Consider the following 279,067-nt stretch of genomic DNA (forward strand, 5'->3'; position numbering starts at 1 on the left):
ATGTTAATAATAATAATAATTAAGTATTAACTACAACCAAATTAATTATTAACTACAACCAAAATAACCTTTAATAGCTAGTAAAGGTTGAGTTCTGAATAGTAGAGGGTGGCAGAATTCACTCTTGTGCAACATTAAATAGACCAGCATGTATATTCAAAAGCATTTAATTACAAGATAATACAAGTAAAACACACAGCAGGTAATCTGGGCAATATACTCTGTCTTCAGTTAATATTCGCTGTTTGTTGATATCTATTAGTACTTATATTACTGCTGTGCAATATCCACCGCCTATTAATCTGCTTAATCTGCTACATTTAACTTGACAGTACTCATTATTGCACTATTACTTAGTACTTATATTATTACATTGTATGATACCGCACTATACTTATCAACCTGTAAATCCACTTTCGTACATTACACTTATTTTAACTTTTAGACTTTATATCCACTTTTGTACTTAATTTATCTTAACTGTATTATAGTGTATTATATTTTGATTTGCACTGTCTCGTTGTGGACTTTTTATTATTTCTATTTCTATTCTATTAGTACTTCTATTCCTGTGTGCACTGACGAGAATTTTTTTTTCTGGTGATCCATTTTCTAAGTCTGATCAAAAGAGTTTTCTCTCCTGTGTTTATGACTTAAGAACAGGTGAATTTTTTCCCCCCAGGATATAAAAACAGGCAGTATTTTTTTTGTCATCTGTGAAAGCTCATTCCCCATCATATTTTTTCTAGGTTCCTTTAAAAAAGTATTTCATGCATTTCATGTAAAACAGGCAGATTTTCTTTCATCTGTTATATGCCCTGAAAGGCAAGTGAGAAATGTTTTTTTCAGGCTCAGTGTTTGTTGTTGTAATACACATTTCAGCCACGAGAGGCTGAACTGCGCCACTAGCCTGAAGTCATACAGTCCCTGATGTTCCCCACTAGAAGCATTCATGCTTTGTTTCAGGTGAGTTTTAATTTCTCAGTGCACCTTAAACACAAGGTACATACAGTATATTGTGTGTTAGCAAGTTATGTAACATTACTGTCATGTCTTTACGGAGCCCCAGGAGGATCACAGATAGAAAAAATATCTATATTGAGGCCACGAAATGCTATTGTGTGCCTACGAGATACAATTCGTTCGCACGTTTTAATTAATTCGTGGCCATGAGGTACTACTTCGTTCCCTCGTTTTAATTAACTCGTTCGTACGTTTTAATTACCTTGTGGCCACAAGATAAGTGTATATAGAGAAAACTGCTTAAAGGGCTTAACCAGCCGATGCGCAAAGGTTGGTTGTAAATTGATTATTATGAATGATCTGATTAATAAATGTAAATAAATAATGCTTTGTTGTGATGATAGTTTTGTCTAGCTTTGAATGTAGACAGAGCTAGTTTTCTATCTACTAACGGACCGCTTATGTTAACTTTCCTCCCCGACAGCAGCAGCTGTAGAGAAAAGCTTTTATCTTCAGTCAGTTATAGGTAACATTATATTTTGTCTGGGCATGCGACATTAGGTTTCCTTGTAGATACAATTGATACAAGCAGTGCACAAGTTAGCTCTATGACATACTTCAAAACATATTCAATTCAGTTCAATTCAGTTTTATTTATATAGCGCCAGTTCATAACAGAAGTTATCTCATTGCACTTTTCCTACAGAGCAGGTCTAGACCGTACTCTTTATAATATTATTTACACAGACCCAACAAATCATATATTCATAACACATTGCACATCTAATCTAAGTTTACTACGTCATTAATGCAATTAACTACGGTATTTCCCCCCTTTGGGACTCACTGCCCCTTTGGGTCGCTGTCATAGGATGTCCCAAATCAGCAACAGGTCATCCCATGACAACAATACCGACCAAAGAGTGTAAAAACAGGTTCAAACATGTGCGTCTATATTTTGTCAACATGGATCCTGTATTAAATCCATAAGCATAAAACCAAACAAACATCAAACATCATAATAATACAACACACATTGTGGGTTTATTCATTAGGTATGCGGTGGGCTGTTTTTTTTGGCAAGTCTGAATGGTGTCCAGTAGTGTCAAGTGTCCTTTGCTGTCCAGTGAGTTGGGAGAGTCCTGCTAAAACATGCTTAGTGTTCAGTGTGTGGGTTATGCAAGTGTGCATATTCATGAGGCGATGCCAACTGTGACTCCGGTCCGGTGCAGCCGCCAATAGTTATCCAAGACATTGAGGCAAGAGAGCAGGCGTTGGTCAAGTAGGGCACTATCTTGCTTTAGTTGCTCTAGCCGGAGTAGGAATTGTCGATAGTGAGTCGGTCTCCTGATACTGCACCTCTTGGTATTGCGTCACCTCATTTCTTTTTCTCTTCCTGTGCGCAACATGCAGGCTTCTGGTTCCGGTAGGTCAGCCACTAAATGTAGAAAGTCCTGTAGCGTGAGATTGGCCAGGTAGCGGGGATCTATCATTGGGATAACAGTAGCATCTCTGCTGGTGTCAACAACACTAGGTTCTGTATTGGTGGGTTGAGCCTGGCCTGCAGTGCCAGTGGAAGGCTGTGGTTGTGGATCTGTAACAGGTAGTGGCAGAGGATTGGGCCTGGAACATATTTTGGTACCACTGGTCCATGGCTGGCAGTACCCTGTAGGGTCCTTGTGAGGAGAACCCTATGCCTATGTCCCATCGCAGCTGGACCAAAGGGGGTCACCTGAAGCCTATTCTGAGGTTGCATTTGGGGCCTGATGTAAGGGCCTTGACTTTCCTGGAGTTGTATTTGTGGGGGCACATCAAAAGGTTGACTGGTTGTCCAATTGTGGCCATAGCCTTCCACCAAATGAGAGAGCAAACGTAGGTTGTTCCAGGGAGCTGATTGGTTCCAGCCTCCGAGCTTGCAGTTTAAAAGGCCGTCTTCCCCCAGCTCCTGCGGGCTCTCCTCTCTCCACTTCCAGCCCAAGTGCCAGGCAAACTGTTTGTGTGTGAAATGTATTTTAAATCTTGGGAGTTAGGAAGAGGGGAGTCTCATTTTTCATGTTGTGCGAGGGTTTCCTTTAGGCTGGGGCAGATTTATTTTTATAATCCAGAAATAGTCTGATGTACAATAACTTTAATCTAATTTTGCACATAGAAGACGTAATTTGACATACATTGCAGTACGTCAAAACCTCAGAAAGTGTGGTACAGAAATATGGTATAGATGTTTATTTATTTATTATTAAGAACAAAACCAAGAATTTTCTTAGTTCATAGGGATTTAGAAAACAGGACAAGAATGCAAATTGACTTTTTTTTTTAGCTAAATGGATCTGAACAGAAAAAGCAGCTTATATATCAGCCTACTACATTGTCTCTCTTAATAAGATTCATTTCAAACAGTAACTAAACAGAGACTTCCAGGACAGAGTCAATGACGGCCACTGCAGCACAGATACAAATGTGAACTCCAAATGGCAGATTAGAGATGTTAGAAGCAGGGTCAACTGTTCATTGGCACTTACAGCAATTATCAGTAAAATGTACTGTATTAAAAAGTATTAAAAGTTAAAGTACACATTATGCAGAACCAAACTTTTTATAGTGTTTTCATACATGTTATTGGATTATCAGCAGCTATGCATTAACATGTAAGCAGCTTCTGAATGTTAGCTGGTCAAGGTGGAGCTAATTTGAACTAGCCGAGTTTATATATGATATCTTACTAAGTAATTATTTCATAGCTTTTGAGTCTTAAAAGTGCTTTTTTCTTAGAATAAGTGGAAAAGAATCTGCCAGTCTAGTCAGATTATTTCAACCTGTTTCCCACAGAAATCCACTTGTTTCAAGAACTTTTTAGAAGTGAGTGCAGAATAAGAATAAGGGACTGCTGCTTTTGAATCAAGAAAAATGGAACTTTATACAATAAATGTCATAAAACCGGTTGACTTCTATTAAAATAGCCTGAAATGATCTCACTGGCAGATTTTGTACATTTGTTTTAGTCTTTTGGGACAAACAAAATGTTGTGGAGAGAAAAGTATTTCTCTCTGACGTGTAGAGGAGCAGAAGTATTAATTAGCAGAACTTATTCAAGTGAATGTAGTTGCTTACAGTCCACCACGGTGACTGAAAGCTCCAGAAGAGCTGCTAATGGAACTTGTGTGGTGACATTGTTTTGTCATCTGCACAGTGAACCAGAACAGTAAGTGTAGAGTTGTGTGTTAATTCTCAGCCATTTGATTCTATATTCATGTCAAAAATGTGGATGAATGCAGATTCAAATGTTCGTGCATGTAGATCAGAGGTACAATTACAATAGTTGAAAGTAGATGGAGCCCTTTAAAACTCTCCCATAATGCACTGCTGGCTCGGCGGTCGGACTCCTTCTTCCGGGTTTGCTCAACCCCTCTCCACGTGAGTGATATCCTGCTATAGTAATGTACTAGAATAATATATAGCCCAATAACAGACCCTTGAATTATGAATGGAGACGAGGACGACGAGTTCCGAGCCTTTGTGGCCCTACACGCCGGGGCCCTGCAGTCCTCAGGAATACCCCAAATCTACTGGAGGAGCCTACATCACAAAATCACCAACGAGGTCCGTCTACTGCTAACTAACAGCCAGCCAACACAGAGCAGCGTCCACGCGTGTTAACGTGTGATGAAGTGGAATGCTCGAGTTTCAGTGACGTTAGTCCGGTCGTGGAATAAACAGCACTTCAACAGAAAAGTTCACTTTGTCATACATTTTTCTCGTCGGTCTTTTCTAACTTTCTGCCACAGCTCGACACCCGGCTAACGTCTGCGAAGACTGCGTGTGAGCGCCGCGACGTCCCGCTCTGTCACAAGCGAGGGGATTATGCCGCACTCACGCAAAAAGTATCAGGGTTTAATTCTTCCTTCAATGTCTGCAAATACACACAAAGGATAGTGTGCCTAAAAAACTTAAAATTACGGCATATAATTTAGGCACCAATCGGCATATTGTCAATTATAATATTTCGACCTTTTATAGTTGGCTCACACGCCCACTTTGGTGTAACGTTATGCATGCTCGGTAACTTACGTGAGCTGTAGGAATAGGAGGGGGAGGGAGTCTGAAAGCAGGGCAGCTTTGGGTGTCTGATGTATGCCGGGTTGAAGAGTGGGATCAACAATACATTAAACGCGTTAACGCGGCGTTAGTGGCGTGTGCTAAACACAAGCAAACTTTCAATCGACAAATTCTCCAATGGAGTCTGGTGATGAAACAATAACAATAAGCTTTATTTCTATAGCGCCTTTACAAACCAGAGTTACAAGGTGCTTCACAAAATACAACACCATACGGATAAAACAAAATATTAAAAACAGCATTAAACGTGCATATAGTTAAACATCGAAAGATAAAACAAAATATAAAGAACAAAATTAAAACATTTGAATAGGCATAAAAATATTATACAAATGCCAGTCTGTACAGGTGAGGGAGACACTGACTCAGCTGATCTGATGTTGAGGGGGAGTTTGTTCCACAGCTGGAGCTCAACAGGAAAAGCATGATCCCCTTTGGTTTTGAGCCTGGACCGTGGAACTTCTAACAGCATTTGATTTTCTGATCTGAGGGGTCTCGGAGCAAAGTAAGGGGTTAAAAGTTCTGAAATGTAAACCGAAGCCAGACCATGTAGGGATTTAAAAGTAATCAGTAAAATCTTAAATTGAATTCTGAGCCAGTGTAACTCAGCCAGGACTGGGCTGATGTGTTCCCTGCGTCGAGTGTTTGTGGGGAGTCTCGCTGTTGACGGGCATCATTCAGGCAAGGGAATGAGGAGTTACAGTATTCCAGGTGAGAGGAGATGAGTTGTGGATAAGTTGTTCTATGTTCTTGGGGAGCATTGGTTTGAGTTTGGGGATATTTCTGAGTCGGCACTCATCAGGATGTTGTTTGTTGCTCTGAGTAATGCTGTTTTCGTACTGTGGTTCTTTCTAAAGCCAGATTGGAACTCAGAGATATTGTTGTCAAAGATATTGTTTCCTTCCATTATTTCTAAAAGTTGGCAACCACTTTTTCAACAATTTTGGAAGTCAAAGGTCATTTGGATTTGGGACGGTAGTTATGGGGGAGTGCTGGATCTGATCCAGGTTTCTTAAGGACAGGCTGGATACAGGCCTGTTTGACATGAGAAAATGGGCTCATATTCCTTTTTTATATGTCATAGATTTATGATGCTGGGGAAGTTTTCGGAATCATGCAGTTCCAACAAGGAGACGACGAGGAAAATGGAGAGAATGGGGAGAAGAAGGACAATCCTGGAGTGGTGATCAGCTGTAAAGTGGTTGTGACCAGGGAGAGTGGGCTGCAAGCCTCAGAGCCGACCAGGTGAGGGCGCCAGAGGCCCAAAAAGCCCTCCTGACAGAGGGATTTAGCAGTATATTATGGAATATTAAATAAATAAAAAAAAGACATTCTGAAATCATATCAATAAATTGAGTGAAATATATAAATGAACCAAATGTTTGTGAAATACTTGCAGAAATTATTAAACTAAACTAATTATTATGAAATTTCATTTCATCATAATATTTTCGGACTTTTTTTGGATCTGATTTTTATTTCATTATAGACATTCCAAAATGCCCTTTTTCAAAAGTCTGTTTTTATTTAATTATGGCATTTTCCCCTGATAACGCATTTGATATTAAGTTTTATTTCATAATGTCACTTTTGATTTCATGTCACTTTTCATGACAGTGGTGTTGTCACCAGCCTCTCACCTTTCCACCATTCACCAACCCCCTGCCTCTCTTAAGTGAGCAAGCTCAACAACTGCTACCAAATTTAGCTAGTTAGCACCTGTTAGCTAGAGTATCAACAGTGTCAACGTTATTCTGAATCAACCATAGACTGTATATAAGAAGGAATCTACCAACTAGAGGCTGCCGCTGTGAATAAACACCGTACACAGTAACCTAACCTCTTTAGCTTTGAAGACTTACCTTAAAGCTAGGGCAGGTAACGGAAAAACTAGCAAGAGACAGCTAGATTTTGAAAGTATCCAATTGAAAAAAATCCCACCCCCTCCCTTCAGGCCCCCCCCGAACACATTTTACCTGGCACTGAGTGCAGGGGCAGAGTGCACGCAGGCAGGCCAGCCAATGACATGATTGGCTGGGCTTATTACAGGCATGCGGCAGCCACAGATACAGGACCCCCCCCCCCTCCCAAAAGCATTTGATAGGCCAGTTGGCTTGTGAGCTTATTACTCAGGGTCCTGTCTAGATGGTGTCAGCGCGTTCGTTTATTTGCAAAAGAAAAGTCTGGAGAGAAGCTATTTCTTAATTTGGCATTTATTAAAACATTGGAGGATCAAAACATATCTTGTACAAGGATCTTTTCTATTCAGAAAACCGCACGCTGTTAGTCTGTAGCCATCATCCTAAAAAAGAATGCTATTCTTAACATTACACAGAGTTTTAAATGAGAATGTGCAACTATCTGATAGGTTTCTACAGAGGTGGGGAGGAGCTGTGCTTTAGACTTAGCTCTCCCTTGGGTGGTGCACAGGCTGGTCCAGCCTCTTGGCACACGAGTCCACCCTTCGTGTGGAGACAGTGGAGGAATCCTACACTTCCTCTGTTTGTAAGTTGCTAAAGTCTCCGCTTCGTTCCCCACAACTGCTACTTCTCCTCTCATGGCCGTTACAATGCACACTGTCCTCAGTACATGATGATCTTTCTGATGTCCCTGTTTCTTTGTTTAAATGGAAACCTGTTTGCAACAGCTAATCGACTTTTCCCTGCAGTCAGCAGTCTGCAGGACAACACTTTGAAGTGTTAAGCCTCATGCCCTGCGTGTGTGTGTGTGTGTGTGTGTGTGTGTGCGTGTGTGTGTGTACAAAAGTTTCAACATGGTATTTAATATAGTAGGCAAGCAATCTTTGTTTTTAAGTTTTTGATTCTCACAACGGTAACCCTGGATTTGCAGAAACTCTCGAGATTTTGATTTAGGCAATAAAACTACTTGGTTACATTTAGGAATGCGCACAATGAAGAAACAATGTGTAAAAATTCTGCAAGAGTTTCTCAAATCCAGGGTTACTATCTAGATATGACCATTACTCCACAGAATCTGTGTTAGCATTGTTAGCTAGCACCTGTTGGCTAGCTAGCTAGCTGCTGCTGTTAACACTGGCTGTTTGCCTAATGGCGGAGTAATAGAACGAGCTCACTGCCCTATGTAGGCAGGTAGCATGTGCAGCCTTGTTAAGCTAAATACATAAAAGATGTTAGATTGGCTGAAAGGTAAAGTGACATTATGAAATAAAAGCAGACTTCTGAAAAAGGGCATTTTGAAATAAAAATGTATATTATGAAATATAAATGGAGTCCTATAAAACTCTAATTTCTTAAATAATTTCACAAATCATTGTTTCATTTATATATATTCCACAATTTATCTGTGATTATTTCATAATTATTCATTTAATATTGAACACTGGAGCTCCATAATTTAGTCTTACAGTAAGGCTTGATTAAAAATATAAACAAAACTGATGGATATATACATTGACTTAAATAAAAAATGCATTTTAAATTGAGTTTGTTCTTCTGTCCATCTTCCTACTGTGCTGCCTGCAGTGTTTTCCTGGTGGATCACGCCTGGACCTACCGTGTCGACCATGCCCGTCAGCAGCTGGAGCAGATCCCTGGCCTGCTGCCTAGAATGGCCGCCCTCATGGGGGTGGACTTCCACGGCGAGGCCCCAGACCCAGACACGGTGGAGCTGGTGATGGAGCGCATGTGGAAGTACAACCAGACTTATCACCTCTCCCAGGGGGTACGTGAAAACACGAGCCGCCCTCTCATTGTTACTTAGATCCATACCTCCTCCTACGCTCTCTCAGCTGCCACGGTGTGTCTCTGTTAACTAAAGCCCCCTTCACACATGGAACCTGCAACACTGCTGCTTTCAGTCATCAAGGTGGGGGGGGGGTGAGTTTTAACACACAAGGCTTGTAAATGAAAAAATAATACATTGATTCTGCTCCCACATGACATTAGAGATTAGACAACGACTGTGTAAATCTCTGCATCTGGTTGTCTGCATGGTTACATCACTGATGTTCGTAACTCTGCAGTCCAAGCACGGCCTCACAGAGGCATGGTTGTCGACTCAACTGAAATGAAACTGCATTATGTTTTTTTTCTGCTACAGCGTACATATTTGCTCTGTAAAATTACTTGTCCTGTGTTCTCTGTTGAGAAAAAATAGAAACTAAAAGGGAGACATTTCTATTTTTTGGTTTCATGATGGCGCCCCCCTAGTTTTGTATTAGTTTGACTAAATACCATTCTGGTATCCATCTATGTATATGGAGACCTTATTTCCATACAGCCAATCAAATCTTGCATTAAGCAGTAATGTCAGTGTCGTATCATAGGCAGAGCAGATGGTCACACTGAGCCAATCAGCAGCTACACAAGAGCCAGAGACTTTGAACAACAACCACATTAGCTTCATGCTAAACATACAAACAGTCAGCAGGGAAAAGTGCACTGCTAACGTCAGTTTGCAAGCTAGATAGCTAATTAGCACATTAAACAGCATGTAAACGTAGCTGCAAATGTCGCTGGGTCCGGTTAGATCCTCGTGTGGTTCTTTTTCTTCAATACTAACAACACGCGGGAGGTCGAGCAAGATGGCGACTGTGGTAGATGACATGTGCTAAGCTCTGCAACATTCGTTGAGTACCTTACGTTATTTTTACAAGGCCAGCTGTTGAAGAAGTTGTTGAACTAATACATCTTGATAGACACATCGACAAGTGCGGATTGTTCTTATCCTGGCAGTGATAATTGCCAGGATAAGAACTTTGACGGCTCTAGAGCAAAATGGCTGGAGGAAGGTGAGAAAAATACAAGCTATTTTTTTGCACTGGAAAAAAATATGAGAAATAATATTACATCTTTAAATGAATATAAAATGAATTTAAATTGGACTGTGATAAACATCTCAAAATCTGAAATATTTGAAGCTGTTAACAAAATGAAAAAAGGAAAATCTCCAGGAATGGATGGTCTTCCCATTGAATTTTATTTGTGTTTTTGGAATATAATTGGAACTCCGCTTTTCAGTATGTTAAAGGAATGTATTGATAATGAAGAAATGACTACGACTATGAAGCTGGGTATAATAAGATCATCTTTAGATAGATAACTAGGGACCAATAACATTACTAAATGTATGTCTATAAATACACTTTTGGCTTTGGTAAAACATTCATGTGTGAATACTACTGTCATACTATTTCCAAATACCAAGAAAGTTTTCAGTTCGCAGATCAGTCTGCCAAGGTTGCCCCAGTTCTCTGTTTCTCTTATATTTGTTGAATTGCTCTCGGTACATATTTTACGTTGCCATCATCTCCGAGGTTTAAGATTTCAGAGGTCAGAATAACACTGTTAACTGATGATGTCGGAAATATTTTCTTGCTATCTATTTTATATCCTAGATGTGTTTTGCCAAAGGTCAGAATGTGCTCATTTATTGCGCCATGATGTGTTTTATTTTTATTTGAATCAAAGAAACATTGAATTCATGATCAGAATGCAACACACAAACACTGGTGGGAGCCAAGGTCACGTTGCTGTGTAGAGCCTGTTCTAGTCGCGGGGGAGAGACGGCCAAAGTTTCCATCCCAGGAGCTTTGTCTGTCTGGACACTCCTGTACGAGTAACCGGCTGATGACAGAAACATCAAATTGAGAAAGCAAGCAATTAATACAATACGTTCTTTCTCTCTGGCATCAGGCTTGAAACTCAATGTATCAATATGCAAAATCTTAAGTGTATAACACTGAGGAAACATTAATGTGATATACCAGTTAAAACATTTTAAATACACAGCAAAAGGAAAATTACTCCACGGGGGAAATTTTGTGTGAAACTCCCATTTTTCTAATATTCATTGAGAAACAACATGGCTTCTCCCATGTAAATGTGTTATCCCCAACAGACTGAAAGAAGTATGTTGCAAAATTGTGCATAATATTGATCCCACCAACAAATTTGTCTCAAGATTTGTGGATATCGATAACAAATGTGAATTTTGTAAAAATGAAGAAGAAACAACTAAACACCTGTTTTATGAATGTCAGTACACATCAGGGTCCTGGAAAAAAAATTGAGGACTATTTTGACTGTCGTGGAAACTGAATAATCACTTCTTGTCTAGTGCAGATGAGAGCTGGTACTCAAATACCAGATGACACCATATTTAAATTCTTAGTCGATCTTTATTGCTTGCAAGCAAGAGCCATCATCAGCATTACACAGATATGACTCTCCTCAGTTCTTATAGTACTTTGAGATAACACACATTAACTGTAGCCAACAACAGGATACACATGATTTCACTCAGTGTTATTTGACCTTTCTTTACTTGGTCATGACATCTTCTTAGCTTAAGAGATATTGTTCTTCTCTTGTCCTTCGTATGTCACAACATCTTAAACATCCGCCTCCTGCACCTACTCCTTAAACGCCTCCACACATATATCCGGCTGTTGTGCAGATATATCATAAACAATAAAAAATGAACTGATATGGTTAGTATACTACAAGGGTGTTTTAAAGAAATGTGATTTTATTGCCTACCTTTTCTATTAAGTTATTTTATGTTGTCTTTATTTCATTTATATATATATATTGATTTTCTATATTACATTTACCCTATGTCCTGTTGCCATGTTGAATGTATCGTCCTATTGAGAGTGAAGTCATCCTGTTATGTTATCCTTATTTCATTATTATGGTTAAATGTTTTCTGTTTTTGTCTTAATGTTGATTTCTACAATAAAGAGATGCAAAATTAATGTAATGAATGCAAAAAAAACCGCCAAAACAGGAATTATGCATTTGCAGATGTTAACACAACAGTGTGGACATAAAAAAAAAGTCTGAGTCGTCTCTCTGTCCTCCTCCACTTCACTTCGCTCCTCCTGTTGTGTTTTCTTGTGCAGTCTGCAGAGGAGAAGGTTCCAGTGTGGTACGTCATGGATGAGTTTGGCTCCCAGGTGCAGCACTCTGACCAGCCCAGCTGTGGCATGGCTCCCTTCTTCTACATTCAGGACCAGTTGGCCTACTCTGTGCTCTGGCCTCTGCAAGACCTGCAGGGAGGAGGTGAAAGCAGACACACATCCACGCACACCACACAGATAGTGACCAGGAAGTAAGAACTTTAAAGCATAAGTCTGGTGATTTTTGTATATTTTTCCTGTTGTCAATACTAACTAATATAACTTATTTCTCTGTGCCATACAGTAATAATAATAATAATAATAATAATAACAACAACAACAACAACAACAACAACAAGGGGTGTGAGCGGCACGTGTATTTGTCCCGAACCGTTCGGTACAGGACATTCGGTATGCGACTTCCTCGGTTCGGTATGCCCTGTGACCTAAACTATTACTGTCAAAATAGTCTGTTTATGTTGAATACTCGCACGTGCAGAACAGAAATCCTAGAGTATGAGTTTTACCCAGAACGTTTTGGTAATGCACCAGTTGCTGTCTAGCCTGCTAGTTTGCCCGGTTAGCCAAGCTCCTGTAGTGTCGCTGCCTCCGAACACAAATGAGAGACCAGAGCTGGAGGATCCTCCCTGACATTTAGATCCACTGTATAGGCACGTGGTGATGATGATAATAATAGTAAATAAGATAAAAATAAAGATACAATTGGATACATAGAATTCATTAAATCTATTAAAATACAGCATTTTAAAAGAAGTGCAAAGTGCATAAAGAGTGCCTGTATCAGGAAAGCCATATCTAGTTAAAGGCTGAAGTGAAGAGATAACTTTTTAGCTTTCTTTTAAACATATTTAGTGAGCTGGCTTCCCTGATATCTACAGGTAGTGTGTTCCAGAGCTCGAAGGCTGCATCGCCGAATTTCTTTCAGCTGTTGCTGGCAACCTCCAATAAACCAGCAGATGATTGCAGTTTTCTTGAAGGAGATTTAAATTCTAAACGTTACAGGAAGCCAGTGCAGAGCAGCTAAAACTGGACTAATGTGCTGTCTCCTCCTGGTTCTGGTTAATAGCCGAGCTGCAGAGTTTTGAATGAGGTGAAGTCTCTCTCTTTTTTTTTTTTTCGGGAGGCCAGTAAAACGTCCATTACAGTAATAGTTGGCTTGAAATAAAGGCATAAATCAGTTTTTCAGGATCTTTTTAATTAAGAATGGTCATACTTTAGCTATGTTTCTAAAGCTGGAAAAATTATGTTTTCGTCACCATGTTAATTTGGGACTTGATGCTTAGATCTGAATCTAAGACAACACGAAGACTTGTAACCTCAGATTTAATCCAGGGAGTCAGTTTCCCCAGATTATTAAACAGCATTTCTCCTTTTTGTTTTAGGGCCAACTAGTAGGAATTCAGTGTTGTCCTCATTTAACTTAAAGAAGTTTTCACTCATCCATTTATTTATTGCCAAAAGACAGGTAGTAATGGAGTTTATAGCTGCAGCATCATTTGGTTCAGCAGAACAGTATAGTTGTGTGTCATCAACGTAACAACTTCAGACCAAGTCCTAGCTGGAGGTGATGCTCTCAGTCTAGCACTGGTGCTGTGTCAATTCAAGATTCAAGATTTCCTTTGTCATTCCTTCATGTATTTGCATACATAAAAAAACTAAATGCAGTTCCCCAAAGTGCCAGTTGTTAGTAAAAACAATATCAATAATACAAACAGTAACAATAGATACTAAATAAATTAAATAAAGTATGGCTAAGAAATAATCTGTTTAAAAAAGAGCTCATCATACTGGTGTATGTAAAGTGTAATTGTGCAGTCAAGCTGTGCAGTGGGAGGGGGCACAGTCCGTTGATGAGTCAGCTTGTGGGAAAAAGCTGTTCAGCATCCTGCTGGTCCTTGCACAGATGCTCCTGTACCTCCTACCTGAAGGCAGGAGGGAAAACAGACCATGAGATGGTTGATGAGGGTCTCTGATCATCTTAGTGGCTCTGCTGATGCAACACTGATGGTAAATCTCCCCCAAGGAAGGTAGAGGGGCACCAGTAATCCTGCTGGGAGTTCTCACTATCCGCTCAAGTTGGTGACGTTCTGACGCCCTGCTGTTGCCAAACAGCAACTGAGGGCGTAGGTAAGGATGGATTCAATGGTACCCCTGTAAAAGGTGGTGAGGTTAATAGCAGGGAGGCCTGTCCGTCTGAGTCTGCGGAGTGGGTGGAGTCGCTGTTGGGCTTTCTTCACGATGGCCAAGGTGTTGGTTGAGAAGGTCAGATCATCTGCTAGGTGGATGCCCAGGAATGTCACATTGCTGATCTTCTCCACAGCGGAGCCATCGATGGTCAGCAGTGTGTGATGGTGGTGCCTGCTGTCCCTTCTAAAGTCAATCACCAACTCCTTTTTGTTTTATCAACATTCAGGGAGAGGTTGGGACCTGCACCACCCAGAGAGTTGCTCCACCTCTATCATCCACCGCCAGTTAGAGGCATCATTAGAGAAGGCTGGTTTGGGAGCCTCTGTAGCTAATCCAGTGGCACATGTCAGCCAATTCCGTGACGGGATGCTCTACATTTGATGTAATCTCGTAGATAAAAATCAGAGTCTGTTAGCGTGTGGTGGCATTGAAATTCCTTTCAAGCTGTGTTATTGTCTCAGTCAGTAGCTCACTCTCCGTGCAACTCACCGATTTTGTTGGTGGGTTGTTCCTTCGATTAGCATAGGGGTCCTCTGGCTCAACTGAACACTGTAGGCCATCTTCTTCTTGTAACTTCATTTTTATAGCACCTGTCCAAAGGAGAACGTTACAAAGTGCTTTACAAAAGAAATAAGGCAACCAACGTAAATACAGACATAAGAATAAAATCATAAAATAGAAATAAATTAAAATAAAAGTAAATAGATAGTAGAAAATGACACAAAAGCTAATCTAGACTCTCTAAAGGGAGAGTGTTCCACAGTTTAGGAGCCACAACCTCAAAAGCACAGCCCCCTTGAGTTTTAATCCTGGATCAAGGAACAACCAGCAGACCCTGATAAGAGGACCTTTAGAGACCTGTTGATAATGTAGGGCTGCAGTAGATCTCTAATGTAGGCAGGTTCCTGACCATGCAGAGCTCTGTAAGTGATCACAAAAACCTTCAATTGAATTCTGAATTTGATGGTGAGCCACTGAAGAGAAATCAAAATCAGTGTCACGTGACACCTTTTGGAGGTCCTCGTTAGCAGCTTAGCAGCAGCATTTTGGACCATTTCCTCCTGTCTGAGTAACGTTTGTTACAAACTACAGTGGCCAGATGTTTTAGGAAATTACTGAGCCTTTTTTAAATATATAGTAATAGTATTGAGAGATTTCTACACAACAAAAACGTATATCTTATTATTTCCACAGATGAAGTAACCCGTGATTATACGTATGGAGAGACAAATCCCCTGGTGAGGCGATGTCGTCTATTACCATGGATACTGACTGATCTAGAACAGGTCAGCAATGTCACCACTGAACCCCCGGACTCATACTACGAGGTGAGGACACAAATAATTTCACCTGTTCGAATGGCATTTGCAGGTTTGATTTGGTATGTTAATGGGCAAAATGTAACAGTAAACAAAGAAGAAATTGAATGAGAATTCAAGCAATGGATAGATGAGAGTCAACAGTGAACTAAGGGTAAAAAAGGCAAAAGCATAATTCACAGAGAACATTGAGGCAACAAAGCCTTCTGCCAAGGCATAACTGTCTTCCCAGCTATACTGTCACAGTATTGGTATTGTGGTATAGGATAGCCAAAGTTATACATTTTGATAGCACTACCATGGGGCTTTGTTTAGATTTTCATCAGTTTAGTTTCCAATTCTGCTAATGGATTCTCAATCCTGGTTCAGATTGTGGTGATATTGTTTTAGTGCAAAATAAATCAAGTCATATGATAAAAAAAAAAAAAAAAACCTGTATTTATATTCAGCAGATCAGGCTTCCATAGACAAGAGTTGGTCATAAATAATGAGGTTCCATTCATGCACATAACCAGTGATGGTGTGTTGAATTCTGAGTGCTGCCAAAAATATGGTTGACCAACACTTAATACTGTGCCTGAATGCATCCTATGTGTACACTGATGGAGGACTAATGCTGCTGCTGCTGTCGTACTGCTTTCAGTACGCCACCTGTGTAGACATGGCGTTAGCTGATTCAGAGGCATTTTGATTAGGGACATAAAAACGCTGTATGCAGGAAATGCTTTGTTGTGTTGGATGCACTTCTTCCTTTGTATTAAATCATTTTCACACACAACACATTTTGTTGGTAAATGAAAGAAACATTTACATATGTAAATAATATGTTGAGTGAATTGCAGTAGGTTCTTACCTTCTTTCAATTCAATTTTATTTATGTAGCATTAATTCATAACAGAAGTTATCTCATTGCACTTTTCCTATAGAGCAGTTCTAGACCATACTCTTTATAATATTATTTACAGAGACCCAACAATTCCCACCGTGAGCAAGCACTTGGTGACAGTGGCAAGGAAAAACTTCCTTTTAAGAGTCAGAAACCTTGAGCAGAACCAGACTCAGGGTGGGCGGGATGGAGAGCCATTTCATTCAAATCCTCACCCAAACTATACACCACGTATCCAGTTAATAGACACTACCTACCCAGTCATCCTGCGCCGCCACCCAGTCGGCAGCGCAGAGCAGTCCAATTGGACCTTGTGTGCGCCATCCAGCTGAATAGTGCTAATATTATAGTACTTAGTCAGGTCAGGTGATGTAATGTAAAGATTGACAAAATCTACAACTATAAGTAGACATGCTGGTTGAATGGGTTGAACACAGGTATTTCTGCCTCCGGAGCTGCAGAGACTGGATCTGTAGTTGTGGGCCACCTGCTGCCCCCGTGTTCCTCCTCGACTACAGTTGTTGTTATTGGCTCTGTTACTAATACTGACATTATTTTTCCTATAGCTGCCATTCCTATTATTATTATTAATTAATTAATATTAACACTACAATTACAATTCTATTTAAAAAAAAATTCTAGGTGGTATTTGCATTGTGCCTCCATCACCCCCACCCCCCTACCCCCAAATTTCTCTCTCTCTAAACTCTCTCTCTCTCTCTTTCAAAACCTAACATGGCAGCGGCGGATGGCTGCCCACCATTGAGTCTGGTTCTGTCCAAGGTTTCTGCTTCTTAAAGGAAGTTTTTTGTTGCCACTTTTGCCAAGTGCTTCCTCAGGGTCAAATGGTTTTTCTTATTATTGTTTTCAGTCGCAGTTTGGTTAGGTTTAGGCCACAAAACTACTTGGTTAGGTTTAGGAAAAGATCATTAGTATCACAGCAGAGTTGCTGGCAATATTATGGGCACTTTGGTGTTCAGGGTCAGACAGTAAGACACATCCTCATCCAGCACAAGAATTACTCACTTTAAAAAGAGGAAGCTGGTCAGAGACCTCGTAGCAGCTGAAGAAACAGTTTTTAATCTGCACACTTAACTCAACCTGGATAACTGGACTAAAATGAAGAAGCTGATGGAATATGTGTATAGTAGTGGACTGTATAAACAAAATATAAATAACTGTCAAACGGAACATCAATAACAAACAAGTAGAGGGCAGCAATAGGCCATTGTAGCGGCATATACCTACAGTATCTATATAGGACTATAGGGATTATTAGCCTCTGGCACAATGAACCAAAATTTCAGAACCCAAGTATGAACTTGCTCATCAGAACAGCATTTTGATGGAGGTATGGTCCTTTGAATATTCTAAACTGTTTTTACATTATAATAGTTATTTCTATCTTCTCTTCTCTTCTCTTCTCGGGTAATAAGGTATTGTGAGCTGTTTAAGATTTGATGGTGCCTGACCAATAAGAGCTTTGTAGGTGAGGAGAAGGATTTTAAATTCTATTCTGGATTTTACAGGGAGCCAGTGCAGAGAAGCTAATATTGGAGAAATCTCTTTTCCTAGTTTTTGTCAGTACACGTGCCGCAGCATTCTTGATCAACTGGAGAGTCTTAAGGGACTTATTGGGGCAGCCTGATAATAAGGAATTGCAATAGTCCATCCTAGAAGTAACAAATGCATGGACTAGTTTTTCTGCATCATTTTGAGACATGATGCGCCTGATTTTTTGCAGTGTTACTTCAAGGACTGCCTTTTTTCATCTTCATTCATTATTTATTTATTTAACAAACACTACCCTATTTCACATCTCTTTTTCTACTCACGCATGGATCATTTCAAATTTTGGGGGTAAAATTCTTTAGAATGAAACATTGATTTCCTCACAAAGTCTCACTGATAAAACATACCGTTAGGTCTTCAGTGTCCTTTTTGTCTGTTCCTCCAGACCATTGTACGGGAGAACAAGGAGCAGCTTCCTGTGGAAATCCAACCGTACACTGTGCCTGCGGACAAAATCCTCAAGTAAGTCTCTCAACTCAGCAGCTCCACATTGCAGATCTAAAGAGAGAAACAGCCTTTGTACAAAATATTAAAGCAACATAATATTTTTGTGAAGTACACTTTTTTAGGTAAAATCAATGAATTGTTGCAGATTTCCTTTATTAAATGTTTACAGTTGGACTGTTATCATGATGATGGTGATGATAATGGGTTGTGTCGTGGCAATTTTGCAGTTCGACTCTGACAGAGTATGAGACAAAAATCTCTCACAGTATTGTCACCCTTGATTAATGCACAGAGCATGGTACTCAAGACAAAGGTTAGTACATAAATTGTATGTCTAACCAAACAAAAAAATGGAAGAGTCATTTTCCCAAAACCGGCATTATTAATGCTATTGAATAACACCAAACATGGAATGTCTAGCACAGTGGAAATAGACCTTATACTGACTTTAAGTATAACTGCTGAAATTGTATTCTGATACGAAAACATAATTATATGAACATGCACAAATTATTCCAATGTGTTATTCACATCACAAATAGGCTTTCTGAGACTTAAGGCGGATTTGGGCTAATCTTGGAGGGAATTGGTCGTGGAGTCTCTGTTACATGGTTTTTATGAGAGAGGTATGCAACCAAGGAATGCTTTGAAAACAGACTTTTAATGGAAAAGGAATTATCCAAAAAGAGGTCTCTATGTGTCATCAGATGTTTGTCCACCTCTCACATGGTGGCATCCCATATGTCATGGAAGTTTCTTATATTACATGTGTAAAAGCCACATCTATAAGTTATTTCCCCAAGGCCCCATATGTAGAGATAAGGTTAATAGATAAGGGACAGAAACATGGCTATAGTCGCTTAGGAGTCACTTACAGTCCTAAAAAGGACCTGTCCTCTGTATGTTCTCTGCCATAGTTCACTATACTGTCTCCCGCCTCTATCGGTTCAGGCTCGGGAGGGAACAGCTGAATTACAGGCAGGGCCGTTACTTAGGCAACCCCAAGGTCACTAATATTAGCTCTTGTCTCCCTCCTGAGAGAGAGACACTAACTTACTTGCCTCAGGAATGCACTACAGATGTCCCGTTAATTCAAGCGTGACCATAGGTGAGATTTCTTGTTTATCCTCCAATAGAAAGAGCACACATACTTTAGGCTAAAGGTTCCTAACCTTGGAAGGAAAGCATGTTAGACACTATAGTGCTAGAAAGGGATAAATATTGTGGAACAGGAAGAGACCTTCAGACTTGGTCTGGGCGCTGCATTGGAATCACCTTGTATTGCTGATACCATAGGAGGTCTCTCGTTTGGGTTTGTGGCAGGTTACATAGTGAGAAACACTTCGGAGTGTCACTTACTTCCTAGGCAACATCATCCATGTTATTATAGCCCAGATTTCATGTGGAAACTAAAGCCAAGCTCACAAACACAGCAGGATATATGGAAATTGACAGTTAAAACCACAAGCCAACCATCAAACAAGATTTAGAGTCCCACAGACTTGACTGAACAGGTTAAAGAACTCTTTTGTTCATCAGTCTGTAATACTGTTAAGTCAGAGTTTGGGTTTTAAATAGGCCTCAGTGTTCCTCTATAGACTAAGAACTGAATGTAAAAGGGAGCGATCAAATTGATTGCACTGCAGGGACATATTCGTAATGTCTGATGTAATATATGTTGGTAGTATTTGTTTTGTTGGTTTGTTACAAAATTTTGTATTTAAAACAGAATACAAGAAAAACGAGTTGTCTTGAGCTCAACTGTCTAGACAAAGAACTAATTTGTTTTATAAGGGTATTAGGGCGTTGGCAAATGCGTCAGGGAGCCTTAAAACAATACTTGTTTATCCCACTTAACCGTGACCTCACACAAGATGGGGTATTCTCATGTTATCAGGACAGTTAAAGTTCCCTGTGGGTCAACAAGTCAAGTCCGTTAATTCTTCTCTGTTTCAAACACGTTATGTGTAAAAGTGTTGTTGTGTACTTCTTTCCTGTTGTGCCTGTTGCCTTCATCATTTCAGTGTTTTCCACATCTTTTCATTGTTCTGTGCTTTGCTTTCAGGGTTTACTCTGAAATGTCACAAGTAACAAACAACCTGACACATCCACGGTTCCAGATGACAGAGGAAGAGGACGAGGCTGATATTATTTGGAGCTATAATCACATCAAAGACTACAGGTCAGCAACAAAGCAACACCCACACAACATATATTCACGCACACCTGGTGGCTCAGTGGAGCTCTTTTATCAGTCAGACAAAATGTAACTGTTCATCCACATTGCCAGGCTGTGTCCAAAAAACTCTTAGAAATACTTAGTAGTAATTGATATTCAGGACACTATGAATCATCATTTTGCATCCTCACTGACAGGTACAGTGTTGTCAGTATCTATAATTTACACATCTGTCAGCAAGAAAATTGTGTTAATGCTATGGACCCCACTTTTTTCATTCCATTGTGGGATTCAATCAAATTCACATCTGAATCCATATGAGGTTAATAAGGCTATTATGCAACAGATGTTGAATAAACATTTGAAAACAGTTTGCTCAACTTATCTCCACTAGGCCACTCCAAAGTCTTCATTTTGTTCTTCTTCAGCCATTCAGAGACCCCACAACAACATCCAAAGAACTGCAGGCCTCACTTGCCTCAGTTAAGGTCAGTGTTCATGACTCCACCATAAGAAAGAGACTGGGCAAAAACAGCCTGCATGGCAGAGTTCTGCAGCAGGACAATGATCCAAAACACACCAGCAAGTCCACCTCTGAATGGCTGAAGAAGAACAAAATGAAGAGTGGCCTTGTCAAAGTCCTGGCCTGAATCCTATTGAGATGCTGTGGCATGACCTTAAAAAGGCAGTTCATGCTCGAAAACCCTCCAATGTGGCTGAAATTTACAAGCATCATGTGGGCCGTATGTGGTTTACCTTCAACCAACTGGTCATCTGTTTCCGTGTCTTCCACCACGACTTCAATAGCGCAGCAGCTGAGCCACTGCACCAGAGAAGGCCAGCCTGTGACCCAGCAACCCATTGATCCAGACGGTCAAACCACCGCTGCTTTGCGGTCGGAACTCACCCAATCAGAAATGTTCAGCGCAGCAAGCACCACCCCGAAATTCCTGGTACTTGTGAAAAGTGTTACCCCCCGAGCAGGGACCTTTTTTGGAGGGTAAAAAATGTCCCCAGTACTTCATTTCGACCCTGGTCCCTGCGGTGGAAACGCAGCTTAACAAGTTCCCACAAAGGTTCCTAGCTTAAGGTTCCTCTGCGTTAGTCTTGGGCAGTGGATCAAGTTTCATAAGCCATAATGCTCAAGTCCAAATGAAGTCACAAGTCATTAGTTGAAGTGTGTGATTTAAGTCTTACTCAATTTCAAGTCCACTCCCCTGTAAAGGAGACCAGAACTTTTTGAACTTTGATACAGTCATTTGTCATTACCTTTTCTGAAACTCCAAATGAACTTTCAAATAAGAAACAACTTCTCTGACAGGAAGCTGAGCGAGGAGCGACCTCATGTGATGCTTAACCAGTTTCCCTGTGAGAGCATCGTCACTGTGAAGGACTGCCTGGCTGCCATGGCCCGCAGAGTGAAAGGCGGCCCAACACCTGACTGGCTACCAGAGACCTTCAACCTCCAGACAGAGCTGCCACAGTTCATCAAGCATTATCAACTAAGACAACAAAGGTTAGAATCCTGTGTTGTATAGTAATCACTGAATATAATAACGAATGTTACTTTGATATAACGAAAAACAGCTTTTGTATGAGTTGAAGGTCTGATCAGTACAAAAAAAAGATTTAAGTTTCATTACAAACTCCAGAGTTTGTGGCACCCCCTAAAGATGAAGTTAAATTGTTTTCATGTTGCTGATGATATGGTTCAGACTCAGAACAGTCCCTGGAGTTCAATGTTAGAATGGTTACATAAAAGATGTATCAATGTGTGTTTAAGGGGAGAGGATAACCACTGGATCTGTAAGCCCTGGAACTTGGCTCGTGGACTGGACACACACATCACCAACAACCTGGACTACATAATCAGACAAAGAGAGAGTACACCAAAGGTAACCCCTCTGACGAGGGTTAGTAGCATTCCAACAGAACCTTGTTATCGCATCTCGCCCATCTCTGTCTTGTTCCAGTAGCATCTATCTATCTATCTATCTCTCTATCTCTCTCTCTATCTCTCTCTCTCTCTCTCTCTCTCTCTCTCTCTCTATATATATATATATATATATATATATATATATATATATATATATATATATATATATATATATATACACACACCGATGTTAACCTTTAAGACATCATAGGCCATTTGGTGATACTAGGCCTGGCAGAGGTCTACACTTTACTGAGTACTCTTCTAGTTCCTCTTTCATTTCAGTACTGACTCAGACACGTAGATGTTTTATTATTTTGTTATGTCTAACTTTGTGCTTTTGTGTGCGTGTTTGTGTCTTTGTTTTCCAGGTGGTGTGTAAGTACCTTGAAGATCCAGTGCTTTTCAACAGAGAGGAGGTTGGAATGGTGAAGTTTGACATTCGCTACATGCTGATGTTGCGCTCTGTGCAGCCTCTGCGTCTCTATGCCTACAATGTCTTCTGGTTGCGCTTTGCGAATAGGTACAACATACATACATGAATACACATCCTGTGTATATATATTAAGAGGGATGGGTTGTGATAGACGGTTCCATTTTGGATCTGGTACCAACTTGGTAAAATACCCAGATTTGTTAAACTCAGTGGCCAACTAATGCCTTATTAAATCTTTCATTGACGATCTCTTTTAGGTCGTCTCTTTTGCCTCTTTCTGACACTAAAGGCATCTGCAAAGAAAAACAACTGGTGACTGGTATACAAACATGTGCTACCTCAGCAACACAGTTGTTCATAAGACTCGCTGATTGACTGACTGACTGAACATGACGTGTTGCCTTAACTTAAACATTCCAAAGTATGGATACACTTATACCAAAGTCAATAAAACAACTGCAAAAGGAAATATTTGTGGCGGGGTACTCACGACAAAGCAGGGAACTACAAGTCCCTTGCTGAAATATTTAGTTGCCCCCATGAGTGTGTAACATGTGCATCAGTCATGTGGTGATTTAAACAGACTGCATATATATATATATAGTCACCATCACAGCGGCAGACATCCAAGAAAGAGTCTCAGGTATGAAGAACTGGACAGCACCGGGCCCTGACAGGATCCACACCTACTGGCTAAAGAAGCTCACTGCACTCCATGAGCACCTAGCAGCACAAATGAACCAGCTGCTAAGATATGGGACGCACCCTGAATGGCTTACCGAAGGGCACACAATCCTGATCCTGAAGGATCCTGCAAAGGGTACAGTCCCATCCAACTATCGGCCAATAACCTGTCTCTCCACAACATTGAAGCTCATGTCAGGCATCATCGCGGCTAAGATAAGTGGACACATGGATCGATACATGGGCAAAGCACAGAAGGGCATTGGCAAAGGAACCAGAGGAGCCAAACACCAACTCCTGGTTGACAGAACAATCACCCAAGACTGCAGAGCCCGACACACCAACCTGTGCACTGCCTGGATTGATTACAAGAAGTCATATGACTCAATGCCGCACACATGGATCACTGAATGCTTGGAGATGTACAACATCAACAGATGTCACTCTAAGAGACTTCATTGCAAACTCGATGAGGCTGTGGAAAACCACCCTTGAGGCCAATGGCAAGCCACTTGCACAAGTATCCATCAAATGTGGCATATACCAAGGAGATGCTCTGTCCCCACTGCTGTTCTGCATAGGTCTGAACCCCCTCAGCCAAATAATCAACAAGACTGGCTATGGATACCGACTCAGGAACAGGGCCACCATCAGTCACCTCCTCTACATGGATGACATCAAGCTATACGCTAAGAGCGAGCGGCACATCGACTCACTGATCCACACCACCAGGATCTACAGTTCTGACATTGGGATGTCATTCGGGCTTGAGAAGTGCAGTCGAATGGTGACAAAGAGAGGGAAGGTAGTCCACACAGAAGGGGTCTCACTCCCAGAAGGAACAATAGCAGACATTGAGGATGGTTACAAGTACCTTGGAATACCACAGGCAAATGGCAACCTCGAAGAGGTAACAAGGAAAACAGCAACTGCCAAATACGTCCAACGAGTAAGGCAAATCCTAAGAAGTCAGCTCAATGGCAAGAACAAGGCCCCGGCAATAAACAGCTACGCCCTGCCAGTGATCAGATACCCTGCGGGAATAATAAAGGAAGAGATACAGACCACAGACGTTAAGACGCGAAAGCTCCTCACCATGCACGGAGGGTTCCATCCCAAATCCAGCACCCTGAGACTGTACGCTAGCCGTAAGGAAGGCAGCCGTGGACTAGTGAGTGTGAGAGCCACTATCCAGGATGAAACATCCAAGATCCACGAGTACATCAAAGATAAGGCCCCAACAGATGACGTGCTCAGGGAATGTCTCAGGCAATGGGGAACAGAGGAAGAGGTGCTGGAGGAGGGACCATCATGGGAGGACAAACCCCTGCATGGGATGTACCACCGGAACATAACTGAAGTGGCTGATATCAAGAAATCCTACCAATGGCTAGAGCGGGCTGGACTGAGGGACAGCACAGAGGCACTTATCATGCACAGGAGCAGACCCTGAGCACCAGAGCAATAGAGGCCCAGAACTACCACACCAGACAAGACCCAAGGTGTAGGCTGTGCAAAGAGGCCTATCCAGCACATAACTGCAGGGTGTAAGATGCTGGCAGGAAAAGCATACATGGAGCGCCATAACCAAGTGGCTGGCATAGTGTACAGGAACATCTGCACTGAGTATGGACTGGAAACCCCGAGGTCAAAGTGGGAAACACCTCCAAAGGTGGTAGAGAATGGCCGAGCCAAGATCCTGTGGGACTTCCAGATTCAGACTGACAGAATGGTAATGGCGAACCAACCTGACATCGTGGTGGTGGACAAACAGCAGAGGACAGCCGTTGTGGTTGACGTGGCAATACCAAGTGACGGCAACATCAGGAAAAAGGAACATGAGAAACTAGAGAAATACCAAGGGCTCAGAGAAGAGCTGGAGAAGGCCTGGAAGGTGAAGGCAACAGTGGTGCCCGTGGTCATCGGAGCACTCGGGGCAGTGACCCCCAAACTGGAGGAGTGGCTACAGCAGATCCCTGGAAGAACACCAGACATCTCAGTCCAGAAGAGTGCAGTACTAGGAACAGCAAAGATACTGCGCAGAACCCTCAAGCTCCCAGGCCTCTGGTAGAGGACCCAAGCTCGAAGGATGAGACCACCCACGGAGGGTGAAAGGACAAAGTTTTATTAGGGGCAACACATTTCCATTTTCATATACTGGGGGAACGTGACCCCTTGTACCCCACTGCGATTATCCACTAGAGGACGAGTGCTTAGCCTCAGTCTACCACCGGTTTTACACTGTATTCTGTGACCTGTCAGGTTCTGTGACTTGTAGCAGTGCAACAACCATTTCACCTTCAGGGAACGTGCATCATGCATGCAGAAAATCAGTAATTTATTTAGTTAATGTTTACTGAATGATAACGTAGAATTAATGTTATTTCCACTGTGTTGTTTTTACTTTAGCTTCTGCAGCTGTAGCACAGCCCCCCAGTGAGGAGCAAACACAGCAAAAGGAAAAATGAATCAGGACAGGTTAACAAATGTCGCAGAACTGACAAAATATGTGGTGAAAGCCCTACACCCTTTCAGCATAGAATCTTTTTAGTTTAGGTATGATACTGAGTGAAATAAAAATGGTACGTATTTTTTGAAGCTACAGTGGTGTGAAAGTGTTTGCCCCCTTCCTGATTTCTTATTTTTTTTGCATGTTTGTCACACTTAAATGTTTCAGATCATCAAACAAATTTAAATATTAGTCAAAGATAACACAAGTAAACACAAAATGCAGTTTTTAAATGAAGGTTGTTATTATTAAGGGAAAACAAAATCCAAACCTACATAGCCCTGTGTGAAATAGTGATTGCCCCCTAAACCTAATAACTGGTTGGGCCACCCTTAGCAGCAACAACTGCAATCAAGTGTTTGCGATAACTTCCAATGAGTCTTTTACAGCACTGTGGAGGAATTTTGGCCCACTCATCTTTGCAGAATTGTTGTAATTCAGCCACATTGGAGGGTTTTCGAGCATGAACTGCCTTTTTAAGGTCATGCCACAGCATCTCAATAGGATTCAGGTCAGGACTTTGACTAGGCCACTCCAACGTCTTCATTTTGTTCTTCTTCAGCCAAACTACCTAATAACCTGGACAAGCCGGCAAGCACAGTGTGGATCATGTTTTTTGACTTCTCCGGTGCTTTCAACACCACCGGACAGCCCTGCTGGGCGAGAAGCTGGCAGCGATGCAGGTGGATGCCCCCCTCGTGTCCTGGATTGTTGACTACCTGACTGGCAGACACAGCATATGCGTCTGCAGCACTGTGTGTCGGAAAGCGTGGTCAGCAACACTGGGGCCCCTCAGGGGACTGTCCTCTCTCCCTTCCTCTTCACCATCTACACCACAGACTTCAGCTACCACACAGTCCTGCCACCTTCAGAAGTTTTCTGATGACTCTCCTGTGGTGGGATGTATCAGCGGTGGTGATGAGACTGAGAGTATAGGGCTGTGGTGGGTAATTTTGTCTTATGGTGTGAGCAGAACCATCTGCAGCTCAATGCAACAAAGTCCAAGGAGCTGGTTGTGGATCTACGGAGGGCCAAGGCACCAGCGACCCCGGTTTCCATCCAGGGGGTCAGTGTGGACATTGTGGAGGATTACAAGTACCTGGGAGTACACTTGGATAACAAACTGGACTGGACCAAGAACACTCAAGCTGTTTACAGGAAGGGCCAGAGCCGCCTCTATTTTCTGAGGAGGCTGAGGTCCTTCAACATCTGCCGGACAATGCTGAAGATGTTTTATGAGTCTGTGGTGGCCAGTGCTATCCTGTATGCTGTTGCATGCTGGGGCAGCAGGTTGAAGGTAGCGGACGCCAACAGACTTAACAAACTGATCCGTAAGGCCAGTGACATTGTGGGGGTGGAGCTGGACTCTCTGTCGGTGTTGTCAGAGAGGAGGATGCTGGCCAAACTACATGCCATCTTGTACAGTGTCTCCCACCCACTCCATGATGTCAAGCAAAGGAGCACCTTTAGCAGAAGACTCATCCCACCAAAAAGCACCACAGAGTGCCAAGTCATTCCTGCCTGTGGCCATCAAACTCTTTAACTCCTCCCTGTAAGTGTAGTCTGTATGACCCTAGGTCACTAAACTGGACATTGATAATTACATCTCTGCCATACTTGAATAATTGTGCAATATTCTGTGTACTACTCTTCTTTCTGTGCAATATTTAGTTTATTTTATATTATATACCTCCACTACTGCTGTGCAATATCTTAATAATCTCAATAAGCTACACTTAACTTGACAGTACATGCACCACTGCTTATCACTTATTACTGATTTTATTACATTGTATTATTATACTGTATTATCATCATCAACCGGTAAACCCACTTGGTACTTCACACTATTTTATCTTATACTTATACCCACCTGGTACTTAATTTATTTTCTGACCTGTTGTTATAGTGTTTTATAGTGTATTATATTTTTTGCTGGTGCTTTCTCCTGTGTGCACTGACGTAAAGGCGAGCTACTATAACAAAGAGTTTCCCTTCGGGGATCAATAGTAAAGTATTTCTGATTCTGATTTTTGCAACACCTCTTGTCTGACCTCATGCTCAGTTATGGGTATAATACCTGCCAATGGGTTGTATTAGAGCCACCTCAAATGCAGTATAATATTGGTTTCGTTAACTATTTTATTGGTAGTGATAAAGTATTTATCTAAATATAGAGAGTGAACTCTTTCTCATGCCTGGACCTGATCTTTGTTTCTTCTATCTAGACCTTTCTCCTTGGACCATTTTGATGATTACCAAAAGCACTTCACTGTCATGAACTATGCAGAGGGCGTGGAACTTAAGCAGGTACTTTTTTATAGTTTTTTTTTTTTGCCTGTTAGCTCATCCTAGCACTATCTTTTTGTGAAATCAATCCGTGGTCACAAGAACGTGTTCTGGTCACTATGGTCTACGACTTAAGTACGACATGAAAACCTAATGCAAGCTTGGATCAGTAGTCATGAAGGTGCAGTTGTTAACTGTTATAAGTCTTCTAAGAAATTGAATCACTTTCTCTCTGTCTCTAGGTGCACTTCAATGAGTTTATTCCTATGTTTGAGAAGCAGTACCCACTGTATTCATGGAAGGAGGTAGAGGTAAGTGTAAACTTTTAGCCCTTTTCAACTATGGGAATGTTTTGAGGAACTTCTTGAATTAAGGAACTTGACCTACATTTTGACCACAGGAGGGTGGTCCACTTTTAGTTCCTGGGCTGTCATACCTGTCTGTTAACTCACCTAATTACAAACAAAGCTCTTAATGGCTCTTGAGGTCTCCAATCATTAACTTAATCTCTGATCTCAGCACACATTAGGACTCTTACAGATGTTGGGATGTACATTTCTGAACCTGTAAAGCACTGACACCTCCTGATTAAGCTTTCTGTGTCAGAATGAGCAATTCTGGTGTAAATCAGACTGATAATCATCTCAAGCGTCACCCAGAAAGTGAACCATAGTTTACATTGTCTCTAAGGGCATATTTGTGCTGTTTCTTTGTGTTATTCAGGTCCTCCTTTTATCATGTACTTTTCTCCTGTTATCTTTTTGCTTCCCTTCCTTCCTTTCCCTTACAGGCAGAGTTGTTTAAAGCGTTCAAGGAACTCTTCCAGGCAGCCTCGTCTCGACCGGCTCCCTATGGTATTTGTCCCTACCCATCATCCCGGGCAATCTATGCCGTCGACCTCATGCTGAAGTGGAGTACAGGGCAAAATGGTGAGCATTCATTCTTCGGCAGGGTAAAGAAATATGTACTAACTATGCTTTGAGCCTCAGGGGATTGGAGCCTCAGCCCAAACTGTTTCAGAAGCCATAACTCTACTTTCCATCTCACAGGTGTTGATACTGAAAATATTTAAACTTATGAAAGGCCAGCAAATGCAGGGCACCCAAATGGCATTTCCACTGACAAGTGGCTGTTAGGGTTAGGTTAGGAGTCTGCAAATGCCTAAGGTATTGCATTTGCAGGGCACTGGCTCAAGTCATGTTGGGTTAGGGTCAGGGTTAGGGTTAACACCACCCTTGGTGACCCAGCCAAGAGTTCTTCGCGGATTAATATTATAAAGAGTACGGTCTATACATTGAATTGAATGTCCCTGGTCCATAGTATCCGAGACCTGACTGGTGACCCTATTTGAGTCTGTTAGAATTTGATGGTCAAAAGACAAGGTCACTGTGACCTCACAAAACAGGTTTTTGGCCATAACTCAAGAATTGATGCAGTAATTATAATATAAGAATTTCAGACAGATGTTTAATGGGATACAACGATGAAGTGATGACATTTTTTACCCTAAAAGTCAAAGTTCAAATTCTCTGTGACATTATATGTCCTGGGGAAAAAACTTTTTTGGCCATTATTGATGATACAGCTCTAGTAACTCTGTCAAGTAACTTAGGCAACCCTGGGCTGCACTCATTTGTACACCAGCCAATCCTAAAATGAAATATGGAGCTTAATCCCAGATCAAATGTACGTTGAAGGGCCTTGAAAATTGTATTCTAGGATTGTAAAATTATGTTTATTTCTTTGTCTTAATTTTTGTCTTTTCTGTGACGTTGCAAGTGGAGCTGCTGTGATGCAAGAAAAATTTCAGACTCTATCTGACAAAGTATTATCATTAACATCATTATTCAACACCATAACTCAGGAACAGAAGGGGAGATTGTGACCATATTTCACAGCTGGTTGGACACTGAATAGGTGACACTTTTTACTTAAAGGTCATTGTGACCTCGAAATAGGTTTTTAGCGATAATTTAAGAATGAATTGGGCAATTCCAGATTTCACATACATGTTGACTGGGACGACACAATGAGTAAACAATAACTAGCACAGTACAGGCTTTCCTCCATCTTGTCCATTCTACCTTTCACTTCCTGGCTCATTCTGAATTTCGAGCGTCATCAGAATCACGTGACTGCAAACAACATATTGGAGCGTGCCTAGTTAATCATGATCCTGTGAGTGAGTTTCACCTACAGCTCATAGAGAGGCTTTGCATCTAAAAATGCCAGGAGAAAACAAAAGCAGGACATTTTGTGTAGCTATACTCTATAGAGTCCATCTTTACATAGGAATCCAGTACATTTGTACCTGTTTAGCCAATACATCTATGATAATCCTTCATTAATCAGTTCAACAATGTATATTCACTGGAATCATACATATGTATCATCAATATAGAGATAACATTCCATTTAGCCAAAAAAATACACTTTGAGTCTGGACAGACATGGATGTAAACTGCAACTTGACTGGTTGGCAGAGGCATACAACCAAGGGACACTAATTCTAGTTTGTTGGTTTTTTTTAGTTTTTTGTTGTTGTCAGGTGGACTGAATATGCAATGGCTGCCTAACTTGCCTACCCAGTGCATACACCAGAAGCAACAAGGCTGACTGCCAGCTCCGCCCAATCCAGATCTCTTAAAACATCCATGGGTTGTTTTTGCACTGTGTGATTAGAGCTATTAAACTAGCTACATCTGAATATTGAATTCAATTTTATTTCTGAGTCAGTGTCTTCTATTAAATCTTTTCTCAAAATGCATTTTTATCGGAAAGCATATCCTGATCTTACCTGAGCTGTCTGTTTATTTTAGTGGTTTTTATGTATTTTATCATTCACTGTGGTATTTTATTTCTCTCTCTGTGAAGCACTTTGTACTTACAAATTTTATTATTATTATTATTACAGAAGTTATCTCATTGCACTTTTCCTACAGAGCAGGTCTAGACCATACTCTTTATAATATTTTTTTTACAGAGACCCAACAAATCCCATCAGCAAGCATTTGGCGACAGTGGCAAGGAAAAGCTTCCGCAGAGAGAGAGAGGGGAAGCACAATGCAAATTCCACCTAGAATTTTAAAATAATAATAATGTAATGGTAGTGGTAATATTAATAAAATAATAATAAAGGAATGATACTGGTAGGAATGATAATAATAGTAATAACAATTGTAGTAGCAGTTGTCGAGCAGGAACACGAGGGCAGCAGGTGGCCCACATTCACAGATCCAGACTCTGCAGTTCCGGAGGCTGAAAGCGACAGAAGGAGAGAGGACAGAAACGAGAAAGCACAAAACTACGGGAAAGAGAAGATGTCAAGTTAGTAACATGCAGTAATGGGATAAAAATGCATACAGATGGGAGAGGGTGAGGAGAAGAGAGGAGCTCAGTGCATCATGGGAAGTCTCCCGGCAGTCTAGGCCTATAGCAGCATAAGTAAAGGATGGTTCAGGACTCACCCAAGCCAGCCCTAACTATAAGCTTTATCCAAGAGGAAAGTTTTAAGCCTACTCTTAAATGTAGAGATGGTGTCTGCCTCCCGAAACCAAACTGGGACCTGATTCCACAGGAGAGGAGCTTGATAGCTGTAATGCTCAAGCAAGTGGAAATTGGTTGGTTTGTAACAAGGTTAGCTAATTAAATGGTCTCACACTGTCAGGCCTTATCAGTCGAGAAACCATCATTATGTCACTTTAGAGGGCGGAAATGCCAAGCTTATTGAAAACGACAGAAGCTGCATTGAAATTATTATAATTTAGAGGTTCTGTTTATATAGCAATATCATCATCATTCTAGTTTTTCCCTATATCCTCATGCTAAAATCGACTGTGAATCCCGTTTTGCCACGACTAGCACGAATTGCCACGATTTTAGCGATTTTGATCACTAAATTCTAGCAACCTTAGCTTGCTACTTCTACTTTATCACAAGCCGTCTATGTGCTCTTGGCCTCTATGGTACTGTCCATGTGATTAAGTTCCCCTTTTTTCCGAGCACACACACTGAATGTACTTCCTCTTTTTTTCTCTCAAGATACCTTGAAGCGAAACACTATATCTTCTGATCCAGGGGTTTTAGCCAACTATAGACCTATATCTAACCTTCCCTATCTCTCTCTCTGTTTCTCCATGAGAAAGCAGTCGCCAATCAGTTGTGTGAATTTCTAAATAACAGTTTGAGGATTTTCAGTCAGGATTTAAAGTGCATCATAGCACAGAGACAGCACTGGTGAAAATTACAAATGACCTTTTAATTGCATCGGTCAAAGGACTTGTCTCTGTACTTGTCTTGTTAGATCTTAGTGCTGCATTCGACACCATTGACCATCACATCCTATTACAGAGACTGGAACATTAAATTGGCATTAAAGGAACTGCACTAAGCTGGTTTAAATCCTATCTATCCGATCAATCTCAATTTGTACATGTTAACGGTGAGTCTTCCGTGTATGCCAAAGTTAGTCACAGAGTTCCACAAGGTTCTGTGGTTGGACCGATTCTATTCACCTTATATATGCTTCTTTTAGACTATTATTAGGAAACACTCCATAAACTTTCATTGTTATGTGGATGATACCCAATTATATCTATTGAACAAGCCAGATGAAATTTATCAGTTAGCTAAACTTCACGCATGCCCTAAGGACATAAAAACCTGGATGACCTGCAATTTTCTGATGTTAAACTCTGACAAAACTGAAGTAATTGTACTTGACTCCAAACACCTCTGAGACACATTATCTAAAGATATAGTTACTCTAGATGGCATTGCCCTGGCCTCCAGCACCACCATAAGAGTTATCTTTGATCAGGATTTGTCCTTTAACTCCCACATGAAACAAACTTTAATTACAATTCCTTATTATCAGGCTGCCCCAATAAGTCCCTTAAGACTCTCCAGTTGATCCAGAATGCTGCGGCACGTGTACTGACAAGAACTAGGAAAAGAGATCAGATTTCTCCAATATTAGCTTCTCTGCACTGACTTCCTGTAAAATCTAGAATAGAATTTAAAATCCTTCTTTGCACCTACAAAGCTCTTAATGGTCAGGCACCATCATATCATAAAGAGCTCATAATACCTTATTACCTTATTAGAACACTGCACTCCCAGAATGCAGGGTTACTTGTGGTTCCTATAGTCTTCAAAAGTAGAATGGGAGCCAGAACCTTCAGTTATCAAGCTCCTCTCCTGTGGAATCAGATCCTAGTATGGGTTTGGGAGGCAGACACCATCTCCACATTTAAGTGTAGGCTTAAGACTTTCCTCTTTGATAAAGCTTATAGTTAGGGTAATTGTTATTATTATACTTATTACTATTATTGTCATTATTATTCCTATCACTATCATTCCTATTATTATTACTTTATTCTGGTTCTGTTCAAGGTTTCTGCCTCTTAAAACAATGTTTTTCCTTGCCAAGTTGCCAAGTGCTTGCTCATAGTGGGATTTGTTGGATCTCTGTAAATAATATAAAGAGTACAGTCTAGACCTGCTCTGTAGGAAAAGTGCAATGAGATAACTTCTGTTATGAATTGGCGCTCCTTGCCTTGAAATGTCTTGATCAACTCAATACAGTCAGGGGTTTTCTATATTGCTGTACAACATTACTGTCAGTTTGCTGACTGTGACTCTTCTCTACTTGTGCTACTGTTACACTATGCTTTAGCATGTCACAGATAATCATTTCAATGGTTTTATTACAAAAGGAAAACAACAAGTAAAAACATTGGCACACTGGTATAAATTCACTGAGCAATTATCTTGTAATTGCCACTTGTGCTCAGCAAGTTTCATACTCACACGAACTTGTAACATTGTTGGTTTCATCTATCCTATCTGTTAAAGTGATGCCTTTTTGTCTTTAAGACATAGGTGCATAGGTTTACATTAATCTTCCTTAATGCTTTGACAGCACATTTACGAGAGACACAGTGCTCGCAGGATATGTTAACAGTGGTGAGTTAAAACTTTTATGATAGCAAGGAAGAAGGTGTTTTGTTCTCTCACAGGCTGCATCACTGATGGATTTGATGGACTTATTTTGATTAACCATCATTATGAGTGCGAGGAATGCTCCACCCTCCCGTCAAGGGATTGGGGTCTAAATGAGTATTTAAAATATCTGAAAAACATATTTTAAGATTTCCCCCCAAAACTGGCCCAGTCTAGGACAGGACCAGAAAGAATGAAAGAGTAAGGCTGGACCTAGAAGATTTTGCTCTGTTTCACCCTAGACCAGTGGGTCCGATGTACTTCCATTCAATTATTTAATGTTATTAAAGAGTGAATTCTGCTGCTTGTTATATAAAATCTGACACTACACAAACATTGAATGACAGGACGTTAAGTTGGAAATGAAGATTGAGGTACTAAATGTATTACATTGATTTTTAGAAGGCGGTACAATGGCACGTTCAGTCTCTCTCTCTGCATGTTACGTTTATCAGAAGGCTTTCAATTCAGACTTGTGTCGAGTTGAAAGTGACACAGAAGTGTTACAGGACTGACCTAGTAAGATTGCTGTCGTGACTTTTACGTAAAAGTGACAAGGCTGCTTATTCAGACATGAGACCGACATCAGATTAATGTAAAGGGGTGTCTTAAAGGGGCTTATAATAAGAGTTAACATAACATTTGTTGCTAAATCAACACATTATTTTAAAAATCATGCATTTCATCATCATGTCTTTAATCAAAGCAGGTTACCATCAATAATAAACATATTATGATTATCATATGAGTATATACTGATCATATACTGATAATTACAAACTATTGCATATGCTAATTCACTTTTAAATAATTGCTTAAATTAAATCCTACTCTCTGTTGTAGTCGACCTGGTGTGAGTTGCCGAGTTTTGGAGATATCGGCCGTAGAGATATCTGCAATTTTTTAATATAATGGGACAATATGGCACTCGCCTTATGGTGCTCAAAGTGCCAAAAAATACATTTGACAAATTTATGTCTCTATCCAGAAATTATGACCTGGTTACTCAAGTTAATCCACAGATTTGTTGAGTAGTTTCATGTAGGCACTATGGGTAGAAAGAAAATAGTGTCAGGTTCAAACACCTAGAACATTTAAATCATGCACAAGGAAAGAAAGACAAAGGCGTTATTTAGTTTTTACTCATGAGGAGAGCAAGCATAGATGCATTCAGTTACATCTCCTACTCACTCTGAAGTGCATCTATGCAGCTGCCTCTCTTTATTCAGTTTAAAGAGATTCCCTGTTACATAGCTTTCTAAGGGGTGGGGGAGGTGTATAATGCTTCATAAACAACAAGATATGTTGAGACTGGTCTATCTCGTGAGAGCGGCCTTGGGAGCAGCCACTACTCTTGAGACCATCTGGTGCGGTGTCAGCCTGCCCTGCCAGTCATGAGATAGCAGGGTGCCGTTCCTGTTATTCTCACAGACACAAGTTTAATAACACACACACTGCATTGCTGTGAACTTTAAAGGCTACTAGGAATAAAACATAAAAATGTGATAACTTATGTACAGTTTATTCTAACAAATAGTTCCTATATGAAACTGCTCCCAGCAAGTCTATCCTCAAAGGCCATTCATAGTGTTGAACTCAGTTGTACACACAAAAAGTGACAGAAATGATTCTGTGAAGAATGTAAAACACACCTCCACACACCTGGCCAATCACTGTGTGAAGTGGGCGTGCTAAACAATTAGTCATTTAATCTTTGCAATTTTAATGTAACCTAAATATACTGCACATATGTGTATATATATTTAAAGACTCTTGATGTCTTTGTATAGGATACTAACGCCTTTTACAACACTTGTTTCTGTTCTGTGTAATCACCCTAATAATCATTTATCTAATTTGTGTGTGTTCTGATCCTGGGTCAGGTGAGCAAGTCATGCAGCCTCAGATCCTGGAGTTGAACTTCAGCCCAGACTGTGCCCGGGCCTGCCTCTACCACCCCTCCTTCTACAACCACATGTTCCAGACGCTGTTCCTGGATCAGCCTGAGCACTGCCCGGTCACACAGATTGTATGATCGACTCAACAGTACCGGAGAGTGTGTTTGCCGTTTGTTTTTTTACAGAGAGACATCTACTTTTTTGTCTGTACTTTTCCTTCTCCTTTCACACTCTGTCTCTGTAACTGGTTCATTTTACCATCTACTTTCCAATTGATTTTGGGAGCTTATGAAACTTGTTTGCCTCTCTAACTCAGTTCATCATGTATCCAGTTGCCTTTTTTGTCATTTCAATGAAATAATTACAAAGTTGTTCTCAAAAGTAGTTAGTGTTACAAACCCAGTGATTAAAACCAAAACACTACTATACAAATGAGACGCAATAAAAGCTTTGGTGGATAAACTTCGCCCACCTTCCTGTTGGATCTTTCTTTCCTGTCTTGTTGCTTCACGTGTCTGTCATCTACTGCTGAGACTGTAGGACATAGTGTGACCTGCTGTTAGCTGCAGTAGTCCAGAGACGAAATGAAGCGTCTGAATGAGGAAGGAAGAAAACATTCAGACAGACAGAGAACATGTGCTTGGTTGGAAAAAGGGAAGTGTAAGAAAGCAACTCTATAAAAGGAAGTACAGAAGAGGACAATTGTTTGTTTCTGTGTGTTAGATATAGGACACGCCATCTGTTTTTGTACTGCATGCTCAACTCAAGTACCCTGGAACATCTTGACTGTCAGCTTTCTAACTATTTCTGCTCCCTGATTTAATACAGGGTCTTATTGAGAAATCACTTAAAGAGGTGTTATTTCAAGTTATAGCAAGTATACTGTCGACTGTTTACATCCTGGGTTTCACCAAATGTGCAACATGCAAGCTGCAATATGCAAGATGAGGTCATTTCCTCTCGCTTATTTTGACACGTCACTAATCAAAACCAACACCATTCTCACAACACAAAACATGTAGAACAACAATTAACAATACATTTAAAAAACATGTTATTTTTCACTACAAAAAGGGATGACTAAAGTGATTTCCGTTGGACTTTAATTATATTCCCCACAGTATCTGTTTAAGAACTTTCATAAATAATAATAATAATAATTAAACTTTATTTATAGAGCACTTATCAAAACAAAGTGCTTCACAACAAGAGAAATAAAATATCACAGTGAATGACGAAATATAAAGAAATAAAATACACAAAAGCAATAAAATCAACAGTTCAGGTAAAATCAGGATCTGCTGTCAGATAAAAATGTGTTTTGAGACGAGACTTAAACGAAGACTCTGACTCAGACAGCTTGATGTCTTCAGGCAAGTTGTTCCAGAGCCTCGGGGCCCTGATAGCAAAAGCTCTGTCCCCCTTTGTTCGTGAGTCCAGGATGAAAACTGACAGAAGACCCCTGCCCGAAGATCTCAAACTACGTGAGGGTTCATAAGGGATTACAAGGTCTAAAATATAGTCTGGAGCCAGGCCATGAAGAGCCTTAAAAGTAATCAACAAGATCAATTGATCTTAAAATCAATCCTAAAACAAACAGGGAGCCAGTGTAAAGAGGCTAAAACAGGTGTGATGTGGTCGTACTTCTTGGTCCTGGTTAACGGCCGAGCAGCTGAGTTCTATACAGCCTGCAGTCGTGTCAAAGTTACTTTGTGATACAGAGCTACACACATCCTTATAGAACTGGAGTTACATCGGAGAGTGATATGCAACACTTAGTCACTTTTTAATCAACGAGTGATGGATGATGACCTTTGACCTTTGATTAAACCTGAATTAAACCCCGGCCCCTAAACCTCTTGACCCTCCCTCCCTCCAGAAGTGGGTGGTGCTATGTGTGGACTAATGAGTGTGAAGCAGGTGTGGTGAGCAGGAGCCAATGGGAGCAAAGTAGGAGTGGGAATGAAAAAAATCCAGTAAATTAAATAATATGATTAAATCATTTAAGTGAAATCAATAGTATCAAAAGGATATAAAATAATTTACAAACTTACCATCTGTAAAAAAAATCTATTCTTTCAGGAGCAAAAGACACGTCCTTCTCTGTTGTCTGTCCGGTGCAGAGTGAGGTGTGAATGAATTGAAAGAATGTGGGAGGGTAGGCAGAGCTTGCTTGAACCAATGGGAGCGCAAGCAGTGTTAGGGTTAGCCAATGGGAAAATAGTCTAGGAGGAGCTTGCGTGAGGCAATGATTTTGTGAAATTGTGAACTAAAAAAAAATGATTAAAGTTTTGAAGTTGAATAAATGTCCGAATATCCGTTGATGAATGTCAACGTGCAGCATTCCTTACAACTTCTGTGCAGACTGTGATCGGTGGCTAGCATTAGCCTGCACGAGTAGCATCTCTTGCATCTCCGGTGCAGATTGTGTGAAGGCAGACTGAGGAATGAGGGTATATCAAATTTTGCCCTGTAATACCATCACCCTTAAAGGCAGTTTGAAATTGCTGTGTGAAACTCCTCACACACAGAGTAAATAAAACCATACGGATGCCTAAGGCAATTCTCAATCATCTATACATCCTGTGTCCCTAGAAGGATCAATGTTTCCTGCTCTTTCTTAAGGCCCATTGTGTGAAGACAGACCGAGGAATGTCTTTTATGGCCTTAAGGCATATTGAATGCGTGTCAGCCAGACAACACTTAGTACAAAATAAGATAAATTACCCAGAAAATCAGGAACCTGGGGACCTTTACTCACTCTTATGTTGAAAAAAGATTATACTTTAAAGTTTCACAATATCATAAGGGGAAATTACAAGTAGCGTCTTTAACACTGAGCCTGATGTCAAATGTACTTGAAGTTTCTGTGTGAAGCCCCGTGTTGGAGGTCTGGATAATAAACATCTCAAAAACGACAAGAAAGTAAAATAAATGTTAAATCTCAGAGGCTAATCTCTGCACCAAATACACCCCAAACACACACACACACACACACACACACACACACACACAGGAGCCTGAGAAGGTCAAGAGGTCAACCATTGTTTTCACACAGGAATCCTATTAAGACAGGGGTACCTATTGAAGTAGACAGATATCAAAGTGAGATGCAGAGAGCAGGAAGACTTCTGAATCTGACAACGGAAAATGGCTCAAGCAACCGGTAAATTACCAATATCTTTAAAACTATATTTTACGCGTTTAAACCTTTAGGCAGAAACATAGGGACTTTTTTCATTCTTTGCAGTGACTCTAAACAGAGGGCTGGACCTTCAAGCAGAGGAGTCTTGTAAGTTAGACTTTTATTTCCTACTGTGATTATAAATTATATCTTTTAGAGTCATCAACTGATACCTCAACATCCGAGACCTCATCTGATACTGACTCCTCATCTGTGCTTTCAGAGGATATGGTATTACCCGGTGAGTTGCTACATTTTTTTTTTTTTACCTAAAATTTACACAGAATATTTATCAAAAACTTTTTTTCTCCTCATGCTAGATCTGTGGGGCGATTTGGACCAATATTTCCAAGAAGGGCTATCGCCATCATGACAGCCACAGGATGACACAATCGTGCATGCCTCAGGTGGTCAAAACATTAAACATTCTCTAGAGGCTGTCCGGTTAACCGGAGGAGATCCAGGGGATGTGATACCGCATCAAAATTTTGAAGAACAACCGCCATTCCATTTGAGTCTGTCTCAACCACTAATCAACCACTGATGACTGCAGAGAGGTCTAGGCCTCAACCAGCGGACAGAGATCCAGGATTCTCATCGGGTCGCAACCACAGGAGAACCAGTTCCAGTTCCAGTTCTGAGAATCCACACCTGAGATCCCGCGGGGCTTCCAGCGAAGGATTTCCATCGGCACGCTGTAAGTGTATTTGCTTTTTTAAATTGTTTTACAGTGCTTTGAGAGACGATTCAATCACGCCGAATAAATGTAATAATTACCCAGCAGGGAACACAATGTACCTTCCTTTTCTCTCATTTTACATCATAAGCATACACGGAAGGTTTTGTATGAGAAATTAAAGAGGCTGTGTTATAAAATGTCATTTTCATATAATATATTGGCTCTGGTTTGAGTTATATATCTTCAGTGTCTCTAATAAGTATATAGGGATAAGTTGTTATAAAGGTGATTTTCTAAGGTTTTGCACATGTGAAATTAAAGAGGTAGTGCTTTCAAATGTAATTTCTACAAAGTTGGCTCTCATAAGCTATTATTACCGCTGGTTTGAGTTATAGCTCTTCAGTGTTTTTCATAAGTATTATCTTGGTGTTTATATATAGGAATAAGCTGTTATAAAGGTGAATTTCTAGGATTTCTGCATTTGTTATTCTCGTCAGTCTCTCTTAAAGTAAAAACTGCTGTTTCCTTACCCTTTGTCTTCAAAACAAGTTGTGACACACACACACACACACACACTCAGGCACACACACACACATTTACATACCAACCTTATGGGGACAGTTGTGTTCATGAGGATAGTTGTGTTTATGAGGTCTGTCCATTTATGAAGTTAATGTTTCTCTTTGTTTCTCTCTCTCTATTTTGTCTCCAGCAAACAGATCCAGGTCCAGACTGTCCAGGTGCCCTCACTGTTGCAGAACTACAGGCCAGCAGTTGGTTCTGATGTCTAGAGCCTTTTGGATCATGTGTCAGAAATTAGGTGTACACCATGACAATTTGTAAATGTGATTTGTAAATGCCATTTGTAAACTGTTTCAGATGCTGATTTTTATCGTGTGGATAAATTGCAAAAATGTTGATTTAAGGTTTTTAATTGTGCTTGATTTTTATTAGGTCATGGCTCAAAGCACACTAGTAGCTATTGAAATGTTAGAAAGTTTAGCAGACACAGTAGCTCAAAATCTTCAGAATGAGTCAGGTTTTCAAAACGATTTAACTGAAAATACTTTGATGATGATTCAATGATGCATTGCTACGGCAAGCATTGGCATCCACAACCCCTCGAGATGCGGTGCAGTTAGAACTGCGCAGGCAAAATCTCCATAGTAACGTCTCAGTCGTCTTACAGAATGACGAGCTCCCCAGCCCAGCCGACTTTGAAAGGCTCTTACTCCGTGTTGTGCAGTCCAACTGGGCCATTATGGCCGATGGTCAGCTAGAACTTAGGCTGTACTACTGTGCCATGAACGGTAATCGTAAACAACAAAAGTGTCAGACTATAAAATGTAAAATTTGTGTCGAAAAATTTATCTTTGACTCTGAGACAGAGGTTCATCAGTCTTACATCAAAACGTTCTACTGCATTTCAGACGACCTTTGTACAAAAATGCAGTGTTTATAGCACACAATGCCCAAGGTTTTGACAGCTATCTCCATATCAAAAAGCATGGTCAAACCCTCTTTGATTATGCAAGGCTCAAAAGTCATTTGTGTCACCGATATCGATTACAAACAGATAGATTGACTCTTTGTCCTTTCTAACCATGCGTTTAGCCGCCATGCCCAAATCGAAAAAATTATAAAATCAAGGGGTACTTTCCTTGCGGTTTCAGCTCAGAGGCCCGTTTGAGTTAGACAGTAACAGTGAGTGCCCACCCCTCAGTCTTACGGTATTAAGACCATGACAACGGAGCAACTAAAAGATTTTTACAGCTGGTACAGCTTGTCAAAATGATGTAGACATTCTCGCTGAGGGTTGCATGCTGTTCAGAAAACAGTATATTGATGAAACCGCCGTTGATCCCTTCATCTGAGCGAACATCACGTCGGCACGCATGAAGGTGTTTCTTACAAATTTTCTACCACCGAAAACATTAGCAATCCCCTCTCCGGACGATTACAGGCGTCAGTTCAAAACATTTTCAAAACGCCGGTATCCGGTGGTTAGAGTGGTTGTCACACACCCATGACATCCCATGTCCAACATGCTTTAAATAAGGGGGAAAAACAGCTGGGGTGATTCTTTGTAGACAGGTATGATCGGGGTGACATATGCAAGCTGTGAGGAGAAATTACGTGAGTTAGCAGCCGTGCATGAGGTAAAACTCATCATCATACGTTGACAATGTTGAAGAAATCTCATCAGGGGTTGAAGGAGTTTCTCAAACAATATAAGGCTCCACAGCCATTGTCACCCCACAAAGCATTGTACAGAGGGCATACCTCTGCTAAGTTGAGACGTACCGCTGCATCGAACAAGACAATCTCTTACGTAGATATGACATCTCTCTATCCTTGCTGTAACACCAACTTCCCCTATCCTCTCGGACACCCTGAAATAATCTATAAAGATTTCCGAGAACCTCAAAGCTACTTTGGTCTAATCAGGGCAAGGGTCTACCCGTCGAGAGAGTTGTGCTTTCCAGTCCTGCCCCATAGAACGATGGGGGCTAAGCTTGTGTTTACCCTTTGTCGAGCATGCGCCGAGCTCAATTTGCAGGAGGGTCCGTGTCGGCATAGCAATGATGACAGGGCTTTGTCTGGGTCACTCCTGAATTTAACAAGGCTTTGGAGATGGGCTATCGGTTAGCTGAAATAACCGAGGTATGGCACTGTGATAGACAGAGTGATTCTACATTTGTCGACTATATCCACACTTTTCTGAAAGGTAAACAGGAAGCTTCGGGTTACCTGTCCAACACTGTAGATCAGGAAAGCAGAGAAAAGTACATCAGTGACTATCATGCAAACCAAGGGATTTTGCTGGAGGCTGATAAAATTAAACCAAACCCTGCTAAAAGGCAAGTGTCTAACTAAATACAAACCAAACTAGTCACAGACCCAGAAGAATTCTTTAACCTCATGTTTTCTGAAAAAGTCCAGTACTTCTCCTTCATTAATGACAAAGTGGCTTTGGTACAGTGGTCTTACGGGGACTATTGTATCCCGCCGTACAGAGTCCTTTACTGCGATACACACAGCCTTATCTATGTCACAAAAGAGGGAGAGACGCGGCTCAAGCTGGGTAATTACCTGGGAAATTTGACGGATGAGTTAGGGCGAGATAGCATCAAAGAATATGGTTGTTTTAGACTTAAAAGGCATTACGCAGATGCACCAATGCTGTGAAAGGGTCAACTTGATAGCGTCAAACACCTGGTTCAGGATTATGTGCAATCAGGTTTAATCAAAGGTCACCATACATCACCCGTCAATTAAAAAGTGACAGAAAGTGTTGCATATCACTCTCTTATATCCAGATTTTTGCCATGACGTGCCATTACTAAATAGGAGTATATTCCGCCATGCAGTGGCTGTGTTTACATTAATTCATTCATACAGAGAGACGAACAGAAGGTGCTGCAGTATGGCTTTACTAGATGTGTGTCACTGAAAAGGAGAAGCCTACTAAGTCTTCAATTTTCCTCATGTTGTCCAGCATTAGAAACTTGTAGGAGAAAACTCAAGCAGCCCACACTAACCAATCACAATTCTTGTAGTCCCCACTACAGCATCACAGTCGCTGCCGTAACCCCCTGACGTGTGGGTACATTTTTGAGGAGGCGCACATCAGCTATAGCGTAGACTACAGGGTAACCACAAAGTCTATGCACGTAGCCACCATAGGTATCATGTAACCAAGTATAAATACACCTTACAAGGGACCTGTTATGCTTATTTCTAGCAATATTTTTATTCTGGGATTCCACTAGAGTGGCTTTGCACGATTCACAGTTTAAAAAAAAATCTGGCCTTCTTATGCAGCCCCTTAGTTCATCCTCTGTCTGAAACAAGCCCTCGCTCTTCAAGGCCCCCCTCCCTAAAATCTTCTGATTGGCCAACTTCCTGGAAGCCTGTAGAGGGGCTTGTGAGCCGCTGTCACCAGTTCTCTTTATATACCCAGTGCTGTGAGCCACACCCCTCTGCATTGTCTTGCAGGTGTGCTCAACCGGCAAATGAAAGCTAAAGTAACTTAGCTTGGAAAATGACAATATGGGGCACTGGATTGTATGAATTTATTGTTCATCAGACAACAAATGAGACAAGATTGGTCAGAAAAACGATAGACGCGGCCGGAGCGGAGTGTTTCTGGGCGCTGGGCCTCATTGATTACTGTACAAAAACACAACTTTTATAACTTTATTCACTGATTTTGGTGAAACTTGATCATATTTTATGGACAAATATATTTTCTGGTTTAATCTGATGTCCGCTAACTGTAACGTTAACTGCCGTTAGCTCAGTTAGCTGTGCAGCTGCCGGTCCTTTTAGCTTAGCTGAGTGTTGTTAACATTGCTAGCACAGGAGCTTTGGACCGCCGGGAGGAGGGGGTTTTCAGGCCCGGGCTCTGGGCTCCCAGTCCGGGCAGTCACCTAGCTAAGAGTAGTCCTGAGCAGTGTAGTCTGGCATAGCCAGACCCATCTCCACACTTCACTTTAGCGGTCAAACAAAACTGAGCAAACAGATGGATGGGCACATCATAGTACTATGTGTGTGAGCTGTGCCTGGAGCAGATCATGAGCCTAGATTACATTTTTTTAAATTTTTTATTGACAAAACAATACAAACAAATAAGTAATCGATACAGATGAACGCAGATGACCGATTGCCATGACATCTGAGTGAAACCTGGTGTTCAGAGCAGTCTGAAACCTGAGCTTTTTGCTCACAGGGATTGCTTTTACATACGTTTACCTCATTATTTTACACTTCCGAAATTGTAACATTATGACAGTAAATAAGGAAAAGCATTATAGATCCCCTTTAAGAAACTTCAGCTCTGCTAGCAGCTCTGTGAGGCTGTACTTAGGCGTGTTATCATGCCAACATTAGCTAATTAGCACTAAACACAAAGTACAACTAAGGCTGATGGGAATGTCATTAGATTTGAAGGTATTTGGTCTTTTGTCATTAGTTTTGAAGGTATTTGGTCTTTAAGTGAAGTATTGGACAAATTGATGGTAGGGCTCACAGAGCTCACAAGTCAGAGGTGTCGTAACGGGGTGCTATATAGAGGTATGTGGACCCAAAAGCAGATGACGAGGAAGCAGTCTCAAGGTGAAGTAGCCGGAACTTCCGTGTTTATTGTGGGGTGGTATGCAGGCAAGTACAGGTAGACAAAAGGCAGATAAGTTACCTGCTAGCAGAGGTGAAAGCAGCCCATCCACTCAGGGACCAATGGCGGTACAGCGGGGCCGGGAACTGGCAATGAGACGTCAGGACGGGGAGCCAGCGACTGGACACCAGGGCGTGGAGCCGGCGACGGCGGGACATCAAGACAGGGTGGCGAGACGGCAGGGCCGGTAGCCGGCGACGAGGCGGCTGGACCTGGAACCGGCGACGGCGGGACATCAAGGCAGGGTGGTGAGGTGGCTGGATCTGGAGCCGGCGACTGGGCCTCGGGACAGGGAGCCGGCGACTGGACGGCTGGACATGGAGCCGGCTCCGGACCAAGAAGCTGCTGTGATCCAGCAGGGACTGGAGCTGGCGACGAGGCTGCTGGACTGGGAGCCGGCTTCGGACCAAAGAGCTGCTGTGACTCAGCAGGGACTGGAGCAAGGGGCTGCTGCGACCCAGCAGGGACTGGAGCCAGCGTGGCAGCAGGGCATGGGACTGGCAACGCTACAACAGGACTTTGTGCCGGTGTCAGGGAATCGTGACATGGCGCCGGGACGACAGGACATGGCACCGGCTTAAAAGCATCAGGACAGGGCGCTGGCGACTGGACCTCTGGACATGGCGACGTCTTCGGAACCTCAGGCCTGGGAATAAGGAGCTGCTGTGATCCAGCCGGGAAAGGAGTCGGCTACGATCCAGCAGAGAGTTCAGGGAACTGCTGCGATCCAGCCGGGAAAGGAGTCGGCTGCGATCCAGCAGATAGTTCAGGGAACTGCTGCGATCCAGCCGGGAAAGAAGTCGACTGCGATACAGCAGGGGGTCCAGGGGGCTGCTGAGGTCCGGCGGAGAGTCCAGGGTGCGGCTGATATCCAGCAGCGGAGGCGAGGACAGGGTGCGGCTGCGATCCAGCGGCGGAGGCGAGGACAGGGTGCGGCTGCGATCCAGCGGCGGAGGCGAGGACAGGGTGCGGCTGCGATCCAGCGGCGGAGGCGAGGACAGGGTGCGGCTGCGATCCAGCGGCGGAGGCGAGGACAGGGTGCGGCTGCGATCCAGCGGCGGCGACAGGGAATGATGGCTGCTGCCATCCAGCAGAGACCGGGAGCGATGGCTGCCGCCATCCAGTAGATACCGGGAGCGATGGCGGCAGAACCCTGAGTAATTGTTCATGCTGGCCTAACAGAATCCCTCGGTTAGCCAGCGCTAAGTGGTAGGGTGCTACTTCCGGGTTATTGCTTGCTGGGTCCATGTTTGGTTGGATTATTCTGTCGTAACGGGGTGCTATATAGAGGTATGTGGACCCAAAAGCAGATGACGAGGAAGCAGTCTCAAGGTGAAGTAGCCGAAACTTCCGTGTTTATTGTGGGGTGGTATGCAGGCAAGTACAGGTAGACAAAAGGCAGATAAGTTACCTGCTAGCAGAGGTGAAAGCAGTGGCGTGAGTCCAAGGTAGAAAAACAGTACACAAGGGAGCAGGCAAAATCCAAAATCCAAAATCCAAACAAGGTCCACAGGAGAACAAAGAATCCAATATAAACTCACAGGTAGATACGCTCAGCAGGAACAACACCATGTGTACAACAATAATCCAACACTGAACAAAGAAAAGACCAAGACTAAATACCCTAGGGGAGGTGAGACAACGAGACACAGGTGCAAACAATCAAGGGAGGGCCAACAATCAAAACTGGAGGGAAAACACAGACAGGAAGTAAAAACACAAGACACACAAGGGAAGAAGAATACTACCAAAATAAACCAGGAAGTGACAACACCAAAACTACCACAAGAGGTGTTTGACCTGCAGCCAATCACGGTCCATCTGGGGATAAATAAAGGCTGAGGAGTTTCACCCTGCTTATACCCAGAGTGTTTGTGTATTGCAGTGGTGGAAGAAGTATTCAGATCCTTTACTTAAGTAAAAGTACTAATACCACATGGTGAAAATACTCCACTACAAGTAAAAGTCCTGCATTCAGAACCTTACTTAAGGGGACAGTTCACCCCAAATTCAAAAATACATATTTTTCCTCTTACCTGTAGTGCTATTTATCCATCTAGATTGTTTTGGTGTGAGTTGCCCAGTTTTGGAGATTTCGGCCATAGGTACACTTGTGGTGCTCAAAGCTAAAAAAAAATACATTTGAAAAACTCAACAGCAATGTCTCTTTCCAGAAATCATGACCCGGTTACTCAAGATAATCCACAGACCTTGTTGAGAGCAGTTTCATGTAGGTCAGTAGGAAGAAACTAGTTCCTACATGAAACTGCTCACAACAAATCTATGAATTATCTTCAGTAACTCTTTTGGACAGAGCCAGGAGACACCGATATGGAAACAGATGGTGGTTTATTGGATTATAGCACAGCAAACACAGTATGCAGGTAAGAGGTGAGGTTATGGGTTCTCAATAGGATGAATAATGTCCACAGATACTGTCCTTTGTTTTACTGGTTAGTTGATAGTGGATGGGTAGATGTTCGGTGACCGAGTGAACACACAAGGAAGGCTGGTAACTCGCATTCAAGCGATGATGCACAGAGACGGGGAAAAAACGCTGGAGTGGAATGGAGAAGAAACACGCTGGAGTAGAGTAGAGAAGTAGCACACTGGAGTTGAACAGAGAAGTTGTGGAGATTCCCATGTAGAGTCCTTTTGACATTAACGAGACCGGACAACTGACTGAAGTGAGTGGTGTGCTTTTATCCCAGTAGTGATGAGGTGCTGATGGGGAGCAGGTGTGTGTGATTAGTATTCTGGTGAGGGAGTGCACTGTGACTGGATGACGGTGGAGCCTGGCGTGCTTGTGACAGAACCCCCCCTTCCACGGCCAGCTCCTGAGGGCCAAAGACCCCGACGACGTGGTGGTCGTCCTCTTCCATGGGGAGCAGGTCGATCCGGTAGCGTGGAAGGTGTCGAGCAGAGAGGGGTCTAGGATGTCATGCCTAAGTACCCATGAGCGCTCCTCGGGACTGTAGCTCTCCCAGTCCACCAGGTATTCCAGTAGACCAACATGGCGCCGGGAGTCCAAGATCTCGTTTACCTGGTATGCCGCTCCGTCCTCCAGGATCAGAGGAAGGGGGGGTTCAGCTGCTGCGCTAGGCTCTGTGGGAACAGAAACAGACGGGTGGTGAGGTTTGTGGAGTGAAACGTGGAAAGTTGGATGAATTCTGTACTGAGGTGGTAATTGGAGCTGATAAGTGACCGGGTTGATCTGCTTAGTAATGGTGAAGGGACCAATGAATCTGGGACTGAGCTTCTTGCAGGGCAGATGCATTCTGATGTCCCGGGTTCTGGTGGCCATGGCAAAAGGTACGTAGGAACCGGCCGATCTCTTGGATCTTCCTTTCTGTCTGCCGGTTGGACTGCGGATGGTATCCTGATGAGAGGCTTATGGTCACACCTAGGAGGGAGAAGAAGGCTCTCCACACTCGTGAAATGAACTGGGGTCCCCAGTCATACACTATGTCTTCTGGGATCCCGTAATAGCAGAACACGTGTTTGAACATGAGTTCTGCCGTCTCCATGGCTCTGGGTAGTCCCTTGAGGGGTATCAGTCTGCAGGATTTGGAGAATCGGTCGACCCCCAATAGAATGCAGGTATTGTTGTCAGAGGCAGGCAAGTCGGTCATGAAATCCACTCCCAAGTGTGACCAGGGTCTATTTGGAACAGGCAGAGGAAGTAACTTACTGGAGGGAAGGTGGCGAGGGCTCTTTGAGATGGCACATTCCTGACATCCTTGTATGTACCTTCTCACATCCCTAGCCATGTTTGGCCACCAGAAGTGCTCCCTTAGCAGCAAAGTATTTCATTGTCCCCTGGGTGGCCAGTGCCCAGAGATGTGTGGGATGAGTGGAGTGCTGCAGACATATTGTAAGCCCGGGGACAGCCCAGCAGAGCGTTGGCAGAGGCATTGGAGGAGGGCACCAAAGTTTCTGACCAGTGGATGAGACTGACGATAACGTTTCTAGGGATGATGGGCTCAGGTTCTTCATTTGTCTCCTTGGAGGTGTATAGATGGGATAAGGCATCTGCTTTCACATTCTTGGGACCAGAACAATAGGTAATACTAAAATGGAAACGGGTAAAGAATAACGCCCAACGGGCTTGGCGTGGGTTTAACCTCTTTGCGTCTCTGAGGTACTCCAGATTCATGTGGTCGGTGTGTACCGTAAATGGGTGCTTAGCACCCTCTAGCCAAAGCCTCCACTCTTCCAGGGCCAGTTTAATGGCAAGAAGTTCCCTGTTGCCGATGTCGTATTTCCTCTCCGCCGGGTTGAGTTTGCGGGAGAAGAAGGCACATGGATGGAGTCTGGCTGGATTCCCCTGCTGCTGTGAGAGCACCGCTCCTACCCCTGTGGTAAGGGCTTCTCTGGATCAGGGTGAACGAGGAGTGGTGCACTGGTGAATGCTTCCTTCAAGGTGTTGAAGGCTTCGTTGGCAGTGGGTGACCAGAACAGAGACTTGGGCTTATTACGGAGGAGATTGGTAAGCGGATATGCTATGGAGCTGTAATCTTGGATGAATCTTCTGTAGAAATTGGCGAATCCGAGAAATCTTTGGAGCTTTTTAATGGTGGATGGAGTGGGCCAGTTTCTTATGGCATCTACTTTCCCCACGTCCATCTGGATGCCACTGCTGCTGATGATGTACCCAAGATACTGCACTGAGGATCGATGGAAGGAGCATTTTTCGGCTTTGAGGAAGAGCTGGAACTCCCTCAGGCATTTCAGGACCTCTGCAACGTGGTGGCAATGTTCGGCCATGCTCCGGGAGTAGATCAGGATATCATCGATGTAAACCAGGACAAACTTGTGGAGGAACTCCCGGAGCACCTCATGGATGAAATCCTGGAATACTCATCCCCCTCACATATCCAAATGAGGTTGTAAGCGCTGCGGAGGTCCAACTTGGTAAAGACAGTGGCACCGCGGAGATGTTCTAGAGCCGCTGGGATGAGGGGAAGAGGGTAACGGAACTTGACTGTGATTCTGTTGAGACCCCGAACCTCCTTTTTGGCCACGAAGAAGAAGCTTGAAGCAGCAGGGGAAGTAGAAAGATGGATGTAGCCTTGCTGTAATGCCTCCATGATGTACTCCTCCATGGCCTTCTGCTCAGGGATGGATAAGGGACATATTTTCCCATGGGGCATTGGCTCACCCAGAAGTAGATCGATAGCACAGTCCCATGGCCAGTGTGGAGGCAGCTTATAGGCTTTCTTCAGGCAGAAAGCATCACTGAAGGGGGCGTAACACGGCGGTATGTCCACAGACCGTTTCTCCACCGGGCTCTCAATGGAGGTGGAGTACACAGGAAGTGTCTCGGAGTGAGGAGCCGGAGGCTGAGGTCTGTAAGAGGAAACAGCCTGGGAAACAGGTGTCGCCCCACTTCAGGATTTTACCAGTGGTCCAAGAAATGATGGGATTGTGCTGCTCCAACCATGGGCGCCCTAGGATCACATCAGCAGTGGAATCCTCCAGAACCAGAACATGTTGATGTTAGTCTGACCTGGAGCATGACTGGACCAGCACTTAACTGGACACATTTACGGGTGAGGGGTTGGCCTGTCACGGAATGGATCTGGTAGATGGACACGTGGTTGTGGTCTTGAGCTTGAGCTGGCGGCAGAGGGAACCAGAGATGAAGTTGCTGGCTGACCCGGAGTCGAGGAGAGCGTGGGCTGGCATGGAGACATCGACAGCAGTAAGCCTTGCAACGGTGGAAAGTGGTTTCATCTTATTCAAGGAGGGAGGGATGGTACTCACCGTGGGATGAGGAGGATGAATGGGACATGTCGAGATGACATGCCCATGGCCCCACAGTACAAGCATGTACAGTACAAGCATGAAGCCCCGGGACTGCCGCCTCTGCCGCTCAGCTAGTGTCAATCGATTATTTTCCAGTTGCATAAGTTCGGGACCTGGTTCTGGAGGGCTGATGGATTCTGGCTGGCGGAGGGATGGTGCGAATAGTGGCTGGCCCTGCATACAAGTGGCGACTCTGATGGAGAGCTGGATGAATCGTTCAAGGCCAACGGTATCCTCTTATGCAGCGAGATGGAACCGCACCCTAGGATCCAACCCCTGGCCTTAGGTGGCGAGAGTCCTGAACCTGAGTGGATAGTCATTTATGGATTTAGAACCTTGTTTCAGATGATAAAGTTGCTCACCGGCTGACGAATCACCTGCTGGGATGCCGAATATTTCTTTGAAGTGGGTTATAAAGTTATTCAGAGACTGGGTGACAGGTCCATTTTGTGACCAGATGGATTCTGCCCATTTGAGTGCTCGTCCGTTTAACTGTGATATAATGAAAGCCACCTTGGAGCTATCGTCGGGGTACAGGTGCAGCTGCATCTCCAGGACCAGCGAACATTGCAAAAGGAAACCGTTGCAGTCCTCCGCCGAGCCAGAGAAGGGCGCTGGTTTGGCCATGGGACTGGCATAAACTGGTGGTGAAGGAGTGACTGCGGAAGTGGCGGAAGTGATGGCTGGTGTGGATGTAGGTGGATTGGTGGTGAGTAACCGGCAAAGACCATCCACAAGTTCTTGAAAGGGGTCCGTGGAGCTCATGCTATAGTCCTTCGGTGTTGGTCCGGTCTTCTGTTATGGACAGAGAGGCAGGAGACCCCGATATAGAAACAGATGGTGGTTTATTGGATTATAGCACAGCAAACACAGTATGCAGGTAAGAGGTGAGGTTATGGGTTCTCAATAGGATGAATAATGTCCACAGATACTGTCCGTTGTCTTACTAGTTAGTTGATAGTGGATGGGTAGATGTTTGATGACCGAGTGAACACAATGATGCACGGAGACGGGGAAAACACGCTGGAGTGGAATGGAGAAGAAACACGCTGAAGTAGAGTAGAGAAGTAGCACGCTAGAATAAAACAGAAGTCGTGGAGATTAGCGTGTCTGTGACAGTAACAACAATAACCCATGAAATTACAGTTCTGCATATTTAAACAAAATAAACAACTACCGACAGCCATAGTCCTTAAAACCTTAACTGATGTGTTGTCACTGGTTAGATTGTCAAAATTAGAAAAATAACAGCTTCAGTCCCTGAGAAGCTACGTTAGCATTAGTAATGGTTGCGTCCAGTTACCTAATGTTATAGTTCCCTCAAACAATTTAACGTTATAACGAAGATGCATATCAGAGGAGATTCAGAAGCGGGCCAGGGTCCAACATAACCAATGGCCCTGGGCCAGTAAAAGTTTATGCAGGCAACTTGACTGACCAGTCACTGGTCCATACGGGCCGGTGGCGGACTGGCCCACTTATGAAAAGTCGCTCTTCTTTAAGAACGGAGTAAATGTGGGATCCCAATATATTTCCGATGTGTCATGTGTAAATTACAGTTCCGAACTACTGTAAATCTTCTCATTATTGTGTTTAGACCCAAAACATGACTGTTATTAAGGGTGTCATCTCATATAGCAGTGTAACGTTAGCCCTATTATGAGACACTTTACTGAGGTACTTGTGGCTACTTAGCCATGTAGCCAGCCACGTTAATATAAAAATCTGAAAATGCTGGCATGATCATTCAGTCGTCCTTTCTCCATGTAGCCATTGTTGCTGTGTGGTGCTCAGATGTTTTTATAATCTGCTATGAGATTTGTTTCAGCAAGAAAAAACTTCGACTAATGTTAGGTCAACACCACACGCTAGCTAATGTCAACTTTTACTGTAGCTGTCTGTCTAATGTCGAGCGCTGTGGGTTTTAATAGCATCCCTACAATTTACTGTACTGTCCTCTTTGATTGGATTAAAATGTAAGTATTTACCTAATGCCTTGTAGTGTAAGGATGATTGAAATGTCATTTTACAGTAAGTGTTGCAATATAGGGCCCTTATAAATATTAAATGATGGGGAAAATGTATAAGCTAATGTATAGCTATATGTTGCAAAATGACTATCACGAAAGATTCATCACTTGATATGACTGAGTCTGAGTCTCACTCCACTCAACCATGAAATACACAGGTTGTGCAACAAACTGGCAACCACTGGAATGGAATTGAAGGGGGGAGGGGAGTGGTTATCTATTGGCTGGATGTTATCAATGTTATCAATAGCACTTTAACAGCTGTAGAGTGTTTTCTCTCTGTACCTGTTTAACAAATACCTGAACATGAATATGCCCTGCATTCTATATTTATACTGTGTCCTGCTCAGAGGCACATGAATCATTTCTACTGGCAGAATTACTTTGTATTATTTATTAATTATTTTCATGTGTTTTATTGATATTCTGATTGTGAATTAATTATTGAATAACCCAGAATATGGTGTCTTTTGAACATTGGAAAGTATTTATTAGGCTAAATGTTTCATGGAAAATTAAAATTATGTAACACCATGTCCTAACTGAACGCGAGTGTCCAACAGTTGCTGAATCCGTTAAATATGCACGTCTGTTGTCATGTGAACAAACCACGTCCCTATCAGCTGTGTGCTCAAGATCAGACTGGTGGCGTTAACCTCTCAAGTAAAAGATGGGTAAGTAGGTTACTTGCTTTTTACGTTTGTACTTTTTAAACAGAAAAGAAATGTTTTATATTGTGATATTTTGATGTTTCTTTACTAGAAATGACAAGTAGGTTGTTATTAGCGATGGTCATTTACCGTGAGCTCACTGGTGATCTCCCTCCAGCCACCTTACTGTATTTAAGTTTTTATAGTGAAGATGCGTCACTCGCAGCCAGTTAGGACACTCCAATATAAAATTTCGGAGTGATGCACTTGAGTTTAATAGTTATCTGTCTTCACTCCGATATGAAACTCCAGTGATGTTGAGATATATCAGGTCAGTCCGATCAGCTGCAGCATCCAATCAATAACTGATATCCAAGAAGAGGGCATGTCGGCCAGTAAAAGACTTCTGTGAAGGTTGCTCTTGTGTATCCTTGCTCATTGCTCCTCAGAGATCCCTCCTCCCTTCACAAACCTTGCTCCTCAGAGCACAATTAAAGCCGCGTTCCCACTCAAAGTACCTGGAACTTTTATTCTCAGGAACTACTTTTCAAGGAACTAAAAAGTTCCTTCAGCCCATTGTTGTGTTGTGTTTCCACTGCGGTCTAAACACCCGCGAAGACTAGGCAAATTACACCCATTAGGTTACACCCATCAGACAGCTACATAACTCTATTGTTTAACTTATTAAACACATCACCTGCAATTCAACATAAGGACCTTTGCTTTGTGACAAAACCTGTTAATACATTTTGTATTAGATGATTTGTGTTACGTGGCCGGCAGGAGAATTTACCTCCTTTTTAAACTGGGCTGCTCTCAGAAGCGTCAAAACAAAAACAGAGACTTTCCCGGCCCTTAGCCCTCACGGAAAGATGCGGCTAGTTTCTCTGTCCGGTGTCTATAGCAGGCCCCTACGCGGCCACCCTCACTCACTGGCCTCGTCCCTGACTTGAGGCAACGTATGAGCCTTGAGGCTTGCAGGCACGGGAAGGGGAGAGAGGTGGAGGAGGGCCCTTTTATGTGATTCTACCCACTGGCCTGATGCGGACATTGCAGAGAGAGACTCCCAAATGTGCGCCCTTGGCGATAACCTTTTTTATTCGCCTGTTACGGGGCTACTCTGGTGGGGGAGCACTCCTGCAAGCCCACAAACCTGCTCCAGTCACTCCTAACAGTTATGAGGTTTCAGGGAATCAGAACACCTGGTTGGTCCGGGGAGGGGTGCCTAACAGGCTCTCTACCCTGAGGTGTGGTGTGTGTATATGTGCCTATGACAAATCAGTTGTGTTGCTGTAGTACGGATGCACTTGAGCTTACCTCTCGGGAGGCGACGTGGTGTCCTTCTTGGAGAACCCTGTCTCTCCTTGCTTTCATGAACTCTCTCCGAATAAACTACTCATACCTGGGTTTATTACGTTTTATGGGATTTTATTCCCTCAGTGATACAGAGTTATATTGTCACAATATAAATGAAAAAAATATATAAAAGGTGAAGAACTGATCTGGCTCTGTTTTCACATGCCTTTAATTAAGACTTATTTATTTAAAGGGAGTATGGGCTTTAGGTGAATTTTATCCTTTAAATCACTCATAGTAGCTTTAATGTTAATTTCAATTTATTTTAAATTTAGTAACTGGTTGAGACCATGAACTGGCAAACCCTTTGACTTTGAACTGCTCCCACGGACAGAGCCCTAGAAGGGAATTAACCGTTGGCAGGTATCTCACCAAGGTATTGCCAGCAAACAACTCTCACCAGTTTCAGAAAGTTGCCAAAATAGGCAGAAGCTTATTGATTTAAAATGAGTCACCTATAGTTATTTAAATAAAATTCTCAAAAATTTTGTATGCGGCTGACAGTGTTAGCGCAACCTTGGTTTTGCACTGCTTCCACGGACAGAGCCCTAGAAGGGAATTAACCGCTGGCGTGTGCATCACGCCGAGGATGCAAAAATATGCTGCTACAATTACCTTAAGTTTTTGAAATTGAAGTCTCTGTGGCTGTGTGTGTGTGTTCCGTCAACAGTGCTCCTGTGCTGCAGCTCGGAGAGAAAGAAAGAGAGTTGTGAACACAGAAAACCTTGCTCTATATAGCCGCCTCCGCGGACCACATGTGCATCTGCAGGCGCAGATAAGGGGAACATAGCAAGGCCAGTTACTTACCACAAACAGGAAATAATAAAAAACAGATAGGGGAATGTACAGCAAGGGACTTTCCAACTAATAAGTCTGTGTAAATCCCCTAAAGTTTCAGCTCAGTTATAACTTCAATAAAATTATGAGTAAGGTAAGGTAAGGTAAATGTTGATAAGAGTAAATGTAAAGTCAAATAGTAAAACAAATGAATGATTCAAAGTTTTGAAAGGTGTAAATGTTGATTGTGATAACAAAAGGCAAAATTATATATAACAAGTCATTAAACAAGTCTATTAAATGTTTAAATGAAATTAAGTAATAAATCTTGTAAATGTTTAAATGATCAAGTAAAGGAAAATGAAAATACATTTTAAGTAATAAATCCTTTAAATGAAAATGAGTAACTTTTAAATGATAAAGTTTTAAAAAGATTAAATGTTAACTGAAAGTAATACAGAGATTAAAAAGTAGAATTCCTTCAGATCACAGAGGGTTATCCACTGACTGTTCCCCCCTCCCAGTAATCTTTTATAGCCCAAAATGTCCCTCCTACTCTGGTGGATTCTCTTTTCTTTTCTCTTTTCTTAAAGATGACTCATACTTTTCCTGGAAATAGTGGTGTCATGCTTTCCATATTTGGGCATTCAAAAAAACCCAAATCTTCATTGAGCCAATTCTAATGGTATCTGGGAAACCCCCCAACTCTCCCTGCCTGGTCATGTTCAGGTGAGCTCTGGCATGTTCTTGACACCATTATTTTCAGAGTATTCTGGACTATATTTTTTAAAACTAATATTTTCACACATTACACACTTTATATGTTTTAACATGCTTTAACACTTTCACCTACAGCTGGCTATCTGTAACAGCATAATTCATCTGAGCATGCAACATTAGTTTTCTGTGTATCAGTCAATATAGTGATGTGGTAGTTTAAGGTTTTGTCACTTCCTGTTTTATTTTGTAGTGTGTTCCTTCTCTTGTGTGACTTGTGGTTTTACTTCCTGTCTTTGTTTGCTTTCCCTCCAGTTTTTATTGTTGGCCCTTCCTTGATTGTTTGCACCTGTGTCTCGTTGTCTCACCTCCCCCAGGGTATTTAGTCCAGGTCTCTTTTTTTTTGTTCAGTTTGGATCATTGTTGTTACTGCATGGTGTGATTTCTGTTTGGTTTCACTCCCGTCTTGAGTTCTGTTCTCATCGTGTGGGTGTTCCTGACTTTTGGGTGTGTCGCCGTTGGGGGCACCTTTTGTTGTACCTGGTTCCTGTTCCTCCTGTTCCCCAACATTCTTACTGTAAGTTCGGTATTGGATTATTTGTCTCCCTTGGACCTTGGCTGGATTCTGGATTTCGTACCTTGCCTGCTCCCTATTGGACTGTTTAGCCACATTGGACCACCACTGCCAGGCGGTAACCCATTTTTCTATTACCTGTGGGCTACCTGTCTGCCTACCGGTCTATCTGCCTGTTCATACTGCTTCCTGGTCATCTGCATTTGGGTCCATTTACCATACCACACCATATACAACAGAATACGACAAGTAAGTGCACAAGATAGTTATATGACATATTCATAATATCATATATCACTATCACTATCATTTATGGATAACTACAGTGAATGCCTTGGTCACATGGCAGTTTTAATTATCCACAAAAAGCATAAGTATTAGCAACAAAATGTACTTTAAGTATCAATATTATTTATTATGTAGAATGTCCCTTTTCAGATTGTTATTCTATTTTATATTGTTGAATTATTACTGCAAACTTCACATGCAGGCAGTTTAAAGCTGCCTCATCTGCTTGTCAACAATACTTGATTATGTTCATACAGATTTTAGATGTCCTCTGTAAGGAAAATTACACACACACACACACACACACACACACACACACACACACAATAATGTTTGAATACCTTTATTGCACATGTTTGAATAGCAGAGAGAGATAAACAATACTTTCTGTCACTTTTTAATTGATGGAACTCCCCCCGGAAGTGCGTGGTGCCGGAAGTGCGTGACGTTATGCGTGGACCAATGAGCGTGAAGCAGGCGTGGTTAGCAGGAACTAATGGATCTGCAAAGATTGGGCTGTGATGGGGAGGTGGCGGGGAAGTATAGTCTACCTGACTGACCTTTTGCTGGAGCTTAATTTCTCTGGGTTATTATCTAGATGTTTTCAGTTGATTGAGAACAACTCTCCAAAACGTTAGATAGAAAAGGTATCTTAGAAATGGGCCTGAAATTAGAGAGAACAGAAGCATCCAGATTTGAAAATAAAACAGGCAGATGATCCGATATACATGTGTCACAAATTTCACTCATACATACACATAAATCATAAAATCGCACAAGGTCCAATGTGTGTCCTTTTTCATGTGTCGGGCCATTCACCGACTGGGTGAGATTAAAAGAGTTGATAAGATTCATAAACTCTCTGACCAGAGGACTGGTTTCACAGCATACATGTATATTAAAATACCTGACAATTAAGACGATCATATTTTAACATAATCGCCACCAAGAAGTCAGCAAAATCCTGTATAAAATCCTTGTTGGATGGTACACCACGGTGCACAGCACAGGAAAAGGATAGTTTTACTCTAAGAGCTGCAGCTCAAAGCTGGAGTAAATGTCAGATGGAGTCTGCTGGCATTGGAAGGTGGATTTGAATACAGACACTAGCCCTTCCCCTTTGCCGGTGGTCCGAGGGGAGCCATACGAAGAATAAGCTCCTCACTGGTCGATGATGAAGCATGACCCAGCGGGCGAAGGTTCCCATGGCCCATGCCGCTTCTGCGGAGCTGCATCCGCCAGGGTTGAGGAGGCTCCATTGGCAGGTCAGGAACAGCAGTCGGACCAGGAACAACAGGCCAGATCCACTGACCTCTAAAATCCAGTGAGTGCCAGACAGCAGGATAATGATAACATCTACCTCAAGAGAGGTGAGGATCAGTCTCACAGGAGGACGTCAGATAAGCCTGAAGTTTTACCAGTACACCTCGCTGCTTTCCCCGTCTTCTAAGACATTTCTTACAGGGAAAGGCAGAGGGTAGGCGGTACAGACCCGTAAGTATGTCAGATAAGAAGGGAGGAAGAATTGTAGTTTGGTCTCCCAAGTCGTGCTTTGACGACGATTCTTCAGAAGCTCAAATGTTGAGAAGTGCTTGCCGATCATAAACAAGTACAGCAGAGACATCTATGACATCTGGTAGCTTAGCTCACTACACTTACCAAGTAGCTTTCCCAACACTGGGTGTTAAGTACTCACTACTGCGAGAAAATATAACAGCTGGTCAGGTGTTAAGACTTAAAGTGAGACCACATACAAGCATTCTTGAGAGGCTTCTCAAGGGTGTCGCAGTCTATCCTCGGTTCTATTGTTATTATTGGTATTATGTCATCGGTCGTAACGATGATAGAGACCTGGCTGTGGATTACCGTGTGTGTGTGTGTGTGTGTGTGTGTGTGTGTGTGTGTGTTGTATTCTGCTGTGAAGCACAGTGTGACAGGTCGCTGTCCCTTTAGGCAGTACATGACCAGCAAGCCAGCCAAGTACGGAATCAATTCCTGGGTGGCCTGTGACGCAAAGTCCAGCTACGCCTGGAAGATGCAGATCTACACCGGGAAACCCGCAGCCGGCCAATTGACAAGACTCATTGCAAGTTATCGCAAACGCTTGATTGCAGTTGTTGCTGCTAAGGGTGACCCAACCAGTTATTAGGTTTAGGGGGCAATCACTATTTCACACAGGGCCATGTAGGTTTGGATTTTGTTTTCCCTTAATAATAACAACCTTCATTTAAAAACTGAATTTTGTGTTTACTTGTGTTGTCTTTGACTAATATTTAAATTTGTTTGATGATCTGAAACATTTAAGGCAAAATAATGCAAAAACAAGAAATCAGGAAGGGGGCAAACACTTTTGCCCACCACTATAAATCCTCTGTGTGGAAAGTTTGACTGTCCTACGGCTTGTATAACAAAGGCTGTGCGTCATACTCCGTATGACCTCTCAGGACCGTATAAATCTTCTGTACGGAATACACTGTCCTACGCCTTGTATACATACTGTAACATGGCAGTGTGTGTTGTATCATTACCTGGTATGTATAGAATACAACATAGACACTGTCCTACGCCATGGCTGTCTGTGCTGTATCATGAACTACTGTAACTCATCTATATGGAATAAAATACTTTACTCCATATAGATGGATAATATTCCATTTCCATCCTATTCTAGTCTGCTGATCCCACACAGTGTATCATAGACCTTTTGCTGGTACTCGTGTGCCAGGTGCTGGACTACATTCGCCACCTTCTCCAATACGGGATCTGCGTCGATTGCATTGCGGCATTCGGCCACAGGTTCCAACTGACCCCACAGCTGGTTGCGGCGGTGGCGCTCTTCCAGCTTCAACAGGGTGGTCAAGACGGGGCCGGTGTCACCTTTGTAGTGCTGCTTGATCGCAGTGGCTATGGCTGATCTATGGGCCAAGTCTACTTGATTGGGAGCGTTTGATGTTTGCACCGTTTCCCTTTCTCCTAGTAGTATCGATCAAGGCCTGGGCCTTGTCACAGGTGCCGTTTATATACATGATGTGGTCCAACTCTCCATCTGTTATCATCCCATGCACAAGGAGATCATCCGCAATGCGGTGCAGTAGGTCCATGTTGCCAGTGGCCTCCTTTATGTCGCCGCTTCTCTTACATTTAAGGCTCTCCATACTTCGTGTGCAGCAAAGGTCTGGTTAGATCTAATATGGATAGGCTGTCAGGCTATATATAAAAAAGTCCCGGTCTACAGACCAAGTTGAAACAGCCGAGGTTGGATGATTGCAGTATTTCAGAGGGTGTGTAACTGTGCTTGGGGACTATGGCTTAACCTTGTGGTTGGAAGATATAAGCTGAGGGATGGACGATAAAACTCCTTGGGCTTGCACCCCTGTGGTTGGAGGATGTAGCTGGGGGTTGGAGGATTTTAGCTGAGGGTTCAATTCAATTTTATTTAAATAGCGCCAATTCATAACAGAAGTTATCTCATTGTGCTTTTCCTATAGAGCAGGTATAGACCGTACTCTTTATAATATTATTTACCCAACAAATCCCACCATGAGCAAGCATTTGGTGACAGTGGCAAGAAAAAACTTCCTTTAACAGGCAGAAACCTTGGACAGAACCAGACTTAATGGTGGGCGGCCATCCGCCGCTGCCGTGTTAGGTTTTGAGAGAGAGAGAGAGAGAGAGAGAGAGAGGGGAGGGCAGGGGTTTGGGGGAAGGGGATAGGGTTAGGGAGGCACAATGCAAGAGTTGAATGACTCAGCCAGCTTACACCCTGTGGTTGGTGGATCTAGCTGAGGGTTGGAGGTGTTAGCTTAGGGTTAGATGACTGAACTCCTAGGGCTTAGTGGATCTGGAGTGCAGGTTGTCATTGGTTGGATGGAATATATTCCTTTGGTAACATAGGCTGCTACTCTGTTGGAGTATCACTGTAATCACCCCAACTAGCCTACCTAATCTAAGGGTCCTCTGTAGGATCACAGAGCGTTGGACTGTATTCACTAAGGTAAGAAGGTTATTTCCTCACTCTCGTCTCTATGTAACACCGTCTTCCTGACCGTGCCGACCATGGTGAAATTCCGGCGGAGGAGCTGCCGTCTGAGTTCATAGGAGGTGTCGCAGGTGACGTTGTGGGGACCCCGCCCTCCCACCGCCGTGGCTGCCGAGGAGGACGATGACGAGGCCGTCAATTGGCCGTCTGCGGGTTTCCCGGTGTAGATCTGCATCTTCCAGGCGTAGCTGGATTTTGCGTTGCAGGCCACCCAGGACTTGATTCCGTACTTGGCTGGCTTGCTGGGCATGTACTGCCTAAAGGGACAGCAACCTGGAGGGAGAGAGGGAGAGAGACAGAGAATGTCACACTGTGCTCCACAGCAGAATACAGCACACATACACACACACACACAGGAATCCACAGCCAGGTCTCTATCATCGTTACGACCGATGAAATAATACCAATAATAATAATAGAACCCCCCCCCACCTTCGCTTGTGGAGGCAGGGCAGTGCTGGGGCGTGTGATGATTCGGTGTTAGGGAGAAGAGAAATGCTCTGTTACTAATACTGACATTTTTCATATAGCTGTCATTCCTATTATTATTAATTTATTAATAATAACATTTCTACTATTTAAAAAAATTCTAGGCGGTAATTGCATTGTGCTGGAAGGAGTTTCCATCCCATGGCACTGCCCCCAAATGATTACAATTGGGGAACTTATCCTGTGGCCCCACTTCTTTATATGCCCTGCTCTGTTCAAAACTCCTCTTATCTGATCTTTTCACTCAACAACTTCTCAACCTATGCTCCTATAGTGAGAAATCACAGATTTACGCCATCAATTATAGATGGAGCTTTTGATATTTGGTTAGAAGAGAGGTCACCACAATAAGAGATCTGTTTATTTATAATACTTTAATATCCTTTGACCAGCCAATGCTAAAGTTTAATGTTTAATCGTGTTGATCCTATGTGTGACCAATGCAGTCAAGCACCAGTCACCCTTTCACACATGTTTTGGTTTTGTCCAAAACTAAATATTTAAAATATCTATATAGCGCCAATTCATAACATATCTCATTGCACTTTTCCTATAGAGCAGGTCTAGACCGTACTCTTTATAATATTATTTACCCAACAAATCCCACCATGAGCAACCACTTGGCGACAGTTGCAAGAAAAAACTTCTTTTAACAGGCAGAAACCTTGGACAGAACCAGACTCAATGGTGGGCGGCCATCCGCTGCTGCCGTGTTAGGTTTTGAGAGAGAGAGAGAGAGAGAGAGAGAGAGAGAGAGAGAGAGAGAGAGAGAGAGAGAGAGAGAGAGAGAGAGAGAGAGAGTTTTGAGAGAGAGAGAGAGAGAGAGAGAGAGAGAGAGAGAGAGAGAGAGAGAGAGAGAGAGAGAGAGAGAGAGAGAGAGAGAGAGAGAGAGAGAGAGAGAGAGAGAGAGAGTTTTGAGGAGAAAGAGAGAGAGAGAGAGAGGTTTTGAGTGAGAAAGAGAGAGAGAGAGAGAGGTTTTGAGTGAGAAAGAGAGAGAGAGAGAGGTTTTGAGTGAGAGAGAGAGAGAGAGAGGTTTTGAGTGAGAAAAGAGAGAGAGAGAGAGGTTTTGAGTGAGAAAGAGAGAGAGAGAGAGGTTTTGAGAGAGAGAGAGAGAGAGGAGAGAGAGAGAGAGAGAGAGAGAGAGAGGTTTTGAGTGAGAAAGAGAGAGAGAGAGAGAGAGAGAGTTTTTGAGTGAGAAAGAGAGAGAGAGAGAGAGAGAGGTTTTGAGTGAGAGAGAGAGAGAGAGAGAGAGAGGTTTTGAGTGAGAGAGAGAGAGAGAGAGAGAGAGAGGTTTTGAGTGAGAAAGAGAGAGAGAGAGAGAGAGAGAGAGAGAGAGAGAGAGAGAGGTTTTGAGAAAGAGAGAGAGAGAGAGAGAGAGGTTTTGAGTGAGAAAGAGAGAGAGAGAGAGAGAGAGGTTTTGAGTGAGAAAGAGAGAGAGAGAGAGAGGTTTTGAGTGAGAAAGAGAGAGAGAGAGAGAGGTTTTGAGTGATGGTGCCTGACTATTAAGAGCTTTGTAGGAGAGGAGAAGGATTTTAAATTCTATTCTGGATTTTACAGGGAGCCAGTGCAGAGAAGCTAATATTGGAGAAATATGATCTTGTTTCCTAGTTCTTATCAGTACAGGACGGCTAGGATGATGGCAGTGTGACAACAGGCTCACTAGCAGCTGGGTCTGCTTTGCCGCCTGTTCCTGCATCATGTCCAGTTGCCCTCTATTCACCACGAGGGCGAGTGACATCACAGCACATCCTCGTGGAGGTTATGCAGGAATAAGGACTTGAAGTGTTGTTTTTCCTCCAAGCTTGGGGCGTTGTGCCCCTTGAAGTATGAGGGCATGAGGAGGCTCATGCCTTTTCTGCATGATGGCAAAGGCGCAGAGCATATGGCGGAGGCTTAGTCCATGTACAGCAAATATTCATCCCACAGGGCTTGGCACAGTCCAGAGTATCGAGCTCGGGTCCCTAATGGGAGTGTTTCCATGAAGACACGGACGCTCCTGGAAGTGGTTTTCCAGAAAAACTTCAGTTTTTCACGTGACAATGCATGAGGTAGATCCAAAAACAGTGCTCTATCTCTCAGAGATAGTGGTTAATGTTTGACTCTCGGTTGTTCAGATCAAACCACTCCACGTCCCTGGCCAAGGTCTCAAGTTGTCTGGTGTGCAAGCCTTGTTCTCAGAGAGGGCATGGCTGTCCGAGTCATCCGATGCTCCATAGTCAACCCCCACACCTCACCTCTTCATTCTATCTCTCGCTATTTTAACGGCTCCACTGGGGTGTTACCCAGCACATATAAAAATCGCCCCTCTCCCTATGGCGTGGACTGTCCAATGTAATAGCCAAACTGAATACAGAGCTCTGTGCTTTTATTTCATAGCCCAAAGCTTCCCTCCTACTCTGGTGGATTTTTCACCTACTTTTGTAAAAATGAATCAAACTTTTCCTGGAAATAATGATGTCAATCTTCCCTATTTGGGCACTCGGAAAGCCCCAAAGTTCCCTTGAGCCAGTTCTAATGGAAGTTGGGAAAGTCCCGAGCCTTCCCTGCCTAGGCATGTTCAGGCATGTTTCTGACACCATTATTTTCAGGGTGTTTCAGACAATATTTTTTTAAAGATTTTAATATTTTCACACATTACATGCTTTAACATGAGAGAGAGAACAATACTGTCTGTCACTTTTTAATTGACGGATGATGGTGACCTTTGACCTTTGATTAAATATTAACCCCCCGCCCCCCGGATCCTCCCTCCGTCCTTCCGGAAGTGCGTGGCGTTATGCGTGGACCAATGAGCGTGAAGCAGGCGTGGTTAGCAGGAGCCAATGAGCGTGAGGCATGCGTGGTGAGCAGGAGCGAATGGGAGTAAAGTAGGTGTGGGAATGAAAAACCCTGTAAATGAAATAATATGATTAAATAATTCAATCATTTAAGTGAAATCAATAGTATCAAAAGTATAAAAATAATTGACAAATTTACCATCTGTAAAATCTAATCTTTCAGGAGCAAAAGACACGTCCTTCTCTGTTGTCTGTCCGGTGCAGAGTGAGGTGTGAATGAATTGGAAAGATGTGGGAGGGTAGGCGGAGTTTGCGTTAGCCAATGGGAAAATAGGTTAGGAGGAGCTTGCGTGCATCGAAAAAATAAATAAAAGCAGAATATTTCTGGTCTGAAACATCAAACAAGATGAATCAGTTGAAGATGATCAGCCAGTCGCCTGTGACGCATTATCAAAAAGCAAAACCAGGGGGCGCACCCAAGGAACAGGTGTTGTATTTGACTTGGATCCAGACACCTCCCCCAGCACGCTTCAGGAGGAATGGCTTTTAGAAAATGGAGGTGTGTGGGGATATGCAGTCAATTATAAAGTCAACGAACTTTGTTTTTCCCAGCTGGAGAAAGGAGAAATGTTTGGACCCCTCACTCCAAAAGCAACGCTTACATCAGTGGACTGGTCTGTGCTTGTAACCTGCAGCATTTGGGAGATGAAAAGTTTGGGTTCCGGCAGATGGTTCTACCGTTCAAGCTGTCAGGCGATCAAAGGAGATGAACACTCGCACGAATTTTTCTTGGAATATTTCAATACCGAATGTGGCGTGTTCCAGACGTCATTACGGCTGCCCCTCAAGGTGTGGATGAAAATGATGATTGAAAAAGCAGAAAAACTGAAGGATCTCTTCCTAAGAAGTCAGACATCGAGAGACATTCTGATGATAAAAAAGACTCTGTTTACAGAAGACACCGCCCCCAACTCCTCCTCCTCCTCCTCTGACTCCGCCCTGTAATTCATTCTGCTTAAAACGGGTACCCCTGCATTCAGACTCACACACTGAGAAAAAATCATGTCTGTTCCTCTCCTACCGCAACCAGAAAGCACAGAATCAGAGAATGAGAAATGAGAAAAGCCATGTCTTTTTCATGACTGAAAAATGTGTCATGAAAAAAGTGTATTATAAGCCCTCACATCCCGGTAGTTTTGGGGGAGTGGAACGACTACGCAGAGCCGTGCAGGATGAAATGGGGAAAAAAGTAGAACGGGTCAAAGATTTTTTATCGGAACAGGACTCGTATACTCTGCATAAACCGGCCAGGATACATTTTGTCAGAAATAGAGTGTTTGTACCATGACCTCTAAATCAGTTCCAGGCAGACCTTTGTGATATGCAGGCCTTGACCGAACACAATGATGGGTACAATTATTTACTCACGGTCATAGATGTATTTTCAAAACGGGCTTATGCCAGAGCCTTAAAGACAAAAACAGGGGTCGAGGTCTCTAAGGCCTTTGACTCTATTTTAAAAGAAAGCCGGATCCCTGAAAAGTTACAAACGGATGCGGGCAAAGAGTTCTTTAACAAAAGCTTTGGGGGGTTGATGAAGAAACAAGAAACACTGGCATTTTGCAACTGCCAGTGAACTGAAAGCGTCAGTGTTATTGAAAGATTTAACCGCACGTTGAAAACACGAATGTGGAGGTATTTTACGGCTACAAACAGCCGTAGGTACGTGGACGTCTTACAGGAATTGCTTGACAGCTACAATAACAGTTATCATAAAAGTATAAGAAATGACGCCTATGCAGGTGACGTCAGAAAAAGTCTCTCGAAATACAAATAATACAAGCATTTGTACAGCATACAAATAATTTTCTGCCGTACGTCTCATTGTTCCACTGGGAGCAGAAGCTACCAACTGACTCAGGCGGTTTAGGTGTTGCAGCGAAATCAAAAACATCTTTTGACTCATGATTTATCTTCTAATAAGCCCTCCCAGCAGCTCTCCAAATATCGGTCCTTCTCCTCTCCTACAAAGCTCTTAATGGTCAGGCACCATCGCTCAAAACCTCTCTCTCTCTCTTTCTCACTCAAAACCTCTCTCTCTCTCTCTCTTTCTCACTCAAAACCTCTCTCTCTCGCTGACAGGTAAAAGAAAACCTCCAGACTGTTTTCTCAGAGCCTGGTGTTTGGTTTTTAGATTGTTTTTTTATTGGCCAGCAACCTGATAATTTTCAGGTTGCTGGCCAACCTGATAATTTTCTTTTGTTTTCTGAGTTTTTTATATTGAGCCAAGGTCAGGGGAAGTTTCCTTTTAAGAGGTTTAAGGAGAGCTCGCACAGAGACTGCAGAAAGTCAGATGAACAATGGTTGAGAATGTCTTTACATTTCCGAGGTGTGGCGTGACATAAAGCGCGTAGTAAAGGCGCGTTTCTTTTTAAACGCGCCGACATGCTGGATTAGGACTTGGATTTAGGTAGATAGACGACGGGCCACTGATGGGGGAGTATTCCCGGCCTTAGTCTGTATTGTTCTGGGCATCCGGGTGTGAAATCGATGATTAAATACCCGTGAGGATCTTTGGTAGCATCTTCAAAACTTTCTAATAAAAAGGCTTTTCGTCTGGGAAACATTTGTTGAGCCAATATATTCATCTGTAATCTGTCTCAAGGGTTTTTAAACAGTACCAGATAATTAATGTTTAAACTGATGGTGCGGCTGTGTTTACCTTGATGGTAAAGATTTTGAGTCAGCATCATGATGGACATGTTCTTGTGATGTCTGTATTGTGTAAAAATTTTGACTACATCAGGATGGTCAGAGGCCTGAAAAATGACATCGTCCAAAATAATCAAATGATTTTGATCAGAAATGATCTTGACCCAGCTTGAGCAGTGTCCCTCTTTTGTGACATAGATGAGGCTGTCTGTATCGCAGTAAAGGACTCTGTCTTGCAGCTGTTCCAAATACCTGTACAAAGCCGTGATAGAAACATCCTAGAAACTCATAGGCATATTTCACCCCAGCGATTTCAGCATACCCATCTACAAAGAATCGCCCCAGCTGTTTTTCTCCCTTATTTAAAGCATGTTGGATAGGGATGCCGCGGGTGTTTGACAACCACTCTAACCACTGGATACCGGCGTTTGAAAATGTTTTGAACTGACGCCTGTAGTTGTCCGGAGAGGAGATTGCTAATGTTTTCGATGGTAGAAAGTTTGTCAGAAACACCTTCATGCATGCCGACGCGATGGTCGCACAGCTGAAGGGATCAACGGCGGTTTCAGAGATATACTGAACAGCATGCAACCCTCAGTGAGAATGTTTACATCATTTTGACAATAGAGGCGAGCCTCTTTCATGAAGTTGAATGTGCCGTGCCGCACCGTCGCGTACCAACTGTAAAAGTCTGTTAGTTGCTCCGTTGTCATGGTCTCAATACCATAAGACTGAGGGGGAGGGTACTCGCCTGTATAACTCAAATGGGCCTCTGAGCTGAAACCATGAGGAAAGTACCCCTTTATTTTATCACTGAAACCAAGCACTTTCAGAAAATTAGCTAAACGCATGGATAAAAAGGATAAATAGTCAATGTATCTTTGTTTGTAATCGATATCGGAGACAAAATTACTTTTGACCCTTGCATAATCAAAGAGGGTTTTAATCCCTGTTCGACCATGGCTTTGATAAGGAGATAGCTGTCAAAATCTCGGGCATTGTGTGCTATAAACACTGCATTTTTGTACAAAGATCGTCTGAAATGCAGTAGAAACTCTTTGGCACAATCTGTACCCTGAGAGCTCCATGTTTTACCATCTAAGGTTTGTGTACACACTAAAAACGGAATGTGAATGCCGTTCTCATTAACGTAGGTTTCAAAATCATAAAACACCACTTTTTCATTGTGTTTTGTTTCAGGGGGTAATGTTTGGATGTAGCACTGATGAACCTCTGTCTCAGAGTCAGAGTCAGAGATCAATTTCTCGCCGCAAATTTTACATTTCGCAGTCTGACATTTGTGTTGTTTACCATTACCATTCATAGCACAGTAGCACAGCCTTGCACATTTGGTAATTTTTTTGTACCAGGCACATGCGCTGGCATATGTTTGACTTCTCGATCTCTCTGTAGGTTCTTTGTGTTTGGTCAAATAGAAAGGCGAGCGACACGTTCTGTTGCATTGGTCACACACAACAGGTTGACACGGTCTCTGTGTACAACTGGGGTCAAAGCATACAGTGCAACGAGCTTAGCAAGTATGGCCTAACACGGTGTTAAAACCTGTAAAGCAGTGTTCACAAACATAAGGCGAACCAAGAAAGGCTTTGAGATTTTTAACCGCATAGTAGTGATTTTGGAAGAGAAACAAAATCAGGGTTTTACTCCGTCTTGGGCTATCTGTCAAGAATTTGCGGAGGGCCCTGTCTTCCTTGGTTCTGTAAAATACTACAATTTTACAGTCCAACGCAGTTTCAAATTTTGGGATGTCGCTAAAGGATACAGCGGTCTGATCATCTAACCCTACTTCATTTTGAAGCTGTCTACCACGTTCGAGGGCTTCTCTATCGCTGACATCGGGATGTAACAGATGAGCCAGACAGATGGTAAAACATAATTGATTCTCTCTGTTCTGGACGATGTACAGAAAACGTCTGCCTTCGCCGTCCGTCTCCAGAGGGTCCCAGCCGCCAGACTCCCCAGGCTCCGCTCCGGTTTCCAGCCCAGAGGTCCGTCCACCAGAATCTCCAGGCTCCGCTCCGGTTTCCAGCCCGGAGGTCCGTCCGCCAGAGTCTACCTATCTCCACACTCTCCACTTCTGGCTGTCGTCTAATAAAAGATATTCCCATCCATCTCGGTGTCCCCTGCCTGTTATTCCGTAACATTATGAGAATCACTATAACTCAACCAACGCCATTAATAGCTTATAACAACACACAGTCAAATATACCTTATGAGACTCAGCTTTGTAGAAAATTACATTTTAAAGCACAACCTATTTAATTTCACACATACAAAACCTTCCGTGTATGCTTATGATGTAAAATGAGAGAAAAGGAAGGTACATTGTGTTCCCTGCTGGGTAATTATTACGTTTATACGGCGTGATTGAATCGTCTCACAATGCACTGTAAACCAATTTAAAAAAGCAAATAGACTTACAGCGTGCCGATGGAAATCCTTCGCTGGAAGCCCCGCGGGATCTCAGGTGTGGATTCTCAGAACTGGAATTGGTTCTCCTGTGGTTAAGACGGTGTAGTCCCTCATTCGTCCAGGAGTGTTCTATCGTAGAAAAGGTTTCAGTCATAGTCATCTGGACACTGTTTTCAGAATCAAGACGTTTCGGCTCCCATCCGGAAGTCATTCTCAATTGTGAAAAAATTGGACGGGAACTGGAAATTTCCAGTTCCTTATGAGACAAATTGGACGGGAACTGGAAATTTCCAGTTCCCGTCCAATTTTTTGAGACTCAAATGGAATGGCGGTTGTTCTTCAAAATTTTGATGCGGTATCACATCCCCTGGATCTCCTCCGGTTAACCGGACAGCCTCTAGAGAATGTTTAATGTTTTGACCACCTGAGGCATGCCCGATTGTGTCATCCTGTGGCTGTCATGATGGCGATAGCCCTTCTTGGAAATATTGGTCCAAATCGCCCCACAGATCTAGCATGAGAAAAAAAGTTTTTGATAAATATTCTGTGTAAGTTTTAGGTAAAAAAAAAAAAAATGTAGCAACTCACCGGGTAATACCATATCCTCTGAAAGCACAGATGAGGAGTCAGTATCAGATGAGGTCTCAGATGTTGAGGTATCAGTTGATGACTCTAAAAGATATAATTTATAATCACAGTAGGAAATAAAAGTCTAACTTACAAGACTCCTCTGCTTGAAGGTCCAGCCCTCTGTTTAGAGTCACTACAAAGAATGAAAAAAGTCCCTATGTTTCTGCCTAAAGGTTTAAACGCGTAAAATATAGTTTTAAAGATATTGGTAATTTACCGGTTGCTTGAGCCATTTTCCGTTGTCAGATTCAGAAGTCTTCCTGCTCTCTGCATCTCACTTTGATATCTGTCTACTTCAATAGGTACCCCTGTCTTAATAGGATTCCTGTGTGAAAACAATGGTTGACCTCTTGACCTTCTCAGGCTCCTGTGTGTGTGTGTGTGTGTGTGTGTGTGTGTGTGTGTGTGTGTGTGTGTGTGTGTGTGTGTGTGTGTTTGGGGTGTATTTGGTGCAGAGATTAGCCTCTGAGATTTAACATTTATTTTACTTTCTTGTCGTTTTTGAGATGTTTATTATCCAGACCTCCAACACGGGGCTTCACACAGAAACTTCAAGTACATTTGACATCAGGCTCAGTGTTAAAGACGCTACTTGTAATTTCCCCTTATGATATTGTTAAACTTTAAAGTATAATCTTTTTTCAACATAAGAGTGAGTAAAGGTCCCCAGGTTCCTGATTTTCTGGGTAATTTATCTTATTTTGTACTAAGTGTTGTCTGGCTGACACGCATTCAATATGCCTTAAGGCCATAAAAGACATTCCTCGGTCTGTCTTCACACAATGGGCCTTAAGAAAGAGCAGGAAACATTGATCCTTCTAGGGACACAGGATGTATAGATGATTGAGAATTGCCTTAGGCATCCGTATGGTTTTATTTACTCTGTGTGTGAGGAGTTTCACACAGCAATTTCAAACTGCCTTTAAGGGTGATGGTATTACAGTGGAAATCCGATGCCCTCATTCCTTGATCTGTCTTCACATAACGGGTCTCCAGAAAGTGTAGGAAACATTGATCCTTCTAAGGACAGCGGACGTATAGATGATTGACAAATGCCATATGCTTCCATATAGTTTTTCTAATTACTCTGTGTGTGAGGTGTTTCACACGCCATTTCAAACCGCCTTTAAGCTGTTGGTATTGCAGAGGAAATCTGATGCCCTCATTCCTTGATCTGTCTTCACACAATCTGCACAGGAGTTGTAAGGAATGCTGCATGTAGACATTCATCAACGGATATCTGGACATTTATTCAGCTTCAAAACTTTAATCATTTATTTTTTAGTTCACATTTTCACAAAATCATTGCCTCACGCAAGCTCCCCCTAACCTATTTTCCCATTGGCTAACCCTCCCATTGGTTCACGCAAACTCCGCCTACCCTCCCACATCTTTCCAATTCATTCACACCTCACTCTGCACCGGACAGACAACAGAGAAGGACGTGTCTTTTGCTCCTGAAAGATTAGATTTTACAGATGGTAAATTTGTCATTTATTTTTATACTTTTGATACTATTGATTTCACTTAAATGATTGAATTATTTAATCATATTATTTCATTTACAGGGTTTTTCATTCCCACACCTACTTTACTACCATTCGCTCCTGCTCACCACGTGTGCTTCACGCTCATTGGCTCCTGCTAACCACGCCTGCTTCATGCTCATTGGTCCACGCATAACGCCACGCACTTCCGGAGGGACGGAGGGAGGATCCGGGGGACGGGGGGTTTAATATTTAATCAAAGGTCAAAGGTCACCATCCATCATCCGTCAATTAAAAAGTGACAGAAAGTATTGTTTATCTCTCTCTCTAACTTGTTTTAATACTCTTTTTTTCACCTAGTCTTCTGTGTACATTTAATGAATATACTGCATAAGTGCACAAGTTAGTTATGTGATATATTCATAATATAGTCATAGCACACGGCACATTTCATGAAATCCACTACATCAATCCTTAACTTAAGTAAAAGTAGCAATACCACACTGTGAAAATACTCCACTACAAGTAAAAGTCCTGCATTTAAAACCTTACGTAAGAAAAAGTATGTAAGTATTATCAGCAAAATGTACTCAAAGTATGAAAAATAAAAGTACTAATTCTGCCAAACAATTGTCCCTGTCAGTGTTTTACTATTATATATATGATGTTTTTAATATTACTGCTGCATTAATGTGTATGTTACATTTTACTGCTGTAGATGTTTAGGTTGTGCTATTTTTACACTTTATATACTGTTGGGTTAGTTTAATCTACATCAGTGCATTATAAGATCATCCTATGTTTGTAGCGTTATTGCATAAGGCTCGTGTCAGCGCATTTGTTTATTTGTGGACGAAAAGTCTGGAGAGAAGCTAATCCTTAATTTGGCATTTATTAAGCATTGGAGGATCAAAACATATCTTGTACAAGGATCTTTTCTATTCAGTAAACCACAGTCAGCAAGCTGTTAGTATGTAGCCAACATCCTTGTCTCATGTCACAGACAGGCAGGGACACCGAGATGGAGACAGAAGGAGTTTATTTGAGGTGACAGCCGGAGTTAGCGGGTATGGAGAGAGGGATAGTCTGTAGGAGGGAGATCGCTGGAGGCAAGCAGGGAGATCACAGGAGAAAGACAGGCTGGTGATCATGGGAGACAGACAGGCTGGAGATCAGTGAATCTCCAGTGTATCTCCAGTGAAGATTCACTGAATAGCCACACGAGACTGGACAACCCCAGGAGACTGGAAAACTCAGAAGACTGGAGAAACACAGGAAACTATCGAACTGAGGTTTTCTATCGACTGGTATGAGGAGTCCTAGATATGAATGAGGTCGGACCCTGACTGAGGTGAGTAGTGTGCTTTTGTACCGGCTGCTTTTGTATCCGGGGAACTAGCCGGAGTCTGGGCAGGTGTGGAGCTGGGGACCTCGGGCAGACGGCCCGGGGGCTGGCCAGGCGAGGAGCTTGGGAACTCGGGCGGACGACCAAGAGCTTGGACCCGGGTGGAGCTGGTCACCTCGGGCGGACGACCAGGAGCTTGGACCCGGTCGAAGCTGGTCACCTTGGGTGGACGGCAGCAAAGGCTGGGTCCCTCTGGAGGCCTACCGGCCGGACAAGGAGCCAGCAACAGGACAGCAGAAAGGGAGGGCCTCCGAGCTGGCAACCGCTGGCTGGGCCTCCAGGCTGGAAACCGGTGGCTGGGCCTCAGAACTGGAGGCTGGAAGCGGCGGCTGGGCCTCGGGACTGGAGGCTGGAGGCTGGCGGTGGCGGCTGGGCCTCGGGACTGGAGGCTGGAGGTCGCTGTGATCCAGCGGGGACTGGAGGAGGTTGCTGCAGCGCTGGGACTGGGACTGGCGATCAGCTGAGAGTCAGAGCAGGCGAGCAGATGGGGAGCGGCAAAGCCAAGGAGCTGGGAGGCTGCTGAGGCTGCGGAGCTGGGACCGGAGGAGGCAAGCAGCTGGGAGGCTGAGCAGGTGAGCCGCTGGGAGGCTGAGCAGGCGAGCCGCTGGGAGGCAGAGGTGTGGGATGAGGACTGGCTGATGACCCTATACCCGGTGGGCCAAACTCATTGCCGAGCAGTGTTAAGATCCGGCCCAAAGAGTTGAGGACTGCCTCGTCCTCGTCCGCTCCTACGGATCCCGCCCAGCTCAGTGCCGGGCCGACTAGCCGGAGCACAATGAAGGCTACCTTAGACCATTCAGTCGGGAACTGGGATGGATATAGGTGGAAGACCAGGTACCACTTCACCAGAAACTCCTCGCCCTCCCCCACTGAGCCTGAGAAGGTCCCCAGTTGCGCCATCTTGCTAGCCACCAGAAGTGGTGAAGGGTGGTTGAGGAAGTACCTCTGGACCAGACTCTCCAGGTCCAGGAAGGGGCCACTGGGACCATGGGCTGTCATCCCTGCGGTAACGGTTTGACCTTCTCTCACGTCACAGACAGGCAGGGACACCGAGATGGAGACAGAAGGAGTTTATTTGAGGTGACAGCCGGAGTTAGCGGGTATGGAGAGAGGGATTGTCTGTAGGAGGGAGATCGCTGGAGGCAAGCAGGGAGATCACGGGAGAAAGACAGGCTGGTGATCACTGGAGATACACTGTGGATTCACTGAATAGCCACAGGAGACTTGATAACCCCAGGAGCCTGGAAAACTCAGAAGACTGGAGAAACACAGGAAACTATTAAACTGAGGTTTTCTATCGACTAGTATGAGGAGTCCTAGATATGAATGAGGTTGGACCCTGACTGAGGTGAGTAGTGTGCTTTGGTACCGGCTGAGATTGGGACTAATGGGGAGCAGGAGTGTGATTTGGAGCAGGTGTGTGTGATTACTGGTTGTGAGGCCTGGCATATCTGTGACACCTAGGAAAGAGTGCTCTTCTTAACATTACACAGAGTTTTATAATAGAAAAGTGCAGTTATCTGACTGGTTGTAAAAAGAAGGGGGGGGGGGAGCTGTGGTTTAGACTTGGCTTTCCCTTGTTGGTGCACAGGCTGGTCCCAGCCTCTTGGCACACAATTCCACCCATCTTGAGGTGACAGCACCCAAGGGGGAGGAACCCTACACTTCCTGTTAGTGTTACGGACAGAAGGGCAGGAGACGCCGAGGTGGGGTTTTATTGGATACAGCAATGAACACACAGTACGCAGGTAAGTGGTGAATGATGGAGCAGTAGGGAAGAACTAGCGGAGCACTGATACCATCCCTTGTAGGATGGAGGAGGATGTTGGGAACCGGAGTAGCACACACAGGAGATAGGAGAACTCACGACTGGACGAGGGAACACAGGAGTGGAGGTACGCACTGGTGTAGATCAGGAAATTAGTCCGAACAGTGTTTGTCGTCTTTGGAAAGAGTCCTTAGTATTAACAAGACCGGACAACTGGCTGAGGTGAGTAGTGTGTCTTTATACTAGTGGTGATGAGGTGCTGACGGGTAGTAGGTGTGTGTGATATGGAGCAGGTGCGTATGATATGGAGCAGGTGCGTGTGTGTGGTTAGTACTCTGGTAAGGGAGTGCGCTGTGATTGAATGACTGTGGAGCCTGGCATGTCCGTGACAGTTAGTGAGTTGTTTACTGACCTTGCGCTGCTCCCCATAACTGCTACATCTCCTTGTGGTCATAAGTACATAACGTCCTCACTACATGATGTTCTTTCTGATATTCCCGTTTCTTTGTATAAATGTAAGCCTGTTTGCAACAACTAATCAACTTTTCCCTGCAGGTCAAGTCTGCAGGACAACACTTTGAATTGATAAGCCTCATGCCCTGCATGTGTGTACAAAAGTTTCAACATGGTTATGATACAATAGGCGTGCAATCTTCGTTTAAGTTTTTGATTCTCACACTCGACCCATCTACGTCAAATGTGAAGCACGTGATAAGATACTGTACATAAAGTTGCTTAAAAAGCCATTATTTAGCAGGTCAAAAGGCTTTGATGTTGGTTGCAACCTGGGAACTTTACCCAGTAGAGAATAACACAGGATGTTTTGCACAGCAAGAGATACAGAGTACAACCACTAGCATAGGTCATGCAGGTGCTGCAATATGTTGTACAGGATGCTGTGGTTAAGTGTGGGCTGAGGCTGCTGTGGCAACTGCCACTGTCAGCAAGAGGTGCAAACTGCCCGAGTTGGAAACAGAGTTCTTATTTAATTCTCATTCTTTTGTGTTCCTTTTTCATTGTTTGATTATTGTCCTTTTTGTGTATCAAAGTTCAGTGGGGCTTCAAAGGCTTTGGCCATATTTCATGTTGCTGGATCTCTCAACACCCGAAAGAAAGAAATCCTGATCTCCACGCTACAATTTTATTCAATAAAAATTGAGAGACCAACGGAGGTTGTTTGACGACAGGGAATACAATACAGCAGCTCCGAACTAAAGAACCAAAGAAAATCTTTAGTCAAAGGCAGCCCTACTAGTGTTACTGCGCCTTAACTCAGTAACTGAAATCGATCAACAAACCAATCACAAGAAATAATGATTTTCACAAATATGAATTTATTATTCTTAATGAATTAAGATGATTTTATAAAATGATAAAATATGTTTTTGTACCAGTGTATAACTCTGACTCTAACTATGACTCTTAAGGAGAACATCGCCTCTGTCTCGCTCCTCGCCGTGGGCACGTCGTAGCAAGCTAGCCAGTAGCATTGGTCATTAGCAAACATTGTGTAAATAAGCAACCTTTACTTTCTCCCACAATTTACGTGACGTGCCAAGCAGCACTTTGTTTTTTTTTGTATCCGTAATCCTTGAGGCCAGGAACATAGAAAAGAGGGATCCCAGAAAGTACAAAAAAAGTATCTCCACCACAGACATTCATCCACTGCAGGCGGACACTAAACTTTCTGTCCCACAAATTCCTCACTTTTTCTTTGTTCAGTTTCCAGGTGAATGTTGCCCTCATTTGCATAAAGTTAAACATGTTCAAAGTTGTTCCTTCTCCTCTTCTCTCTCCTCCGCCCTCCTGCCTGTAACCCGGAAATTGATCTCAGCCCGCCATCTTGAAGGACATCTAAATTCCCTAAAATGCCCTGCGAAACAATTCCCTCGTGTCGGGTTGAGAGTGAGGGCAGACTTCTTTACCAAAGACTTTTTCACACATACTTTACTTCAGCAACGTCTTCAGAGTTAAAATATATACATTCAGTAATAATGATAATAACAATGATGGAGTACATTTTGTGAGATACAATTGTATTTGAGTTGTCTAAAGCGTGGACAAAGATTATATTTAAGTTAGAAGCTCTTTTGTCACAACGTATCCAGCTCACTTGATGTTTGCCCCTCTTCATCCAGTGAGCATAAAAAACCCACCAATCAGAGCTCACGCTGAACGTCATATAAATTGTCCGGTCGTCTCCCTCCCTCCTCACTTTGAAACGTCCGGTTCAGACTCACATATGTTTACGGATAACAATCATTCCGATGGGACTTCTTTCTGTTATGCGGTGAAAATTCACCGTAGCAAAATATTATAGGACCTTTACAACGGTTTTGAGTAAGCTTTGGGACTGTTGAGAAATGTGTCTGATACGGTGAAATGCGGAAATACGGTAAGTAATGTTGAGCGTAATGTTAAGCTTCGACATTTGTCTTTTTTCTTTTAACGTTTGTTTAAATGTGACAAACGGAGATTTTACCGTTTGTCACACCATGAAAACGCGTATTGGACATAATACACCTAGCTGTACATGTGACGCAGTTTAAAATGTAAGGTTAAAATTACCGTTAGCGTTCTAAAACTTCCTGAAATGAAAGTAACACGTGTAGCATTTTATTCGCTTTTCTAGTCCCTATAGGTATGCATTTGTAGTTAGCAAATCATTGAGACAAGAACTGGGCTTTGGCTAATTACATAATCAACAACTGAAATTATGCCCGAGCCAATTAGGTCTTTAAGTCGACGAAGAGAAGTGACCTAAACGTTTGGATAAGCTAGCATGGCCTCTCCTCGTATTTGAATAATTGCCTGTGTCTTGGAAACTCTCAATTTCATGCATGGTGAAGGGTATGTATGGTACTGTCACACAATTAGAATATTAACAACATTTTGTACTTGAAATGTTTGCATTTTTTGATTATAGGAACAGTTAGAACTAAAAAAAAAAACAACTTGTGGTGACAAAAGCAAATAGGGAATGTGAAGCGAGTACTAGCCAATCCGAGGGGAGTGCTGGTGTGGGAAGAAATAACGCGAATGAGAAGTTAACGTCACGCCGTGTTGAATTTTGGGTAGCTAGCATAATTTTGTTTGAGCGCCATGTTGCGAATATCCCGCTTCTGTGTGTTCTTTTTCTGCACACACAGCGTAGGGCAATAGACTGTAGGGGATTAACCATGGATGTATTGAGCTGGATACAGCGCCGCCGGTCAGACTTGCTTCCAAGAATTCCCAGTGGCTACTCGCGGTAAAGAACAATCCCCTGAGGCCCAAAAAGCGTTTTTACCCATAGGCCACCATTGTAAAAGAGAGGTATGTAAAACTGTTGAAAAGCCCCACGGGAGTTTAATCTTTGTAAAACTCATTCAACGCCTAGAAAAGATTATCTTTTTTCTGAATGACGTCACAGCTGAGTGGAACGAGGGTGCGTGCTACGCTGTACGGATGTGCAAAAAAGGGAAAACTGAATAAATGACACAAAGGCGAGCCTTTCTTCCACATGGAGATGTTTTGATTTTGTGTTTTTGCGTAGCATTTATTGGTCACTTGTTAGCTTTTGTTCTCTAACTCAGTTTTTTTTTTTCTATCCGATATATTAGCCACGTAATGACTAATATGTCACTAGGCGATTTTTCATCACTACCCCCGTTATACAGGTTTACTTCATACATATCCTGACATGTTTTGTGAAGAACTGTTTTGCAAGAGTTTCACCAATGCTTATTAACTCAGGATTCAAGAATTCCTGCGCACATCTGTTCAGATTAACTTGTAATGTAAAATTATCTATCTACACATGCAACAATATATAAAAAAAAAAAAATTAAAAAGACCATCTCAAAGTCCAACAGTTTGCACTCCTGGTCTGTTGGAATAGGCTATTTCATTCTTGAATGCTACATTATTCCTGCTCTGGTTGGCACCTGGAAAATAAAATAAATAGTCTTTCATTAGGAGTCATACAAAGTCATGTTATGATTTAGGAGTATGATCTGTGTAACATTTAGCATTAGCTTGGCCATGCTGGCCTAACATTAGCTACCTAAATTAGCTAGAAAAGCATGCACTTGCGGCCATAGAACACATCACACAACCTAAATGCCACTTTTTATAACTCTGAAAGTTGGATATGAATGCGTAAAAAATGTCCAATGTTCTACATTAATAACTTACCGATAAATTTGTAAAGAAGCCTTCTTCGTGACCGTGTGCTGTCTGTTGCTCGAGTCGACTGAATTCTCGAAAGATGCAAGACATGCACAGTCGGCCGATGAGAGAGAAATCCCTTCAATTAAATATTGTTAGTAACATGCAATGGTCAAAATTTGGTATTTCAACTGAAATTCTAATGAAATAAAATTGCCTACTTCAGCAGTAGAATTAAAATGGTGAAAGAACCTACTAGAAATCTCCCCTCCACAGTTACACTGTCATTCTGTGGGAAACACTGTATATTTGTTAAGCTCTGAGCTGCTCCCATTAACCAAGCATAGGCTATATGGTTTAAGTTGTCTCTAAGAGAGAGAGTGGAATATGTTGCCTGCCAATAAATAAACAGTTGTCAATTATTTCTCATCTCTTAATTTTAATACTTTTAAGAACAGGTAAATAATGCTACACAATAAATAAAAGGCTTCATATTTGGAAATTTCTTGAAATAATTTAAAAGGATGTTAGCCTGGGGAATAAGCCCCGCAATGGGAGGGAGCTTCCCAGGGATTATAAATTAATGTATTGTGCTTTAGTCGTCAGTGTCTGTGTTCATGAATTGGGTTGTGTACCAAACTCTGTAGTACTGACGTAATTCGGTCGGTACCCTTATAAGTACAGAGTACCGATTCACGTTAAATCAGTTGGTCCCAAATTTCTGTACCTGAGGAGTGAGAGTGCATCTGGGTGAGAGTAAAGTATAGAAAGAATGAGAGAAATTATGTCACGCCTGCTGCTTGTTCAAGTCACAGGGACACGAGTATGTGGTTTCAACAAGATTCGATACTATTTGGTACTGGGTTATTTCAGCCGATGCCTTTTTTTTTTTTTTTTTAAGGTATCGAGTACCGCTACCCAGCCCTATTTGTCAGTGAATAAAGGCTGCAGCTTCTCAAGACCAAAATAAAGCTCCTGTGTGTTTCCTAACAGCTGGAATAGCATCGATATGACGATCAGCTCCGCCTACGTTGAGGGGCTACTTTCCACTATCTAAATCACACACTCAGCAGCATTATGCTGGTATTGTTTGGTTCAGTGTAAAAAAGCAAAGAAGGCATAATGAAGGCTCTTTACGGCAGTATTGCAGGATCTCTGTGTAAAAAGAGCTACTGAGTCAGGGCAGTGGTGAGCTGAAAGCGGTCGCAAGTGTGGGTACACTTTTCAAAACTCGAGGCAGACAACACTCGCTGCATAAGCTGGCCAGGGCAACACGTCTAACATGAGGAAACACGTGGTCGAACACAAAATGTATCTAAAAGCTGAACGGGGTACCGTGTTTGCTAGTCTGAAAGCCAAGTCCCCAGCAGCCAGTGTTAGCCGGCAGCCAGCAGGAGGAAGTTAACTTACCCTCCGTGGATGACTAAACTTTAAGTGAGGCAGTGAGGTAAAATGTTCTAAATAAATAACAATGTTGAAATTGGGAAGTTTGGACTCATTTTAGGTTGTGCCTAGGTGAGGTACAACATGACACTGCCATGGTGGACCGGTGTGTGTATTACACACTTTGGCATAATACTGGGTTGCAGCCGCAGACTGGCAAGCAAGCGATAGTTTAGCGGTGTATCTGATGTCCAGTACGGTAAACAGTGTGTGAAACTAGGAGCGCTTGAGCACTGTTTAGATGTGCGTAGTGTGTGTTTGTGTGTCAAACTCTAACACAGACAGCAGAGGACAGAAGCAGAGCGCCCATAAATGACACCAAAACGCAGTAGAGACTCATAGCATAGTTTATTATGTTCATATGTTGTCATCACTGGTCCCCACAGAGGTCGCTGCTGGAAAGTGCGAGTTTGATTTTGTGCATGCGAAATGGGCCTTCAGCCCATTGTGTGCGTTTCCACTGCGGTCTAAAGACCCGCAAAGACTAGGCAAATTACCCCTATTAGGTTACACCCTCACACCTATATAACTCTGTTTTAACTTATTAAACACATCACCTGCTATTCAGCATGTCTTTTTTACATATATAGTAGTGAATATACTTGTTTTCAGATACAGGAACAGCCACTATACACACATTTACAAAATACAGCGTTTGTGTGCTTCAGCAGGAGGCAGGGGACAAGGGCTGCTGTTGGTCGCAGGAGGAAACACACTAGTCTGTGCAGCCTGCAGTGCAGTGTGCCCATCTGTTTCATCTGAAAAACTTGAAGAAAAATAAATGTTTTGTACGATCGATTTAGCCAACTCTTGTCTTAATACCATAATTCCACACCATTAGTGGTTGGGGTTAGCATGTAGTTAATGTTAGTTTTTGGCTAGGGTAGCAATAGCATGACAACGGTTAGCAATATAGCAGTTAACAAGCAGCATGTGGGCTGTATGTGATTTACCTTCAACTGAGCCAGCAATGCATCGATCCATGGTCAAACCACTTGCTGCTCCGCTGGTCGACGCTTGACTAATCAGAAATGTTCAGCGCAGCAAGCCCCACCCCGAAAGTCCCGGTACTTCTGAAAAGTACTACCCCCCATAGTGGCTGATGGCTGTCAGCTGGAAGTCAAATATCTAATTACAGAGTGTGGTACTCAAGCCCAGAGATTTCCAATCAGTTTCATGGAGGAGGTTGTGTTGAATGCTGAGCTGAAATCAACAAACAGCATCCTGATGTAGGTGGTGGTGTTCTCAAGGTGGGTGAAGACTGAGTGGAGGGCAGGGGAGATGACATCCTCTGTGGATCTGTTGGATCTGAAAGCAAACTGGTGAGGGTCCAGGCTGGCTGGGATGTTGTTCTTTATGTGCTGGAGAAGCAGTTTCTCAAAGCAGTTCATCAGAATGGGGGGGGGGGGGGCACAGGGTAGTTTAGACTAGTCACTGCAGACCTTTTTGGTACAGGGATGGTGGTGGCTGTCTTGAAGCAGGTGGGAACGCTCTCCTGTGACAGTGATATGTTAAAACTGTCAGTAATGTTCTTAGGACACGGCCAGGGATGTTATCAGGCCCAGCAGCTTCACTCATAATCACGCTCAGCAGGATTCCTCTTACATCATCTGTGGATACTGACAGTGGCCGGTCCTCAGGAGGTGGAGTAGACTTGACAGCTGACTCTTTGTTGGGAGATCAAAACGAGCATAAAATGTGTTTAGCTCATCTGGTAACGTGGCCTCACACATGATATCTTTGGTGTAGTTGGTGTTGAGGTCTCTCTCCAGTTTCTCCTGATGTCTCAGCTTTGCCTCCTTGATGCCAGCTTTCAGTTTCACTCTGGCGGTGTTGTAAGCTTCCTCGTCTCCTGACCGAAAAACAGCTTTTTTGGCTCTGAGTAGAGCCCTCACCTTTCCATTCATCCAGGCTTTCTGGTCGGGGAATGATTTTGTCTGTTTTTACTGATGGTTTGAGCCTTTTTATCAGCTGGGTGTTAGTAGGCAGGAGAAGCAGGGACATATGGTCTGACTGACCAAAATGGGGCAGGGTAGTTTTGTAGCAGCCAGAAATGTTTGTGTACACATGGTTCCGGGTATATATTCCCCTGGTGGGGGTGTGGACATGCTTGTGAAACTTAGGTAAGACAGTTCTGAGGTCTGATTTTAAAATCACCAGCTGCAGTGAAAACACCATCTGGTTGTTTTGGCATGTGACTGCTGATGACCTCATACAGTTCCTGAAGTGCATTTTTGAATTAGCATCTGGAGGAATGTGAACAACAGCAACAAAAACACTGGTGAATTCTCTGGGCAGATAATAGGCTCAACATCTTAACAATAAAAATTCCACATCCGGGGAACAATGTCCATCCACTTGAACTGCGTTTGAGCACCAAGCGACGAAGGCAAACGGTAAAATGATTCCGACATCCTGGTTACACACTCACTTACCAGACTTGCTTTAGTGTGCGCACACAGTTTCTGTCCAATGCATTTATGAACGTTTGGGTGTGCTTGCCTTTAGTTTTACCTTTTTAAAAGAAAGTTGTTGATATAAGTCTGCTTATCTGTTGGCTTTTTTATTTTTATATTTTTACAACCTATCTGATCAGCTGACTGCTTTTTTTCTTGTTTTGTTTGTAGTGATGTTGCATGTTTGCAAAAAAGACAGTGGCAGACAGTAATGCATCTATTGCTTCTGTCAAAGTTTCCCATACTATGAACTTTTAAGAACCTACAGGGTTTAGGAGAGGTTGGCTGCTGGTCCTACTCTCTCTGCTCCATACGGTCAAAAAAAAACCAAAAACATCCCGCTGCTTGATTTGCTCCTGAATGCGAAGACGGACAGTTGACTGTGTAGACACTGGTCATTTCTAAACTTTTCTTTTGTTAGAGAAAATAAAATATTGTGATACTGCGTTTGGCCGTGCTGTCTGGCTATTTAGTGGAAAAAAATTGCTCACTACTTAAACTATGGTACTCCCAACACTGTGCATACAATCAATAGTTTACATGTACAGAGACATGACAAGGCAGGGAAATGCAAGTCACATTCTGAATCAGGTTGTATATATTGAAGCAAACGTCCTTGTAATGCTTATCTAAACGCATGTCCTGCGTTATTGTGGTGTTGGCCGTATTGCAAACCAGCTGTTGCATTCCTTCCCCTCAAGAGTCCCCTACAAGCAGAACCAGAGACAAAGGATCCATGTAAAGTTTTGGGTTGTTAAGTTCCCATAGTGGAAAAGGCCTGTGTTGTATTGAATGTGAAAACAGCCAACCACTAATTTTCCTTTTTTGTTTCCTAGACCTGAGAATCGCTTAACTGAAGTCATCATTTGAAAGACTGCTGTACATGCAATGCAATCTGGATGTCCACACAGCCAAGGAGGGGCCTATCCTGCGTTCTAACACCGGAGTAACCTTGGTGCTTTCACTTCACCTCAGGACAACAATGTTACACCTGAATAGTGGACAACCAAGGGAATGTTGCAAGCGAAACTTTCATAGACATTTCCCAAAAGGATCAGATTTGAACAATAATACTGGACTGCAGCAAAGACATTTAAATTGTGCCCTATCGGCTGGTACCAGTTCTGCCGCAGCGCAGGGAGACTTGGAGTGCCTTGGAAGCACAGCACAGACCTTTCCTTTACAGGATCAGTGCTCTTCTGTGCCTGAGCGTGAACAGCAGAGATCTTTCCCACTGCTGTGCACCCTACTGAAAGGAAATCCTCCGGATTTCAAATCCTTTATTACCACCCCGTCTTCTTCGTCAAAGGAAACAAATGCCAACATTAGACCGAATACCAGTACTAATTTTTCAGATGAACACTGCAGGAGTCAGCAAGTGAAAAGTTCACTAGCTGCTCTAAACTGTGGCCTGACTAGAACACAAAACCTAGATCATTCAGGAAGAACTCATTCCACCCCCCATGAGCAGGTCTTCCCTCCCTCTCTCAGCCCTCAGCTGTCCACAGACAAAGTCTCGACACTTGGAGAAATAGAACCACCTACAGATGACCAAATACAGGACTTTATTGCAAAAAAGCTTGTATATTTTCGGACCATTTTAACTCAGAAAAACAATTATGGACATGCACACTCCAATAAAGGGTGGAATTTTTGCACTAATGACAGGGACTTGACACTCCCATCTGACTGCATCATACCAAAGGCCAACAGTGTTGCCCATCTCCATTCTACCTCTACCTCTGACAAAGAAGATGTGATTCAGCAGTGCACTGCTGCAGTTGGACAAGCACTTCAAAAGGACAGTTCAAATGCTGACTTGTCTCTCAAGTCTAAACATTCAACAGGTACATTAGTCTCTGCTGTAGGAAACTCAACACACGCTCCTATAAATGAATCTGTTGAGAAGAGTGCATCGGCAGATTTTGATTTGCCAGTAAAACACTTGGATGTAACTATGCCTGCAAATGGCAATGGTAAACTTATTTATTCAGATGACTATGAAGATAAAACATTTGTCTGTAGCAGTGATGAAAGTTTCCATAGTAAGTGTAAGTACTTACAGAATGGCATGGCCACACTTCATTATTCATTAACTGCACTAAAGGAGCTGATTGCTAGTCTGGAGAATGTAGAGACCATTGCAGAGATGGACAACTTCTCTAAAGTCTTACTGCATCAATATTGGAATGGGGATACAGATAACATTCATTTCTTTACATCCACAGAATATCCACAAATTATGATGAAAGTTGCTGCTGCTTGCACAAAGACTGAAGATGAGAGTCCAGTGGTACTTACCGCACTGTCTAGAGTGACCTTGGATGAACTGACTGAGAAGCACCCCAGTTTAACGCTCAACTGCAGCTCGTCACAAGAAAAAAACAAGCCTCTTTGGTTAAATATCAACAAGAATTTGGATGACACAGACCAAGTGGTAGGTGTTTCTTGGGAACTCAAAGACATGACAGAGAAGCAGAAAGGAGATGCAGTGGAGGCAGGAGGGTTGGACAATGTGCAAGGTGTGACTGATGTCTCAGAGGATCTTCAAACCAAGTCAAGTTCAGTAGTATCTGAAAACAAAGCTTTTCAATTCGCATCACTACTTGAAAATCAAGATGCAAACACAAAGATCAGAGATCAACAGCTTTGTAGTGTTACCTGTGAGGATGTAATTGCGCATGCCACGCTGAATTCATCATTTGATCGAATTCAGATTCATAATCTAGTATCAAATCAAAGTGAAGGTCTGTGCAACAAAACAAGTCGTGAAGGTGTGAGGGAGGATGCAGGTTTTGTGTTTTCACACACTAATTTAAACAAAGTCAAAGAACAGACATCTCTATCTGAAGGCGAGGTTAAAGACGCACTCACTGTGAACATTTTAAAAGCTCCAGTCTATGAAGACATTTCAGATGATGAAGACATGTCACAGCTGCCCAGAAAACTCCTGGACTCAACGCATGAGGAATTAAGCCTTCCGGCACGTTTTAAAGACCCAGAGTATGAAGACATAAGTGAAGATGAAATGCCACAGATGTCTGTGGAGAGGCCTTCGCTTACACAAGTGCCTGAACAGAACCATATGCAGTCACCATTTGAAAATAAAGGCTATGGATATGTACAGGGCCAGGCTCAGATGAAGACAGAAATAGTTTCAGATGAGGAACTGACTTCAAAGAAGCAGGTTTCACCAAAGGCACAAACGCTTGATATAGCACAACATTGCTCTTGTCCATGTTCTGTTGAAACTGATGATGAATTTGAAGGTTTATTATGTCCTAAATGTGACAATAAGAGGCATCTGGGATGGCAAACAAACCACTGTGTTTCATGTAGTCCTTCCTCTGTTTTGAAAGATGAAGATGAGACTGATGATCAGATGGATGATTACTGGATAGTCATACCTATAAGCGTGTCAGACCTTAAATTTGAACCAGAAGATGAAGACCAGGATGGCCCAGTTCTGCTAGATGATGGTGAAACTGGAGACAAAGAAAGAAAGGATGAGACAAGTCCAACACACTGTGAGTTACATTGGCCAGCTCCAAAACCAGTTGCAGCTTCTGCTTCTGAGATAGATGTGTTTGACACAATTGAGAGCTTTCTACACGCGAATGCTAGAAAATCTAAAATGGACTCTGGGCGAGAACCACATACACCTCAGAACACGAGAGCATCTTACTCTGAGCCTGAAGACAGCTGTGAAACTGAAGACAGCTGTGATTACTCATCTGGATCAGAACACAACTATTTGACAGTGTCCAGGCAGTTGTTGAAGAAAAGGTCAGCACCTCTGCCCCCAGAGACAAATGATTCTATGTCTGAAAAAGAGGGTGAAGATAATGAGATTACAAATGTGCAAAAAAGTCAAACCAGGAGCTTAGACAAGTTGGGTTGTATGCAAAAACTTAGACAGCTGATTGAAGCCAAAGCTGCCTCTAATCAAGTTCAACCCAAGACCGAAGGACAAAAGATTGCAAAAAATGATTATATAATAATCCTTGATTCTGACACAGAGGATGAAGGTGACCAAAACTACAAAAAGAAGACAAACAGGAAGAGATTATTCTCTTCATGCTCAGAGGACAGTGGAGATGCCCCTTGTAGTCAACAAAAGAGACATTCACCTGAAGCTGCAGACAGTGAGTATGAAACTGCTAAAGCAAAGCTCCAAGAAACCAGACTGTCTTCTGCAGACTCGTCACTGCCACAGCACCAGTCTAAGCTTCACCATACAGAGTTTAAAGAAGGGATGCAGGATGCAGGCTCTGACCTGTCGCACGGTACAGAAAAGAGTGGGCAGCTGATTGAAACCAAAGCTGGTTCTATGCATGTTCGAAAGAAGACCAACAAACGAGAGATTTCAAAAAATGAAAGTGTAATAATCCTTGATTCTGACACAGAGGATGAAGGTGACCAAAACTACAAAAAGAAGACAAACAGAAAGAGATTATTCTCTTCATGCTCAGAGGACAGTGGAGATGCCCCTTGTAGTCAACAAAAGAGACATTCACCTGAAGCTGCTAAAGCAAAGCTCCAAGAAACCAGACTGTCTTCTGCAGACTCGTCACTGCCACAGCACCAGTCTAAGCTTCACCATACAGAGTTTAAAGAAGGGATGCAGGATGCAGGCTCTGACCTGTCGCACGGTACAGAAAAGAGTGGGCAGCTGATTGAAACCAAAGCTGGTTCTACGCATGTTCGAAAGAAGACCAACAGACAGACAACCTCAAAAAGAATTGTTGTCCATGATTCTGACAAAGTTTTTAAAGAAAACTTCAGTAAAAAGAAGGCAAAAACAAAAAATATACACTCAAGATCAGAGGACAGTGGTGATTCCTTATTTGCTACACAAAACAAACCAACTGAAACTATGGACCATCTTTGTGGAACTGCCAATGAAAAGCCTGAAAAAAACACACTGTCATCTAAAGGTTTACCAGAGAAGCAGCCCCAGTCTGCAGACTCCACTTCAAATCCTGATCCTGTGATTCCTCGCCTTGTTGTTCAGAAGTCTTCTCAACCCAAAGACTACTTGACACTTTTAAAAGACTCTAGAGTCCACAGGCAGGAGCAAGATGAAACTTGGGCTCCAACGACCTCCGCAGCAACTAGAAAACAGACTGACTCCCCTGAAATGCATAGGAGGCATTTGCACAGAAATAAAAAAGGAAGATTTGTGTCCAAACCAAAACTTGCAAATGATAAACACCATGCAACAAAGAATAAGGTTCAGGCCAACGTAACAAAACCCAGACTGGTTTCAAGACCTAGCCAGGAAGGTCCTTCCACCTCCACCAGTAGCTTGTCTTCAACAAGTGGGAAACTTTCTGAAGCCAGGCAAAGCTTAGCTTCCTCAAGAGGTTTGTCGCAGTCTGGAGAACCCTTCGCCTCCTCTAGTCTTCCTAAATCTAAGCAGAGTACATCTATTCCCAGACTACACTTGTCTTCATCTGAACTACAGCGGTCTCACTCTTACAGCAGCCCGTCAACATTAGATCATCCGTACACTCCCACAATAGGCCCATCGTATTCTGCAACCATGCAATCATCAGCAAGGAAACAAGTGACCAACGATTGGCAGCAGAGCTTTTTCCCAATCAGAAGAGACAGAAAAACTAGCTTGGAGGAGGACTTGAGAACCACGAATCATAATTCGTGGAGAGAAGGTAGACCAGGACCTAGTCACTATGACAGGGCAACCAGACAGAGGCACAACTCCCACGAGTCTGCAACCCGCCTGATGAAGAAGACCAAGAGTGATGCCATACAGTGGACAAAAGCCATAAGTCGGGACGCTCCAAGGGAACAAAGTGTGTTCTTTTGAAGTTTCTAAAATGTATTTTTAATTACCCTTAATAAATTCCTATGATAGTCTAATCAAGTTATTTTTAATGTCTCTAATCTGAATGCATGTTCCTAACCCTCATTTTTACCATAGGATGCTCTGTGGGTGATGGTTACAAGTGGTCAGAGAAGCCAACAGTGGCAAAGCCAACGAAAGGTGATACTTAGCATTTTCCCTAACAATACTCATTCTCTTACAGCCAACCGATGCACTATGCGGTTTCACCAGGTTTTCTGGTTTCTGAGATACAGGTGTAATCCTTTTTTATTTATTTTTTCTTCTCTTGTTCTCTGCTATATTTCACTGTAGGTTCTGGCAGGGAGGGGAAGAAGTGTAGCTCCCCTCCAAGTCTCCATCTGTGAGGGAAAAGGTGCCAGTGTCTACGAATCAAACTTGTGTAACTCCCACAGGGACAGGCGATGGATGGGCCAAAACAGCTGTTACTGTTGTTAGAACTGATTCTGTCTCTGTACTATACACAGATGCTTTGGAAATGACAGACAACTTTATACCTATATTAGAAAACTGAATATTCTGTATTTTAACTTTTGTGTGTGTGTGTGTATCTCTGCTGTTAGTGGTAATGTCATTGTTTTTGAAGGTTTTGGTATCAACTGAAACTGCATGTTCTTTTTTACCAGCTACCTCAAAATGGATATTTGTCATCTATTTGTTCTTTATTTGTGCTCTGAATACTGTCCAAACTTGAAACTTCTCAGATATATCACATTCTTCCCCCTTTTTTAAGTTGAAAGTGTTTTTTTGTGTTTTGAAAACTTGGCTCCGATGACACTAAGCTTAAGGGCAATGTTGTATTACTTTTTAAAATGTTAATGTCAAAATACATAAAGTCTTAAATGGATCCATTGTTGTTGTTTGGATTGTGTGTACTTCTATTTCACCACTAGAGGGAGACATTGCACTATATATTGCACAACCATGTTGTGAGCTGTATTGTTATCTGATTAGGAACAGCAGTAGCTATATTGCCTGTCGGGGTGGTTACATGTTAAATAAATTGTGGCACCATAGTATTGAGATTGCATCGTACATTTCAACAGCAGAAGCTGGTGTCCGTGTCATCAGAGGAGCCTGAACACCGTCTGTCACCCAGCAGTCTTGCATCACAAAGTCTTGAGGGAATTTTGTGTAACTGTAATATCATATCTGATGAAGAAACAAAGTAAATATTGTAATTTTTTATAGAAAGATATGAATTCATGGTCATTGTGATAAAGTTTTAGTTGACCATTACAGGCAACCTCCTGTTTGTTTCAGTGGGCCACAAAAGAAGAATTTTTATATTTAATGTGTGTGTGTAGATATATATATCAAAGTGTACAGCATTTTGCAATAAAACTTAAGAACCAAAATGCACAACAAAGGTAAAGTATAATATAATAAGTGGTCATTAATGTTTTGTTGGGGTTTTTTGTTGCATGGATTAAGGGGAAAAGACTAAAACTTACCAAATACCATGAAAGTCACTCCTGAATTTGTAAGTTAAAATAACCTTAATATTTCCTTAAGGTGCAAATTTAGGCTGGCTTTGTTACTTTGTAAATGTTACAGGACTGACCCTGATTTGGGACTTAATAATAAAGAGCAGGGACAAATTAAAGGAAAAGCTGAATAAAAGAGTGGAGAAACACATCACATGCAGGTGCTTCTTGCAGCAGGGCTCGGTGAGGATGGAAATGATGATGAATGAACTGCTCCGGCCTTTACAGTCACCAGATCTCCACCCAGTGGAGCATCTGTGAAAGATTTTGGCCCAGGGTGTAAGACAGTGCTCTCCATAACATCAAATGATATAAACTTTGATCAGCAGATCTGTGGAGTGATGTCTGTTTCTTTCTACCTGCTGTACTCAGGTCTGTCTTGATCTCAGTGAGCTGGCCTGAGTAAATAGCTTGTAAATATAAATGAGGGAACATCTTGTGGAGGTGTTGACTTCTGGGGGTTTCCACCAACAGGTAATGCACCTGGGAATACATGAAATGCACACTGATTAAATATTCAAGTGCTAGATACAAATAAAATAAACATAACCCAAAGTGAATTAACACGAAACAAACGTAGACACTAAATATTACGTTTCTTAAAGAAACTCGAGCGTTTCGGCGGGGCGGGTGATGGCCAACAACCTGAAGTCCGTCCGCTGACTGGGAGAGAGTGAACATTTACCATAATGTCTAAACATTTAGGATCATTCAGCTACACCTAGCAGGGCCGCAGTGTTGCTGTGTCCATAGTGCATGCCAATCCTGTGCAAATACATCACGTCGCCTACAGTCTTTAGTGAAATTCTAATTCAACACGCACAGCAACACATCAGTTTTAGCCGATATATTTCTTCAGATGACACACTGATGCCCTGGCCCCAGAGAGCAGGCCACACCAAGCAGCCCCAACAAAAGCATGTAGTTTGAAACATTGTTTGTTTTATTCATATGCTTTACGCCAAATGCTACAACATCCATACTGGTCTATACATTCTGATATACATGTTCAGTGTTTTGTAATATCATTCTTATTTAATAACTGAATTAATAATTACATGTAGTCACAACATTTTACCCCACAGCTTGTCTTTTACTGTACGTTGGACTGCCATATTAAATATAATAGAATATAATAAAGTTCAGATAGTCACTGATTGCGGCCCAATAAAGAATTGCGACGTCCCTGGCCAAACACTGGTAATGACAAATAGACGAAGGAGTGCATATGAATTGTATTCTAAGACTTATATGTCCTTTAGCGCAGCAGCATGGGTGTAAAAGTGAAGCAGTAGCCTATTTGCTCTGCTCGAAGGTAGCATGGCGTTATGTCAGCGCATTAATATCTGCATTAAGCGGCCGCAGGTGCGTTTACTGGCGAAATAAGACTCGGACAGGACTCAGTCAGTCGGCCACTTAGGAGAGCGGGCAAAGGCTAATGACCACTTTCTGTTCTGTCATTAGTAAAAAGAAACACACTCGGCCCTCGGTGTCCGTGAACAGACCGAATGGAGGACTAGATTTGAATATCCCGCCCTGCCAGGCGACTCCTCCACCGAGGCGGAGACTCACCGCGCTGTCCCCTCCAACACAGTGTCGGGAAGCTCCGTTGGCACGGTCCGCTTCCAGCGAGCTATCACTGAAACAACGTTTAAAAGCAACTGCGGTGGATTACGAAGCTTGTAGGCTAGTTACAGCTAGGAACCGACACAGAAGAGCAGTTTTCTCCAGTTTTCCCTTCTTTTTTTTCTCCTGGAAATGTGTCGCTTGGAGAACTAGGAGCGGACACCGCTGCACACCGAAGCCGGGATGAGTGGGAGCTCCGCGGTGTCCGGCGCGGCGCCCTGCCGCTTCGCCCACTACTTTGTTATCTGTGGGATAGACACAGAAACTGGACTGGAACCGGACGAATTAGCAGGTATGAGCTTTCTGGTGGAACCGCAACAGTCCTCCAGCTCAACACATTTTAGGAATATTGTTGACTAAAGATATCCCTCCACCGCTATGCATGTTATATTCAGTGATGAGCTACATTATGATACAAACTACAAAACCCGTTACGGTCAGCAGCCTAAACTGAGAAAGCTGTAAGTCTTTTTATTTAAACTCATCACCATTAGTGGCACACAGCCCCCGAATACCTAATAATGGGCTCATGGTGTCCTCTACAGAGTAGTTGTGTTGTAAGAAAGCACTGCATATAGCCATAAACACAGATAAAGAAAGGCTTACAGCAGCGTTAAGGTGTCAGCGGGTTTGTTGACGTCCTTGGAGTCTCGGCAGCACCTCTGCCCAGTGAACGGGTGTCATTTAAGGTGGGTGAGCTTCTTGTGTGTTAATAGCGTGAGAGATCACCAGTATTTTGTGTAAATGTTTTAATCTGATTTGAGCTTCCTGTGCTCCTCTGTACTGCTCCGAACCCAGTCAAAGTGAAACTACTGTTCATAAGTGTACTGTAGTTTTTACTCACTGTGTTTTCCAAATACAATCTGAGATTATCTTTGGTCTCACGCACAAAATACAGTCTCCTGTAGAAACCTGAGCCATATTCTGCTTGTTTGAAAGCCATTTTAATGAACTTTAATAGCAAAATAAACCCTACAAATCAGATTTAGTCAAAGCAAGGTCTCCCTGTAATTCTCATTGAGCAGATTGTACATGTTGTTTGAGTCTTGCTGGTTAAACAAGCAAAAGCAGACTTGCATTTAAAGCTGCCACACGTGTGGTTAAAGTAGGTGATGCTGCCTCCACAGCAGGATCATTGTTTTATTAACAACGGAGCAGAGCGCAGTGTGGATTCAGGGGTTGCAGATGTCCTGCTACACCACTGCTTGGACCCTTTGATTAATACCTGTCTATCTGATAGTAGGATTCCTGTTGTTGTGCTTATTCCTAGGGATCAGAACTCTTTCCTCTTCCAGTGCCATCCTCCTCAGCCGAGACTCCTGCCAGTACAACTGTGGTGTTGCAGCTGTTTACTCTGTCACCAGATACATTCAGTCACTGGCTCAGTTACTACTTTTTGACAAGCTTTACCCTCTGGATGTGGTTCTAACAGCATAGAGGGTTGTGTGCTGTGTTGCTGAGGTATTGCATCACAGTCAAATTGGTAGCTTCTGTCTGTGCTACTGAGTCTCTGGGCCAAAGTTCAGAATAGCAAAGTCTATGTGTGTGTCGAAAGTGAGCTGGGATTTTTGCATGATATCAAGTGGACTGTTCAAATATATATATATATATATATATATATTTTAGTGACACATTTTCCAGAGTTCTTTAGTGTTTTTGTGTGTTGGTTACTGCATGTGAGACTTTGTTTATGTCTCCAGGTGTTCTGTCGGTTTGGAAGGATCGTGTGTGTGTGTGTGTGTGTGTGTGTGTGTGTGTGTTGCCCTCGGACTCTGAGGTGACACTGATAGACTTCCACCATACTGAGTCCATGCTGTCTGTTCTGCTAACACCAATCACCCTAGCTTGCTGAGCATCTGGTGTGTGTGTGTGTGTGTGTGTGTGTGTTTTAACTATGGGAAAAGTTAACAGTCAGTGATGGTGTTAAACAAGGGCTGACGATTATTTCTGCAAACAATTTTTCTCAATTGATTGTTTTGTCTGTAAAATGTAAAAATATTGTAAAAAGTGCCCATCGCAATTTCCCAGAGCCCAAGGTGATGTCAGATGTCTTCTTTTGTTCAACTAACAGTCCAAAACCCAAAAATGTTAAGTTTACTGTTGTAGAAAACTAAGGAAACCACCAAATCCAAAGAGAATTTTGGCATTTTCTCTTTAAAAATGACTCGAAATAATTAATCAAAATAATTGCTGATTAATTTTCTGCCGATCGATTAATCGACTTATCATTGCATCTCTGGGTTAAATTATCAACATTTCTGTGAGAACAAATCAGTGATTCACGTACATCCACATAACATACAGTAACTATTAAACAAATAGTGAGGGGGGTGTCGATGATGTCATTAATGTTGTAGTTGATGAGATCATGTGAAGTAGCACATCTTCAAGGGGGCTCAGCGCTGTTCTCCCCAGACATGATTACCTACTCATATGGTTCATATTGCGATGCTGCCACCTGTGAAATTTACAACTCTGATTTAAGACCATATTCCTTCTTATTATCAAGGTTTTGACCCATGCGTCTGAGTAGGAGAATGTTCTGGGACGATGAAAAGAAATGACCAGAATCTTTGTTTTATGTCCTCTCATTCTTTGAGGTTCTGTTGCACAGTGACATTTGGCTAATTCACATTTTGTTCAGGATAAATAATCTTGACCCCTGTAAAAAAAAATTCTGAGGACCCTAGTTCTCAGTTTTTCAGTTTCTTAACCGGGACCTCAACATACTAAAATCTGTTCAAGGCCGGTATCCAGTTCTTGTAATACATCAATGGCCAACACGCACACCTCCCAAATGTCAGCAACGCAGTGTATGGACCTGCGTGTCAAGCAAGCTGATTGGTTAGATCCAGCCCCTGTTGGATGGCGGGTCCAAAATGGAAAAAGAAAAAGCACATGAATGTGTATTTTAAAATCTATACAAGTATAAAAACCATGCAAACATCTGTGTGTGAATGAACCCCGTGCACATTCACCCCCATCTCTTCATCATCTGCCTCAGCTTCTACACGTCATTGGAGATCATTTACAATTCTGATCAGGCCTGTTACGGGCCTCCCCCATGACGCGCCATCAGCCGGACGACACTAATGCTGCCATGACTGATATCAACATGTTGCCTTTGGCGCTCCATAAACCTCATTTTTTGTCAAGCGCATGGCTACATCTCAGCACCCCGACATATTCTTGTACCCTGAGTTGGAGGCAGCCATAATTGCAATGACCCACATCAAGCAGCATTCTATGCCTTTGCTTATTTTAGGCTGCAGCTCCCCTCCTCCCTGCTCTTTGTGTGGCAGTGTGGCCTTATTTCCCTCAGCCCATTGTTCTAGTGAGACAGAGGGCCAGACTTCCTTTAGACCTACCTCGGGCTCCTTCATGGTTTACACTGCCCTCTCTTTCTCTGTCTGTGTGCGATTCTACTTTTTACACGATCACACAGCATTTAACTCCGTTATTTCAACTCAGGCCCTGTTATAGATTCTGAACTCTTTAGTCCCAGGCTTGAATGCTAATTAGCTAGTTTAATTCCACCCATAAATAGCTTTGTCAGTCCAGACACCCACCCCATACCATGCCATTGAGCCTCAGTGGTATAAATACACCCTGGCTGGCATACAGAGCCTGAAATAGTCCCTGCATTCTAACACCAGATGCATTTAGGGTCAGCAGCATTGTGGAGTTGAAAGGTGAGAGGAGTCAAGAAGGGGAGGGAGATGTTTGGCATGCTAGTTGTAGATGGAGATAAGAGTCCCATGCAGCTACAGTGTGAGATGTGTGCCGTCTTCTGCCCCTGCTGGGGAGGTGAGTGTAGCAGCTGGAGCTCTGATTGCACACCAGACATAAGTCAACCAGACTTTCTTATTATATCGATGAGGATGATGGTTGCAGTGCAACAACAAACCTTTGTTTCTTAATTCCTCCGGTCATAGGTTTCTTTTCCGTGTTCGACTTTGTTTTTTTAAAATGGAGGACAGAATAAAGAGTTATTACTATTGACGGGATCTCCAAATTTTAATGGAGCAACTAACAAATATTTTTATTATTGATTATCTGTCCATCATTTTTCAACTTATTGTTCAGGCTACAAAATTTCAGAAAATGAAAAAGTGAAAAATGGCTGTCACAATTTCCCACAGTCCAAGGTGACCTCTTCACATGTCTTATAGGATATTTTAGCTGCTAACTTTAGCTTTTGATAGCTACAGTGGTAATGTTCTCCATAGAGATGGAGAGGTCTACATATTGTCGCTATCCAGTGAAAACCATGTATTTCCAAATTTGGTCATTTTGAATTTCTGAGATAAAGTGAAGGATTAAATTATAGGTAGAAACAAATCTCCTACTTCTGAAGCTAAAAAACATAACCCTCCCCACCCCCCCCAAAGTTAAGCTGTTTTCTTGACTCATGAAGGGCTGACATTTTGGAGATACATGGTTGACATGGATGACAGCGATGATATGTGATGGATTGTAATATGACACTGACTAGATAGGAGTTTGGTTTTAGTCATGTGGTGATGCAATCTCCTGGTGTTTATTTGACCGTTATCTCTCAACAACACTGAATGCATCTGCCTGTGAAAACAAGTGTGTAAGTGTTCTGTGGCTCAGGAGGAGCTTTGTCAAGTTTGAGAAAACAATCCTGATGATATCATAGTGATGTCATCAGTATTATCTCAGCTTGTGTTTGGAGACTACACATTTTTAATAGAAAGTCATGGGCATTTACTAGGTATGAAGGGTCTAATGCATGCTGCATTCATGTCATATCAGACTTGTGGGAATTACCAGTAGATAGTGTTCACGTCAACCTCCAAGTTGCAATCACTTGGATTTTTCTGAAAGCTCTTATTTATCTGACTTGGAGCTTAATAATATGGAAGTATCTAACAAACAAACATGGAGACAAACAAACATCGTTTTGTCAATAAAATGTCAGGAAACAGTGAAAAAGAGTCCCAAGGTAACATCGTCAGATGTCTTGTTTTGTCCGACCAACAGTCCAAACCCCGAAAATATTCACTTAACAACTGTAGAAGACTAAGAAAATACTGCAAATAATCACATTGGAGAAGCTGGAATCAGAACATTTTGGCCGTTTTTTCTTAAAAAATGATTCAGAACAATTGATTCAATCAACTAATTGATTAATCGACTAACCATTGTAGCTCTGATTTAGTGGATATAGTGTTATATAATGGCGTCACTACAAACAATTTTTAAGCCTCACACAACCAACTCTGTAATCATAACGGTCGATGACACGAACACTTGCACGTCGTAAACATGGGAACCATAAAAGATGCCATCAAATTGCATTATGGGGGGAGTGTAGGATCTAGTGTTTTTGGAGCCTGTCCCATACTATGGACTAAAAGTCAGGATATCTTGACTTTATGGGGTAGCTGTGACTTAGAGGTAGAGCGGGTCGCCCACTAATCAGCAAACTGACTGGCTTCCCCCAGCCCACATGTCGAAGTGACCTTGGGCAAGATACTGAACCCCTGCCATCAGTGTGTGAATGGGGTGAATGTGACATCTAGCGTGAAGTGCTTTGAGTGGTCGGAAGACTAGAAAGGTGCTATACAAGTACAGTCCATTTACCATATCTTTATGGGAGTGCAATACTAAATCGCTGAATTACCCCTTTAAAATACTAAAATCCTGTAGATTCATCTACATTAGCAAATAACCCCTTTTAACTCAAGAACAATCCCGTGGAAATCTCTAGTAATGACTAGCAGTGACATTGATAGGGTGGGGCACAGCAAAGTGTTCATGCTAGTTTACATGTATCGTTACTGATATGCATGCATGAACAGATGTACAGTATATACCTTCACACACACAAATACCCACAGGGGAGGCTGTGATGAGAAAGCTCTTCTGAAAACAGCAGATGCTCAGTTTCAGTTCTCAGATGATCCAGTTTGTCAGGTGTTCAACTTGCCAGCACTTGCCAGTCATTTTTAGCTCCAGCAGTACCTGACCTTCTCTCCCTCCTCCTCCTTATACTCCCTCTCTTCTCCTTTCATGTCCTCCTCTTTGTCTGCATCCAGTCACGCCTCCCACTCCTCACACCTGAACGTCACCCACTGCTCTCCCACAGCAGCAATCCCCTGCTTTGGTCACACTGAATTATACAGGCTGTTGTCAGTGTGTTATCCCAGGTTAGTTATTGGCCATGACCCAGATGTAAATGAGTTAATATCACCTCGGGGAGAATTGGCTGGGCTGGTTAAGCACAGGGATTTACAACCATCTCCGGTTCCTAGCCAGGTGCCAATAACTCTGGAGTGGTAAAGATTTCCTCTCTTCCTGCAAGTTTCAACATGTATATTTCAAGGTGAGTATCAAACTTCAGACAAGACTTCATGTAAAAATTAAACTCTTAGAAGATTAAATCAGATACTATCTATGCTTCTTCAGCTGCTTTGTGAGCTGGGATTTTAAAATTTGGTTTAATATATAACTTGAAGTTTGTATATGGGATGATACCAACATGATCTTGCCAACTTTGGTATCATAAAAAAGATTATATTCTACTCATTGTGTAATCCTGCCATTTTCAGTGCATACCTGAAGGCAGTTTAATGTTAATTTTGTTAGCTAATACACAACATAGTCACAGCAAATCACAATGTCATTTGCCCACTTTGCACATATTAGTCTAAGAGGGAAATTCTTTATTTTCCCTCCCAAGGTTTCTTCTGGGTTTTTATGGTGGTAGTTCAATCCTTGCCAACATGAGCAGGTTGTCTTTGTTTCTGTCAAATGTGGGCCTGTGAAGCCATTTGAGACTAAGACTGATTAGCCCTTTACAGACATGGAATACCTAATTGCTGTCTTCACTGACTGTATCTGTTAAAGTAATGGCTTTCTTAAGAGGCAGCTACTGAAATGTTCTTTACAGCTTTATTCACACATGACAGGACATTTATGGAAAAAGCCACAATGGTAACACAATAATTGGCACCAGGTACACAGAGGGAGTGCTGCCACTGCTGGAGAACAGCAGTTCTCAGTTCAGTTCATAGACTGCATCACTAAGGCACTAGGTGAAAGAAGGCAGTCCTTGAAGTTTGTTTCATGTGGGAGATAACGCAGAGGTTCCTTACAGTGGTGCTGGAGGCCAGGGCAATGCCATCTAGAGCAACTATATCTTTAGATAATGTGTCTGGGAGGTGTTTGGGGCCAAGTAAAATAACTTAAGTTTTGTCAGTTTAACATCAGAAAATTGCAGGTCATCCAGGTTTTTATGTCCTTAAGGCATGCTTGAAGTTTAGCTAACTGGTTAGTTTCATCTGGCTTGATCGATAGATATAATTGGGTATCATCCACATAACAATGAGAGTTTATGGAGTGTTTCCTAATAATATTGCCTAAAGGAAGCATGTCCAACTCTGTGACTAACTTTGGCGTGCACAGAGGACTCACCGTTAACATGTACAAACTGAGATCGATCTGATGATCTGAGGATTTAAACCAGCTTAGTGCGGCTCTGTTAATGCCAATTGAATGTTCCAGTCTCTGTAATAGGATGTGATGGTCAATTGTGTTGAATGCAGCACTTAGATCTAACAAGACAAGTACAGAGACAAGTCCATTGTCTGATGCAGTTAAAAGGTCATTTGTAATTTTCACCAGTGCTGTCTCTGTGCTATATTGCACTCTAAACCCTGACTGGAAATCCTTAAATAAACTATTGTTATTTAAAAAGACACAACTGATTGGCGACTGCTTTCTCAAGGATCTTAGCGAGAAAGGGAAGGTTAGATATTGGTTTATAATTGCCTGAAACCCCTGGATCAAGAGTAGGCTTTTTAAGAAAAGGTTTAATTACAGCTACTTTAAAGGATATAGCCTGTTAATAAAGACAGATTGATCACAGTAAAGAAGTGCTAACTAAGTGTAAAACGTCTTTAAGCAGCCTAGTTGGAATGGGGGTCTAAGAGACATGTTGATAGCTTAGATGAATTAATCGTTGAAGTTAGTTGAAGAAGTTCGATAGGAGCACCTTTTGGAGAGTCATCCAGCCTTCCTGGTTTCCCAGCTGCTCCGGAGCTGCCGGGGGACAGCTAACAGGAGTAACCTCTGTTCGGTCCACACCGGCTACTGGTGGCTGGCTAACTACAGCAGCTAATGATTGAGTTCCCATGGTGCGGAACCGCGTTTCCAATTCATTAAGCCTTGCCTCCAATGCTACAAATAAGCTACATTTATAAAATGTACCATTATTACTAAAGGAGGCAGAGGAATAGCTAAACATTTGACACACCGAGCAGGAGAGTGAGAGGGAGAGAAACAGAAGCCATTGCTAGCTGCTAAGCTAAAAAACGGTAGCTAGCAAAACTGAATCGCGTGTAAACTGTGGGATTAGCGAGAAAGTCGTTAAAAGAAGGAGAGCGCTATGAGTGCTTGACCAGAACTATGTTTAAATGTATAGCAGATAGTTAGTCACTATAATGAAGAATCAAACAAAATTTGTTTTGCTGCCATTGGGAGCTGAGTAGTTAGCCAGTGCAGCTTTAAAGATGACTGGAGCACAGAGGTGTGTAGGCCTGGGCTGAGGTGGGAGCGTCCTCAGGCTGCAGCAGGACACAAAGGGATTTGAGCAGCTAAAGCTCCCCTCTGGCCTTGACCATCTGTCCATGCACAGACCGGCCTGGGAGTCAGTCAGCACAAAGGCTGCACGCTAACACTGGCCACTGACGTATGCTAATGATGAACAACACTGACGCACGCCCCTGTTGACTTATGCTAACAATGGTATGCCTGGGTAATAGGCCGATAATAGTATATGGCACGTACAATGCTCAAAGCTCAATAAAGCAAAGAGCAAACCTCTGTACACTTGTTTTACTGTAAAGGAGGAATTGAATTATCATTGGTTATCTCATTCTGTATTCATATTGACAACATTATCACAATATTGTGACCTTTTTTCTTTGTCACATTTGGTTTTTTGTTGTTTTTCTATACGATGATTTCACTTTTGCCATGTTTGCTTTTGCTACAGATTTTAGAGTCTTTCTCTTTTACTCTTTCTTTCTTTCATGGCTCATCAGTTCCTTCCTCCTCTCTTCACCCTGTAGTGATTTCGTCCATCTCTCTGCATTTTGTTCCCTGCTCGTTGCTTCGTGCTCTGTTAGCCTGGCCGGGTTGCTGTTAAGCCTGTTAGAGTAATCCATTCAGACAGTTCCTCCAGGCTACACTGAACGCATCGCTGTAATGTAACACACGGCCAGGCCTCACCACTGTCTCCTCCACACACACACACACACACACACACACACACACACACACACACACACACACACACACACATACAGACATACCCACACACACATGCTCATAACCATGACCCCACTGCTTCCTGCAATGTTTGACCAGCGGCATCCTCCTGTCTTTCTTCATAAAGCCTCTCACTATAGGTCAGCTTGTTAATGGCTCTTTTAAGGACAAACGGCTTCCATTAAGTGCCGCTTAGGTCTCCAAATTTCAAAGAAAATACAGTCAAATAAAAAAAAATTATGACATTGCCCGACAAGATGATCTCATGAAATCCCCTAGAGCTGAAATGATTAATCAACTAATCAAATAGGCGTTTGACAGAAATGTAATTGGCAACAATTCTGATAATTGATTGATTTAGTTTAAGTCAGTTATCAAATGAAAATGCCAGACATTCTCTGGTTGCAGCGTCTCCAGATTGCTGTTTTGTATATTATGAATTGAATATCTTTGGTTTTTGGACTGTTGGTTGGACAAAATAAGCTTCAGATAACTAAGTTGTCAGACCATGTCTAAATGCAGGTAGCATTTATTGTCATTCCCAATGGCCACATCAGCCTGTCCTGATGTATTGAATCCTACAGTATCTCTGACCGTTTCTCCTCAAAGGCACTCATGGTGGTGCACTCGATAGTACACACAAAAAGTGACGTAGCTGTGTTGTCCATGTTAACTTGAAGGTCCTGACTGAGCCTTGAACCTGCCTGTCATCTGCCTGACGAGATGAGTGTCTGGGATGTGTGGTCTCATCCTAGACACATGCAGTGTAGAAGAGGCTGTCATGTGGTGCTAGTCAAAGTTCAAGGGTCGGAGGGTGAGGGGGGGAGCAATGATGGATCGTCTGCCTCTGGGAGTCAGCGGGACCTGACGATCTCGGAGGATGCAGCTAGCTGTTGCTGACTGGTCAAATCCCTTTGCAAACTCCTCTCTATCTCCAACAGCAAAGTGAGCAGTCGATCTGTGGAGGCGTGAGGAGCCATTTCACAGTCCCTCGCTCAGAGTGACCTCTGATCCTGAGCTCCATATGTTCTGTCTCTGTGTGAGAGGAAGGACACAAAGGAACCGGGGGAACTTGGGGGTTGTTGTTTTGGTTTATTAGAGGGGCCCAGAAATTCTTTTGTCTGCTTTGGCGCAACTTTTTTTGCATTAAGATGAGGTTCGGGGTCTTCTTTATTGTGCATATTGAAATCCACTGAAGGTCGGGGTTTGCTTGAAACAAACTAGTTTGTACAATGTGTGATCCAGCCATGTCTAAAGGCCAAGAGTGTTTATAGCTATTCCGAATAGCCACTCTTGAAGGCCTAATGTCATAGAGATGGGTGAGACTCCACAATCGCTTAAATGGGGATAACTGCGCACACTTTCTGACAGTCTCCTCTTGAAGGCATTCATATTCAGACAAAAAGTGTCAGAAGTAGTTGTGTGTAGAATGAAAAAGAGAGCATGAGAGAGAAGTTCAACTCCTGCCTACCCTCTCACCTCTGCACACCTGGCAGATCTCAGGAAGTGTGCATGATTGTTTGACAGTCGCTTTCGGAAAGTTTCAAAAACTGTCAAATGAGCACCCAAATTTAGACTTCAGAAAGGTGTAGGGGGGAAGGGGTTTCAGAAGCTGTTCCTTTGAAGCATTGTGACCCTTTGATTTAGCACGTCTATGGAGCGGTAGTCAACAAGCTAACTTTTTTTTAATGGGAGAAGAGGATCAGAAGCTACAGTGGTCCGTGTTGCCTCGAGGGCCTTCTAGAGTCCGCATGATGTCGGCTGTCCATGTGTGCATGGACATCTCTGCAGACTCGACACACCTATAAGGGCCAACTGCAAAAATGGAAGCCTCTGTTGAGGAGAGGTTGTGCTCATGTGCAGAACATTTCCCAATGTTCTCACATTACCCAGTGTAGCATGTATAGAAACCAGACAGAAAATATTCACATTTCAGAGGCTGGAATCAGAGAATTTAGACTTCTTTTTTCTTAAAAGTTTTCTCAAACCAATCGATTATCAAAATAGTTGGTGATTAATTTAATAGTTGACAACTAATTGATTAATCGTTATAGCTCTAGTAGATATGTATGTAGTGTGGCGGTACACTTTGTGCCCTGTATGTTTCTATGTGTGAGGCTGCACCCAGGCCAAACTGACACTGACCTGCATTTTGAGTGAGAGAGAGAGAGAGAGACCGTGGAAAACAAGCTGGCTAGATTCTAACCACAATAGCTGTGATTAATTTTGATTGATTGCTAAATGTAATGCCATATTACCTCCGAGTCCCCAGTGACACACACAGGCAACATCAGCTCAAACGAACCTCTACATTGTAAGAGCGAGGAGCACGGTGTTATGTCAGGCAGGCTGTAAATCTCTTTACATAACTGTGATAGGCCCCTTATGACAGATTAGAGCCGCTGTGGTACAGGGGCCCTACTGCCTCCTGAAAGGTCATCACCTCAGTGTGAGACATGCTGGACACACACAGCGGACAACACAGCCTGAGCATTACAGAGCTAAAATGCATTTATTTATTATATAATTGCTTTTCAGACTAATAATAAGCAACAGTGTGTGTTGGGCAGAGATTGCTGGGGCGTTGTAATGTTTTCACTACATGCAAACTGAGCTGCCTCCTATTATGTACTTATATACTGTACATATATGTATGTGTGTGTGTGTGTGTGTGTGTGTGTGTATATATATATATATATATATATATATATATATATATATATATATATATATATATATATATATATATATATATATATATATATATATATAATATAATATAATATAATATAATGTGTGTGTATATGTGTGTATATGTTTGTCTCTGAAGTTTCTCTTGAAGACAGACTACATACTGTATGTGACATCTATTGAGTTTGGCCAAATTGAGTAATGGGCTTTACATGGAGTGCTTTATTTCACAAATAATCAGAAAAAGAGCCCAATCAGAATATCAGTGCTTCATGTAAACACCTTAATCTGCTGACATTCAGAATAAGATGACTAACCAATAAATCATGTAAATGCTCCTTCCACATACTCTCTACAAGCATTACATTTGGAAATCCTTTAGCTGAAGTGGCACCTGCATCATGACTCATATTGTGATCAATTGAGTTAGTAGATGATGGCCTAAACAATAGCCACACACAACATAATGGCTTTTGCTGTGTGAAATAGAACCTCTACTTGTTATGTTATATTACATAAATGTGTACTCATTTTTCTGGTGTTAGAAGATGTTGTCTGCTTTTTTCAGGATATAATTACTGTTCCTTTGGTCAAAAACCTAACACAACCCACGTTTACATTTTCCTGACCAGCATTCTGTTGTGGCTGTGTGAATATTGATGCTAAAAAACCTCTAAGAAGGGGGAGATCTGGGTTGGCTTCCCATCTCCTGCCAACAGTCAGAATGTTTTCTTTTACCATGACCACAAACTTTCTCGAATCTTAACCAAGTAGTTTTAGTTGCCTAAACTTAATCAATTCTTAAACTTGCATTAGCTGATTTTTTGGGCTTCTGGGTTGCAGACGAAATGAGCTGTAAACACAACATTGACATATTATCAACTTATAAGTTGATATGGAATGTTAGACATGTTAGCATACAGTTGCTTATTACACATCCAGCAGACACAGAGCAACATTGGCATTCATTTGGCAAATGTAAATCCCACATTCACTCTCCTTTTAGCTCTGTTGTTCATCTTCACCAACCCCTTGAGAAATATATCTGGCTGTTTAGCTGTTTGTTGCTAAGCTAGCTGCCTGCTGCTGCTGGAATTGGCACTAATATGAGCACTGAGATTGGACCAAAATCACCAATATTTAGTTAATTTTTTCGTATTTTGTGTTTCATGTTAATCAAGACACTTGATCCTATCTTTTTACTTAGTGCTCATGTAAATACTTGAATGGGAATTGTCAACAGGTTTGATTCATTGATGTAAGTTATCCCTGGTCACAGCAGCACAGCACTGATGCATTCCACAACCAGACACAGGCAGACAGAGCTACTCAGCCACCGCAGAACTCCATGCACCGGAAACAAAACCAGCAGAAGAAATAAACTCCTCTGAGATGTAGAGAACATTCGCTCTATGTGTCTGCGCTACAAACCTACTACTGGATGCAAATGTGGAAAAAAAGTGTCTGTCATTATGAGGACCTGTGGTTGGCTGGTCATGTCTACTTGCTCTAGAAGAAAGAAAATAAGTTGTGAGCGTGTGTTTTAGCTGGCTGGTTAATTGGACTTTGATCTCTCACTGAATGAGTTCCAACTCATCCATTGACCTCTGGTCTGTGTGATAAGGCTGGGTAAACAAAGCATGACCACTGTCAGATAAGCCAGTCCATGTCATATTCTCCCTCACTGCCACTCTCCAAACTTAATTTATTTGCTGTAAATCAGAGAATGGATTGAATAATCTCTGGTGTCTGTCTCGTCCTTTCATCCTCTGTACCTCCTTTCTTTCTCTCTTCTGCACCCCCCCCGGCAATACATACCATTACATTGAACACCTGTATGACTGTGCAGGACAGTAAATATAGTGAATCAAACCAGTGATGTGTTTGATTCACTATAGGCGGCTCAGCAGAGACTAACCGCTCCCCGATGAGAGGCACCGCTGGCAATTATAACTGTCCAAAGTGTAACTGATGTGAAGGAGAGATAATCTTGATGTGTTTGTCTGTGAAGAAGTGGATTGTGTTGACTGTTTGTTTTGTCTGACAGTCAGAAATTAACCATGGGTTAGGGCAATGAATGTAGAAAGACAGTTTGAAAACTTTTGTAATAATCATGTCATTTAGTCTACTGACATTCATGGGCCACTGTAAAATCTATACAAGTCTCTGAGTGGCTAATTGGTGCATTCTGGGTAAGAAAAATAGCAGTTTAGCTTGGTTTACTTTGTTTGGCATAGGGCTGTAACTAACAGCTAGAAAAGGAATTCTGACGAATATATGTGTTCGCTGCTGAAATACTGAAACAAGTAAAGTTGCAGTTAAAATTCAAATACTGAAATAACAATTTAAATTGAAGTGCTGAAAGAAGTGTAAGTTTCATTTAAAGTGTAAGCAGTGAATGAAGTTGAAGTGTCAATTTAAGTGTAAGTGCTATGTGAATGAAGAACCCAGACATCAGTCAGTATCAGTCCCTCCTCCTGTCCTGTGTCCTCCCCCCTCTGCTGCTGCTGTGACTCACTGCCTGCAGGTACTGCTGGCAGAGGGAGGAGGGGCTGGTTTGTCTCAGCTACAGTAAGTTTAGAAGAATCTGCCAAATTATAAGATTAGTGGCTAAGCTAAACAGTCACACTACATATTAACAGCTTTCATTGTAGCTTGTTTGTAACAATTCGCTATCAGCCGAGCTAGCTCGCTGTGCTCGTGTAGCATAGCAGCGGTGGATGAGAGACTGAGGACAGAGCAGATTAAAATATCACTTTATGCTTGTTGAACAGTAGTTGTCGTCAACTTGAGTAATCTTCAAGTTATCTTCACTTCACCTGGTTCACTTCACTGTCTCCACCTCGGCCTTTCTGACTACTGTCCGCTAACTTCGCTCCGTGTGTGTGTGTGTGTGTGTGTGTGTGTGTGTGTGTGTGTGTGTGTACGTATGTACATGGAGGAGCTCAGCCCCGACACAGAGAGCAGGGGAGAGGCTGCAGTGTGATAATAAATTAATAATTTAGCCCCGGTTTTTAATATCAGGTTTCGGTACCCATCCCTACTTAGAAGGAGCATAATTATACATACATCACATGTAGGTGCAAAGCTATTGCAAAAGGATCTGATGAAGATCCGACCGTGATCAACTATTGATCTAAATAAATTTGTGATTTGGAGTTAGTGTGCAGGTGTTGCTCTTTACGTTATGTTACAACTTGCAATGCAGTACAAATACCAGCCACGTGCTTTCTCCTTCCTTATTTGTATGGTTTTACTGAGTTCAAGTTAAAGTAACGGCTGCGGTGTTGGTGGATGATGGCTTGTGGTGCATGGTGGTACATGATGTAATGTTTTTTTTTTATTCTAATTTACTTATTTAAACCCTTCCTACAAACCCAACTACGCATTGAAATGAGAAAATAATGAGTTACAGATTAAATCAATTAGCGTTATTGGTGGGAGCTCAGGATAGCGAGGGATTGGCCCGGCATGATTATGTCACCGCACACAGCTGCTCAATGTAAATCCCCCAGCATGTGTTTAACAAACAGCCGAAATCTCCTCCAGCAGCACATCACCAATGAACTGACTCTGTTCATTTGTGTCTCTGAACTGTTTTTGTGTATTTGATTGAGTTTGGGTCACGTTCACTCCCGCCCAGACGAAGCCCCCTCTCCTCCCCTGAAAACAACGTCAGCTTTATGTAATTGGGCCATCCATGGACTAGTCAAGGCAGATTACAGAGACTGGGCAGTTATTTCTGAACCAGTGGCTGGATTGTTTATCGTAGCGGAGTGAAGGGTAAAACGTGACAGGACAGCAGAAGTTAGAAATCTTGAGAGGAGCACAGACTGATGGGAAGATTAGACGTTCTAATGTGAGAGATAGAGGGAGGTTGTGATCAGTTATGACTTACCCGTTAGCTCAAAAGTTTGAAGTTTTTACTTGGGACACATTTTTTTTAAGAATAATTTTTGCGCCTTTTTGCCTTTATTTGAAATGTATGTGTGTGTGTGTGTGTGTGGGGGGGTGATGACATGCAGCAAAGGGCCACGGGTTGAATTCGAACCCAGGCCGCTACATGGGGCGCGTTCTACCAGGGGAGCTACCGGGGCGCCCCGAAGTGTATACATTTAGTTTACATTGTCATGTTGCTAGTTGTGTTATTTAGGTTACATTAATTCAGTTCTTTTTTGATTTACCTGGCTGCTGAGTTCTCCTTTCTGGTCTGACAAAAGATGGGGCTGAGGACGGGGCCTGGTTTTATGCAGAGGCCCAAGCCAAGGACCATACCAAGAGCTCTGACTGCATGGGGGGGTATCAGGGTTTCATTGTATTGAATTTAGTTATTGTCTATAGCAGAAGTCTATACAGAAAAAAAGATTAAAATCGAAGCAGCAGAGGCATTCTTACTCTTAGTCTCTAGTATGAGTGAAGTTCCAAAACCACTGGATCCTACATTTCCCATAATGCAACAAATGGCATCTTTTTGTCAAACCCTCCCTGCCTGATATTCACTTACATCTTTCGAACTCCACACCCCCAATTTTAACACAGGCTTTGTGTATGCATTGGTAGTCTACAAACCCAAGCTGAGATGACCCAGATGACATCACTGTGATATCATCAGGGTTATTTTCCAAGACTTGATTTTTGTAAACAGTCAACCACAAACAGCTGTTTTTATCTGAGCTTTGAGCTTCAGTAAGCAGAAGATCATTTAGAATCGTGTGTGGACAGATGTTTTTTAGCTGGTTTGACAGATGAGATTCAAGCAGATTGGATATTTGCATGATCTGCACCAGTGAGCTGTGTCCATATGCTCCAGTGTAGCTCTGTGGTTAACGTCAAGTCAGCACACAGATGTATTTATATGCATACGTACACACTAAACACACAACCTTATGCGTACACATATACACACCGTTCAGTGGTTGTTTTCTCCCTTAGGGAGTTTGATGGTGAGGTTGAAAGATCTGTATCGACTCTAATATTTTGGGTATTAAAGGAACATAGTGAAGTTTTTGCATATTTTGCGTACATTTCATATATAATTTGCATTACCTCCAACCATTTTCCAAAGCATACCATAGTTTTCTAGTTTCATGAATGTAGGGAATGTGCAAGCTAGTTGTTGGGATATTGCACTACCACAGCTCAGCGGTCACAGCTGGGTGGCACTACACCTGTTTATACAAGAACACAAATGAACAAGACACAGTCAGAGCAATGAAAACTGACTATAATAGATCTGCAGATGACAGTACACTATACAGACTCGTATTTAATAAAGAATCGGCCCGTTCCGGAGACAAATTCAGCAGCTGAGCGTTAGATGTTGTGTAATGTAATGATGTCTTATATGTTTTAACAGACTTTGAGAATTTCCATAGTGTAAAAACTCTCCTCAGTGCACAGCACAAAAGTTCCATCAGGAGAAAAAAGTCTAAAGTGTAAGCTAACCTAAATCAAGCTGAACCATCAGTATGGTCCTGTGGTTGTAGTGATTCAAACTTTTGGCTCTAATCTCTCCAGAACTTTCTGTCATCTTCAGCTTTCACTCACTCCTGTGAGTTTCTGAAATGAAAGGACATCCTCTGCTCCCAGTGTCTTCTTTTTTTCTTTTCATCTCTCCATTCACATTATATCAGCCCTCCTGCTTGAAGGCCGCAGTATGGGATGTGCGGCTGAAGTAGCTTATGCAACTGTCCTCAATATCCTGCATCCTTAGGGCCATTTGAACAAACATGTCTGTGTCTGCCACTCTCTATCTTTTACTCTTCCTCTGTATTTATCTCTGCTCCAAGCCTTTATCATTTGCTTTCCAAGCCGTCTCCTTAAACTTCGAGCCCCTTCACCGGGCTCTGGGGTTTGTAGGAGCCAGATGAAGCATCACTAGTATTGTCTGCTGCTTGTCAGTCCACCTGCCCTACACTCAGGTAGCCCTGTGTGATGAGCTGAGGGGCCTGCTCAGACGCAGTGCCATTAACATGCGCCTGAGTTCAAATGGGATGACGTAACCTCCATTAACAGCAGCCCTTTAGCCTTTTCTGTGTGCTATAGGATGCACAGGGGTTGCTATGGAGACAAGAGAGCATTTAAGCAAGACAAATGATTTTTCTGAAGGGGGCTGATGAGCTAAAGACAGTGCCCAACATCTCAGCACCCCCCTCCATTGACTTACTCTCATCCTTCCTCCGTCTGATTATACAGTATGCAATAATTTATGTTCACTGTCAGTTTGCCAGGCTTGAAAGCATTTAGCTTTATTGTGTTTCCCCGCCCTCTTTCTTAACACACACACACACACACACACACTTACACTTACTTTGTCATTGTTTCTATTAGTGTTAAGCTATCATTAATAAAACTCAACACGTCTTGTAGATGTTTTACAATTAAAACCTCCCAGGAAAAAAGAGGTTATGCCCTTTTGAGCTGTAGTGCTTTTAATGTAACAACTGTGTTTCATTAATAATGAAACAACTGTGCAGGAAGTGTTGAGTTTCATTGACAGGAGTTTAACACCAAACAGAAAAAAACAGCAAAGTAGAACAGACTGGAATTAATTAGTGAGTGGAAACAGCATTTTTGTTCAAAAACAAAAATGGGAACAGATCCGAAAACAGAGAAGCTTCTTTCTAAAATATGATCAAATCTACTTATAAAACAGGGGCAATGAAGACTTAAGACCAGTGAACTTGTTTTAAATAAAGGTCTGCTTCTCTCTGTGGTTGAGGTAAATAATGACCCTGGCCAGTATTTGAGAATTTACAGTATCTTCTTTGAAAGGCCAGACCCAGAAGACAAACAATTTGTTGAGTGTTAGTCTGCCTTCTAGTTTCCATCATGAACATCTGGATGAACCTAAATGAGCTTTCAAAAGCCAGATGAGACCTGAGCCCGGCAGACACACCTGGCTGCCTTAATAATGAACTCATATATGTCTTTTCTCTCAGCAAAGACTGACTCACTCCCATCAGGCACATCACCAACACCACCTTGTTATAGCCTTGCAGCTACTGTGAGAACAGCTGCCATTGGCTGACACACACGTACACACACACACACACACACACACACACACACACACACACACACACACACACACACAACAGCTCAGACAGCTATTTCCTGCCTGTTTGTCATAGTTATTATTCATAATAAAATAAATGTGTGTCCCTCCTAATATCCCATTACAGTGGTGAATAAAAACACAGATTAATTCACATATTCTTTTGCCGATTTTACATTTGGATTTATATTGGCCTTTGTTGCTTCAATTGTCAACATTTTTTAAAATCTGTCTCTCGCAACACCTCCAACTTTATGGAGGTGCTGGAGAAAAAAAGTCAACTGATTAGTCATGTACCGAATCTGGTAAGCACAAAAGCCAAAACACATACAAATCTGTTTTGAAATTGCTTACACCAAACATATTTTATTTATTGTATGTTAAAACTGCTTGAAAATATATATATTTTATATTTTATGTTTTGTGTTTTTATTGCTTATATAACATTAACCTAGTGGACTCGATGAGGCACAAGATCAATAGAATAGTTAAATTTGATGAAATGGTGGTGCAGGTGGTGTAAAACCGGTATAAATGGTTTAAATTTGTTTCAATACATTTAAACAGGATTTATTTAAATGCTGGACAAGCAAGACAACAGAATACGTGAGTGATATGGTTGTGTGTTGTAAAAGTTTTAATCTAACTTTATGTAACTTTAAATATATTTAAAGGGAAATTCATGGGGAAAATCAGGGTGCAACAGGTTGGAGTATTGCTAGTTTTTACTTTTCATTCCTTTAGTTGGTGTGCAAAGCTGCAGCAGAGCTCGTCTCTTACCTGCAGCCAGCATGCTGGCAGCCTGCTGACACGGTTGTGTCATGAGTAAAGAATGCTGGACTCATGCCACTGTGGCGACCAGAGGCATTGTTAGGATCTTGAAACATTGGGGGCTTAGCCCAGCCCAGAAATTCTTAGATTTTCACCCGATAATTGCACCATTTTCAAGTTATTTCAGAGTAAAATGAATATAAGATGTGAGACACTGTGCTCCACCACAAGGTTCCGGTCAGGTGCGTAGGCTGGCTTTCACAACATCGAGGGTCTAAGGACAGAGGGTGTTGTGTGTGCAGGCTAGCTAGACCAGTGGTTCTCAAACTGTGTGCCGTTGCACACTGGTGTGCATAGGGAGCAGGCCAGGTGTGCCTTGGAATCAGTGTTGGAAATTTTTTGTCCTTTTTTGTCCACCTACAACTGTGGCTGGTGGATTACAAAATCTACCAGCTCTATTTTTTTACCAGCCACTTTCTTGTTTTAGCCGGTGTTCCGTCGATATGTGCTACCTATTGAGATGTGCTGCTCAGCTGTTCTGCGCATGACCCACAACTCCTGAAATCTTTGAGATATTATAATATAGTATCTCAATGCGTGAGTTGACGCCGTGGGGAGCACCCAGAGCGTGCCTGAATGAAAATGAGTCCGCCACCCTCAACACCTCCTGCCCCAGCCTCCTTTTCTTTTCTTCTTCCTCTTCTTCCCTCCATCTCTCTCCGCGCCACCTTAAAGTGGATAGAAGAACAAAGCAGTGTTTGACAGCATGACAGGGTGATGACCTCACCACGGTAGCGTCCCGCAGAATAGAGCTTAACCCAGGCACTGGGACACTGATCCATTGTAACACACACACACACACACACACACACTAGCCCTGTGTTCTCATTCTGACTCAGCCTGGCTCCCTGCAGTCCTGATCCTCATCATGTAAGGATAATTCATAATGATAAAGAGATTAGAATGTATTAACTCCCGCTGCCCCAACACCAACAACAACAGCCCCCCATGTTTAGTTGTCCTGTTGCCAAGGAGACAGATGGGTGCTGTTCTCACCCAGCCAGTGCCAGGCGTTGGCAGCCCAGCCTGGCACTGGCCCCAAAAAAGAGAAGGAGGAGGTTCACTGTGTGTTTTGTGCACATATAAGCTATTTGGATGATTTGTGTGTGTGTGTGTGTGTGTGTGTGTGTGTGTGTGTGTGTGTGTGTGTGTGTGTGTGTGTGTGTGTGTGTGTGTGTGTGTGTGTGTGTGTGTGTGTGTGCGCGCGCGCGCACGTGGCCAGGCCGGCTGCCCAGTTGTAGCAGGTGCTGATGGTGGAGCACTGGGTGGTGGAATGTGTTGGTGAAGCCAAATGGATGAGCGTGGTGGTGAGGCTTTGGCCATGAAGAAGAACTTTTTCTTAACTGCTGCTGAATGGGCACAGAGCTGATCATAACAGCAGCGCGGGCTCATCTTTGTTGGCCTGCACTATTGGGAAAACCCTGGTTAAAATGATGAACTCTGAAAAAGATTATTTTGAAGGTGAAGATGCTGTTCTGTACCTTGTTTGTCCCATTAATGTTCAAAGTACAGTACAGTACAACAACTGCTGCTCTGAGTTTCTCTTTTTAACACAAATACTGTTACAAATTCAGTGACTTCTACTTTGCTGTCTTTAAAATTTGTTTTAAGCCACGGCCAACAAAACTCAACACTTCTTTCAGGCAAAACAACTACAAAAATGACCACTAAGAGACACCATCATATTGCATTATGGGGAATGTAGGATCCAGTGTTTTTAGGGCTTAAACCATACCACAGACACATATTCAGGACATCTTGGCCTCTGCTGCTTCGATGTCAGCCATTTGTTGGTCTCTTGTAATGTTTGTATGTATAAAGTGTATAACGTGTTTTATGTGCTCCGATGACAGATGGACAGAAGTGTGTGAAATCTGTCTGGATGGCACATAAATGATAAATGGATCAATTTCTGCAGATTTCCTTCCTTCTTTTTTACCAGTGCGTTTGTTTGTTTGAGCTTATATTTCCACGTCAGTTTTGGTAGGGAGTATGTGTACTCTACAGGCTCTTTGTGCCCAGAATGCATTTGCTTTCACACAAAACTGACTGTACGTTGAGGGGGATTGATTTAATGTATTCGGCAGATATTCAGGATATGCACAGACAGATGCTTTGAAGTAGCAGAAGACATACAAGCCCCGGGGACTGTGAATGATGACAGCCACAGCCCTGCTTTCAAAGCCATGAATACACACTTTCTATACCTTTATGCCGCAGGTGAAACACCGACTGTGACGTCTCTCAGTCGGCTGGCGAGTTTGCTTTTCTGTCTGTCTGCTCACACACACTCCTAGACGTGGAGCATGGGTGGAGCTGAGGCGGGCCGAATGAAGCCTGGTTGCTGCTGCTAGCCACCTGTGACGGCACCCACCTGTCACTCAAAGTGGCCACGTCCTTAATTATGCATAACTATAAGCCTTAATATAATTTAAACGGGTGAGTTGTATAAAAATTCACCCCCCTCACAGTTGTCATGAACGGGGAAATTAATTATAGAGACCAAACCTGTTTTTTGTACCAGGCTGTAAACATGTTTATTTCTGCTGTGAAGTTGGCCATTTTAACATGGGACTCTATGGGGACTGACTCGCTTTTGGTCAAGTGGCCATTTGAGGAACTGCACTGGCACTTCCTGTTGGCTTCATATTTCAGCCCCGGAGGTTGCCGCCTGATCAGTGTCTGCGGCCAACATATGATTAGTTCTTCTGTGTTTCTTTTATTTGTCTTCATGCAAGTGTGTGTGTGTGTGTGTGTGTGTGTGTGTGTGTGTGTGTGTGTGCTGTAATTGGGCATTTTCTCCTCAACATGTTTTGTCTAATGAGATGCTGCCTCACACTCGCTCTCCTCATTGTGTATATACAGTGTGTGTGTGTGTGTGTGTGTGTGTGTGTGTGTGCATTCACATACTAGTGTATATGTATTCTGGAGACATCCTCCTGGGGCCTATTGCATGTAATTAGAGGTGCATTAAGTGATTTGTGGCTCTAATGATGCAGCGTGTTTCATATAATGCCCCACCCCTGACCTCATTATTTTGATGTCACCAGAAATACAGAGGGAGGGGGTGGAGAAAGCTAATTTTCATCAACATCAACTGCTGCAGCAAACAGAGTCGAAATCATGAATTTCTACCTAAGCAAGTTTTTATTGTCCATTATTAACTGTACAGTTCTTTCTTCAATTGCACCATTATTATTTCCTGGTTCAGGTTCTGCTCTGAACAGTTGTGATGGGAAAAAAGGTTTCTATATATGGAATTTATCCTTAGCTAGCCACGTCTCCCCTTAGTTACTGTTGCTACCCCCGTCTAGCTTTCCAGTCTAGCAGGGCACATATGCAGTTAACAGTGATAGTTTTAAATTTTGAACAGGCACATTTGTGCTAACCTCTCACTGACAGGACCCGCTCCCTCTGTAGATATAAAGGGCAACGATTCTTATTTTCAGGTGATTATACACTAATGAAAACATACTTATAAATATTATATTCCATTTCTGCCAGTAGCTCCTCTTAATTTCACTGCACCTTTAACATGAAAATGCCTTAAACGGTCAAAATAGTTGCCAATTACCTTTCTGTCAATCGACTAATTGATTAATGGACTAATCGTTTCAGCTGCTGGGTTTTATAACAAATTCCTAAGGTTTTTAAGTAAAAATTGAATTTGTAAGGTAACTAGTAACTAAAGCTGTCAAATAATTGTAGTGGAGTAAACCTGTACACAGTATACATGGAAACATCTTATTTGGGTGCTGCTTTTAATGTGTGATTGACAGGCTCAATAATTAGCTTGTTTGGCTTGCCGACCTTTGGATGTTTCACCATAAAAAAAATTCTAAGCAACTAATCCAAAGAGAAGCTGTCACAGCATCGCAGCGGGGACTGGCACATGATAAATCAGACGTTCTAATGTTCCTTTTCCCTCCTGATGCAAAGGTCAAGTTCTTCTCAGGGCCTTTCCGCTAGATGTGTGTGGTGTGTGTATACATGTTTAGCCTTGGCTGTTGATAAGAAGTAGACCCCGATACATAGAAATTGTGACCATTTGTTGGATATTGTAGTCACCAAGAAGATGGCATCCATTCTGCATCATCTGCATTTGGTCAAAGTGTATTGAAAACCAAACAGCCCTTAACTCCACTCGCTGTGACTAATGACGTTGTGCCATGTAGAAACAAGCATGAAGCATGTATGTGCAACAAACAGCTAACATTAGCTTAGCATCATACATCTATGACATGAATGTTAGTCAAAATACGGAATTTTTTCCCAGTGCTGTTGGTCCAGCAACTGGCTTCGGTTCCAGACTGTTGACTCCTGTCCTGAAATTATTAGTCAGTTAATCACTTAGGCAATTTGACAGCAATTTAGTTTAAACTGTTTACATAACGTATCAAGCAAAAAATGCTGAATATTCGCTCATTCCAGCTAGAGCTGAAACGATTAATTGATAAGTCGAAATAATTTGATTAATCGTTTCAATCATTTTTCAAGCAGAAATAGTGAAAATTTGCCAAACATTCTCTGGTTCCAGCTTCTCTATAGCTCCTCTATATATCACTGTAAACTAAATATCTTTGGGTTTTGGACTTTTGATTGAACAAAACCACATTTAATGATTGTACCTTGGATTCTGGGAAGTTGTGATGGGTATTTTTTCACTATATTTTGACATTCATAGACTAAATTCATTGAATTAAATTTATTGGAAGGAAACTAATCGGTAGTTCCAGCTTCTCAGATTTAAGGTTGTGCTGGCTTTATCAGTTTATAATCATTTAAATATTCATTAATAATGGAATGTTCTTATGGCTGTTGTTTGGACAAAAGAAGCAATTTGAAGACACAGCCCAGGGCTCTGGGAAATTATGATTTTTCACATTTCAAAAAATATTTAACTCTATCAGTTGATTCATTAAAAAATAATAATTTAATTGATATGTCATAATTGACTCTTAGGAAAAAAAGCTGTTGTGTTGTGTAGAAGTCACACACCAGTGACGTGTCTTCATGAGACTATAGTTTCTAATGATTGGGTGTTAATGTCAGACCCTAGTGAGGCTCTTTGGATAAATGTAGTCACAACACAGTGTGATCAGTGGAAACTGGAAAATCTGCTGAGAGCCAGACGTGACAGTTTATAAGGAGACTGTGTAAGAGAATAGCAGAGTAAGAGGCAGGCAGAGACAGAGCGTGTACACACACACACACACACACGCTCACAGGCTTTGCAATTCAATTTTTAAGGCAGCGGTGAGGGCCGTCCACAGGGGCCCAATCGGCCCTCATACTCTTAACACTCATTCACTTTTAATGGCAGAGCTGCTCTCGACGGCTGCTTTCTCTGTCCTGGGGTATCCCATGGCAACCAGACACTTACACCTTGATGAGGGGAGAGAAGAGGAGTTGAAGAACGAGGAAACAGATTGCTCTTGCACCTCGCTCAGCTTTGATAATGGAAATGAAAGTTAAGGAAGTAAAACAGGCTATGATGTGTGTGTGGTTTCTTGGTTGTGTAACTAGGTGCGATTACCCATCAAGCAATGGTCGGACAGTGGCGTTGTGTCCCCAGCAAAAAGTAGTCCTGGTCGGACGGCAAAAAACCCAACATGCACAGAAAACTGAAATCAGGAAAATCAAGTAAAATAGCTATTTAACTGAAGTGTGCACATATTTGGAACACAGATATGCACACGTGTGTGTCAATTGCTGCAAGGCTGTTTTCTGTTTTTGGTAGCATCTATGAATTGTTGCCATACTTTGTGTGTGTGTGGCAGATGTTGCTGTGAGGATTAATTAAAATTGTCGGGATTGTTATTTCCGAGCTATAAAATCTGAATTGGTGTGGGTAGGATGAGGTTACAGACCGCCTGGTGGAAAAGACTCCATCATAATGAAAACCGACCTCAGATTATAGTGAATAGGGAACCCAGGGAGTGAAATCATAGTGGGAATTGACTGTGGTAATGAGTGCATTATAATAAATATGAAGCTGGCTGAAAACAGTCAATACAGAGTCCCAGAGGGTTGTGGGGTTTGGGATTAACACTGACTCACCACCGTAATTGCCTTTGTTTGCTGTACAGCGAGTTGCTGAGGGAAGATCCTGCTCTCAGCTTTTGTGCTTTTCAGGAGAAAGTCAAATCAAAGAGTTTCCCCTCGCAGATCAATAAAGTATTTCTGATTTCTGATTACTGTTTCCCTTGTAATTTTGAACATCTTGGTGCTTTTCTCTTCTTCCTCACCATATTCCCTCTGGGCTATTAAGTAGCCCATTCATTCCAGGCAGGTTTGTCCACACCCATACTACAGGGTGTGGTCATATAAAATACTTTAGACTTGTCTCAGCTGCAAGTAACTGCATGGAGTAGGAATGGAGTCCAAGCCAAGCCAACTATAGGAAATGACCCCAAAGCACAAGGGTTTATGGGTAAAAGGAGACAGGTGTTGCCATATAGCCAAGTCTGTCTAGACTGATGCTTGTACTTATTTAGAGGTAAACAGATTAACCTGCCAAGATCACCAAAAATCCACGTGTCCATGTCAGTCTGACTTCACTTTATACAGTAAGCTGTGTACTTCCAGCTGGACAGTGTGAATTCATATTAACCAAATGCAAAACTGCAGTTAAAGAATAAAGCTGGCAATATTCTATAGTTCTAGTTCTTACTGTCAACAGATCCCATTAAAATACTAAAACCAACAGTGTGTTAGTCTATCTCAGTACTTTGTGACTTCCTGTCTGTGGCTCCCAGCTTCGAGTTGTATGTCTCCTACTGAAGACATACATTTAAATGTATAGTTTCATTTAAAAAAGGTTCAGTAATTCCCTAAAACAGCTGCTCGCTGTAGTTTTTAATCAAACAAACAGGAGGAAATAGTGCGTTTGTTGGGGACTATTTTCAGCGGCCGATGAATCCACATGAGGTGCTGTAGTGAGTGTTTGGGGCAGCAGGATGGTGTGTGTGTGACAGAGTCAGAATAAACTACAGTGTGTGTGTTCCTGGTTATGAAGGAAGCTAGATTTACTCCCTGTGCACACAGTAAAATGGATGATGATGTTAGTGGTATCAATAATGAATCCCTCAACTTAAGTGCGGTGTGCTTTGAGCAGCAGTATATGCAGACCAATACCTAATCAGCTTAATACCGCCACTCATTGATCTCATGCCAATTCTGATCCTTACAATCACTCACAACTGCTTCATTGGTCTTGTGTGCAAATCTTTGCATGAAAGGATCTATGGGTGTGAGTTTGAAAGTTGAAGAAATTAATGAAGTATGAGAATGAGAATGGGCAGATAAGCGTGAACAGAGCCGGGCAGACAAACAGACGGCGGTGCAGTGATGTTAGAAACAGATAATGCCAGCAGCAGTGTGTGTGGTTTTCCTCCCACACAGCAGCTGAAAAGTTTCCCTCACTTCTGACTTGTGCACTGTGACGCCGACCCTGTGGTGTCAGCATGCGGGAGAAAAAAAGATGCTCTCTTGTGTCGAATGATGAAACTGATAGAATCTGTCCATGTGAACGGGTCCATCATTTGTCTTTCTACAGCTCAGGGAAGGATGAGCTATACATTCTTCAGATGTTCCCAGAATTGTTTTTTTTTTTTTTAAGAAAATTAAAGTACCGCACCAGTGGATTAGCATGTTGCAGTCCATTAACTAAAAATGACTTTTGATTGGTTTCCTCCCTCCAGTTGGCAGGCAGCCACTGGTTTCAGTTCATTTCAGCACACTATGCACACGGAGACTCATGTGTATAGGAAATACATCACAGCAAAGATTTAATCAACTCTTATCTTTTTCATTTAAGTGATGTTATCATATGGTACTAGGCTCATTTTGGCAAACTCATACCCACCTTGCACCCACGGGTACCCGACCTGGTGCAATACTCTACTGCAGCTTCAAGCAAAGACCATTTTCCAAAAACTGCTCTGTGGTGCATTCAAGAACTCTCCGACATCCAAAATGGCGCCTGAATTGTTTCCAGATCCTCAGGGTCGATCTAACAGTGACATTTTTAGAGTAGGGCGAGGAAGGAAAGTTGACTGGGGTATGAGTGAGGGCTGTCAAAGAGGCTGGTTTAGAGGAAGGGGCCTCCGTATTTATCCATTCGGAGAAGAAGTTCATTTCTTCAAATGGAACCAATGCTGTAGCACCCTAAGGTTGGCAGGCCAGTAGTAAAACGTAAAATTAGGTAACGCCAAACAAGCACCCTGCTTTTCCTAGAGTTTTGTCTTTAGGACAGAGCTGAGTAAGGCTCCTAATCTTGGGCCTGGTGATTCCAATCACAAGAGCAGAGATTCTCTCACAGGGATTATTATAAGAATCACTGATTCTGCGAGCCTCATCTCCTCAGGCAGGTCGTTCCACACCTTTAGATTTAAGCCTCGACTGTGGAACAGCCGGAAGGGCCCCACCTACTGTCTGATTACTCACAGAGTACCTCCATCAACACATAGATTAGCTTGTTTGTTTTCTGGTGTAATCTGGACATGGTTTTCATCTATGGGATGAATATCATGCCATATCTCAAAACTGAAAAAAAAAGCTTTGTAAGGTTGAAACTCGGTGTTTGAAAGCTTGAAGTCTAAGAACGACTGAAACTAAGTTTTGGAGGCTTGCATAATGTTTTGATAGGCTGAAAAAAATGTTCAAACCTCTGCAAACATTATTTTGTATTTGAGTTTTCGTTCTTCACAACTGCAGCACGATTTTTAGTGTTTCTCCAGCACATTTTCAGAGTTTCAAATGTGTCACTGTTCTCCCGGTGTATTAGTTTGTTTTTAAAAGGTTTGAAACCTTCTAAATGGTGATCTGAAAACTGGTGCGCATATATTGGGGGGAAAAGTTTTGAAATGTTGAAACTTGAATTTCGAAAGGGTGAATCTTTATTTTTAAACTTTTGCGGATGAGAGCTTGTGAGTCACATGATTTCTGGCAGCGTTGTCTTGCAGCTCTGGTCTAAAATGCCGAAACAGAAAAAAGCCAGGATCCTGGAGGCATCGTTTTTTCCAACCTACTTTAGATGAAACCACGCCCACTTCCGTATGACAAAAGCCTCGACGGCATATGACAGCTACACTGGGTCCGTTCCATTTCAGTGCGTCGGTGCACCGCTTAACACATCAGTTCTCTGTCTTATCAGTCTCCCTTGACTTGTTTGTGTTTGTATGGGCCATGTGGTCGTGGTGACGTAAATGCCGCTCGCGCCCCTGAAATTTAGCGGCTACGATGACTGTCAAATGGTGTGCAGACAGTAGCTTGGAAAATAGCGATATGGGGCACTGAATTTGGTGAATTTACTGTTTATCAGACCACAAATGAGACAAGAATTAGGTTGGAGTGGAGTGTTACTGGGGTCCAGGCCTCACTGATTACTGTACAAAAACACAACTTTATAACTTTATTCACTGATTTTGATGAAATTGGATCATATTTTATGGAGAAAATATTTTCTGGTTTTCCCTCTGATGCTCTCCGGCTGCTCTGCCACATCTCTCTGTGATTTACTGATTTTCCTGATGGACAGAACTGCTGCTGACTGTAGCTGCTGTTAACTCAATTAGCCGTACAGCTAGCGGTCCTATTAGCTGACTAGTTGAACACCGCCTCCGAGACCGACGGAGGCCAATTTGACAACAGAGAATACAGTACCACTATCAGTTTAATCGTCCCCTCAAAACAGTTGTATACCGTCTTCTGTGGTTCTGGAGGAGCTTTGTCAAGTCTGAGAAAATGATCCTGGTGATGTCATAATGATGTCATCAGGGTTATCGCAGCTTAGACTCAGAGACTACAAATTTGTAACAGAAAGCCTGTATTACAAACTAGGGGAATTGAGTTTGAAAGGAGTGGGCTTTCACTGGGCAGGGAGGGTATAAAAAATATATGCTCTCCAGTTGCATTGTGGGAAATGTAGGGTTCGGTGTAAACCCATACTAAGGACTAAAAGTTACGATGTCTCGGCATCTGCTGGTCCAGTTCTGACCATTCTTGTTTTGTCTGTCTCTTGTTAGTCCCCCAACGTTATGGAGGTGTGATGCTAAATCACTGGAGGACCCCTTTAATCCATTAACCACCAGATTTCCCCTTTTGTTGGAAAAATCATCTTATTCCACTGTCTAACAGTATAATATGTATTGTGTATCTGCTTGTTCAAGCTCTTCACTGAAGATCCGTGTTTTTTACACTGCTCGAAATATTTAATGGCTGGACCATTCCATCAAATGGAAGTATTTTAGATGTCTTGTGCATCATTTTAGACATATTTTTCCCAAATTCAGCCTGACATTCAGCATCTTTGGAAACCTTAAGATCTCCACTAGAATTAAAAATGAAGTTCGTAGATTTAAACCTGTGGGGTTAAAGATGTTAAACCAAGATACACAAATGCCCTCCTTCTCATTCATACAGTGTGTCGCATTCACAGATGCAAACTGTCATCTCTGTGGTCTCTATTTTGTTGGAAACTATCTGGAGTTTGACTGAGATCTAAGTGTGACGCCAGTTGCTGCTCCTGTACGTGTTTGTTGCTGTGCAAATGCTGCTGCTTGGTTTGACTCCAGAGAGGTTGCCGCTCACTAACACTAAACCACAAGCTACTACTTTACTCACAGCTCCATTATTCAAGGCAGACGCTGACATGCATCAAAACATTTTCAGTGAGTCTTGCACCTCTGTAATGGCACATTTTACTTCCTGAAAGACCCAAATATTCATTAAAAAGTCTTTTGAGGAGACAGAAGGGAATGTCACAAGTTGAAGGCGATGGCCCACAATTTGTATCTAACATACTGCAGGTGTCTGAATTTTGTGACATTTGCTTTTGCCTCCTTATTAGGCCATTTGACCTCCATAATTGCACTGGTTGTTGGTGTTTCAGTGTCTAATAAAGATAACAATGAAAAGTAAAAAGTGCTGGTTCAGAATGCTAATGCTCTCTTTCAAGCCCATGTGTGTTATGTCTTAAATGCCATGCTCTGTTGTAGTATTGATAGTGTATGTGTCATGTTCATGCTCTACTCATTCTCATGCATTTATTAATTTGCTTTTCTGTGTGCATTTGTTTTGACATTGCGCTTTTTTTCTTTGTTTTTTGCTCCATGTTTTTCTGCATGTGGCTCGTCCGTAGCTTTGTACCAATGGCTAGAAGCAGACCGCCAAGGCAGGGATCCTGATACTGCAGCCACAGGTAAATCACCACCAACTGTTCCCCTCCTTCCTAACAGAGCGCTACACCTCACACTGACCCTTACACCTCGTAAGCTACGTGATCTAATATGGTGTCAGCCTGGCCCCAGTATAATAGATTTACAGTTCCAAAGAGATTTCACCGAGGAAAATAAATGGGATTTTCACATAATCTCACACACAGAATGTGTTTATCACATGTTTTTCACACTTAAATCTTTGAACCTATTTTTGTGTCAGATGGCACTGGGCGACCCTTCTCAGTAGGCAGCCCCAACTTCTAAGGCCTGGGTTACAACTCATGCTGTTTAATAATATACAACTGAATGTCATTAGAGTTCACCCATGCAATTAACTGAAAGGTTGCATACAAATTAGTTAAATGAAAACTGTTTAGGGTTTGATAGCATTTTATCAGATCTAAATCCAGTACAGATTCTGCTTATCAAATCGTATTTCTTTCACATCCATTATTGAGTCCATATTCATTTAGCTTTCAACTACCACGACTTCATTTGTAGTAATTAATGTTAAAAATAACTAAATCTCCAAGATTCATTTGAGACCTGTAATCACCTTTTGTTGTCTGACAATGCAGAAACACTAGAGATTTTAGTGGCAGCCTGATTAATGTTCAGAACCTGTAGCTAAAGTCTGAAAATAATAATAAATAAAATGTTGATTATGTGTCTGACACATTGAAATAAAAGATAGAATCTATACTTGCGTTTGCACACCTTATTCTTCATAAGGTACTCCATTTAAGGGTGGTCCTTATTCAGATCTAGCTGAATCAGTTAATAAGGTAAAATTATTGACATTACATGAATGAAAACTTGACTGGGAGATTCTTATTAGAAGACTCGCCACTTTATTGGTCTTGTTGAACAACAAAAACACACAGTCCACTCGCGATAGTCATGTGGTGTTAGAAAGTGGTGTTTCTTTTCCTAAAGACAGGCACTTCAGACACTGGCCTCCTGAGAGCACATTAACCAGACAACAGCCACGAGTTTTATTTCAGGTCATTTATGGCATAAACGTTAATTAGCTACAGCTGATCAAATCTGCCACCAGGGACATTTATTATTTAATCGGGGAAAAGCGTTATTCAGCGCCTGCTAAAATTGACAAGCCTGCTATAACTTTAACTTCAGTTTATTTATAGTGCAACTAGAGCTGCAACAATTAGTCGATTAATTGATAAGTCAATTGCCAGAAAATTGATTTAGTAATTTTTCATGCAAAAATGCCAAAACTTTTCTGATGGTTTCTGAAATGTGGAGATTTGCTGCTTTTCTCCTTTTTATATCATGGTAAACTGAATATCTTTAGGTTTTGGCTGTTGGTCAGACAAAACACGACATTTGAAGCGGTCACCTTGGACTCTGGAAAGCTGGGATGGACATTTTTTACTATTTTCTGACATTGTATCGACCAACTGATTGATGATATAATCAAGTAAAGATTAAAAAAATTATTGCTAGTTGTAGTCAGACTTTTAATGTGAAACATATGCAGAAAGTGTTGAGTTTCACTAATTAGTGCAACATCAAATCAGGATTCTTGGCATACTTTACAGATTAAATATAAACATCAGACACACAAGTATACTCAAACACGTTTTGGTTTTCCTGGCATTCAAAAAACATTCACATTAATTATTTCCAACAAGCATTTGGCTGCTACAGGAAGAGACATCAGCCTATTTGTGTTATATTTAAGATATAACCAAGTGGCAGCATGAACACACAGAGAAAAGGTGGCCCAGGTACTGATCCTTGTGGAACACCGCATTTAACCTTTGAACAGGAGGATGTTACCTGAACGATGTCTATGTTGCTCTATGCTAATATAGAGAGACAGAGAAGAAATCAAGACTTGAGTGGAGGTTCATTACCGTGGTGCTTAGTATTTTGCCAACTGGAAATGGATCCAAAGTGGAACCAGCTATCAGAACCAAATCCTAAACGGACTGACTAACTGAGTTCACACAAAAGTCATCATCACAGAGAAATCAGCTGACAGTATATACAACAATAACTCTGTATCACTGTTCCTCCACAATCTCCACCTGGATTACACCCTTCAGTCCATTTCATCCTCTTAGCCTGTCTCTCTCTCTCTCTCTCTCTCTCTCTCTCTCTCTCTCTCATTTCCTTTCTTTGTTGTACAGTATTTGGGTCAGTATTTTTTCTGAGCTTGTTATCCAAATCACTCCCTCTCATCCCACCTGGTCATAGCTGACTATTTTTTACCTTCATCTCTGTCGTCATCCGAACCCTGGTGAAAGAAATTCAGTTTGTTTTTTATGTGTGTCCCTGGAGTTTTGGGAGTTAATAAAAGTAGAGGATGGAGACCTTAATCAAAACAAGCTTCTTCTCTTGTCTTCCCTTCTTCATCCTTTCCCTGTCACCTTCTGTTTGTCATGCTTAGGGGCCTGCTTTGAGAAGACACAAAGCCCTGGACCTCCTGGGCCACACAGCCAGAGAGAGAGAGGGAGGGGGAGAGAGGGAGGGAGAGAGAGAGAGAGAGAGAGAGAGAGGGAGAGAGAGAGAGAGAGAGAGAGAGAGAGAGAGAGAGAGAGAGAGAGAGAGAGAGAGAGAGAGAGAGAGTCAACCCGTGGCAGACAGTCCAGGCATGACTGTGAAACATGGGTTGGGTACCTTTTTAAATAAGTCTGGTGACAGTCTTTATGATGTTTGTCATTGTCATCAAATCCCATGTTCAGACCCAAGTGTTGTGTGTGTGTGTGTGTGTGTGTGTGTGTGTGTCACAGCCTGATGGATCTTCTTCCTCTGAGCCACAGCGCTCCACTGTTGTCCAGAAACTATTAAAAACACATCAATGAGCTGCACTGGGTGACATGTTCCTTCATCACCATGAACACACACACTGTAGTTTATTCTGACTCAGCCCCACACACACCGTCCTGCTGCCCCAAACACTCACTACAGCACCTCATGTGGATTCATCCGCCGCTGGAAATAGTCCCCAACAAATGCACCATTTCCTCCTGTTTGTTTGATACAAACTACAGCGAGCAGCTGTTTTAGGGAATTACTGAGCCTCTGTTAAAAATAAAACTATATTTGTGTGGTGTTTTTAAAGATTTATGTCTTCAGTAGGAACCAATGGGCTCGGAGCTGAGAGCCACAGACAGAGTAGGGAAGTCAGAAAGTAGTGAGATGAACATTGTTGGTTTGGGTCCTTCATGGATTTGTTGACAATAGCAGAAAATAGAGAAAATGTAATAATGCCTGACTAGACTAGAAAGGCGCTATACAAGTACAGTCATTTACCATTTACGACAGAGGATAGTTCCGTATCTCGGGTAGGTGCCGTCCTTTAGTTTTTTGGGCTCTGTGCAGACACCTCACCTCACCGATGTCACTGATGCTCAGTAGGACACCACTGTGTCCAAGTACAGCATCATAGAGCTGCTAGCATGGCTGTAGACTCTCAGTCTTGTTAAAAAATGATTGGCCTAATTAGGGCACTATAATTTAAAGTCAATGTTTATGTTGCAAATGATGTCAGCAGACAGCTGGGAACAAAAATTAGCTTCAGTCACGACAATTTGTCATTTTATCCCATGTAGTGTGTCATAGTGGAATCTAGGACACCTCGTAAGATCTCAACAAAAGGACTAGCATGTCTGATTTGTTTTGCCTTCTCTTGCCTTGTCTGACATGCTCTGTGACGTCACTACTGTTGACAACGTAGAAACAGACACGGAGGCTCATGTGGATCTGTTCATACTACATTGGGTGTCTGTATATGCAGATGTAGCTTCACATTTACAGATGGGTGTAAAGTCCGTTGCAGCTACTCAGACATAGTATAATTTGATCTTCACTGATCCCCTGAAGTCTGTCTCTGACCCGTCCTGTCCGATCACCTTTGCACATCACTTATGTCAAGAAATACTGCATGCTGTGTTTGGTCGCAGTTCAGCGTCTAGATTAATATTCTAATCTGACCATCAAAAGAAAGATGGAAATGTTATATCTGATCCCAGCAATGGAGATGACGCATTTTTGCAAAGCTGGAATGATGAGACTAAAAATGTTATAAGACATGCCATGTTTAATTGCATTTCAAGTGGATCTTACAGAAGTTGTTGAACTTCAAAGAAGCTGATCATTATGTGTAGTTCTCTGGTTTAATTGGCGGTTGACACAAGTGAGGAAAGGGCTGAAACAGACACACACCACTTCAGGCTTATTAGACTTGTGTGTGTGTGTGTCCAGTGATGTGTGTGTTGCTATGGGGGATGGGGTAAACGTAGAGCAGTCCAGCTGCTGACAAAGAGGAATCTCATGCATGCAGTCGGCGTGGCTGTCAGTGAAAAGCTCCATCCAGAGTGTCGTACACACTGTACATGAGGTCATCCTCCCAGTGCTGCTCTTTCAGTCTCTTTACAAACTACTGAGCCAGTGTTCCTGACTCTACACAGCTCCGTGCTTTCATGTTTCTTTCATAGATCTTCTGTCTGACACTTACTGAAACAATCAATTATACAACATACGGAAACATCCAGACACGTAACACAATTTCCCACCTGTGATAGAAACTGTTTGTTAACATGGAATAGTTTGCCAAATGGATATTTAAAGCGTCATGTGAATATAATAAAGATTGTTTATATTGGAGGTGTTAGACTTGGCATGACCAACTGGTAGTCGTGGTTCTGACCGTTTGTGTTACCGCTGCCTCATTGTCTTTGTCCCAATGTCTTGTCATCTGTGTAGGTGAAAACTTTGAGCAGAGCCCCCTGAAGAGGACGTTCAAATCCAAAGTTCTGGCACGCTACCCTGAGAACGTGGAGTGGAACCCCTTCGACCAGGATGCTGTCAACATGGTAGGTGGATTGTACCATTATATGGGGAAAAATGAGTAGATGAGTTAGGATAAGCAGAACTATTTGAGCCCAACAGTACCTCCAGCAGGGCAGGAAGAGGGATCATTACAGAGGGAAAGACTGTGGTTTATTTAAACTAGTAGTTTGGGGCTTCCTTTTAAGGAAGAAACCACACATTTTGAGCATATAGGGCCTGCATTAAGATGCACAGTGCTTTCTCAAGGGATAGGTGTATGTGATAATAAATTCCTTCCCATCTCTGTGGAATTACCCAGAGAGCTTTGCATGGAGCGCTGCATTGATAACATCTTCCTATTTCAGTTCTGTTGTCTCAATTTAGATGTTTCATGTCGAGGAGTTGGATGAAAAGTGGCAGAGGCAGTTGTTTCTGACAAGGAAAAATGGCATAAGTCATAACTCAGTCAAATCAGAGCTCACGGACATCGTTCACATACTGCAGGAAACAGAGGAATTACTCTTTTCAGCAAAGGCAGGTTTTCGAGGATAAACACCCATAAATCTGCTCTAAAACGAACTTCAGATCTTGCCTCATAAAATCTATACTTTTTCTTCAGTATCAAAGTAATCCAGGTGATTGTTGTCTGTACATCCATGGTTACAGTGCAAATAGGATCTGCTGATATTTTGGTATGTTTTACATGTATGAAATGGAATTGAGAGAAATATACAAAAACCTGCGTTGAAATTGAATGAATGGCCTTGAAAGTAATTCAGAGTATTATAGCACAGAGTTCATCTTTATGTATCACCATCTCACATCCCGAAGAGACAACCACGATGAGAGATGATGTTCAGAGATTCATAATAAACACCAGGACGTCTAATAGAGAAGATAGGGACCTCTAATGAAACTGTTCTGTGACATACCCTGAAGTATGCAGATTTTTAGTCCTTCTGTTTCACAAAACCAGACCTTGAGAGTTATTGAAAAGTCCTTGAATTTTTTTTGTTTTTGAAAAGTGTGATGAGTGCTTGATGAGGCTCTGCTGAAGGTGCTAAACTGTCAGTGCGGTGACCTTGACGGGACCCTGGTTTGTGTGTGTGTGTGTGTGTGTGTGTGTGTGTGTGTGTGTGAGGTGTTGGGCTCTGGGTGTCTCTCTCTCTCTTGTGATGGAAGGTAACCGCCTATTTTTCCACCCGGCCTGGCGTCAACACTGCTGAATAATTCAGCTGCGGTTCTCGCCTTACGTTGGCATGGAAACGGGTCATTATGCAGCAGTGCGGCGTCTGACACCCGACACCCGGATGATTGTGAGCTGTCGAGGGTGACGGCTGAGAGACATTCTGTAGAAACAGCAACATTTCTCTGTCTCTTTCTATGTCTTGTGACCTCGACAGCCCCTCATTTCCCCTCTTCCTCCTCCCTCTGCGAGGCGAGAGAGGAGGAGAATGGGGGAGAATAATCACACTTCCTGTGCCTGCAGGCCTGCCAGTAAAGCCCCCAACCACACACACACACACACACACACACACACACACACACTAAGCCAATGTTTTCAACCACCAAATGGATCCCTAAAACATTAGAAATCTCTAATCTGTCACCATACTGTGAATGGAGCAAAAGTGAGTTTTTCAGTTGTCTGATGCGTCAGGTGTCTGAATGTGATCCTTACTTTGAAATACTTTGAAAATGGTGTAAAGCTACTGCATCAAGTGACAATGCATGACCTGTACAAGACATTTAAGCATGTTTCTGTGCTTCTGTAGTTTCTTGTTCTATCTTTGAATTGGCCTGTGTGTTTGTGCATGTTTTGTTTTCTGAGATTTTGTCTTAGTTTAAGTTTTTCACACATCAGCTGTTGGCATCTTGATTCTTTTTTTGAGCACAACCACATAACTGTAGAAATGGATTCCTACAATTAATCTAATTAGGGATGTAACTGAATATGAATGTTATTTAGATATGAACAGATGAAAAGTTACAGATGGGATCCAACATATATTTTTTTCTCCTCACTTAAATTTGGGTCAGTGGCCGTACACCTTCTTCTCATAGTCATAACTCAGTCAAATCTGGACACGCAGATGTAGTAAATACATATGGAAACATCAGCAGTTTCCATTCTCCACCATTAACATGTAGTTTAGCTCAGTTTTACACTAAGCCGTTTCTCTTGGTGATCAGTCAAGAGATAACGCACAAATTAGCTTTGTGAGGGAGTTAACCTGAACTCGGGTAGCAAGAGGAACAGATAGGTAAAGTGACTGAATGTCAGTCACAGAAAACCAAGGGCAGCGACTTTATACGTAAACCATTTATTACTATCACTACTAATAACACACACACAACTAATAGACACACAAATGAATGGATAAATGAAACCATGAATAAATGTTATGAATACAGTGATGAACAGCTAATAACTGAATGAGGACCAGTGTATACCAGATAAAGCAGTGAATGAAATGCACCGTTCAGCAGCTCGAGAGGTTTTGGGAAGCACTAGTGAAATATTTTACGATTCCATATCATGATTATATTGAAGGGGAGATCTTAGCATGGAGGAGAACAGGAAGAGGAGTGAGAGTGGCTAAAGGAGGAGATAACTAAAAGTCTTAATCCAGTTTCTGGACATCTTCACTCAAAAGAGAAGAGGCTCCTCATATTCTCCTGCCTCAGGTTATTGTGCATTACCTCATCTTCTGTCCTCAGCCAAATTCACTCTCTTATTGCACTGCCCCTTGCCCTGCTCATTGCCTCCTAGGACCTTCGGATAAACCTATGCCTACACCTTCAATATCAGTATCTCATATTAGTATCTGTCCATTGCAGATAAATATCCATAAATTCGCTTAGAATTCATACAAAAAAAGCCCTCCTTATAATGTCAGATCTCGCCTCATGATCGTCAGATTCATAGATTGATAGTTGTCTGTATATACATGGTTACAGCAAACGACCTGCCAATAGCTAATGCAGCATGACATGGTGCGGGTACTTTTAAGTTTGATGTTCATCCATGGCGAGGTTCATCCTCTAACACAAAGCTTACCCAATGTTACCTAGGTGTTATTTTTACCTCGTGATGAGATATTGAAGCCTGGTGCTTTTCGAAACCTTGCGCCACTTGACAGTAAACAGAAAAGGACGATCTGAAATTAGGGTGCATGCAAAACAGCCAAAAGAGCTTTTCAGATTTTTGTCAACAGCTTTCTCTTTTTTTAATCATAGACACTTCAAATAAACTTTATTTTCACCTCATTGCACATTTGAGTTTATTTTGTGTATTTTAAGATGTTAGGAACCTTACCTACCATCCCAACACACACACTTCCCATCTCCCCCTGCTGAAATCTGGGGTTTACAGAACATTGATGGCTCAGTCCCCACAAACAGGATCACTCCACTGGGGTTTTACTTTTCAGAATCAGAAATACTTTATTGATCCCCGAGGGGAAACTCTTTGAAACTCTTTCCCCCCGTTTAGTTGGGACACATTTCCACTCTGAGAGCTCCAGTTAACGTTTACCAATAGATTAAGCTGACAACAGCTTCTTACTGTTTAATAAAGGCCTCAGCAGTTTTCCTGCACTGTAAACAATAAGCCATATGCATACCTCTGCTCCTGTTGTCCTCCATTCCTTTTTCACATCATAGCAACAACATAAGCAGGAGGTCAAATGTAGATTTCGTTCTCCAGGTGGCCAGTCAATACTTATTTGACACGACACTTGCCAAATTTCATCACCGCGTTGTGTGAGATTTAGAGCATGTTCCATACTGTGAAACACATTAAATAGAATAGTTTTCTAGACAACAAAACTAAATAAAGAATGTGGTCGTGGTGCTGACTAATGTTAGACACAGGCTGTGTGTGGAGGAGAGATGATCTGTCAGTATTGTTCAGTGAGACACATGACTCATGCATAATCCAATTAGGTCACCAGGCCTGTGTGTGTGTGTGTGTGTAATTTTTGTTAGTAAAAGTATAAAAAAGGTTAAAAAAACAATCATTAATGTAAGTTTGTTCATGTATGCAGACTCCAAAGCTCACACATATGTATGTGGTATGTGTGTTTGCAGAGCAGTAAGCACTAACACACTTGAATGTGTGTTTAAGTGTGTTGGCACAGAGCAGTGCTTGAAACAATCAGAAAATAACTTTTTATTTCTCTGATTCAGTGCTTCGCTAACGCCGCTCAATCTCCTCTCTCGAGCAAATCCTCCTCATTCTGACCATACTTAACAAAAAAAGACTAACTCATTTAATAAGATGAATGACTTCATTCAAATTGAGGATTTTTTTCTGAGGATTTCTTTGTTTTTTTTTTAAGGTGAAGCTTCGTTTGAAAACCTCAGTAGAAGCTTCGAATGTAAAAAAATTGACATTTGGTTCCTAGAGTTTGGTTGTGAAAGCATCACACAGAAGCACACACTAATAATGCTATCAGTCACAGCATTATTTAAACTTGTAAATATTGATTTGGTTAAAAATCACAAAATTCTTGAATCAAGAGGATTATCTTTATACCAGTACAGCGATCAGCCTTGTTCTGCCTTGACTGAAGAAGATTTTTGGTTGATTGCAAACCATCACCAAACTGATTTTTAGCTATACTAGTTCCCTGGCTCTAGAGATGGTCCTTTGGTTTGTCAGTCCACCACTTTGGTCCAGACTGAAACTACTCAAAAACTATTGGATGGATTGCCATGCCATGTTGTACAGACATTCATGGTGTCAGGACTGTCCCATTGTCTTTTAAATCGCCAATAGAACTCATTCAGTTGGTTGGCCAGGCGCAAGTCATTAATGGAGTGGGGGGCTCTTGGTTTGTAGTTGGTGATCTCTCTGAGCCCCCTCCAGAAAGAAGCAGAGTCATTGGCTGAGAACTGGTGTTGTAGTCTCTCTGAGTACAGTCATTTAGCTTCTCTCACCGCCTTGCTAAACCTGCACTTTGACTCCTTAAACCTGTCCCTGTCTCCACTCCTGAACGCTTCTTCCTTTTCTAACCTTAGCTGTCTGAGTTTAGCTGTGAACCAGGGTTTGTTCAAAACAAGACGGTGTAGTCCCTCAGGGTTTGTTGTTGTTGTTACTCACCCTGGTGCGCGATGGTTCACAGCAGTCCTCACAGAAGCTGATGTATGACGTCACAGCCTCATCCAGACTGTTGGTAGCAGTCCTGAAAACATCCCAGTCAGTACAGTCCAAGCACGCCCGAAGGTCCTCCATAGCTTCACTGGTCCACTGCTTTGATGTCCTCACAACAGGTTTACAGAGCTTTAATTTCTGCCTGTATGCAGGAATCAGGTGGACCATGACGTGGTCAGAGTGTCCCAGTGCAGTGCGGAGGACGGCGTGACAGGCACTGCTTACTGTAGTATAACAGTGATCCAGAATATTCTCCTTTCTGGTCGGGCACTTAATAAACTTTCTGTATGTGGGGAGTTCATGGCTGAGATTTCCCTTGTTAAAGGACAATAACTAAGGAGTACAGGTTTATCCGCTTCACACACAGTATCTGGTTGGCGAGTATGCGCCTGAAGTTGTCACCAGTAGCTGAAGTTCATCCACTTTATTGCACGTTGGAGAGAAATATTCCCGGGAGCGGTGTGCGATCTACGCGCTTCTCCTTGGCCAATGTGTCGTTTCACTGCATGAGCAACGGTGAGAGCACCTTGGACCAGAATGCCTAATAATTCCACTGATGGAAGCAGAAAAGTGGGAAATAAATCCGCTGGTGTAGTTCCCCCGATGTTCATGAGCTCTTATCACAGCAGAAAACTGAGGGCAACTCATTCACAATCCATAGGGAGTCCAACACCGCCTGAGAACCCACTTGACTTCTTGACTTCTGAAACTAATCTCTCGCTCTGTACAACAACCGGATGGTCCATGCCATAACCATACCATAGCATAATCATAACAGCCTCACCATAAGGGCCATTTGGTACCTGTTCTGGAACTTTTGATCATATCACATGATCTTCATAAGATGAAGAATCTTATCTGATATGATGTGATCAAAAGCTCCAGAACAGCCATTAAATGGACCTTGAGATGAGATTGTTGTGTTAACTGCTTTATCCAAGGTCAAGAATGAACGATGAAGCATAACTTGTTTGTTGTCCGAGTTTAATCTTTGGACAAAATAGCATTGTAACTGTGAATTAAACTGAAAATCGTCTAACACTGTCCTGATACTCTGATCCTGCTGTCTGTCAAATGTCTTCAGGTCCATTCAATACTTTTAGATGTAGCATGTGCTCAAAAAAGGGACTACTTTACTCTTATACTTTACTCTAATTTTTAGTTTAAAGACACTATATGTAGAATATGAAGATGTTGGTGGCCCACACTGATAGTATCAAAATAGACAGTGACAGCCATGCATGCCGCTACCCACCCCACAGATCTGACCTGCTGACACTGAAGAAGAGCTAACATACCGAACGTATGCCATCACAATCATTTTAAAGACCGTATCACCATTTTAAAAAGTAGTGGTTTGAACTAGAATTGAGAAGAGTCTGCTTTGAAGTGGTGACTGACTCCTGTTCCCTTCCTTCTCCCTGCAGCTGTGCATGCCTAAAGGCCTGTCGTTCAGGACGCAGGCCGACCAGCGTGATCCGCAGTTCCACTCCTTCATCATCACAAAGGAGGATGGCTCTCGGACCTACGGCTTCGTCCACACCTTCTACGAAGAGGTGACCAGCCCGCAGATCTGCTCTGCCATGCAGACCCTCTACCAGATGCACAATGCAGAGCATGCCTCCGTCAACCCTCCTTCCTCCTCCTCCTCTTCCTCGTACTCCTCCTCCTCCTCTAGCATGGACTCTCTGGCCAGCAGTTTAGACGAGGCCGACTCCCCCACCTCCTCATCCGCTTTGTCTCGCAGGGCGATTGGCTACGACTCATCGCGGGACACCCTCTATGTATCCAAGGCCTTGTGTCTGATCACGCCCATGCCCTTCATGCACGCCTGCCGCCGCTTCCTGTCGCAGCTGCACAGGGCTGTTACTGCAGCCACTGCCCCCCCACTGCCACTGGAGAGCTACGTTCACAACATCCTGTACGAGGTGCCGCTGCCCGCCCCAGGACGCTCACTCAAGTTCCATGGTGTGTACGAGCCCATCGCGTGCCAGAGGCCTGGGCTGGGGGAGCTGCCGCTGGCTGACTTCCCCCTCGCAGAGGCCTTTAATCTGCTGGGAGTGGAGAACCTGGTCCAGGTGTTCACCTGCACCCTACTGGAGATGCAGATCCTACTGTACTCACAGGGTAAGGACTCATGTAATTAAAGTCAGGATCATAGCCAATCAGACTTTTTCTTAGCATTGTCAAACATTTTTGTACACACACAGACACACACTTGTATGCCTGTCAAGTATGTCTGACTCATCAGGGGTAACTCACATGGTGCACTATTCAAAGAGGCAAGAGCCATCAATGTCCAAAAATACAAGCTATGTCAGAATTACCAGGAAATGTGTCTAAAATGATACACATATCTAGAATATGATAACATGTCTAGAATTTTCCACTAGATGTAACTGCAGCCATGACAAATTAGTATTTCATTTAGTTTAAGGTAACTTAACTCGTACCTGTATTTTTTATTTTTTTCTCATTTGATCCAGACCAGGGACAAAAAAGATACATTGTTGCCTTTTAGTTTGAATCCATTTCACATTCACTCTGACTTATTACAAACATCAAGAGGTGTAAACATGAAGTCATGCGGACTGACAGGTAACTCACTCATTATACAGTTTTGGTGATGTCATAGTGCATCATCAGCACTATATGTGCACAGTGGGGGGATCAAATTTCTTAAACTTACAGCAAGTCACATTATACTTTACTGAACCTTTATTTGTCTATTTATCAAAGAACTCATGAAGACATAATTGATTATGATAATTAATAGTCCAGACTGCAACTGGACCTCATGTAAGAAATGGCACCTTGCAGTGATGTTATGTAGAGAATAGTTACTATGCAGGCTGTATTGTTCTATGTACTTATATGCTATGAGGCAGGAAAAACTCTTGCATATTGTCCCGTTAAAACTTTGTTCAGAGACAAAAGAAAATGGAGAAAATGGTCACAAATGATCATTAACAATCTCTGAAGCGCTCCAAGGCTTCAGCTACATGAGGCATTCTGAGATGCACATTGATGAGATTTTCCTCCTTCTAGGTTTCCCCTCATCCATTATTCACAACTGCAGTGAGATGCTGTCGGTAGGATTGTGTGTGTTGCTGGTTGTTTTGGTGCACATTAGCCTCACATACTGAGCAACTACTTTGAACTACTCAGTGGACTGAGATCACCGTTCGTCCTACATTCCTCTGTCCTACTCTTTCTCAGTTTCACTCTGTGCCTCCTGCAGTCTGCAGCGCACTCTGGGACACTTTCTCAGCAGCTTGTTTGTTTATCTTCTGTGCTGCATGAGTCATGTAAATAGAAAAGATTAGCAAGCACACCAAATCCACAACCCCAAAATAAAGCCCTGTATCTACAGTATTCTGCAGCATGCACATAGCAGGACCTGTTCCTGTGGTGCAGACTTTTTACAAGAGGTGAGCAAGTGAAATCACTCTGCTGCTCTTTGAAAAGGGTAAACTAGTTTGCAAGTATCAGCCAAAATCAGAAAGTGCAGCTGTAAAACATTCTAAACTATGTCCTTTAAATGAGTACATTCATCATATTTGTCCAAATGGGATTCTGATGTGTGGACAATGCCACAATAAATGATAAAATGGTTGTCACCTTGATAACTTTCCAGAGTTGCAAAATCCTGCATCATACTATTATAAACCCTGAGCAGATTTATGGCATCTGAGTAACTTATATTAAAGGGATCCTTAAATGTGGTTTTTAAAATCTTTAACTAATAGTTATGTTTCTAAGAATATTTATGTTCATATTTTGGAAGAAGGTTGGCTTGCTACAAGTCTTTATTTAGATTGAGGATCTCAAGACCATTGTTTTTACATTTGAAAATGTTTGCATTGATTCAACATTCAAATCACAGTGATAAGGTACTGCTTTGTCAAAACTAAATAGAGGTGGAAGACTAACGAACTGCAGCAGGTTAATTAACAAGCTTTACCATGTTTTTCCCTTACTTTACTAATTTTGAAGGACCGTTGTGTTCTGTGCTTCACTGATTACCTTACCAGAAAAGTAGCCTACTGATACCTTCGTCTGTCACTTAACCCTCATCTTACAGGTCGTAGCGGGCCATCGCGCCTCATGGATCGTTTAATCAAATTGGACAACAGATATTAACTAGATACCTGTAGTAACACATCACCCACACCTGCTAAAACACAGCACCACATTTAGGTTGGATGACCACAGTATGTGCAGGCTGGCTAGGATCTTTTTTTTTTCACTGTGCTTCCTTTTTTAATAGTATACTAGTTTCCTTTGGTTTTGAGAAACATTTGAGTTGTGGCTGTTCCAACCATGACTCAAAAGCTCATCTGGTGTCTTTCAGTGAACACACTTTGAGTCACAGGAATACTTTCTTGCAGCACTGTACTTAACACACACACATCTACACACATTTCCATTCATTAAAAATGTTTGTATTTTTTAAGTTCCATATAGAGTTGTAGATGGTAATGGTAGTGGGAATATTAATATTAATACAAATAATTATAGTAATAATGATAGCAACAATATTAATAGCAGTGGCTATTGAGCAGGAACACGGGGGCAGCAGGTGGCCCACAACCACAGATCCAGACTCTGCAGCTCTGGAGGCAGAAATACCTGCTGAAAGCGACAGAAGGAGAGAGGAGAGAAACGAGAAAGCACAGAACTACGATGCATCATGGGAAGTCTCCCGGCAGTCTAGGCCTACAGCAGCATAACTAAGGAATGGTTCAGGGCTCACCCAAGCCAACCCTAACTATAAGCTTTATCAAAAAGTAGTGTTAAAAATGTTAACTGAAGCAGTGTCAGTGGACTGGATCAGAAAAAAAATAGCAAGGCCCTCCACTTCCACACCTGGTCCTCTTTCATCCCATCATCTTTTGATTCATCACTGTCAGGGCCAAAGACAATCGCTCCTGGAGGGAAACAATTAAAATGAGACCTCACTCAGGTGAAAAACCTCCCTGTTTTGTTCAAGTGTTCATAATTTTTCATCGGGAATCACCGTTGGCATTCAGCCAGAGCTCTGACTGTGTGACACGTCTGTCCAAACGAGCTCTAATGTATTTGTAATGAGGGGAAACACCCTGCACGGAGCGTCATTTGACTGGAGGCAGGTGATGGAAGGTTTCAGTTCAGGGGAAAGATGGAGAACGTTCCCTGGATGTTAATGAGACGCTGCCCCACCATATGTTCCCATGCTCCTCAATCAATCAATCAACAAGCAATTACACCATGACAGGCCCTACCTGTCCTCCTCACACACTTATTGGCTGTGACAGGTAGAGATGGAAAGTGCCAGGCGAGTGTCTCCTCCAATCATGGGCACAGTGGGGGCGTGGGGGGTGCAGGAATGGCAATTAAATGGTTATCAGTGTAGTTCATTTACATTCCCAGCAGGCGCCTCTGAGCCTGGCAGCAAGTCAGTACACAAAGGTAACTGATGTGTGTAAATGCTGCTAGAAGCTGCTTTCATTTAAAGCAGCTTTTCACCCAAATTACATAAAATCACATTTTCTTACTTACTGCGAATGGTACACTATTTGGCCAAAAGTATATGGTATGTATTTCATGGTTTGGGCTAGACCCCTTAGTTCCAATGAAGGGAAATCTTACTGCGAGCCAGGCCTTCAGACCGAAATCGGCCCTTTGCTAAAACAACGCAAGAAGCTACGTTGCGGGGGCGTGATACCGGTGAGAAATGAAGTATGTTTGAGTAACAGATCCATGAATTTGACAGCTTGTTGGACACCAAAAACTGCACAGTGGTGTAGCCTACTGTGAGACAGGATTTTACAATTTTGGAAAGTTATCACAGCAGCAATTAATTTATCTTTCATCTTGATGATTGCGAGGTAAACAGTAGAAATACGACGTTGTTACAAAGTAATCAACCATAAATGTGAGCTTTCATGTATGTGTACGCAGCACCTTGCGAGATGACGTCAAGTTGCGTTGCAGCAAAAGTTGAGCCAGGTTCAACTTTTTTGCCGGACGACCCTGCGTTGGCACACCCCTGCTGTGTTGCAGGCTAAACTCGGTCTGAACGCTGCTTTATTACCCAACATCAGTGGCCAACCTCACTAAAGCCCACTGCATGGTTCTCACTTTCTACACTCTCGTGCAGCCACAAACCTCCACAATTATGTAATTGTGGCTGGTGGTGGACCAAGAGTGTGCTGTGTCCACTGTGCACGGCTCCATGTTAATGTCTGTAGTACACCCGACCTAATCACTTCCTCTCCAATGTATTGTAAAGACGAGAAGAACAAGGAAACACATAGACGAAAACAACAAAACATGTACTGTGCAACAGCGAGATTGTAAAATTTATAAAGAGAGAGAGTATGAACACAAGTTTAATTGTTGCAGACAGTGCACACAAGACCAGAGGGGAAATTTCCTGCAGTTTGGCATGTGGACCATGCTAAGCCCTCAGTCATCTTTGTCTAAAAGGGAACAAGTCCCTGCATGCAGGTTCCATATCTGGTGGAAAGCCTGAAACCAGAAGAGTGGAGGCTTTTAGAGCAGCATATGCAGAGTTTCCCCCAGGAAATTCATTAGTAGAGGTGCTGGTCATTTTGGGTGAACCAACCCTTTAAGGTAACTTATACTAACCTTTCTGGACAGTCACACTGAAGACACACTAATGCATCTTGCCTCCAACTGTCATCGGCTCACTTTCCCAATGACTTCGGGCTCTGTTGGATTTAATTTTGTGTGTCTAGTAGTCTAAAGTCTACCATGTCTGCATTTGAAGAACGCTTAATGTCAGCTGTTCACCACAGCCAGCTTGCTTCTTCCCTTGTGAGACTGAGCTGCCTGTGTTTATCAGTCCCTGATGCACTGTTACAGTTTCACAATGACTCAACATGTCCCATCCTGTTTTTCAGCATCCTTGAGCCCTGTCTCTGCCGGGGCTTTCTGCAGCGCTAGGCTTTGCCATATCAGATTTGTTTCTTTTTAAATGATTACATGCTTGTACTTGTCATATTTCAAAGGGAGTTTCTTTGGCGACGCAGCAAATTCTGTCAACGATGAATCGGCCCTTTTTAAAGGAGCACCCGTAGCTATTTCTATCTGTAACCAAAATTATGTTCAGCTCAGTTCAGCAAGAGGAGAAAATAAAAATCCCTTGCTGTTAGATTCCTTCCTCACCATCTACTTGTTATTCCCCATGAGGCCTCGCAGTATGAGCTTTGATGTGTTTCAGTGTTAGGAAAGGAAAGAGGGTGAAATTTATGAGGGGTGAAAGAATATCACTTACTGCACTTTTTGAGACATGTCAGGTTATAACAGCGAAGTGTTAAGGAAGCCACCTGAGACGCCGAGGCTAAACTTATCCTGGTGTGAAGTAAGCATGAAGAGGAACAGGTAGGAAGCCGTCATGAAAAAAGAAACAGGAGTGTTTCAGTCAGACTCCCCTTGCTGTATATCCCACAGAGAGGTGTGTGTGGGAGACACTTTGAACCTGTTCAGACTTGAAAGAAAGCAAATACAGACTTAAACATACAGTACAGCCAGAGAGAGGTGGGATGGCTCTGTGAGGCCTTAATGCTTGCTGCACAGAAAACCATCTAGAGCAGTTGTGGTCAAGTAAAGGTAAAAAAGGTGGTGGTTGCTAACATAACATACTTCACAACGGCAAGCTCTGTGAGGCTGTACTTGGACACAGCTAAATGCTAACAGCAGCATGCTAACTGATGTTAGTAGGTATCATGTTTACCATGGTAATCATCTTAGTTTAGCATTTTAGCATGCTAACATTTGCTAATTAGCATTAAACGCAAAGCTGAGGCTGATAGGAATTTCATTAGTTTTGCAGATATTTAGTCATAAATCAAAGTATTGGGCAAAGTGAAATTTTGATCTGATGATGGTGCTAGATGAAAATCTGGAGTCACCAAAGTTTTTGCAGTTCACCCTGAGGGGAACATGAATGTCTACATAAAAGCGTTATCAAGACATTTCAGTTTGGACCGAAGTGGTGAGAAGACAGAGAGACTGGCATTGCCATCACTAAAAACAGTAATCGTGCTTTAGTTGCCACAAGCAGATGGAATATGTTGTCAATGAATGTTTTGCAGACACATTCAGTATGAGAATTTTACCACTTTGCAGATATTTTCTACAGGTATGTTGATTACAAAAAATCCAGGCATCATTACATTTCTTTCAAAACCTATTTGCTGATGCACATTGGTAGTATACAAACATAGTTTTTGGGAGACAGGGTCCTTTGGACATGCATGTCTGTACAAAATTTCATGGCAGTCCATCCAGTACTTGTTGAGATATTTCAGCCTGGGCCAAAGTGGTGGACAGACAGAGAGACATTGCCATCCATAGAGCCACACCGCTAGCAGGGCTAAAAAAGAAAAGAGGGTAGAGCCTTTAATGTGAAAGTACCACAGGTAGGGTGTAGGTGAGTGACAGGTCAATACTTTGCTTTGTCAATGTGTTAACCCCACAGTGTTATTTTACATTTACAGTGGAGTCTTAAATTCTTTCTTGGTTTCCCTTCATCCTTAGTGTCATGTGGGAGAGCACGTTGACACAGTACTGTAAAGGTTAACTCATGTCAGTACATATTAGAGGAAGTCGTCATGCACTCCTAGCACTGATGTTAATAGGCTTTATTCAGATAAAGTGCTTCTCTGGGTGTTATGCTGAGTATGCGCTGTTTGGGGTAGAATTGTCAGGAGGAAGGTCACAGGCAACAAACCCTGAAGTTAAACTGCATCTGTAGCTTATCATTAGGTATGGTCAGCATAAAAACAATGATCCTGTTTTCTTGAATCCAGTACTAATGTAAGGTGTGGTCACCTCTCTACCTACAAGAAGTGACGCGAAGCTAAGGAATACTCGGTCCAGCAAAAGCTGAGCTTGCTGATGGCAGATCTTTGGTCCATTTAGTTTCCTTTACCAGTATAAGCTTGGTAAATATGAGCATGTTGAGCACACTTTACTGGCATCACATGACATTCATTTCTTTCTCGTAAAGTGTCATCTTTTAGCCTCTTGCTGCCATTTAGCGCTGCTGTTATGTGACGTTGAGTTGCGCAACTTTAATGTACAAAATATGTACTTGTCTTGATCCTGAGTGATGCAAGTGCAAGTATCTGCTCCAAAAACACTACAAAAATGGTTGCCAGCAGAAAATCCAAACTCTGAGCTTGAATGTCCCCACAGACACCTGTGTGTGTGATCACACGGACGCTACAGCCTTGTTTTTACCACAGTTTCTGGTATTTATGTTGAAGTTAAGTATTTAATCTTCAGACATCTGCAGCCTGCCACACTAGCTATGTGTAAGTTCATGTGTAATGTAGCTTAGTTTGAATGTAGTGTGGGACTTAGGCTATAACTTAGTAAAAACAGGTTGCACCATACAAGGTCGTTACAACACAGAGTTAATATAAAGCTTCTTGTGCATTTTCTCTTGGTGAATAGAAATCAGTGTGGTCTGTGGTTCAGGCACTGCAGAGCTTAATGCATTTTCAATGAAAGTGCACAGATTCCATATGTGCACATACAGACAGGAGGACACTGAATGAACACTAGATGGAATGAAAGCAAATAACAAAGGGGGGAGGGGGTCATAGAAGAAGAGAGCAGCTTCTTTTTTTTTTTTTTTCTTTCCTCGAGGTTGTGCAGGCTTTTCACTCTGGCCATCATAATAACATCTGATGAAACTGCCGCTGAACTCAATACTAAAGCCAGTCTGCAACCGCTGGCCTTAATCTGTTTTAGGGAACAGGAGAGGCAGTACTCTCAGACACACACACACACACATGTGAAAACGTGATTGAAAAGAATCCATCAGAATGTAATTCCTCTTGTCTTTAACCTCAACTCACTCTCAGATTCAATTTGAATCACTTGATTAAAGTCTGTCTATACTCTCTCATGTATGTTTTCCATAAACCTCTTACTCTTTCTCCCCCACTCCTCTACTTATTTTGACTGTCTGTATAGTGCAATAAAATCATCCTTACATGGTTGAAGAGTTCATTGAAAATACATCATAGGCTTATTTTTATATACAATTTAGCAACGCCTAGTCTCTTTATGTAATAATCTGCATATGGATCAGTGAGCCGCACTGTTGCACTGGGTGACATGTTCCTTCATCGCCATAAACACACACACTGTAGTATATTCTGACTCCCAAACACTCACTACAGCACCACATGTGGATTCATCCGCCGCTGAAAATAGTCCCCAACAAAAGCACTATTTCCTCCTTTTTGTTTGCTAAAAACTACAGCGAGCAGCTGTTTTGGGGAATTACTGAACCTTTTTTAAATGTATGTCTTCAGTAGGAACCAATGGGCTTGGGGCTTGTCATATAATATTACAATCAGAAGAATATAGAATAACATTGAACTATTCCTTTAATTCATTCATTTGTTTTGCTTTTACTTCTGCATTTGCTTTTTGTGGTAAATGTAAAAGTAACACAGATTTGTTTTTGCATAAACAGAAGAAGTCAGCAAGAGCAATAAACAGGCAATTGACAAGTGCTCTCCGGAACGTGCAGTGCAGAAACATGTCAGCACTTAGCACCAAAACATGGAATTACATTAAAAAATGTACATCTAAGATTAAAATCTGGACGTGTAATTGTCAGGCTCATTACTGTGCAGTTTTGAAACCCCAGAAACTATCGTTAGAATGTGGCATTGAGATGATAACATCTGAGATGTTAGGTTCAAGTTAAACATTAAGACCTTTAACTAAAGAGCTCCTCCGGCTGTGCACAGTGGCACAGTAATAAGGTGCTTCTTCCCTACATGTTTTGACCGATTTGTGTTCCTCCACATACAAGATGAAGCCACAGAAAGAAAAGAGAGCTTGTAGATTGTCACCTTAGATCTATTCCCTCATATTATCATGCTTCTTTCTCGTCCTCTCAGACTTCCAGCGGTTGATGACTGTGGCCGAGGGCATCACCACCCTGCTGTTTCCCTTCCAGTGGCAGCACGTCTATGTTCCCATCCTGCCAGCCTCTCTCCTCCACTTCCTGGACGCTCCTGTTCCCTACCTGATGGGCCTGCAGTCCAAAGAGGGCACCGACCGCTCCAAACTGGAGCTTCCTCAGGAGGTACACATCCAACCTACTGACAAGTCAACATGTCCTGAGAAGTTCAAAGCACATTTGATCCACAATGAAAATAATAATTCATTGAATAGATTAAGATAGTTTATTTTATTTTGGATAACAAATTAGTATCACTCTTAATTAGTAATTTTCACTTTTCAACTAGTCCTTAAGACCACTGTTCGTTCAAGTCCTACCATGCTATTAGCTCCGGTCTTAACGTCACGCCACACTTCAACCACAGGATAGCCCCACCTTTAGCCCAGGACGCATTAAACCCTGTTCTGGAGCAGGCTTAAAGGTAAATAGTTTGAATTTTTGTGGATGATATGCTTATTCGCTTTGATGAAAATATTGATATAATTAGCATAACAACTGGACGCAAGAGGAAACAGCTAAGGTAGTCGGGTAGTCCAAATGAACTGTACATTAAGCCACAATAAAGAGGGGCACATAAATCAACATACACTACTTAGTTACAGCCGAGTCGCTTTGCTTCCTGATCAATAAAGGGACCCCAAATCTTGACAAATTTACAGTACGAATCAGATGAGGAGTAGCTAATCTCCAAATAAGACGGAAAGCCATATCATTGAGAAATGAATGTGATGCTTGACCTTAAACTGTACTAGCTGAAGTCTAGCATTAATGGAACAGACTTTGATCCTCTCCATCCCCTCGTCCCAAAGCTCATCAGAAATGTCAGAACCAGTTTCCTTACTCCAAGCCTCCCTGAGATGACTCGAGGAGGTGGGCTTTGTAAAGGTATCTACAAGTTGGGATATTAGATGTTTAGAGGTGGGGACTTCAGAGACGCTGTCACTGAAAGAGTGTTGGAGGGGTAATGTGTCAAACTGAGCTGCTTAACAACATTTCTAACCTGTAGGTAACTAAAGAAATGCCTGTGAGGCAATCCCAGAAGTACTGGGTTAACCATCACTAGTTAGATTTGGGGTAAGACCAAACACAATGGAACTGCGGTTGTCCAATCAAAAGATACAGATATGTAACAAATGAAAATAAAAACCCACCACGTGCTGCCAGATCAGCTTCAGTGCACCTTGGCATTGATTCTCCAAGTCTCTGAACTCTACTGGAGGGATGAACACCTTCTTCCAAAAGATAGTCTCTCATCTGGTGTTTTGATGATGGTGGTGGAGAGCGCTGTCTAACACGTCGGTCCAAAACCTCCTATAGGTGTTCAGCTGGGTTGAGATGTGGTGACTGCGAAGGCCATAGCATGTGATTCATCATGATCATTTTCAGACTCATCAAACCATTCAATGAGCCCTTGTACTGTACCTATATGGAAGCATTTGCATTTTTCATGCTTCTACACACAGTTTTGTCCTTTAATTTGTCCCCCATCTATATATATTCTGTGACTGTTGTGATGATCTTAACTCTAGGCCCTGATTTTCACATTTGAATCTACAACCTGGGCCTTGTTGTAAGCCTTGGGTTAATACAAGTGTGAGATGAGGTTGTTAGCCCTGGGCTTCCTCTGGGGTTCAGGTTAGCCCTGGGCTTCCTCTGGGGTTCAGGTTAGCCCAGGGCTGAGAAAGGCAAGTGTGAAAGGCCTTTGATTTGAAATGAGTTTTTACATTAGGACTTGTGACTTAGGGATTAAACTTAAGGTTTAATACTTGTGATTGGAGTTAGGCTTATGTTTAGGCTCTGGTAAGGCTTGGTGATTGTATAAACTACAATGGAAGTAGTTTATACACTGAACAACAGCACACACACAGACGGGCAGACTACCAGGCTCCTATTCAGACAGACAGGAAATTGCAAAGAACACCTTTCTGTTCTAAAGAACCTCCTGTCATTTGTCTAGACACATACACACACACACACACACACACACACATAATAGGACAGGAAATTACCTATTGTTCGTCTACAAATTCACCTCAAGGCAAAGTGAGTCTAAAGTGGATTTTAGTCTCTGTATTCTTCTTGCCTTTTTATTTCAGCCCCAACACTTGACAGTGAGGAGGTGAATGTGCACTGGATTTAAACCATTTAGCCCAATGCAGGGTTGCAGGGAATGTGCATGTGTGTATTCATGTGTCAAAGCGAGATAAGGCCCTAACAAAGCGGAACAGCCAGACTCGCCGGCTTCCGGCTTTGCTTACATCACTCGTTAATCCGGCACATTCCGTATGGATGCTAATGATCCCAGCCAGCACAGGACGCTGCTGCAGAGCACCCACAAGCCGTCTGCCTCTTCTCCCTCCTCCTCCCCCATATGGGGCCCCGCCTGCCTAGACTGGTGAATCTCCCTGTGTTTTTGAATGATCCTTTGAAGTGGCGGTGACCTAGAAATGGGCTGATGATGAAAGAATGGTTTAAAGCAAAACAGAGAGGAGATGATGAGAGAGAGGAAAATATGGATGGAACTGGGGAATTAATGCCAGACAAGGTTTGTCTTTTTGAACCCTGTACTTCAATCCAGGTTTTCTTCTTTTTACCTGATGATAACATTGGTTATGTTTGCATTGCAGACAAAATTACATGGCACTGTTATGATCCCTTTCCTACATTTTTCTCTCCTGATACATGTATATGTATATACAAGTATTCCTAGCGGACTTTAGATCCAGACTAGGCAGCCTTTCTTTCGCTCCAAAAAGGTTTTTGATATGCAGAGTTTACTCAAGCTCTTTTTGCGTGTTGTTTTATCGCCGCCCCAAATCGGTGAAGCCTGTCATCCGAGGCTAAATGAGCTGCACTTAGATCTGACCGGACATGGATGAGTCTGTGTTCGTATCGCTGAAAGAGAAACAGTGGCTCAGTCCTGCATCCAAAAACACACAGTGTAGGGAGACCCAGAAGTAAGTGAGCAATCTTGTGCATCCGACGAAATAAAGTTTTTCAATTTCTACATACCATGTGTATTCTCTGTAGGATTATGCTGCAAAAACAATATAGATGTCATAGAGGTAGAAAGTGTCTGAGCCTAAACAAACACAGAACTCTGAACATAGTAGTCTATTTCTGGAAGAGTAAAAGGTTTAGCGACAACAAATACTTGTGTGTGCTGGTTCCTGACTTGTGTTCTGTTCAGGGGTGACAGATAACATATTTTCTCTAGATACCATTACTGTCTGAAGTGTTCAAATATGGTGCTTGACATATTTTGATGTATGAGTCCAGTTTATTACTTGGGTCCTTATTTCTGTCGTCTTGACAATATTTCATTAACTCTGGGAACACAGCAACATCGCTAAAAATAGATCCAACGGGCAAGAAACACGAGCAGTCAGACGATCGACGGCGAACAGTGAGATTATTACCCAAACTATCCATCACAGTTTACAGACCTACCTGCTTCAACTTTGATCTGCCGTACTGACTGTAGTTGTGCTCACACAGTATTCTTGTGTAAGGATTATATGGATTAGTACTGACATTTTGGATGCGCTCGCTTTCAGTTTGACCTCCAAATGCAGTGGGTTAGGTAATCTGGATAAACTGTTGGTCTGTTTACAACCTGTCTGATCATCTGAGTTTCTTGTAGCAATATTGCCATGTTCCCAGATCTAACAAATTACTTAGAGTACAATGTTATCGTAACTGAACAATGAATTCATCTGCACTCTTTTATAGTAATGTCCAGCTGTGTTGCATGCTTAGAAAACTGAGCTGTTCTGATGGTACAGCTGGAACTTTTTTAGGAATCTCCCACTTCCAACATTGTGTTGGCTGAACAGCAGCAGCCTTTTCAAAGGTAGAAGCTGCCAGGTTTTTATTATCTCCTTATCAACGTCCATGTTTTATGTATGGTTTATTTTTCAGCTTCAGTTTCAATCTGGAGGGCCTCTACCACTCCTGTTTTGAATTTGAATTAATGTCTGTGTTTTCTGGCATGTGAGCTCTAGTACTATCAGAGGTTTTGCTTTAATCCCATATGAGGGTGTGATTCTAACTCCATTATGTCAGATTTAGGTTGATCTCTGACAATGTGCTATTATCAATCACACACTGACCTACATTCTCTGTACTCTACATCTCCCAACCCCCATCATACCTCCTAATCTGTCCTCAGTACGCTTCCTGATAATACCTGTCCCAGCTCTCTGGGCTCACCTTTCGCCTGTTTCTGTTGTCAATAGCACTCAAAGGACACTGTCATCTTCTGTCTGTGATGGAGAGATTTGATTTTGTTTTTGTGGTACCAGAAATGTGCATCACAGTAATATCAATTTATTTATCTATTTATCAATATCTTTCCTTTCCCAGGCCAACCTGTGTTTTGTTGACATTGACAAGCACTACATCGAGCTTCCAGAGGACTTTCCCAACTTCCCCAACAAGGCCGAGTTCATCCAGGAGCTCAGTGAGGTGCTGCTTAGCTTTGGCATTTCTGCAAACACAGGGGCCCCACCACGGACCCGCACCAGTCCTGGCAGCACTCCCGGCAGCGCCCCCTCCACCCCTGGTAGGGAGCGTAAGACCGTCGCTCTCCGGCAGCTAGAGGACGACGGGCGTAACGGCAACCTGGCAGGGGAGGAGCTGGCTGTTCTGGAGCTGCTGCAGGGAAACGCCACCCTGGAGAGACTGCGGGCGCTGACCAAACGCACCGGGGTGACTGTGGCCCGCGTGGACGCCCTGAGGGCCGGAGTCAAAGCTCAGAGCACTGAGGGCCAAGGAGGCCGGACAGCAGCTGAAGAGGAGGAGCTAAGGAACGCCAAGCTGAACGTCCAGCTGAGGGAGGTGTTCGCCAGCCGCTTCACCACCATGTTTGCCGACTACGAAGCCTTTGTCATCCAGAGCGCCCCAGACCTGGAGTCCTGGCTCACCAACAGGGAGCAGATGCACAACTTTGACAAGGTGACTAAATCAAGCAAAAAAAAAAACCCACTTCTTTCTTGCCTAGGTTTATTTCTGTGTGTCTGTCTTAGAAAGAAACCTGTCTTTGCACTAAGACACACTGGGGCCGTGCTGTAGAGAGTGAAAAGAGAGAACTGGGATGTGGTCATCTGAATTATTCTATGAGGGTGAAATTGGATTTTTGTGTGTGTGTGTGTGTGTGTGTGTGTGTGTGTGTAACACTGGAAAACAAATTCAGTTTGACATGTTACGTGCAGTGTAGGGATTGTAAATGACAGCGTTTGCATACCGCATTACATACCTTGTGAACTGTGGAAATTACTGCACAGTATTGAAAATAGGTCTGCTGTTGTGAATAGATGAAAATTTGTACTGTATATTCTCAAACAGTTATTTGCGTCAGTATATGTGAAAGCCAGGCTTTTAGATTTCACAGGCCGTTATGTCTAAGTTGACCTTTTGCAGTAGTACTATATTATATAAATGTTAGTAGTGTTTGATATTTAAAATAACCTCTAAGAACAGGAATATATTTACAGAACAGAAATAGTAGGCTTAGTGATATGAGTCTACAGGCGATTTATGTCAGATTATAATATGGCACATCTCCTGCCTGCTGTTTCTTAGACTTCATCCACACTAAGTTGGTTACATTTTAAAACTCGATTTACCTGTGAAAATGACATACAGGTTTTCAGGTTTTTGTAAAGATCTCTGTCCACACTAAATTGGCAAACATCAAACGGTGCATCCCAGCCACCGCAGTGGGACAGACAGCCCTGTCATCTGTACTGTGTTTGAATACAGACCAACTTGTTAAGTTGGTCTCATTTACATATTTTTCTGTTTCTGTCGACAAACAACTGAAGAAGCAGCAAATGGTGATTTGATCCTCCTGTTAACTAAGCTAACAGTCCTACGCTGTGTCTGTCAAGTCACTGTTTAATGATTGCAAAGTCATTTGACAAAATAAACAATGACAGCTTTTATATTTAAAACAAGGGATCATAAGAAATTCAAGGCAAGAGGAAGTTGGCTTCTTAACTTCACTGCTACATTGTTTTCCAAAAGCTCAGTTTTCTCCATCCACACAAAAACGTGTCGGCGTTTTTACATTTGCCCACTAAGGGGATGAAAAGCTCAGTTTCTGGGTGAGAAAAATACTGGCTTAGTGTGGGCGTAATCTAAATGGTGGGCCAACTAAACGTTTTTTCCCTTTTGCCATGCTTTATATTGTGAATGTGCTGTTAATGCACACTCCAAACATACTGTGTCTGCTTCACAGTAAAGGTTTTCCAGCAGTTCAGTGGACACAGTCGTTTCTCTTCTCTGAAAGACGTTTACAGTGAAGCAGCAGAAAAAGTTGTTTGCATGAAAAAAACACAGCAGGTGATCACAATGATTGAATGGGTATTGTCTTTAATTTGCCTGAACAGGCTGCACCTGGCTAATATTTGAAAATTGACAGTACATATATCTGTGTATCTCTGTGCTCGTGCCTGCTCCAGGCCTCGTTCCTGTCTGACCAGCCGGAGCCCTACCTGCCCTTCCTCTCCCACTTCATTGAGACGCAGATGTTTGCCACCTTCATCGACAACAAGATCATGTCTCAGTGGGAGGAGAAGGAGCCGCTGCTCCGCGTCTTTGACACTCGCATCGACAAGGCCCGCCTCTACAACGTCCGCGCTCCCAGCCTCCGATCCTCCAGCTACCAGAGGTGCTCCGTCCTCAAGGAGTCTGGTAAGCTCAGCAAGGAGAGGTGTACAATTGGAACAAAAGCGGTTGGAGAGGCTTTTCCAGAAAGGTCGTGGTTTTAATTGGCAGCAGGAAAGGAGCTCATTGATCAGCATGCTGAACATGTCTGTCCATCCTTCAAAGCATAGGCTACCGCATATCATCCATTAGCCAAGGTCAGACAGGATTGCACTGCGCCATGCAATTTAAAAACACACATAAAGACTCCCCTTGCCCTCTTGTCTCTCATTTCTTGTCTGGAAGCAGCTCAGCTCTCCCCAGTGACCAGAAAACCCCCCTTCTCATTTCTCTATAGCCCAACACAGCAAACGCTCCATCACTCTCTCACACAGGCACACACTCTCTGACACCGTCTTACTGCAGGAGTGTTTGGTCAGGCCTTTCTCTTCTTCTTTTCTCTATTGCTGCTTGGGTTTCCCTTTGTTAAGCCTGTCACTGGTGCTGAATGTGCAGTGTGAGGCAGGAGGTCAGACTCAGGCCTGACTCAGACTGTCGGAGGCCAGCAGGGAATCTATGAGGCTGCATGTGTCTGCGGTTTACTGATGTTCATCAAACTGTAAAAGAGCAGGCTTGAAGGTTCACTTGTGTATTTAAATTACTAGCTGCACCAGGTGTCCGTAAGTTTAGACTTGGCCTGGTTATCACATACTGTAAGTGTTTACCAAGTGGATGTTTATCCAGCACACAAAATAGTTCTTACGTATTAGTTGTTTCTAAATTGTTACATAATATTTACACCCTCTAACTGCCAGGTGTGACTGTTATGTAGCTCGCTGAACTAACTGTCAAAGCTAATGTGTCTGTGTGCTGCTTGGTGCTGAGCAGGTAGTGTGCAGTGGGTTTATTAGCGTGTTTATTCTGAGAAAGCAGGTTGACGAGAGCCGTGTTACCGAACCAAAAACTGTGAAGTTGCGTCAGTAAAATCAAAACAGTGAGCTAAAAGAAGCTAAAACGTTACGTAGAGCCGAGGGGAAGTGCAAAGTTGGTGTCAATTCTCTCTGGGTTCATCGTAATGAGCAACACCTTTCACATTAGACAGTTATTTTTTCCATCGTTAGTATAAAAGTATTGCTTAGCGCAGCTTTAACCCACAGACATGAGATTGATATCAATCTTTTCATCTCACTCTCAAGAAAGCAAAGAAGCGTATTTCTCAAAATGTATAACTATTTCTTTAACTATATATAGTGTTACAGACATACTGTGTGTTTCCACAATTAACAGCTGTCCATCTGAAAGATTTCAGTGTTGACTGAACCAGTACGGGGCCAAATTCACCATCAACCCTAATGAACACAAAATTGCAGAATATGATGTTATGGAATGTTATGAATTCATACTGAAACAGCTTTATAAACTATCTCTGATATATCAGAGAGATAATATGATGATTCAAAGCATCACAGCTATTAGCTATTTATGACAGAACAGATGCGGTGATCGTATCAACTTTCAGTTTGGCTCACTGTTCTCAGTTCTGCAGTGTTTTCTAGCCAGATCATTATCTTCTTCTACAAGAATGATCAGGATTGTCATTTCAACCAGAGCTGTTCCCTGCTTTCTCGCCTTTGTTTTTTGGCCTGTGTATCAGTGCATGTTGAGCCACATGCTAATAGGCGGAGCGATGTAAAGCTTTAATTGCCGAGGGTGAGCTCATTTGGGGGGCGATGGTGCATGCAGGTACCCACTTACCCAGACAATAGGCAGCCTTTCCGTCTGCCTGCCTCCCCCTGTGGCGACTCGCTCCTACTGCAGCTCCCGTCTGAGGAGTTCAGTCAGAAGCAAAATAAGTTCAAAGCTCGAGCAGGGCAACGTAACCCAGACAACAAGCAAAGTTGCACTGACAGACGGCTGATAAGAATGTTGTCTTGCTGTTGCTGCTGCGATAAGAGAAGATAAAGCAGGTGAAGGACACAGAGGGAAGTGTCAGTCAGTGTGTTTCTGGATCCCTCGGTCACAGAGAGAGAGGAGAGCCAGGTGAAAGGACCGCATACTGCATCTGTGCCTTATAATTCTTCTCCTTCTTGGCAAATGAGCAGCTGTTAGGAGATTATGCTTGCTTCATTAGGCTGAGAGAAGTGTGTGTTGTGTGTGTATCAGAGGGAGTTAATTATTCATCATTGTTCATGTTTATCAGGTCTTGTTTGCCTGGTCCATTTGTTTACATGGCTGTGTTTTTGGCTACATTCACACACTGCAGCTGAAATGTCCCAAATCACACTTGTTGTCCTTCACAGGTGACACAGAAGATGTTTTTTATCTAATCACTGGCATGGCCACACCTGTCTTTGTCACTGCACCCTCATGCATGTGATCACACCAGCTTGCATCTTTGTCAAGTCAGAGGATAATTCCAGTCTATTACAACTTCGGTCTTACGTTTATAATTTTGGACATCATTCCTCGCATTTGCCAAGTTGCTGAGATCTGGGAACACGGCGACATCACTAAGAACATATCTCTTGGAGCCGGAAACATCAGGCAGGTTGTAAACAGACCGTCAGGTTAGAGAAGATGAAGGCGATGGATGTATACAACAGACAGTTTGGGTAACATGTGAAATGTTGAGTGATGTTGCTATGTTCTCACATCTCAGCAATTACTTTTGTGAGTATGATGTTATCATAACTGATAGAAAAGATGGATAAAACTAAGAAAATAAGTCCCAAGTTATGGTTAATGAAATTATCCTTTAAGTTTTCTGTTCATTGACCTTCTATGATTACATGGACTGCAGTAAAACTGAACTTATGCAGTAAAACCAAGGGAAAATGACAATTTCCTGCTCAAAGCGTTGTCTGAATGGATTCTGTTTCCCCTACAGCTCAGGCCATTGAGCAGCGGCTGATGAAGATCGACCACACCGCCATCCACCCACACCTGCTGGACATGAAGATCGGTCAGGGCAAATACGAGCAGGGATTCTTCCCCAAACTGCAGGCCGACGTGCTCAACACGGGGCCGGCCAATAATAAGTGAGTCAACCTCCGACATGACATGTCAGCACTTACTGTACAACACTGTACAGGCTTTTACACTGTTGCTTCATGTGTCGTGCTTAATTGACTGGGAAACAAACTTTAGTTTGCACTTTTCATTAAAAGCAGTGAGTGTTGCTTTGAAAGAGCCTCATGTCTTCAGCTTTATTGGCATGACCATAACGAAATACAGTACTGCCAAAGCACTATACGAATAATGGATGTTGACAATTACAATATAAAGAAATCTATACATTTACTGTATATATACATTTTGAACAGCGCACGAAACAAGAAAGCCAAAAAAATCAAACCAAAGTTCTTGATGAACAAACAGACATGAAAACAAAAGTAACAAAAATCTGACATCACAGAGCCGAACTTGTTAAAGTAAATGTTTCTTATTTCATTGAATGTTGTACGTTGTAGGAGGAAGAGCATCTCTGTCTCACCTCACCTGTCCAACAGTGACCACATGTTTGGTTTTCCTTTGGTTGCCAGGATTTTTTGTGTCTTCCTGTTTCGATGCCAGTTTGTGGTCACTGAGCCTGTACCTGGTTAGGACCTGCTTTCTGTCTCTGACAGTAGAGAAACATTCTGCCAGTTCATCATCTCTTTTTAGGGCCAGATAACATTCTAATATACTTTGTCTTTTAGTTTCTTCTTTCCAGTGTTCCAGATATGTTTATTTACATTGCGTTATTATTTGGTTTACTCTGATTGGTGTTTTGAAAGCAGAGCTGTTGTGGGACTGGTCAGTGTGTCTGAGAGGGGGCAGTTAGTCTCAGCAGCAACTGACATAGGGGACTCTCCTCTGGGCTCAGCTCCTGGGTTTGGAGGGCTTTGGAAAGGAGGGTATCTAGGGGGCTGGAGTTAAGATGATTTAAAACATTTGAGCGCTGTCTTTTGAATGTTAATTATCAGCGGGTATCTGCCTGATTCTGCTCTACATGCATTTGTTGGTGTTTATCTGTGTACGTGTAAATGTGTCTGCAGAATTCTGCATGTAAAGATTCTGCTGGATGTTTGTCCCAATGGGTATGGCTATGATGACTGAGTGGACCCTGTACTTCACAACCATACAGATCAATGGGCTGGATGACACAGTCAAATATTTTGATATACTGGGTTCAATTATATTATTATTTATGGTAAACTGGTATTTGTACATCTGGGGCGTTTTTGAAAAATCCTGACTTTAGTTTTCTTCAGATTTACTGCCAGCGCCCAGTTCTGATAGTACTTTTCTGCTATGTCCAGCTGTTGCTGTAGTCCTTGTTCAGTAGGACAAGGTCATCAGCGTAAAACAGAGACTTCACCTCTCTATCTAGGAGGGAGCAGCACACTGATCCAACTGTACAGCAAGTTCTTTTATATACACATGAAATAAAGTCGGGCTTAAGTTGCAGCCCTGACGAACACCTCTTCTCTGGGTGAAGGATTCAGCTGGTTTGTCTCCAGATCATACATTTTGCCACCTATACCACAATGTAGAAGTCTGTAATAGAGCCCTTCATGCCAAATAGAGTCGAAAGCTTTCTTGAAGTCAATAAAACAAGCAAATATATTACCATTTTGTTGGCTAAGGGGGGGAGGTAACCTTTTCTGGTTGTGCTTCAGAGTGGTGAGGTTGTGGGCACGTGGTGAATGGGAGGTCCAGGCTGAGCTGTTGTGTCTCCTCATAGCGGGGGGGGGGGCTCCTGGGATGGTGATGGGGAGGAGGAGGTCTGGGAGGGTGTTTAAAGCTGCAAGTAGTGGAGGGGGTGGGGGCATTGCGTCCCAGGGCCGTGTCTTTGCAAATATCTTCACCTGCTCTCTGTGAAGATGGGGGCCATCATAGTGGTCCCAGGTGCCAATGGTTGGGTGGAGGGCCAGGTGGACGTTGGGTAAGGTGGCACATTCTCTTCTGATCTCCATATTAATGTCATGGATGACATAAGCAGGGGTGTCTGTTCTAGGCAGTAGGGTGGAGACAACAACGTGGGTGTCAGGGAACTACCTACTGGCCTGCTCCGCCATCTTCCTCACTGCCTCAGCAGTCTCTTTACAGAGGCTGTGTTGGTCATTTGTTCCTGTGTGGATCACCAGGCATTGAGGGCTCTTCAGGGTCTCCTTTTTCAAAAGCTTCATTGCCTGGCCTGTGGTGCTGCAGCATTTAGAGAACACTTTCTTACCAGGAAAGCTCGTTTGTGTCCGGGAATTTCCCGTTAGAGTCAGCCAGCAGGACCCCTTGGGGGGCTTCCTCTTCAGGCTGAGTGGAAGGAAGCTGGGATGGGCAGCAGGACAGAGACAAGGCAGGGAGAGTCTGTGTCTGAGTACTTGTCATTGTGGGGACTGATGTCTGTCTGTCTATCTGTCCCTCTCTCTGTCTGTTTGTCTGCCAGTGAAGGATAAAGACAGGAAAAAAATAAAAATATTTTAAAAACAAATAAAGGAATAGTTAACTACTAACTAGTCAACTTTTTAGTTAATACTGTATGTGTATGTGTTCATTCCAGGCTTTTATTGGACACCTGACAGTAGAGGGATGACATGAAATGAGGGGAGAGAGAGAGGGGGAATGACAGGTCCCTGTTCGAACGCAAACCTGGGAGCCTCTGGTCTGCTTATTTTTCACTTGACAGAGCCAGGCTAGCTGTTTCCCCATTCCTCCAGTCTATGCTAAGCTAGGCTAACCATGCCCTAACTTAACACACAGACATGAGATTAATAACAATCTTCTCCTCTCACTCTCAGAAAGAGAACAAATAAATATGTTGAACTATTCCTTCACGGTGCAGCGATGATTTGACTCAGAAGAAGATTGTGTTTCTGTGAATGGCAATGTGTTAATAAAGTGTATTTCAAAGGGCATTCAAATCTTTTCAAAACTAGTGTAATCACACATTGTTTTAACTGCAGGTGGTCTCACAGGACGGCGACAGCTCAGCGAAGGAAAGACCGTCACAGACAACAAACAGAGCATCTGAACCTCGACAACGACCTGAAAGAGGTAGGAAAACCAACCCATAACCTGCCCTCTGAAAGCCCTTTCCCCTCCCCTGTTCTCTAACGTTATGTAGTCTACATGCATGTCTTTATTTTCTCTGTATGTCTCATGGCATCATAGTTTTGTTTGTTTTTGTTTTGTAACTGAATTCCTGTTGGTTTGTTTGTTTTCATCCTCTTTTACGACTTCATGTGCATGCTGCCTTCTGTTTTCTTTTCCATTCTTCTCTTTTGTTCCTGTCTGCTCGTGTGTCCTGTGCCGGTTGGTCTGGGGGTCGGGTGGTACCCGTCTTCCTCCTCCTCCTCCTCCTCAGCAGGTGGAGGGCTGTCTGGTCCTGCAGAACTCCATGGCATTTTGGGAGTGGGACAATGCGTCCCCTCCGCCTATCAAACCGCCTAAAAAATCTGCCTCTGCGTCCTGCCTGGTATGTGGAGGAGCTGCCTGTGTTGTGGACTCCATCTCACAGACCCCTCCACCCCCACCTCCACCCCACACCTTACACTCTTACTCAGGCTTCGCACCTGTTCTTAGGGCTAAACTGTTTTACTGAAAAACTCTGTACAGAGATTTTCTGTGCAATTCAATTCTTATACTTCCCTTCTCCTGCCACTTTTCGGTTGTGGAATTGTTTAAAGTTGTGTGGTTTAATACTATAGCAAACAATCATTGAGCTGCTACTTGTAGCTGCAGCTGCTGTATCTGTTTACAGTGCAGCCAAACAAACTCAGGCTGTTTTAATTATGTTAATTAAGTCAGTCAATAATAATTACACCCTCCATCTGATTCCATGCTGCACAACAGCAGGACACAGTAAGGTGTGTTACCTTGATGGAGAGTTGGAGTTGTGCAGCCTGTCGCCTGTAACTCTTCATCTAACAGCTCACTGTAACTGCTCCTCACTCTTCCATTACTTCCTGCAGAATATAAAACTGATCTGCTGATGAAAAAATGCTGAAAATGACAGCTGTCTTGTTTTGACACATTTGTGAGGAACAACTGTGGTCAGCGCTAACCGCTGTGACAAACACATGGCATTTGCTGTTACTGCTTCACAATAAAAGATACCCGCTGTTCACCACTTTAAATGTGAAGCAGCGGCAGTGGGATGTTCTGTTTGCATTAGCAGTAATAATACAGCTCTGATATGGTGTAAAGAGTGAACAGTAGATAGTGAGGCTGATATCAATGAGATCAAATTGCACTGGATTACATGCAGGCATTGTTTTCCTGTCGATCCCTCGTGCTAAATTAGACAATCTGCATCTCCACCACTACCACTAAAACGACTTCTATATAGAGAGATACTTACTGAATGTAAATACATTGAATGGCTACCGCAGAAAAAAATTGTAAAAACTGTAAAAAGAATCAAAAGTGTGGTTTAAATGTATGAACAGTTTAAGGATTATAATTTTTTTAAACAATATTTGATCCTACTCTTAATGCTGTTCCTGGAGTATCCTGCTGGTTAAACCTCCTGCTCTCTGTGATCACCTATGCTGTGTTTTAATGCAGCCAAATGTATCGTATAGTTGTTCTCATTTAAATATTTTTTCTGTTTCTGTGGTCACACAATGGAACAAATATTAAATCTGATTATTTCACTGCGGTTCATAAGTATTACATGTTAACCATTGGGGTGATAAAACACTGAACAACTCTGAAAAACAGAAAATTTAGCAAGCTTAATCAGGACGCACTTTTAGTCATTAATCAGTTCCAACGGTCAGGGGAAAGGGAACATACATGACTGTAAACCATGCTGCATCTTTTTTGTGGAGCAGTTTATACTCAAATACAGCAAAGTTATATAAAATTTGATAGTGTCAGCACGTTCAAGATTGTTTGCAATTGGTCAACGGCACAAATTAGCATGTCATGCCGAAAACCCTGCACACATTTACTTCACCTCCACCGGTAAAACTACCGATGGTAGCAGTTCCATTGAAATAAATAGATTTCAGCTTAAAATGTCACTGTTCTAAACGCTGGTGTGACCAGGCCCTTAGATGTTTTCTGAGCTGAAAACCAAACACTGACCAAAAGCAAAGCAGATAGAAAGTTAATATTATTTCACAGAAGCACTTTGAGCTATGGAGCTTCAGTGGGAACCCTGCTCACCTCCCAGCACACCCCAACACACACACACCCCCCTTCTTAAAGGACACCCTAGCTTTCACTGCTCTCCTGTGTCCCGCCCTTTCCTGTTAACTCACAGAAATCCAGCCCTTCCAAGTGTTGGATTTTCACAGCGTCTCACTTTTAAAAATCACAGTCTACTGTATATGAATCAAAAATGATGTTGTCCCTTTAAAAAAGGTTACTGAGGTTTTGTTATTTTTGCATCCTTGTCACAGTTTGATCACGCGGCATCATCTGTCCTATTTATAATGACAGCAGGGAAACAGACAGAAGTGAGACACAGCTGATTGAAACCAGATAAAGCTATCTGTGTCAGATGGGAGCGAGCGTTTTCACAGTGGTAACTCGCAGCAGGAGTGTGGGCGCGCTGAGGTTTAATGTCTCAACCTTTAGAGTGTGTGCATTAAAAAATGAATAAGACACAACAGATATCAGCATCTCTCTTAATGGCTGTATTGTTCAGGCCTGATCAGAGTGCATGTTCTCCAGAGCTCACTAACAGGTTCTGTCTGATCTTCAGAAGTACATGCAGGAGGCCCGCAGCCTGGGGAAGAACCTTCGACAGCCCAAGCTGTCCGATCTGTCTCCCGCCGTCATCGCCCAGACCAACTGGAAGTTTGTGGAGGGGCTGCTCAAGGAGTGTCGCATGAAGGTGAAACGTACAACCACAGCATGTCCCTGTACTTAGAAATGGCCTGTGATTCATTATTACAGACATTCACTGGCGTCCTGACACCTTCCCTCAGTCACACCTGTGTGGGTTTCACAAACTCAAAGCTCCGAGAGGTCTTGTCTTTGATGAATGATGCATGCAGGGACAGACAAATGTAATGGCTCATGTTTCATCAATAGTAGATATCAGAAGTGTCTTTCCTCCAAGTTTGGGAACATCAAACTAAGAATTCCCACCTGAGATATAAAAAAATGTTGATTATTAATTATAGCACCCCCTATTCAGGCCAGTCGCTGTCATGTTAAACACTTGAACCATGTGATATCAGACACAGCCCAGTCCCAGATGACACATCCTCTTTGTAACTGGAACCAATAAAACTTGTGTTTGGAATTGTGGTCATGATTTAGAGCAGTGGTTTTCTGTCATGCCCCCCCTTCAGAAGCCGAAAAAGTTCATGCAAACGGATTTCATTTATTGAATCATTAACAATATTGGGGGAGCAACAAATAAAAAATGAACCCAGTTGAATTTGAATGAATAAAATGAATAAAAATCAACAGTACTAATAGACTCAACTATTGTCTTTTAGTTTGTTTATAGTTTACATATAGTTTGCATATTGAAATACCACTTTGTAGGCTTTAGTAACATTTTATTCAATCTATTTTCACTTATTTCAAAATAAGTAAGTTTGAATAATAACAGAATAATCCTCTCTGTATCTTGGTAATGTTTAGTTTGAACAGTGGAGCTAAGTTGTGCACCAGAGTACACTAGTATTCTTCAACAATATAAAAAAAAAAAATAATTCCAGATGATGGTCTGTAGAACTCATTACCTAATTACCAGTACCTGATTCAGCACACAAAACCTGGCGGACAATATCCAGACTATCCCTTCAAACCATGTATATATAGTTAGCGTAATATTCCCACTGATTGTTCTGACTGTGTGTGTGTGTGTGTGTGTGTGTGTGTGTGTGTGTGTGTTCAGACCAAGCGTATGCTGGTGGAGAAGATGGGCCGCGAGGCGGTGGAGCTGGGCCATGGCGAGGCCAACATCACTGGACTGGAGGAGAACACTCTGATTGCCAGCCTGTGTGACCTGCTGGAGAGGATCTGGAGCCACGGGCTGCAGGTCAAACAGGTCAGCGCGCACACACACACACACACACACACACACAGAGGAACACGTAAACACTCAGGGAAACATAAGTGAAGCTTCATATTTAAACAAACTGCACGTGCATCAATCAGTTTTATAATAAAGCAAATCTGAAAGCACACACCCACTAATCACTGTGGTTAATCAGGTATTTATGACCATATTGGATATTGAGGCTAAGAGTTTATTGCCTGATAAATCCTCTTTGTGGGTTTCTAATCTCTCCATCCATGAGTGAATGCATTAGCTGTCTTTCTGTGTGTGTGTTGGGATTGTGGTTCTCTGACACACACTTCTCTGACCTCTCAGGGGAAGTCGGCCCTGTGGTCTCACCTGCTGCACTACCAGGCCCGAGAGGAGAAGCTGGAGCAGCAGCAGGCAGAGTCACCAGGTAACACACACACGGCCTGTCCTGCATTGTCTAACACACATTTCTGAGCGTACCAGAGCCATCATATCCCTCCCATATCTCCTCAACAGTGTCACATGTTCCTGAGAGGAGGAAGTCTGATTGTTCCATAGCGATGCCGTCTCTACATGTGTCACTCATACAGGATATGAGGTACGTGCTGCCATCCTCTAGTGATGGCAAGATGTCTCATAAGGTTGGAAGTAGAAATCCACAGCTTGTCCTCGGACTCCGGCACGCTGCTGGTTAGAGAAGGGAGGGAATATCTTTTGGAAGAAGGGGTTCATCCCTCCAGTAGAGTTCCACACACTTGGAGAAACTGATCTGGAGGCTCATGGTCCAACAACACCATACTAACACGCTTTATGGGGGGTTTCCTTTTCATTTCTCACCCATCTGTACATTGCATTTCTGGGTTCGTTACTGTTTAAAGGTGAATTTTAAGGACAATCACAGAAGCAGGTAATTAAGAGATTCTATGCACTGTTGTGATTATTTCCCACTTGCATTAATCAAACCGATTTCAGAAATGTCCATGTAAATACACAAACTGCTTTCAAAACCTGACCTCAGAATCAGGGAGCTTCTTCTTTCTAAAGCTGCATCTTTGCACTGACCATTTAGTCAACTGACAGAAAATGTATTGGCAACTATTTCCAATAATCCTTTAAGTAATTTTCAAGCAAAAATGCCAAACATTCTGTTTCTCAAATGTGAAGATTTGCGGCGGTTCTTTGTTTTCTGTGAGAGTAAACTGAATATCTTTGGATTTTGGTCTGTTGTTCGGACAAAACGGCATCTGAATATGTCAGCTTGCTCTGTGGGAAATTGTTATTGGCTCTTTTTACTATTGTCCTATAGACCAAACAATTAATAGATACATTGAGAAAATAATAACCAGATAATTGACAATGTAAATGATTATTATTAGCAACCTTATTACTGCTCCATCTCTAATACGCCACCAATATTGCTCTAACATCCTGACATACCATGGGTGTATTAAAAGAACTAGAAGAACAGTGTTCCAAGATGGCATCCCACTCATTACAAAAAAAGTTTCTTTACTACGTGCCTCTGATGAAAAGATGTTTAGGTTTCCTCTGGCTTCTGTGTTTTGGGCCAATAGAGAGTGTGCATTAGGCCATGTTCAGCCAGACAGCTCTGTGTGAAAAAAACACAATACCAGTACCTAAAGCAACATGCACGCACCAACGCAGCCACTTGCATTGTTTTAGCAATGGAATGTTATTTGAGACGTTTTTTTATTGGAACTAATAGATCGGTTCTGCACATACACACACTAACTGAAGTAAGAGCAGATAAGGCAGGTTAATGGATGTGAGGACACCAAAAAGTCAATTACAGTCATTCATCACTCAACTCCTGGGAGTCACTGATTTTTATACCAGTGTGCCTGTTTTTTATGAGCTTTCATCTGTCTGTCTTCTGTCTCTCCATCGTGTGTCTCCTCAGGCATATCCAGAGTATGTCAGAGATAAAGACAGATGTGGGACGAGCGAGAGCCTGGATCCGTTTGTCCCTGGAGAAGAAGCTGCTCTCTCAGCACCTCAAACAGCTGCTGTCCCGACAAGCCTTAACCAAGTGAGCACACCAAACTCACACGCACGTGCACCCACTTTGTGCTTCTGATAGGTGAGATTGTTCTTCCCTGAGATGCAGCTGCGCTAATATCACTGCCGAGTTTTGGAGATATCAGCCTTAGAGATGATGATTTTGAAAATAATGGAACTATATGGCACTCTGCTTGTGGTGCTCAAAACGAAAAAATAAATAATTTGAGCAAAAATAATTTGAGCAAAAAACAGCAACGTCTCTATCCAAAAATCTCAACCCGGTTACTGGAGATAATCCACAGACCTTGTTGCGAGAAGTTTCATGTAGGTCGGTAGAAAGAAACTAGTTCCTACATGAAACTGCTCACAACACGGTCTGATAATAATGCTTGTTATTTACACAACGCTTTTCTAGATACTCATTAGATGCTTTGCATGCAAGCAAAATTATTACAGAAATGTCATAGCATTTATGAAAGAAGCACAAATATCCAGTTCATAATTTTCAATTTAACGAAAAGAGTGGAAACAAGGCTAGTCCAGTCCTAATCTCTATAATAATTCAATTCAATTTTATTTATATAGCGCCAATTCATAACAGAAGTTATCTCTCTGCACTTTTCCTATAGAGCAGGTCTAGACCGTACTCTTTATAATATTAATTACAGGGACCCAACAAATCCCACCATGAGCAAGCACTTGGCGACAGTGGCAAGGAAAAACTTCCTTTAAGAGGCAGAAACCTTGGACAGAACGAGACTCAATGGTGGGCGGCCATCCGCCGCTGCTGTGTTAGGTTTTGAGAGAGAGGGGGGGTGGCACAATGCAATAATAGTAGAATAGTAATTGTAGTGTTAATATTAATAAATTAATAAGAATAGGAATGACAGCTATAGGAAAAATAATGTCAGCATCAGCAACAGAGCCAATAACAACAACTGTAGTAACAGTTGTCGAGCAGGAACACGGGGGCAGCAGGCGGCCCACAACCACAGATCCAGACTCTGCAGCTCCGGAGGCAGAAATACCTGCTGAAAGCGACAGAAGGAGAGAGGAGAGAAACGAGAAAGCACAAAACTACGGGAGAGAGAAGATGTCGAGTTAGTAACATGCAGTAATGGGATAAAAATGCATACAGATGATAATAATACATCTATTTATTTTTTATCAATAGATATCTGCATATGAATGCAGAATCTGTAGGCAAGGGACAAGATTTTGGTATCGGAAGCATTCTGGTTTCCATTTGTAGTTCGAGTAATATTGACCACGTCACGTTTGAGCGGGCTTTGGTTGCATGCAGGTAAACAATTTACAAATATCCAGTATAAAACATGTGAACCTGACCTGACCCGGCTGTGGTGTGGTGTGTCTACAGGAAGCTGTACAAGCGTTACGCCTTCCTGCGCTGTGAGGAGGAGAAGGAGCAGTTCCTCTTCCACCTGCTCTCTCTCAACGCCGTCGACTACTTCTGCTTCACCAGCGTCTTCACCACCATCAGTGAGTTCTCCCTCAGCTGCACATGACCTCTGACCTCTGTTCAACCACAGCTAAGCTTAACTGTTAAATCCAAACCTCAGCTCAGAATCACACCAAACCTTTATCACAAGACAAGTCACAGGCTGACCAGCTCTGCATGTATTTGGAGTGACTGAAAATTCTGCATCAGTGCATCAGCTGGGACTTTCAGACACCACATGCTGTGTAAGATTTCACCACCGGAGGAAAGTCAAATTAGAGGAATCATTTGAATTGGTAAGAAATTCCACACAGGAAAAAAATCTCAGTTTAGTTATGGCAAGTCAAAGTGAGGAGGATATATGGCCGATTAAAGGCCGGAGGTAAGTATAAATGACTTTCAGTGCACACTTTGGGAGTTTTTAATCCAAATGTCTAATTATTGTAAGAAGCTTTCCAATCAGTTGAATATTATAATCAATATTAGATAGTAGTCATAGTAACAGCAGCAGTTACAACCAGTATTCTTACTGGTTACAACTCTTTAATCACCAGTTTCACAGAGACACAACAGCTCCCCGCAAACATTTAGTAACAGAGTCCACGGGGCATCGCACCATGAAATATCAGACTGGTTTAAACACGTCCAGCGTAACTCTATTATCTAAACCAGTGGTTTCCAGCCTTGGGGTTGGAACCCTGTCAAGGGGTTGTAAGATAAATCAGACAGGTTGTGAGATGATAAAGACGTAATAAACTAAGTAAAAAATCATCTTTCTGCTCAGATAGTTTTATGTCTTTGCCTCTCAAACTATTCAAATGAAACAATCATCAATTCATTCATGTTTTCGTATTTCCAAAATGTCCATAGGTGAAAAAAATGGTCAGGACTCATAAACTCATATGCACATAATTTGATTATGGTTTGTGGTGAGTTGTTGTATAGCAGATAAAACACAAATCAGGTTGGAAAAATACAATATATAAAATTGTCAGCACAAACAATCAGTCAAACTTGTCAGTTTTCTCTTGCGTAAAAAAAATAGCCCAGGTTTTCTGGGGAAAATCTTCCATTGTCCTGCTCCCATGACCTTAATACTGCACCTGACTGCTGGCAAATGTTTTATGATGACTAATCTTAAATTACACTTTTATTTAACCTTCCAAACATGTGATGTGCGTGTGGGTTCAGCAGTAAAGGCAGCAGTGGTGAATGGTGTCACCCAGCCAGCCTGCGGGCACCGTGTCACCAGGCCCATCACCGTGCTGCTGAATTATCCATCCAAACATACGTGCATCCCACCATCTACACGTTTGCCTCTGGTCAGCCAATACAACCGTTTCCCCAGAAACTTTCTCCACATCTCAGTGCACTCTCAGGCCATTTGAGCAATGTAATCCCTCCAGTAATTCATTATTAGATGACTCGTTGTTTTCTTTTTATTATTAGCATTATTAGTCTTGTGTGGTTGCACATGGCACTAAGGATTGTACACACTGTACATGCAGACATGCACACAAGCACCCATGGGTGGTGATTTAAAGTGTCCTCTGCTTCACTGTCTGATCTGTCAGTCTGTTTCCTGTCTGCGGCTGTCTGTTTGCCCTGAATCTGTGATTTCAGAATTAAATTGACCCAGTTAGATAACCTACATTGAGTCTGAAAGCATTTGAGTGTTTATTTCTCTGTCCTGGCGCTGACGTGTTGTGTGCTCCTGCAGTGATCCCGTATCGAGTCGTCATCATCCCCATCAAGAAGCTGAGCAACGCCATGACTACCTCCAACCCCTGGGTGTGTGTGTCAGGAGAGCTGGGAGACTCGGGCATCATGCAGATCCCCAAAAATGTCCTGGAGATGACTTTTGATGTGAGTAGTGTGACCTTTGACCTCTCACAAGCTGAGCACACAGTCAGTCACTGAGAGTTGAGTGCGTTTTGGTTGATGTCGGGTTTGTGTGTGCCGGGCATGGTCTTCAGTTACACTCCCTGTGTTTACCTCCTCTGTCACTGTGAAACCATCACACTCACACTCTGCATGCTAGCTGCACTTAAATTAAAGGAAGTGTTTATGTTAAAGGGTCATTCTGTCTGTAGCTGTCCTGGCTTCTATACATTCCTCTCATAAAATATTATATACTAATTCTCCTTTCATTTCCCTTCAGTATAATCTATACAGAGTCCTACAAGTCCTATGTCCTGTTTCCTTACAGTAGCATATCAGTAACACTAGTGTATTTAAAAAGACTCAATAATCCATTCAGGAAAAGATGGTTCCCTTGGAGTCTTCCAGCCCCTAACAAAATCCACCCCCAAAATTACAACAAAATTATATCTCTAGCCCTAAATCATGCATAGACTTATGGACCTTCCACTAATACGTCTAAACTAAATGGCATTTCCAAAACATATTCTAAATGTTGCGTCGGATTTTTGACATATCCAACAGTCTGCATTATCTCTGAGCTTAAATGTGTTTTCAATGTGTTTTTGTCCTCTAGTATGTCACGTGGGCGACATGATACACATGCCAATGCTTTTACACTGTTCCACTGATCTAAAGGTGGCGGTAATACACCAAGAAGGAAGAAGACTGCTAGTAAACATGGACGCTAACAATGCTGGCTTCAGACCTTTAAGAAAAATCCGCTTTGCTTTGTTTTAAGGGGAAGGAAATGGATCCAACATGTTTGTTAGACCTCAAGGATACACACAATGTGTTTTGGTGAGTGACATTGAATATAAACATTAAAAAAAAAAGATTAATAGTTAATTTTTTTCCCGATAAACAAAACATATGCAAATATCCGCACTCTCTCTTACGCATTTGTAATTGCTTATTTAAGTGTAACTGCATACCCAAATTCTGCTAGCTCCCTCCCTCCCAGCATATTTACAAAATGCAGCAGAGGACTGCAGAACAACCACTTTAGGGTGCGTGGCCTCGTGGCTACGTAGTGTGTGACGCAGCAGAAGGAGACACCGACCAGAGTGAGCGACAGACCAGCCATAAGCAGCTGCTGTCGGCCTCTCCGTGTCCGCGCTGGAAACACGCTGGAGCTTTGACAGTCAGAAGCACATTCATGGCCCTTTGTAAAAGTGCGTCTCGATCTGCATATATTTGAAAATGAGCGCTGTTTCACAGACTCCCACTCAAAGGCGGGGGAGGTGTGCCGCCCACATCTGATTAGAGGGCGTTAACACTCTTTTTTTTCTATAAATGTCATGACGTAAATTAGTTCCAAACGGTCGACTCTTTGTCAGCAATGGCCTTGCAAGGTTCAGGGTGATTTAAAATTGTAGATGGCATGTTGAGCCATTTTCAACTCATGAAATGCAGATTTTCATAAATTTGGTAAGAATGTCACTATTAACACCAGCATTGATGTGTTTCATCACAGTACAGCCATATCATTTCGTTTACAGCTCGAAAAACACGTTTAAGTGCGCAGTACCTCTTTAACTAATGTTGCCACCCCTCTGCTCCTGCTACTGCTGCAGCCCCCACAAAGCCCACCCAGTCATTACAAAGCTTCTGGGATTCTTGTGCTAGTACGTGGGTCTCCTGCATAAATACTTTGTCACGGTTTTTGGATGTAAAGAAATTCAGACTTTCATGACTATGTTATGGAGGACTGAGATAATGTAGAGTGAGTGTTATACAAGTTTTTTTGTAACTTCCGTAATGACCTATTTATGCCTGACATCACCAAATAATAAAAAAAAGACAAAAAAAAGGAAATCTAAACATACATGTAATAAAAGCTACGAAAATGCATCTGCAACGCCAGACACTTACAGAGCAACTCTCGAACTTGAAGCCCCAACCACCCTGCATCTGAGCTCACGCCCGACCTCCGAGAAACAAAAAACATTTTGGACTTTGGCAATGATGTAAACATTAAACCGAAATAGTCTACATGAATAAATTAACTGTGTGAACCAAGACGCCCGTCAGCAGGAACCAACATACTGGGCAAATGTTGTATAGAAAAAACATTTGACCTGTTTAGTCATTAATTTTAGCTAACTATCTCAACTGTTTATGCTTTTAGCTAACTATTTCAACTGTTTATGCTTTTAGCTAACTATCTCAACTGTTTATGCTTTTAGCTAACTATCTCAACTGTTTATGCTTTTAGCTAACTATTTCAACTGTTTATGCTTTTAGCTAACTATCTCAACTGTTTATGCTTTTAGCTAACTATCTCAACTGTTTATGCTTTTAGCTAACTATTTCAAGCGTTTAGCCATTACTTTTAGCTACCTGTTTAGACTTCTGTGCTCGCTTGCTAACTAGTTTTCACGCACCCTTACATAATTGCAACAGGTACAGTAGTTAATGCTGCCTTAATAAGTGGATATAATCTTTTAATCAAATCATAATTTCTATTTTTTCAAATTAGTTGAGCTACTTTGCAATCTTTCTACGTACCCCCAGGCAACTGCAGAAGTACCCCTGGTTGGGAATCACTGGTTTAGATAATCTAGATTAACTGTTTCAATTCAGTTTTATTTATATAGCGCCAATTCATAACAGAAGTTATGTCATTGCACTTTTCCTATAGAGCAGGTCTAGACCGAACTCTTTATAATATTAACTACAGAGACTCAACAATTCTCATTTGACTGATTCAGGTTTGTTTCCAACTTGTCTGAGCATCTGACTGCTCGTGTTTCTTTACCTGACTTCACTGTAGTGATATCACCGTGTTCTCCGATCTCAGTAATTACTTTGCTGTGTACAGTGTTATCATAACTGATAGAAATGATGACCAATACTACAAAAACAAGACCCAGTTTTTAATAAACTGGAATTGCCTTTTAATTATAAATAAGATATAAGTTACATGAGCTAATGACAGGCAGGAGCGGGTTTCTTCTCAACATTTCATTCATCAGAAAATACACTTTATTACAACTTCTCATATAATAAATTGATTGAGCATCATCCAAAAATCTAGACAAAAATGAATCCTTGAATCATAACAATATACACTGCTGGTGAGTTGCTGTGCTTGCTCTAAATTCCTAAATAGAAAAAAAAACTTCATCTCTAAAAAACTGTGTTCCATTTGGGAGGTCAGCTGACAGCTTAGCCATTTTTTGATGGAGACTGGACATTAATTGTAGTGCTGAAACCATGAATCAATTAGTCTGTTTAGAGTAAATGAATCCTTAACTGTTTTTATAATCAGTTAGTTGTTTAAGCCATTTATGAAGCAAAATGTCAACCATTCCCTGGTTTCAGGTTCTAAAATGTGAGGATTTTCTGTTTGGTTTTTTTTCTTCTGTTTCATATCATTTTAAATTGAATATCTTTTGATATTGGTTTTGGACTGTTGGTCTGACAAAACAAGACATTTAAAGACATTTTTTTTCACTATTTTATTTTAAGTTACGGATGAAACAATTGATCAATTAATCGTGAGAATAACAGCCAGATTCATCAGTGATGGAAACAGTCTCAACTCAAGGTCCATTTAGTTGTTCAGGAGCTTTCAATCATATCACATGATCTTTATCAGCAGATAGAGTTTGCCCAGATGTTCAAATTTCCATTGGTCAAGGTCATTCATATTGGTTTAAAAGTTCATTCTTAACCTTGAAAACTAAATTCTACTGAATAGCATACTTTTAACTGAATAAATTAAACACTACTAAATGGACCTTGTAGTGAGATTGTTTTGTCAGCTGCTGGTTAGTTTCGGCCCTATTCAATTGTTAGTGGTAATTATACTGCTGTTCACCTAGAAAAGCACAGGAACGTGCCATTACCCACACAGCTCTTGAGCCTGAAGGCAACAACATCAGTCGTGCTCCCTCTTGTGGCGTAGTTTGCTCGACCATGAGTAAAGTTATCCCAGTTGTACTTTGGGACATTATGGATTGTATTATGGACTCTCTGTTCTGCTCTCAGTCTTCTAAGCCTGAAGAACAGAGACAGACGATGACATTTAATAGAAGATACTAAAGGCCCATTCAGACAGGATTAACTGTACAGGGGGAGGTGGGGAATGAAATATTCACTGTGCTCCTGGGTAATTTAACTCATCGGGACAATCGCATAATTCCAGGTGACAGACTGATACATGTTATAGACATGGACATTCAGCAGGACGAAGCCAAAAGAGAAAAGCGCGGGAGAGTTGAAGGGGAGGCAGAGATACTGCACAAGGTGAATCTGAGCCAGACATCGCACTCCTTCTCAGAGTCATAGCTCAGTAAAATCTGAACACAGACATAAAACACGTATTTATGTAATTTAGTGTGACTTACACTTCCAGAGGATGTCATTATCTCTGATGCCCATCCAGAATTAACGTCCATGAATCCACTTAGAAATCAGAGAAAAAAAGACGCTTCAGAACTTTCCCGAGAATCATCATGTTTTTAAGATTTCTTCAGTATCACAGTAATCCAGTGATAGCTGTGCATTCATGGGTACGCTGCAAACAGGAACGGCTAATAGCTAATTCAGCTACTTTTAATGGTGCTAATTTGCCAAAGTGTAAACAAGTATAGGTTAAAAAACGGGGCTGAAAAGAAAATAGCAGTACCTACCTGTAAACAGCACATTTGATGAGCTTTTACGGGGTCTTGCTCTCCTGAAGGCGTTTTGACTTCCTCCATTTTCACAAAAAAATCTAATTTCACTCTGAGCTTATAAAAAAAGTAAAGGGACAAGCAGTTCCTCCCGTGGGAAAAAACTCAGAGATCCACTTTAAAACACAAGAACGTCGCTCCGGGCGAGATTCAAATGACAGGAGGACCAGCCAACTCAATTCAATTCAATTTTATTTACATATTCATAACGGAAGTTATCTCGTTGCAAGAAAAACAGGAGGTCTGTGGCTGTAATTATTACTCCAGACGGGATTAAAGTCACTGACCAGCGCAGGTAATGTTAACCCCCCCCACTTCCTGCTGTCCTCCTCACACTGCATGCTGCATGTTTGCTCTGGTGATGTTTTTTCTGTTTGCATGATGGATGCTTCTTGTTTTGGTTGAGATCGTTGCGGCACAATGTTTATTGTCCATCCATTGTGTCTTAACAAGTGTTTCCATCTCCCTCAGTCTGCTTTCAGGCCTCACACACACATCTCCGCCTTGTTCAAGGTTAGAGGAAGCCCCTGCTCCCTTTTTATCCATTTCCCATTATACCCTCTGTCTCTTTGAAATGCTTCTGTTCCAGTTGTCCTGTGCCTGTTTCCCTGTAGGCATCGTTGTCCTGCGGTCAGCCTCACTGTACTTTGGACTGGGTCATAGTTGTTCTGTTATCCTGCTAGGAAGTGTTTGCAGAAAAGAACGCCACCTTTATTTCAGCTACAGTCTAAATGCCGATCTGTATTATTGTGTTTCAGCCTGATTTCAGATGTTTAATGTGGCTAAATGTTCTGAGTTACTAAGTGTGGAAACATGCTGAGATAGCATCCTTGAAAAGGATTCAGGATTTCATTCAACAAATTATCATTTTCATGGAATCCATGAATTCAGCAGGGAAATAACATGAAGAAAAATGTAGAAAACTGGGACAAAAATCATAATTGTATTCAAATAACTGTAAAATCTATTCACTTTCACTTAATTAAGGACAGTCAAGTACCCACTTATGTTCATGGGAAGACAGCAGCAATAATAACAGTGCTTGTAGTAGTGCTGTAGATCAGGAGATTGCACGCTGATAGAGTATATAAAGCAGGATTTGATACTGCAGGGTGATATTAATTAAGAATACTTTGAATCAACTAGATTTCCTCTCCGCTGTGTGTTGCTGTGTGTCTGTGTTTAGTGTCAGAACCTGGGGAAGCTGACCACCGTGCAGCTGGGTCATGATAACGCTGGCCTCCTGGCTAAATGGCTGGTGGACTGTGTCATGGTGCGCAATGAGATCACAGGACACACCTACAGGTGAGTGGAGGCTGTGTAGTTTTAGCCGTGCTAGGGGCCGTGTCGATTGGTCGGTCCACCACTTTGGCCCAGGCTGAATTATCTCTACAACTATGGATTGCTATGAAATTGCGTACACACATTCATGGTTCCCAGAGGATGAATCCTACTGGCACTGGCAAACCTCTGACCTTTCCTCTAGCGCCACCGTGAGGTTGACTTTTTAGTTCTTTACTGAAATACTTTAACAACTGTTGGAAGGTTTGCTATGAAATTCGGTACACACATTTATTCGTCTGTAGTTTGATCTATTGACTTCTCATCTGGAGCCATCATCAGGTCAAAATTTGAATGTGTCCAACACTTTATATTGTATTCGGTTTATGACCAAATACCGATGAGCATCGGCCTTGGCTGAAACACTTTGCTAACATCAGGATGTTGTCATGCTGATGTTAGCATTTAGCTCAAGTACAGCCTCACAGAGCTGTAGACTCTTAGTCGTGTTCAGCCTGTAACTATTTCTCACAGGGGTCCTTTCGAGTAGGATGAGTGACGGTGGTCTTTTGTATTGACACATCAACATGAAGTCTTCCTACATCTGATTGGACTAACACCATTTGCTGGGCTCTCATTGGTTTTACATCTTACATTTCAGAGTTCCAGAATCAGTGTTTTTCTGTCTTTTGTTTGCGTTTTGTGGAGCTTTCAACCGTTCATCACGACAAGTGAGCAAACTCCATTGGCTGATGAAGGCTATGAGATGTGTTAAAAGCTCCAGAAATGCTAAGTTAATGGACCTTGAGTTAACATTTAGTTAACATTGTTTGGTGAGTTTTGGGAGTTTCGTAAGGTAGAGTCACATCATGTAAGCTGCCAGTGGATATTACACAGTGAACGCTGAACTCTGGCATCTGATGTAGGCATTTAGTCACAAAATTAACAAAAATGTAAATTCCTCTGTAATCTCTCACTTAATAAAAAGTTAGGAAAAGAAAAATGACCCTTTTCAGATCCAAAAAGCTTTAACTTCCTTTGAGGTTTTTGTCATTTTCTAAAATATACTCACTGCATCAATATGAAGCACGACATTGCCCATAAGGATCCTTGATACTCGTTCAACATTTTCTGGATAATTAAATATCGTGGCTTTTTAAGTACATGCCGGTGTCCAAGGCTGAGAAGAAAGAAACGATAAGGACACGGGGAAAAGAAAACCCTCAGCACCTTGTTGTCTCCGTCCCTCCAGGTTTCCATGTGGTCGGTGGCTTGGTAAGGGCGTGGACGACGGCAGCCTGGAGAGGGTCCTGATCGGTGAGCTGGTGGTGCCCAGTGGAGAGGAGGATTCTGGGAGAGGCTGCCGTACACCCCCGCTGCAGCGCTCGCCATCCCAGACCAGACGCATCAGCATCACGTCACTGTCTGGACGAGGACACAGTCAGTATCTGTCAGGATTCACATGCCGCTGTGCAGGGCCGGGGACTGGTCAGGTCTGGGGAAATACATGATGTGTTTTCCAGCCCTGATAGTTGTCAGCTCACAGCTGTAGACCCACGCTGTGTGAAATACAGTTTTTGAAGTAGAGTTTATGTATAGAGTGGACAAAATAACACTTAACAGTCAGGGCTGTAGCCAGGATTTTAAAAATACAGAGGTCATGAGTCAAAGTCCCCCCAGAACCCCCACAGACCAAAAAAAAGGATCTACCTCTGATAACCTGTTCAATTATATTTTCTGCATTTCTTTTAACGAAGCAGTTATTTTAAGAAAAAAAAGGCTTAAAAACTCAACTAACATTACACAGACCTGTAAGATAAAACCGTTTCATTTCCCAACATAATGCTGTGTTTTAGCTGCTATAATTACAGACTTCTGCAGAGTACGTTTTAAAAAGTTATTTTAATGTTGATTAAATTTGATTTAAATGGTGCATTAATAAACTCAAAGTAAAATCATCATAATAAAAAAAAGTTTTCTTCCTTCAAATGCTGGATGAATTCATGTATTTAAAAATGGACTGGCAAACTTTATTTCAAAAGGGCTTTTAAACTTCACTTTTTGGTATTCCGTTCTCTATATGTCTGCTTGTCATATTCCATCTCACAATTCATTAGTCTCCTGCTTTAACATTTACAGTTTTGTGATCACTTTTAAACAGCTCTCTTTAATTTAAAGATGTGTGAGAAAGCAAGCACGAAATGTAAAATGAAAGTATTAAAGCAGCAGACAAATGAATTGTGAGATGGAATATGATGCACCAATAAGTAAACAGAATAATCAAAAGTATACTTTTAAAAACATTTGAAGTTATAATTAATCCACCCTTTAAATGTAACTTTTAGTAATCAATTTATTTACTTTTTTACTTTTTGAAATGTATCAGTTTATTGATAGATAATAATCAAACAGTGGAGTGGCACCCTCCAACACAATATTTCAAAGCTCTCTCTCTGCCAGGAATGAAATTATGGTGGAGAATGACTAAATCCTTGGCCTAAAAGTGGTTTACAAATACTGGAATTAACCCATACAGTGCCTACCATGTGAATGTTATTAATTGTAGAATTTTAACTCCCCCCAGGTCCTAAAAACCACCCAAAAAAATACCAGGTCCCTACAGCCCTGTAAACACTATAGTTCACAGTATAATCTAGCAGTTAGGTGACGCTCATAATGGTGGGTTGTTGATGAGACTTCTTCTCTGTGCTTATATATTGATGCATCTGTTGATTCCAGAACCAACTTCAGCCCAAATCCAAGAGGCCATCGGGGAGGCTGTGAACAACATCGTCAAACACTTCCACAAGCCAGAGAAAGAGGTTAGGGACTGATCCCATTCTCAGTGGTGTCTGAATTCCTCTGTTTGATAATGAATAAACTCATTTGTTATTAGCTTAATCACTGCTGTACTCTCTCTGAACCCTTCACATCACTAAACTGTGTGGATTTAATTCTCTCTGTCTCGATGCGGTGCTTTATGGCTGGTCCAATCGCAGTCCTTCTGCCACAGCAGAGGAGACAAATGTTATCCAGCACACTTTAAGTGCCCTCTGTCGCAGGAGTGATGGAGAGAGAATAAAGAGTGGAGAGTGGTGCGTGCTGCCCTGAAAGAGGCCATAAACCAGACAACACTGGTTTGGTGTAATCAGAGACTCTCGCTCCTCAAAGCTGTGAGAATCTGTCACAATGAAGCCAGGAGCACACTGCCAGACCTACAGTCCTGCAGGACTATGTAAAGATTTGGCATCAGATTTGTCGTCTCCACTCATGTTCAGGGAGCGCCCAACGTTCTACGGCTAAAAGTAGCTCCTAACCAGCTGAGTTAGGAGAAACTCCTAAAAATTCACAAAGCATTTTAGCGATAAATCCAGCACCTAAGTTAGAGATAGTCCAGAGGACTCACAAGTAGGGGGCAGCTACAGGTAATGAACCTCATCACGTCTGCGTTCTGGAAAAGTTTTGTTTTTTTTCCAGTTACGTCAACTGGAAAAAATATCTCACTGCATCAACATGTAGACGGTGTTTGATGGCAAATACAATATGCCCCACAAGTCATTATTTTACTTAAAGCAGCTATAATGTATATTTCTATAATAACAATGTATGAAATGACACTGTGACAGTGTCTCTGGTAGTGACGAAGCTACAGAGAATTATCAGCTGAATCTGCAGCTCCCCTCGTCTTTACGGAGCTTTATAGTGACTTTCAGCTCGTTGTTTATCTGTCCGGCCACGACTTTACTGTTCCGGTTCCCTCTCAGCGCTCTCATAGCGCCATTTTCAGACAAACAGCTGTAAAAAGCCACTGAACACGAGCTGCTCAGCAGCAAACAGCACAATCAGACACGGTCAGAGAGCAGCTGGTGAACATAGTGGAGCATGTAGCTGCTAAAGAGCCAGATATTTCCCTCAGGAGCTGCTGGAGACCGAACTCAGAGCTGACAGAGTGAATACTGGACTTACATTCATCAGGTGACACAAACACGACTCCTAATGAAGGATCATGTTGCTCCGTAACTGCCTGAGGTGTAAAGTGGAAACTGTTTGCTAACAAGTTCAACATATCAGCTTAAAAGGTGACGATATGTCAGAGGTTGTGTTCACAACACGTATCTGCTGCCCCCAAGTGGCCAAACAAAGGAGTTTGCCCGGCTAGGAGGGTCCAACCAAAAGACGGTATCTGTTGGATTATGGGAAATGTGGTGTTTTTGATGCTTGACCCATACTAGGGACTAAAAGACAAGATATGTTGGCCTCTGCTGAACAGAGTTTGACCATTCTTCTTTTAGTCTGTCTCTTTGGAGGTCCCCAGTTGTTTGGAAGTGTAATACTAAATAGCTGACAGTGAATTGAATTAACTCTCAGCGATGTCAGCAGCTTCTTGTGGATCTTGTGTGGCATCTATCACACAATGGAAAGTCTTTTTTCCCCCTTCATATAATTAATTTCCATAATTCAGCATTTATGTTTTTCTGTCATTTACAACGTGACTGGACCTGGTTGTCGTTCCTCATCATGATGACTTCTGTTCTCTGTGTGTTTCCTGGTTGTCTTAATGCAGAGAGGCAGCCTGACCATCCTGCTCTGTGGAGAGAGCAGCTTGGTGGCAGCTCTGGAACAGTTCTTCCATCACAGCTTCAAGTCTGCACGGCTCTTCCAGAAGACTGTGTTTGTGTGGGACTTTGTGGGTGAGTGTGGAGGACAGCGCCATCTGCTGCTGATAAGATGAACTTTTTAATTTGGCCCATTTTAGGTTTTATCAAATTATTTATCAAAGCAGTTTTTGTTAATGCTTATGGCTTATATTGCTGAAGTGTCACTGAAGAGTATTTTATTTTGTCAATGAAGAAATGTATGTGATTAAAGACAAAATGGACATTTGTAGGAAGTACTTAGGTTACTGCATATGCTGCAAGCTCAGTGTTCTTAACCTACAGCAAACAGCTGGTAAACCACAGTCTAAGGCTTTGTGTGCACCAAATGCTGCAGAGAGAGGAGATGTGAAAGGAAACAAACTCTCTGAGTCTGTAATGTCCTCCCCTCCCTCTGCAGAGAAGGCTGTTGCCTACATGGAGTCAGCTGATCAGATGGGAGACCTTCAGGAGACCGCGGAGCCCCTGGGGATGACCTGTCAGTCACTCTGTCACTACGTCAACGCAATCAACTCCACTCCTAGGAACATCGGCAAGGATGGGAAGTTCCAGTTGCTGGTCTGCCTCGGAGCCAGGTCAGTTTCAGGAAAACGCTGATGTCATTCACCTACCTTGGACATGTCTGCTTTATAATTCTGTAATGTGTAAAGTATTCACAGCAAACATGGGCTGGAAATATATGAAATATATTACCAGACATTAAGTCGCTCTTCTAGTTGTTGATAACTTCAGGAACTGTGATATTGAAAGATTTACACAACACAACAGTCATGACAACTTCTGTTAGATATATGGTCATTTATTTACAATATTTACACATATAATGAACAGAGAGAAATAATCAAAGATCAAATATGGGATATGACAAGGAAAACCATGTCTATTAATAAATGATGATAATACTAGATTCTTAATAATTGAGATATCTATGACAGTTTAGGGATGCTGCTACCTGGAGGGGTGAGTTAGATTATGTCTGGTAAGAAGACTTTGGAACGCTCTGTGAACATAATATGATGAACGGACAGTACCTATGGCAGCATGCGGTGAAGGACGTGACGGCAGGACGACTGTGCTGTCCGTAGGCGGTCTCCGCAGCTCAGGCAGGGGTCCGTCATGCAGGTCAGCTGAAAGCACATCGGAGCTCTCAGTAGGCCGGGAACAGTCGAATGTTCAGCGTTCAGGCAGGCGAAGTCTTCGGCCAGACTCTCTGCTGTCGATGGTTCAGTGTCAGGTGGCCTGGTTTGTTTGGCCAGACGAACCTCTGGGATGACACGGCGCAGGCTTGAGTTAGTGTTAGGGTTAGTTCAACTGTAGTAGCAGTTGTCGAGCAGGAGCACGGGTGCAGCAGGTGGCCCACAATCACAGATCCAGACTCTGCAGCTCCGGAGGCAGAAATACCTGCTGAAAGCGACAGAAGGAGAGAGGACAGAAACGAGAAAGTACACAACTACGGGAGAGATAAGATGTCGAGTTAGTTAACAGTAAGAAAACATAGTATATACTATCATTCCAATGCGAATGATACACAGCACAGAATATCTCAAGCTGACTCTGAGAAGCTGGTTCATGCATTCATCTCAACCAGGTCAGATTACTGCAGCACTCTCTTTACTGGATTACCCAAACAAACAACAGAAAGGCTCCAGCTTATTCAGAACGTAGCAGCCTCACATGTACACACTACTCGAGTACTACACTCACTTCACTGGCTCCCAGTGCAATACAGAATCAACTTCAAAATTCTTCTTACAGTCTTCATCACTGAATGATTTGGCTCCCCAGTACATTTCTGACCTGCTCACTGACTACAGACCAGTCAGAGCTCTCAGGTCATCAAGTGGTGGTTTTCTGACTGGACCTAGAATAAGATCCAGATCTGGTGAAGGTGCTTTTAGCTACGTCTGTGTGTGTGTGTGTGTGTGTGTGTGTGTGTGTGTGTGTGTGTGTGTGCGTGTGTGCGTTCTTGTGTCACTTGTTGCTGTATGTAGTTTAATGTAAAGCACACTGACTTTCCCTGTAATAAAATGTGGTATATAAATGCACTCCTGCCACAGATGTAGAAATGTCATCTTTGCTCTGCAGAGACCGTCTGCTGCCCCAGTGGCTCCCCCTGCTGGTGGAGTGCCCGGTGATCCTGCAGATGTACGAGGACACAGCCCTGCTCAGAGACCGCACCACTGTCAACGCCCTCATCGGAGTCCTGGAAACGCTCCACGACTTCCCCATCACACTGGAAGCCTCGCTGGTCAAAGGCATCGACCTTTAGCCCCAGGAGGGACCACCGGGCCGCCACTCAGCTCTGCATATTCCTCCTAAACCTCCCCTCACTACCAACAACTTCACCCACTCCTCCACTTTTAGTCAATGACCAGGGAAGGAGGAAGTGAGGGATAAGAAATGAAAACTGAACAGAGGTTTGGTTACCAAAGTAAAAAGTGTCACTGCTGCATGTGAGAAGTCTGGGCTTTGCATCAACCAAACGCCTGGATGCAGTATTATTACCCCACTTGTGGCTCTGAAAAACCCCTTTTAATTAAATTACCACCAGTGCTTAATCGTGTTTTACTTTAATGACTACAAATTGCAAATACGTCACAGTACTGTGCACAATTTTCCAGAACATACCATTCGTTTTCAGGTTGATTTCCTACCTTCCAGGGAGCCATTGGTTTCAGTTTTTTTCATTATGCAAAAAATCTACTTGAAGCAACTTAAAGCTTGCTGGAGATTTGTAAGCCATCATAGTATGTTCTATTTTTCTTAATGCCAACAAATCCCATGAAAAGACCCAAACCAACAATGTGTTAGTCCTTCTCTCAAATACTTTCTGACTTCCCCACTCTGTCTGTGGCTCTCAGCTCCGAGCCCATTGGTTCCTACTGAAGACATAAATCTTTAAAAACACCTCACAAATATAGTTTTATTTTTAACAGAGGCTCAGTAATTCCCCAAAACAGCTGCTCGCTGTAGTTTGTATCAAACAAACAGGAGGAAACAGTGCATTTGTTAGGGACTAATTTCAGCGGCGGATGAATCCACATGAGGTGCTGTAGTGAGTGTTTTGGGCAGCAGGACGGTGTGTGTGGGACTGAGTCAGAATAAACTACAGTGTGTGTGTTCATGGTGATGAAGGAACATGTCACCCAGTGCAGCAGAGCGGCTCACTGATGTGTTTTAATAGTTTCTGGACAACAGTGGAGCGCTGTGGCTCAGAGGAAGAAGGTATATCAAATAATTGTTAGTAGGATCACTTCATTGTTGGTTTGGGTCAGTTCATAAAATTTGATGACTACAAGAAAATATAGAATATCAAAACAGTCCCTGCTCTCAACAAGATTAACATGTAATGCTAATGTAATTTTACAAAAAATAACATTTCTGCAAGTTGATTTTCGTTGTGTACTAAAGTGAACTGAAGCAGTGGCTGCTTGGAAGGAGGAAAAGCCATCTAAAAAATGTTAAGCACGCTTTGGAAAACCGGACACAAGAAGATAAACGGGGTGAAAGATTGCAACTGGTGTGATACTTAAAAATATTAGTAGCAGCAGCAGGCGTTTCCCATGTGCTAGCTGTGTAGCCTAGCCCTCCTTCGGTAGGTACAACTAGATAAACTGTGTGATAAATTCTCTTTGCTCGCTTGCAACTGGCCATTACGGTGCCACCATCCACACACCCTAGTTAGCATTAGCATTAGCATTAGCGAGCATGCCTATAGGATGTGGAAAGAAGAGACGACCTCAGGAAGAGACTGAATGATCACTGACACACTGAAACAAGGATTATGACAAAGACGGTGGTGGTGGTGATGGAGTTCTGTTCTGTAAGCCACTGACTCTCATGCAGTGTAGTGTTGTGGAGTCACCAGCTCTCCATGCCTCTCTTTCTTTTAATTCGCTGGACTTGTGTTGGGCATTTTCTCTGCTTTTAACCTGTAGACACAAAAACTGATCTCAGTGATGTGGTTCAGAGTCAGGAGCTTAACCTGTGGCTGCATGGACATTCCTACCAACCTACAGGCATTGGCCTGGGTGTTTTAAATGCTGTCTCAGTGTGTGTGTGTGTGTGTGTGTATGTGTGGTTGAGTGTGTGTCATATTTCACAGATGTGTGTGCTCTGGTGTGTGTGTTTGCCCTCCATTTATTTTTATATCTTCCAACTTAAAGTTTTTAACGTAATCCACTGGTTTCTGTAGTGTAATGTAACACTGTGTGTGTGTGTGTGTGAGAGATTTGTGAATGCTACACACATTAATTTATAATGTGTAAGAGTTTGCCGTTATCACCACTTCATTAACAGCTAAAATGTTCAACAAAATAAAACTCAAGGTCAGCTTAATAGCTTTTTCCCGGAGCTTGTCACGGAGTTGACTCGGCTGTCATCACATGACTTAAGCAGGGAACTTTTGCGGTTGAAAGCTCTGGCAAAGGCTAGTAAGGCTAGGCTGGATGTTGAGCAGACCTAAAGTTGCGTGAATATGATTCACGTGGTGACATAAACAAACAAAAGTGCTCTGATGGTAGCAAGGCTATTTTGCTAACCTGAATATTTAGTTTATTTCAATCACCCTTTTTTGGCTTCGTGACAGAAACAGTCAGAGAACCACTGCTGTAAACGAATGTTGTAATCACTGGAATAGAAATGCTAACAGTAGAGAGTTTGGAGTGAATCAGCCACTTGTAGCTTGGTCTACTTATGGAACATCTAATTTCAGCATTAGAATGCAACATTCATGTCATATAATAGAGGTGTAACTACGAGCTCCTAACCTGGAAATACAGAAATCTCGATTCTTTACCTCCCGCTAGATGAATAACACGAAATGTCCCTTTAAATCAGAGTTTGCAGTTTGGATGTTGGGCTCAAATCCTGCTTCACAATGTGACATCAGTGTAAACAAATGCTACTTTTTCCAAGAGTTTATGGTTGTATGCAACAATGTACGTAGATACACTTGTAGACTGATTTTCATCAGTGTTGTTTTTAAAGGAATAGTTCAGCATCATGGGAAATACACTCATTGGCTTTCTTCCAGAAAGTGAGATGAGAAGATTGAAATCAATCTCACATCTGTGTGTTAAATAAAGAGCTGGAGTCAGGATGTGGTTAGCCTAGCTTAGCATAAAGACTAGATGCAGGGGGAAGCTAGCCTGACCCTGTCCAAAGTGAAAAAGCAAAATACACCTCTGAACAACCGTGTATTCATCCCCCCTGAAATTCTGTGCAGCGTCAGTTGGTTCCCACATCCAGTCGGTGAGCACAGGTTTTGGTTCTGGTCTCTGTACAAGCACTATAGTACCAAACCTGACTCCAGTCACTGTGCCTGGCTGCTGTTTGCCCAGTATTTTACTCCACCTAAAACCATCAGTTGCTGTTTGCAGATTTCTGTTCATACACAGGTTAAAAACAAGATACATCTTGTAAATCACACGGCTTTAACGTTATTTCTATGTATATCTTTTTCACATTGGACAGAGCGAAGCTAGCTGCTAGGCTAACCGTGTCCTCCAGCCCTGTACTCAGTGCAAAGACATAAGACTGATATCCATCTTCTAATCTGACTCTTGGAAAGAAAGCAAAAACTATAGTAACATTAGTTAAAGTGCAATGTACAATGACAATTTTCTGGTGCTTTGTGGAGGACAAACTAATTAATACTTAACAGCAGGTGTCAGTGTTTTTCCTTGGAAGTTCAAACACAAGGAGGTCAGTAATGTGTAGGTTGTTGAAATAAAATAATAGCTTAATAGTTATTTTTTAATGGATAAGGCTGGTGTTATGCTGTATTTTTTTTTTTACTGTCAACAGATTCAATGAAAAGACCAAAACCAATGAAGTGTTAGTCCATTTCTCAATACTTTCTGACTTCCCTACCCTGTCTGTTGTAAACGACATAAATCTTTAAAAACACCTCACAAATATGTGGTTTTGTTGTTTAAAAAGGCTCAGTAATTTCCCAAAACAGCTGCTCACTGTAGTTTTTAACAAGCGTCACTCAGACAGGAGGAAATAGTGCATTTGTTGGGGACTATTTTAAGTGGTGGATTAATACACAGTTTGTTCACAACTGGGCACTTACTGCACAACAGTGAGGTTTATTTTTTATTTTTTTAAGTTTTGCCTACCTGGGGATCCATTGTTGGTTTGGGTCTTTTCATGGGATTTGTTGACAGTAAGAAAAATACAGCATAGCCTTATCCTTGAGGGAAGTTTTAGCATAAAATTCATTTGAGATCAGAGCGCGATGTTACAAGCCAGCTGTTCAACCTTTCAACTCCCATATTAACACGACCTCTGTCAGATATGAAAGGAAGGAACATTTGATTTATATTAAAGTATTGTATTCAACCCCCACCTCCTTCAAACACAGACAAACTGCATATTTTTTCTACTTTAGCGGCGGCCTACAGATTTGGGTGGAAACTATATTTGATCCCCCTTAAACTTTTGCTGCATGAGAGATTTTGCCACTGTTGCCACTTACCGCTGTCTAAATGAATCCTTTCTGAGAAATGGTGTAAATATTCTCATAAGTGCATGTTGACATTTAGACTGAGCTGTATTTATTGTGACCGTCTCTAATGAATTCTAGATGGTAGTTGAGTTTTGAGGGGGGAAAAAAGTGGACATCTTTGCAACCCCACTTCCCTGTAGCATTTTTGCTGTTTCCAGTATTGAGTCTGTGAAGGACACACAGCCTGTCATTTTGCTTTTGAATGTCTTGATTTCATGTATTTATTAATTTAATATTAATCCATGGCAGGTTGACAGTAGCACTGGTATTTTAAGGTTGATGAGGCCTGCGGAATAACTGGAAACATTCATGTCTTTAAAGCAGTAACCACTATTTTCACTTCAAGTGTTTTTATCATGTTTTAACCCTCTGTGCTCCTGCTGCTGTGCCCCTGATGCCTCTCCTACAGGACTGTCCACAGCTCCAAAGCACAATAACTCTTTGCTGATGGCTACAGGGCAGACTTCTGGAGGAGGACATGCATTGTGCACGATTGAGATTCCTTCTTAGACTACTGCACACTTTGCTTACTGAGTCAGTTTCTTATATGAACATGTCATGTGACAAGTGGTATTAACCCTGAGTGAATCTGCTCAAACAGGAAACAGGAAATGCAACTGACAGCCATGACAGCGGTGGCTGTGCATCCTGCTCACGGCGGGAACGCCACCGGACAAATGGAGTTTCATGCCTGTGTTGGACTGACTACTCTGTTGTGATATTTATTATGCCTATTTCAATAAAAACACCCTGTGTGTTAAAGGCGTCAGGTGTTTCTGCGTATGTCCATACACTACACTTCATGCATGTACAGTGTGTCCATCTATTAGAAATGTTAAATGGTGGGAGAAAAGTTAAGAGGATTTTCTTACAGGGAAGCATTGTTAATAATGCTCCGCTGTAAAACATCATACAGGAATTTAGTGGAATCAACTTAACTTTTAGATTTAACTTAATGTAAATATAGAAGTTTGATTGATGTCAAGTTAACTTAAAATGTCTAGTTTTATCATTTTTAGAACAACTGAGTTGTTTTGACCGCATAACGCCTTCAGTGCCATAGCTGCGTGAGGTCTGATAAATGTCCTCAAGTGATGTCACTTGAGTCAGCTGAAGACTACAAGTTTGAAAGTGAAAAACAACGTGTTGGTGTGGCGTTTGAAAGCAGTGAGCTCACCAGGCCTCTGCAGCCCGCTGCTCATCTCTGCTGCAGGCTATATTAGCCGCTACTAGCATAACACACCACAATCTCCAACCAAGTGGCATTATGGGTTATGTAGTTGCCCGGTTTTGACAAGAAAGAAGAATGCATGGAATAAAAAAATATCTCTGGCTCTGCTGCTAAGAGTCATGCCCTGAAGTAATCTACATGCCAGTATTCAGTCATAGTCACAGATGTTTGATGTTTTGAGAGATTTTGCCGCTGTTGCCACTTACTGCTGTCCAAATGATTCTCTGCTTCTGCTGCATCAGTTTTTATCTTCTTTTTTTTACCGTCCATCATGAATGGGACAACGATGTGTAATGCTAAATTGGTAGAGCACTCTTTTTTTTTTTTTTTTTTTTTTTTTATTCTTTTGACTTGAAATGATGAGTTAAATGTACTGCTGAGCGTTCACTTAAAATCATCAAATTCAGTTTTGAAAGAAACATGATTAGCATATTAGCAGACTTCCCAGCATGCATTGTCCGAGGGTTAAAACTCTCCAAAGATGCTTCTTTTTGTAGTTTGAAGAAAGCACACTTGCTGTGTGTCTTTAATATGTGTTAAATTAAGCCATGGTTGTTTATTGTGATGATACTAAAACCAATGTTAACCATGATGAATGTTAGTAACCACCTCAGTCCCAACCCCCACACTTCAGGCCCTAAACTGTCTGAGAGCGGCCTTGTGTTGGCTTTTTGCCAACTCCGGTGCCAGAGTGTCTCCAAATGGAGCCGTAAATTTACCTTCCCTTGCCTAATATATGTGAAACTGTTTTCACATGTGCACATTTCACATTTGAAATATCGTGCAATGCTGAAGATCCACGATCGAAACATTGCTTTCAAAATTAACTGAAAGAGTTCAACACTTTCTTTTGCATGCAGCTGTCTACCACATGTGCATTATTGCATTATTATTAAATGTAAAATTGATGTTTTCACATGCAATGTCTTACATTTCACATGTGAAATATCTCAAAATATCATGTGCCTTTTTGTGTAAACTTCCCACATTATTTTGAACTGAATTTGTTAAATGGGGTTCCATATTTGATAAACATGGGAAATGTGCTTCACATGTGATAAAGACAGTCATTTTTATTTAAATAAATGTTTCTATAAATTGTTTACAAGCAGTTATCTGATATCATCTGTATCGGGAAAACACATTATTTAAGAATGTGAATAATGTGTACATTAAACTGTTGTAGAAAAATATGTATATTTAATATTTAATATTGAAAACACTTTCTATTATAGCATCAGTTCTGACAGCCTTGTTCTTGCAAAGGCACTTACATCAGATGGATCAAACTTAAACAGCATAAATGAGCATATTGTATTTTCTTTAACAGATATAAAATGTTGTTTTTTTAAGTTTTTCATTGTTTAATAGCAAAGCATTGTAGAAGAGTAACCCAAAGGCTAGTATAACATGAGGCTTTGTCCCATATTAGGGGACTAGAGGATTAGAAGGCATCGCTGCTCCAGTGTCTGAGCACACTGTGATGGAAATGAATTCAATAATTAATGAGTCTTGTTTTGTTTTTCATTTGAAGTTTAATATGTGGCATGGTGTGAAAGGTTGTGTTTATACTCTACTTTAACAACCTGCTTGTTTTGTATTTGTAATTATACATTCATATCTAATCCTCCAAAAGAACTGAAAACATAGAAAAATATTAAACAAACAAAACATAAATAACACGATATGCTAATGAAGACGGTAAAATGTAGTTGAAAGCCCAGGAAAAGCTGACCTTGAGTTGAGATTATTTTGTCACACATACTGATCCCATGGTCAAGAACGAACTTCAATGAAAAAATAAAACGAAAATAAAATAAAGCAAAACTAAAATAAAAAAGACTAAAATAAAAAGTGGAATCAGAGCCACCTCCGGGCAGCTTGCCTGCCCTGCAATCCCTCCACAGCAACTGCTCAGACCTCCTTTTACCGCGTAAACATCACTCCTTATTTGGGTATCGCAATGTGTATACGCAGGCAGACGTCACAGCTACATGCAAATCACGCTGATTGAAGAAAATCAGAAAATGGTGGCGCGGGAGTCGCGTAGCGCGCCTGCGTGAACGCTTCTACTACGGGCACACAAGCTAGGCATACATAGCCATTGCAAAATCGGAAGTCGAATGGCCTAGCCTTCAAAATAAGTGTATCGTCGTTACTCCAACTCGCGACCGAAATGAGTGCTTATGACGCTGGCTTTAATTTGAAAGTGCCAAGCGGAAGTGATTTTTGTTATTCCCGTGTCTTGACGCTTCGGCGGGCAACGTTATTGGTCTGCATCTGTATTGTTATCTGTTAAATGAGAGCCACTTCTAAAAAGCGGACTGTTTATCGCATATGACACAAGTGTGGGTCGCTCAGCTTTTTTACTTTGAAACAAGGTAAGTGTATTTTCTGACTTTGCGTACGGAACAAAGTGGTTTTAGTCAGCTCGGTGTCGGCGTGCAGTTAAGTTACCGGAGGATGGTGTTTTTGATTTCACATCTCGAAATAGCGTAACCCTAACCAGCTGTGTTAGCCAAACCCGCAAACTCCAGCGCGGACCTGAAGTAACGTTACAACAAAGCTTTGTGTTTATTATTACTAAAGCGTTGATAATAGTTAATATAACATTGGTGATGTTGTGTGCTTGTTTTCCTGCGGAGCGTTGTTAGAAGACCTCTGTAACGCTAACATTACATCCATGATGTCTGTCCATGATGCTCAGAATATTTTTAGCGGGTTAACGTCAGCCAGTTGCTCGGTTAGTTCAGAAAACATTACTTCAACTCTAATAGCTCGCTATAAGCTTTATTATGTTTTTCATATGCCATACATACTTATACACACGTTAACGTACTCGACCTAAGCGGACAAGACCACTGACTGCTCATTTGCCTTGTCCGGAAACCTGCTCAAAACTAAATAAAGTTTAAATGTTAAACTGCTTAAAGTTGCTAAACGCGTTTGAACGTTAAATGAAAGCGAGTAACTTAGTTAAAAGCTGGTGTGTGTGTAAAGCTGAGCTCGACTTTGTTGTCGGGCGGTGGGTGTGTTTCCTGCGTCAGCGGCCAGCCCCCCCTCAGGAACATTCAAACACAAGGTGCCATCATTAAATCTCGAATTTATGTTCTAACCTTAACGACCTGTGTTGCCAACTCTCGCGAGACAAATAAGCACCTGCAGCTTCAGAAACAAGCCCAATATTAATAAAGCCTGTTAAAATAAAACCACTCGGAGTTTGAAAAGCAAAAACACTCTTGTATTGGTTACTCTTGTATTTTAGCGTCATGCTGACAACTTGGAAACATTATCCAGTAATGATTACAATTTTCATTGACAGAATGTGATTGTTGGATTGCTCACAAAGCGTGATGTAATCTGGTTACATCTAGTCTGTACAGCCAGAAAATATCAGAGTAGTCAATATTATTTGGTACAAATTAAATGAAAATCACCACTGATAATGGCTAGGAAAATGTCTTCATTCTATAATTAAAGATGTTTCAATTTAATTAGAAACAACCAACCTATAAACTACTGTGTTAATGTATTGGTTAATTACAAAGCGTAGCCTACATATTTCCGAGAGCAATGTCAAAATAAAAATAAAACTATGAAATCTGGCTCATAACTAGGCAGTAAGCACAATAAAACCAGATCGGTAAGGCTACATGTCTGACTTGACATTGATTATTCTCCAGTTTGCTAGTCTCCTTTGTCGGACATTGAGCTGCTGATTTATGTTGCCATTTCAGCATTTCCGGTCAGTAGCAGTGAACATTCTTGCAGTACTGCTAAACTGCAATACCAGACAGTTTAAAGATCCCCATATACTGTGTTGTTTTTGGCAGCATGTCCCGCATCTTCCACAGCGACATGTTAACCAGATAGCGGTCCATCAGAGTTCAAGTCCCTGAACGAGGCGGGAGAGCGCGGGAATGCACTGGTGTTATCTGCGCCTGTTCCGCAGAGACCATTTAGACTTTATTTTCGTAGCCATAAACCGTTCGAACTGAGGTCTAAATGCGTCGGTAAAGCTGTCTGAATATAGTGGACTGGCTGCGTAGGGGCGACCCCAGTCAGAATGTCTGCTAATAACAGCAAGGAGAAGTTGCACGTTGATGTCCAGTAATGGCCGCAGGAAGGACAGCCGCTTCCGCGTTGCGGCGGGAGGAAGAGCGGGCCCACACAAACAAAACGAACATAGTCACGTTCTCGTTTTTCACTCTACGTCATGTGCAAGCTAATCTTTTGGTTATTGTATGGCCGTGGCTAAGTGACGGTGTTCGCGGCAGGCGCATGTGGCCTACAGCGATGATAAACCACTCCTGTACTGTGCAGCAGGCAGAGCACCGCGGCCATCGCCGTGCCGTGCGGCACGATTACACAATCACTGCCAGCGTCAGCCACAGCGTCAGGGCACGTGACATCTTCCATGGTGTCGTGACCCAACGTGATGCCTTATTTCAGTTGGCTTCTGTGACATACCGATGACACATCACATATCTTACTGTTGTTCCTGTAGTTTGTGTAAAACGCGTCGGTTTGGTCACAGTGAAAGAGGTAAAGTGGGTGTAGTACACTATTAAACCTGCTTGTTATCGATTAGAGTGGTTTAATCGGTGGTTGTCGATCCCCTCGGCTCAACATCCCGGCCACATGTCGAGCCTCCAGTTGCATCAGCACCACGGTTGCGTAACAGGCAGCCAGGCCGTGCTGTTCCTTCCTCTGTGATGCTGAGCCTGATATCCTGGCTCATTCTCGCTCGCGCGCGCGCACACACACACACACACACACACACACACACCTCTTCTCTCCCCCACGTCTGCAGGAGCGGCAGGAGGGGGTCGGCTTAAATGGCATATGACGTAAATGCGCATCTTACTCACACAGACCCAGCTTGTACTAAATCCGCTCTTTGTGGGGCTACAGGAAATAGTTCTAATAGTATATAAAAAGCTTCTCATTTGTCAACATTTGCTGCTTTTCTTTCCCTCATGTGATAGTAACAGAATATCTTTGGGTTTTGGACTGTTGGTCAAACAAAACAAGACATCTGAAGACATCACCTTGGGCTGTACATCATTTTATAAGTCAAACATTAATCAGTTTCATAGAAAAGAAATGAATCAGTAATGAAAATAACTGTCAGTTGCAGCCCTATTTCATCTCTTCTTCTCTCCTCTCTATTCTTGAATGATGAAATTGGCCCATTTTCCATTGTACATGTTAAGTTGGTGAAACTTGCAGGCATCTGAGTTCAAATGTAACTTTTACAGCAGGTTTTCTGTTCCCAGGAGAAAGTCTAGCAATAGTAAAAAGAATACTGTAGCTCTAGTTTGAGGAGCTGGAGCATCCTTATCGATTTTAATCGTTGGTATGTTTCTCTGCCTGTGTCGCTGTAGATGTTTGGCTTCCACAAGCCAAAGATGTACCGGAGCATAGACGGCTGCTGCATCTGCAGAGCCAAGTCGTCCAGCTCCCGCTTTACTGACAGCAAACGCTATGAGACCAACTTCAAGAGCTGCTTCGGGTGAGTCAGCAGTACCCACAGGTCCAGATAGTTTGACCCAGGTCTCTGCTGGGGCGCTGTTCTTGTACATTCAGGATTTACAAAGGAGTACGACATGTCTTGTTGTTCAGTTAGACCAGAGGGTTTCAAACTGTGAGGTGGGAGAGACGTGAGGCAAAGGTAATGTGTGAGGTGAAACCACAACTTCTCTGAGTCATAACGCAGTCAAGTCTGAACACACAGGCATCATACACATACAGTATTTTTAGATTCAGTTTTTATTTATTTATTTATTTTTTTCAAAGTAATCCAGTGATAGTTGTACACTGGATGTACAGATGATGATGATGACACTAATTATACAGCACCTTTCAAAAACAAAGTTACAAAGTGCTTTACAATAAAAACAAAGAATAAAAAGTAAATCAAATCCAAAACATAAATGATAAAACATAACAACAAAGCCATAAGATAAAAGTGAGTCTGAAAGGTCCAGTGTGTAACATTTAGGAGACGCTATTGGCAGAAATGGAATATGATATTTATAAGTTTTCTTTAGTGTATAATCACCTGAAAATAAGAATCGTTGTGTCCCCTTCCACGGAGGTCGCCATGTTGCACCGCCATGTTTCTACAGTAGCCCAGAACAAACCAAACACTCTCTAGATAGGGCCGTTCATGTTTTTCGCCACCGTAGTTTCTCCTACACGCTTGGAAGGGGAGGGGAGGGTGAGGCGAGCGGTATTCAGATGGTTGCAAACTGCAATTTCACTGCCAGATGTCCCTAAATCCTCCACACTGGACCTTTTTTAAGAAGAGATTATAATAGAGGTCACTGAGCTTGTCTGCTTGAGATCCTCAGGCAGGGAGTTCAGAGCCCCACAGCTGAGGGGCCCGGACAGAAAAGGCCCCGTCACCTTTAGTGACAAGTCCAGATTTTGGAACCATTAGCAGGGCCCTGCCAGAGGATCTGAAGCAGCTTTCAGGCTCAAAGGGAGTTAGCAGATCACAGATTCAGGCAGAGGCCTGAGCATTCAAGGCTTTAAAAACAAGCAGTAAAATGTTCAAATCAATTCTAAAGCTCACAGGTAACCAGGGAAGGGCAGCGAGGATCGGCGTGACGCAGCGTTTTGTGTCAGCTGCAGTCTTTGGATGTTTCGCCTGCTGATACCAGAATAAAGTAAACTGCAGTAGATAAAAGCACGGACTTCTCTAAATCTGCAAAGGGAAGAAATGATCTGATCGTGGTTAGCTGTCTCCACTGAGCAAAGAAGGGCTGCACCACTTTAGTCACCTGAGCATCAAAAGACAACTCGGAGTCAAAATAATACCTAGGTTGCAGGCCTCTTTTTTTTTTTTTTTTTTTTTTTTTTTTTTTTTTTTTTTTTAACATTAGATAAGGCACCCAGACTAGAGGAGAGAGTGCTCATGATGCTAGTGCTGAAGGGCCTGAAGGGGTTATTGTAACTATTTTTGATTTTGGAGTCATTTAACTGCTGGACATCCAATTCCTAATTTCATTGAGGCAAGATAATAAAGGACTCAGCGGTGGTACCAGGCTTTATCATCCGCATAGCAGTGAAAATCAGTACTGTCTATGCATGATGTACCTCAGGGCTAGCATGTACAGTATACAGTAAATAAGAGGGACCCCGCAAAAGAGAGGAGGAGGCATCTCCAGGTGTGACAGAGAAGGACCTGTTTGACAGATAAGAGATGAACCAATCCGGAGCAACATCACTGATGCCAACATAGAAATGAATTAAAAATGAATCTCTTCAACCATGTGGGTATTTAGTTCTAGTGGATACCAAATATAGCACATATGTCAGGCTGAAATACAAGCAAGGTGTATGAAATATGCCCAAGGCATCTAGAGTTTTTCTTTCTATCTAATGATGCACGTATAAAGCTGACACATCTGATGCAGCACATTGGTTGTCTACATTCGTGTGATGCTTAGGTGGTGTGACTCTTCCTGTCCCTGCAGGTTGGGGGAGGTGCGTTGTGGGGACATCTGTAACGCCTGTGTCCTCCTGGTCAAGAGATGGAAAAAACTTCCAGCTGGATCCAAGAAGAACTGGAATCATGTACGGACACATTCAGTGTCATTACACTTGTAGACCTTTCTTGGTGCTTTTATATTGGCATTTTGCAGTTCTGAAACACCTGGCTTTACACACAGTGTATTGGTCACATTATTTAGCTGGATCTTCCTGTAAATCTCTAAAACCTTGTCTCCTGTGTGGTTTCAGGTGGTCGATGCAAAAGCTGGGTCGAGCATGAAGGCCACACTGAGGACGAAGAAGATGAAGAAGAAGCTGAGGCCGAGCCAGATTAGTCGGGTGCAGAGCGAGCTGAAGAGAAACAGTAAGCAGCCAATTCAGTGCTGGTGTAGTATGTAGGATTGTAGTATAAAATTGTTAATACATGACAGTTATTGTTGTTGTTTATTGTTTTTATTATTATTATTATTATTAGAACCTTTATTTAATCAGGTAATCTCTTTGAGATCAAGATCTACAAGCGTGTACAAACTGCAGCAGAAACACCCACACACATCTCTGAGAAGGTCCAAAATTTAAAAAGTTAATATCCATCCAGTGGGATGAGACCATAGACTGCATACAAAGATGGACGACACGTCTCCTCTTCCTCCCACTGTTCAAAAATGAAGCCAACACATCAGTGTGATACGAACTACCTAAAATGACGGAAACCATCTTTGGGCAAAATGTATTTGACGCGTACTTGAGTTTTTAGTTTGGCCCATGTCCCATCCAATAACATGGAGGGGGCGGGGTTTACCTATACTGCAGCCAGCCACCAGGGGGCGATCGAGATGTTCTGACTTCACTTCTGGGGAGCTGTCATGTCGTCCATCTTTATAAACAGTCTGTGGACGAGACTTAAAGTTTCAAAAATCCTTTGAAGTTCAGTCCATTTATAAGGTGCAAAGTAGGGGAAGCCTTCCCAAGTTCAGTATTTACTTATAGGGTGTTAAGAGTTACCCAGTCCTAGGATCTGATCTAGTGAACAGTAGTTTTAAATGTGAGAAGAGAAGTGATATACTGAGGCGGCTTTAGTAGGGGGCATTTCTAAACAAAAATGATAGTGTGTAGTTCTCGTCTTGTTGCTAGTAAGGACCAGCCTACTTTTTCATATAGTACGCAGTGTTGAATATGACATTTATGTCCTGTAATGAAACACAGGGCACAGTGGTAAACAGTTTCAAGTTGTTTTAATCAATAAGTTGTTGATGAGATAAGATATCTCCATAGTCAGGCACAGACGTGATGGTCGATTGCACAATGGGTTTTTTGTCCTCAAGAGAGAAACTGCTTTATTGTGAGTCAGTTATTCCACATGAGGTCTAAACGTCAGACTGCTATCTGACCAAATTCCCAGATATTTTTAAGATGGAACAAATTCAGTTTCAGAACAGTTACGTGAATTGATAGCAGGAAAATGTAAGATAGAACTGTAGCTGCTGCGCAGCAGTGACTCGGGGCCGGGCATTTTGAGGAGGAAGAGGAGGAAGACAAATGAGAAATACAAGAGGGTCCATCAGCAGAACTGTCCGAAACCAAAGTTATCATTAAACCTTGAAGTCACAATGCCGGAGTACTGGAACTCACAACCTTAGACACCAAGGGCAAGTCAGGATCCTGTTGAGCTACCTGCCAAGTGAGAAACCACTAAGACTCAAGACAACATTCTGAGGATATGTGTACTTCATCTAGACAAAATACAGATTATTTTTACAAAGATTGATTGCTCCATAAGTGACAAACTGACGTTTAGAATATGCTCTTTTTCCATTGACGCCAATGGTTTACATGAGGATAGAATTCAAAATACTTTCAAAAATTCCGTTTTTGAGATACAATTCTGAAATGTACCACACTACATCGACCATGACATCAAAATGTTCTCTTTTTTCATGAACATTGGAGATTTATTTAGCGAGAATTTGCAGTAGTTGTTTACAGTAGAACATTTTGATGCACTGTGGGCTCAGTCTTTGATCATTCAAACTTCTGGCTGGCTGGTTTGTGGAGGACAGTCTGAAGATGCAGCGTGGCAAGTCTGGTGTCGATTGAGCAAAAAATGTGGGAGGAGATCGGTTTAATTAGTTTTACAGTTTTTGAGAAAATAATGAAGTGATGGACTTCATAATTCCTGGCAGCTCGAAGCAAGGGAACATTTCTGCTACATTTTGGTGAAAGTTGCAACGTTTGAAAATTTAGACGGTTGCTATAGCGCCACCATCAGGACTATCAGCCCACAATGCCAGTTGAGGAAGTTTGGCGTAGGACTGGACCTATGTGCAAAGTTTTGTTTATGTTCATGCGAGCTGAATTTATGCATGTTTATATTTATGTAATAGGTTCATAGTCAGTAAAGGGTTACTAGTAACTATACTATTCCTATGATTACTATAGACGCCTATTTTCACCATTTCATACGAAAGTCGAGCAATGTCAGGCCCGTGTTAAACTCTGCTCAAACTGAGATCACATCACATAACACACCAATGAAAAACACTGATTCTTTCTAGGACACAGCAGCGAAAGAAATGCTTTTATTGACACCATATCATACAGTTGAACTAGTCCAAGCAGCAAGAATAAAAAAGACTGAATAATTATAACAACTTGGGGGGAAAAAAAGACCGCTCTAACATTGTGTCCACTACAGCTGAGGCCTCTGTTAACATCTCGGGGTAGATGTATTGCTGTGCGTCTCTTAACGTCAGCAGGAAGTGTTTTGATCAGCGTTGTCTGTGTCACTCCCAGACTCGGACGCCCACAGCACGACATCCAGTGCCTCGCCCGCTCAATCTCCCAGCTACAGCAACCAATCGGACGAGGGCTCGGACACAGAACTTTCACCCGGCCCCGCCCCTTCGCAGGCCTTCTCCTTCCTGGACCTCACCTACTGGAAAAGGTAACTGTCTGCTCCACGGACTCCAACTCCCAGTTCACTCAAGTGTTCCTTTTTCCTCACGTGAAATCATCCATCCAACCATTCCTGTTCCTGATCGCAGCAAGCTGGAGCCACACATACATGCCAACTCCACACAGAAATTAGAGATCAGTCATTTGAAAAACATGACACCACAAACCAAATGTACTAGGGTGTAGCAGCATGAATGTGTGCCGCGGTTTTCATTGAGTTAGCAGTCAGAATCCTGATGAACTGAGTAAGGCAGCAGCTCATTACCGTCGGCTCCTGGACTGTTCCTGGGCCTGCCCTTTGGGAGTGAGGACAGCTCAGCAGGCACAATTCAAAGGCTGGATTTCAGTGAGTCAACCAAAAAGAAAAGAAGGAAATAAGAAATTCTAGCGTAGTGATCTTGATTCCAAAACATTTATTTCAGCCTCTCTTCAACTCCACCTGAGAAATAATAAGATAAAATAAAATAGCAAAAAGCCACAGCAGGTCTGCTGCTCAGAGTGCCGCACGTCATGGAGATGGTGTTGATGCGACTGATGTCTCACTAGAATACCAAGGTAAATGCAGTGATGTCATTAAGAGAGCGGCTGCAGGAGCATCAAGTTCAAATTCAACAGCAGGCACAGGGCCTCTGCTGGTGCACCGAGCTTTGGCTCCCATCATCTAGAGAACAAAAAGTCTCGGACTTGTGTGAAACACTTTTTCATAAACACAATAAAAATATCGCTGTGACTTGGTTGTCATATTCTGTTTAATGCTTAAAGACCTACTGCTTCAGTGGTAGTTTCAGCAATGCAAATCTGCATTAGTGCATAGAAAAAGTGGCAACAGTCTACAGCTGAACTTACCATTGTGCTATTGACTGCTCCTTTTTTGCTGTGTTGTCGCCATCTGTTGGACCGGACCGGACCGGTGGAGCTGGCAGTGGTTAATATTGTGGTATGGATAGGTGTGTCCCATGAGGCTACCGTACTACGGCTCCTGTAAACAGGAAGTGACAAATATTAGACCTAATTTAATAGAATAAGATGCAGTTATTGATAGTGGGAGAAGTACAAACAGGGACAGCCCCCCTTTTATGAGGTCTTCATTGGCTACTCTGCTAATCCCTCATGAATCCCGCTGTTTTATTGGTTGTAGGGCACTTCACCTGTATTAGATGGGGGCAGGATCAGGAGGACGCTAGTGTTGAATTAGTGTGTATTGAGACTAGGACAGCGCCCATTAGGAAAGAGAATACAAAGTGCACATTTTTGCAGTTATTTCATACTATATAACTTCGTTTGAAGTTGAAGTGAAGAAATGCTTCAAAAGTAAAAACTTCTTTATTTGCTCATTTCAAAAATGGAAAAAATAATTTAAGCTTGCTGCCGCTGAATTAAGCTTTGTGGCGTTGTCGATGCTAGCTGTCATTTACTGTGTATGCTTTAAACGGACGTTATGTTCGACCAGCAGCTTTGCATACATGTTAATAAGTGGCTGAAATGACCTCAGTTCAATTTTACATACTGTGTTATATATTATGTGACCTGCCTTGAAGTCTAAACCTGTCCAAATAGGGCTGCTGTTTGATTTTTATGTCCCAATAAACAGTGACATGGAGGATTCGTTTCCCCCAGAAATGATCTGTATATGGTCGTCCATTTTTACTCATTGGATTGATTGTAAACCAAACTGAGCCCTTTTATTCTAAAAGTGCTCCTGTATTGTAGGTTATGCAGACTCAAGCTGACAGTAGCGTGTTTGATATTTCAGACAGAAGGTGTGCTGTGGGATCGTGTACAAGGGACGCTACGGAGAAGTCCTCATCGATCCCCACCTGTACAAGCCCTGCTGTCAGAGGAAACCAAACCTGCACCAGCAGCCGGAAGGAGATGGGGAGATGGAGGAGGAGGAGGAGGAGGAGGAGGAGGCAGGGCAGGCAACGGGAAAGGACGCAGCGAGCATGTCGCCACACCCCGTACCCAAACAAGAAGAGGAGGTGGAGGAGAAAGAGGAGCTGGGTGATGAAGCACGGTGATGGCAGCACAGGGTTGGTATGGTCTTCCTCGATGGACAAACAGCACGAGACACTGACGTATGACACTCGACCAAACATACAGTAACACAAATGGTCCAAACCAAGCCTCAATGTAGTTTTTCCATGTTTTACAAGCTGCTGCAACCCTTCCAGCCTTTCTTAATATCTCTGATACCACCTGGACTGGATCCTGGGACTGGTTCTGTTTTCAGTGTCTTGGCTTGCTATGAGATTCTGTCTCTGTGTAAATACTGTATTTTGCTCTCTGTGTGAAATGCTGCATGGAAACCTGGAGACCTCTGGAATTCACCCTTTACTCTTGGCCTGGAGCCATGAATTGGAAAGCAGCCTTCCACTCTTTGCCTTTCCTTTTCTTGACTCGACAAGCTTGTTCTCAAATGTTGCTCTGTTTAATGTTTCTACTTCATTCTCAAACAGGATCTGAACTTGTCCATTCACAATCCATGAATGTCTGGGTTTTTGTAGTGTGTACATTTCATTATGTGTGTGTGTCCAACTGCAGAAGCACTAAAGACTCAATGCCTCCAAGTTCTTCAAACCTGTATGGGGTTTTGGAAGCCGATAATAACATGACCAATATGTTGACCGATGCAGTATGAAAGGGTAGGAGCACAGGGTGAGACAGAGTAAGAGCCTGGTCCGACCAGGAAGTGGCACAGCAAAATTAATTTGTGCATCTTTGCAAAAACTGTGCTGTAAGCTTAGTGAGCGACTGTGGCCGGAGAGCTAACTGGTAACGTGCTAGTACTAGTCAGCCGTAATACCCCATCAGTCACTAACCAGACAATAGGGCCGCCACTTCTTCAAAAAATGAAGTTCAAACAAATAAAGACTAACATGCAAGTCATTCAAAAATACATCGAACACAACCCACGCAGCCTAATACAAAACTACCAGCGTTGTTACATTCAGTTGCGGTGCCTCCACTGCTTCAATAAGTGGCAGGCTAACGGACATTGTAATTTTTACCTTACCTTTATCCATGAGTTTTCCATTTTATGGAGTTGAATCCAACATTTTCCCTCATTTTTCTTTCTCAGATAGTTGGGTGGAATGCTTATGTGGTAGCATGGCTCACTACTTTACTCAAACAGACATCTCACAACAACAATAGCCTACTTTACTGAGTACAGTGCATATTAGGAACACCTTCCATTGGAGAACAAGACACAGTTGTTAATATACACTGTGAAGTTTGAATTTGAATCATTACCGGTAGAATATTTCATTATTTCCAACATTCGAGCAGTAGCTGGAATTTCACACACAAAGTGACAGCCCTACTGGGTAATACAGTTTATTCAAGATACAGTCTGTACTTTCATTACATTCGTGCCACATGTCTGTTGTGGATCAAGTTATTACTCTGGAAGAGGATGGATATATATAATACTGTATGGTGCAACATGACTAATATGATAGTTTCCTCCATTTTGGACTCTTGGAGCCTCCGTTCCCTCAAAGGTCAGCGCTGTCGACGCAGTCCACGCCGAAGCTCCGTGTGTATTTCAAAGAAATTGATCGCAACGATTCAGTTCAAACGAATTGATTTCAGTCCAAAATGTTGCCGTTATTAATACTGCTGTGACTGTCAAGTCTGTCTTGAGGTCTTTTTTTTTTTCTTTTTTTTTTTGTAAGACAGAAACTAATTCTGTTGCTGATTTGACATTTATCATGTGCCACACTCCTCAAAAAAGAACACACATATGCCAATTCTACAATTGGCTAAATATCAGCAGTAAAAATATATTAGACTAATATATTATTTTTTAAAGCTGACACTGGCCAATACAAGTAGAGTAATAGTGTATCTTTACCAAAAAGTCATGAAGTTTCCTCCCTGTTGTACGTAGTGCTCGTGTCCTTGTTAAGTCTAAATAATGAAAGATGAAAAAACGTCTTTTTGAATCATTGTTACAGAGGACAGATTCATGGTGCACAGACATAAAAAGCACAAACAAATATTCGTCCGGCTCTCAGCACCGTCCACATGCAGCTGTTATTCCAAACTGTCAAGTGAACCATTATAAGCTAAGGAAACCCTCAGGAAGATTGTGGAAACGGCACAAAATGAAACGCGGTGGAGCCGCTTTCTGCACTGTTGCCACCTTTCATGTCGGAAGGGGCTCGGGAGCTATTTATATTCTAAAGATATCATAAAATAAGCCCTGCTTTTCCACAAACCAAGCTGTGAGGATTTGGCCTTTCATTATTAATAGTGTTATTTGTTTTTTAGTTTGAGGCCTTCAGAGGAATGTTTAATTCACGTTCTGTGGCTGATGCAGAACTCACTTTACTTGAAGCTAGGAGTGTTTTGCATGAGCTTTCCTCACCTTACTTTTTGGGTTAAATTTGCCTTGTTGATGTGATGTTGTACAGCTCGAATATATATTTTTGTAATTCATAGAAACAAGCATCTGTCCAGTTACAGATTTGATGTCCTCCATTTGAACCACAAATTTGATTACACAAAAGAAATTTCAGGTTCTTACCGGTGTGTCCAATCAGACTCAGATACCCGACACACCTTTGGCGTTTTCTTGGACTCTTGGAAAGGGTTTTTGTTTTTGTTTCAAAATAATTTGTTGCCGTTCTTCATTTTTAAAGATACAAAGCCAGTGCTTACAGCTGTGTGCCGATTTCTGAAACTTTGTAGTATTTCCTGTCAGAAGGTGACGTTTCAAATTTTCAGGTATGCAAACATGTTCTTACTGTCAGTAACCGCACTGTTAGCTGAAGTTTTTAAAGCATCGAGCTGTATTTTCAGTGCTGCCCCTCAGTTGTTAAGGAGCAGTACAGATGCTGAACAACTTATTTAATTTAACTGAGTCTATTCAACATAATTGCCTGTAGCACCACAGACAGCAGCAGCCTTTGTAACAGCATCAGAGCTTTACTCTCAGTATTGAACCTTTAAGCTCAATACTTAAACTTTTTTCCTCTTTTAATTTAAATGTTGCTTCATATGTGGGGTCGATTTGTCTAAAAATGTCTTTATTAACTTAAAATATTATATTTTCACTACACTGAAACTCATTGCTCTTTGTGGACATTAATACATTGTCTGTACAATGCTGCCATATAGACTGAAAACAGTGGCTATGATTGAAAACTCCACTTTGTTCTTTAAACTACAACCATTAAATATGATGTTTAGAGAGATTCTTGTACTCCTGATATTTTGGGTAGACATGCAACATGGATGTAGATTTTTTTTTTTTTTTTTTTTTTGTCTTTAGTTACATTAGCATGTGATGTAAGTTTGCACTTAATCTAGAGAAGATATTTTAGTAGTCTGTCTCTGTCGATATATGGTTATTTTGCAGAGGGAGATTTCTAGAAGTAAAGTTTGTATTTTTATACATGCTTGTAATTTCTATTTGTTTAATAAATGTCATGTGTCATTTTTGTGGAACTCTTGTGTTCAGTCGGTATTAAGCTGGGATGGGAAGCTTTTAGGGAGAAGGTGGAGGTGGTTTTCAGTGCGTAAGAGCTGTTCCACCTCTGCACTTCTTTTCATCATTTTAGAATAAAACCACTTTTCAAGCTTTAAGAATGCATTTAAAGATACAGGATACACCCTTTGATACATTTCCTTTTTATTAGATCAAATCTTTAAACGAGATGCTCAGATTGCAGAATTACATTTCATCAGCTGCTCTGTAAAAAGATTCAAAATCAAGCACCTCTAATATGTACACTTTGACCCTATTATTATTTTAGAGCATCTTAATTTGTCACATTTTAATTACTTTCTTCAAAAGATTCTGATTGAGGATGCATAACTGGGTGATATACTAACACTATTGGAGTTGAGTGAGTAGATTCGTTTAGGCTACATTAAATATTTTATGAATTACTGTCAGTAGGTGTGTCAGAGCAGTCTGTTGTACCAGAATATACCACAGACAAATATGGAATTTAAAGGAATAATTGTGTAAAAACCACACACTGAATAACATGGGAAGTTAATTATGTACTATTAATTACTACTAATTAAATAAGTTTATCAAAATGATAAAGGCACAAGTCCAATGAGATGGGCTGTTGGGAGACGTGATCACAGGGACCAAAGAACAGTTAGAGCAGCACTTACACATTTTCTTTTCTCAACATAACCCAGAAACCAGTTTTGAGGTTAGCTGGGGTTTTTCCCCTTTCTGCTGGTTGAGTCTCTGGCCACTCCTAAATCCCATTTGGTCTTCCCTTTAACCTGAACTTCGTAGTGAACTTCCATGGTGACAGCGGCATGTGCAGATGAGGGCGGCCAGTAGCTCCTTCAAACTTATACAAGTATATAAATGAGACTCAGGCTAACTCAGTAACGGGGAATTAGAAACTGTTGTGCCCACATCTTTAGAGAGACCTGGCTGCATCACAACATCCCAGATCAAGCCACTGTACTTGACAGACAGACCGCGTTCCGGCCCGACAGAACACAAGACTCTGGTAAGACGAGGGGAGGCCGATTCCGTGTTTACATCAATGATGCTTGGTGCTCAAACATGGTCAAGCTGATGGACAATGTTTCGCAGAAGTTGAGTTTTTATTGTTAAGATGTTGAGCCTATTATCTGCCCAGAGAATTCACCAGTGTTTTTGTTGCTGTTGTTCACATTCCTCCAGATGCTAATTCAAAAATGCACTTCAGGAACTGTATGAGGTCATCAGCAGTCACATGCCAAAACAACCAGATGGTGTTTTCACTGCAGCTGGTGATTTTAAAATCAGACCTCAGAACTGTCTTACCTAAGTTTCACAAGCATGTCCACACCCCCACCAGGGGAATATATACCCGGAACCATGTGTACACAAACATTTCTGGCTGCTACAAAACTCCCCTGCCCCATTTTGGTCAGTCAGACCATATGTCCCTGCTTCTCCTGCCTACTAACACCCAGCTGATAAAAAGGCTCAAACCATCAGTAAAAACAGACAAAATCATTCCCCGACCAGAAAGCCTGGATGAATGGAAAGGCGAGGGCTCTACTCAGAGCCAAAAAAGCTGTTTTTCGGTCAGGAGACGAGGAAGCTTACAACACCGCCAGAGTGAAACTGAAAGCTGGCATCAAGGAGGCAAAGCTGAGACATCAGGAGAAACTGGAGAGAGACCTCAACACCAACTACACCAAAGATATCATGTGTGAGGCCACGTTACCAGATGAGCTAAACACATTTTATGCTCGTTTTGATCTCCCAACAAAGAGTCAGCTGTCAAGTCTACTCCACCTCCTGAGGACCGGCCACTGTCAGTATCCACAGATGATGTAAGAGGAATCCTGCTGAGCGTGATTATGAGTGAAGCTGCTGGGCCTGATAACATCCCTGGCCGTGTCCTAAGAACATTACTGACAGTTTTAACATATCACTGTCACAGGAGAGCGTTCCCACCTGCTTCAAGACAGCCACCACCATCCCTGTACCAAAAAGGTCTGCAGTGACTAGTCTAAACTACCCTGTGGCTCCCCATTCTGATGAACTGCTTTGAGAAACTGCTTCTCCAGCACATAAAGAACAACATCCCAGCCAGCCTGGACCCTCACCAGTTTGCTTTCAGAACCATCCTCTGCACGCCACCATAAATAATCGTTTTCTGTTTTTTGTTTTTGTGTGTATCATGAAGGGACTACAGCTTGCATTTTGTTGTACAACCCTGTGTTGTATAATAATTTAATCTTGAACCATGAAGTAAAATTTTCCTGAAGAGAAACTCTGCTTTCCTAAGACACAACCATAATTAGAAAATCTCTCTGAGTTGTCCGAGAGATTCTTCTTTACATCACACTTTCCTTGTTTCCCATCCTGTGTGCTGTTCAGGATCAAGTGTCACTGCAAACTGCTAAAGCCTCTTCAGCTCAGATTCAAGCATCTTCTTTATCTCTTTACTGAGCGTCTCCACAGCTGCCACAGCTCTCCTCACAGTCCCCTCATGAACTCTGACCTCTGATGAAGCATTTAGCCTGTTTCTCTGTTGTTTTCTGCTTCTCTTCCAGGTGAGTCTCACAGTAGAAGGTCGGACACACCAGGCAGGACTTTAGGGCCTTCAGTCTGCTTTCAGTGCAGACATCACAGAGAACATCTCCTGCCTTGATTCGTTTTCGCTCTACACTGCTGGCTTTCTTTTGAGCTGACTTCCTGAACTGATCAGCCATCTCAGATAAGACAGTATTTTCCCATGCTTGTGTGATGCACTTCTTGCAGAAGTTGTGTCCACATGTGACTAGATGACAGAAACTGCTCTTCAGATAGCAGACTGCTAGCAGCTGCCATATTATATCTATATATGAGACCAAATTAAAAAAAATGTGAAATAACAAAAATACATATTTTTGAGTATCTTGTTGAAAAATGTAACAATGTGAGTTTTAGAACAAAAGCAATTGCTCGGGTGGTGGTGCGTGCTCGGCTGGTTCCCTTGCTGATGGCTTCTGCAATAGGTTTCAGCCAAGTGTGTTGGCCCTGGCTGAGTGCTTTTGGGCAGGAGCTCAATATGTACTCCAAAGACCCTTTTGCTGAGCACAGTGGGCAGTTTAGAGAATCCGCTTTGCCCCAGCTGAAGAGGTTCGTTGGGTTAGGCAAGACGTCGTACACTGCCCGAATCAGTAAAGTGATGCAGTACAGCTCCGCCTGCCAGAGATCCACCCATGTGACTCTCCGGTCCACGGCTTGCTCTCACCTTGTCCAGGCCCCCTGCTGGCTCATACCAGCTGCTCTGCTCGGCCTCCCTTCCACCACCGCAGCCCTCACCTCCTCCTGAATCAGCCTTCACTTCTCTTTCCCCTTACTTTTCTCGTACCGTGGCGTTGGGAACATTTCACGTTTTGGCCAAAAAATTAATTGAGATTAAAAAATAAAAACAGGATCGGTGGTTCTATGCTTTCATTTTTCTCCTTTCCTTTGTATCTAATTCTATGGGAAAGATATAATGTTTTATGTGGGAACTCCACTGATTTTACACATCAGTTTGTTTACAGGTTTTGGGGAGCTCTACTGCATATGTGAAACAAGTTGTATAAAGCCTTTAGAGTCTCAGAGGGAGCTGCGTGAAGTCTGATAAACGTCCTCCAGTGATGTCGCTCGAGTTAGCGTCGGTTGGAGCTGAAGACTACAAGTTTGAAAATGTAAGAAATCAGGGGGCGCTGTTGAGCAAGACATGGAGTAAGACGTGTTTGATTAGCGCTCCTGCAAAACTGTTAATAATTCTACATTGCAACAGCATCCACAGCACGAAATCCTATTTTAACACACGCTTGACGCACATAAATTAAAATTTGATATCGGTCGAGAATCAATGTTATACCTGGCAGCAAATCTCTAAAAACACAAGTACGCCGGCTCCTCCAGTACAAGGCCTGAAGCTTCCAGGTAACCCCAACCAACCTGGTCCTCAGGCAAAACCAGAAGTTACGAACATGGACTTTGAGGTGATTAAATCGGACATTTTCTCTGTCCTCCCTGTGGTCAGATATATTCTCAGTGATTAAGCAGGAATTGAAGAACGCACTAGCCAAAGATTTTTGACACAAAAAAAGCGAACTACAAGTCGTAAAAGCTGAAATCGCGAACAATGCTGCTGCCTTCCACCCGAAATCGAGCAAATGAAGGGAAACATTGGAGACGTTGAGGGGGGGAGTATCGGATGGAGAGGGATTATAAAGAATATTAAGAAGAATGAATACCAGTTCTTCATAAAGCCTGTTTGGTTTGCTGAGATGATTGAAAGGAGGGATACCTCAAGACGACAGACGAAGAGTTTTGCAAGAAGCTTTACTTCTGTGTTCAGGAGAGAAATCGGGTGGTATGAGTCAGATTGAAGAGGATAGCATAGTTGGGAGAAGAGAATTTGAGGAAAGCGATTCCTTGAAAACAGAGAGAAAAAGAGGGGAACGTGTTTCTGAGAATGTTTTAAAGAATTCAGACGGATAGCCATCAGGTCCTGGAGATTTGCCGCTTTGTATACTCCTGATCACCTCTGTGACCTCTTCAATGGAGATATTCTCCTCTAATTCAGCAGCCAGCATCTGATCTACTTGTCAAGATTGTGAAAAAACATATCTAGGGCAGATTCATCATCCAGTGGTTCTGAAGTGTAAAGGCAGGAATCAGAATCAGAAATACTTTATTGATCCCTGAGGGGAAACTCTTGTTACAGCAGCTCACCTTTACGTCAGTGCACACAGGAATAGAAGTACTAGCAAAAAATATAATACACTATAATACAGGTCAGAAAATAAATTAAGTACCAAGTGGGTATAAGTATAAAATATGTGGGAAGTACAAAGTGGGTTTACCGGTTGATAGTAATAATACGGTATAAGGTAATAGTGCATGAACTGTCAAGTTAAGTGTAGCTTATTAAGGTTATAATGAGACGGAGGATATTGCACAGCAGTAATAGAGGTATGAGTAATATCAATATCAATAAATAGGGAATTATAAACTAAAATATTGCACAGGAGTATTAAACAGAATATTGCACAATCATGTCAAGTATTGCAGAGATGTTAATGCTCAATGTCCAGTTTAGTGACCTAGGGTCATACAGACTGACTCTTAGAGGGAGGAGTTAAAGAGTTTGATGGCCACAGGCAGGAATGACTTCCTGTGGCGCTCTGTGGTGCATTGAGGGGGAACATCCTCAGCATTGTCCGGCAGATGTTGAAGGACCTCAGCCTCCTCAGGAAATAGAGGCGGCTCTGGCCCTTCCTGTAAAGAGCTTGGGTGTTCTTAGCCCAGTCCAGTTTGTTATCCAAGTGTACTCCCAGGTACTTGTAATCCTCCACAATGTCCACACTGACTCCCTGGATGGAAACCAGGGTCACTGGTGCCTTGGCCCTCCGTAGATCCACAACCAGCTCCTTGGACTTTGTCGCATTGAGCTGCAGATGGTTCTGCTCACACCATGAGACAAAGTTCCCCACCGCAGCCCTGTACTCAGTCTCAGCACCACGAATAATAGTGATGAAAGCATGAATTTATTTTCAAATGGTCGGTGTGTTTTAGACCTTGTTCATCACTAATTTCAGGTATATACTGATGGACATCACAAATGGTATATTTTTACTGATTAGGATCGCTGCCCTCCATCCACCTCTCAATCTAAATTGATCAGCAGTGCAGAGATGAGTCTCCTGAAGTCAGCCTTGAGATTGCCAAGATGAGAGCGTACCTTTCTATGCTTCACAGGATGATTTAAGGACTTGATGTTCCAGCTCACAAAGTTTATCATGCAACCCTTAGTCTCTCCTAAATTATTTTTGTCAGCCATCTGGAATAATAGTGGATAGTAAATACAATAATAATAAAATCGTAAATACAACCCAAAACTTCAAGACATGAAAGACAATTAATGAAACAAACAAACAAACAGTATAGATCTGGTAGGTTCCCAACCCCTGTCACCCAACAGAACATGGTGACTGCGACACTTTAAGCAAACAAAACCATACATTGAGTGTTGGTAATGGGGAATGAGTTAGTGTCCAGTAGTGTCCACCTCCTCTTCAGAAATAGAAATAACAAGCGCATGAAGCCAATATAAAATTCAGTAGTGCCAGTGAAGCAAGAAAGGACTGCACATGGATGAACGGAGTAAATGATAGTTAGTAATATATGTGAAATGTTTGTAAATGAACAAATTAAAGTAAATAAATAAATAAATAAATAAAGAACCACGCTATGACATATGGCATATTAACATAAAAATCATCATGTCAACTATAGAATTATAACACTCAGGGACTGATATGAGAATGCATGCACATACACATGTACCACATACCTACAGCATATGCACACATACACGCACACACACACACACACACCAGAACCAACCTCTAAACAACATATGAATAAAGCGAATAGGTAAATGTCATCCCTTTAAATATAATTTTCTATGGTCCATCATCAAATTTTCCACACAGTGGCAATTGCCTGAGGCTACTAGAGAGTTGGGTTCAAGATACGAGTGGATCAACATCACTTTGCAACAGTGCAACAGTGTTCTTCATGTAGGCCATTGTCTTCACTGGGTCCAGAAACCTGTTGTATCTCTGTCCTACCTTCCATGTCCTTATTCTTCTCCTTCAAATTAGCCAACTCCGTTTTAAGTTCAGCAACTGTCACCTGTAGCGTGGTGACCTCACCCGACCATTTTGACAAGCCATCCTCCATGTTGCCAATAGTGGCCTTAATCTTATCCATTTCAGAGCGAATAGCCACCGTGTTGTTTACAATTTCGGACTTGACCTCCTTCAACTCACTTTTAGGAAAGTTAAAGTCTTCAGTGAGTGCATTCTTTAGTTCTGCCCTGATAACAACAGAGATGTCCGCTCTCAGTGAGGAGAGAATGTCTGCTTTCAAATCTGTGGCGTCCATTTCTGACTGACTGTGGAGTGGGTGGTTGGTCACGCAGAGTGTTCGAGGGGCCGGTGTATTTATATTTATAGAGCTTGGTCGCCATTGAGGTAATGCATACAGTTCAAACTTGCTCCAGGGTATCTCCATATGTTAGAAAGTGATACTCACGTTACATTTGCAGAAAGTGCGCAACAAAATAATTGTTTTAGAAAAGTTAGACAGGAGCTCAGCTCCTACTCCATTACTGGCTCACTGGCACCCCCACCCTGTCTAACAGTAGAGGCCACGATGTTGCTGTGAGAGACTGAGAATGTAAGTACAGTGTGTATGTGCACGCACATATGTGAGTTGCCGCCGCGGGTGTGTTCATATAATCAAAGGAGAGAGTACATCGTCTCGTATACGTATATTCAGTTTTTATCGCTCCAAATTAATTGACTTAACTGATTTACTGAATACTTTTCTCCCTTTCTAAAAACTGTCCTGCTATTGTACAGCATTCTCTCAAAACCTAACACGGCAGTGGCAGACGGCCGTCCACCATTGAGTCTGGTTCTGTCCAAGGTTTCTGCCTCTTAAAGGAAGTTTTTTCTTGCCACTGTCACCAAATGCTTGCTCATGGTGGGATTTGTTGGGTCTCTGTAAATAATATTATAAAGAGTATGGTCTAGACCTGCTCTATAGGAAATGTGCAATGAGATAACTTCTGTTATGAATTGGCGCTATATAAATAAAATTGAATTGAATTTAAGATACAATGGTGCCTGACCATTAAGAGCTTTGTAGGTGAGGAGAGGAATTTTAAATTCTATTCTGGATTTTACAGGGAGCCAGTCCTTGAAGTTTGTTTCATGTGGGAGTTAAAGGATAAATCCCGATCAAAGATAACCCTGAGGTTCCTTACTGTGGTGCTGGAGGCGAGGGCAATGCCATCTAGAGCAACTATGTCTTTAGATAATGTGTCTCGGAGGTGTTTGGGGCCAAGTACAATAACTTCAGTTTAACATCAGAAAATTGCAGGTCATCCAGGTTTTTATGTCCTTAAGGCCTTGAAGATGGTCGATAGAAGCAAATCAGTCAAAATATATATCAGGTTTTACAGTTGTTTCCAAGGTTCCTGTGAGTCAATGTTGTTCAGAGGGGTGACGGTTGGTGTGGTAAACAGGGGAGACTGACCAAGCACATGGTTGTTGCCTGTGGGTCAATGACATCAGGTTCAATTCCTGTTCGCCCATTCAGATCTCCTGTTAGAAGCATGTTTCCCTGGGCCTGGAAATAAGCAATTTCTGAGTGGGGAGTTTCAAAAATGTCATCTTCGAAATAAGGAGAATCTACTGGGGGTATGTAAATATGTATGTGCTGCTGCATATCTCTGCTGCTGTAGGTGGGTAGGGGGACAAGGAGCAGGTGCTGCCACATATCTCTGCTGCTGGTGCTGTAAAGGTCATTGGTGAGCAGGGGCTAAGGGGGGGAGGTAACCTTTTCTGGTTGTGCTTCAAAGTGGTGAGGTTGTGGGCACGTGGTAAATGGGAGGTCCAGGCTGAGCTGTTGTGTCTCCTCATAGTGGGGGGATGATCCTGGGATGGTGATGGGGAAGAGGAGGTCTGGGATGGTCTCTAAAGCTGCTAGTAGAGGAGGGGGTGGGTGCATTGCGTCCCAGGGCCGTGTCTTTGAGGGTCTTTGCAAATATCTTCACCCGCTCTCTGTGAAGATGGAGGCCATCATAGTGGCCTCTCTTTACAGAGGCTGTGTTGGTCATTTGTTCCTGTGTGGATCACCAGGCATTGAGGGCTCTTCAGGGTCTCCTTTTTCAAAAGCTTCATTGCTTGGCCTGTGGTGCTGCAGTATTTAGAGAACACTTTCTTACCAGGAAAGCTTGTTTGTGTCCAGGAATTTCCCATTAGAGTCAGCCAGCAGGACCCCTTGGGGGGCTTCCTCTTCAGGCTGAGTGGAAGGAAGCTGGGATGGGCAGAGCTGGATGTTGGCAAATGGCTATGTCAGCAGGTGCCAGGGTGTTGGGCTGAGTGCAGAGCAGAGAGGGTGTGACAGAGACATGGCAGGGGTTTGAGACACTGGCAGGGAGAGTCTGTGTCTCAATACTTGTCATTGTGGGGACTGATGAGAGTTGGTCTGTCTGTGTCAGACTTGCCTGGTGAAGCTCCTTTCTCTATTCTCCACATCCTTGTCACTTTGGCTAACTGAGCACGGAGCACACTGTTCTTTTGTTCGAGTGCCTCTAGACTTCCTCTGAGGTCAGATGCCAAGGCCTGGTTGTCTCTCTTTAGCTGCTGGAGCTCCTCTTTAAGCTGCTGTAGAGTGTTGTCTGGGTGGTCAGATAGACTGGCTTGGGTCAGCACTTTGAATTCAGCAATGTCTAGCTCCAGCAGAGCCATACTTTCCTTCCGCTGGTTGGTGGCGCTGGCAGGTGTGGGAGGAGCAGAGATTGACAAGGTGGTGGGGTTCCCTAATGGGCTCTCATCATCTTCACTCTCAGAGGGGACATTGATCCTCTTGGTGTCCACCTCAGCTTTCAACAGTGGAAGTGCCTCTTGAAAGGACTCTTGGTGTGCTTCATTCCCTTTGACCATGACCATTCCTTTGGTGTAGTATGTGATGGTAAGCAGAGGGTCATCCTTGTCAAGGTGTTCATCTTTAATCTGCCTCCAGAGCTGATGCCCTTGCTGGATACATATATATAACTACTGCACAGAGTATCTTTCCAGATGTAGATGGAATCAATGAAGAATATGAGGTTGTTCTTCCTCCTTCTTTGTTGGGTGTAGTCAGTGAAGAGGACCTCTGGGTTTTCACAGAGTGTCTTCCTTGTATTTCTCCCTAGCTGTTCCACTTTTACATTTAGCAGGGTATTGAATCTCCTTGCTCTCTACTCTGAGAGCTGTGCTGTCTTCTGATGGGTTTCCATGGCGATGACTTGTTTACTCTACCTCTTCTTTTAGCTTCTTCAGTGCAGTTTCTCCTTTGGAATGTTGGCAACAGTTGTTAGCTAGCTTGACTGTTAGCCAGTTGTTTTAATTTATAAAAATATATCCAATGATGACATTTCCTCTTCTGTTCTTGTTGATTACTGAGGTTACCTCTTTTTTGGAGTCCTTTCTGAGGTTACCTCTTTTTTGGAGTCCTTTCTGAGGTTACCTCTTCTTTGGAGTCCTTTCTGAGGATTATTTGAAGATAATTTTGAGATGTATCAAACATACAACCGACCGACCATAATACATCTGACCTGTGCAGCAGCTGAACAACAACTGGACCACAGGGTAGCAGTGTGAAAAGGGTTGGCCAGGAGATCCATCTACTGGAGTTGAAAGAGGGGAAAAGAATATTTAATTGATAAATGGACACATTTATATTTTGAGAAGTCCATGCTTGCACTTCCAAGGATAGGTATGCCTGTTTACCTCATGCGTATGGTGACACAGGAAGTTCATCCCTCTGGCACAAGAAGTCTTTCTCAATGAGGTTTTGTGGCAGCTCAGATCTTTTTGGTGGATTACTGACATCAGTGTCTCGTCTGTGCCACATATATTCTGCATATTCTTCAGTTTAAATTTCTTGATCTTGTTCCAGGTGGACGCTTCAGCATAATGTGAAATGTGCTGTTGTCACGGCTAGTGCCAAAGAAGGCAACAGGAAAACTGAGGGATTAGACCCAAACGCAGACTAGGAGGCAGAGCTGGTGCAGTTCAAAGGATTTGTTACCAAAGTACAACAGGCTTATGGTGTAGTAAGGCAGGCAGAGGTCACAACCAGGAAAGTAAGTCCAAACACAGGCAAACAAATCTGTTAGGGAGCAGGCAGAAGTCCATTAAACAGGCAAGGTCCAAAAAAAACTGTCCAAAACATGGGGAAAATGGCTGGACCGTTGGCACACAAGCCAAGACAAACTGACACTGAAGGGCTGAAACCACACAGACTAAATACTCAGGTGAGGGGAGATAACAAGACACAGGTGAAACTAATTAAGGCAGGACAAACACACTGGAAGTGAAGCTACTGACATGAGAGGAGAGGAAAAATACAAAATAAAACAGGAAACATTGACAGAAAAGCATGAAACAAAGGAGAACCTGAATTAAGGAGCAGAGCAGGTCATGACAGCTGTTGAGATTACTATGCAGATTATATGCATCTTTAATTTAGTGAGTTTTCCCATGAACTATTTCTTTCTTTGTTTTTTGAAAAGCTGAATGGGACTATTGAATCTACAGGTGGAGGCTCGGGGTGCAGGTAGTGACTGGGAAAGGAGATGGTTCCTGTTGGGTGGAGGCAGAGGTTGGATCTGTAGCTGGCTAGGACAGGCTAGTGGAGGATGACAGGTTGCAGGTGGAGCATGTGTCTGCAGCTGTCTGCAGGTGTTTGTGTCCTGGCAGGTGATTTTGGTTGTGGTTGAGGCTGATCTTCGATCTTATTTTACTATTATAATGTCCTTCATTGTTTGTAATTATCTGATTGAAGGGGTCATGATTCTTGACACAAACATACCTCAGCATGTCATCTACCACTTCATGATAGATTTGCAGACACTCATCCACTGAGCAGTGGTGTATTTTCAAAGGGCTGTCACGGTGCAGTGGAGCTATTGGGGGCTGGGGCCCACATTTGAGACAACTAGCAGATCAGCAGGTGGGATGGCAGACTGAGGACTTGCAACCAAATTCAACATTCGGTTTCACAGTATAGTCCGCTATGTGTTTGCCATTTTCTAAAGCTGACTAATTCTCTAGTTCTTGAGGATTACATTGTGAACAGTTTGGGACATAAACCTTTTTTTATCCAAAATAGGAAAATCCAAAAGTATAATCTGGTCATCCCAGCAGCATGGACACTTGCTGTAGGCTCCAGGTTCCCTTGCACCCTCTGCCCAGCAGAGATTCTCCTTCCTCTCCAGTTGTCATGATCTTGCAGAAGGGTGGGCACATCTTACTGCAACAAGACACACACATGTTAGAATGATGCTTTACAAGTACAGGAAATGCAACATCTGGCACTGAATACAGTGAATTCCATTTCATAACCTACTGCTAAAAATTGTACTTTTCCCTAGAAAATTACATTACTTTTCACAAGCATAACAGGCCTGTTAGTCCTTTCAACCCCTTGAGTTCTGTTGTTCCCTAAAATTTCCCCATAAACGGGGTCAGATAATTTACCAGAGCATTCCAGGGCAACAATGACATGCTGGACCCCTGTTAACCCCTGTTCCTCACACTCTCTGTGCAGTGTGTACAGTTTTTCTGTGCTGGAACATTACCTGGCCTTAGATTTGCTGTGTGGTAACCTGATTAAACACATTAATTTAGGAATATGCAAATAGTGAAGGTCTTAAAACCTCTTCAAGGGTCCTCGAGGTCAGGTAGTAAAGAAGGACCTATCCTAAGGCCCTTATCATGTCAGTTGGTGTTATGTTTAAAAAAGAAATCTATTAAATTACCACAAAGCACTATGTTGCCATATACTGTACTACACATATCTGCTGGGAAATATTTACTAAGTTCAACTGCTTCAGAGTTGTACTTATGGCTACACTTCAATTAACAATATCACTATGTATCCCAACTGGGAGCAGGGTGACATACATTTGTGATACAAATGATTTTAGTAGATATATAAAAACATGACATTGTTAGTAAGGCAGTGATTTTAATTCCTTTATGTGCATTTTTTGTTTTTTTATGAGTGGATAAATGGATCAGGTACAGTACAGTTCTGACAGTGTGCATGATTACAGTAAAAATGATTGTCTCCTACATTGTTTATAACACGTGCATTCGACATGCAGGGGTGCAATTTATTAATCTGGATTTCCACTTCAATATACACTCAGTGGCCCCTTTATCACGTGCATCTGTACAATCTGATGTAGTCCAATGCTACAGTGCTGCCATAACATCTATCTTTACAATGCTCATGTTTAGTTTTGGGTGACATTGTAGGTCATAGTCATAGTTATAGGTTGAGAGGTGTTTAAATTTTTTTTGTCATCACCATTTACATACATGAGGGGGGCAGAATATAAGAACCACCTCTGAATATAATGCAGTCCGGTACAACGCCATCACTAACTATGACCTAATTGAATTAACACCTATGACAGTATCAACAAAGACTAACATTATAGCCATCATAAACATTGACTTTATGGCAGAAGAGGTGTTTTGGATTGCATCAAACTGTACAGGTGTTGCTAATAAATTGGACACTGAGTGTATTTTCTGTATCATGTGACCCCTGCGGAGGGGAGTGTTCATGGCAGAACCTATTGGCAAAACATCAGTGAACTCTTAGGGTTCTGAAAGTCTTGATGGTAAAATACATAGAAAACGCCATAGACTTTCAAAGTGTGCAAATCTCACATTTACCATAATGGAAGTTTGTTGTGTCTCTTTCGTCAGTCTCTGTGAGTCTTTAGTTCTTGTCAGGTTGAAAGAAGTCCTCAGTAGAAGTGTTAATTTGGAAGAAATCGACGAGTGAAACTTGTGAAAAACGTTTCTTGACCGTTTTGAGATGTTTTGTTTTGGTTTGGGTTGCACCTGGAGACAAAACATAGCAACCATGGAATCCTTGACATACATTTTGAACATGTGTTTTTACAGTCACTTCTCACCTCGTTTCAACCTTAGTTTCATCCAGTCAGCCTGCAAGTCCATATCTACTTCTGACTGCCTCCTTAGTCACACTTGTTATAAAATTTGCTTTTAGTTTTTATATTATGGGGGTGTCTATATATATTAATGGTGTTCCGTTTTAATGTGTCTGCAATAATTACATGGAATATAAACTTGAATATCTTTTTATTTTAATGATCATCTCAAAAAATAATGTGCTATAATCATAGTTTGCCTAATTGGTCATTTCTTTAATCAAAGCAGGCAGAACTCTCTTCCATAAAAGCATGTGCATCATGCTGCGCAAGCTGTTGGTTTTAGAGTACTGACATATTTTCTATTCCGATTCAAGCGCCACTCTAGACAGATAACATGGTATAGACAGAGTGGGGGTGCAAAGCATTTCACAACATCTGAATTAAAACAGGAAAGGGAAGTCACGTAAATGTCTGTTTCAGGTTTGTATGAGTCCTATAGCATATCACCAGACTACAGAGCAGCTGCTTCCCTCAGGCTGTGAGACTCCTCAACTCCACCTCATCCTCCGTACTCCACCATCAATAAATAACATGGAACGATCTGTTATGCTGATGTTATGCACATTACCGTACCACTACCTTGTATAATATATGTATATAAGTAACTACATTTATTGTTTTTATTGGTATTCTATTCTAGTTTAAAATATTTGTATATATGTTCTGTGTGTGTAGCGTGAAGGGGGCTACAACTTTATTTCACTCTGCAGCTCTGTGTTGTATAATGACAAAATAAGTGTACCTTGTACTCAATGAATTCACATAGGAGTGAGCTATTCACCTACAGTATATTCCTCTGTTCTATACAAAATAAGTTGTATGGGTGGATTACCCACTGGGCAAAGTAGTGGTGGAATGTAAGTAGCCTACATTTACTCAAGTACAGTTTCGTGGTATAAGTATTGTTATGGTTTGTCAAGCCGGGGAACCAAGAAAGCAGGGAGTAGGACCCAAATGCAGACCCACAGGCAGAGCTGGTGCAGTTTTAATAATTTAATTATGAACAAAAGGCTTACATGGATATCAGGCAAGCAGTGGTCAAAACCAGGGAAGCAGTTCAATAAAGGCAAACAAGTCTAAAGGAGCAAACAAGAATCAGAGTCCAAAAATCCAGGCGAGGTCCCAAAAAACCCCACAGGAAACAAAGGCCAGGACACTTGACACTGAGACAAAGATGAACTGACAAAAACAAACAAACAAGCGAAGCACAGAGACTATATACACTCAGGTGAGGGGAGCTAATGAGACACAGGTGCAACTAATTAGGGCGGGGCAAACAATCAAAACTGGAGGGAAAAAGCAAAGACAGGAAGTAAAACTACAAGACACATGAGGGGAGGAGAATATTTGAAACAGGAAATACTATACATAAACCCTCAAACCATGACAATTTTCATTGTCTGCTACTTTATTCTTTACTAATACTTTACACTACATTTCAGAGAGAAATGTTGTACTTTTTACTCCAATACATTTTTTGACACTTTACACATTTTTCATACAAAACATATGCAGCTTTTAAAACAAGATTCACTGTTCAGTGACAAAAAATCTCCCTCTTATCAAGTCATTTTAATCTGGAATTTAAGTTTAATTTTCTTAGAAGATCTAGTAGGAATATTTCAACTAATTTAAAAAACATTTTAATATCAAATATTTCATCATTCTAGTGCCGCGATCTGCCTTATTTAGTCTAGTTTCAAGACACAGACACAGAACATTTTTAAACAGGTTGAAATATTCAGACTGCACTGCAAATGTCTTGTTTGGAGGCTTTGCAGATTAAACTGCCCATCACTTACTAAAGTATTTAAAACCTGCTCACATGTTAATGCATCAGTGATAATAATTCTATAGTAAATATAACACCATGAAAGGGGCCATTCTACATAATGAGTACTTTTACTTTTAATACTTTAAGTAGGCGTACATTTAGCTATTCATACTTATAGACTTTTACTTAAGTAATACTTTAAAGACTTAAGGACTTTTACTTGTAACAGAGTATTTTAACATTGTTGTAGTGTTACTTTTACTTAAGTAAACGATAACTGCTCCAGGGCCTCAGTCCCCCAGGGACCGAAAAGCCCCAGGTTCACTATGTGTCAGTTTCAATGAATTGCAGAATTGTCAGAAATGTTGCACCACTAACCACTATATTATTATCTACTCTTGTGGCTTTAGTTGTTTTACAGTTGCAGTGAAGGAAGGTCACTCTCCCTTTAACGATTCTGGCCCATGTTTGGTGAAGTGCTGCTCCTTCAGCCTGGTGTAGCAGTCCTCCACCACCTGAGGGCACAGCAGGACAAAACATGTCAGGAGGAGAATCAGAACTGGAAAGTTCTGTGTGCATTTATACCAACATCCATGACGAACACACACACACATGTGGATGTTTCCCATTTCACCAGTGGACTCTAACAAGCACATACGGGCCCTCATGTTTAGGGAGACAAGGAGCGAGGTTAGATGTAAGAGACAGGTGCAGCATACATTTAAATGTTATATTTCCTTTAAGTTGTCGTGACAAACGCATAATTTACATACAATGCATAAACAAAATGGTAATGTAATATTGTTGTTGTACTAATGTAAATTCACTATTGATTATATGATCTTATTGAATCACTATATGACGGACGTCATACAATAAGATTATTTTGAAAATCTCCAAAACTTTCATTATTGCGCACCGCTCACAAACATCAGATCGCTGTGGGAATGTGACGTGATGACGCTGTTTTAGCCGGGATCGTGTGTGTGCACCGTGACAGGTGCCGGGACCGGATGTGGTCGGGTGCGTGTGTGTGTGGCCGCCGGCCCGGCAGGGTATATAAAGCTATGAGCTGGCGTCGGCCCGGCCTCTGCGTCTGCGAGCGGAACATCGCGGTTGGAAAGGGGTCGCTCAGGTTCGGGGCTTCCGGATGTCCTGCGGCTGTCCTGAGAGGATTTAACGTGCACGAGTCAAAGACACGAGGTGGGTCAGCTGTTTGTCAGCGTGGCGTTAGGGTTTAATACAGTGCTCACGTGTGTGGCGATTAAACTTGAAATCACCAAATTATGGAGCGAAAGTTTCGCCCCTGCTCCCGTACGAGTGTCTTGTTCTTGAAAAGGGTCTTTGTGGCAAAGTTCGGGTGGCTTTTAATAAACTGCATGACCTCGACACTTGATTGCAGCATGGTTAATCCCGTGCCAAAGCTTTAATTGCTCATTATATCTGCTTAATTGCCTAACCTTCCGTTCTGTTTAGAGTCCCCACCCAACCGTCAGGCCAAGTATGACTGTGGGAAAGGACGCATCACATGCACGCAGGGATAATAAGGGAAGAGTGTCCAAAATGCTCCTATTCTTGCATGGTGTCTGTGTTGTGCGTGTTTTGAGCTGATGCTTTGCTTTCATGATTCATCCAGAGGGAGCACGCTGTTCAGTGGCCGCTATAAATGCAGTGTCACGGGGTTGGCGGTTGTCCAAACTGGGCTGAGTCCATCTCCATCTGTATTGAAGCACTCGGCTTGGTACCAGCAGCAGCTCTCTCTGTTGCAGCTGCATGGCACAGAAACGGCAGGGCTCACCCTCCTGCATGTGTTGACAGCTAAAATGTGTCCCTCTTGTTGCAGTGTGGAGCTCAACATGGTGCAGCTGTCTCCTTCCCCTACCCTGGACATCAGCCCTCCACCTGAACGCTCCGAGGAGGGGGAGGAAAGACAGGAGGACCCGGTGACGGCTGGTAGCCCCAGAGGGGGCTCGCCTGGTTGTCTGAGCACCCTGCAGCTCGAGGCCTCTACCGCCTACCACGGCTACGAAACCTACATAGAAGATGGTCTCATCTGCCTCAAACACAAAGTCCGCAACTTGGAGAAAAAGAAGGTAGGACGGTGAATCAGTGGTGTAAAAGCTGGGCAGGTGGAGACAGGCACCTGGGTTTTGTGACGTGTCTTGTGTGCCCACAGCTGAAACTCGAAGACTACAAGAAGAGGCTGAACCGGGGCGAGGCACTAAACAAGGATCAGATGGTAAGACCCGGCTACGTAATGGCAAACTAAAGATGACGTCATGAATGTAAATGGCGTGCGGTTGGGATTGGTGCTCAGGTTTTTGGCCCATTTGTCTTGCTTTTCCAGGCGGCTGTGGAAAAGTATGAGGAGGTGTTGCATAACCTGGCATTCGCACGGGAGCTGCACAAAACCCTGGATGGCTTGACTCAGAATGTAAGTCTTTAGCAGTGTGACTGCTACTCACTCCAGTGTCTTTTTGAGAGAGAGCCTGGCTGGGCTGTAATGTCGTAGTTGTGAGCTCCTGCTGTGTTGGAAAGGAACTGTACACCCTATTAAAGGCTAAATTATGATTTGAAATTCCTGCCTCTTCTCACAATGCACCAAAGTGTTCTGGACACTGTTCAAGGTTCCACTAGGTGACATTTCGTGGCCGACAAAGACCTGATTAGTTGAACATCTGTAATCTCTTAGCTTTTTTGGACTGCAGTGTGCTGAGTATCTTGTGGCTCTATGTTGAGCCAGTACTTGGAACAGTCATTATTTAGGCAGAAATGCGGGACACTGTCGAGCTCCAGCTTCTTAGTTGTGAGGAGTTGGTGCGTTTCCTCCGCTTATATGATGGTAAACTAAACTGTATATTACGCTTTTGGACTGTTGGTCGGACAAAACAAATCCTACCAAAGCATCACCTGAGGCTGTAGGAATTAGAGAGGCAATTTTTTTCCCCCCTGACAATTTAGACTAAACGATTAATGAGAAAGTAATAATCAGATTAATCAATAAGTTAGCTGCAGCCCTACATGGACTGATGTAAAACATGGATGTAGTGTGACCTCAACCATGTGTGTCAGAAGGCACTGCTGTCTTGTCACTTGTTGAAAGTAAAGAATTCAACAACAAGCAAACATACCACTCGTCAAGGACTACACTATATGCCATTAAAGGATAGGTTTAGTTACGTGGTCATGCCTCCTGTCCATATTGGCCATGAAGTGATCCCATTAACAGATGGGGGTCATAACAGTCATCAGACCAAAACAAATGACTCCCCCAGACTCCATTGAGGGATAAACAGTAATTTTACATCGCAGATCATTGTAAAACACGCTTCATTCAAACTGGACAAACAAAATTAAACTCACAAAAACCGCCTGTTAGTCTTTCCACTGTTAAATCCTTAATTCAGTTAGATGAGAAAAGAACCAGCTGTTATATCGCTCTCCTCAAACAGTTTCACAGGGAGGGACTCACATGCACACGCGACTGTATAAACAAAGCAACACAGGCAGAGGGAGTGTGACGCCATCCTCTGCTCAGGACGCCATTACTCCACTAAATCTTTACATAGCAAATAGCTGTTTGCTGCTAGTAATGTTCAGAATCTCATATACAGAACCTTTTTAAACAAGACAACGTGCTAATTTGTGAGCTTTAGAGGTGTTGGTAGGTGTCTTTTTGAACTTTGGAGTGAGCCAGGCTAGCGGTTTCCCCCTGCTTCCAGTCTTTATGCTAAGCTAATCGACACTAGCTCCATAGGTGATGCACAGACGTAGTATCCATTTTCTCATCTAATTCTGGGCAAGAAAGGAAATAATCGTGTTGAACTATTTCTTTGAAAAAGAGCACATGAATGTTTATCAATTTAATAAAAAATCTAAATTTATAAATTTGTTGCACTGTATACTGATAAAACTACTGTCATCGCCAAAGATTTTTTTACCTTTTTTAAACAACCACTGGTTTTAATTTCAGCACTATATAAAAAGTCTTTAGAAGTTTTGTGCTCCAGCATCCAATGGTTGATGACAGGCTTTCAGAACATCGCATGAACAAGCTGTAGTTTGAAACTCAAAGGTCTATTACATACCTGCCAACATTTGGTTCCAAAATAAATTGGGGGGGACACTCTCCTGCCCTGACATTTTAACAGCTAACATTAAGTGGCCCGTGTGCCTGCGCCGCCAGCAGCAGCGCACACGCCCCTCGCCACGTTGGCTGGCATGTTTTCCAACTGCTGCTTGACTCCTCCTGCCACTGCAGTTGCTGAGCGCCCAGAAGAAGGCAGTGAAGAAGGAGCAGGTGGCCAAGGCGGAGGCAGAGAGGAGGCGTCTGAGCACTGTGCTCCAGGTCCAGCACCTCCTCCACAGGCTGCAGCAGGAGCACATCAGGAGAGACCTGCTGGCTGGACACAACCAGGCGCCCCACATCCCCGCCCAGCAGCTGCATAGCCTGAGTCAGCTCGCCGCCCTGCTGGGAGTCAAGAGGGATAACAAGCTGAGGTGAGTGTCATCGTAGCTCTCTGTCTTGTAGGTTGGACTCGTCACACAGTGACATGATATCTTAAGAGTTCATGAGGTCCTTAAACAACACGGTGACTCAGCAGGTGCAGAGATTTCTGGCCACCCTCTGGCTCGTAACGTTCTTGGCCACAGTCTCGCTAACACTGGCGCGTCAGTGCATTCTCGACGTGCTCTCATCCAGCACACAACACCCACACATGCTGCACATTCCTTTTGTTTGAATGACTGAGGATGTTGCTACAAACAACCAAAACCACAATGGTCCAATAGCAAAGGCTAAAGCCTCCAGCTCTGGCCAAAAGTAAAGAACAAAACAGCAATTGTACTGCACTAATATCTCTGCATACATTAGCTATGTTTGGACACCAAACTATCAACTGACAAGAATAGAGGGTGGAGCTGCCCCCCCCATCAACTTGAATTGCTACTTTTAAAGCAAACTGTAGTTTATGCAGTCTTTGACGTCTTTGTAGAAAAGAATCTCAGTGAAAACTCAGTGTGTCTTCTCTGACTGTGGGGACACTGCTGTGTGCCATCAGATTCCAGACCATCTCTAATGCTGATTGGTTGCATTCTCACGGCTGTGGCTTAGTGGTAGAGCGGGTCGTCCACCAATCAACATGTGGCCTGGGGGAAGTTGGGTAAGACCCTGAACCCCAACTTGCTCCCGAGGGCTGTGGCAACAAGCTAACATCCTACAAATGGCATGGTAAACGGACTGTACTTACAGTGTATAGCGCCTTGAACACGTTTACCACAGAGTAAAAGATGCGCACTCAAAGTGCTTCACACTACATGTCACATTCACACACAGATGGCAGATGCCAACTGCTAATCAGAAAGACTAATCCTTCACACACCGAAGGGTTCAGTGTCTAGTATCAAGGACGCTTCGACATGTGGGCTGGGGGGAGCCGGGATCGAACCGCCGACCTTCCGACTGGGGGACGAGCCGCTCTACCTCTAAGCCTCAGCTGCCCCTACATGAAGCTGAAAGTGTAACAGTATGTAGGACAGCGTGTTTCTGCACATTATGTAAAGACTCTAACAAAGTGTATGCAAAATGTGGGTGAATGAGCTTAATAAACCTACGTCTAACAAGGTAAATGATGTAAAGAGCCTAATACGATCATGCTGAGTTCCACTTCAGAGCTCCTTGACGACCTCTCCTATCTGCACTGTTGTAGTTTAGAGGAGCAGATGGAGCAAGCGGCTCTGGCCTACCTGGACCTGCTGGAGGGCAAAGACAAGCCTGTGGCTGGATCCACATGTGAGTGATGTCAAAACAAGCACTCTATGGTTTCTAGAGACCGTTTTAGTTGTTGTGCAAAGATTGGTTAATTGACCTATTGTGAAAATGTAAGTTATTCATCTCAATGAGCTCTCTAAGGAGGGTCTGGTTATGATCACGGTGGAGCAGAGGCCTGGTCATGATCCAGCTCACTGTAATCAGCCTGCTCTTTATTTATTTATTTATATTTTTAAGATTTAGCTTAAAGCAAAGCTACGGTTTATTTCAACTTAGAGTTAATGGCCTGAGCTAAGAATAAAACCGTAAATAAATCAGTTGTGAAAATACTGTACTCGCCAGAATGCTAAGATTTCCAAATTCTGTAAACATTTGGTCTAACGGCACAAAAGACATTCAGAGCCTGAGCCACAGAAATGAGAGCCTACTTGTAATGGTGTTTTTCCCTTTAGGCTCATCTGAAGTGGGTTTTCTTTTAAATTGACTCTTAACGTTTCAGTTCAGCTGTTGAAAGAGGAGCTCACCAGGCTGTTGAACTGCAAGTACTTCAGTTGTCTTCCACCTCCACCCAGCAAGTCTCCAGAGGTGTTGCTGTCCTCAACCAGCCACAGCAGTAAGACAATATGCTGACATTTACTGTGACTGACAACCTGTGGGAGTTGATGAGGGCAGAAATGAGGGTTGATGAATTGCAGATTAATTTTTTTTTTTTTTGTCTTGTCAGCCACGTCAAAGTCAAAACCAAATGACGTTTCAAAGAAGGAGGTAAGTCCGATATCCTGTTTATTTTTTTAAAAAGCTTTATTTCAGTGCTGGTGTGACTGTAAGCATGCTCCAGGATCCACTGATGCTCTATTGGTGATATGGCAGTTTTTCAACAGCCTCTACCTGACTGACATGAAGAGTCCTCCCACTCAGAACTGGAAGGAGGACTTCCAGGCCTTGAGCGAGCAGGAGCCTCCTGACTGCTGGGATATGGAGCTCTCAGATGGACCCGCTTCACCCCAAGGTGCAGTCCACAAACCATGGAGAGGAGCTGCCACTTTCATCCCCAAAGTCCCAGTCACCAAGAAACAATCTGCTGACTGCAAACAGGTGAGGTATCGTCAAACCTGGGCACTGGACTGGACATTGCAGTTGTGTTGCTGGACAAAAATAGGTAACTTGAACATGTGTAGGGCTGCATGACAAATTGTATATCACATTCATGATTTTGGCTTCCACAGTGAATTAAACTTAAAGCCCCTATCTGTAGGGTTAGAAAATGTCTGACTGTGGCTTCTCCTAGTGGTGGTATGCAGGTAGGAGTAAAGACACACAGTACATCACACTTGTATATATTTTTTTTTTTTGGGGGGGTTAACACAACTTTAAGAAATGAACTAAGACAACATTTTATTGCATCCTGCTTTTGTAATTTGTCATTTGCAATTGTAATGCAATGTAGTCTGTACTGAATCAAAATAAATGTTCGTTATTGAGTGAATACAGACTACAAACTATGCATTCATCATAATCAATTGCATGTATTTAAATCTGCAGGTTTAATTTGCACGAGAGCGACAAAGTATTAGTCCATGTTTGAAACGAGAGGAAATCTCAGTTCATTCTTGACCTCGGGAACTGTAGATGATAAAATCTTAACTGGTGTTTTTGGCCATGTAGTTGTAACATCCTCTGCTCTCAATGTTGCTTTTGTTGAATGCTGCTCTGCACTTGGAGGAATGTTAAATTGCCATTTTACAATTTTTAGTTGCAGCAGTTTCTTTCAAAGTCAGACTTGAGTATTTAGCTACGACAGTTGTTAAGTTGATGCCTTGGTATTCTTTAAACGAACAACTTCATACAACAGCTCATGTCTAAAGTCAGGTGTGGAGACCTGTTCCAAATGAGCGCACGAAGGCGGGGCGGTCAGACTCGTGGCCAAGAACTCTTGTCGTACTCATTTGTTCACATGAACAATGACAGAAGTAGTTGTGTGAAGAATGAAAAGAGCTTGAGAAAGAAGTTCAAACCCTGCTTACTTTCACGCCTCATGCACCTGGCCAGTCACTGCGTAACAGAGCCTAGCTAATTGGTCAGGCTGCTATATTTGCTGATTTTAGCTCATCGCAGGTATCTGTATAGGCATATGTCTGCCAGTAAGCAGCAAGGAACTTTTCGTTTGAGGTAATTTTTAAATGTTTCCATTAGTTTGTCCAACAGGGAGCACTGGCGCTATAAAGTGTCTGCTCAGGATTCTGTCACAATTCTGATACTCAAACTTAGACTGTACCAACAACTACAGATTTCTTTTCTTAAGACTTCAAAAGTGGCCCACACCCTCAGCCATTGAACAGAGAGGATTCTAATGTCGGACGTTCAGGGTTAGGGTTCGAACAGCAGCTGATGCAGGAGTTGGCCTGAATGGAAGGACTGTAGGTCATACTGTACCCTTGAGTTCACATTGGACAATTACTGGAGTGAGTTGGGGGGTGTGTGTTTTTTTTTTTGTGAGCTGGTCTGATTTGTAAGGCCATTGTACAGGATGTTGTTGTTCAGCAATGGTCTTCACACAATAATTAATACCTGATATTCTCCCCAGAGAAAAGACAGGCGAGCCAAAGGAGAGCAACATGGCAAGTCGGTGAGTACAAAACATTTAAGTTTAAAATGAACCAACAGCTCTAAACAATCTGCGAACTGTCGGATTGTGATTCCTGACAGGCAGTTCACCTGGAAATGCCTATGGAGGTTTTCAACTCTCCAGGTGCCTTACCCAAAGACCCCATCCTGAGGAAGCAGCACCTAGAGGACCTCATGACAAAGATCCACAGCTCCTTCAGTTTCATGCAGGTGGAGTTTGGCTGTTTGCAAACCCATGAACACATTTACCACCCAGTAAAAGATGAAACTGGTTTATTTGGTCTTTAGAAGGTTTTAAAATGATTCTGTCCTGTTCAGGACTCTCTTCTGGATGGTGAGAGCTCCCCCGCTAATGGCCACCCCAGACTGAAGAGACGGCCGTCTGGATCTCCCTCTCCTCTGGGTAACCTGGAACAAGTCAACAAGCTCTGTAATTTGACAAGAGAATTCCAACTCGGGTCTACTTACTAACTTTCTCTGGAGCTTTGAACCATATCACATGGTCGTCATCAGTTCATGGATGTTACTTATTTATCATGGAAATGGATCTGAAATGGTGACCCATCCAAAAGCCATTTGCTGAGGAAGGCCTGTACCATAAAGCGATTTCACCTCTGGCTCTTGGTGTTACCTGGCTTCAGAGCCGAACCTGGGCTGTCCTGGATAACATTATCACAGAGCCAGTTATTAACTGTTCTGCTAACTCTGGGTTTTCCAAGCCAACTATCCTCATGTGAAAGAGGCAGAGTTTTTAATTTCAAGCGATGTCATCAGAACCATGAATGTAGTACTTAATGACGTGGGGATATTAGGTTATCGCTACAGCTAACAGTGATAGCTTATTTTAATTTGACTTTTTATTTGATAGTGACAGGTAAAGAGGTAGACAAGAAACTGGGAGAGAGGTGTGACATGCAACAAAGATCACTGGCTGGACTCGAACCAGCGACTGTTGTGGCATGCACTGTAACCATTTAGCTACCAAGGCGCTCCGAAATATTACTTTTTATAATCATGGGAGCAAACTGTGGATTTGTCTTTTATAAATAAAAGACAGGGTTTATTTATTTATTTTTATTTTTTTCAGTAATCATCACAAAGTCTCCTAATGTTCTGAACTGCAGTGATGGAATGGATGGAACATGTAAAAGCATCCACACTGTCAGGAATCCTGTTGGTAGCTGTAATCATATATTTATTGTGGTAATTCCTGTTTGTTAGAAGCGCTGTTTTAAAACCAGAGAGGACACATGGAAAGCCTGGAACAGCAAAATGAAATCTGTTGCGCTTTGTGACTTGACTGTAAAGTGTCTGTCAGGCTCCCGTAGGATCACCATAAGATCTACCCCGGTTAAAAGTGAGCCAGCGTCGTGATGCCAGACAGCCTGGCATCACCACTAATCTCGCTTCGTGGTACAGGCCCCATGTCATATGGTTGAAAGCTTGCAGTAGCAAAGCTGACAAAACAATCCCAACTCAAGGACCCCTTACCAAACTCTTCTATCAGAGGTAAAAAATGATCTTTGATGCTTAAGCTCCATAATGGTAAAGTTAAAGGTACCCTGTGGAGTTTTTGACCACTAGTTGTGCTATAATGCAGTGTTTTTTAAAAGCGGGTGCACATTTTGTTAGTATTTCACATACAAGCACGCGCAGGTGTGACGCAAATATACATTCACGCCATTCAACTGATCGACAGTTGGTGGCATCAACGCATTTACAAACGAAGACTGCTACCTAAACGTGGATGTTAACAATGCAGGTTTCAAAATATTAAAAAAATGGCCTTAGCAAATGTTTTGTAAGGAAGGAAATGCACTCAACGCGTTTTTAGCCATGCTAGCGGCATGACTCTAGTGATGGCAAGGTCGGTCAGTCCGCCACTTTGGTCTGGACTGAAATATCTCAACAAATATGGGATGATAGCATGACTTTTTCAGACATTTGTGGTCCCCAGACAATGAATCCTAAGTACTTTTCCTCTCGCACCACCATGAGGCTTTTAGTGAAATAGCTTCACTATCTATTGGCTGGATTAGGGATTTGGTACAGATATCCATGCTTCCCAGATTATACATCCTACTGACTCAGCTGATTACCTGACTTCCTCTTGTGCCACAATCACATCAAAATCTCAATTTGTACGACACTTTGGTTTATGGCCAAGCACACTGTATTTTGGTGAGACGCTCAATGTGTTTACAAGAAACCTCCACAAGGTACTGAGTATGGATAGCAAATGCATTCAAATTTATTTGAAAACTTGACTTGTGTAATATCTTTTATTTATCAGTTTTTTTTTTTGTTTTTGTTTTTCTCCCCCCTCCCAACTAACCAGCTCACACAGACCTCGGAAGCCCAGTTGATATCCTGCCCAAAGCAATGCATGTAAGCTGTCATTCTTTTTCTGTGATAAGTCAGTTGTGACTTAAATTGAAATCACTTGGACTTGTCATCACTTCGTCCCCATCCCCCCCACTCAGTCCACCCCACTGCCTACCAGGCTTATGGAGCGCAAAGCCAGTCTAACAAATGGGGATCAGTGCCTGGAGAGCTGTGACCTGGAGCTTTCCTCAAAGGACCTACCTCATGTAAGAAGCTGTACATGGACTATGAGATGCAGCATATTAATCCTGCATTTCTAAATGGTGAAAGTTATCTTGACTCTACAGGAGCCACTGCAGTTGGCTGAAAAAAAGAAGTTTCCTTCACCGCCGCTGTACCGCAGGGAGTCTACCATCTCTGTCAGTCTGGAGAAGAGCCGTCCTCGTGTAAATGAGCATTCTTGGCCATGACAACAGCACTTTAGCTGATATGAAGTGTTGTCGATATGCTTTATTGTCACTTAACCTTTTCTGTGTTCCCCAGACACCGGTATCTGAGTCAGGGAAGCAGTCCCCCTGTACTGGGGTGACATCTTGCACCTCCACCCCCCCTCAGGGACAGACGTTCTCTACACCCCCCACTAGGCGAACTCTGACGTCTGCACAGTTTCAGAACATCCAGTCAGTAAGTCTTAACAAAATTATGCACAATTTTCTTTTGGGTTGTATTCTGTCAAGGTCAAAAGTCTGTGTTCAATTCCTACTACAGCAGTAGGACACTAATTAGTTCCCCCACACATCTGGTATTGCATAAGATGTGTATCTGGATACCTTATGACATCCAGTCATGAGGCTTTTGCTTTCACACTTGGTATTACAAAGCGTTCTCCTGATCTCATTTCTCACACTATGGTTGGATATGTGAATTGGGTAGGTGGAGAAACGTGGTGCATCCCAGGTCAAGGGAAGCAATGCAGGATACACTCAAGGGATTGCCACAATGTGCAAGGCGAGGGTCATTGTCAGTTAATTGGAGAAGCTGGCGAGCACATGTGCTAGCTTGGCTACCCCACTTGGTCATGTAACCCTTGTCTTGCACATAGCTGTCCCTGGGAGCCTCAGAAGCAATGCTGCCATATGGGCTCTAGTTATTTTTCCTTTTAACAAGAAAGCATCATTTGTAGCCTGTTGCTGGGCAGTTTGCAACATCTGGAAGAGGCGGCGATAGGTGTAGTCTAACATGACATGTAGATTTTTATTTTGTCATACTATGCAGACTGCATTTACAAGACCGCCTCTAGATGCAGTCATTAATCTGTTTTTCCTTTTTATCAGAAATGGGTCGCATGTTAATACAAGGTATAAATGGGGTCTTCTGACGTAGCTTGCTGGTCTTCTTTGATTGGATTGTGAACTTGCATTTTGCAAGACTGCAGACTTGGGTAATGAATCCACTCAAGAACACATTGGCCCCATTTTTCATTTCAAAGGTCTCATATCTGCATAAACTCCAGATGAAATTTAATGCACTTAATCACTTATAGTCAGCCACATTTATGCATGGGGATTGATTGCATGTGTTTTGGATTTCCCAGGCTACATGCAAATCAGGGTTACTTCAGTCCATGGGGGGGTGGTAATGCACCTGATTCTGTTAGGTGAAAGCAACAAGTTGTCCTAAGAACAATAACTTTTGTTAATACATGGATGATATAATGGAATTTGACTGTCTCTAATGCTTTGTTGCATTTACACTTGTCTGAAATGTAAATGGAGTAATTGGGTTCAGACTGCTTGTGCCACATTTGGTGGACAGGAAATGTGTAATTTCAACGCAAATGCTCAATCTTCAGAGGACAGCGTAGTTGGTTTTACTACAGTTAGGGTATGACAAACCTCTCAAACAGTTGATTTTTCCTGTGCTGATGAAGTCATACATGAGAGGCTTGGGCGGTATCCTTTTTGTTTTTCATACGTGTGTGTGACTGTAAAAGCTGGGCTGCTGGTGATAGAAGTCATTGTAGCATGCCAGTGTTTCTATTAGATCCGGCGCAGCTTCTAGCCTTTACGGCAGCGGTTTAGGGTCCCAGAATCATCTCACGTGAAGATCCTCAGCTAATCAAATCTGCGCATTGCGACTCGACGAGTGATTCACACAAACAGCATGTGTGACACAGCGGAGAGAGAAATAAGCGCGTCAGAAGTAATTTCACATGGTGTGCTCTAAAAGTAGACAGAGAAAAGAGCTTTTAATCCAGAATGCACAGACTCTACATGATCGTTCGTTCGTTCTTAAAAGCAGCAATGTGAAGCGCCTCTAACGTTACGAGACAAAGCTCTGAGCATCTTTTGAGCAAACGTACCCGCTCAAATCCAAACTGAACGCACCAAAAATAAACTAAGAGCCAAAATGATTGATTCACCAGAAAGAGGAGCGTCTGTTTAAAATCATACCTTTTTTGGATTTGTAAATACCCTGGTATACTGGAATACCTTGAAACCGCCCCATTCTACCTGAGAGGAAATGCTACTGTAGTAGTAGCACAGTTGTCCTCAACCAAACAGAACAAATCAAATATGAGCACAGAAGCATAATGAAATCAAGAATACGTTCTCCTGCCAGATGTGAACTACAGTCAGGCTAAACTAGATCTAGACACAATCTGAATCATTAGATCTAGATCTGAATGGGGCTTGGACACTTTCTGCAAGCTTCTTTGGTGTCAATTTTCTTCTCACTGTAGATCTTCAAGGTGAATGCCTCTTTACCTCAGAATGGGGAACTGAACTACAAACAGGATTCTGCGGTTTTCACCGAGCCCAGGTACAGCACTGCCAGTACCCAAACACCACCTGAGTTTGCTCCCTCAGAAGACGAACCACAGCCGGGTATGTTGATCAAATGTTCATGTTCCTAAACTCTCAACCCACATGGGCTGAATGGCCAACAGCCAGTTGTCTGAGACTCCTTTCACGCTGCATCATCTCTCCAGTGTGCCAGTCAGACTACACGATGGGTAATGGTGGACAGATCTTCCTGTCCCCTGGCCAGTCGGGCGGAAGCGTCGGTCGACCCGGCCAGTCATACTACACCAGAGGATCTGCGAGAGGTATGGCACGTGGCGGCAAGGGACTGGCACAAAACTTTCGCTCTTCTGGTTGGCATCGAGGTATCTATCCTCTGATCTCCTCTATTTGGGTTTTCACCATTCCTGCTTTTCCCTCCTCCTTTTGCTAGACATCTGTTCAGAATCAGATGTTGTAGGGTAGTATTGTCACATCCTGGTCACTAAAGCTTGTGCTGAAATGAATCTTTCTGAAGATAGCTCTGAAGCTAAACACTGATTTCTACTCCTCAGGAGCATCCTACATCCCCCAGACTAATTTCAGGGACTTTGGCCCTCTCCTATATGCTGCTAGAGTAAGTAAATCTATTTATAGAAGGTAATTCATTTAACATTTTACAACACAAGTCTGTACAATGAAAGGAGTTTGTAGTCCCTTCATGCTACACACATGGAACATAATGGATAGTTTAATCTATTAGAATAGGGTAGTTTTTTTTTTTCTGTTAAATCTGGAATGTAAACAGCAGATAGAGATGATATGGTTTTTCCATCTTCACATAAAAACTTTCAACATTTGGGAAACAGATGAAAAAACAAGAATGTAGCTAGCAGAGTTTAAAGGAGCTACAGGCTGCAGCATCTGCATGCACAGCTGTTGCAAAGCAGAAAGTGTGTGTGTGGTGGCATTATTGGTTCTGGGACTGTTATCTGTAATAATGCCCTGTACTCACTAAAGTAACTGCTGGGAGTGTGGCGTGGCAACTACTCCAAAAGTCACTGAACATAGTAAAGGACATAGAACACAAGCGATGAGACAAGTCCCAGGTTAGCCAAATACAGTGGCAAGGAAAAGTATGTGAACCTTTTTGGAATTTCATGGTTTTCTGAATAAATTTGTCAAAATGTGATCTGATCTTCATCTAAGTCAAGGGTACTGACAAACAATGTGTCTAAAAAAAATTACACAATAATTCTGATCTTTCATGTCTTTATTGAACAGTCATTCAACATTCAAAATGGCTGTGGAAAAAGTAAGTGAACCCTTAGAATTAATAACCCCAGCGATGTTCTCTTTAGTAAGCAGTGGCTGCCTCGTGGTGTCCTGCCGTGGATTCCCTGCTTGTTCAGTGTTTTACGTATTGCAGACTCATGAACAGAGATGTTAGCAAGTTCCAGTGATGCCTTCAGATCTTTGGCTGTCATTCAGGGTTGTTTCTTTACCTCACTGAGTCTTCGTCGTCCTCTTGGTGTCATTTTGACTGGGTGCCCACTTCTTGGTGGAGTAGCAACAGTCTCAAAGCGTCTCCATTTGTAGATTGTTTGCCTAACTGTAGACTGGTGAATTTCTAAAGTCTCTGAAATAACTTTGTAACCCTTTCCAGCTTTATGTAAAGCAACAATTCCTGATCGTAGCTCCTCTGAAAGCTCTTTTTGGCGAGGCATGGCTCACATATATATCAAAGTAGCTGTAGTCCACACCTCCAAACGTATTATCTTAACGAGACTCCAGGTGTGCTAAAACCTGACTCAATTAGCTTTTTTGAGGTCATTAACTTTACATTAAGTTCACTTACTTTTTCCACTGCCATTTTGAATGTTGAATGACTGTTCAATAAAGACATGAAAGATCAGAATTATTTTGTGTAATTGTTTTTACAAACATTATGTTTGTCAGTACCCTTGACTTAGATGAAGATCAGATCACATTTTATGACAAATTTATCCAGAAAACCATGAAATTCCAAAAGGTTTACATACTTTTCCTTGCCACTGTATTTGGCTAACCTGGGACTTGTCTCATCGCTTGTATATTTGGAAACGGTAAAATTATTACCCAAACTATCTGTGAACATCAGTTTACAGACTGAATTTTCCTTTCAACTGACGGTAATTGTGCGCATACTATGTTCTTGTGCAATGAGGATTATTATTCGGGTATGCTCACTTTCAGTTTTACCTTCAAATAAAGTGGTTTAGATCATTTGGCTACGTTCTTGTTTACAACCTGTCTGATCATCTGACTGCTTTTTCCTGAGTCCCTGCATTTATTTTGGTCAGTACAAGGTTATCATAACTGATTAACGATGGCCAAAACTACAGTTCCAGTTATGCAGAATTATCATAAAACTGTTTTTGGACCCTATCTGTTTCTTCAGTTTAAATTTAAAAAAAAAAAAAAAAAAAAAAAAAGTTGAAATACTTGTCCGTCATGTAGCGTAGCATGCTACAGCCAACCAGCTGACAAACACAAGCAAAGAAATCCGTATGCTTTCACACAGCCTGTTTTTAAAGTCCAGTGCTGACTTTTTATAGTCTCTGTGGTATTTTCTTAGGACTCTGGATACCAGCACAACTACAGACGTGGAGGAGGGAGGCATAACTCAAGTGGTAAGAACACAAGCTCTAACTCAAGTTCCAAACAGTAATCTCTCTCTCAGGGAAGAGCTTTTGCTGCAAACACCTGCTGAAGTTCTTCCTTTAAGGACAGGAGCTGGAACGGATAGGTATGTTAGAATTTTATAGATACTACTAATCTGTCTGGTAGTTTTGATACTGCTTATGGTTTCTTAGGGAGGATAACAAATAGTCAATTCTTCAATACTCCATAGCACCAAAGCATTTGTCTGAATTTCGATACCCACCGCTGGTAGCTGGGGGACAAGAGATTACCCTCATGAGTGGTGCTTGGCATGACCTTACATGTATTTAGCTGATGCTTCTCATGCGACTGACAAGAAATGCGTTCAACAATGTGGACAGAACAGGACCGCAAACCGTTGTGATTTAGTTGGGGGAGTAGCAAGCCGATTGGCAGTGGCAGAGCATAGTGGACGGGCTTGGGTGTATGGTTTGACCATGTCCTGAATGTAGGATGGGCCTGGTTTATTGGGATGAAGTCAAATGTAAGTCTGTACATAACCAACCAACTTATAAAGGGCATTTGAGAAAGGACATGAAGTCACTAAAATAAAAAAACACTGGATGGATCCGTTCACTAACTACTGTGAAATGCTTTTGACAAAATGTGCTTAATTTAAATCTCATGCCGCTCCATATACTCCATGGAAATGTCATGAGACTCAGTGGGTACAGTAGTATTTACATTGTTTCTACAGTTGTGTTGGAGTGACACTATTAATGTATGTGTATTTATAGAGCAGAATTTAAGTATGAAATTTAAATTTAGTCAATGGCTCAGTGCACTAAAAGCGTCAGGTGCCACCTATTTAAACTGTCTACTGTTGTCAGAACTGAAGTGGATGTCAGAGTTTCTACACAAAATGACAAGGTAAACGTGTGAGCTAGAAGCATACAATTCAGGTAAAATGTACTTTATTGTCCTCGAGGGGAAATTTTGCTTGAGCAATCAATGCTACACACACTTCAGTTTGAGGAAGATGATGGGAAGAAAGATTTGTAGCATTAGTCTATGGCTCCTGCATGACATCCCTTTCTAAAGCCACTTTCAAACGTATAGTTAGTTTACTCTGAGCAGATGTAAACAGCAATCGTACTCTGCTGCTGACCAAGTAAGTTGGTAAGTTTGTTGCCTTTTCCCCTTTGCTCAAACTAAAAGGACCCAAGAACTAGAAACTGAGTCCGATTTTTTTTTTTTTTTTTTTTTTTTTTAAGTGGACTAAACGACGCAAGTTTAAAAAAACGCCCTAACATGTAGTACACCAGAGTCATCAAATGACCTCATTACTGCTTAGTGTCATTGCGTCATGTTATTTCTTAACATGTATTTTTTTTAATTTTTAAATCAACTCTGCAGCAGCCTGGAGTGACTCTTCCCAGGTGAGCAGCCCAGACCGGGAGGGAGCCTTTACACTCGTGGACTCTGGTCATGGGGATTCTCTGTCGGTCTCCACCATGGAGGTCCCTCTGACTCCACACGGCCACCATCACACCGCCCTGCTTCCCATGCAACTCTACTCCCTCTCCCAGCCGCTGCGAGTGGCCTTCACCGCCTCTCGCACCGCCAACTTCGCCCCGGGCAACCTGGACCAGCCCATTGTGTTCGACCAGCTGCACAGCAACCTGGGGGAGATGTACGACACGCACATCGGCCGCTTCACCTGCCCTGTCAATGGAACCTACGTCTTCATCTTCCACATCCTGAAGCTCGCCATCAACGTGCCGCTCTACATTAACCTCATGCGCAACGAGGAGGTGATGGTGTCGGCGTACGCCAACGATGGAGCACCAGATCATGAGACGGCCAGCAACCACGCCATCCTACCCCTCTTCCAAGGAGATCAGGTGTGGCTCCGGTTGCATCGCGGTGCCATCTATGGCAGCACCTGGAAGTACAGCACCTTCTCTGGCTTCCTGCTGTACCAGGATTGAACTGTTGTGGAACAAACTGCCCTCTTCTGTGTGGACTGTTTGCTTTGTAATAAATGGTGATTAAACTGACATTTCAGTATTGTGGTCAGGCTGCATGCCAGTACCCTTATTTTTTATTATTTTTTTTTTCTCCCCACCATGAAGCCCATTCATAACCAAAGGTGTCGGTGGCCAAATGGTATGATCTGTACTTGATTTCCCCATGAATGTGTAGTTCATGATGGTGCTGCTCCCTGTAACTGTGATACTAGTACGACTGGGCCTTGATAACATGTCAATTTGCTGTAAGTCCTCCTGTAGCATATCACCTGTTCAGCCCACAGCTCGCTGACTTCAGTGAGAACTCTTAATGCAGTGTTATGAATTTGTGCCTTGTTTCCTGAATGGCTTTAGATGACTGACCAGATGTTAAACGGCTAGTGAATGAATGGCTGATCTATCGGATTAATTATAATTGACTATCAGCACTCTGCTTGATGCTGGGCTCCTTGCTGTGTGGGAAGCTGAGGAAGGAAAGAATGTGTTCTTGGTGGTGGGTATGGTGTTGAACACTAAAGGCCAAATTGTTGCACTAACAGACTACATTGGAGAGATGGAAGTGGTTCCTTGATGTGCCTAAAATAAAATATGAGCAGTGAAGTTTGGATGCATGATCTTGAGACTATTATTGTAGCAGGGCGCCCCCCCGTACAAGGATGAGACTTTTACTGGTGGTTTTATGTTTAATCCTTTCCTTTGAACCTTAAACCATACACCATATCACCAACGTAAGAGCTGAAATGCATACAAAACATGTGACCGATTAGCTCACATTGTTCAGACTGCTGTCTTACATTGATGCAAAAAAATTAACACATTATCAAACAAAATGATCATATCTCAACTTATTTAAATAACTTTTGCCTCCTTGAAGGGGCTGCAAATATGAATTTAACGTTAATCCTGCTCTGTGTCGAAGTTACTGCCATATTTGGGCTAACAAGCTGTACACTGCAAAAACTGCGCTAGCAAGGGCGCGCGTGCGCTTCCAAAAGAATTTTTTTTTCACTATATAAATTTCAAAATAAAAGACTGTTTACTATGTTAACAAATTTACTTAGTTATTTACTATTATTATTTTATTGTTATGCTTATACAACTACAGAAGTCTTGTTTTAAATTAGACATACATCTGTTACTTTCAACAGTCTACAGCAGTGTAGTTAAAGTTTTCCAGGCACTGCGGGGCTGTAGGCCTTTCACCTGTTCATCCGTTTGTGATTGATTCTATTTAACTGTGCAGCCCTGACAATGGTATAACTACTCCAATTTTCCAAACTGCAACAAACTGATTTTGTCAAACCATGGCTCAACATGGTGATCTAGGGCTTAACCTAGTTTCTGGCCTATAACCTCAACTGCTCCTTATACTCACAGAGCATTAACCAACTTTTTTTGTTTTGTTTTTTAATTGAAAAAGTTTACTATAAATAGTCTACAGCCATGCTAGCAGCTCTGTGAGGCTGTACTTGAGCACAGCAGTGCCTTGAGCTAAATGCTAATATCAGCATGCTAACACACTCACTATGACTGTTAAAAGTACTCCACCGGTTTACCATTGCACTCTAACATTGTTGTGCTCACGATGGACGATTGGGGGGGGGGGAGATCAATGAAGCAGAACCAGAGATCATTTTTATCCCACGCATTCTTATTTCTTCGTCAAAACCTGGTGCCTGCATTACCCACAGTGCAAATGGATTGCCGACAGTTGGTCGCGGAGTTCAGGTGTGTTATGCTAGTAGCAGCTAATGTAGCGTGGAGCATCAAGGAGAGATGAGTGGGCTACACAGGTCTGGTAAGCGCACCTCTTTCTAATTCAGCACCCCCAGAATTCATTTGTTTTCAAACGTGCCATCAACCAACACTGACCCAAGTGACATCACTTGAGGACATTTATCAGACTTCACACAGCTCAGACGCTAAAGACTTAATACAACTTTTTTCACATTGGGAAGTACTCCCCAGCACCTATAAACAGACTTAGAATTACAATTTCATGGTAATCTGTCGAATAAATTGTGGAGACATTACTCTGAACTAAAAATGGCAACATGCTGGTGGCAGTCAGGGGATCACCAAAGCATAACATTCATGAACATGTGTTTTTTTTTTTTGTTTTTTTAGCCAGTCTATTTATTTTACTGGCTATTTGAAAACTTTGACCTGCTGGTCGTGCTAAATGAGTCGGGATCACCAACGTCAGTAGGATTCAACCTCTGGGTATCATGACTGTCTACCAAATTTCAATGCAATTCATCCAGTATTTGTCTCTCAGTGGTGGATTGAATGACATTGCCATGCAGTTAGTGTGGCTAAAATTACTGAACTGTGTATACTGCCAGTGCACACTAACATTCTTTCTAGTATTGGACAGATGTGTAACTCTTTGCTTACATTACAATCTATAATGTAGTGAAATGTCGAAACACTGAAATGTTATAACTAGAATAGGCAAATACAGTTTCTAGAGAAGTCTAATTCAACTCATACCAAAAACCCTCCGGTGTGTGTACTCAGCCCTGGCTCTGTAAACAGGAAATTAACAACATGGCTCGGACCGAGCCACACAACACTGTTCCAGCCATGATGTGTGTGTCAGGTAACGTTAAAGGACTTACCCACGGACATTCAGCTCACTTTCTAGTTTGCCAAGATGTGCTGCTGTTGTGATGTTAGCTATAGCAGCAGGAGAGTTGTGAGCATCGCTGTCTGGAGCTGCTGTGCTGGCTCTGGGAAACCGCCTCGAACTCTCTGGCTGTTAGCTACAGCAGCTACTGTAGCGACAGTTTGCTAACACACAACCTAGCTAACGTTAGTTACATTACCTGCGGTGTTGTTGTTCGCTCTATATCATGGTATTTGTCATGGTGTTGGTTTTCTCCAGAATTGCATACCCCGCCTTTAAGTCATGAGATGACAACTAAGCCATCTCCATGAGAACTGAGTCAACAACTCCATTCCCTGATGAAGACCATGAGATGCAGTTGAAAGCTCTGGAAAAAGCTAGAGTGGACACTGAGTTAAACTTTTGCTGATCAAGACAAACAGGACAGATTGATTGCAGACAAAGCCTTTTTGATGAAAAGTGGCTTTCTGATTTAAAAGTTAAAAAGGAGTTAATAAATAAAAATCGACTTTGGGGGGGAAAAAGTATTTGAAATAAAAACTGCTGGAATTAAATATAAAAATAACCTGCAACAAAGTCTGTTATTGTGAAAAAAAAAGAAGGACGAAGGAACATTTCATATTGATGAGCTGAGTTCAGAGAATATATTGGATTATTTCACAATTTAACTGTTATATATATTTTTATGTATCCATTTCAAAAGCTCTTTATCTTTTAACACTTGGGTCCATAGAGTCGGAGCAGAAATGGCTGCTGCTACCTGCGCGCAGCTGGAGAAGACAGACTAGCCATATCATTCCTAGCTAGCTCCCAGCAGTAACAGCGCCAGCACTCCGGGCGGCAGCACCAAGCCCAGCCGTGCCGACACCGGAGGAGGACACCGGAGGAGGACACCCGGAAACTGGCTGTTTGCTTTGCTTTACGTCCTCCGACAGTTGGTTGCCGGTAAAACGGGGCAGGGCCGCCGTTCTCCGTCAAGCTAGCCAGAGTTTGACAGAAGGGAAAGCTGCTCCGCCTTCAGAGTGACCGCACCACCGCTGCTCAGAACACATTTGTAACGAGTCTTCCGCCGATGAGCTTTTTATTCTGAACGCAGGGGCCGGAAGTTGTATTTGTAACTCTCGGAGGTCTGACCCTGTTCTGGCCACTGAAAGCAGATCCTTAACGCTCGGCTGAATAGAAGCTAACGCTAACGTTCCATGTATGTGATACTAAAAACACAGAAGGAAGCGTGGAATTAAACACACATGGATCCCAACCGGATAATCCAGGCTCTGAAAGGGACTATCGACCCTAATCTGAGGATAGCGGCGGAGAATGAGCTCAATCAGGTGGGTGAGCTAAAGTAGTTGGCTGTTTTTTGTTTGTTTTTTCGGAGGGGGAGGCATCATGGACCGTTTTGGCCCCGGGATGATGCCGGTGTTTGAGGAAGAGGGCATGCCGTGTTTTGGTGATGTAGCTCGGCGTCGGCCTGGGGATTCTTGAGCCCTGGTTTGGGAGTTTATATCAGGCCCGTGATCAGCAGTTGGACTACACTGCTGCCCACACTGACTCAGGCGGCTGCGCTGGAGAACAATAGGAGTCAGATCTGACAGCCATCATGTCTCCTGTCAGCGCTGGACTTCACTGCTGCTGGAGCTGCAGGGAAATTATGTAACCAGTCGATATAGCAAATGATCAGTTAAGGCTAAATAAATAGATCATTAATAAAGATGGGACTGATTTATTGACCCATAATTTGGTTCTGGCATTATGCCCACTGAGAGCTTTGCTGGCAGAAAATGTTAACTGGTAATCATTAGAATCAGTCAGAAATCAGTCCATATTTATATTATTCAACTGTTCTATTATGATTTTGTTTAACATTAAAAATCAATTGTATGTTCCAAATAGTTCCTACATGATGGTCTAAAAGCAGTTTACTAAGAGCTTTCTCCATTCCATCAGGACTTAAGTCATTTATTTATTTCTGTATTTTTCTTGGCCTGAAAATATTCAAATGTAATGGAACCAAATGTAAAAAACCTGGCATCTTTCTTTAAAAACCCCCCCAGCTCCAGACCTGTTCTGCATCTGTAGATCAGTAGATATGTAAGCTTGAGACAGTTTGCTCTCTGCAGCGAATCGACCCTGGTCTAAATAATCAACACTCAGATGGTGAGTCTGTTTACATGTGATCCGGTATCCCGGCTTTGCATCTTGTCCTGGTTCTGAGCATATTTGGCATACAATGTTAACATGAGAAACCTGGTACTTCATGTCTCTGTGTATGCCACGATAACATTATCCGGTGTCCGAGCCTCTGCACGCAGGCGTGTCTTTGACTCTAATTCAGCCGCTCTGTTTTTCTTTCTGTATGAAATGAGGCGCCTCAGCAGTTGAGGATGAACCCAGTTCGGCGTGTCTGCCTGGACTCTGCTGCGTTTCCCACTCTGCCAGATCCAGCAACAGTTCAAATGATCCTCTACGTTACCACTGCCACACTCTGACTTTCATTTCAGCATGTAGAGGATTTGTTATCATATATTATACTGTCCAGCTGTTATGCATGTGTGCATGCACGTGGCAGACCGTGATCTGTCTTCACATGCTGCACTGTCCTGGTTTCTGTTGAAGTACTCCAGTCTATTCAGGTTCTTCAAAACGCATAACCAGAATATTTGTAAAACCTGATCATAACCAGGACACTAGTGTGCAGGTAACACGCAGTGTGTAAGAAGTGTCTGGCTTCCGTCCTAAATGTTAAAACCCCCGGTCTCTCAGATTCTGTATTTCATGTATGGAAAAGAAAAGGCGTTCATGATTTTCTTTGATTGAATGACAAAGTATAATATTCAATTCAGTTTTATTTATATAGCGCCAATTCATAACAGAAGTTATCTCATGGCACTTGTCCTACAGAGCAGCTCTAGACCGAACTCTTTAATAATAATATTTACAGAGACCCAACAAATCATCAATCATCTCTAGCTCATTTCTTTCGGTATCTTCAAATTAGGCATTGTGTCACACTCTTCTTTCCGAATTTTTCTCTTGAACTTCCATCTCAAATTCATAACGTCTTCTTTAGATATGCCCAGTGTTCGAAGTTAAGGATGTCCTGTTGTCCCGAGGACAATAAAAATAGCACCCGGGACACAAAGATACAGTCTTCCTGTAGCTTGTAAATATGTAAATAGTTAGTTTGATCTTCTGTAGATTTAAAAAAATTTTTTACTTCATACATACGATGTCCCTGCAGTGAGTTTGTGATTATTTGGCTAAATAATAATAATGTTCAGAATGTGTGTATGTATATTTCCATCGCCGTATACCAATCAGAAACAGGTTTGCATTTGCAGTTTGTTGATCAGACAGTTAGAAATAAACAAGAAACAGTAACTCAGCTGAAAACTGACTGTGGCCGGACAGCAGGGGCGATTTAAAAAAAGTGCAGGGAACAACTAGAGAACTGCCCTGGCCACAGTGAGTCAGTGCAGTGATGCCAATTACTCAAACAAAGTTTTTAAACTATATTTATTATGTAGAATGAAAAACAAAGAACTTCAGTTCGGGATGATAGTCTGGGACAGTTGGAAGCAGAATTGAAGAAACGAGCCCTGGATATGCCTTGTGTGTTATTTACAGTTTTTTTTCACGACAGGACAGAGAGACTTAATATATTTAACATCACTTAAAGAATGCCGTAGAATTGAACTAGTTGGTAATATCTGCTTTCTCTCAGGGGCTTGGAGATAAGATTTATTACAAATTCAGTCGGAGAAAATCCGATTTTCTTTGAAAGGTTTATCCCTCAAGTTTTCTTTTTTCTAAATGGAAAAAATGGCCTTACAGACCTTACCTTCTAGCTAAAATGTACCTAAAATCTTTTGTATTAAACAATTATCGTCGAGAGGATATGTGTTTTTCATGTTCTGTCTGAAAGTGCTCTCGGTGGGAAAGAGTGCGAAAAACCAAAATAAAACCGCGTCTTCTGCCTCTCTCTCTGCTCTGGGCTCTGTGATTAGTCTGGTCTCTAGACAGCAGGTGATCTGATTTGACAGATTCATAAAAATGATATATTAATAAGTTCTAAGTAGTTTTGTCATACATCATGCACGCACAAATGAAAAATGGCTTCATTTCAATCTGAAGAAAATGTCCTCCGCTGGTTGTATCCCACTGAGTCTGCTCTGTGTGTTTCAGTCCTACAAGATCATCAACTTCGCTCCGACCCTGCTTCAGATCATTGTGTCGGAGCAGGTGGAGTTTCCTGTTCGCCAGGCAGGTAAGACTCCACCGTCCGCACCCCTGTCCTGCATCTCACTGCTCACGCTGTTCCGCTCATTGTGTTTTAAGACAAATGTTTGACAAGTTCCATCTTGATTCAGTAGTTAGTAGTATATAAAATACACCTTTTCCATATGCGCGCGTGTGTGTGTGTGCGTGTGCGTGCGTGCGTGTGTGTGTGTGTGTGTGTGCTGGAGCCATTTGGATCCCAAGGCCCCCCGCCCCCAGCAGGAAAACCCATATATGGTCACGGAAGTTGTTAAATTGTTGTGTGTATTTCTCAGTGTGTGTGTGTGTGTGGCTGATTATTCTGACAGTGAAGGGAAAATCTGCTGTTTCTGCAGTTTTAAAACGTATCCCGACATGCTAGTGAGGCGTTGTGGTATATTCATAAAAGAATAAAAACTGCATTTAGTACAAAGTCAGATGCAGGATGTAGGACAGCGAGTGTCCGTCCCTCCGTGTGACGGGAGCTGGGACATCTGGGCTGGGATGATCCGAGTTAAAGGACGCCGTAACGTGTAGACACTCTTTACATTTACTTCTTTCACATACGTGTTCTATTATACACAGGCACGCCATTTGTTGATGTATTTGCCAAATCATAATACAATATAGGAGACAACAAGCAGATCATGTAATTAAAAAAAAGAAAAAGTGACTCACTGGTGAACTTATCGAGTATAATATTAATGTGATGTTTTGGGATCACACTTGAGAGCTAAAGACTGGGATTGTTTTTATTTTACCATTATTACATATGTGGCAGGTTAGCTAACCAGTCGATGAGACTTGTTATTTATTCACAAATAAGTACATGTTCACTTTTTTACTTTCACCTGAGGAAGACGAGCTGTGGGTGAAATAATTCCGGTCATATCTTCATCAGGTAACAGTAAATACTCTTGTACTCTAACTCAACTAGTTCTTTTGAGGACTACTTTTACTTCCACTTGAGTACGCTGCGTTTGTAAAGTAACAGATTCCTTTCCCCCGTGTGTGTGTGTGTGTGTGTGTGTGTGTGTGTGTGTGTGTGTGTGTGTGTGTGTGTGTGTGTGTGTGTGTGTGTGTTGTAAAACGGGGGGTATCTGTTGGAATGGCAAATCTTTCTCAGAAACCTCTGAACCACAAAAAGGGAGAAATCTGGGAAAAGAGAAGAATGACGGAGCAAAGATCAGCCTCAGTTCAGTTCACCCGGCACCTTCACCAGACTCCGGACCTCATGCATACACGCTCAATATGTTGCTCCAGTTTGATCTCCACGTGCACAGAACACACAAACAGGCATACTTGTGTTTGTGTGTTTTAAAGCAGCGGTGGAATGTAACTCCGTACATTACTCAGGTGCTGTGCTTCAGTACAAATTTGAGGTGCTTGTACTTTACTCGAGTATTTTCTTTTCAGGCCACTTCCTGCTTCCACTCCGCCGCGTCTCAGAGGGAATACTGGACTGTTCACTTCACTTCGTTTATCTGACGGCTTTAGTGACTTTACAGATTAACATCTGAAGAGTTTATCAAATCTGATGTTTTGTGATAAATTACACTGCCCAACAGTTTATACAAGTACAGCTGAAACAGTTAGTCCATTAATCAATGAGTCTGATAGACTGACAGAAGATTAATCGGCAGCTGTTTAGACGGCTGAAGTCATTTTTCCTGTAAAACCGTTTCCTGGCTGCAGCTCCTCAGATGTGCAGATCTGCTGCTTTCCCTCTGAACGACTGTAATAACTGTAATGTTTGTTAATAACGTCGAGCTTTGGACTGTCGGTCGGACACGACGACACGGTGAAGGCGTCGCTTTGGGCTCTGGGTCGGCGTGACGGCGTTTCTCACCGTTTTCACCAGTTTTCCAAACCGATGGATCGATGGAGAAAAGAATCAGCAGATGGATCCAGAATGAAAAGCATCATCAAACCAGTTCACCATGAGCTCCAGCTCCACCAGCTGCAGCAGCAGCATCCTGCTTTACATGAATGCACGAGGAATAATCATCTGGTGACAGAATGTATAACAGCACAGCAGCCACAGGGACGCTGCACTGCTTTTCCCTGATTACACTGACTTTTACTGGAGTGCAGGACTCTGACTGCAGCAGAGTATTTTCACTGTGTGCTATCAGAAGCTTTACTGCAGTAAAGGATCTGAATGCTTCCTCCACCACAGTTTAAAACACAAACAAGCATGTTTGAAAAACATTTACCTTCTCTAGCAGGGAATGCTCTCTTTAAAAAGGTGCAGAAGGCTCTCGTCTCGTAGAATGGGAGATCTTTCTCAGAAGCCCTCTTCTGAATTCCATGGAAATATATGAGACTATAAAAAAGAATGAAATGAGAGGGTTCATCCGCTCCCACCCTCCACGTCTTTATTATATACACTTCCTTTGCTTTCTCTACGTTTGGAATAGAAGGACAGTTGTTACATACTTTTTACTATAATAGCTAAACACTGAATCGGGAGTCTGTGAAGGTACGTCACGCTGTGTTGCATGGTGGGACGGCGGCGCCATCTTGTGAGGAACGCGTTATGCTTCGTACCTGCTGACCTTTTGTTTTGTTTGGCTAAAAAGTTCAATCGGTCAGATGTGATGGAGAAGGGAGAAGGGCCCCCACCCGGAGAACAACTGCCAAATCCCCAGAAGCTTTGCAGTGGCTGTATGGAAGTGTGTGCGGGACGATATTACAACGATTATGTAAACTTGAAAATGAAAATGTAATTCCACAATAGCGTTAGAATTATGACTATATTAAAATGAAAATGAAAGCTGTTTGACATTTCATTTTCAAAGACTTAACCTGCTGTACAGTGGACAATATTCAAATGCAATGAGCAAAACAGCGCCTCCAGTCTCTGCATTTACATTTACATGTCACCACGCTCCTTTGGGGTCAACATGAAAATGAAAATGTAATCTGTCAGTGTTAGGACGTCACTTGCTTGAACGTCTGCTGCCTCGCTCATGTGCGTCGACTTGTGGCAGGCGAGACGGCGGCCGACTGCCGGGTTACTGTACAAAAACTCAACTTCTAGAACTTTATTCGCTGATTTTGGTGACGATGGTGACGATGATACTTGACTGTTGTCAGATCGGGTCTGAAATGTTTCTTGAATCACAGCAGCAACATCACAGAGATCCCATTTTCTGGAGAACCTTTTCCCTCCGGCTGCTCTGCCTCAACTCTCGGTGATTTACGGAGTTTCCAAAAGGTGTGTTTTTGTAGTACATTTACTAGGACAAGTTATTTTGATGAAATCTTTTGTGCATAGAAAACTGGTTTAATAAAATGTTCAAACCTAAATAGTTTTAATGCATACAACAAGAGACCTTTTCTAAAAGAGAATAAGCAAGGCTGAAACCACATCAAATATATAATTCAAATGTACAATCACAAATGCTCGAGTCAGATATCTTTCTTTTAATATTGGCCCACATTTTACTGATAATCATTCGAATCATTCACAGAGTTTTTTCTACAGTGCAGGCTGCCGGAGGTACACATCGGCCATAATGATGGAATCAGCTGTATTCTTCGAGAGTTTCTTGAAATACCAAACGACTTCTGTTCAGTGTTGGTAGTCAGTGTTTCTCCAACAACGCCACAAAATCTAAACCTGCCATGAATATTTTTAAGAAATTCTTTGTATATATCTTTTCACGTACGCAAAACGGGTCATGTAGCCATATTACCTCATATTACCTCGGTCTTTTTTAAATAATATGATGGACAATTCACTTGTCTGTCAGTTTCCTCCATCGTCCTCCTGTTGGTCACGGAGTCCTGGCCTGTATTTTCTTTTGTCTTCTTTAAAGAATCCCCATCTTGCTGTCTCGTCATCTCGTGATGGTGCGTGTAGCGCTTCATAAAATTGTTCTGTTCAAAACATGGTAGAAAATTATACAGTGAAGTACACAAATAAACAAACAATACACAGACGATAAACTTTGATCACAGCAGTAGTCACCTTCTTTTTCACTTCTTTAAGACAGTCGTACCTGAGCTGGAGACTGACAGCCGTGACGGTCCAGTGCAGCAGAAGCCATGGTAGAGAGGTTTGGGGGTGATGAGATAAGATTGGCGCAGACGAATGAATCAGTACACAGGGCAACGGTGGGGAGGGAACACTAAAGGCTACACACACTGCTTGTTTGTGTTTTAAACTGTGGTGGAGGAAGCATTCAGATCCTTTACTGCAGTAAAGCTTCTGATAGCACACAGTGAAAATACTCTGCTGCAGTCAGAGTCCTGCACTCCAGTAAAAGTCAGTGTAATCAGGGAAAAGCAGTGCAGCGTCCCTGTGGCTGCTGTGCTGTTATACATTCTGTCACCAGATGATTATTCCTCGTGCATTCATGTGAAGCAGGATGCTGCTGCTGCAGCTGGTGGAGCTGGAGCTCATGGTGAACTGGTTTGATGATGCTTTTCATTCTGGATCCATCTGCCGATTCTTTTCTCCATCGATCGGTTGATCCATCAGTTTGGAAAACTGGTGAAAACAGTGAGAAACGCCGTCACGACGACCCAGAGCCCAAAGCGACGCCTTCACCGTGTCGTCGTGTCCGACCGACAGTCCAAAGCTCGACGTTATTAACAAACATTACAGTTATTACAGTCGTTCAGAGGGAAAGCAGCAGATCTGCACATCTGAGGAGCTGCAGCCAGGAAACGGTTTTACAGGAAAAATGACTTCAGCCGTCTAAACAGCTGCCGATTAATCTTCTGTCAGTCTATCAGACTCATTGATTAATGGACTAACTGTTTCAGCTGTACTTGTATAAACTGTTGGGCAGTGTAATTTATCACTAAACATCAGATTTGATAAACTCTTCAGATGTTAATCTGTAAAGTCACTAAAGCCGTCAGATAAACGAAGTGAAGTGAACAGTCCAGTATTCCCTCTGAGACGCGGCGGAGTGGAAGCAGGAAGTGGCCTGAAAAGAAAATACTCGAGTAAAGTACAAGCACCTCAAATTTGTACTGAAGCACAGCACCTGAGTAATGTACGGAGTTACATTCCACCGCTGCTTTAAAACACACAAACACAAGTATGCCTGTTTGTGTGTTTCAGTTTGAGCATTTACTGAAAGCCGAATGGCTCCAGCACACACAGTCTCTCGCACGTGTGTGCACATGGAAAAGGTGGATTTTCTGTACTACAGTAGTTGTAAAGATAATACTGACAGTGTTTTGGGCGCTGTAATTGTACTATGCCATTTTCATATTGAGGAATGTTTACAAATCATCTCTCATTGGTCCCGTTCATAAGGAAAGTTGTTTATCAAGCTCATCCGTGTGCGGTCGGTTTGAAGGTTTTTTGACATTCATACATCATGACTACTGTTATTTTGTTCCTTATGTTTCTTTATGGATGTCAGCAAATGGAGGGACCAGTTTACACTGCATGGAAATGCAGAACTGGAGAAAGTAATGCTGCCATGGATTTAAAGCTTTAGTTAATTCTTTGGTACTATGGCAGTCTGTATAGTGGAATACCATGAAATACTGAATCCAGCACCTTTCAGAGGTTTGACACTTTCTGTGCTTTCCCGCTTGAGTGTCAGCGAAGTCCGTTAGACGAGGTGTGTTTCATGCCATGGATGTATTTTCAAGCATCGACGACATCATGTGCTGTCACCTCATTAAAGCATACGTCTGGTGTTATTCTGTGTTGTTCTTAATATCAACAAATCCAACAACAGCTGCTCGCTGTAGTTTGTATCAAACAAACAGGAGGAAATTGTGCGTTTGTTGGGGACTATTTCCAGCGGCGGATGAATCCACATGAGGTGCTGTAGTGAGTGTTTGGGGCAGCAGGACGGTGTGTGTGGGACTGAGTCAGAATAAACTACAGTGTGTGTGTTCATGGTGATGAAGGAACATGTCACCCAGTGCAGCAGAGCGGCTCACTGATGGGTTTTAATAGTTTCTGGACAACAGTGGAGCGCTGTGGCTCAGAGGAAGAAGATCCATCAGGCTGTCACACACACACACACACACACACACACACACACACACACACACTTAGCAGATACATTCACTGCTGGTTTGGGTCTTTTTATGATTTGGTGACAATAAGAAAAATATAGAATATCACCAGGTTTATCCTTTCTAGTCTCTCTGACTCATGAGATCAACTGGGTGGATTCAATGCAAAATGATGTCTCCATGCTTGTCTGACTCCCTGACTGTGTGTGTGCGTGTGTGTGTGCGTAGCGGCCATCTACTTGAAGAACATGGTGAGTCAGTACTGGCAGGACAGGGAGCCGTCTCTGGGTGAGGTCATCTTCCCCTTCAACATCCACGAGAACGACCGGCAGCAGATCAGAGACCACATAGTCGAGGGCATCATCCGCTGTCCAGAGTCCATACGGTACATCATCATAATAATAATAATACATTTTATTTATATTGCACTTTTCATACATAAATGCAGCTCAAAGTGCTTCACACACAAAACAAAAAAGCAACACAAAACAAGGAAAACAAAAATAAGAGCATATTGAGGTTCATGAAGAAATAAAACATGCAAAGTCATTATGAGAGAGTAAGATATTAGAGGACTGAGAGCTATGGCAAAACCCCAGACAAAAGAAGGATACAGCCATCGAATCAAGTCAGAATCAAATAGAAATGTAGCATAAATAAGATGGGTACAAGTCTGATAAAGACAAAGTTCTTGATCTAAGATGAGGCCAGAGTAAAGAGGTGTGTTTTGATTGTCGGGTATGCAGTGGTACTGTGTTCCATAGTTTTGGGGCATAGGCGCTAAAGTTTTTTTTTTTTTGAGTCCTTGGAACTGTTAGTAATCTAGAGTCTGAGGATCGTAGTGCCTGATCTGGAGTGTAGTATGACAGACATTCTGCTATGTACGAGCGTGCCATATCATCAAGAGCTTTAAAAAACCATAAAGGTCCTATAGGAAACAGGCGGCCAGTGTAGAGAGGCGAGCAGTGGAGTGATGTGTTCTCCTCTTCTTGTCTTTCTGGTCAGTTTGGTTGCATCCTGAACTGACAGATAAGGGTAACTCTTGGGATATTTTGAAGATGGAAATAGGCAGTTTTGATAATATTGTCAATGTGGTTTTTAAAACTAAGGTCTGAGTCCAGAGTAACCCCTAGACTGTTAACTGCTGGTTTCACTTGTGGGGCAAGGTCACCCAGACAACTTCGATTAAAAGAGTGTCAGTTTTATCTCCATGTAACTTGAGGTAGTTTTTACTCATCCATGGTCACCCATAGACTGAAAACACACACACACACACACACACACACACACACACACACACACACACACACACACACACACACACACACACACACACACACACCACCCTGTCATTCAGGACTCTTTTTTTACTGTCCCTGTTTGGACAAAGTATGGCACTGTAATGCATCGGCCTGTTTATCTTTAGAAAAGCATCATTTAAACCTGTAGACTGCCTCTGGATTTAAAATCAAAATTAAACATTTTACTTAGATGCTAAACTTTCCTATATATTTTCCATAGGCCACAGCGGGAACCTGAATGATGTGCAGACACTGAATGAATAACCTTGGTAACATGTTTTTTTTTTTTTTGCACGGTCTGTAGCGCGCAGCTGACAATGTGTCTGCGAGCCATCATCAAGCACGACTTCCCCGGCCGCTGGACCGCCATAGTGGACAAGATCGGCATGTACCTGCAGTCTCAGAACAGCGGCAGCTGGTACGGCAGCCTGCTGGCTCTCTACCAGCTGGTCAAAACATATGAGTGAGTAACTTGTTCATGTTCCTCTGTTCCACCTCACCGCTCTGAACATCCCTCCTGCGCTGCTATTAGCCCTCACATCACGACTACACATGATCTTAGTCTATGGTCTAAGGTCATCTTAGCCTTGCTTAGATGCTTTTAGGAAACAGGACCCAGGTCTAAAGTAGTCCCTAAAAGATGGAGTGTGTAGCACCCAAGGAATAGTTCAACATTTTGGGAAAGATGCTTATTTACTTTCTTTCTGAGAGTGACATGAGAAGATGTCAGTCTGATGTCTGTGTATTAAGTACAGAGATGGAATCAGGATATGATTAGCCTAGCTTAGCATCCAGACTGGAAGCGGTGGGAACAGCTAGCCTGACTGAAGTTCAAAAATACCCCTACCAACACCTCTGAAGCTCTAAATCCGAACACAAACAAAAATGTTAAGATGACAGTTTGTAGTTTTAGGTGAACTTGTGTGTCGGGTGGGTGCAGCTGCCGTACCATCGTGCCTGTACAGAAACCAGAACCTGAGCTCACTAACTTTATCTGTCAGCCGGTGCTGGACACCACAGAAGTACTGGGAGGATGGCGGCGGCATGGTTAGTGGTAAGCTTTAGAGGCGTTGGCAGATGTACTTTTCAATCTTTTCTTAAAGGAAGCACTAAAGCTTATTTCCTTCCAGTAGCCTTTAAAGAAGTATCTTAGTGCTAGTTATATTGTCTTTTCATTCTGTGTGTGTGTGTGTGTGTGTGTGTGTGTTCAGGTACAGGAAGGCAGATGAGAGGGAGCCGTTGCTGGCAGCCATGCAGATGTTCCTGCCGAGGATTCAGCAGCTAATCAGCCAGCTGCTGGCTGACGCCACCATCTTCTCTGTCCTCATCCAGAAACAGATCCTCAAGATCTTCCACGCTCTCGTACAGGTGTGTGTTGGTGTCTGTGTGTGTGTGTGTGTGTGTGTGATAAAAGCCAGGAACAGTGACTGCAGGATTCAGAAATGTTGGAGCAGAAGTGGAGGCAGAAACCTATTGTGTCTCCGTCAGGAGAAGAGAGAGCGAGCACAGTGCTTGGATGGGAATGGTTGCTTTAAACTGCATGTCCAATGTCAAACTGGCTAGCTACTGTTGTTGACATGTATCAGTGTATGTGTTAAAAATCTCCATGACATTCCTCCTGCATGTTTTTTTTACTATATTTTTCTTGAAAATCCTTTATGAGAAAGTAGATCTCATGTCTAAATAAGCACCCTAAGTCACTTTTATGTAAAAGTCAAAGTAAATCGCTTGTTCTGTCTTCTTAAGATCACTGTGATAAATGTATCACTTAATCATCGCTTGGACTGGAAGAAAATAAAATCCGTTCAATAAACCGTGAAACACTGAATGAGCCAATTTAAGATGCTGAGGAGATTCTTAAATCTGAAGTCGCATCAGACTATAGTAATTAGTCAGTAATTAAGAGATCAAAATGCATTAGTAGCCTGTGAGAGAACAGAAAATACTTTTCTTCTTGATGTCACCACTCTACAGCTCTTCAGCAGTGACAGCGCTCTGTAGCACGCCAGACCACAAATATCACAAAGCATTGTGGTTCTTTCTGTAAAGCTCTTGTGTCTGTCATTGTCACTGTGATGATGATGATGATGATGATGATGATGAAAGCATTAACCTCACTGCTGTCCTGCAGTACTCGCTGCCTCTCCAGCTGATCAACAACACGGTGATGACTCAGTGGATGGAAATCCTCCGAGCCATAATGGACCGGGACGTCCCAGCTGTAAGACACACACTCACACTCACACTCACACACACACACACACACACACTCGCAGAATTTCCTGGGACCTGTGTGTGAAATGTGCTGCCATGTGTTCATATATTTTCTTTACAAAAGCTCTTTCAATAAATGATGTTTTCATCGGGTTTTTCTTACCCGTTAACAAACCTGTAGAAAGGACCATCACATTTGCGTCGTGGAAGAGTTTTGACTGAAATCCAGTGGAATGTTACATCAGGGCCATGAATGGAGCACTGAAAATATCATACATGGATTATGAGGAATGAGATAGATTTTTTTAGGGACCAGCAGGGAGTAAATGTGGCCCAGAGCTGTGGCCTTCGTTGGGTACTGGATTTGGCCTTTTAATAACCGTACAACTATAGAAAATGTTGACGATGTGAATTAATGAGGGAAGATTTCTGATCTACTGCATATTTTCCTGTTCCTGAATCTCACGTCCTGTCCTATGTCCTGTATCACTCTCATATAATCCAGGCCGTCTGCAAGTGTTTAAAAGTATTTTAAATTGTTTCTCTAAAGGCCTCAAAAGATGTTCAAAATGAAGTCCAACCTGTGTGATTCTTTTTCCCTTTGCCATTTAGTAAGAACACGTATGTACACTTTCCTGTTTTATTTTTAGGTGTAATTGCTCTTAAAGTGGTCTACAGTCCTGTCTGTACTGGCATAAAAAGATCTAAACTCGTACTGTTACCTACAGCAGTGTAATGCTGCCACCATGACAAATGTATTTGCTCAGTTTCTCGTTATAACAAGAAACATCTCTCTTTTTTTACAAGATCCTTTTCACGTTAGCAAACAAGATATTTTTCATGTAATTATGACATTTTCTCGTTATTGCTACGTCCCAGATGATTCAGTTTTTACAAGAAACCTTTCTTGTTATAACAACGTATGACTTTATCTTGTTAAATCACAAAACGTTTATGTCGTTATAACACGATACGTTGGTATGTTGTTATAACAAGAAAATTCCATTTGGTGTTAAAACAAGAAACAGGTCCATCATTGCCTGAAGAGACACTGTAGCCCAGAGCAGTTGTGTAAGACTGATGAACATATAACATGATGATGTAGACATGTGGCAGGGTGTTTTTATGTATCATGGCTGTAGGTTGCGTTCGTTTTGTTTGTGTGCCTCTGCGAAATCATATTGTGTGTGTGTGTGTGTATTTGGTATCAGTGATTGTCAACGACCAGGCTGTGACTCGGTCTCGGATGTTAGTGTCTGACAGGAATGGACATCTACCCTCCGCCGCCTCCTGACAGTGCAAAAATAAGCACAAGGCCAGATACAGTAACTGACATTAGGGATGACGGTGCGCTTAAATGGGCATTCGCTTCAGTGCCTCTTTCTCTCATCAGCACCAAAACACAGCGTCCCTGTCTAAAACCTGCCTCCTCTTCCTGAGGCTGTATGCTTATGTTTCTATGTATGTAGCGAACTGAATCACCTGAAACATTCAGTGCTGAGTACCACGTATCAGTTGTTATTTTAGTAATGGACACTTAAATTCCACTGAATCTGAGTGAAGTCTGGCTGTATATTTCTGTTCTTTTGCTGGATTCACAAGCTCCAAAAACTGAACATAAAGTGTGTGTGTGTGTGTGTGTGTGTGTGTGTTAGGAGACACTGGAGGTTGATGAGGACGACCGTCCTGAGCTGGCGTGGTGGAAGTGTAAGAAGTGGGCTTTACGCATCATCACCAGACTGTTTGAACGGTGAGTCCAGAGCTGCTCGCACATCACCAGAAAGTAGATTTGTAGTTGGCATATGGACGTTACCAGCCTTTCACATGCTTCTGGTGAATTACAGGTATGGAAGCCCTGGCAATGTGACAAAGGAGTACTACGAGTTTGCAGACTTTTTCCTGAAGACATATGCAGTGGGCATACAGCAGGTAAGCATGTGTCAGTGAGACTTGAAGATGTTGGTTTAGGTCAGGCATCAGCAACCTTTTTTATCTATCTCTGGTGAGTCAGTGGTGTTACTCATTCCAACATACAACACCACGTTGTGGTGTAGGCTACTAATAAGTCAACTTTGAACTTGGTTGTCCAGCTGGGCTGAAGAGGCCGGCTAGATTTTCTCGCCATGTTGCGTGCAGGTTGGTGCGGTGTGGGCTCTTCTTTGGTGGTCAGCGGTTACACCTGCGCTGGTGTACGGCAGCACGAGGACCACTCGGCATGAACTGTGCGCTGTTTTCTGTAAATCCAGTTTCGACACATTGTCATGTCAACATTAATTCATCAAGCGGTTTCATCTGTTTTATTAGTGGGGGGGCACTGAAAATGGCTTTGCGTGCCCATTGTGGCCCGTGTGTCCTAGGTTGCAGAAGCCCGGTTTAGGTTTCCCTGTTTATTTGTTGCTCGGGCGATGACGGTTTTGGTTTCACTGATGTCCATGTGTTATCTGTCCAGGTCCTGCTGAAGGTGGTGGACCAGCACCGACAGAAGCAGTACATTACTCCTCGCGTCCTGCAGCAGTGCCTCAACTACCTGAACCAGGGCCTGTCACACTCACTGACCTGGAAACAGATGAAGCCACACATGCAGGTAGGACAGACATGGCAGTGTGCGGAGCCTTCACTGCATTCACTCTTTCTCATGAAAACACATTGTGTGTATCCTCGAGGCCTAACAAATGTGTTGATTACGATTATTTCCATTATCTATTGATCTGTTGATTTTTTTTTTTTATCACTTAGTCAATAAAATGTCAGAAAAAACTGAAAAATGCAGATCAGGACGATGAGGACTTTGTTCTTACAGAGAAAACACAATACAGAATCCATCAGTATATTCTCTAAACCACTGTTACATTGTTGTGTGTTACATTGTTGTGTGTTACACTGTTGTGTGTTACATTGTTGTGTGTTACATTGTTGTGTGTTACATTGCGCTCCTGGTTATTGATTGTTATTTTAAGCCACTGTAATTTTGCTCCTGAGCTTCTGAGAACCTTCATCTCTTACAGGCCATATGCCAGGAGGTCATCTTCCCTCTCATGTGTTACAAAGATGAGGATGAGAAGCTCTGGCAGGAAGACCCCTATGAGTACATCCGCATGAAGTTCAGTGAGTACTCGAACACTGCGGTGTCATATTACACCTTTAAAAATCCGACCTGACTTGATTACTCAAACCCACATTCGACACTGGAAATCACTCAGCTCAAACTCAGACAGTGAATGGGCTTTTGTTTATGGAATACACTTCGTAGCTGTGACCTTTCAGCTGTTGTGACCATTGCCATTGTATTTGGTGACGGAGGAAGGATGTCGGCCATGTTTTTGAACATGTTTGATCAGTGTGGGTTTTGTCTGTGTTGCAGACCTCTATGATGACCACGCCCTACCAGCCACCGCTGCCCAGAGCCTCCTGTGTAAAGCTGCCCGCAAGAGGAAGGAGGTGAGGAGGAGCATTTCAGCAACAGTGCAGAGTACATTTACTCAACGACAGCACTTCTACACAGTTTGTAGGCACTGGCTCTTTGCCTGAGTATATTCATTTAATGAGACTTAATACTTTTACTCCACTACATTGGTCTGAAGGCTGTGGTTACTGGTGGGTTGATGATTTTACACGCACAGCAAAGATTTTACCTTTTTTACCTCAGTGCTTTTTATCTTCTTTCCTTTTAATGCTTATTCCTCTATATTTTATTTAAAGCTGCACTAATCAGTATTTTTTATATTAACAATGGATCAAATTACTATGTGTAATGTGAAAGGTGAAACTCTGCAGTTCCCCTCAGTTCCACAGAGCTTTTTAGCCTCTTTTAGCTCATTGTTTTGGCTTTCCAGCCCACAAACTACACTCACATCAACTTGTGTTTCAGCAGCAGCAGCATGGAGCTGTGTTCACCGAAAAAGCTCTGATAAACCCACTGTTCGCTCTCTGCCGAGCTTTACAGCAGGCTAACAGCGGACAAAATAAACTTAGTGACTAGCCGAACATAGTAGTAGGAGCATTTAGCAGCTAAAAAGCCAGATAAGTGGAGTGGACAGTGGAGACCAAAACAGAGCTAAAAGATAGTGAAAGTTGGAGAAAGGTGGCCAGAAATAGGACTTCAAATGACTAGTAATGTTGCTCAGTGTAAATAGGCAAACTGTTTGCTAACATGACATGACTTGGACTCACGTGGACAACTCATTTAGGACTTGAAACAAAAATTTAAGACTTGGACTTGATTTGGGATCTGTTTGGCCGGCTGCAAACTCCAGCGGATCCATGGTACGAGGGAGGAAGCATTCTTAGGCACAGGGACAATGAAGCAGGTGGGAACCCCGGACTTGGCCAGGGACAGGCTGAATATTGTGGTGGTCACTGGAGCTAGCTGATTAGCACAGGACTTCAGTACTCGCCCAGATATGCCATCTGGGCCCGCAGCGTTCCTGGTGTTCACAGGTGTCGGAGCCCTCCTCGTGTTGTGCTCAGTCACAGAGAGTGTGTGCTCGTCCCCAGCGGCTGAACTCACTCCAGCCGCAAGGACTCTCAAGTACAACAAGCTTCAATTTCTGCATCAACCCTTTCTACATGCAACCGTTGTGCTTTCCTCTTGGCAGGTTCTTCCTCAGATGATGGAGTTCTGCCACCAGACACTGATGGACCCCTCTGCTGACCCCCGCAGGAAGGATGGGGCACTGCACTGCATCGGAGCTCTGGCTGAGCTCCTGCTGAAGGTACGCACATCCACAGATACACCTCCGTGTCAGATACACTCCTGTACAACACATCGGAAAGAGCCTTTAAAGTTGCCTCTCGTGTGTTTTTAATTATCTCCGGGCTGCGCTGTGTGTATGCATGTCTCATCCTACAGAAGCGGATGTACAGGGAGCAGATGGAGCTGATGCTGCAAAACTACGTCTTCCCTCTGCTCAACTCCCCTATGGGTTACCTGCGAGCCAGGGTGAGTGAACCCTCTTTTTATCTTCAGTTGTAGATCAAATCACAGAGGGACAGACATTCCAGTGCTCCGGAAAAGGCTTTAAACCCAGACAGTGTGTACATCCCAAGAACTGACGGAGGATGGTTTCTCTGCTGGTGCTGTGGTATTTTCTCACTCTGGACATTGAATCCTTTTGATGCTGACAGCTATTTCACTACTGGCAGACATGCTGTGCAGTGGATCTAAATATTTTTACACCCCTTTAATTTTAAAGCACCACACCAGAAAAGTATGACCTGACCTCTGAATTGTAAGTAAAAGTGACACAATGGATATATAAGCTTTTTTATTTCACAGTTCTGATGTACTTTACAGTTGAGATATTTGAGCTTTGAATTTGGTTTAATAACTGTAACTAATTATCATATTTCTCTTTTTAATTGTAAGTGATTAATTACATTTAAATATCACTGCTGAATGGTATATAAACAAAGTGGCATTAGGTACATCATTCATTTACACTTCAACTATCTCCAGTGCTTCAACTCCCATACAACATCTCACACCGTTTTTTTTTATTTTTTAAAATATGTTTTTGGTTGGCATTTTGCCTTTGTTTGACAGTCAGTGAGAATAAAGACAGGAAATGTGAGGACCGGTTTCACATGCAACAAAGGGCCCCGGTCTGCGGTTATGTGGTATGAGCCTTAACATTTAGACTACAGGGGCACCCCAATATTTGAAGACGGTTTAACACCAATTTTCAGTGCTTTTTCAAGTTACTTTGTATTTTGTTGTTTTGTGCTAGCTGATATAACTTTTTTTAAAATCTTGTTTTAGAATGAAGAAGTTTGACCATAATGATGTTAGACATAAGGAATAATGGGCCATTAGATGGGACTTGAACTAGTGCTGTATTGTGTTCAGCAGGTGGCGCCACACTGCTGCTGAAGAAATTACATTCAATTGTCACAGACCAACAGACACATGGTCCTAATGTCCACCTCCACATGAGTGTGGCTCATTTCTGTTTCTGAGTTCCAGTAAGGGTGCTCTTGAGTGCCACTCTGAGCCCTTCCTGCATCTATTGATGTATGTGAAAATTAGTTCACATGGAGTTGAATAATAGTTTAATTTTGTTTAATTTGCATGTGTCGTTTTTGTTGTTAAAATCAATTTTCAAGACAGGACTGTTTCTTACTGCTTTAACTCTCCCACTGGCTCTCCTCCCTACAGTCCTGTTGGGTGCTCCATTCAGTCAATGTGAGTCAGTGTTTCAATCTCTTCAGCACTACAGATGTATTGTAATCCACACTGACACACCTGGTGGGGCATCACTGACAGCAGCAGTGGATACTTGTAGTAGTGGTTTCAGAGATCTAAAAACACCGTGGATGGACTGAGGTGAAACATGTCTGGGTTTTGCATTAATCTGTGCTTCTCTGCTGTGATTTGGCAGTCGTGCTGGGTGCTCCACTGCTTCAGCCCTCTGCGTTTCCACGATGAGCTGGTGCTGAGGAACGCCGTCGAGTTGGTCAAACAGGATCTGATCGACGACAAAGAGATGCCCGTCAAGGTGGAAGCCGCCATCGCTCTGCAGACGCTGGTCAGCAACCAGGAACAAGGTCTGTGGAGGAATGTGGATGTTATTTTACAGTGTTGAAAGTGTTACGAAGTTGATACCAAAATCAGACACTCCGCTGATACTGCTGTAAGATTCTGAGTAGAAAAACTGGTTAAAGGACTTCAAAAGGATGATGCAAACTACTGGATGTATATGAGGGCTAATGCTAATGCAAAAAGGGCAAATATGACCATGAAATGCATACACATTTAAAGGAGTAGTCTAACATTTTGGGAAACACACTTGAGACAACTGATATCAGTCTCATGTACATCTCTGTACAGCAGCATCACTGCAACAAAGTCTGACAGGGCAAGAAACAATCAGACAGGTTTTAAACAAGCCAGTATATGTAATGGTATGTCATAATATTGATATATGTTATGATGTAAAATGACATATACTATGATAAGAGGATTTTACACACACATGCTCTGTGTTCGTGTGTGTATGTGTAGCCAAGCTGTACATCAGGCCGTACATCCGGCCGGTGATGCAGGAGCTGCTGCATGTGGTGAAAGAGACGGAGAACGACGACCTCACCAACGTCATTCAGAAGATGATCTGCGAGTACAACCAGGAGGTGGCCGCCATCGCTGTGGACATGACGCAGAACCTGGTAGGAACACAACACGTTTCTTAGAATTTCCTGTATGACAAAGCCTTAAAGTACCCCTCCACTCAAAACTGTGTTTTTCTTACATTTATGTCCCCTAAAATGTCAGACCTCGACTTTACTGACTTGTATCTGTGCAAAGTCACTAGAGAGGTGTTTTCACATTCCTCTACTGAAGGGGGAGATGTCTGTACACTTCCCCAAGATCTGAGATTCAAACGTACTCCGGGCAAGCTAGATCTGGGACGTCACAAATTCGAAAGCCAATCGCAAAAAACGTGTGGCTGAAAGAAACCTGAAGCCTCCAGCGCAGAGCAGGCTTGTCAGTACAGAGAGCGCGAGTGTGCACTAAGTTAGCGTAGTGAAAGTTTTGACAGCAAATATGGTAGAGTGCAGTGTTTGGATGTAAACCTTACCCTGGAGCTTCCTTCCACTATCTAATAACGTTATGTAATAACAATGAGAACGCACTGTAACATCTAACTGTTCACAACCACTAACGCTGTGCCAGCCACTGCCAGTTGCAAGCTAACAAGCTAACAAAAATAAAAGATGCTAACAACACTTACCATTCTGTTATTTTGGTTCACAATAGACTCCTCGTCTGGGTCTGACTGAGGCTCAGACATGTACGGCTGAATCTCTCCGATGTTTCCTCTAACTCTAGCCATCTTGACGCGCACCGCTCTCTCACCATGGATGTATGTGTCTCACCCACATCCATGCACATCCTAACACGCAGCGGTGGTGGGCGGGGCATTCAGAGATCCAGAATCTCTCAATAAGGGAGAAAGAGTTGATGTGCTTCCAGCCCCTTTTCAGAGTTTGTTTTTTAACTTTTGATGGGGGATAACCATGTTAAACTAAATATTGATCACAGCAGAGTATTTTTACATAAATTAAATGTGCCTAATGGAAACTTGCAGATGCTCTGTGTTTCTATCTCTGTGTCTTGATGTCACTGTCTGTTACTGCAGAAGATGTAATGTACTGTTGTCCTGAAGTGTGTGTAACCTCTGAGAGTGTGTGTGTGTGTGTGTGTGTGTGTTTGTGGGGGCAGGCAGAGATCTTTACCAGGGTCCTTCAAAGTGAGGAGTATGAGGAGAACGAGGACAAGACCGTCATGGCCCTGGGCATCCTCAGCACCATCGACACCATCCTCACCGTCATGGAGGACCACAAGGAGGTCTCTCTCACACACACACACACACACACACACACACACACACACACACGCACACACATACACACACACATATATACATACAGAAAATACTTGAACATGCTGTCACAGTACTGTAATGTGATATTTGATACTATATATTTTTTCATTCTCCCTCTCAGATCACTCAGCAGCTGGAGGGGATCTGCTTGCAGGTGATCGGCCTGGTCTTGCAAAAGCCCATCATAGGTATGGCAGGTGTGTGTGCGCGCGGGCGGTCCAGTGTTTTTACATGAACACACTTACTACACACACACACACACACACACACACACACACACACACACACACACACACACACACACTCTCTCTCTCATTGAGGTTTGGGTTACCGCACGCTGCCATCATTGTAGAGCCAAAAGATCCATATCTGGCAATAAAGGGGAGAGTCTCAGGAGACACCTACTGAGTGCAAAGCAATGGTCATGTGAAGGCAGCCAAGGCTACTTTTTAAAACTCTTTACAGCGAAGGAAAATGTGGTAAGGTTTTTGAATCAACCTTCTGCATTTCTCTATACTTGTATTTCTATTTAAATATACCCTGTGGATTTTTTTGACCTCTAGTAGCGCTGTAGAGCAGTTTTTTATTTTTTATTTTTTATGAGCGTGTCCCCGCTTTGTTTCCTCATGCACAATGAAACCAAGAAACACTGCAACACAAAGGCAGAGAAGAAGACAACTGTAAACAATGCTGGATATTAAAGAGAGAGAGAGACTCCCCACAGCCAGCGGGGGCATTAGATGGTTTTTTGCAGCCTCTAACCTCTTTAGGCTTTTAGTTTAGTTCCTCTTTGAGTTTACGGTCTTTGTTTGTTAATGTATTTAAAAGTGTGTTTGTACTACCAGGTTCAACTTTATTGATTGTGAATGCCACCGTGTGTGTGAGTGTGTAATCCTGGTAATTGGAGCACTTTGCCTTGCAGAGGATTGGATCCTTCCCACTCTGTTAATGAATGGATTAACTGATAACCTCCTGCTGGCAGAATGGAAAGCTTTGTTCAGCCAGAGGCAGATAACGCAGCAGGTGGTGGTCATAATGACCAAAATGAAAGATACAGAGGTCAAGCTAAGTTTTCTTCAGGAAATCTATACCACACTCACACACACACGCACACACACACGCTCAATCCAGCACAGCTGTGCTCTTTACTCCTTACGTTATTGCATGAATCCCCAAGGAGAGGGAGGAGGAGCTGAACACATCAGTGCTGTCCTCATAATCATAATTTAATCACACTGAAGAGCTTCCTCAGGGGTATTACAGCTTCTTCGCGACTGCTACCAGTGTGTAGCTACTGTTTGTGTCAGCCGAGGGGAAACAAACAGCTCAGTGTAGTGTGGAGACACATCTGGCAATGAAAGACTTAAATTTTCTATCTGTACATGGCAGCAAAAATTGTTCTTATCATGGTTTCTCTTTTTAATGTCAGAAATCAAAATACAGTTTCAGATGAACAAAGTACAACTGCCTTTGACTTACACATGGTCATTATTTTCCTTCGATCACAGATTACCTACATCTCTATTTTAAAGGATAATTCTGGTTTATTGAGACTTGGGTCCTATCTCCTCATTTCTATCAGTTATGATAACATTGTACTCGCCACATTAATAGCTGAGATCTGAGAACACGGTGACTTTGCTACAACAAAGGGCCCATTTCCACCTGTCCAACATGTGATCTGTATCTGGATGCATTGTCTTGATAATGCCATCTATACACAGGCTTTTGCATTTACACCTGGTATTAATGAGTGTTCTCGTTATCTTAAATATCAATATGCAAATAATTTAATCGAGTCTGGCAGACTTATCCACAAACATGGCATGTCCCAGGTCAAGGGAAGCAGTGCCACGGACAGACGTTATTCATTTTAAGATCACTTTTGCTAGGGAGGGTTAGGGTTGTCCCTTATTCTTGAACACGCTTTCCCGGAAGCAGGATATTGTCTCGGTTTGTGCTTTTCACTGCATCTCTTGTAAATGAACATCTCCTTATCCTTGTTTTTGAACTTGTTTTGAACTCCAGCATTTTCCTTTCACTGACACAATGTCAACCACCTCACCACCTCAGCTCGCTGCTCCATGTGCAGGCTCTTGTCTTTTGTTCCAAACAAATGATCCCGAATCACAGAGTCTCTGAGATAATTGAAATTACAAGACTGTAGACTTGAACTTGGAACACCTATCATTACACTTATCCCACTCTAGGTGAAGTTATACAGGATGTGTTGTGAATGTGTGTGCATGCGTGAGATTCATTAAGAGTGCTTTCCTGTCCTCTGCAGAGTTCTACGAGGAGATCCTGTCGCTGGCGTTTGGCCTCACCTGTCAGACCATCTCCCCCCAGATGTGGCAGCTTCTGGGCGTCCTGTACGAGGTCTTCCAGCACGACTGCTTTGACTACTTCACAGGTATGTCTCACATGAATGTGCACACACTCACTCATTAACACTTTCAGTATTCCAGGCGACGCTCGTAGTACTCTGACAACGTAACCACTGCAATGTACCCATAAAATAAATGTTGCTGTTTGCATGTTGATACATCAACCGAGAAAAAATGGTGATAATGTTAATGATGGTCTGTGTTTGTGTTACAGATATGATGCCTCTTTTGCACAATTATGTTACCGTGGATACAGACATGCTTCTGTCCAACCCTAAGCACCTAGAAGTCATCTACAGCATGTGCAAAAAGGTCAGGCTATAAATGTCTTCACCTGCTGCTCACAGGATCCTTGTTCACATTTTATATAACTATTTTCTCAGCGTTGCTGCTGAGTCTTGACTGGTCAACTCTTTTGACCTTTGACCTGTTGTAGGTGCTTACCATAGATGCTGGTGAGGACGCAGAGTGTCACGCTGCCAAACTGCTGGAGGTCATCATCCTGCAGTGCAGAGGCAGAGGCATCGACCAGGTCAGAAACAGCCCCACACAGTAGAGACCTTCATTTCCATCTAATAATCGTTGCATTTTGAAAACATCTATAGTACATTTAACACAGTGGTTCCTAACCTTTGTCTGACGTACATCCACCTCCCTGTCAGATTAACTCAAGCACCCCTTTAGTCCACCAGCAATCATGTTCCAAATGTATTCATTTGAATTGATTTTAAACTTGATGCTTTTTAACACTACTAATTATATAATAGTGGATATTGTCAAATGTCTGTCAACTGTCAATGTTTAGGTCACTTTGGTCAAGTTTGCTTGGAGTGGCCTAAACTGGATGCTTCAACCATTTATCCATTACTTTTAGCTAACCATTTCAACCATTTATCCAATGTTCTTAGCAATCTGCTTCAACTATATATCCACTATTTTTAGCTTACTATTTCAATTATTTATCCACTACTTTTAGCTACCTATCTCAACCATTTATGCATAGTTTTTATCTGTTTCAAAATGTATCCATTAATTTGATCTATTTCAACAAGTTAGCCATTACTTGTTGTTATCTATTTTAACCATTTATCCATCATGTTTAGCTATTTCAGCCATGTATTGTAACTATTTAAAGTGTTTATTCATTACTTTAAGCTATGTCAACAATTTTTCCATTACTTCTAGCTAACTGTTTAGAATTCTCTGCTTGCTTACAGCTGACTCAATATATTTCTTCAATCAAAATGTATTTTCTAATTTGTCATATTATTTGAGCTACTCCACAATCTTGTGGGGTAAGTGCATGGGCTGGGGTGTATGGTATCTAACCCCATGTCCTGCATGTTGGATGGGCCTGAGCCATTCGCACCGGTAGCCAGTGCAGGGAGCAGAGGAGCGGTATAGTGTGGGACAACTTGGGTAGGTTCAAGACCAGCTGAGCTGCTGCATTCTGGATCAGCTGCAGAGGTCAACAGCACATGCAGGCACACCAGCCAGGAGCAAGTTGCTGTAGTCTAGGCACACGATGACAAGAGCCTGGACCAGAACCTGCGCTTGATGTTGTGGAGAATTAATCTGCAGGAGCGGGTTGTCGCAGTGATGTTGGCAGCTGGTCATGCAGTGTCACACCCAGGTATCTTGCAGTCCGAGCTGGGAACACCACAGAGTTCTCAATGATAATGGAGAGGTCATGGATGGGAGAGGCCTTCCCTGGAAGGAAGAGCAGCTCTGTCTTATTGAGGCTGAGCTTCTGGTGGTGAGCAGAGGTCCACTGAGAGATGTCAGCCAGACACGCAGAGATTCGTGCTGCCACCTGGGTTTCAGACCGGGAAAAAGACAGAATTAGTTGAGTGTCATCTGCATAGCTGTGGTAGGAAAAGCCATGTGAGTGAATAACAGAGCCAAGTGACTTGGTATAAAGAGAAAAGAGGAGGGGGCCCAGAACAGAACCCTGAGGGACCCCAGTAGGGAGGCTACAAGGTTCATTCACAGATTCCCTGCAAGTGTAAGCCTGAGAATCCCAGTTCTTGGAGGGTGGAAAGGAGGATCTGGTGCTTTAGTAGCATGGAGTTCCTCTGTCACGGCAAGGAGGGCAGTTTGAGTTGAGTGGTCTGCCTTGAAACCAGACTTGTGGGGGTCAAGGAGGTTGTTCTGTGAAGATATGCAGAAAGTTAAGTGAAGACAGCACACTCAAGTGTTTTAGAAAGAAATGGAGAGACAGGTCTGTAATTCTTTACATCAGAAGGGTTGAGTGTGGGTTTCCTTAAGATGGTTCACTCTTGCTGCTTTTAGAGTGTTAAGAAAATTACCAGTTGTCAGAGAGGTATTGATGAGGTGGGCAAGGAAAGGAAGAAGGTTGGGAGCAATGAACTGAAGAAGGTGAGAGGGGATAGGGTCAAGAGGGCAGGTGGTTGGGCAATGGGAGGTAACCAGGGTTAGTACCTCACTGGGAGAGAGCGGTGAAAAGGAAGTTAGAGTAGGAGATGAAGGGGCTGTAGCTTACCTGATAGAGCATGCGCCCCATGTACCAAGGCTGAGTCCTTACCGCAGCGGCTTGGATTCGAATCCACCCTGCGGCTCTTTGCTGCATATCATCCCCTCTCTCCCCCTTTCCTGTCTATCTTCAGCTGCACTATAATTTTTTTTTTTTTAAGAATAGGAGATTAAGAGGTGGATGTAGGTCAGGTGGTGTCAGCAGGTTGGTGGGGAAATGAGGAGCATATGTCATCTATCTTTTTTACAAAGTAGTTAACAAAGTTGCATGGTAGAATGGAGAAGGAGGAGTGGGGGGATCAAGGAGGGTAGAGAAGATAGAAACACTGATTGAAAGAGCTTTTAGCTGCAGACAAAGAGGAGAAGAGATTGATAGGCAAGGAGGTCCTCAGGGGGCTTGGATTTCCACCATTCTTTTTCAGCTGCCCGTAGGGAGTTTCTGTCACGACGCACTGATTCACACAACCAAGGAGCTGGAGGGGTCGGGCAAGATGACAGCGAGAGTCCAGAGAGGCGGACAGAGTAGAGAGGAGAGTGTCTGTGGCAGAGTCGGCATGAGTGAGAAAGAGTCAGGTGAGGGAAGAGCTAATAGGACAGATGAGACAAGAGAGGAGGGAGACAGGGAGCGAAGGTTGCAGCGGACAGGGACAGTAGGTGTAGAAGAGGGAGGTTTGAGAGGGGGCAGAGAGCAGGAGATGAAGAAGTGGTCAGAGACATGAAGAGGAGTTACAGAGAGGTCAGTGGTAGAGCAGGTTCTGGTGAATATAAGGTCGAGTTGGTTACCAGCTTTGTGAGTAGTGGGGTACGAGGAGAACGGTGGAAAAAACAATGCCATTCAAATATAGGTGGCACCAAAATAGCCACACTGGGACACTGAAATGCAGATCTTGGTCCCTTTTTTTTAACTATAATATTATAAATAACATTATAAAATATTGAATACATTGTACAAGGAGAACAAAAGCAGATTTTGGCTTTTTATTCTCAAAAATTATCTTCTTAATTTATGTAATACAAGTAGATGGATGTTTATATCTCAGAGCCAGCAGTTCACTTTGCTTGGAAAGCCTAACCTAGTAAAATGACAAACTCTTCATTGGTGCTCAAAATTTTGTATTTTTTTATGTGTTCTTAACTGGTAAGAAAATGAAAGATGGTAAATATACAGATAAATCCTTTACTTACAGTGACAGTATACAGTGACTAGAATGAGATTCTGAAATCTCTAACCTGGCTTTGTGACATGGTACATCCAGTGGGAGGTCTATGTGACTGTTGCTTACCAGCTGCAGCAGCCTGATTTCTCTGTTTCCTACCTGCAGTGCATCCCTCTGTTTGTGGAGGCAGTTCTGGAGCGTTTGATGCGGGGGGTGAAGTCCAGCGAGCTGAGGACCATGTGCCTGCAGGTGGCCATCGCTGCTCTGTACTACAACCCAGCTCTGCTCATCCACACTCTGGACAATATGCACTTCCAACACAATCCACAGCCCATCACTGCCCACTTCATCAACCAGTGGATGAACGACACTGAGTTCTTCCTGGGGTGAGTCGGAGGCTTCTGTTGTTAGGGTGCTAGTTAGGGTGGACTGATTTTGGATAAAAGCACGTGGGGGCAGAAGAACAAAACAACAAGCTGACAGACACAGCCCTGACATATTGTTGCCTTAAGTGCCAGGTCTGACTAGAAAGTGTGTGTGTCGTCATGAAATAGGTGGTGCTGGAAGCTTGGTGACATAGAGACCACTTGTGCTTTCAGTCACTAACCAGACTGTTTGAACACTTGATTCAAAGGGACATATTTGTACCATCTACTCCTGTCTCACGACTACATACTGTGTCGCATCTCTTTGAAGAGTTTATAATTGGGTGGTGCGATACAGCTAATAGCTTCCTCCGTTTTGGAATTGATGGTTCTCCGTTCCTTCAATGGTCAACAATGTCAGGATGGTTTGCAATTGGCCAGTGATGCAAATTTTCACGTCAGAGTTCACCAAAGTTGAACTCTCCGAGAAAGCTCCCTGTTGTGCGTGGTCTCTAAAAAGTAGTTCTTTCTATCTTGTTAACAGTTGACTTTTGACAGACCGCAACATTATCATTTATTTGGAGTGGTGTTTGTGTCACCTGATGAATGTCAGGCCAGTGTTCCCTCTCCTTTTAGCACTGTTTTGGTCTCCAGCAGCTTCTGAGGGAAATATCTGGCTCTTTAGCTGCTACATGCTCCACTATGTTCACCAGCTGCTCTCTGACCGTGTCTGCTGCTTAAAACAATTAGCTAAAAGAGGCTAAAAAGCTTTGTACGCCAGCAAAGTTGGGTGATAATGCTTTGTGGGTTTCTTACTGCAAGCACATTACACATTTAATTGATTGTTAATGTTAACGGTACTGAGTAGTGGAGGGTTAATTCACAGCACTTTCAGTTTTGGTGGTTGGCATTGTTGCCTCACAAGAAGGTCCTGCATTTGAACCCGACCCGGTGGGCCAGAGCCTTTCTGTGTGGAGTTTGCATTGTGTCTCCAGTAACAATTAACACAACAAGATTTTTAGGAAATAGAAAAATGATCAGTCAATCTCACTAATTTTACTAATCTTACTCTTGTCGCATAGATGTGTACATGGTCTGTTTTCATTTAGAGTCACCTCAGAGGTCAGAGAAAGAACAGAATGAAAAGTTGTGTGTTTGAAAAACTACTTGAGGAGGAATTTTAAAAGGAAAGTCTGGGTTCCATTGGTCAGTCAAAACAAACTAACTCCTCTCGGGTCCATACAGGTGTATCAGTTTAGGTTGTAATTACTTGTGACCTGTGGCTGCTATTTCACACCGGATGGTTACCAAAGACATGAGTCCAATCTGTAGACTCAGTCCAGTTCAGGAATTGTCTCAGGTTTAAAGGAATAGTCCAACATTTTGGAAAAAATTATTTACTTTCTTTCTGAAAGTTGGATGAGAATATTGATATCAGTCTCGTGTCTGTGTGTTAATTACAGAGCTGGTGTCAGGACATGGTTAGCCTAGCTTAGCACAAAGACTGGAAGCAGAGGTAAACGGCTAGCCTGGCTCTGACCAAAGATCAACGTCTACCAACACATCTAAAGCTCACTAATTAACATGTATCTTGTTTGTTTAATCTGTACACAAACAGTAAAAAGGACTATTTGTGGTTTTAAGTGGAGTTATGCGTTGGAACTATTTATAAACATGTTTATTTCTGCTGTGAAGTTGGCCATTTTAACACGGGACTCTGTGGGGACTGACCCGCTTTTGGAGCCAGCCTCAAGCGGCCATTTGAGGAACTGCACTGGCACTTCCTGTTGGCTTCACTTTTCAGCCCCAGAGTTTGCTGCACGGTTGTCACAGTGTGCTCACTGGCACCCCACGCTACAGCTGGAGATGTTGCACAGACGTACTGTACTGAAAGTACTGAAAGAGTTCCGTTAAAACCCCCCTAAAACCAGAAATTGTCTTTTTTACATTTCTGTTCGTGAACAAATGACGTACAGCATGTTAACTTGTGCGCTTTAGAGGTGTATTTGGTGTATTTTTGAATTTTGGACAGAACCAGGCTGTTTCTCCCTGCTTCCAGTCTTTATGCTAAGCTAGGCTAACCATGGCCTGACTCCAGCTCAGTACTTAGCACACTAACATGACAGTGGTATCAATCTTCTCATCTAACTCTCAGAAAGAAGGCAAATGAGCGCATTTACCAAAAACTATTCCTTTAAGGTCTGAAAAGCGGTATTAAAATAGTCAGTTATTTGAGGTCTGATTTCTTCCATCATGCATAAAGGCTTCTTTGTACTGCAATACAAAGGTAATATTAAATTACTTACACATCAAATCCTTTGATCTCTTATTTCCTGTTATTTTTTCTCAAGCTGCTAATTCTTAATTTCTGATTATTCATTAGCTGTGTTAATTTTGTGTATTTTGGTTTGTTAAATTCATTTTATATTCAATTCCAGGTGAATTCCAAACATGTTAGGAAGTTTTAATCTGTCTCTTTTAATGCCTGTAAATACCTTGAAACTAAACGACCTAAAGTCTTGATCCCTTCAGTTGCCCTCATTCTCAGTCTTTCTGTTCCGTCCTGTCTGCGGTCCGCTCCCCAGGCTCCACGACCGCAAGATGTGCATCATCGGCCTGAGCGTGCTGGTGGAGCTGCCCAGCCGGCCGGCGGTGCTCGAGGGAGTCGCCGCCCAGATCGTCCCCTCCATCCTGCTCCTGTTTCTGGGCCTCAAACACCTCTATGCCTCCCGTCTCATCAACAAACCGGACCTGCTGGCCCGCGCAGGGGCGCAGGATGAAGACCAGAACGGTGAGAACAGATCAGGACGAGGGCGATTTTGGGAAATGAAAAAGAAGAACGGAAGAAACTGGGGAGACAGAGTGTAGGTCAGAGGTGGAGGAACTAATGTAGAATACGGACAGGAAGAAAAGAAATTGGCAATAGTAATGAAATGCGATTCTCCTTTTTTGCCAACATCGGATCTTCCACTCCTAAAATCTTGATTCAGCCCTGAGCTCAAATTAGCTGCACCACATTTACTGTCTCACCCCCCACTGGCTCTACTTTGCTTCAGTCAAGCGTAAAGGAATTAGATTCCTAAACCTTGTCTACAGCTTGTGGGGCAGACTGATAAATTAACTTAGCGCTACGGTGACGGCTAAGGGTTTCTCCTGCAGCCTGGTATTAGAAATGCATTCATTTCACCGCATTAAATGGTTCAGAATGGTGTATTCTTAATAGAAACGCTTACATTTTCTTCCAGTGAAAGTTGAACGTGTTCAGGTTTGAAATGTGCTTTTAGTCATGAGGGAATCAAGTAACAGAACTAAGTGTTCCAACCTTAACAAGCTTTAGTGTAGCCACTGTTGTCAGGTATTTGTTTTAACGCCTGTAAGTTCACATTGAGAGTAGTAAGAAAGAAAGAGTTCATACATGCGAAAAGTTATTGTAAATCTGTAAAATCTGAAGCATTAAAAAACAATCAATGACAAATGATTATACATTTCTCTTCTTTTTATATTATACGCACTAAGTCATCAATTATCTAAACTCAAAAGCTGTGTTTTCTGGACCCATGGCAGCCATTTTGAAGCAAATACCAGCTTAATGATGAAGCCAATGCAGAAGTGACTGTGCGTACACACTCTTGCCAGTTTTTCAGGTACACATAGCTAAACGAATGCAGTCTAAAACAACAGCCTTGCAATAAATCCTACCTTCATGAAGGTCCTAATGATCAGTTTTTGTTGAAATTGTCTAAATGAAGTGTTGTTTCAACTTTATGGTCAATTCGGAGGCCGTAGTTTGTACTGCTGCTGAATTGTGTTGCGCTATTCTGAGAGGTGTTTCTCATCATTTGTCCGCTGTTTATGTCAGTGAGGCTGACTGGTGGTTTAATGGCCGCAACGTTCCAACTTTCCTCAAAATACAAAGGGACTGTTTTAAGTTGTGCTACTTTGTTTCTTGGTAATGATATAGTGAATAAGTCTTCCATTAAGAAGATTCAGTATTAAAGGCTCAAGGAGAACTGAGTTTTCGGGCAGGATTTCTTGATTTGTAGCTCCAGATGCTGCCAAGACGGTGGCGAGCAGCACATCAAGCTTAAAATCATCCTTAACTACATCCATGTTTCTCTACAAACTATTTTAACACTGGGACGAGACATATTTATACAAAAAAAGCATGACTTACACATAAGTGAGGACTTTAAATGGACATTGCGGTTGTGTGCGGTAGCTAGCAGTCTCAGAAACAAGCACTACAAAGCCTGACCTGACCTAGCTTAGCTGCCAGTAAGGTACTTGCTAGCTACCTAGATTTTGAAGACTCTGGAGAGTCCAGTGTACTGATATACAGTATCTTTCGACTTAAATGTGGGAATCTGAAACGAGATAAATAGTTTTTGAAGTAGTTTCTTTGTCTTTGTGTGTTCAAAAGTTCCAAATAGCCAGAGAGAATTGGTATTCTGAAGCCTTTGATCCGAATGTCTTTATTATTTTCTGTATGGACAGAGGAGATTCCCAGTGATGAAGATGAGGTGAACGACAACCGTAACGCCATGCAGCAGCAGTCCAGCATGCCGACGGGCCAGGGTGGCGAGGAGGATGATGAGGATGAAGATGACTACTGGGATGACGATGGCTTTGAGGGAACGCCCCTGGAGGAGTACAGCACGCCTCTGGACTACGACAACGGGGAGGACGAGTATCGGTTCTTCACCTCCGCCCTGCTCCGTAAGTTGTCACTCAAATGTCAAAGTCCAGGTGTCAGCGTGAGTAACTCTCTCGGCTGATGCTGGTTTATTTTTGCCAGAGCTGTTCGCCGATTTCCCATGTCGCCACACTCAAACACAGAAACTAGGGGTCAACTAAAATAATAAATATAATAAAAAAAATAATAATAATAGATAAAAAAAAAATATTTGTAAAACAAAAAAACAATATAACACTGGAAGGTTTCAGTCGTAGTCATCTGGACACTGTTTTCAGAATCAAGACGTTTCGGCTCCCATCCGGAAGTCATTCTCAATTGTGAAAAAATTGGACGGGAACTGGAAATTTAAGCTACTCTGAGTTACATAAGCCCCGCCCTCAGGAGGGAATCTACCTGAGTATCTGTTGATAGCTAGTTTCACCTGAAACTGACCTAATAGTTTCAAGACAATAGGCCTGATTACTGATTACTGGGCCGTCTTGAAACTATTAGGTCAGTTTCAGGTGAAACTAGCTATCAACAGATACTCAGGTAGATTCCCTCCTGAGGGCGGGGCTTATGTAACTCAGAGTAGCTTAAATTTCCAGTTCCCGTCCAATTTTTTCACAATTGAGAATGACTTCCGGATGGGAGCCGAAACGTCTTGATTCTCAAAACAGTGTCCAGATGACTGCGACTGAAACCTTTTCTACGATGGAACACTCCTGGACGAATGAGGGACTACACCGTCAAAATACTGGAAGTGCAAAAGAATAACTCCCACGTGTAAATGTCATCGACGTGCTTCCATCTCGCCCTTTCTCTTCTACACTTATAGAAGACATATACATGCCTCACTTTTCTGTCCTGATCTAGAATTGCTGGACTGCGGGGCATCATGGCACAGTGCACGTATTAGTGCAGTGCACCCTCATTATTCCTACATTCCCAAAGGCCACAGAATGTTTTAAACCAGGTCTGTGTAGCCTACTGCGTGTCAATAGCTTACACAGACCCGGTGAAAGAGAAGGGTGTCTGTAAACAATGGGAAGTTAGTTATTGTAGTTTGGCCACACAGCTCATGGAGGCAATTAAGATGCTTCAAAAATCATAAACCCAGTCAAATCCCAACACACAGACAAGATCCACATATTTAGAGATCCTTATACTTTCCCAGAATATCATCAATGATGTCCATTGCGAATAAATGTCCATAAATCGATAAATTGAGAGGCAAGTTCTGGAGTTATCATCCCATTTTCAAGCCCTTTCTTCAGTAGTCCAGTGGCAGCGGCCTGAACGTCCCTGGCTACACCGCTAACAGGAACAGCTAATAGCTGATTCAGCTACTTTTAATGCTGCCAATTTGCCAAAATGTAATGAGCGAGGCTCAAGCTGTAGCCCACAGCGTAACTCACTGAATCCATGGCAACACTATACTTCCTGTTTACATCCCCCAAAGCATCATGGGGCCTGTAGTTCCAAACCACTCCCCTATCCCCCAAATAGAAGTAAGAATTATTGGCTCAGATTAAAAGGCTCCGAATGTTTTTGACATCGGCTATAGAAACCCCCACCCTCGGATCCATTATCCAATAGATTTGAAATCCTGTTCAGCCAATTAGCCAATGACAATTGTTCACCTGTTCTAGGTTGACTATATATGTGTTTGCCTCATGTCTTTGTCCATTTTGACTGATGAAGACTCAGTAGTGTCGAAGGTGTTTGCACAGTAAAGGCTGCAGGTGAACCGTGTGCTCCAGTGCCCGGTTTTCCCCTGGAAGTTCGCTGTCCTCGAACTGAGAGGCGGCGGAGTCAGCTGCCTGTCGCTGGAAGATGTGCGGAGTACCCTGTTTCGCTCAGTGTCAGACTTTGAAAACCCCTGGTCTAGATAAATCATATTGTTGTTTTAAGTAATCGAATCACTTAAGTGTGTCCAGCAGCAAATCCTCACATTTTAGAAGCTAGAACCAGACAGTGTTTGGCATTTTTGCTTGATAAATGATTTGAACAATTAATCGATTATCACAATTGTTAATTTTTTGTTGATCAACTAATCAGTTAATCTACTAATCTTTTCATCTCCACTGTAGCTGCATGAAAACACCCTCACTGTAACCTTTCTCTTTGGCCCTGTGTGTGTGTGTGTGTGTGTGTGTGTGTGTGTGTTAGGGGTCCAGAACACTGATGCAGCCTGGTACCAGTGTTTAACGGCTCCGCTCAGCGACGACCAGAAGAAACAGCTGCAGGAGATCTACAGCATCTCCCAGCAGAGGAGGAGCACCGCCACCAAGGGCCAGTGGTGAGAGGCAACACACACCACTGTAAACACACACAGGGGAGGAGTCTTGTTGTCAGTGCTGGGGAGTGTTGTGATGCTTCTAGTTTAACTACATTTTCCAGTAGTGCTCAGGTAGCGTAGCTAATCTCAAAATAAATAATAAATAAAACTTTATTTATAGAGCACTTATCAAAACAAAGTACAAAGTGCTTCACAACAAGAAAAATAAAATACCACAGTGAATGACGAAATATAAAGAAATAAAACACATGAAATACAGAAAAGCAATAAAATAAACAGTAAAATAAACAGCCAGTTCAGGTAAAATCAGGATCTGCTTTCTGATAAAAATGTGTTTTGAGACGAGACTTAAACGAAGACTCTGACTCAGACAGCCTGATGTCTTCAGGCAAGTTGTTCCAGAGCCTCGGGACCCTGATGGCAAAAGCTCTGTCCCCCTTAGTTTCCATCCTGTACTCAGGAACAGACAGGAGACCCCTGCCCGAAGATCTCAAACTACGTGAAGGTTCATAAGGGATTACAAGGTCTAAAATATAGTCTGGAGCCAGGCCATGAAGAGCCTTAAAAGTAATCAACAAGATCTTAAAATCAATCCTAAAACAAACAGAGAGCCAGTGTAAAGAGGCTAAAACAGGTGTGATGTGGTCGTACTTCTTGGTCCTGGTTAACAGCTTAGCAGCTGAGTTCTGTACAGTCTGCAGTCGTGTCAGAGTTTTTGGTTTAAGACAAGTGAACAGACTGTTACAATAATCGAGGCGTGAGGAGATAAAAGCATGCACAACAGTTTCTGCATAACTAAGATTTAAAATAGATCAGATTTTTGCAATGTTTCTGAGGTGATAAAAACCTGATTGGACAAGCTTAGTGATATGTTGCTCAAGACATAAATTGCTACCAAACAGGACACCAAGATTTCGTGCAACAGGCTTGAAATATGAAATAATGTTTCCAGCAGTGAACTTGTTTCTCCACTAAGTAGCGGGGTAGTCTGACCAAATGCTTCATCACTATATTTTATTCTTTCTTGAAGAAAAAGAAACCGCTCAGAAAGGAGTGTCTGTTGTTCTGCCTCCTGAGCCGAACTCAAGCAGGCAGATAAACTGCATTTGTTTATCTGTTAACATTAGACGTGTCTTGATGTGAAAGAGCTTCAATTTGTTACGCTCCGTTTTCTAAGAGCTAGTTGTGTAGGTTTCTACTTCCAGTGAAAGCGTAGTGTTGCTAAAGCTAAACCACCTCCAATGAAGAGTCGCTTGTAGTTTGACTAGCTGCACTTTCAAAAAGGTTGCCAGGTTTGCTCCCATCGTGCTCACACTAAACCTGCGCTCCCCAACCAAATCTGGCTATGCCGCTATAGAGGAAGTAGTAGGCACATGGATACACTGTTCGCCAAGAAATAGTTCCACCACATAAAATCGCAAAATGATGTTTTTACATTTATTTGTGTGTGTGGATTAAACGAACTAGATACGTGTTAATCAGTGAGCTTTAGAGGTGTTGGTGGGTGTATCATTGAACTTTGGACAGAGCCAGGCTAGCTGTTTCCCCCTGCTTCCAGTCTGTATTCTATGCTAGGCTAGCCACGTCCTGACTCCAGTCTCTGCACGTAACACAAATAGCCCCCCCCCCCCCCCATGCTGACCTACTCCTTCAAGTTAATCTTAAACGCAATACATTAAAGCTTTAGAGGCAGTGTGCACAAATGATGTATTATTATGTACCTGTATCCGTACTTGTACTATAAGTGCCTGTACTTTAGCCTGTGTAGTTATATTGTCAGTCCATTAGAATTTCCAGTTAAAAATGACACACATTGTTGTATTTTCATTACCTTTCTGACACCAACTGGTAATGAGAGCTCTGAGTTAGTGGGTGTGACTAATACCCATTAAATACATAAGTTCAGTACTTTAAAACAATTCTAAAACTTTGGATTGGGGCAGTATTTATTGTGAAGTCTTGTTGTAAAACTTTTGTAGATGCCACTTTTCCCATTTAAAATGTTGCACAGCAGATATGTAGAATGACCAGAGCTGTGTGGTTTAGTCCTGAGTTAAACTGAATCTCGTCGTGTTTTCAGAGCGCTGAGGAGACAGACGGAATCAGAGGGGGACGTAGAAGAGAGGAGCTGGTCTGACCTGACCTGAAGTGGATTTCAGTCTAATCTGAATTATCTCAGTCCAGATCAGACCATATCAGACTTAATGGATTCCACCAAAACCAGGTCCCAGGGTGCCATCAGAACTGGATGGAGTAGCAGGGGCTGGGTTGGCATTATATCAGTTTGGGACCTTGTGCACTGTAAAGAGCCCCTACTGGAATATTCCTATCACCAGGACAGGACCTGTGTGTGTGTGTGTGTGTGTGTGTGTGTGTGTGTGTGTGTGTGCGTGTGCGTGTGTGTACTCCAGAGAAAGGTCTGCATTATAAATGTCATTGACCAGCAAAGTTTGTTTAAGTTCTTGTACAGTGCAGTCCTTTGGTCTGAGACTGGTCAGTAACTGTGTTTGCGTGTGTGTGTGTGTGTGTGTGTGTGTGTGTGTGTGTGTGTGTGTGTGTCTGAGAAACTGTAAGAAATAAAAACACAGCAGAGAGCGTGTTTGTACTGTCAGCACTTGTCTTTGTCTCTCTATAGTCGAACACTTTTTATCATCTCATGAAGCGAGGGCAGGAGGACGAGGAGCAAGAAGAGCCCCATTTCTGTCAGGGTGCCTTGTATACAGACTGCGGATGGACGAGAAGCTCGAGGTCAAAGGTCAAAAACTTGTGACTCACACATGAAACGTCAAATGGGAGAAGGATCTCGGGAGGAGCAGTTTTTTGTTGTTTTTGTCAGTTTGTCCCTGGATTTTGTTTTTGTAACAGTTTTCAGAACTAATTTAAGAAAATCATAAAAGTTCATGTAACGTTTTTCTGAGTTCTTGTTATTCCACCCTTCTTTCCTCCTTCCTTCCTTTACTAAATAACACCTTTGGTGTTTTGGCTGTGTTAATGCTTACTGGCAAATGTACCTGCCAAACATCAGCATATTAGCTGCGAGCATGTTAGCATGCTGATGTTTGCCCACCTGTGGGTCGACAGCAGAACTCCCGCACACTGTCCTCCTCACGTGCAGTCCCAGATATTTAATAACAACGTTTCGGTACGCAGCCCTTCATCGGGCCATCTTAAACAGCTTAGTTGACCCATGTGGACCAATCAGGTCACACTGACAGACTGACATCACTCATTGAATCAATCACGTGTCATATATAATCACATCATGGCATCAAAGGTGAAACAGTAGACACATTCATATATAGAAAAATATATATAGCTCAAAATACAAATAAAGAAAAGTAGCTATACCAAGATAAATATGCACAATGTATGATTGAAAACGGGTTTAACAATATGAGCATAAAACAATTCATCAGTTCATGTACAGAAAAAATTGACATTATATGTGGCTCAAAATACATTTAGTCATAATAAAGAAAAGCTAGCATTCCAAGATGAATATTTAAAATGTGTGATTTCAAACTCTCTTCTAGAGCCTGTCCCTAGACAAGAAAACAGAGACTGAAGCAAATTATAGTATATATGTAAACAGGCTGGGAAAAAGCTAATAAAGCCAAACTACAGTATAAAAGCAGTAGCCTATAAAGAGCCCACCCCATGATGAGGACAGATCTCATAACTTCACATTAAGCAGAAGTTCAGCATTCGAGCCTTTGGGAGACCCGGGCTGTAAAGTGGAGATCCCGAAAGGCCTCACGTCTCCAACAGCAGGTCAAGATGGCGCCTCTTCGTGGTGGGCCGACTTTTTCAATTCCACAGAAAGCGGAAAGTAGGGATGTCGTGTTTTTCATCATTAAAATGTACAGCTATGGGATAACCTCGGCCATTCCTCCGTATAGTGCTTTTATGTTCCCTTACACGTTGCTTCAGCTTCCTGGTAGTTTTGCCTTCATATGTTAACAACGTGGCATGTGCACAACGTGCGTGGAGGCACAAGTTATAGCACTCTTTATGGAGAGAGTTAGTGTGAGGCTGAAAACAACTGTTCTATATGTGCTGTTGGGGGCTTGTGACGTGCAGAATCAGCATGAAGTTTTCCCCCCGTTTATTAACAAAAAGAGGGCGATCTTTAAAAATCTGGGCTAGTTCAGGGTCTGATTTCAAAATGTTTTCTAAAAACAGATTTTATGGCATGCAAGGAGAATAAGAGGTGATGTTTTAATAAACCCTATGAACCCAAATCTGGCTTCCATGTCTTCAGCTTTATCCATAAAGTCTTCAGTGGTATTGCAAACTCTTCTTAGTCTAAAAAAATGGCTTTCAGGGAGGCCTCTCTTGAGTGGGGTGGTTTGCCAATAAAAAAAGTATTTTTATTCCTTACAGTATAAAGTAGTGGATAAGGTGTTATATCTAGAAAATGAACCTTTTCATCACTGTAAATGTTAGATTACTGTTAAAGCTATTAGGGCGAGGAACTTGTGCAATTCATCAGCATCACCTTGATACAGACAAAATACATCATCAATATATCTATACCATTTCAAAATTTTGGGCAAATGTGTATTTTTCTCACTAAATTTCTCTCGAAAAAGCCAACAAATGACAACAATTAACTGATGTTAGCGTTTAGCTCCAATGAGTGCTGTGCCTAAGTGCAGTCTGTGGCTCTGCAAGTGAGTCCAGCGCCCAGTGCTGCTGTGCTAAACGGCTGCCTTCATTTCCATCACAAACTAATGCAGGTCTGCCTGCCCTTAAACGGCATTGCCATGCAACAATAATGTCACTTTGACAAAAATTAATACACACCTTATGTTCAGTGAGATGAATTACTCACACCGTTTTCAAGAGTGTGCTACCTGAACGGGTCGGAAACCAATGGCTGCGTTGAAGGCAGGAAAAAGTATACATGGTTTGAAGTTTAGGAGCTCACCCTACAGCTGCAGAGCTGTGAGGCGGGAAGGATTTCAGTGCTGACTGAAGCCCAAAAAGTTAGTTATGCCGTCCAATGAGAAGTTGGTCCTCTTTCATTCTCTTTCTGATGCAGTCGCTCCTCTGGCCTCCTTCCTTCCCTCGCAGTTGGTATTCCCTGTGTGTTCTGTTGCAGCTTGTGTGTTGTAATGCTTCTTCTCCTCATCCCCGTGGGAGTGTGTGTGCAGGACAACAAAGAGCAGCCAAGCACAGAGCAGCTGTCCTGGGGTGGAGGGTTGTCAACAGAGGGTTTCTTTATTGATGTTGGCGTACATTCTCACTCTGTGGCTCCTTGGCCATGAAGCACTGCGGGAAATTCACTCTGCAGTGGTGGAATCTGTTCCTCCATCATTAGTTTTCTGTCTCCCCATCTCACTCTCTCTGCAAGCTTTGTAATCATTTGTCCTGCGTGCGAATGACACCGGCTGGTGGAAGATGTTTTTTGGCTGACATGTAGGCCAGGCGAGGATGTTGCTGCAGCAGTAACGAGCATTCCCACGCCAAGAGGGGAGAGCTGGAGGAAGAAACGCAGTGGATGTTATCAAGGAGAGAGCTGCAGAGAGGAAAGTAAAGACCAGCGCAAATGCTGTAAGGGTTGAGCTGATTAGCAGCGGGCTCTCTTGACACACTGGTTTGAGTGACAATGTGGAGTCATCCTTGGTTCAGAGTCTGCTGTGTATCGCTCTGATGAAGATTAATAGAGGGCCTCTTTGACATCTGTTGCCCTGCTAAACCCATGGTCAAAGACTTTTTATGCCTTGTGGACTCTTTTAATCTTATCCAGTCAGTGTCGGTCTGACACATCACAAGGCTCACAGGCTAGACCCTGTGCTTTCGTCTGGTTTCTCTGTCTCCAAGCTGGAAATTGTTAATATTGGTGTCTCTGATCATCTTATGATTGTATTTGAATTCACATTGTCTTGCCCCCCTTCCCGGCCCCTCCCAGCCCCATTCCCTCGTCCGATCTATGAAGTCAGCCGCAGCTACACACACTTCCCTAACACATTCTTGCTCACTAACTTTCCTCTTATCTCAGATGCCCGTCCCTCCTGCTCAGACACTGAGAAGCTAGTCCATCTCTTCAGCTCATCCTGCTGTGACACTCTGGACTGTGTAGCTCCATTAAAACTAAAATGACCCAAGACGAGCACGGTTGGTAGCCCCAGGCTGAGTGACTCCACCTGTGCTCTTCGACGAGATGGAAGGAGGGCAGAGCGCAGAGAGAAAAGTGACCGAGAGATTTGTAGACGTTGTTTAAAGCTTTACCAAAGCTCCTGCTCTGGCTCCCCTGCAGCGGTTTTGGAGCAAAACAGAATTGACTTTAAAATCGTATTATTTGTTTTTAAAGCTCTAAATGGATTAGCTCCACAATATATTACTGATCTGCTTCCTCCCATCTCATCTCCCTCTGCAACTCCTCTCAGTCCCTCCCTCAGGCCTCTGCTGCTGCTCCCAGCCTCTGGAACAGCCCCCCGCCCCACATGAAGTCCTGGTCCACCACTGACAATTTTACATCAAGTTTAAAGCCCCACCTTTTCTCTCTTGCCTACAGTTCTGTCTGAGGCTGCCCCATGGACTTTAAGTTCCCTTTTAACTTCTTCCAACGTCCTCTTACTGCATTTAAATCTGTTGCTGGCTCTATTCTATTGTATTTCTATTTCTATTCTATTATTTTCTAATATTCCTTTTAATCATGTATAT

The 279,067-nt window shown here is 42.5% G+C and overlaps 7 protein-coding genes and 1 long non-coding RNA gene across 29 annotated transcripts; 6 read left to right on the forward strand and 2 right to left on the reverse strand.

The window, feature by feature from the left end:
• The first annotated feature begins 4,314 nt into the window (after window positions 1-4,314).
• On the forward strand, window positions 4,315-36,791 carry ttll12 (tubulin tyrosine ligase-like family, member 12). Of its 2 annotated transcripts, XM_044185881.1 has the most exons (14): window positions 4,316-4,560; window positions 6,161-6,321; window positions 8,580-8,778; window positions 11,963-12,122; window positions 15,362-15,495; window positions 18,330-18,406; window positions 20,457-20,573; window positions 21,892-22,086; window positions 22,354-22,465; window positions 22,878-23,029; window positions 28,364-28,445; window positions 28,667-28,735; window positions 29,215-29,353; window positions 36,311-36,791. In XM_044185881.1, exons 1-14 carry the CDS (start codon window positions 4,441-4,443, stop codon window positions 36,460-36,462), a joined length of 1,869 nt encoding a protein of 622 aa, XP_044041816.1. In that variant the 5' UTR covers window positions 4,316-4,440; the 3' UTR covers window positions 36,463-36,791. The 2 variants fall into 2 exon arrangements, with proteins under 2 accessions (XP_044041817.1, XP_044041816.1); XM_044185882.1 differs by lacking the exon at window positions 6,161-6,321 and having other exon boundaries at window positions 4,315-4,560.
• LOC122871158 lies at window positions 35,556-39,487 on the reverse strand. The gene is made up of 2 exons (XR_006376803.1): window positions 38,380-39,487; window positions 35,556-36,918 (listed from the first exon to the last, which is right to left on the reverse strand). It is a non-coding gene; the product is annotated as an uncharacterized LOC122871158 (long non-coding RNA).
• An 8,106-nt stretch (window positions 39,488-47,593) lies between these two features.
• On the reverse strand, window positions 47,594-55,444 carry LOC122871610. Its single transcript, XM_044186927.1, has 3 exons — window positions 55,441-55,444; window positions 55,170-55,244; window positions 47,594-48,469 (listed from the first exon to the last, which is right to left on the reverse strand). The coding sequence occupies exons 1-3, from the start codon at window positions 55,442-55,444 to the stop codon at window positions 47,772-47,774; spliced, it is 777 nt and encodes a 258-aa protein (XP_044042862.1). The 3' UTR covers window positions 47,594-47,771.
• A 22,052-nt stretch (window positions 55,445-77,496) lies between these two features.
• LOC122871160 lies at window positions 77,497-90,065 on the forward strand. 6 transcript variants are annotated; one of them, XM_044185895.1, is made up of 6 exons: window positions 77,507-77,699; window positions 84,189-85,199; window positions 85,581-87,677; window positions 88,044-89,168; window positions 89,297-89,359; window positions 89,513-90,065. In XM_044185895.1, the coding sequence occupies exons 2-6, from the start codon at window positions 84,236-84,238 to the stop codon at window positions 89,563-89,565; spliced, it is 4,302 nt and encodes a 1,433-aa protein (XP_044041830.1). In that variant the 5' UTR covers window positions 77,507-77,699; window positions 84,189-84,235; the 3' UTR covers window positions 89,566-90,065. The 6 variants fall into 6 exon arrangements, with proteins under 6 accessions (XP_044041829.1, XP_044041830.1, XP_044041831.1 ...); XM_044185896.1 differs by having other exon boundaries at window positions 85,581-87,613; window positions 87,980-89,168; XM_044185893.1 differs by having other exon boundaries at window positions 85,581-89,168.
• A 1,970-nt stretch (window positions 90,066-92,035) lies between these two features.
• On the forward strand, window positions 92,036-184,312 carry dennd5b (DENN/MADD domain containing 5B). 7 transcript variants are annotated; one of them, XM_044185904.1, is made up of 24 exons: window positions 92,036-92,623; window positions 123,354-123,413; window positions 128,167-128,276; window positions 134,818-135,517; window positions 144,325-144,512; window positions 148,755-149,345; window positions 150,854-151,085; window positions 153,925-154,075; window positions 156,980-157,070; window positions 157,381-157,491; window positions 159,730-159,861; window positions 160,879-161,031; window positions 161,359-161,440; window positions 161,530-161,611; window positions 162,935-163,063; window positions 164,414-164,535; window positions 166,215-166,360; window positions 171,568-171,609; window positions 172,283-172,401; window positions 173,630-173,817; window positions 175,117-175,199; window positions 176,942-177,068; window positions 177,433-177,607; window positions 179,118-184,312. In XM_044185904.1, exons 1-24 carry the CDS (start codon window positions 92,515-92,517, stop codon window positions 179,299-179,301), a joined length of 4,107 nt encoding a protein of 1,368 aa, XP_044041839.1. In that variant the 5' UTR covers window positions 92,036-92,514; the 3' UTR covers window positions 179,302-184,312. The 7 variants fall into 7 exon arrangements, with proteins under 7 accessions (XP_044041839.1, XP_044041833.1, XP_044041835.1 ...); XM_044185902.1 differs by lacking the exon at window positions 157,381-157,491 and adding an exon at window positions 93,602-93,792 and having other exon boundaries at window positions 92,040-92,623; XM_044185898.1 differs by lacking the exon at window positions 157,381-157,491 and having other exon boundaries at window positions 92,037-92,623; window positions 159,733-159,861.
• A 1,988-nt stretch (window positions 184,313-186,300) lies between these two features.
• Window positions 186,301-200,686, forward strand: LOC122871162 (SIN3-HDAC complex-associated factor-like). Its single transcript, XM_044185905.1, has 6 exons — window positions 186,301-187,158; window positions 190,165-190,292; window positions 192,262-192,361; window positions 192,527-192,641; window positions 195,071-195,221; window positions 196,986-200,686. Exons 2-6 carry the CDS (start codon window positions 190,165-190,167, stop codon window positions 197,248-197,250), a joined length of 759 nt encoding a protein of 252 aa, XP_044041840.1. The 5' UTR covers window positions 186,301-187,158; the 3' UTR covers window positions 197,251-200,686.
• Window positions 200,687-217,055: 16,369 nt separating this feature from the next.
• Window positions 217,056-234,845, forward strand: caprin2 (caprin family member 2). Of its 6 annotated transcripts, none has more exons than XM_044185908.1 (22): window positions 217,056-217,267; window positions 217,541-217,565; window positions 217,908-218,157; window positions 218,241-218,303; window positions 218,412-218,498; window positions 220,326-220,564; window positions 221,773-221,855; window positions 222,334-222,447; window positions 222,559-222,599; window positions 222,705-222,929; window positions 224,419-224,460; window positions 224,541-224,669; window positions 224,778-224,889; window positions 226,798-226,847; window positions 226,943-227,050; window positions 227,132-227,230; window positions 227,328-227,468; window positions 229,558-229,672; window positions 229,777-229,953; window positions 230,143-230,204; window positions 232,185-232,239; window positions 233,627-234,845. In XM_044185908.1, exons 1-22 carry the CDS (start codon window positions 217,078-217,080, stop codon window positions 234,199-234,201), a joined length of 2,982 nt encoding a protein of 993 aa, XP_044041843.1. In that variant the 5' UTR covers window positions 217,056-217,077; the 3' UTR covers window positions 234,202-234,845. The 6 variants fall into 6 exon arrangements, with proteins under 6 accessions (XP_044041843.1, XP_044041841.1, XP_044041842.1 ...); XM_044185906.1 differs by having other exon boundaries at window positions 217,058-217,267; window positions 229,528-229,672; XM_044185907.1 differs by having other exon boundaries at window positions 217,058-217,267; window positions 224,778-224,862; window positions 229,528-229,672.
• Window positions 234,846-237,786: 2,941 nt separating this feature from the next.
• On the forward strand, window positions 237,787-275,308 carry ipo8 (importin 8). 5 transcript variants are annotated; one of them, XM_044185912.1, is made up of 26 exons: window positions 237,787-238,200; window positions 241,055-241,136; window positions 247,352-247,508; window positions 248,729-248,887; window positions 249,636-249,792; window positions 250,556-250,645; window positions 252,294-252,388; window positions 252,483-252,567; window positions 253,088-253,222; window positions 253,644-253,743; window positions 254,000-254,076; window positions 255,234-255,350; window positions 255,488-255,577; window positions 256,793-256,819; window positions 257,016-257,181; window positions 257,639-257,799; window positions 258,857-258,982; window positions 259,141-259,216; window positions 261,307-261,432; window positions 261,621-261,718; window positions 261,843-261,938; window positions 265,222-265,442; window positions 268,007-268,212; window positions 269,916-270,137; window positions 272,269-272,398; window positions 274,479-275,308. In XM_044185912.1, coding segments are annotated over exons 1-26 (3,084 nt in total). In that variant the 5' UTR covers window positions 237,787-238,116; the 3' UTR covers window positions 274,480-275,308. The 5 variants fall into 5 exon arrangements, with proteins under 5 accessions (XP_044041847.1, XP_044041848.1, XP_044041849.1 ...); XM_044185913.1 differs by having other exon boundaries at window positions 237,788-238,200; window positions 259,141-259,207; XM_044185914.1 differs by lacking the exon at window positions 256,793-256,819 and having other exon boundaries at window positions 237,788-238,200.
• The last annotated feature ends 3,759 nt before the right edge of the window (window positions 275,309-279,067 follow it).

This window comes from Siniperca chuatsi, linkage group LG23 (genome assembly GCF_020085105.1).
Source record: "Siniperca chuatsi isolate FFG_IHB_CAS linkage group LG23, ASM2008510v1, whole genome shotgun sequence".
Taxonomy (NCBI): Eukaryota; Metazoa; Chordata; class Actinopteri; order Centrarchiformes; family Sinipercidae; genus Siniperca; species Siniperca chuatsi.

Coding starts and splice junctions, on each gene's coding strand:
- ttll12 (XM_044185881.1), top strand. CDS start 4,441: ATGAATGGAGACGAGGACGACGAGTTCCGAGCCTTTGTGGCCCTACAC. Junction 4,561..6,160: donor ATCACAAAATCACCAACGAG/GTCCGTCTACTG, acceptor TATATGTCATAG/ATTTATGATGCTGGGGAAGT. Junction 6,322..8,579: donor CAAGCCTCAGAGCCGACCAG/GTGAGGGCGCCA, acceptor TGCTGCCTGCAG/TGTTTTCCTGGTGGATCACG.
- LOC122871160 (XM_044185889.1), top strand. CDS start 84,236: ATGCAATGCAATCTGGATGTCCACACAGCCAAGGAGGGGCCTATCCTG. Junction 89,169..89,296: donor GGACGCTCCAAGGGAACAAA/GTGTGTTCTTTT, acceptor TTTTTACCATAG/GATGCTCTGTGGGTGATGGT. Junction 89,360..89,512: donor AGTGGCAAAGCCAACGAAAG/GTGATACTTAGC, acceptor ATTTCACTGTAG/GTTCTGGCAGGGAGGGGAAG.
- caprin2 (XM_044185906.1), top strand. CDS start 217,078: ATGTGGTCGGGTGCGTGTGTGTGTGGCCGCCGGCCCGGCAGGGTATAT. Junction 220,565..221,772: donor AAGAGGGATAACAAGCTGAG/GTGAGTGTCATC, acceptor GCACTGTTGTAG/TTTAGAGGAGCAGATGGAGC. Junction 227,051..227,131: donor CCTCAAAGGACCTACCTCAT/GTAAGAAGCTGT, acceptor TTGACTCTACAG/GAGCCACTGCAGTTGGCTGA.
- ipo8 (XM_044185912.1), top strand. CDS start 238,117: ATGGATCCCAACCGGATAATCCAGGCTCTGAAAGGGACTATCGACCCT. Junction 252,389..252,482: donor ATCACCAGACTGTTTGAACG/GTGAGTCCAGAG, acceptor GGTGAATTACAG/GTATGGAAGCCCTGGCAATG. Junction 258,983..259,140: donor TCATGGAGGACCACAAGGAG/GTCTCTCTCACA, acceptor TCTCCCTCTCAG/ATCACTCAGCAGCTGGAGGG.
- LOC122871610 (XM_044186927.1), bottom strand. Junction 48,470..55,169: donor ACCACGTCGCCTCCCGAGAG/GTAAGCTCAAGT, acceptor CTGTTCCCACAG/AGCCTAGCGCAGCAGCTGAA.
- LOC122871162 (XM_044185905.1), top strand. CDS start 190,165: ATGTTTGGCTTCCACAAGCCAAAGATGTACCGGAGCATAGACGGCTGC. Junction 192,362..192,526: donor CCAAGAAGAACTGGAATCAT/GTACGGACACAT, acceptor GTGTGGTTTCAG/GTGGTCGATGCAAAAGCTGG. Junction 195,222..196,985: donor GACCTCACCTACTGGAAAAG/GTAACTGTCTGC, acceptor TTGATATTTCAG/ACAGAAGGTGTGCTGTGGGA.
- dennd5b (XM_044185904.1), top strand. CDS start 92,515: ATGAGTGGGAGCTCCGCGGTGTCCGGCGCGGCGCCCTGCCGCTTCGCC. Junction 92,624..123,353: donor GGAACCGGACGAATTAGCAG/GTATGAGCTTTC, acceptor GCTCGTCCGTAG/CTTTGTACCAATGGCTAGAA. Junction 173,818..175,116: donor ACTGTCTGGACGAGGACACA/GTCAGTATCTGT, acceptor TGTTGATTCCAG/AACCAACTTCAGCCCAAATC.